We start from the raw sequence: 279,078 nt of genomic DNA, 5'->3' as shown, positions 1-279,078 counted from the left end.
CAAAGAAATAATAATAAACATAATAATAAAATTTTGACATAGATTTTGTATCTTTTGAACTTCAATATATGTTGGATAGTGACAAAAAAATATTCATAGCAATTACATTAAATTTTTATTTTGTAGTAAATAAAAGTTATTTATACAATTAAAGTGAAAAAAATTACAGTATGATTAATAGTGAGTTATAAAATAACAAATAATTAGATAGAATATATCGAAATATTATTCTACATGATGAAAATAAACAATAAATAAAAATATTAAAAAACTAACAAATGTGTGTTTTAGAAATAATTTGAGAGACTATCGAAAGAAATCGCACAAAGGAAATCAAATGTATAATTAAGGTATGATAAAATGAAAAATACCTTAGAGAACTAATTATTAAATTATGTTTGAAGTGGTTAAAATCAAATAGAAATATCATTAGTGACAAAAAAATTTGTCATTAAATTACAAATAAATTAGTAATTAAATTGATCACTAAATCAAGTACCGATTCGATCATTGAATCGGTCACTAATTTAATCATTGATTCAGACAATAAATCAACTACTACCACCAATGACGAAAAATAGTGACTGATATGGGTTACTGACTAAATCAGTCACCATTTCATGTTTTTCTTGTAGTGAATTATCATATATTATTCCTAAATATCATTATATATATATATATATATATATATAATTTTAACCACTTCAAACAGAATTTAAAGTGAAAAAATTACATTATGATTAATAATGAGTTATAAAATAAAAAATAATTAGATAGAATATATCGAAATATTATTCTACATGATGAAAATAAAAACAATAAATAAAAATATTAAAAAACTAACAAATGTGTGTTTTAGAAATAATTTGAGAGACTATCGAAAAAAATCACACAAAGGAAATCAAATGTATAACTAAGGTATGATAAGACGAAAAATATCTTAGAGAACTAAGAAAACTTTTCAAATATCAACATATATACTTAATAGTTGAAAAATAACAAAAATTATTTTAATGAAACAAAAGAGTTCTTCAAATTAAACAAAAATTAATAATAATAATAATAATAAGTAAAGAATTTTTTCATATTACCTTAAATTGAGAGTATAAACATTCTCATGTGAAAAAAAATTTATAATAAATAAAAATATTAAAAAATAATATAAATATTCAAATGTAAGGCATATTTTTTTTTATTAACATACATCATTTTAACATAATTACATAAAGGTTATGATAAGATAAAAAATATATTGGAGATGAGAATGAGTTTCATGACAAATGAAATAATTAAAAGAAAAAAAAATATATGTATATATATATATATATATATATATATATATATATATATATATATATATATATATATATATATATATATAGGGGTTACTTGATTAATTGTGAATGTTTTAATAATTTAAACGAGAATGGAGATATGGCGGGGACGGGTATTATGGCGGGTATATGTACATCCCCATACTCATCCCCATACCCAACTGAAAAAGTCGAGGATTCCCCATACCCATACCCATACCCAGTCAATGCGGGAATTTCCCGTCAAAACGGGGACGGGTTCGGACAGTACTCACGGGGACGAGTTTATTTGTCATCTCTAGTTCGTGTAAGTCGTAAATCAATGACTAAAATATTTAATTTGTTTCCTATTTATTTTTTGAGTCAGCAACTCTGTCCACTTAAATGTGGTGGACTATAATCCTTTTATATTTAAGTTACTAAACAAACTTTTTAGTTGTTATAATTTTATCAGGTAATATTTTTTTACTCCATCTTATAAGAGATCATGTTAGGTGATAATGAGGATCACACTATTAAGTGGATCAGGGATTTAATGTGATGGTAGTGTGTAATAACTGGGGTAAATTTTATTTTTCATTTTTTTTTATCTTTCCATAAAATTCTTGGTTCTTTGAGAAATTGTTCATTGTTTTTTTTTTTGTTTCTGAATTGACTAGTTTTAATTCCTTACTAAATTATTAGTTTTGGTTTTTCAATTAACTCATTTTAATTTTTTATTAAAATCATTTTACTTATTTGAGTCCTTCAGTTCTTATCTACTGTATTTAGTTAGAGCAATTAAAATGAGATTAAACCGCAGACTCTCATGTGCCAACCTTCTTTCATATCTAATGGAAGTTATTTTATTTATTGATTTTTTTAAACTAGCATTTTTGAATTTAAGATGAGTTTCTTTATTTAATAAATAAACCTATGATGGACTGAGCTACATAATTTTTTGGACTGCATATAAAGAGAGTTATGCCCGACCTAATAAATATACTAGTCACCATCTTATCATGCTATGCAATTAAGTGAGATGTTGCAACTATATCATTTATGCATTAGACTAATATAACATTTATCTAATTAAGAGTTTTTGTAAGTCAAAAAGTTAGCTGTTAGTTTACTTGCCTAACTGATAAAGTAGTTTGAGAACAAAAAAATATCTTGTAAAGTATGTCAAAGTAATTTATGTTATAAGTTCATGCTCACAAGTATTTATCGCTTAAATAACATTCTGTAGAGTTCAGAGGCTTTACAGCTTGAATAGCATATAAAACTATAAAAAAGAAATGGACACTTCAATCTCTCTTTCCTATAAATCAAACTCATCATTTTCATTTTGTTCCACTGCCACAATTTTCACATTAAGTTTGTGTCATGTGGATGATAATATATGTAAAATAAAAAAATAGTTAATATCTTTAATGCATTGTTTGGTTAGATGATAAGAAAAAAAAGAGAGATTGAATCTTTTAAGTTGGTACATGTAAAGAACATTTGTTTCAGCATGAGTTTGTGTTATGGAGAAAAAATAGATCGAAGCTGTTGAAGGCACCGGTTTTATGGCAATTTAATAAATTTGGCCCATTTTGTGAACCATATTGTTGCTGTGATTGTGATTAATGACCCAATTCAAAAACCTCACCAGTATAGTCCTTATATATTCACAAGTATTGCTCTTGGTTCCCCACGACAAACGTTAAAATTAACATGGTTAAGGGAATATAATGTATAATAATATCTAAAGTGATTCATAGGAGCATGAATCAGAGGTTCCATGTATCGCCACCTGTTGCGCACCACAGATTCCTCCTTCAACTTTGATGATACATGTCTGATCCGACCTTACATCATGCACTTATTATTGAAGATGTTGGATTTTTGTTTTCGAAGATAGAGCATGATGTGATGACAGCTACCAGGGCAACACGAATACTGTTACTATTAATATTATTACTAACACTTTATCATTTCTTTCTTTCTCATAACCTTCCACCAAATCCAGCAACCAGATTCTAGGATGTCTGATTACAAAAATAATAGAAGCTGAAGAAGAAGCATCATGAGAGATTCATTACATCTCACACCATTAATTGGTGGGCCTTCTCGGAGCTACGAGCCAAGCCCAACATCATCATCAAGACACAATGGGCCCCAACCCAGGCTTCTCACCAATTTTGTGGCTTCCATTACTGGCCTGTAGCCTTATAGCTATGTTTATGGCGGGAAATAGCTTCATTTCGCCCATTCCAGATTCCACTGCACTTCTTATTTTTCTCTGCTTCACTTCACACCATTCTTCCTCTTATTATTGTTATTCTATTATTATCCCTTTCTTTCAATTATACGTTTTGATAAAGCATCTTCTTTTCTTGTTATTTATTTATTTTTTTTACTATTATCTCTGTCTGTCAATTATAATTAGTGTTCAGTTTGAAAGAGAGTTCAGATATTTCATTCTCGTACCTTTTTTTGTGTATAATAATACGGATCCTTATTCTTCAAAGAATTTTTTTTTTTAATATACTGTTTTTTCTAATAACGAAAAACACTGATTTTTCTTCAGTATCTTTACCGTTGAAAATCAGTTTGCTCATTTAAAGAACTCATAATTATTTATTTTTAAATAGTTTAAATATTCATTTTTTTTCAAATATTAATTGCTTATAGCCATAAGCTGATTTATTTAAAATATAATTTCATACATTGAATGTATGTGTTTTTTTTAAATGAATTTCTTAGTTTATTTTGTTCCCTCGAAAATAAAACATATGTCAACAGTTTCTATATTATTTAACTTAAAATGTTTAGTTTTAAATGAGAACACTACTTTAATGTCTTAAATTACTTGTACCTACCCAAATGGAAACACCCAATTGTGTAAGCTGTCTCTAATTGGATTGTCTTCGGATATTGCTCTACGCACCACACGACCAAACCTCCTATTTTCCAGGGAATAACAAAATCCGTACACAAAAAGGTATAAACAATCCGTAGTAGGAGACAAAATGTATATGCAATGAACAAACTTTGGTGGAGATAATATAATTTAAAAGTATTACACACCCATGGATTGTCCCACGTACACAGACAATTGGTACGATAAAAATAACATAAATGGTTTTAGATTAATAATTAGTGTCATATATATATATAATTCAAAATGTGATATGCTCATAAGAAAATATAAGAATACCTCCATCATTTAAAAAAGCCTAAGCTTCCGGGGTTATTTAAAACTATTACAGAATTTAGGAAACCACAAAGTTCCTTCAAACATGCACACAGTCAAAATGATATTAATGGTGTTTTAATTCAGCATTTAAAGACTTCCTCACACACAGTGTTAATTTATTTTACAATGCTACTATTTTTTATCTTTGTGTATTTGATTAAGTTGATGTTGTTGATTAGTTAGTAAAAAAAATGATAGAATATGTGCATAATATGAGAGGTAGGGTTGCCAGCTATCAACTACCACAACTAATCCGACCGATCCATCTATCCATCCACCCATTTTGTCAAGCATATGCTCTCTTTTTTCATTTTCAACTTATCTTCCAACTGTTTGATATCTCCCCATCAAACTCACATGTATATAAGCTTCTTTCCACACACCTCTTCCACGAACCATCCAATCTCACCTTCTTCCTCTTCAACTATTCCTCCATCTTCACCACCAATAACCCATCACTGCCCAAGCTAATCGTGTTTATACAACAATCACAATCACAAACCCATACCCTTCCAACCAAGCCATTCAAAATGAACCGTGCGGAGCATATCGCTTATGACATGGTCATGATCACTCTATCCGTATCTCTGGTCGTTCTTGGCATCATCCTCTTCCTAGCTTGCAAGAAGAAACCCGTTGAATCCGAAGAAACACTTCCCGTGAAGCTGTGTGCTCGTGCATACCCCTTGACGGAAGTTGATGCCGCCACCGATGGCTTCAACCACAGGAGAATCATTGGGCAGGGTCGCCTAGGAACCGTGTACGCAGGGACACTGGAGAAAGAAGAGTTTGTAGCTGTTAAAAGGATTCACCCCGTTCTTGTGTTGAGCAATGCAGGTTTTGGTTTCTCATCCGTTTTGAAATGGCTCTCCTTGGCCCAACACCCCAACGTAGTTCCAATCATAGGGTTCTCAGAAGCACCGGGTGAGAGAGTTATTCTGATGGAGTTCGTGCACATGGCGAGCTTGGACTTCTACTTGCATCAAAACCAAGACGGGGCTTCACTTTTGGATTGGAACAAGAGGTTCAGGATTGCAGCTGGAGCAGCCAGAGGGCTTCAATACCTGCATGAAGTGGTGGCACCAAACATTGTACATGGGTGTGTTAAGTCCTCTAATATCCTGATCGATGTGAACTTCTGTGCTAGGATTTCTGATTATGGGCTTAACTTTTTGGCACCTGTGGAAAAGAGAGGGCTAGTGGGGTACGTGGATGATGAATATTGGAGTGAAAGAAGGGGTGGTGGAGCTACCAAGGAGAGTGATGTTTATGGGTTAGGGGTGGTCCTGCTTGAGCTTTTAACTGGAAAAGGGTGTGAGGGAGGGTTGTTGGTGAAGTGGGCATTGCCTTTAATTAGAGAAACCAGTTTTAGTGAACTATTAGATCCTAGGTTGGTGATTCCTTCTGACACGAAGCCTCTGGTTAGATTAGCCAAAGTTGCTTCAGCATGTGTCGGTAACTCACGCAAATGTAGACCTTCTGTCGCTCAAGTGGCTACCATTTTGAACAATTTAGAGACTGAAGTGTGCCTCTGATTCCCATCATGATGTAGTCAAATTCATTGAGCAATTTGCCTTCAATTTTGTACCAAAAAATGGGTTTGGACCAATCGCCAAGAGTTGGAATGCAAACGGCATAAAAAATAAAAAAATCTTAGTCTTCTCTTATGATTAGTTAATGAATTGACCGAAATAAAGAGGAGAAAAAGTGTGATGAGTTTGGTGAGGTTGAGATTCATCGGATGCGAGTGATTGGTGAGAAAATTGGTGGAATTTTGAGGAGGGAAGAGGGTGTTATCGAATAATTTTTTGTTGGGGAATTTTGAAATAGAAAGGTGGGACGGTGCCGTTGTCCTTAGGGCGGTGAGTATTAATCTCTGGTTCCGTGTAGCATGGGGATCATCCTTTTGGTCATGAAAGTGACCTATTTTTGTATTTCTTTAATTCTTAGTTTCTCCAAACTTTTAATGTGTGCATATGTACCTATTTTTCCCAGCTTGTAATTAGGTACCCACAACGTTAATATCGGTGTTGTCTTTTAGTTTACATACAGCTAGTAAAACAGTATTGCTTACCAAAAAGGAAAATAATAGGAAACAAATAGTATAGTGTATGAAAGAGAAGTAATAATAATAATATAGTAATACAAAACCAATACTCTCCGTAACGCATGTTTTTATTAAAATAAATTGAGTTGTAACTACAGATTACAGAGATATAGATGGAATATCAATTTTTATTTTAAAATAATATATATTTTACATGCAGTTTTATTAAAAATACTCATCCACATCTTGATTTATGAAACCCATCATTGATATGCTTTACGGTGAGTCTAGTTATAATTTAATCCTAATCGAAAGAATTCACAAGCTTAAACCTATTTATACTAAATAAACAAAAAGATAATATATGTGATAATTGTTAACTAGGAATTTCTTTACCCCGTGAAAAAAAAAACAAGGTAGGAACTTAAAATATAATTACCAGGTTGTTTCCCACATGCTTAGGCTAATGATGGCAGGAATAGTTTGATTCAATTAGTTTGGGCCCAACAATATCGGTGATTGGGTCTTCCACCTCAAAAGTTAAAACGAGACCCAAGGACTTGGGCTTTGGTTATATGTTTGACCCAACATAGTTTGAGAACTGAAAATCAACCGTGGGGTTGAGGAAACACTTTATAAATACTATAAATAAATATTTTTAACGAAATAATAAAAACTAAAAAGATGGTACTTGAAACGAATATTTATCTTTATCAAATTATATTTTAAGTAGGACTTACCCGTTCTACAATATTTTGAAAATCTACCCACTTTGGAAAGTTGAAAAAAACAAAAAGCTTTGGGCCTTTGTTTTGGGTATAAAAAAGAGTTTTTTCGGAAGGGTCTTTCTTCCTGCACCTCCAAAATTTCTTTTACACCTCCAAACTTTCTTTCAATTCCTAAAAAACCCTTTGACCATTTAACAAACTTTGCAGACACCACACCCCCAAAATTATATGGACTTCCGAAAATCAAAATATATAACTTCCGGAAGTCAAAATATATCACCGGAAGTCGACTTCCGGAAGTCAAAAATCATCACCGGAAGTCGACTTCTGGAAGTTAAAAATCATCATCGGAAGTCGACTTTCGAAAGTCAAAAAACATCACCGAAAGTCGACTTCCGGAAGTCAAAAAACATTACGGAAGTCGACTTCCGTATATAAAAAAAAATTATATATTTTATTTTATTTTTTAAAATACATATACAAAATTATAAAACATTTAAATTTAAAAAAGATTACTTTAAAAAATAAAAAAATAATAAATAATAAAATTACAAAATAAAAAATTGAAAAACAAATTTGAAAAATAATTTAAATTCAAATAATAAAACTTTAAATAATTAAAAAAAATAAATATATATATATATATATATATATATATATATATATATATATATATATATATATATATATATATATATATATATATAAACCGGAAGTCGGACTTCCGTATATATATATACAAACGGAAGTCGACCTCCGCTATTAAAAATTATAAAACATATATATTTTATAATGTTTTATTATTTTAATTTAAATTATTTTTTAATTTTGTTTTTACTTTTTCTTATTTATTGATATTATTATAATTATTTTATATTTTATTTAAATTTTTTAATTTTGTTTAAAATATAAATATTTAATTTTAATCAAATTTTAATTTTTTTAATTATATATTTTTTATATTATTAAATTTAAATTTATTTTTATATAATTTATTAAAAATGTAATAAAAATACAAAAGAATTAAAAAAATATATTCAAAATAACATATATAAATAATATATAAATAATCAAATTTAAAATATAAAAAAAGGAATATTCTTGAAATTCGAATTCTAGTGATATATAATTTATTTTAAATTTGATTATTAATATATGTTATTTCAAATATAATTTTTTTAATTCTTTTTTATTTTTATTAAATTTTTAATAAATTATATAAAAATAAATTTAAATTTAAAAATATAAAAAAATATATAATTGAAAAATTTTTAAAAATTTGATTAAAATTAAATATTTAAATTTTAAGGAAAATTAAAAAATTCAAACAAAATATAAAATAATATACATGAAATATATAAATAAAATAATTATAATAATATCAATAAAATAAGTAAAAGTAAAAATAAAATTTAAAAATAATTTAAATTAAAATAATAAAACTTTATAAAATATATATGTTTTATAATTTTTAATACCAGAAGTCGACTTCCGTTTGTATATATATACGAAAGTCCGACTTCCGGTTTATATATATATATATTTATATTTTCATTTTTAAATTATTTAAAATTTTATTATTTGAATTTAAATTTTTTTTCAATTTTGTTTTTCAATTTTTTATTTTGTAATTTTATTATTTATTATTTTTTTATTTTTTAAAGTAATCTTTTTTAAATTTAAATGTTTTATAATTTTGTATACGTATTTTAAAAAATTAAATAAAATAAAATATTTTTTTTTTATATACGGAAGTCGACTTCCGGTGATGATTTTTGACTTCCGAAAGTCGACTTCCGGTGATGATTTTTGATTTCCGTGATGATTTTTGACTTCCGGAAGTCGACTTCCGGTGATGATTTTTGACTTCCGGAAGTATTTTTGGGGTGTGATGTCTGTGCGTTTATTTAAATGATTAAAGGGTATTTTGGGAATTTAAAGATTTTTTGGAGGTGCAGAAGAAATGCTTGGAGGTGTAGGATGTAACATCCCTTTTTTTTAATAAACTGTATTATTTATTTTAAATAAAACACTTAGAAAATCTTCTATGTTTACTAATGTTTTATATTTTATGTAGTTTAAATATTAAAAATATATTTTATTATGATGTAATTTTTACTTATTGAAAATAACAATAAGAACAAAACAAATAATATATATATATATATATATATATGAAGAATCTTTTAAAAGAGATAAAAAAAATATATAGAAAAAAAAAGAAGAAGAAGAGATAAGAAGATAAGATGAGAAAAGATAAGAAGGAAAGAAAAAAAAAACCTAAGAGATAAACATTCATTAATGTAGGTAATGATGAGAAAGATAAGCACATGTATAAGCTTATATATATGTATGAAATGAGAAGTTACGGGAGAAGTGAGAAAAAGTGAGAAAGAAAGAAAGGAGAGAGAAAGAAAAGAGAAAGAGAAAGAAAGAAGAGAGAGAAAGAGAAAGAGAAAGAGAAAGAAGAGAGGGAAAGAGAAAATAGAGAAAAAAAAAGTTTAGAGCAAAGATTCAAAGAGATCCTAGTCCTCTTCAAATATTATTAGTGTGCTCTTCAATCAATAAGGTAACGGGGGAGTGAGGTTAAGCTCTTATATATTAATCTTGATAAACTCATGGGTTTTATATTAATCTTTTATTTATTTTGACTCATATATTATTCTTTTTACTTTCATTTAACTTATTTTCATTTATTATCCTCTTATATTTATTTTATTTAATCTCCAATTATATACTGATCCTGTTTATTTATTTATTTTATTTAATCTCCAAATATGTATTGATCCTGTTTATTTATTTTATTTAATCTTTAGTTACGCACTGATTCTATTTATTTATTTTATTTTTATCTCCAGTTACGCACTGGTCCTATTTATTTATTTTATTTTATTTATTTCCAGTTACGCACTGGTCCTATTTATTTATTTTATTTTATTTATCTCCAGTTACGCACTGGTCCTATTTATTTATTTTATTTTTATCTCCAGTTACGCACTGGTCCTATTTATTTATTTTATTTTATTTATCTCCAGTTACGCACTGGTCCTATTTATTTATTTTATTTTATTTATCTCCAGTTACGCACTGGTCCTATTTATTTTATTTTATTTTATTTATCTCCAGTTACGCACTGGTCCTATTTATTTATTTTATTTTATTTATCTCCAGTTACGCACTGGTCCTATTTATTTATTTTATTTTATTTTATTTATCTCCAGTTACGCACTGGTCCTATTTATTTATTTTATTTTATTTATCTCCAGTTACGCACTGGTCCTATTTATTTATTTTATTTTATTTATCTCCAGTTACGCACTGGTCCTATTTATTTATTTTATTTTATTTTTATCTCCAGTTACGCACTGGTCCTGTTTAATTTATATTTTGTTATTATATTTATTTATGACATTCTAATCCTTGTCTAATTATTTATTTAAAGTTCTTGCTTTGATTCTTATTTTATTATTATTTTATAATTAAAAAAAAATGTGAAGTGAAAGTAAATATTATTTTATTCAGTGAGCTTGAATATAAGAAAATTACATGTACATTTTATTTTATTTGATGTTCTTTGTGTATAGTTTATACAATGACATGAATTGATAGTCATCACATTTAATGACCTTTGAAAATATTCAAGAGTATGTCAGTTGAGTAAGAGTTAAGTCTAGATTAAACCAGTGTCAAAGTGGTTGTATTTGGGAAGTCACAGTTTGGTACACTGCGGGATGAAAGGCAGGGACCATGGTGGGGTCTAAGGAAGTTTTACCAAGTAGGTGAATATCTGGATAGTTCAGAATAGCGCACTGGACTAGGATATTCATAGGCCAAACTTGGGACTGTCCGATACCTGCTCGGCATCGCCAAGGTTAGGTAGTGAGTATATATCTCTTTTGTGAGCCGATGAATGGCTAATATTCTCGAGAAAGAAATAATTATGATTGTACCAATGTTTTATGAGAAATACTCAACTACCTAATCACTTCCCAAAGCAACTTTTGATGTTCAGATTGGATCATCAGAAGTGGAATATGGATCCATATGTCTGGTAAAACAAGATCAAGTTTGGTGGTTATAGGTCCAAATCTAGGCCCCCGGTGTCTGCATTGTTTGTTGAGTTTATTAAGATTGATATTTAAGTCTTATAAAGACCTCACTCCTTTCATATTTTTCTTTCATATGTACCTGTTGCATGAGCAGAAGAGGAACCTGCTCAGTGAGAGTTGTTCGGGATATTATTGGTGGATCTTCTGAAGATTGACTCATGGATAATTTCTATTTAGGAGATATTAAAAATATAGATAATCTTCTATTCTGATGTAGAACTCTTAATATTTTACAAATATATATTTTTGTAATATTTCATGAAAAATTATAGAGATGTAAACTATATATATAAATATGAAGTTATGTTATTATTAATGTTCTCTCAAGGATAATCTTATGGTAAAAAAAAAAAAACAATTAATTCCATATCTTTTTATCAAATAATAATTATTTAGTATAGTAGTCAGGGTGTCACATTGAGTGGTATCAGAGCAGTTCCTTCTGTCAAGACCTTGGGTATGGTGTCTTCCATGTTTGTAGTCTCTACTAGTAAGTAGAGGTGCAAGTTGTTTGTTCTTACATTTTTCTTGTAAAAGAGAAATGCAAGATAAGTAGATTAATAAAAGTAAGTAATAACAACAATTAATACTTGTAGTAAGGATAAGTTTTAACAATAGTTAAAAAAGAAGAAGAAGAAATCTAAAGAAAACTAAGGAAATTGTTCATTCTTTCAGGAAAAGATGGATAACGGACCAAACATTACCAATGAGTTGTTGGAAAGAATGACAATTGTCCTGGAAAATATGAGCCAAAAACAAAATGTTGAACCCATGGAAAATCAAGGATTAGAAACCTTTCGCAGGAATAATCCACAAAAATTTAAAGGGGGATTTAATCCTGAAGGTGCTCAGTCATGGATAGCAGAAATTGAGAAAATTTTCATCGCAATGACGTGTGCAGATGCAAATAGAGTCACATTTGCTACATTTATGCTCGTTGAAGAAGCTGAAAACTGGTGGAGATTTACAAAACAACAATTGGAGGATGAAGGGAGACAAATTACTTGGGAAGTCTTCAAACAAAAGTTTCTGGAAAAATATTTTCCAGAGGATCTTCGAAGGAGGAAAGAAGTTGAATTCCTTAATCTTCGTCAAGGAATCATGTCTGTAGGAGAATATGCAGCAAAGTTTGACGAGCTGTCAAAGTTTTGTCCTTACTTTCATGATAGAGTTGATGAACGTTCCCGTTGTTCTAAGTTTGAAAGTGGACTGAGACCTGATATTAAACAAGCAGTTGGTTATTTAGAGATTTCTTCCTTTCCCACTCTTGTAAACCGTTGTAGGATTTTTGAGGATGATACTAAGGCAAGACAAACTCAATGGAGGCAAGAAGGGCCTTTGAGGCATAAAAGAAATGATTTTAATAATAAGAAACCCTACCAACGTCCATCTCATGCTTCATGGAATTCTTCAGGACAAAGACATTCCTCTGCTGCCAATAATTCAGGCACAACCCACCCTATCAAATGTTTCCACTGTGGAGGACCTCATCTGTCAAGAAACTGCGCCACAAGGACTGTAACTTGCTTCAATTGTGGGAAATTGGGTCATTATCGTAATGAATGCAAAGAGTTAATTAAGGAGCAAGGAAGTGGGGGAAGCAGCAACAGAGGAAATAATCAACTTGGAAGACCAAAGACAACCGGGAGAGTCTTCACGATGAATGGTACTGAAGTTGTTCAATCTGAAGATCTAATTCAAGGTAAATGCATCATAAATGGTCACCTCGTTAATGTACTATATGATTCAGGTGCTACTCATTCTTTCATATCACATGAATGTGTCAAACATTTAAAGTTACCTGTCTCTTTATTACCATATGATTTAACTGTGTCTACTCCTACCAATGTTCCAGTCACGACTTCACTTACATGCACAAATTGTCATATTTCTATAGGGAATAGAAAATTTTCTGTAAATCTTATATGTCTACCCTTGTCTCATTTGGATATTGTTCTTGGAATGGACTGGTTATCTTCCAACCATGTTCTCCTAAACTGTCACGATAAGACTTTAATTTTTGAATCACACATAGGTGAAGTTTTTGACTCAAAAGAATTAAAAGAGAGTACTACCAACCACAATGAAATCCCAAAAGGATCTCAAGTATACATGATCTTAACTTCTTTAAAAGTCAAGGAAATTCCAGACATTAATAAGTTTCCTGTTGTTTGTGAGTATCTTGATGTTTTCCCTGAGGATGTCCCTGGGTTACCTCCACAAAGAGAAATAGAATTCACTATAGACTTGGTACCAGGATCAAGACCTGTGTCTATAGCCCCTTATAGGATGTCACCTCTAGAGTTAGCAGAGTTGAAAAAACAAATAGAAGAATTGTTGGATAAACAATTCATCAGACCTAGTGTTTCTCCTTGGGGTGCACCAGTATTGTTAGTCAAGAAAAAGGATGGAACAATGAGGTTGTGTGTGGATTATCGTCAGCTTAACAAAATCACCATCAAGAACAAATACCCTCTACCAAGGATTGATGATTTGATGGATCAATTAAGAGGTGCTGTGGTATATTCCAAAATTGACTTAAAATCTGGTTATCATCAGATTCGAGTCAAGGCGGAAGATATTCAAAAGACAGCATTTAGGACAAGATACGGTCATTATGAGTACTTGGTAATGCCTTTTGGTGTGACCAATGCTCCTGCCATTTTCATGGATTATATGAACCGTATTTTTCATGAATTTTTGGATAAATTTGTGGTTGTTTTCATTGACGACATTTTAATTTATTCCAAAAATCATGAAGAACATGAGAGACATTTGAGGATTGTGTTACAAATTCTAAGAGAGAGACAATTGTATGGAAAATGGTCAAAGTGTGAATTCTGGTTGAAAGAAGTTCAATTTTTAGGACATGTGATATCACAAAATGGCATTGCAGTTGACCCCTCAAAGGTTCAAGCGGTATTGCTTTGGGAACAACCAAAGAATATCACAGAAATACGTAGTTTCTTAGGATTAGCAGGCTACTATAGAAAATTCATTGAAGGATTTTCTAAATTAGCATTGCCTTTGACTAAGTTAACACGTAAGGGACAACCTTTCGAATGGAATGAAGCATGTGAGTTTAGTTTTCAAGAGTTGAAGAAAAAATTAACATCGGCACCTGTTTTAATCCTTCCTGACCCTACAAAAAATTTTGAGGTATATTGTGATGCAGGCGGACAAGGATTAGGATGTGTGTTGATGCAAGAAAGAAAAGTTGTAGCTTATGCTTCACGAACACTCAAGCAACATGAGCTTAATTATCCTACACATGATTTGGAATTAGCTGCAGTGGTGTTTGCATTGAAAATATGGAGACATTACTTGTATGGGGCAAGGTTTGAAGTTTTTAGTGACCATAAAAGTTTGAAGTACCTTTTTGATCAGAAAGAACTAAATATGAGACAACGTAGATGGATGGAATTTCTTAAGGATTATGACTTTGAGTTGCAATATCACCCTGGGAAAGCAAATGTTGTTGCTGATGCTTTAAGTCGAAAGTCTATACATGCATCCATGATGATGGTGAAAGAATTGGATTTGATAGAATCATTCAGAGACTTGAACTTAGCTGTAAAACTTAGACCCAATAGCATATACTTAGGAATGTTAAAAATATCAAGTGAATTCTTAGAAGAAATAAAGAGAGCTCAAGAAAGAGATCAATTTTTGCGAGAAAAATTGATAGCAAAAGTTGAAGGAAAGGAATCTGAATTCCACAAAGATTCAAATGGAATCATCAAGTTTAGAGATAGAATTTGCATACCTGCAAAAGAGAGTTGAGAAAGTTGATAATGGAGGAAGCTCATAAGAGTAGCTTAAGTATTCATCCGGGTACTACAAAGATGTATCAAGACTTAAAGAAAATGTTTTGGTGGTCTGGGATGAAGAAAGAAGTGGTGGAGTTTGTTGCACGTTGTCTAGTGTGTCAGAAAACAAAAGTTGAACATAGAAAGCCTTATGGGGAACTACAATCCTTAGATGTCCCAGAATGGAAATGGGAAAGCATATCCATGGATTTTGTGACAGGTTTACCAAAGACTGTGTCAGGTCATGATGCAATTTGGGTCATTGTAGATAGATTAACAAAATCTGCTCACTTTTTACCTATTAACATTAGATTTTCCTTAGAAAAGTTAGCTCATTTGTACATAAAAGAAATTATCAAGCTGCATGGAGTACCCTCTAGTATAATTTCTGATAGAGACCCTCGTTTTACATCTAGATTTTGGGATAGCTTACAAAAAGCCTTGGGAACAAAAGTTAGGCTTAGTTCAGCTTATCACCCTCAAACTGATGGACAATCAGAAAGGACTATCCAATCTTTAGAGGACTTGTTGAGAGCCTGTGTTTTAGAACAAACTGAAAGTTGGGAGAAATTTCTACCACTTATAGAGTTCACTTATAACAACAGTTTCCACTCAAGCATAGGAATGGCTCCATATGAGGCTCTATATGGGAGAAGGTGTAGAACCCCGTTGTGTTGGTATGAGAATGGAAATTCCTTAGTTTTGGGTCCAGAGGTAATTCAACAAGCAACTGAGAAGATTAAAATGATCAGGGAAAAGATGAAAACTTCTCAAGATAGGCAGAAAAGTTACTATGACAAACGAAGGAAACCCATTGAGTTTGAAGAAGGAGATCATGTTTTCTTGAAAGTTACACCTGTAACTGGGGTTGGTAGAGCTCTCAAATCTAGAAAACTTACACCCAAATTCATAGGTCCTTATCAAATTCTTAAAAGAATTGGTTCTGTCGCATACCAAATTGCTTTACCTCCAAACCTTTCAAAACTTCACAATATTTTTCATGTGTCTCAACTTCGTAAATATATTCATGACCCTTTTCATGTGATAGAACCTGATGTAGTACAAATACGAGAAAACCTTACTTATGATGTAAGGATTGGAGATCGAAGGATTAAACAACTTCGGGGAAAGGACATACCTTTGGTAAAGGTATTGTGGAGTCAACAAGATGAAGGTGATGCAACTTGGGAATTAGAAAGTAATATGAGAGAGATGTATCCCCATCTTTTTGCAACCACGTGAATTTCGGGGACGAAATTCCTAAAAGGAGGGGAGAAATGTAACATCCCTTTTTTTTAATAAACTGTATTATTTATTTTAAATAAAACACTTAGAAAATCTTCTATGTTTACTAATGTTTTATATTTTATGTAGTTTAAACATTAAAAATATATTTTATTATGATGTAATTTTTACTTATTGAAAATAACAATAAGAACAAAACAAATAATATATATATATATATATATATATATATATATATATGAAGAATCTTTTAAAAGAGATAAAAAAATATATAGAAAAAAAAGAAGAAGAAGAGATAAGAAGATAAGATGAGAAAAGATAAGAAGGAAAGAAAAAAAAAAAACCTAAGAGATAAACATTCATTAATGTAGGTAATGATGAGAAAGATAAGCATATGTATAAGCTTATATATATGTATGAAATGAGAAGTTACGGGAGAAGTGAGAAAAAGTGAGAAAAAAAGAAAGGAGAGAGAAAGAAAAGAGAAAGAGAAAGAAGAGAGGGAAAGAGAAAATAGAGAAAAAAAAAAGTTTAGAGCAAAGATTCAAAGAGATCCTAGTCCTCTTCAAATATTATTAGTGTGCTCTTCAATCAATAAGGTAAGGGGGGAGTGAGGTTAAGCTCTTATATATTAATCTTGATAAACTCATGGGTTTTATATTAATCTTTTATTTATTTTGACTCATATATTATTCTTTTTACTTTCATTTAACTTATTTTCATTTATTATCCTCTTATATTTATTTTATTTAATCTCCAATTATATACTGATCCTGTTTATTTATTTATTTTATTTAATCTCCAAATATGTATTGATCCTGTTTATTTATTTTATTTAATCTTTAGTTACGCACTGATCCTATTTATTTATTTTATTTTTATCTCCAGTTACGCACTGGTCCTATTTATTTATTTTATTTTATTTATCTCCAGTTACGCACTGGTCCTATTTATTTATTTTATTTTATTTTTATCTCCAGTTACGCACTGGTCCTGTTTAATTTATATTTTGTTATTATATTTATTTATGACGTTCTAATCCTTGTCTAATTATTTATTTAAAGTTCTTGCTTTGATTCTTATTTTATTATTATTTTATAATTAAAAAAAAATGTGAAGTGAAAGTAAATATTATTTTATTCAGTGAGCTTGAATATAAGAAAATTACATGTACATTTTATTTTATTTGATGTTCTTTGTGTATAGTTTATACAATGACATGAATTGATAGTCATCACATTTAATGACCTTTGAAAATATTCAAGAGTATGTCAGTTGAGTAAGAGTTAAGTCTGGATTAAACCAGTGTCAAAGTGGTTGTATTTGGGAAGTCACAGTTTGGTACACTGCGGGATGAAAGGCAGGGACCATGGTGGGGTCTAAGGAAGTTTTACCAAGTAGGTGAATATCTGGATAGTTCAGAATAACGCACTGGACTAGGATATTCATAGGCCAAACTTGGGACTGTCCGATATCTGCTCGGCATCGCCAAGGTTAGGTAGTGAGTATATATCTCTTTTGTGAGCCGATGAATGGCTAATATTCTCGAGAAAGAAATAATTATGATTGTACCAATGTTTTATGAGAAATACTCAACTACCTAATCACTTCCCAAAGCAACTTTTGATGTTCAGATTGGATCATCAGAAGTGGAATATGGATCCATATGTCTGGTAAAACAAGATCAAGTTTGGTGGTTATAGGTCCAAATCTAGGCCCCCGGTGTCTGCATTGTTTGTTGAGTTTATTAAGATTGATATTTAAGTCTTATAAAGACCTCACTCCTTTCATATTTTTCTTTCATATGTACCTGTTGCATGAGCAGAAGAGGAACCTGCTCAGTGAGAGTTGTTCGGGATATTATTGGTGGATCTTCTGAAGATTGACTCATGGATAATTTCTATTTAGGAGATATTAAAAATATAGATAATCTTCTATTCTGATGTAGAGCTCTTAATATTTTACAAATATATATTTTTGTAATATTTCATGAACAATTATAGAGATGTAAACTATATATATAAATATGAAGTTATGTTATTATTAATGTTCTCTCAAGGATAATCTTATGGTAAAAAAAAAAACAATTAATTTCATATCTTTTTATCAAATAATAATTATTTAGTATAGTAGTCGGAGTGTCACATAGGAAGAAAGACCCTTTTCGGAAATCTAACCCATCTTCATTCTGTGAACAATACATCAGTTAAGTCAGCTACGCTCTAGAAGATCTGAAATGTTAAAATTCACACCTTCGACGTTTTCTTATCTTTAAATTACATCGTGCTTGTTCGTTTTTCTTTCATGTTAATTGTTTCTAAACAAAATATAATTGACAATTTGGGCTAATTCAGATTTAATTTAATCCAATAATTTAATAAACTAGATTCCAACCGAATAAAAACAAATATGGGTTAATATTAAATTAAAAAAAGTTTGTATAACTTGAATGTTATTAAAAATGATATATTACCCTAAAAAATGGTCAACTTGATGAAATAGTAATAGTCAAGTGATAACAACAATGTACAAATATAAATTTCTCACCATTCACATAAAGTATTATTTTTGGAAATGAAATATACAGAAAAGAAAAAAAAATGACGACAAACTTATATAGCTTAGCCGGCGTGCTAAGAAAGTGTTATCAATATTGATATTTAAAAAAAGAAATTATATTTATGCAATTTGATATTTAATAAATGATTTTTTTCCTATCCAATGTTATGAAAATACAAATTAAGACTTAGAAGAAGTTTTTTCTTTTTTTTTTTTTGCATTAAGAATTAATTAGGTGCAAATTTTAAACCATGGAATAACACATTGTTAGGTTTTCCAAAGTTATTTACATATATGGTTAAAGATTGATCCCACATTTAAGATAAATTCGTTTATTGTAGGAAATATCTCCTTTTAATCTTGCAATAGAGACACAAAATTATGTTAGGATTACAGAGAGGGTATTATTGGGGAGATACAACAGCAATAAGATCCGAGCCTAATTACATAAGGCATTTGACACCACTCTCAACCCAAAATCTTAAGACAATGGGTTTATGGGTCTTGATTCTTATATAGTGCTCTACTTTCTCATTTCTGGTCAATGTAGGACTTAGACTCACACTTGGATTCCTAACAATCTCCCCCTCAAGGGTGAGTCCCTTCAACCACATTGGTACATTCATTCTCCAGCGGAAGTTGCCAAACCACGAGTACTCCTTTTTCTGCCCTTTTCTGGACCGTCGTTCTTCTTAACGGGACACGCTTACCTGGAACCCTTACCCGAGACTCTTGCCAGGAAGACTTTCGATACTAGGACCATACTGGTATTGCACTCGTCTGAGCCGGTATTAACCATCGGCTCTGATACCACTTGTTAGGTTTATAAGGAGGGGGTTTCACTGGAGAGATACAACACCAATGAGACCTGAACCTCCACATAAAAGTCTTCCTGGCAAGGGTCCCAGGTAAGGGTTCCAGGTAAGCGTGTCTCGTTAAGAAAAACGACTGTACAGAAAAAGGGCAGAAAAAGGAGTACTCATGGTTGGGAATGCTTCCGCTGGAGGGGGAGTATACCAATGTGGTTGAAGGGACTCACCCTTGAGGGGGAGATGGTTAGGAATCCAAGTGTGAGTCTAAGTCTCACATTGACAAGAAATGAGAAAGTAGAGCACTATATAAGAATTAAGACCCATAAACCCATTGCCTTAAGGTTTTGGGTTGAGAGTGGTGTCAGTGTCTTATGTGGTTAGGCTCAGATCTCATTGGTGTTGTATCTCCCCAATGATACCCCCTATATAATCCTAACAAATTATAGATATATTACGTAAATAATTATGCCCAATCAATCATAAATAAAAATATATACTAGAACATTGTCATATATACATAGGAAACCAAAGAGATGAAGTGCTTACTTTCCAGTATAGAAAGATAAGAAAAAAATTTACAACATTTTAGATGTTATTAATTTTTAGGTTGCAGATTGTACATAAAAGTAGTATTTAAATTTCATAAAATTGAACTAATTTAATAAAATTGAGTTATATTTAAATTTCATTATCTTAATATATGACATTATAAATTCATAATCATTAAGGGCCTATCTTAGTTCATATTTGAACTAATGGTCCTACCCACTATTATACTTCCTATTGATTGCTACATTTAATTGATTCCTTCGCATAACAAGAGAAAAATCAACAAAAACCTTGTGATATATGAATAATAAGTTCAAATTTAAAGCATATTGTTTCTTTCTACTACGTACTTATACGGAGTGTAAAGGACCATTTTAATGATTAGAAAAAGATTATATAATTATAAAGAAGTAAAAAATAAAAGGTGTCAAAAAATAATAAATATGAATTAGATGTATAAATTTATTAAGCGTATCAATACATCATTATTCAATATAATCATCATAATAGAAAATGTGATTATTTAGTAACAAAAACAACACACAAGTTGATCAACAATGACGACATAACTTCAAAATACATTTTAAAAAATAAATATTTTTTGTATGGTTTTTTTATAGAAGAATTGGAGACACTGATCACCGGAACCTAGAACCTAAAAATTATAGATTTAGTGAGGCCTCCCACTAATAAAAGACTTGATGTGATATTTAACTCCAAAAATTTAAGAGGATAAATTTATAGTTTTTCTCCTTATATACTTTTTATTACACTCATCTACATTGAATGTGAAATTTTTACTCAACACTTGAATTTCTCACATTTTTAATTTAAACATTAAAAAATAAAAATAAAATATAAATATACAAGGAATGGCACATAAGTTTAATGAATATGATTATACCATTTTTAGTAAATTAATAGGACAAATAGTTCATTCAATACAAAAAATAATAATATATTCACAGAAAAAAAATTAATACAAAAGCTTTAATTTTCAAATAATTGCATATTAATGTTAATGTTTTCTTTTAATAAATACATGTTATAACTATTAAAGAATAAACATATATTTAATTACTTCGGTTACTAATAGAATTTAGATAAAATTTGGAAAACTAAATTTTTATACTAAAATTATGGTAATTTTTCTTCTTACTAAGAAAGTATAACAATTATGCATATAAAATAAAAAGCTTAGAAAAGATTCGTAGGCACTCCTTCACAATTCCTTGTGCGTATATTATACGTATTCCGCGGAAAAATCCTCGTCGAAAAAAAAAACAAAAAACTTAAGGCTTAAGCTTCTCTTGCGTTGCGTGGCTTCTCGAAGAAGCTCACAAAGACGTGTCGGCGGATGCCAAGTGGAAAATTATAACTAACCGATGGCTATGTTCCTCTGTCCCCGCGTCCATTCTTTCTAATTTGAAGTCAACATCTTAAACAAATCATATCATTCCAAATCAACTTTTACTTCCATGCAAATTGACAAAAACATCCCTTCGAACGTGACCTGTCACCGCTTCATCCCACCAAACATTCAACTGTCCTGTACCATAGCATAATCTCTCATCTAATGGAATAATAATAATAATAATAAGATGCCTAAACCAGACACAGCAAGAAACACATTCAGAAACATGTAATGAAAATCAAATATCCAAAGCCAAACTTCAATGACATGTCTTCGCACGTAAAATAACACTATGAACTGAAACTACATCCAACGTCTTTTTAGCATCAAATTACTCCCACAACATAAATTCGTTATTTACGTTGTATATATCTAAGACAATGGTTACCACGTTTTGCATGAAACTTTGAACACAATAAACGAGGAAAAATCATAGGGGTGGTATGAGTGTGTGAAGGGAAATTAAAAGTGTAGGAGAGATATTGACTATTTTAATTATAATGTGAAATCTATTTGAACAAGGCAAATAATTGGAATGTACAGGATCTTTCTTTATACTCTTCATCAACATTTTTTATCAGTTTTTATGTACATGTATGACGTCTATGATTTTTTTACATATCTTTTAACACACTGAAGTTAAATTTGACACTGCACCTGATGAAGTTACAGCAAGTGCAAACCCACCTTTTAGAGCGGTGAAACGTCTGCCTCTTGTCACCATCTTTTTAACTCGGGACATTAATCACATATTTTAAACAAGACTGAAAATAATTAAATTATTTTAAAAAAATTAAAGATATGAAAGTTTTTCATAAAATTAATTTATATATATAAACATATTATAATTAAAAAAAAATAAACACGGGGTTTACGCTTCGTTTTGTTGGCAAGGTTTTATTTTTCATGTCTGATGAGATACCTTTTAAAATTGCTTAATGAGATACCCTTTTAGAATTACTTAATTAGGTAAAGTGCACTTGGTTATTTGGAAACTTACCGCCTTAAAAAGTGTGTTTAACTCGACCGCACTTATTCCTTGATACAAGCGTATATACGAGAGCGTAGCCAAACGTGGTCTCCAAGCAAGCGTTCCCAATATTTAGACCCACCCTCTATTTATGTTCTTTTTATAACCTCAATATATCCTCTTCCTCTTTCTCTCTCCGAACAAGACCCAACCATTTAGGGAAATCAAACTCAGTTCAATAATTGAATCGTAGAGAATACGTACACAAGAAGCAAAAGTGGAGTCCCGGTAAGATTAAATTCTCTCTTTCACCAACAATACAATTGATTCAGAATCAACGAGTCTCAAAATACAATCAACTAGCTTTACCTTTCTTGACCCTTTTTCATCTCGTTTTTTTAGGGAGCTGATATTGTAGGAGGGTTTGGAAGAAAATCGAAAGGTTTTTGCTTTGAGATACACGTGCATGTGCAATAGGAAACTAACACAAAGATGACATGGTGCAATGACTCCGATGAGGAGAAGAGGATTGAATCAATCACGCCAACTATGACTTTTACTCAAAAGACTAATGTCACTGACGTAAAACTCTCCGAACAAATTCGAACCATAAGATGCCCCTCCTGCGCCCATAACATTGAATTCAGAGATCAGGTATTAACACATACTTCAAGGTTTCTGTTTCTAATCCTTAAATACCTATGTTTCCTTAACCTAAGTATGATTCTGCTGTCATCTTTTAACTTGTTTTTCCTTTAATTACTTTTGTATTGTACGTGTGATGAACTGTTAGGGTGGAATTCATGACTTGCCGGGGTTACCGGCAGGAGTGAAATTTGACCCAAATGATCAAGAAATACTAGAGCACTTAGAGGCAAAAGTGGCGTCTGATGCATGCAAGCTTCATCCCCTTATTGATGAGTTCATACCAACTCTTGAAGGTGAGAATGGGATTTGCTCAACGCACCCGGAAAAACTACCAGGTACTCCATGTTTTACTTTATTTTATTTTTAATTAATATTATTTTGTGCCTAATTAATAATATAGTATATTGTTTTAAAATACCTATTGAATATATGTTGTGTATGCATCAGTGAAATTCTCATTTATTGGGAAACACACGTCTTGCGGGTCACGATACCATACCTTACCGCATGCATGAAATTAATTGTTTTATCAATCAAATAATTGTTTTCTTTTTTTAAATCTCTAATCATAAGGCGGTTGAATATGACAGCAGAACATTTTATGTTTTCTGTATGAAGTCAGATTTAAGATATTAACATTAATTTTTTTATTTTGTTTAAAAGTGGCCTTTCTAAAACATTATCTTATTTACAGATATGTAGTCAAAATTTTCAGATGAGTTAGAAAATGTGGCATATATATATATATATATATATATATATATATATATATATATATATATATATATATATGAAAGTTGGACAGCCTGAACAAATTGTGTCTTTCTTGATTCGTTGTTTTGGCTATTGTAACGTGGCAAAGAAAACTTTCCGTCCAGTATGTGTCGTTCTTAAGAGATATATGTTGAAACAAAGAAACATATTAGAATTACGCACCTTTTCTACATAACTAACTTCTTGTTCAAGTATATATGTTGCAACAAAGTTCTTATCTTAGCAATCACTACCTAACTCAATATCTTAACACTAATTAGCCATGTAAGAACATCGAAAAATGAAAATCAGCCCATAATTATCACAAATTTTAGTTGTTTTATGTCATATTTCAACATACACAAAAGAACAGGTTGCTGCCATGTAAACATACCCATGTTTTCTCCCACATTTTTTATATTTCTCTCTCTCTCTCTTTCTCTCTCTCTCTCTCTCTCTCTCTCTCTCTCTCTATATATATATATATATATATATATATATATATATATATATATATATGCACCCACATTTTATTTTGTGACAATCGATTTCCAAGCATCAACAATTTCTTCCTCACATCCTTCAGGGGTGAAATGAAAGGGGAGGAAAACAATGGATGAAATTGATGTGATATAATCTTTTCCTCACATCTTATTTAAACCTTTATATTGGTTATTTAATTATAAAATATAATTCGTAATGATTTTATTGATTTTTTTATTATAATTATCTTAACAATTGTATTAGTAGTGATTCATAATGTAAAAACTTTTTATATATGTATAATAAGTATTAAATCTTAATTTTCTTACAATGACATTTATGTAACTGTTAATTAAAAGAATAAATCCTTAAGTTTTAGAACTAAAGCAAGTAATTTTCTTCTTTTTCTATGGTTATTCAACCACACCCTTAATTTAATTGAAGTAGAGCTAACGATTCATGAATATTGATACATACAAATATACGCATACTTTATCAACACAAACAACAAAATAAATGTTAAAGCAATTTAGACTATGTTGTATATATAAACTACAACAATTGTTATAGTCATTCATCCGTGGTATGAGTATATGTACTTTTGTTTTCATTCATAAATCACTTGTAGTACACGTGAGGAATTATTTTATGAAACAATGCAGGAGTGGGCAAAGATGGACAGATCCGGCACTTCTTTCACAGGCCATCAAAAGCATACACAACCGGAACGAGGAAAAGAAGAAAGGTTGAGAGCGATGAAGAAGGAAGTGAAACAAGATGGCACAAAACGGGAAAAACTAGAGCTGTTTTTGCAGGCGGTGGTGGTGCTGTGAAGGGTTTTAAGAAAATACTAGTACTCTACACCAACTATGGCCGGAAAAAGAAGCCGGAGAAGACTAATTGGGTGATGCATCAATATCATCTTGGCAGCACTGAAGAAGAGAAAGATGGAGAATTAGTTGTTTCAAAGATCTTCTATCAGAAACAACCCAGACAATGTGGTAATAATCCCAATATCATAGAGGACCCGTACGCAAAAATGTTGAATGTTGATGGAAGTGGCCACAACAACAATACATCAACACCTAAAACTACCACTATTGTGGATTGCTACAATGCTCCTTACGTAAACTATGATAATGTCCATTTGAGTTACAATAGGGAAAGCTCCAAACAAATAATTATTCCCAGCTCGGTTGTTGCAGCTGATGACTCTTACATTCGCTATGCAATGAATGCAAAGAGAGCAAGATTTGAAACTAACACTGGGAACAATTTCTAGGTAAATAGGGTTCCCTTACTAATTTAATTTCAGTATTTATTATATGAGGAGTTAGGATGAAGAAATTATATAGTTGAACTAGAAAATTGAGAGCCAGGCATATATATATGTGTTTGGAGTACTGTAGTTGGGTTTAGGAACATGTACTATATATGTATTCGGAGTACTGTAGTTTGATTTTAACTTTATAGGGAACATGTAGTTTCCTAGAATGTGTTTATAGATATTACCATATATATATATAGACTAGTAGGATTTGTTAGAATATTTTTACCAATACACTGGTAAGGTTTTTTATTTCTAAAGTACGAGTTGTATATATAAAATATTAAATCTTAATGTTTGTCGACTATTATAGCACATCACTTCCAATATAAAAATATTAAAATTTTAATATTTGTGGGTCTTATTATTTTTATATATCATTTAGTTTTTCAAACCCAAGAGATGTTTCATGTTATATCATACATCTGAGTAACTTTGCTGGGAAGTTTATGCAAACCTTCTTTTTCTTTTAATGGGGATGGTGAAATAATGTCAAAGTCGTAGATTCGTTTTGTTCCATGAGTTTGTGATGAAAGACTTTTTACAAGTCTATCTTACCTTCAATTTAGTATCTTTATCTGTCTATCTTTATCTCTATACATTTATTTTTGGATTGAGTATCTTGACCTCAATTATCAATATATTCTTTTTTTATTCACAAAATAAATTATTTATTTTCTTATGTTATTAAATTTATATCGTAAAGATAAAATATTTCATACATGTGGTTTGTTTAAGTAATATATTGACTATTTTAAACTAATTACGAGTCACGTATACACTCTCAAAAAAAGGATATGCCAATTATACACAATTTCTACCCTATAAAGTATAGGAACATATTTTCATTGAGGGTAACGTATGCAATATTAAATAATCTAGAAAATACGAGGTACGATATGCCCTAGTTTTTTTTTAAAATGATTTTTGGACCAAATATTATTTAACTCTTTAAAGTGCGTTTGATACAAAAAAATCACATTCAAAATCATAATTCTAAAAATCGGCTAAAAATATACTTATCATAATTCATACTGAACATGTTTTTGTCAATAATAAACATTTTTTTTTGGGATGTTTATAAATATTTTTTTAATTATCAAAGAATTATTTATCTCATTTATTGTAAAAAAAATGTATTCCATGTAATTGTATTGAATGAACTAATAATATAAGAATGTCACATTTATATTTAAAAAAGATAGTGGAGTTTTTATAACATTGAAACTTCCCTTCCAATTAGAAAAGTTATCTAGAAAAACTAAAATTGTCAAGAAACAATACTCTTGAAAAGAATAAATCAGACATGAAAAATAAATATTTTAAGTTCAAATATTTGAAAACCTAAAGTTTTTTCTTGTATCAACTTTGTAGTATGAGTGAGATAAATATTACTTTTATGCAAGGTTGAGATGTAAAATAATTTTGCATGAATGACACACGTATAAATTTAATATTTTTCTTTTAAGATGTATTTATTTTACATTTAAAATATATTATTTATAACGACAACTAGGTAGACAATGTTATTACAATTATTTTATGCATTAAATTGTAGTTTATTTATTTTTTATCCACAAATGGTATACTTAAGAATTTGTTACGTTAATATGTTAATAGAGAAACATTATGCGCTAACTCATTGACTAAGGCCAATTACCAATAACTTACGCGACAAGATAAGATGTAGAATGTGAACTTTGAATAACAGAAATCGGAGAGTGCGTTAGCATCTTATTCCTTCTACGTTTTTTATATCAACAAAACTTATCCATTATACGTACTATATAGCGAGAAGAAAGGAAATTACAGAATTACGTACAAACAAAATAGCAAAAGAAGAAAAACATTCATCGAAGAAGTTTTCTTTTGCCTTATGTTTGAACGGGAAAGTATTAGAGGATAATTTATATTTGATAAAAATTAAAAATTATCATAAGGTATGTTATTTGTAAAATTAAAGGAAAATTAAAACTTTGTAAGAATAATATAACTATCCAAAATTTTATCACTTCAAATTTTACATAAAGATAATTTATAAATGTTCTATTTTAAATTTAAGTATTTTTTTATTTATTTTACATTAGTTAATTAAAATGTCGTTAACTCCTTTTAATAATAGAACTAAGTTCAATTTTTGTATGCGGATTTTTTTACCGATAATTGATAAGATAATGTGGCAACTTTCGATTTAATACTATAGCAACTTTAGATGTCCAAAAGTCGTGATTACGTGAAGTCGTCCTCCCACACTTTTTCAAAATTTTACAGAAATGTCGAGTGGGTGCATACGTTTTTACTTTTGAAGTCACATGACTTAGTCCAGACCCATAATGTATTTCAAACTTGTTTATTTTCGTAATTTGCATAAGAAGGAAAAATTTAGTAACAATATAACTAAGTTCAAATAAGGTCTAGGTGTCACTAGTTTGACATTTTCTCCGGATTGATATCGATAAAAAAATCTTTTACGTAAAATCAATTGTGATTATCATTTAACTGCCATCATTGATGTTACTTTTTTTTTTAAATAAGACAATATTATTTCTCAACATTATTGTTAAAAATCAATAAATATTATTGTTAATTAATATCATTAGGAATTAATCACAAAATAGATTAGTTATTATTTCTCAACTCATTAGTTATTATTGTTAAAATGAATAAATTATTTTTAATTAATATCATAAGGAATTAATCACAAAATAGATTAAATTACTTCTCATTCTCACTAATGTTAATGAGAAATTTTTTAACCAACACTATAAAAAGAAATGGCCAATGCCAATTAGTTTTGGTGTCTTTTACATGCGTTTTCACAGATAGAACGAAAAACCAACTACTGTAAATTATTTCATTCGACAAATCAAGCATACAACTGTTAGTAGAAAACATTTACCAAACTAAAAAAGGCCAATTTAAATTTATGGTTTGTAACTAATCTAACATCCACTGTTAGTGGTGCTGGCGTACAAAAAAACACAGAATAAAACTAAACAATATCTACTCATACAGCTAACTAGAACATTTAATTTAACAATGAGAGATCAGACCCTCGTACCTTTCGCCAACGTGTTGTCATTGTTAGCAAGCAAACTAAAATTCTCTGGTAGACATGCGAACCACCATGGCATAAGTTTATATGGCCCACAACTATGCTAGACGCCTAAACTGGTGTACGGACATATACGTGCTTCGTTGTAGTAACGAGTTCTTACAGAACTGCTATGACTTTTGAAGAACACATTTCTCGTACAGGGTAAGGATAGCTTTCTTGTTGGGATTCCTCAACTCAAGCAGCTGATCACCGTAGTTATGTTTTGTCAGCTCTTGTCTCAGCTTCTGGACAGTAAATTTCTTATAATCATCCACGTCAGTATGCTGACTATGGATGTCTTCATCACCCCCAATGGAACCATTATCTTCCGGACTTGTAAACTTAGGCGGAATAGATGTAGTCTTAGATCTCTTAGTCCCCTTTAAAATTCTAGGACTGGAATCCATGTCCTGAACAGATTCTGCACCCTCATCATCATCATCTACCCTCAAACGCTTTCCACGAGAGGCAGTTTTTAGTTCACTGTCCAGTATTGTTTCATTCAGTCGAAACTTGGTCAGTTCTTGATGCAGAGAATCAATTTTTACTTGTGCGGACTGTAACTGGAGAGAGAGAGAATCAGCCCTGCTAATTGCCTGAGCACATGCTCCACGTTCTGTTTCCAAGAGTTGATCAAGAATTTGTGTGCTATTTCGCCTATGTGTTCCATCTTTCTCCAACAGTGAATCTATATCCTTTTCTCTCTGTTCCACCTTTTCCTCTAGTGTTGAAACCCTAAGAAGTGCATCTCTCTCTGAAACCCCCACTCTTCGCAATTCATTTTCCAAATTACCTTTCTCCCTCTCCAAATTTTCAATTTTCCTCTCAGCTCTTTCTATAAGTGCGAGTCTCTCCATTGCAAGCCTTTGCATCTCGCTCTTCTCCTTCTGAGCCAAGGCAGCTTCGGCCCGAGCTTTGTCAGCTACTTCAGTAACCCTTACAGCTTCTTTTTCAGCATTTTGACATATTTCCTTGACTTCCTCAAATGTTTTGCACTCAGATTTGTACTTCTCCTTTAGATGGCTTATCTCCTGTTGCATTACCATCACATCCTTCTCATATGACAGTGCCCTGGCATTTTCAGCTTTCAATCTCTCAGTCAACTTAATAATTTCAAGTCTCAGTGGCGATATTTCTGTTTCATAGTTTTTTATTTTTGACTCTGCAGCCTGCACACATTTCTAGGGTCAGACATCGTACTTAGTCCCATAAGGTCAACATGTGTTCAATGGACAAAACAAAAGTCACTTACAAAAGTATCCAAATTGTATTCATGTTTCAAAAATGATTCTCTGTAGTACATTGTTGTTTACATTAAGTGCTACTCGGTTAAAATACTAACCGTGGCACAGAGTTCCAAAAACTATCAACTCTAAACAATCTTTTTGTTTTTCATTTTATTTTGCGTTAATAGGAATGTAAAAGGGAAGGTCGGACTGTTAAATAAATAATGTAATTCGTCAATAAACATACAAGATAAATGTTGTCTCAATAAGAGCATTTAAAGTTCCCCGTGGGGCATACGAAAATGATATGAAGGCGGATGTGAAAGGAAAATAGTTTATAGAACAGTTTTCTTGAATTAACTAAACAGGCATGAATCTTACCTTCAATTGCAACTTCAAAGTTGTTAAACACCGCTCCCCGTGCTCAATTTTAGCAGCTTTCTCCTTTAGTCTATCTTCCTGTATAAATCATGAAGGAGATATGAATAAGTTCATTCTCCATCCCATTCATCACATACAACATTAATAAGGTAATGTTTCACAGTGAACTTTATGCTATATAGCAATTCTAGGTAACCAGAGATTTGCAGAAATGAAGAGAACATCAGAGAGCTTAGCTTACCTTTTCAACCAAAGTGCAAGAAAACTCTTCTCTTAAAGCATCTTCCCTCAATTGTGTTTGCTTGTTTGTGTAATCCTGCACAGTTGCTGCCTTCTCTAGAGCAGCTTTTACTTCTGTAACAGCAATGTCATACTTCCGCTTCCACTCTGCAGCCTCCTCTTGAGCGGACAGAGATTGCTCCCGCGCTGCAGCCAACCTTGTTTCAGCAGCACTGCTATCCGACTTGAGAGCTGCTAATTCAGAACTAGCTTGGTCCTCCTCAGATTTCTGTCTTAATAAAACTTGTTCATATTTTCTTTTCCAGTCCATGGTTCCTTGCTTGGTAGAATCCAATGTTTTTGATAAGCTAGAATATCTCTCATCCAGAGAGCAACAGCTTGTCCGCAAATCAGTTATGCTATTCATATATTGATCGGTTAGTTCCTTCTTATCATTGATGGCATCCTCATAGCGTTTAATATACTCAGACTTTTCATTTTCACTGGTTTCCAGCCGCTTATAAAGCAAGGTCATCTTATCTTCAATCAGTCGACGGTTTAAATTGAGTGAACTCTTGTCAGATTCAACTTTATCTACTAGTCTCCTGGTCAGGTCCAGTACGGGGCCTTCGAAACTAGTGTGAACAACAAGTAAATTATTAAAAGTCAATTTTAAGGAACAATCTAAAAAAATCTCTGCAGACAAACCTTTGATGTAAGAAGACTGCAAGTTTTTGCCACTTCCCTGGAGCTTGAACTGATTTTTCATATTCACATAAAAGAGCATCAAAAACCTGCACAAGAGATAAATAATCAAGTCAATTTGACATTTCAATAAGGACACTATAAATGGTTCAAAAAAAGAAGATACACAATGTAAACAAGTTGTTTCTCATATTTCTCCTTTAGGATCTCCATATTACATAAAATGGATTGCCTTGAATTGCAATTACAAACCGTCAGGTGAGAGATTACATTTGCTCCGCATTATACTTCCAATTGAAGAGAAAAAGGGTAACCTTAAATGAATGAACACATCATCTACAGCTAAATATTTGTTTTCCTTTTATGAAAAAAGCTGATAGGCCAAAAGAATGAATACGTCACTTGATAACTGTTTCTGTTTTCATGAGGACAGCAGAAGCAATGAAGTATTTAACTTAAAATACGAAAGACCATTCACATCAAGAAATCTAAAAGATGTGTACATGAAAACATTTTACGCAGGTTGACAACAATTTTGAACCATACGGATTTAGACCCTCTATAGCGAGGGTGAGTGCACCTAAGAGAGAAGTGGAGAATAGTGCAGAGTTACAGCCAATGATTCGAAAATCTAAGAAATTAACTACTTCATGACTTCTTATATATCTACATGAATCTTATAATAATCTAAGCCATTGATTTTGCACATTCACTGCAAAGTGAACCACTCAATTTGGACAAGACAAAAACCAAGCATATAAAAATGCATCCTGTAAAGCAAATATTATGGGAAATGCAATTTTACAAAGTATCGTCATATGTGTGTTTCTTTCTATCTGGGGGACACATCGGTGGTGCAAAGGATGCGCTAATTTTATAACCATGTCACAAATAAGTTCATAATCAACAGTGTGATCAAAGCAGTGGCAGTACCACCAAAACGTTATTGGCTAAACCTCAACAGATATCATATAGAAGAAGGAAGGGTTGAACATTTGAAATTGCACAATAATAACTGTTGCACTTACCAAATTAGCGTAGGTATATTGTGACTTGGGAAGTAGAGTTAGAATTAATTATTCTTATTTTGTAAATTGCATTGTGTATTTACGAGTTTGTAATCATCATGTTACTATAAATCTCCTGAGGTAGAGTTCACTTTCACTCAAGTTTTTCATTCGGTCTAGAAAAATTGCCTCCTTCAATCTCAAGTCTGGAGAAATTTAGTGGTGGCTTAAAAATTGTTTCAAAATGTCCTAAGCACAGTCAAATACAGAAGAAAATAGCAGTACAGCCCTATGTAAAGTTGGTTTTATCTGCTATCCTGTAATATAATTAATAAAAGTTGTGCTTCCAATATGTTTTCACAAACAATTGATACAAATCATGTTTAGTTTACCTTGCTTTAGAGAAATAATAAATTTTGTTCCAGCTTCACAGGAGAGCTTTTGAAAGAAAATGTGAATATTTCTCCACAAAAATCAAATCCGAACATGCTATGAGTATAGTTGAAAGAAAACCTGCTTATCTGTTCACAAGACTTCTAACTTGCTAAAAGTATGTTTCATGTTTCAACCCCTTATCGGTGGCTTATAAGTAACCGTTGTACACCAACAAAGTCTTTCAAACCAAAAAAATAACCTCATCTAGAAATCAGAAACAAATATCCTAATTCATATATATAGCACATTTAAGTCATTCAGAAAGCAACAGAAAGGTGAGGTGGAAGAAACTCCCAGAAGAAATAAATTTTATATAATCACTATCCCACCTTCTCAAAGCCATCATGCAGAGATACAGCCTAAATATCTTCAACAATGCTCATAAGATATCTCCAAATTAAAACCAAAAAAAAAAATCACTAAACAAGAACCAACAAACAGAGCACTAAAACTAGATTAAAAAATATTTGCATTTAGCTAAACAAGAATTACCTTTGCAACATTATCTATCTTTGCATCCGATGAATTACAAGCTGCCCTCAGCCTCTTTTCCATAGACTGAATGGCATTAGAACATTGTAGATCAGCTTCTATATATGCATTCTGTTTATAATCCTGCTCGAAGCCAATAAATTAGAAGCACAACATACAATATTAGCCCACAACCCAAACAGGGAAAAAGCAAGCCCGTTGCAAATAAATAGTGTAAGAATTTTAGTCATGTTAGATTAGTCAAAGATCAAAAGGCAGAATTCAGTTTTTAAAATGTGAACACAGGCAGTATCATAGGGTGCTTGTCAAGCACCATATGATGCTTGCCAATAAGAAAGAAGAAAATAAGTCTAAGTATCTGTCACAGACCCACAAGGGAGGTCAAATCTAATTTGATTGAGTGATACATTGACAGAAAAGGAGAGAATTTTCTTACCAAGGGATTAAAATAGAAACATAGACTAATAATGAAAGGGATTATATAGCAAAAAAAAAAAAAATTAGCCACCTTATATGAAATATTCTATTTGGAACAGAAACCGCACAACGGATACTATGCAACACCATGCATATTTATTTCAAGGTTCTAATTGCAAACTAGAATAAACCCTGCCAGGATTCCAATAAATCCTTTGAAATTAATCCAACAATGAGCAGCTGCAGCACACTAGAGTTTTGCAAGTAGATGTGAACAAGTGGCTTTTGAGTTTAAGTAAATAAAACCTCTCTAAATTATACAAGCTGGTTTATTCTCTCAACAAAAGTAGAGAGTAGAAATCAAATATCCTGATTTCTGTTTACACATAATATGCTGGCAACAGAAAACAACTGATTCTGTTTAGCATTATAAGTAAATGATAACAGGCCTGCGCACTCCTTTATAATGGGAAAAAAATTTGTACCCAACTTAATAAGATTCAAGACAGAAGAATTAAAGATGAGACTAATTAGCTGTAGTTACAGAAGTAGCTGGGTGGTTGGAGTTGTAGGGACAAGGGATTAGCATATATAAACAGTTAGAGATTGTAGAGGAGGCTTCACCCAGAGAAATATGCACATCAGGAACTGGTGTCTCAGTTATAAAAAGGAAAGCCTTTGAAAGTGGCAGACCTTTGGAGAGTTATCTCCTTTTTCTGTTTGTCATTCAATCTACATGGAAATGTTCTTTCAATTTTCACTATTTTCTGTTCCAGTATTCCTTTCCTTGAAATAATAAAATTGTTTTCAGTAAACAACAATTGACCTGGCTGCATACTCTTACCCAGGAAGAGATGGAACAAAGATGCGTTAGATAGCTCAGTGGAGTTTCTGAGAAAGACAACCAAGAAGAATAGTGTAGTTATGCTATATGGACTCAAATGAGGTAAAATACAAAAGAACGAGGACAGTATTGAAGGACTTCAGCAATCACAGAATGAATGAATGAATGAATGAATGAATAAAGAAAACATTAAAATTGAAAGGGAGGACATCTGCGCAGCTCCATGGGATTATCCAAACTTATACAAATACAAGCATCACTGGCCCCAGTCAGGAGTACCTTCATATCAACACACAATTCAGACAGGGGTGTAGAAGGACAAAGAACATCAAATTTGTCAGCAAAAAAGTCCACCACTAGACTAGCACATTCCCACGAGAAACACAGGAGCTCAAAAGCTTCATTATCAAGAAGTATGATAGCTACAATCTTGGTAATAGTAGAAGATGAACAGGCAGATGATAACAACGGGATTATCAAAACTCAATTTGCAAAAACATTATGTAAGATGGACATAAAAAGTTCTCAAACAGGGTGGAATACAAATTTCAACCCTTAGTACAAAAGATGGTAGAAGAATAAAAGACAGATGAGCCAAAGGAATTGCAGTAGCCAGAAAAGAATAGACACATCGTTAAGAGTAGCTACAAAATTGATTGTGGTTAGCATTGTGAGGATATGGAGTTAGCTCAAATAATAGACAGATTAGAAGAGGTTTTATTTTGAATTGTTAACATCTAAGGGAACTAAGTAGCAGCTCAATTATAAAAGGCCAAACTATTTGAAAGGGAAACCCTTGGAAGGTGAATTCTCCTTTTTTCTTAGTCATTCACTGTATATTACATAATGATTTTTCTTCACAATTCTGTTTTCTTTTCTCTCTGTCCAGAATTAATTCAGACTAAATTGTCGGCTTTGTAACATACCTGAGTCAAAAAAAAAAGTTTCATGTCTCCTTTCATAAGAAAATAACTTTTCCCAAATAAAGTTTAATCAGCTAATTGCAGTCAAATAATTTCGAATATTCCATACCTCAAACTCCTTTTTGAAAAATCTATGCAGCATGCCTTCATATTTTGTTCTTACAACACCAACCCCAACAGCATTAGCAGTAAAAGCTCCCATTGAAATCCGAACTGCTTTTTCATGTGCTTCCCTCAAAGAAACCTACAAGCGTTGTAATTTAAATAGGGAAATAGATAAAATATATAATCAACATTCAACTTGAATAACTCACTTCCTCAGGCGGCTTAGTTCGGTCAAAAGAGGACAAATAAATATCGGCAGCAGAATCATATGCCTTCTGACACTCAGCTTCTTCAACACTCTGCAAGTAACATCAACATAGACAAGTAAAATTTAAGGAATTTATGCTTGAATACAAACACTTTTGTCCCAACTTATTTTACATCCATTAATGAATCCACTACGTATATACGTTAAGAAGCACAAGTGGAAATCCTCACAGGTTCAAGTTCACAAGCCAGAAAATTATAACTCATTCATATTAGAAGGGCATAGAAGAATATAGTACACGCACTTATGTGAAGAAATTTCCTAATTTTTGGTGGTTGTGAAAATAATGAAATTACGTCACAATATCAAGCTATTTAAACAATAGTCATGTTAGGATGGCCTCTGTTAATTAGGCATTGTCAGTTGAGACTTCATAGTTGGCCCTATAGTCATTCAGAATAGATAATTAGTAAAGGGCTGTTATAAGTAGAGGAAGGACATCATATGTTAGGCTATAAGGAGGAGAAAAAGTTAGTTAAGATATTTAAAATATTGACGAGTTAGTAGCTTGAGGTGTTAGAGGAAGAAGGGTAGGAGAGAGGAAGGATGTTCATTTTGTAGATTGAGAATTAGCTCTATGTTAAAGGAGAAATCTTTTGTAAAAACCCTTGGAGGAGAGAGGGATCTCTTATTTCTTGTTATTTTCATTCTATTCAATAAAAAAAACATTTTCATTCTTGGTTCCAAACATCGTAGAGGAAGTGAGAGCATAGTAGAATTACCAAGCAGTTTTGCTCTCTTTTATTTATTGTGATAGGTATTACTTAGCTTATTGAGCCTTTAGTCAGGCGGCCAATCTATGGTAATACGTATAGTCTCAGCTTCCTATTTACATTTTCATAATACTCTTCTTTTCTGTTAAGAGAATTCATAACAAAAATTGCTTACACAAATCTAAATTCTTTCATTGTTAACCATAAACCAAATAGGTTGGAGAGAAAACTAATAAGATAGAAGAGCTACTTAGTATCTTAATTATTTATAAAGAAGAATGTCCGGACGTTTTAGTAAAAGTTTTTTATTCACTAACTTATTTAATACTTTTCAATGACAGCAAATATGAAATGGAGGGAAAAATTCATTTTATTATATGACAAGAGTTAGTCTCGTTCATTTTTCACGTGCAGCCTTGATTATGGACACACTAACCTGCCAGGAGGAAGAAATTGTAGGCACAGCACCATGATTGAGAGCATCCAGATAAGATTCGGTGATACCAATCAAAACAGGACCTGTCATCATAGTTGCCCCGACTTGTTTTGGCCTTGTTCTCTCAAAAACAAACTTTGTCAAAGCATCTAGGCCAGATCGAAATTCAGGCCGTAATTTTTCCAACTGCAAATTGAAGATAAAATTTACATGAAATAAGAAACAATAAAATGAATGACAAAAGAATATGGTAGCTGGTAAGTCACCAACCGATATCTGATCAAGCCGCTGTAGGTCATTTTCATTGTTCAGAGGTCGCACAAGAGTGAAGCATTCCCTATCTGGGAATAAAGCCCGAACAGAATCTCGAATCTACTAATTGATATTGTAAGAACATTAGCACTTCCAGAGAACAAACAAAGTTCATAATTTCCTACAGGCTTAAAAGCTTTGAAATGCAGTAGGTTTAAAATGATAGTGCACAACTATATTGAGAGCATACACTACAATAAAATACAGTAAGTAAATGGAAAGTAGACAGATCAATACTAAAATTCATGGACAAAAGTCAAACGACGTTTTATAGGTACTCTTATTATTGTTCTATTTTTGTAATGAAAAACACGGGTATAACAGTTCATCAATAAAAATATAAAATTTGTTGTAATTGTTACATGAGTTTTCATTGGGAAATGACACTAAAAGTACCAATAAAACATCCAAGTATTTTTCTAAATGCATCTCTATCCGATTATTTAATTTCCCATATTTTTTCATGTATTTTTGAGATGCAGCAAAAACCAAGTGCGTTCTGTATTGGTTGGTAAGGACTGTCAGTTTTCAAGTTGAACAGAAGAGGATTAGGGGCAGTTAGAACAGTTAGGGAAAGTTAGAGCACATCAATTAAATAAATATTTCGGTTGGAAGATTGAAAACAGGTCTTTTATCCATTGGGAATTGCTGCATTAAAGTCTAGATTCATGAATATTGAGATTTATGAATATTGTTTATATTGTCCTCATAAGATTCCACTTACCATACATTTACTCTTCATAAATGTAATTACTTCTGAAATGTATATAAAACATATGTCCTGCTGGGTGCATTTTTTCCAGTAATTGATCAAAACTAAATCATGAACTGAAGGATTCATTTCATTCAGATAATCAGAAAAAGAAAGCAGAAACCCTTTGTGAAGGGGAAAAATATTTCTTCTATTCCCAAGAATTCAATAAAATTATTCATCCTTTGCATGTCTCTACCAATTTCATTTCATACCAAGCCGAGTATTTCCAATTTATTTAAGGATCATGTTCAGACAGGTAAGCCTTGTAAGTCAATAATAATAGTTCCTGTGGAAAATTAAAAAAAAAAATGAAGTAGAAAGATGCCTCATTTTTGGCAGTTATATCTCTTCCACTCCCTTGGACAGGCCTCAAAGCAATTTCCAGATAGTCACGGGGTGTTATTCTTCTGTTATCTTCTACTAGGTCCAAATAAAAGTCCTGCCAGCAAGAGGAAAGAGAAATAGGGTAAAGACTGAAACTAGACAACAGAAGTAGGCTAAAATGACATAAGAACACAAGGTCAGAAATTAAGAATTTCAGGTTTCCCAAAATATAAGGTGAAACAATGACAAAAGGTTTGTAAACAACTCACTCTTAGAAGCCAGACAAAAATAGGGGAAAATTGACCCAGTTCAGATACAGAACTACTCCCTCCAGATGCTCTAACACGAATGTGCTTTGTCATCTCAGTGACAAGAGAAAGTCGATCAAGGGCAGCCTCATCGATACCACCCATCTATGCAAGAGATAATAGGGAATGAATTTGTATGTTCATGAGCGGACCCACGAATTGGTCACTAAATAATCAATCAAAAAGTATGCAGAAGTAACAGCACACTCAATCATACGTAAATATAAGATTTTATAACCTGACCCAACCTGGTTATAAATAAACATGCTAGACAAAAGGACAGCCAACGAGAAGATCTGGGTGCTATATGTTCCCTGTACATTGAGAAAAACAGAGAAAAAGAGGGAAAGAACATCACAACGGATGAAAATGGGATACCTACGTATACACAAGAAACTGAATACAAAAGTTATTAACGTAATACTACAATAGTTAGCATCAATATCCAAAATCCAGTGATTGGAACACCAGGCAGACAGAAACAATAAACAAGTATGTGTAATCCAAGCTAACCGTTTGGTCATAAGCATCTATTCCTTCACTGTCTAATAGCAGGAGATTGTACTCTGTTCCATCAAGGGAAGTCCTCTTCAACGGTGTACTCCACAACCAAAGCCCTTTGGTACATGGACGATGTGTTGATGCTACATGAAATCCACTAGACCTCCCAAGAAGCTACAACATAATGAGAGCAAATTCTCAGTTCTTTTTACCACAAGACTGATAAAGAAATTGTGCAAAAAGTAGTTACTGAGAATGACTGAGTCTCATCTCATGACAGCAGGTAGTTACTATATGGTGAGTTAGCATTAAAGCTGTCTGGCAGGCCAACTGTAACTGACCTGACAGATTGTGTAATAAGGCATATTAATCTCTCGGATGAATAAAATAGGAACATTGTAAGGAAACCTTTTCAGATGAATAAGTTCAAACACATTTTATTCTGAAATTCTCCGATGTTTTCTTCTACTTAATCATTTTCTCTCTATACTAGGTAGTTTCTTTCAATCGCATTCCACTCTGATAAATCATATCCAAGAAGGGGAGAGGAAAAGCAAAGCCAAAAAACATTCATCATTCTTACTGATAAACATACAAGCATTAGAGAAAATAACATTTTGTGAAGAGGCAAAATATTTAATTAAAAACAACAATAAAATGGTTTGTTGACGGGGTGTTTTCATTGATCATATAGCATGAGCTTCAAACCTTATGCATAGAATCCATCACCCTTTTCCTTCACTTTAAAGTCAAAGCCAGAGAGTTTACCTAACAAGAAAAGTGGTTCACGACCTTTTCTCGTCCATACTTACAATCCATAAAACACAGCAGACACAACAGACAGCGTCTCATTAGGCACACAAAAGCAGTCCCCGATTCACATACTAACGGAGTGGTATGAGCATTTCAATAATTCTAGAAAAGTCACACAACCTAAGAACTATTGCTAAGTATGGCTTATTTAGAGAACCCACTCTGCCGAGCATCTCATACATAGGGCTTGGGCACCCTATGAAATCCAAGACTTGTAAAAAAACAATTAACTTAAATTACATCTCTGGATCATTATCCATGCATAGGTAGAACTTAAAAACCCCAGTTATTAAACCTATACAGTATCTCTAACAGCACGGAACGCCATTACCAATGGTTACGTAAAATGCCTGTAAACTACAAGGTATTAAACCCTAAACACCAAAGGAAAAATCATTCATTGACCTCACTTGAAAGTTCACCTGATTCAGAATGAAACTTTTGCCCTGGCGAGCGCGGCCACATACAGAGACCACGCCGACGGGCTCCTTGACGAGCTGGAGTATGGCTACGGCTTCCGGGTCCATGCGAAACTGCCCGTTCTCGTCGCAATAGACAAGGCGAATTGGCCTCGCCGGACCCGTCACCGGCGACGAAGAAGGAGTCGCCGACGGTGAGAAATCGGCGGGATTGTCCCTTCTTCGACTGAAAAAGTTTATCATCTTCTTCAAGTTCTTTCTTAGGTGCCTGACTTGTGTTGAGAACCGGCAAATTCAAAAGGAGCGGATGTTTAAACTTGGAGAGAAAGACCGTGAAATGACATTTTTAACCCTCTATGTGTTCTGACGGAACCCTTAAAGCTCTATCCACGCCAGGACCTCCTGGTCATTTGCATCCTAACATAGTTTTTGCTGTCTCGTTCAAAAGGTCGAAATCTCAGCGGCAAAATTCACAGCCTTGCGGCACGAGAAATCCGTAAGATGGACTAAATTTAAGTTTAATTCATCTTTTAAGTATGTGTTTCTCTTTTTTAATTTGAAAGAATGAATTAGGATAAAGTAAGCTGAAAGTCAATTTCTCTAAATTAGGAAAGGTTGTGAAATAATGAAAGTATTTGTAATTAAAGCTTGTGAAAATTAGTGATAAATTTTAGGTTTAATTATGTACTAAGTTTTTAATAAATTTGAAAAAAATGTAATTTAGTTTTTAATAAATTGTTGAGATTGAATGTTTGATATTTTAAAATTTTTCCATTGAGTTCATTCAATTAAATATTTTTATTAATACTGTAATACAGTAATTATCTTACACTCTCACTTTCCTTAAATATCTTCACATAGTCGTATATTATCACTTAATATTTTGTTAGAAACTTTTATATTTATATCTTTTTCAAATTATATAATTTTGTAATTTGTTAATTTTTGTAATCTCATATTTTTTTTTAGCTTTTTAATTTTATAATTTTAAAATTCTAAACATGAATAACCTTGTAATATTATTTTCAAATTTAGCGCCTTAACATCTTTTATTCAAATTTACTTTTATCTATCCGAAATATGGTCACGGTTTTCTTATGAAATACAGTAAAATATTTATTAATAAATAAAAAATATTAAAAAGAAGAAGAATAATGTAGAAAAGAGAAAAAAAAAGAAAATAGGATAAATAAGAGGTAATGGTGACAAAAATATGACAAAGAGATGAAGAAAAAATAAGAAAATGAAAAAATATATAAAAAAATGGTGTCAGAATATCGATATCTTATTTAATAAAAAAAAATGATTTTTGGATATCAGGTGATTCGAAAGCTCTTTACGTACCATATTCATAATGTAATCTCTAACTCAACTTTAATAAATCTTCATCGCTCTTTGTTAATAATAACTAATTTAAAATTAATTTTCTAAATAATGCACAGTTAGACTTTTCTTGACAGAAAGAAGATATGTAAATTTGGTATTTTCTACGCAATATATTGGGTACGATTGACCTGGTCTGGTTTTCTCGTATGCATCTGCTTCAAATAATCAAACTCATTCAGATCCAATATCATCATCAACTTCATGTCCCCATCTACTCATTCAAAACTAATATATTAAAAACATCTCCTTCTCTCATCCGGTACAAAAGAAAAAAACGAATATAGATCGGGCACCTTATTTGTAATTAAAAAAAAACACAAATTAACCAAAATTCTAAAATAAGAGAACTATTGTAATTAAAAAAATATCAAATCATATTCATAATACAACTAGTTACAGACAGCACATTTGCCTCTTAGTTATTCTGGATTCATTTGTTTCCTTTTAGCATAAATAGGTGACTCGAGCACAGTTAGAATATGATTCTCTGAGAGATTCTCAAGATTCAAGATGAACTTGTAGGTCAAATTTAACTAACTGAAACATAATGTACAGAATCTCTTCGTTTCTCAACATGACGCAGTTATTCACAACACCACGCAGTTCCTCTCTCCCATCCAAGAGCCTTTTAGAAAAAGGAAAAAAAAAAAGGAAGAAGAAGGAAATCAATCAAAGAAAATTTTTCTATATGTGATTAATTTCCCTCTCAAGAAATTTGGTAAAAAAAAGAGGTAAATTAGTCAGAGCCACAAGGCACCAGCATCCTTCAATATGGGAACCAATTCACCTGATATATGAGTGGCCATGACACGTTCCAACCCTCCGAAGAGTTTGCCGGCAAGGAACACCGCCGGAAACTGGAGTGTTTCTGCGGTGTGGGGGGAGAGGTGGCGAGCAACGGCAGCTTCGTGGTCCTCGTGAACCTCGTAAACGGGAGGGTTGACTCCAAGGCCTTGTAACAACCTTTTGACCACGTGGCACATGCAGCAGTCCCGTCTCCCAATGATGACGACGGCGTTTTCTGAAACCACTGTGGCCACACTGGCTGGATCAGCACCATTGGATTCCACGGTCCCTCCAGCGTGTGACTGGTCACGTCCGCCGCCGGCAGGGATGCAAGTTCTGTAGGGAATGGCTTGGTGCATGGTAGAGAGAGAAAAGAGAAAGAGAGAAAGGTGTGGAAGAGGGAGGAGTAAAGGAGGACAGAGATGGAAATATAAAGAAAGTGAAGGGAGGGGGACTGTAACGTCAACGGCAGTTACATAATTGTACGTCACCGCTGTTGCGGGTGACGCGCTATTACGTCACCAACGCGGTCAACACATTCGGGGAAGTTACATCCATGACATGATGAAATGCTGAGATGCTTCTCTCCAATGTTTTATGTTTTGTTTTGTCCCGATAAATCAGTTACCTTTCTTTCTTACTAACTTCTTCTCATTTTGTATATCACTGCTTAACTTCCTTCTTTGCATAGACAACTTATTACGTGTTAATAATTCAATGTTTTATATTATCAATTTATATATCAATAATTTATTTAGGTGAAATGAATAGACATATACGTTGGAGTAATAATGTATATATCCATGGATAATGGTACAGATATTTTGTTTTTTGTAAATTTATTAGACATTTTTAATGATAGTGGAGGCTTCATACTAGTAGGAAAAAAATTAACATTTTATAAATAATTTTATTAGAGAAAATTGTGTAAATATAATTGTTTTTATTAATTGTTGTAATTATTTAATAATTAAAACTTTTATATCACTTTAACTTCTTTTATATTTATGAGTTTTGTTATGTTACAGAGTAACAACAGTAACATGTTATGTTATTTTATTTGTATAACGTTTTTATTGTTATTTATATTTTGTGTTTTGTCTTATACTTTTAAATAAGGTTATCTTATATATACTATCGTGAATTTTCACATCTTAACTATATCACACCTTAAAATACATAAATTATATAAATTATTTCTCATCACATCATAATTTTTTTTAATTTTATATTTTTCTTTCTTTCCATACAAAATGTTGGAGAATTAAATAATACAAGAATAACGATGAGTGGGTTTTAGGTGGAAGAAAGTGTGGTCAATGAGGAGAAAAGATAAGAAAGATAAAATAATATTTACTAAAATGACCCTCTCTGCATCCCCGTGATTAGCACCTATGTGGAAATGTCATCTTAATTGGTATTGATCTTTGTCTATGTGATTTTGGAAACAATGTTGCACATATATAAAAAATAGATGGATGCAACACAAAAGATAAATTCACATGATCCTATGCTGTGATAGTAAGGTTAAAGAACTGTGATCACTGTCCCAAGCGGGAAGAATTTTCAAATATGGAAAAGGTTGGGTTTAACAAATCCATCACAGTTCAATTACAAAAAATCAGTTTAGGTTTGATAAAGTTTATGTATCTTTCTTATCAATTATAAATGATATGGAACATGTTAAAATTAGAAGAAGGTGGTGTGGTCTACTTGCATTGGCAAATTATTGAATTGATTTTGGACAAATAAAACATCCAGCTATGGATAAAGGTTATCTAAGATTGTTTTTCTAGATCCTATTTTAGCTTTTTATAACATTTGTCGTATTTCTAGACAAATATGTTTTTAAAGAAGTTAAAAAAGTTGTCTTTAGAGCACAATTTATTTGAAATAAATCTTGCAGACAAATACAATTGTCTATTTTAATCTTTTAAGATATATAAAATTTAGTAGATTTTAATAATTATACTATTTTGATGAAAATGCAGTAATTTTTCCCACATAAACATAACAAGTACACGTATAAAAAAATAAAACTTTATATATATATATATATATATATTGAAAAAAATCCATCAAGAATCACTTTATTAATAGAGAAATAAAATAAATACAAAAAAATACATAGACAACACATTCATACATCGATTGCACTCACACTCTCCAAAGCAATAAATTTAACCCAAACTCACAACGCTCTTATTATAAGAGCATTAACAAATAAGAAGAGTCAAAAATAAGCTTGAAGTATCTTTGACTCAAAGCAAGAAATATCATGGACTTAAAGTCCATTATATAGTCACTAACACTTATTTTTTAGTTATTCTAAGTGATGTAGGACTTTTCAAGATATATTATTTTTATTTGTCCAACAATATATATATATATATATATATATATATATATATATAATTTTATTTTAATAATATTTTGAAGTTATTTTACATAATTTATAATAGTGAAAAAATTAAAAATTAAATTAATGAATAGCCGTAAGAAATCCACTCCTAATTAAAAGAAAAAATCACATTCTATGTATACTTAATGTATAAGTATTTAAAATATTATCCATTTTATTCCAACGTTAAAATATGACACACAATAAATAATATTTACTTATTCTATTTTCATATATTCAAAAATTATATAAAATAAAAAATAATATTTTCATACAAAATTATAAGATATCCTAATTAAAAAAAACAGACAGTTACGCTTGTATTTTCAACCGTAATTAGTTTGTTGAATTTTAAATCTTAACAGGCTGTACTTCGTGAGAAAAATATCTTCCTGAACTGAAGGACAGCATTAGGTGACATGACTTCAAATAATTTTTTTTCATTTTAACAGAGAAACATTGATAAATATATTCAAACAATTTAATTACAAGTACCATTCTGTGGGCTCAATCCTCTGCTCGTATGAGTTTGCTGTGATTTATATTAATTTCATAATATTAAATAAATTTTTTATTGAACTGAGTTCTAAAAAGAAAAATAAATTCCATGTATAAAAATAAATTTGGTAATTTTCTTAGAAGGAAAGAGGCAAAATTAGATCATTTAGAGTTTCATTTTTCAACAATTTTTTTTCCTTTCAAATTTTGGTTCGGACAAAAAACTATGATCATTTGTTACATCTAATTAAATATATTTACGCTTCAACAAATATTTCTGTTTTATTTTGGCAGTTGTATTTTACTCACCCCGAAATCAGACACATATATAACGAGGAATATAACAAAGATTATGTTTGAACAGAATTAAAATCCAAAAAAGTAGAATATAAATATTTGTAAAGCATGCAGATTTTAATTCATTGAATTGAGAGAAAAATATGGTAAGTGGAATAATTAAAAAGTGATGAAATGATTGATGGTGGTGAAATCATATATTTTGGTGAGGGGAGCAATAATTTAGTAAAATATAGTTTTTTTCATTCAAATGGTAATTGCATAAACAGGGGTGACGTGGCACCGTCCAGAGACACATCTTGAGGGGCTGTAATATAATAGTGTATAAGAGTGAGAAGCATTGTTGTAGTGAGTGAGACACAGTAAAGGACGGTGCAGCGAAAACGACAACGTTGCGATGACGTCGTTATCCATTTGAAGGAACTCCATTGGCTGGCCACGTGCTTGTGGGAAGCACAACCATCTTCACCGTCCATATGTTCAGGAGCTGTCGTTTTTTCCAATCTGAGTGTTCCGAGTGAGCGAGTGTGGGTGGTTCAGTCCCACTACACGTTTTTCTTGAGTTTTTTCATTTTTTAATACAATAATAATATTATAAAATGGTCTCTCACAGGTGGTTGACTAGATAAGATTCATTTCTCATTCACAAAACATTAAATCAAACCCATCAATTACAACGTGTTATGGGGTCCTGAACTCAAACACTCTGTTACCCATCCACTTTTGTCATAAATTTTACTTTCTATTTCACTTTCTAAACTTTTGTTACCCATCAGTTTTTGTTTATTTTTTTCCCTCTAAATGAGATACATCCTTGGAGATGAATCTAACACAAAAAAGAAACATGCTGGATTAAGTCGTGTGTATAAACATTTTATTAGGTACATCGTGTTCTGTCGACGTCTTTTAATTCAGAATTGAACGTGATTTTTGTTTGGACTAGTTTGCACATGCACTTTATGTATACCTCTTTACCTTGTCCCATTCAATGTATATACACATCTTGCTGTTTGCGAATTAAGTGCGGGTTTAGAATTACAAAGTCATTTATACCGAGGTAGTGCTAGATTTAACAATAGAATTCAATTCTTCATATTTAAAAACGAAATGTATGTCTTTTCTTTTAATGAAGTTACGTGTTTTTTTTTTTCACACAGTTTCATGGTTAAAATTAAATCATCGAAAAGGTTAAGAATGATGGTAGAGAGGATTGTGGATAAGGTGTTTGACAGGTAAGTAATAGCATTTTGTGTAATGAGCTACTAGTCTTCAAAATATGTATATGCATCTCCATCATTATGACATTAAAATAAGCAAACAACCAATATTGGATGATGATGGTGGAGGTGGACAGTGATGCATTCAAAAGATTCTCATGGGAACAAGACCGTTCAGGTTTCTGGCAGATGTAATACAGTACTTCCGTAGTCACTGAGGTTAGAAACTTTAGGACACAAGGATTATTTTTTTTAAATTATACGATTATTCGAGTTATGAAGATATATTATTTTCTACGAATTCCAACAAAAAAAAAGCAATTTTTTTTTTCCAAAAAAGAAGGATACTTTGAATGCAGTGTTGGGTATTATTGAGCTTAGACAGCTTGTGAAGTATTAATATGTTATTGAATTCAACGTTGAGCATTGTTTTACCACCTAGAGACATTCACATTCTGTTTTTTCTAATTATAACTTGAAGGCAACTCAACTTTCGGATATTTCCTTGCAGGAGCAAAAGATTCCTATTTTATACACAATGGCAAAAATAAGCAAACACTAGATTTTCGGTATATTTATAATTTGTCAGAAAAAGGTAGTATTCTATTTTCCTTTTGTAATAAACACCCGCGCCCACCAAAAAGGAAAATAATGGAACCCGAAGCAACTAATATACATCTCTATTTAGTCTAAAGTAGATGCATATTAATTATTTATACCTATACCATTACATTGTGTGCATGTTACACGCCTATTGTGACCATTCCACCCTTCACTCTATACCACATTTATTTGAATATTCAAATTCAAAGAAAAAAAAATACAATAATTACGTATTGATTATTTTTGAACCTTCAAAGCTATACAATACAAGTGTAGAGTGTATGCATAAATATCCATTATTTTTTGACAATTGCAGAGTGAGAAATGCAAAGGTGGCACATAGCCAGCAATTGAAAAGCGTCGAAACAAAAGAAAACAAAATAAAATAAAATACGTCTATATATGGATTTCATGGTTTATGACTTATCTTCTCCATAGTCACTTTCGCCCCATGAAAGGTTAAAACCATGTACTCCATCAACTACCATAGTTTTTATTATATAGAATCTTGAGAGGGACCACACGATCCAGTATCCACATTATTCCACACTTCCTTTGTACGCAAAATTTGACTTTCCAATGGTTTTAGATGTGTATTGGGTAATCACTAAAATATTCACCAATCAATCGCCCACACAAATCATCTCCCACACACTCTCCACATTTTATGCACGTCATTTTAATGGACCCTTGCAACGTAAGTAGTGACGAAACTCTCACCTTATACGTCTAATATTTTACTACTCCAAACCCAAACTTATATAAATCATATATAATACCATTCCTATCACTATACACGTACTTTTCACGACTCTTTTTTATTCATTTATATAACAATGTTTTCTTTTCTCGTACTTCATTTGGCAAATTCAACAAGTAGAGAGAAATGTGTGAGATTATGAACTTCAACCAGATTCGTGTTCTATTGCTGTTTTAAATTTGAAACAAATAGATGTATTTTTTTTTTCATATTAAGAAAGTAGTAGTTGAGTTTACAAGTTGATTTGGTACCATGATATACTTCTTCTCCACTACTATATAGCTTATTTATAAATTATTTTATATTTTAGTGTCAGTTAAAAAATTGACCCGAAAAGAACTTTACTCTGTTGTCCTATTAGACAATTTGGTATAATTCTAATATCACCGAAAAGAGAAGGAGAAATGGTTTTCTCTTCCTTAGATATTTGTTATTTTATTTATTAAAACTTATATCCGTTACATTTATAAGTAAACCTGCTGATACTTCATCCGGTCTTCATTTTTAAAAGAATCAAATAAAAAGTTTGACTTGATCCTCTTTTCTAAAAACCAATCCATAAGGTTTCATGCATTAAATATTTCCTTATAAAATGTTTTAATCGGTAGCAGTAACCCTGTGAGTGAGACTTCTGATATGCTCACTGACTGAGACAAAATTTCTAATGTTAAAAGAAGTTTAGATAGATGATGGGCCTGTCCAATTGGAGCCTAAAAGCAGGTCATCCAAGGGGATTTCTTCCGGCATCCCCATGTTTTCTTCCTGCAACCCCACAGTCTTGATGAAATGACTTAGTTACCCTTGTTACAAATTTGCACTCCTAATTGCCTCCAAATTTGTATTATAGATTGTGCAATTCAAATGTAAATTTGTATTACGGATGGTATAATCTAAAATATCTTGTTCTATTAATTACAGAAGGGGTATAATTGGAATTTTAAAAAGTATGGGGTGGGAAAGAAAACATGGGGGTGCAGAAATAAATTATGGTCATCCAAACCAGAAAAAGCGGTCACTGGGTCTGATAGGGAAAAGTCCCTTTAATCATCTGGGATTTGTCATGTCATGACTGTCCAAACACATGTATGTTATAATGCTTTATAGCTTTGTTCCCACCAATAAAAGCACCTATACAACATAAAACCGAATACCACTTATTATTATATCCAAAAAGTGCCATGGCCAAGAAAAAGGACTTACCATTAGAGGGGTGTGGAATGCTGCAGAAGGAAAAAGAGAGAAAGCAAAATGCAAGTTCTTTGAGCATAATTATCTAGTTTAATTGTTACCATTTGAATTGAAGAATATATGTACAGAGTGTGCTCACAGAATGCAATTATATTTCTGATGAATTTTTGGCACTGCAAAACGAGAATGGATGATATAATATTGAGTCGCTTTCATTGAAGTCATGGTGGGTAGTGTCAGTACCTTAATCCCACTACCACTCTGAAATCTTTCTCCAGAGCCCCTTTTGTATACTTTTGGAAGTCAAAGTTACTTCCTTCTGCAAAATGGGCATGGGATAACAGTATATATAGCAACCAATGTAATAAATTAGATTTTTCATTATATGAACACAAACTTGTTTATCAGACATTTTGCATTACCATGATGAATCCATGACTAAAAGTGAGGTAATCAACCCTGGAGACAGATTATGAAATTGTCTCAGAAAATGCACTCAACAAAGACTGTGGGAGATTGATTAATTATTAGCCAAAAAAAAATGACTTATGTAGGAAGTAGATAGGTTTTGGTAATTAAAATAAATGGATTACATAATTTATTTATTTTTATATATTTCTCATACTTTAACAACCTTATCTCTCTAGCCTCTAAGAAGACATCTATATTTTAAAGGCCATAAATACTTTAGCATTTATGGTAAGAATGAGAAATTTGACTAGAGGTAAAAACATGAGGAAAAAAGGGATATCAGTGCAACATTAATTACATGTGGTCCTGTATATCGAAAAAAAGATTAATGACATATGGTCCCAAGTCCCAACTGAAAGTTAAGAATGTCATTTTTTAGGAAGTAAATCACCTTTCTCATCTCTATGTTGTCCCAAAAATAACTTGACATGTGACATTTTTATTTTCTATACTATCTAACCCAACAGTTATGTTTTTACGAAGGTTTGGCACTTCGTGTTGTTGGCAATTAGAGATGTTGGAAGGTTTGCTGTTTTTGACCAGAATTGTTACGTTCACTTTCTTTTACTTTTCGTTTCATAAACTTTAAGGTAAGTAAATTATGTCACTTTAAAGTTGAAAGTGATGGCTTGAAGAAGCTCTGTAACCAAGACTTTATCTTATTGGAGTCAGATTTTTCATTTGTTACGACACAGAAAAGGAAAAAAGGTTTGGACTCGAAAATAAAAACTACTAAATATCATCAAACATCATAAGTGCAATTATATTTAAATAAAGTTTAACTAATATATTAAACCGATTTTTATATTTGGTCCATTTTTTTTTTTTACAAAGGCTCACTCAGAAAATTTCTAACAACACATACACAAAATGCTAGCGAGTTACATCAACAATGGCAAATTTAAGCATGCAGAATCGAAACTAACGAATCAGAATTCGTAAACTTACTAAAAACAAGAGAATCCAAAGCCAATATCTTAAGAAACTCATTTGGAAATGAGTTCGAAGGTATATAGAGAAAATAATGACGTATGGGGGAGACAGTAGATAATAAAAAGCCAGCTGGGCATGTTTTAATTAATATATTGAATTATTGAATATATGAAAGTAGACAAAATATTATTCAATACACATCAATAAGATGTTAACAAAAGTGGAAAAAAATATTTACGCGACCTTGTTCTAGAAGTTCATATTTTTGTCGTTTGGTTTTTCATTTGGGATTTGACTAAGTTTCCGTATTTCTTGTGCAACACGAGTGATTAACTTTGTTTCCAAGGAACACTAGTCTTCTATCGAATTTTGTCAAAACCAAAACCAAATTCGAAAAAAAAAAGATTATGGTTAATTAAAAAAAAAGGACATACATGAAAGTTATTCTGGTATGTTTCTGTTAGCATTTATAAGTTTACATATTGAAATCCATTAATAAATTTTATGAAATTAATTCTTTCGCCCAGTTTGAAATGACAATTATTGTTTGATCGTCATGTACAGTTTTAACATTTATTCACATCCTAATATGTAAAGAGAACAATAAAAAAAAAACACTATTATTAGTAATGAAATGAATGATCCAGTTTTAAATGAAACAATAAAGAGTTACTTCTCTTCAATATACAATTATTTTATGATAAAATTTTGTATAAACTTTTCTCACCTTTTCAATTTACATTAAAAAAAATTTAACTTTGGTTGCAATCAACCTAAATTAAAATAAGTAAATAAAATAAAAATTATACCATTACAAATAAAAAAACTAGTGCCAGTAAACAAGCCCCTAGGTGTTTAATACACACTAAAACTAGTTTAGAAGCACAAGTGTACCTTAAATTTAAAGAAAAAAAAACTAAAATTGTACTTCAACCCGTGCACCAATTTGGGGAAATAATTAAAATTAATTATTTAAAATAATATTTTGTAGCACAAATTCCTCAATTTAAAAAATGCAAATTTATATTTGAAAACAAGACCATTTTTAAATTAATAATCTTTAATTGCTTTTATAAGTGTTTTCATGCTAAATGGTAAGAAAATTTAGAGATGAAATAGTTCCAAGCATAAGGTTATACAATGAAATACTTCTGAGAAGTTTTAATTTACCAAGAGTATATTGCTTTCGGTATAAAATTTACATTTTTTGATATATCACTTGAGTTTGACCAATTCTACTTTCAAACACAATTTCATCAACCATTCTACGAGAAAAACTACTATCTAGTCAAATACCAGCACTGAAGATTTCCACAAATATACGAGATAAATTAATCAGAGTGATGTGTTTGGTCCATGGCTATGATCCACCTGTAACCAAAGACTTCCCTGTCACTAAAAAAGTGTTGTTTTTGGACTTTGAGAGGAAATAGGATTTTGACCCAATTAGCATTCCGCAACTTGGTTTTTTGCAGTGACCAGAAATCACTGACAAGTACCGGTTGAAGAAAGTTCCACTTACTGTTTCGAGACGTTTAAGGATGCATACCCTTTTCCATATGAAAGTTGAACATCTTGATAAAGATGTTTAATAAATACATTCAAAGGGTTGGATAAAGATGCATAGTATTACCACAATAGTTTTTACTCGAGTAGCATTCTCGTACAGGTCACATTGCCTATGCACAAACCATAAATACACAAGTACTTCAACTTTGGTCATAGCCAACATTAGGTAAAATTAACTAAATCAAGCAAACAACAATTTTCCTCGTCACTGAAATCCAAGGATATTATAACAAAGCACATAACCAGAGCAAAACAATGGACCAACTCTTCAGCTTATCAATTCCAGTGAGTCATATTAGCTGACACACATGATTCTAAGTTCAATACTGCAACACACCCTGCATAGAGTAGGAAGAATTATCCACAGACAGTGAAGCATTAGATGAACAATTACATCATGCATGGAAAAGATTCATAGATCAGTTACCTTTGTGCAGTTACTTCCAACCGCCTTGCTCTGCAGTGCCCTGCTGGGATGAAACTCATCTTCAACAATTCTAGTAAAGGAAGGTCCAGCATTCATTGGTAAAGTGATGGTAGAGGCATCAACCTCTTTGGTTGCAACATGTGTGTCCTCAGTCAATGAAAAACCAAAGAGTCTACAACTACTTTTACATGAGGAAACCAACTCTTGATTGTTTCTCAATGCTGACACAGAATTGTGTGACTGTGAACTCCCCAGCCGATTACGAACATCAAACATACCTAAAGAACTAGCCCTTTCTGGAGCTCGCCTAGAGAAAGCAAGATCATCAGATGGGGGAGATGCAAATGTTCTAGCTTTCACTTCAGATGCACATAAACCTTGGTACATCTTACTATGTTTCTTAGTATTATAATCACTGTTAGAAACTGGATTAACTGCTTGCTGGAACATTAACACGGATGATGGAGATGACACCTGTGAAGGTGTAACAGATGCATGCAAATGCGGAGCATTGTCATGCATCTGCACAGACCACCCATTTCTGGAGTTAAGCAACTGATAACCATCAAAATGTCCAAAGCGACCATTAGCTCGAGCCTCCTCTATTGACAGTGCTCTTCCATATGGTTGGCTTGGAAGAATTTCTTGACCTTGCAAGACCTTCTGGAACCGGAAAGATTCACTAAAGCCTGTGCCATTGCAGGAAAAATCAGATGCTGCATGCGGCATCCTGATGTTATTTCCTGTTGGAGGAATCCCAGGACAGTTTGGACCTATATAGTACCTCCCTAAGTCGTATAACCGAGGAGTCTGAGCATTAACACCATCAAAGGGAGGATTAACACCCAAAATTTCTTGACCTTGCAAGACCTTCCGGAACCTTAATGATTCCCCAAAGTCTGATGTTCCAATCCCATCTGCTGAGTAACAAATTATCAATGTTATTGCATCGAGAAACATGCCTCAATTATACTTGTCTTTCAAGAAAATTGGTCTAGTGACTTACTGGGAGAAGGAAATTCCATCTTCGTTGAAGTCATTCCAATCCTGGTCCTCTTCAAACCAGCTGCCATCATGTTGCTGGAACTTGAAGCAGAACCAGATGGCTCAATTTCCCATGGGGAAACCCTATTGTGCCTAGCAGCTTCCATGTCATCCCACCTTACCTGTATAAAACATTAAGAACAAATGGCTCAAATAAATTATATTCTACTATAGAAATGACTTTGCTTAACAAATCATAATCAACAATGGGGTAGTGACAGCGCAACCCGCGGTTGTGTCCATTATGAATGATGAGAACATTCAAATCTTTTGAGATCTAACAAATTGACATACAAAAAAAAAAAAGGAATACTCGAGATTTATGCAGAAACAAGTTTAAGAACAATATCAATCATTGACCTGCAATATACAGATATGTTGTTAGCAGTAGGCAGATGAAAATTAACGAACCACTCGAGTTATTAGTATTGAAAGACAAACCAACTTTGGCTGTGACGGATTCATATCAAACATGTATTCCACCACTAGGCATGGAACGCTAATGAAAATTTATATACCATAAAGAATGAATTATGGCTGAAAAAAGAGATAGTTAAATTATCATTTACAATTCAAATTTCAAAAGATAATTGTCAAGCTGATAGCCTGAACAAAGGCAGCACAATAAAAGGGCTGGGGGAGACTACTTAATACATTCATGAGTAATGTAAATAAATCTAAGTGTATTGTTTCTTCTAAAGTTGTCATTTATTAGAGAAAAATGTGTTCAAAGGCAGAACCATGGAAGTTCTTACATCCTGTAGAGCAATATCCATCCATGAAAGTTTTTACAAACCCAATTCATCCATGAAACAAATGTGTAATATCCATCAATAAAATGAAAATCATCAAATAAAGACAGATGGAACAATAAAGGAGTTGATATTAGTTTAAAGCTTCTTCAGGAAAAAGGTAACGAAACAAAAATAAGAAAACTGTCAGTTATGGAGAGGAAAATGAAATCAAATGTAGTACTTCTTCTACCTTGCTCACTCATATGTCCAAAACAAATGTGAAAAACTCAATAATGTAGACGTGCAGGACTAATGTAGTCTATAGAGAACCACCAGCCGAAAATCCCATGAGTATAGACTTAATACTTAGAGATGACAAAAAACATCACAATATTAAGCCTTAAAGCTAACAACACACAATCACGTGTACATGAACAATAACAAAATTAAAGAAAGACATAAGAGCAAAGCTGACATACCAGTAGGCATCTCCATTTTGATCCAGGCCATCTGACAGGATCAACATCACTGATTCCAGCAATTAATCCAGTAAATCTGTTCGATAGAAATTAGATCAAGACCAGCTATTGACAGGTAATCAATAAGTAGCATGATGAACTCGTATTATAGTTGATAATTTGACAAACCTCCGCTCTGCAGCATCTTCGGTTTCAAAACGCATCCTGAACCTCATTCCAACTAAATAAGAACAATCAAGACTCTTTAAGAATTTGTGAACAGGTATGATGAATTCTGAAGAGCTAAACCTGCAAAGGAAAAGCAAAAATTATGGAAGACATTCTTTAGAGAGATTGGAAGAAAACCGACAGAGAATGATAGAATCAGTAATTTTAAAGAAATAACATTCCTAAAGAATAGCTCCAGCCAAAACCTTTCAGTGCATGGAACAAGTGAACTGTTAGTTTTTACTTTAATCTTATTAAAAAATACAAAGGATGCATGGAAATTTTAAAGTATTAAAATATTCAATAACCAATAGGAATTTCAAGGAAATTAAATGCAGGTATTTTGTTTCTATTAAACCAAATCTCCTTTCTAGCACCTTAAAATAGAAGAGCTGAGGTGAATCGGGAAATTCACCATTAGATATTGTAATGAAACTCCATCCCAATCTAATACCAACATAAAACACTCCACAAATGCATATAGAACTGAAGTATTTACAGATTCCCTTGACTAGCTCCTGGGAAAAGTACAAGTGACTTGATAGAAAAATACCTTGGATTGTAGCAAACACTAAAAGCACATCTTGCAGATAATGCATTAACAACATCCATGAAAGTTCCAGGATTCAACTGCTGACCAGTAGGAACTGCAAAGGAACCAGAACCTTTCAACTGGGCTGCCCTACGAATCCCTAATCTCAGTTCTCCATCGTCGCCCCTAATATATATTATAAAATGTTAGTTGTGGCTAGGAATACAAGTTCATATTAGATACAAATTCAGGTCATGATACCTAAGAAACAACACAGCATCTCCAGAAACAAGCTTCTTTTTGTTCACAAATGCACTCCACCCAGTAGTTAGCAAATGCCTGCGTGGCTGGCCTGTTCATTTGCATAATGATAAAAAATAAAAACCCCAACTGAAAAGTGTTCAACATGCTATGCACACTAGTATGTTAACAAGTGACATACCCCTGTATATATGACGAAACCTCCATTCCAGGCCATGAAGATCCTTAGCCACGAGCTCCTGTGAAGGTCTCTGTTGACTGTAATCCTAAAAATAACAGTAGAGTACAAAATCAAAATGCTACCACAAAATACATACAAAAACAAGCTGCAAAACTCTTGGGCACAAACAATGCATTGTAATTCGTAATTACCAGAGGAGGAAAGCAATCTTCAGCCGCTCGGCGAGGCACTGAAAATCCACCATGAGTGCTGGTGTCTGAAGCTGTGAGAGTCTTGCAGAACATATGGGGAGTTGTTGACTTCACCATAGCTTCAGTGTCCTCCTCTTCCCCGTCAGCTTCAATTTCGCCTTCACGCAAACTTTGCTCCACTTGCTGTAACGAAATGCCGAGTTCAAGCATAATTAAAATTAAAATCAGCCAATAAAGACACTCCATTCGCTTAATAATAAAATAACACCATATCTTATCATAACAAAAGGGCCAGTAACATGGACTCGGAAGTAAAGCAAAACAGAACAATGTGTTAACCACATAGTGTGCTTTTTCCTCCCTTGGCTTCCAGAGCTATGACATTTTACTCAATCAAACAAAATCACCATAACTAGCTTGCTTAGTCAAATTTTATCTGACCCGAAAGACTGGGACAGATTGAGATGCCTTTCTTTCTGCAAGCTTCCCAGACCCAAACTGCACCTAAGTAAAATTAACATCATAAAGAAACCTCACCTCACTTTCAGGAACCAACAACACTTGGCAATATACTTCATCGCTCCCTTCCTCTGCCTGCCCAGAAAAAAGCACCATATTTCATTAAAATATGTGTAAAACAAAAAACAGACCACCCCATATTTCCCTTTTTCAGATGACTCATCCAAAGGAACCAAAACCAGAGAGAAAACTAAAGGGGTTGCTCCTTCATTCGTAAATCGTTGAACTAGACAAGGAAAAACATCGACTTTATCAGCAAGCAGACAAACAGAAACGCAGATAGAAACCCCCATAAAGAAACCAAATTCAAGAAAAGGGAAAAAGGAACAAAAACTCCTTAGCCGACACATTGGTTTTGTTTTGTCCGATGAAGGGTAAAAAAGTGACGAACCGAAGCACACACTTACATGGAGCTTGACATCAAGAACACGACAGAACACATGGGGTGGGATATCATAAGCAGTGACCGGAAAATCCTGAACATGCTCAAAGTGTCCCTGTGGCAAGTACACAACAACACTTCCTTTCTTGGGCAGAGAGATCAAAGGACCCGCACACGCGTGCCACAGTTCCAAGCAGACGGAAGAAGGAGGAGGAGGCGGAGGAGGAGGAGGACCAACGAGGGTTGAAGCAGAAGTGCTTATCCCCGAGTGAGAAGAAGAAGACGAAGCAGCAGAAGAAGAAGAAGCAGATAATGGAGCTTCATCATCCTCGGTGGTGTTCAGATCGATCAACCCCATAGGAAGAAAGCGGTGTTTGCAATGTTAAGAAATGTAAGAAGTGAAGGGGAGGAGGGGGAGATTTCAATGAATGGTCTCATGCCTGCTGCAGCATTTTCAGAGAGCGTGAGGTGTAGTTGAGTAACTTTGGCATTGCTAAAAGAGGGTGTGACCCAATACTCCAAAAAGAAAGAGACCCTCTTTCTCTGTCCTCTCTCTCTCTTTCTTTCTCTCTCACTACCCTTTTATGAGTTATCACTCTCTCTGCTATTTTGTTTCTTTTTGGGGTTCTTTTCTTTTACTTTATGTTTTGGCTGGGATGGGAGGTGTGTGTATTTTGGGGTAGCATCAAATCAAGCTTTCAGTGAGATTTAAGTTGGAGTGATATAAAAATGGGAGATTTGCATCCCCATTTGTTTTATTTTATGTGTTTTTTGCCCGTTGTTCTGTGGGGTGAAGCAGGAGCAGTGGTGCAGTTGCCGCTGCTGCAATGCAATGCTATGCTATGCTGAGACTGTTGGGTGTGATGTGTGGCAGAGAGATAGAGAGAGAAAGAGAAAGAGAAAGAAACAAGGCTAGAAGAAGAAAGACTGTAGTAGTGGTAGTGGGTGAGTTTGTGAGGTTATGTGTGGGTTAAAGGGCAATAAAATATGGGAAGTGAATAAAAAGTATTTAAGAGTGTACGGCATCCCTGTATTTCCGGGCGGATGTCTATTCTGTCCTCTTCTACTTCACCAAATCTCACACCTATCCCTCTCTCTCTCTCTCTCTGCTTAATCTTCTTCACTCTTCAATTTCTCACTCTCCAATCCCTCCCTCTCTTTCAAGACCCCACTATTTTCCCTTATGCAAACCCATTTACTTCCACATCATATCTCACAACTTATATACATCACATGATGCCATCATAAAACATACAACAATCTCATTCTATGAACTTACACTGTTATTGATATAAAATATTTTTCAAGAATTTTGTCAAAATAAAATGAGCATTCGATGTCTCTCCCAGCCGTGATTCTGCATGTTAAAATGACTATTATACAACTCAATAGTTCTACACTCAAATGATTCATGTGATAGCATAAACATGATTTTGTGATTTAAATAAATGTACTATAATTTATTGCAAAAACTTTGTAAGAGATATATTAAAAAAATATTTGAGGAAATAGTTGGTTTAGTAAAATAGTGGCATGAATGTTTTTAGAGATAATTATGTCTTAGTTCCTCAATTTCTTTGTAAAGAGTTAGAATTAGTCTTTTTTGAAATTTTAGTTAAATTTAATTTTTTACTTTATATAAATACATGATTTTTTTTTTATTTACGTGACATTTCAAATATATGTGTCTCGTTTAATACTAAAACAAACATTGTTTAGAGGTCTCTTGTCTCTGTTGAGAGGTCCCCTGGTCACTTGTTGAGAGTTTCCTAAACTCTTAGGTCTCTGGTCACCTACTGAAAGCTCCCTAATGTGTGCTGAGAGGTCCTGGTCAGTTACTGAGAGATTCCTAGTCACTTGCTAAGAGGTCCCTAATCATTTGCTACGAGATCCTTAGTCACTTGTTGAAAGGTCTCTAGTCACTTGTTGAGAGGTCCATGGTCACTTGTCGAGAGGTCCCTAGTCTCTGTTCAGAGGTCCCTCGTCACTTGCTGAAATGTCACTGGTCTCTACTGAAAAGTTCATGGTCACTTGTTGAGAGGTCTGTGGTCACTTACTGAGATGTCACTTGCTAAAAGGTCCACAGTCCTTTTTTAGACGTCCCTGGTATTTGCTGAGAGGTCTCCGGTCACTTGCTGAGAGATATCTGTTTATGCTGAGATGTTCCTAATCTTTGTTGATTGGTCCTACGTCTCAGTGAGAGGTCCTAGGCCACTTGCTGAGAAGTCCCTGATCACTTGCGAGATGTCTCTGATGACTTGTTAAGAGGTTTGTAGTCTATGCTGAGTTGATCACTTCCATAGATCATTGTTTACTTGTTGAGAGGTCCTTGGTCACTTGCTGAAAAATTCTTAATCACTTACAAAGAGATCTTTGATCACTTGCTAAAAAATTTCTAATCACGGTGATTGATTTATGGTGAGAAATCATTAGTCACTTTCTTACAAGTCCCTATTACTATAATGTTAGTATTACTAAATTTGTGATTGACTGTAATCATGAACCTTAACTCGTATTTTATACCAACTAAGTATAACAACTTTAAATATTAATAAATTTCATAATTAAAACTGTAAGAAAAAAAATATTTCATAAAACAAAATTATATCGACAACTTTCACTAATTGTACTAAACCACATCTTCTTTAATTGAATTTTTACAAATAATATTATAGAAATTGAATTTGAAAACAAACTAAAAATAATAACGAATATAAAGTTTGTTTTTTAAAAATATTCAAATTATGAGTGGTTGTTCATTAAGATAAGGCATTTGAATTAAATATAAAAATTGTATTAAATTATTTAAACTTAAAAAAAAATATATATTTCTTTGGAATTAATTTGAATCGGTTTTACAGTCTTATTTTATAATTTTTTATCAATATATGTATTGAACCTCTCTTTTTTGTTTGTAATTATATAACGCTCTCATATTATGATGAACAGTTTAAGACAAATTAAAATAAAATATAAAAACAGAACGAATATTTACACTTATAATAGAGAAATCAAATACCAAACTCGTAAAATATCTTATCATAAGTCTAACAAAACTCACGTAGACCTGTATAATATTATACAAAATTTGAAATATAAATATTAAAATTAATTTTTCTATTTTGATTTCTTACTATGATTTCTTAATTTACTTTAGTTTTTTTCTTCATCAAAAACAATAATTTAACATTCACATCCCAAAAAACAGCTATCTTTTCCACATTATTCGTATGTTAACATACTATCTTAACTCTCTCTCACAAGTATATTGTCAGGAATCAAGTTGGACAAATTATATTCTTTTCCTTACGTATACACTTCTTGTGTATGAGTAAAATAATAAACAGTGTAAAATAATTTAAATAATTGTTTTCAATTTATTTTAAATAGTTTTTAAAGTCTGAAAAAGCAAATAAAACCAAAACAGTTCATTATAAAATATTCAAATTAATAAAAAAATAATTTTAATTAGTTATCAATTTTCTAAATCAGTTTAAAGTTACTTTTGCATTGATTGAAATTCTTAACCGACTTAATGCAAATAAAAGAAAAATGTAACGAGAGGGTATAATAAACTAATATTTTCTTTTAGAAACTAAATATAAATATGGAGTAGCAAATTAACCCACCACATTGGTGGTGATTGACACAGAATCTACTGACAGGTTGAATAATTTAATTCATTCCGTATTACCTCGAATCTAACCAAATTTTATCATTGAGTACATACATATGCGTGCTATTAAAAAAAAGTTACTCTTAAGTGTAGACAGACAATAAAGGGAATACTTTGTGATTATATTATACAAACTAGAAGAAAGAGCATTTGAAAATAGAAGAAATAATAGATTGGATAAAATATGATATTGCTAAGTTGAAAGGGAGAAAATAATTTGGTAAAAAATAAGAGTGAGAGAGCATTGGTGTGGAATATTTGGGTGGTGTTGAGGGTGAATGATTACAGGTGCAAAAAATTGGTCCTATTTGGCATGCTTTGGTAGTTAATGTTGACAATTAACCAAAAAACAGAGACAAGTGAAAGACAAAGGGGTTTTTATATGGAAAGTTGCACAATGGTTTTAAGCATTCATCTTTTGGCTTTTGAAACGCCCACTTGCTTTGTCTGCTCAGGTTTTGACTTTGCCATTAGGGTCTTGTCATCATTATTAGCTGTTTTCTTAGACAAAAAGTAATGACAAAACCAGATCACTCTCCCTAACCAATTCTGCATCCACTAAATTAATCACCACCTTTATAAACCTTTCTACCCTTTCTTCCTTTTATTTTCGTATACCCTAGTTTACATGAATTTTCCTTTATTTTTTTTTTCAGTATTTTGAAATTTCACATCGATTCAATTTATGATATATAAGTAGATATTATTCTCATCTTATAAGTAGGTTTTGTAAAATTAAATTGGGTTTAAAGTTCACTTTTAATATGATATAGAGTCAAATTAAAAACTATCCTAACCAACTAATTTCTTGTCTCACGCACTATAAGATAAATATACCTTGACATCAGGAAGTATTGGAAGTCTTACATTAGAAATAAAACAAATTCATAATATATAAGTGGGTTCAATTCTCACTTTCCCGCTTTTAACATCTCCAACAAACCTTCTTTATTTTCTTCACTATTAATAAACAAATCCTCCAACATTTTCTTGTCTTATGTTTATCAATACCACGGTTCTTTTCTAAAACAACTGCAACAGGACAACATTATTAACATGCCGATGCTTCAAATCTCAGAAGGCTTGAGATAATTGTTGTGTCTTGGAAGCATTAGGTTAGAGAATTTGTTGTCTACTTCACTGAATCATGTTTGTTCAAAGAATTAGTTGCAGTCACCATTGATATAACTTGTTATTCAGATTTCTTCCACTACACGTATAACTTTTTTTGTCAAAATTGTGTGTGATTTAGCAAGGAATGTTTCCGTTATATGGTGAAAAAGAAAATGAAGAAAAGGATCAATTGAGAGAGAAATGGATGATTACCCATATCCACATGACACCATCAAGTGGTTATTGGAATACACAGATACCAAACATTAATTTCAAAAATTATTCCCCTTTTAGTGAAACACTTTATGACACTTGAGTTTTCAGCAAATCATCATCGCAAATAAATAACGGTAACCATGTAAAGAAGATGGTGGAGATGCAATATCATTTCGTAGGTGATAGAAAAAAATATATGGAAAATTTGTTTCAATAACTTCTCGTAGGTAAACCGTGAGAATTATTATTAAATACAAATGTAAAATAAAATAAATTAACGGTACTTAAAAAAAAATACCCACGTGTACATACATATATTATAATGTGCAATTAATACCTTTATACCATTCTTTTAATATACATAGCATTTGTCTGATTCGCGTGTGGAAAAATGATCTTTCAAGAAGAATCTATAAAAGAGTTTGAAAAAAAAAAAACAATACTTTAATCTAAACCAAATCAATCAATCAACCTACGCAACATACTTTTTAAATGATGTTTTATCGGCTGAACTTGAAAAGAAATACGTCTAATGTACGTAGTGTCTTCAAACACCTTTTTCAAGTGATTTGATGGTTTGGATTTTTTTTTTTTCTCGTTGTGAGCAATCTTAATACACTACGTTAATACCAAATCATTTATTCGGGAAAAAAAATGCAAATGTTTAATCATTTAAGATATATTCGTCACTAGTTTATATTTGAAGATTATAGCATTTTTAAATGAACCAATTCAAAGTAATTAGTCTAACACAGAAACTATATAAATTTATTCAACCACCATTGTATCTGAAACTTCTTAAAGTCAAACTTTTGAAAATAATTTCATATCCAAAAATGTAAGTAGGATTGTTTTGTGGGACGTGCTTTTGGTTTGATAGTAATTAGTAGGGCGTGCCTTAGTGACATGTCCACTACGTAAGAAAAACGACTTCTTAAACCCTAAAATGGTTTGACATTCTATATTAATATAAAGTTAGTGCAGTGTGTAAGATATTTCTTCTGTAAGATATTTAACTTAGTTTGTTGCATAACAAGATATTTTCTTTCGTGAAATCAGTGTATACTTTAAATATATTTTTATCTCATATCTATAAGTCGAAAAATGTTTCATTTTGTATATTTTAAAACTTATTACATTCACGTGGGATACTATAATTAAAATTGGCTAAATTAGTGTTCAATAATATATGTGACAATGTTACGTAAAAAAATAATAATGAAACAAATAAAGAATTAAATTATATTTTGTCGATAGAATTTTGAACTCGGGGAATCCATCTGATTGAATTATTAAATCTGGGGCATTATTATAAAGATTAAATGAATGATTAACATCCCTATCAATTAACATGTGAAAGAAAGTATGGATGAGATTTTTTTAAGGAAATAAAGTACGCATGATTATTCCTTAGGACAGGTACTTTTCTCTATGTTGATTATGTCATACTCTAAATAGCATGAACTCAGTGGAATAAATTGGGTTTTTTTAATTTATTTATTTTTTACTTTTTGTTTGACAATGCTAATGTTTAAAAGAAAGGAACGTGGGAATTGAATTTGGGAATGAAAAAAAGATTGATTTGAAAGATGAACATGAGCCCCATGTATTCGATTATTGATGAAATTATTGAAGAAGAGAGTTCCCCACCAGGCATTGATTAGTGGGGTTATTTTGAATTAAAATGTTGGATGATGAAGAAATGTTAGGATGTATGTATGGGAGCATGTGGAGATGGCATACAAGGGTTGTCATCATGGTTCTTTTTTGAGTCTGTCCCTAAACAAAGGGGTATATTTAATTATTATTGTTTATTGAGATATTATAAATATTTAATATTATATAAATGAAAAAAAGAAATAAAAAAAGAAAAATGTGAAGAGGCCCACACTGGTTGGGTGCAAGTTGTATGATATTACAATACATGAGGTGAGGAAACCCCACAGTGAGTTACAGTCTCTGGTTCCCATTCCCAACCACTCTTCACCATAATATGTATCTTCCAAAACCTCCTTCATTTTCTTATCTTACCCAAACACACATCACATGCCCTAGCCCAGGCCCACCACTACTCCTCACCTCACTCTAAGCTCCATTTTTAGATCTTTAGATCAACACCACAATTTTTAAATCAATTCTTTTTTTTTTATCAAGTAAAATTTATATTCCATTTATAATTTAATCATATGTTTAATAAATGCGAAATCTAAAATAGCAGTAAACAAAATAATTATTATTGTAATAAAAAAAGTTAAGAAAGTATTAGTATTCATAAAATAGATTATCAATTATGAAAATAAATTTAGCAGACATTTGTCAACGTTAATTATACCACTAAGTGGGTTCTTTAGCTTGTTTTATTTGTTGGGCAAAATTAACAATAGATATACATCACTGTCAATGCATACCGGGAATTGTAAAAATTATATAATAAACTACAATAATTAATAGATATACAGTTTATTTTACTTTTATCTCATTTTTTTCTCTGTTATACATTAACACTAATAAATGTGAGTTCATACATGCATTTGTTCGTACATGTTGTGTGCATAAATGTTAGTTAATTTCGTATATATGAATGATGATGTGTATGATATTATGTTTAATTTCACTAGTTTAGTATTATATGTTTATTTAGTTATTTTTTTATAACAACTGTAGTTCAAGAATAAGTAAACTCTATTATTCAAATAAAAGTCTAAATTAATTCTTAGTCCTTTTAAATGTTGATATGTTTTTTTTTAAATGTTAACTTTTATTGATTTTTACGTCTTGACTTATCATATATTGAATTATAAACAAGTTGTAGTCGACTCAACTCACAATATGTTAATGGGATAGTGAGTTGTCTCACTTAATAATGCTTTGTTCTTTTCATTTATTTTACATATTTATTGAAGTATAGTTAAGACAGATTGATTCTACTAATTTTGTCATAATAGTTCAATCAAAGTAGGTTTATCCAATTTATTTTTCTTATAATTGTACAATTAAAATAATCATTTATTTCACCAAATATTATTATAAAATCAATAGTTAAAATTTAAATTGATATCATACATAACTTTGACAAATAAACAAAATAAACATCTAAACATTCAAATATTATTAAACAATATTACAGAATTTCAAATATCAAATGATAAAAGACTAACAAAAAGTTATTATATATTTGTCTCAAATATGTTAAACTCATGAATTAAGTAAGTTATGTTCGGTTTGACTTACATTTAAAAGGAAAAAAATTATTTTTTTTAACTCTATTAGATCAAATTTATAATAAGTCAAATCAGTTTATTATTTGAAAATATCTCAAGTATATATATATATATATATATATATATATATATATATATATATATATATATATATATATATATATATATATATTGGGGATGTTGGAATTTTATTTTCGATTATTTTTCGGTCCTCTCAAATCTAAAAGCATGTTTTCATGTGGTTATAAGAGTATTGCAACATTATTTTCCATGAAATAAATGTGTGTATTTGGTGTAACAAGTAAATGTAGAAAATACAAACAGACAAAAAAAATTAAATTAGTTAAGGGAAAACATTTACTAAACCAGATGTATCAAGAAAGAGAATAAAGAAGCATGTACCTCCATTTTGTCTTATATATAATAAAAAAATTTCTTTTAAGCACTTTCTTTTTACTTTGGAAAAAATCAAGATTGTTGTGGGCCTCAAGTAAACTTGCGGTCATTATGTTACGAAGGGAACCAAATGATATGGTAAAAGCAGATTATTCCACACTTTTCACTCCTTCGTATTTTCCCTATATTTCCAAGTGTAATAAATTACACATGTAAAAGAAAACCAATTAAAGTTACACGTATCGGTTCATCATGAGTCGGGTTAAAAATAGATGACTTTAATCTAGTTTATTTTATGATGAATCATAAATTTTGTAACATGACTCAACTCACCACAATATGATGTTGGTAGATTATGTGAGTTGACTCACCAACCCATCTAAAAAAATTTATTTTATTTATTTAATTAAGTATTCAAATATTTAAATAATTTTTAAGTAACTCATAAAATGACAATCACAGTAAAATCAAAAATCAATGTTTTCATCATGCTAGCCATCAATATATGATAAATTATTTTCAATAAAGTATCCATATAGTTCAAGAAAACATTAAAACATTGATAATATTACAGTTGCTTGAGTAATTTATTATAAAGATTATAGTTAAAGATTAAAATATTGATGTATATAATTTGACAATCAAATTAATTAAACATTCAAATTATTCAAATATTATTAAGTAACATTCTAGCATTTAAAAATATGAATATGTGAACCCATGTAATTAGGAATAGTAAATAATTATAAAAAAAAATGTTAGTGGGTTAAGTGAGTCAACCCGACTCAAACTCGTTTAACCTGTGGATTAAGTAAGCCGAGTTGAATTTAATCCACTTTTAAAAAAATTGATTTTTGCATTAATCCAACCCAATTTGAAGTCGTGGTGAGCGGGATTAACTCACGAATTGAAATCCATTTTGACATCTTTAAACAAAAATGCCCTTTTAAGACCTACTTGTATGGTCTTTATTATAAGACTGAGGTAAAAGAGAACACTAAAAGAACACTAAGGAAATAAATAGAATTAAAGCAGTTTTTTTTTAATTATTTACAATTTTAATATAAAATCAAAATAATAAATAACTATATTTTTAATTAACATAGAAACATTTAATTTTATTTATTTTTTTCGGTTTTTACTCATCTAAACATGTGGATACTTTTTTTAAATAATTTTTAACTCTTATTTTCGTCTATAGAAACAAGTCTTGTTTTGGACTCTATATATATATATATATTTTTTTTTTTTCATTCATAAATTATATAAAGCATTATCATTTGTTTAGGAGGTTAAAAACAAAGAAGGAAAAGAAAAGATAGAAAGTAAAAGATTATTGTTGATTCAATGAAGTAGAAATATAGTTTTTTTTTTATTTAAATTACATTAAATCAAGGGTTAAATATGTTTTTGGTTCCTCAAGTTTCAGCCAAATTTGGAATTAGTCCCTCATCAAAACTTTTGACCAATTTAGTCCTTTATTTTTCAAAATGCATGAATTTAGTCCCTTTAACTAAATTTTGTTAAGTTTATCTGAGGTCTCAAACGCATTTCATGATAGTATTTAAATTATTTACACTGTTTGACACATTTTTGCTTCAATGTTAACTTAAATATTATCATGAAATGTGCTTGAAACTTTAGATAAACTTAATAAAATTTGGTTAAAAGGACTAAATTCACGCATTTTGAAAGATGAATGACTAAATTGATATAAAGTTTTGATGAGAGACTAATTCCAAAATTCACTGAAACTTAAGGGACCAAAAACATATTTAACCCTTAAATTAATATACTTGATATCTTTAACCGGCTATGATGTTCCATTATTGCATAAGAATAGTTTATTCAGTAATCCTCACTTTGTGTATGACTTATGTTCCACCAAGCACATTGCATCAATTTATTTGAATAAAGAATACACTACAATACATAAATAATAACATTGAAGATAGTAGTAATTTTAATCACTTAATAATAATAATAGCAACAGTAATATTTTAAAAAACAACTTATAAAAAATACTCTATTTTTTATTTCACACCAAAACAATTTTTAATTTCTGTGTAACTTTTTGTGCATCTATCTCTCTCTCTCTCTCTATATATATATATATATATATATATATATATATATATATATATATATATATATATATATATATCCCTTTTAATTATAGCAGAACATTATTTTTTACCTATTTCCTTTATCGTTCTATTTCTCATTCATTTTTATTTAATTCAACAATTTTTATTTCTGTTTAATTTAAATAAGTTTAAGATATTAATATACAACAACTTTTTTCTACATATTAGTAAATTTCGTAAATTAGATATTTAGTTATATGTAACTTTTAAAATTTTTATTTTACTCCATGTACTTATTTTGTCCATATAATAATATGCATGATATAGCTTTCATTAATATATGATTAAACTTAAAAATACATTATATCGACACATATAAAAGAAAAGACATAATGGAAATATTTAACTTGTTAGGTAAAAGAATTAATAGATACTATAAACAAATATATAAAGTGAGGACATAAATCTTATCTCAACTCTTTATTTTATTTGTACTTATTTTAATTTGAAGTCACTCAATTTCTCTTTTATCTATAAAATCTAACACACCAACCCAAAAGAGGTTGAAAAGTGTATATACAAAAAAGTTGAATTTATTTATTATATGTTTGTATTGAGAGTTGTATTTTTGTTTTGGTTTTTGAAGATTGGATGGTTGTTGAGATAGGGAAATAGAGTGAAGTACACTGCAATGCAAAGGCTCGGCCACAGGTCTACCACCATAGGTGGGACTCTTCTTGTCAGGGGAATCACAACTAATTAACATTTCAATTTTTCTCTTTCACATTTATTCACACAATAATGTTTCAAATTCAAACTATTATTAATGCATTATTTTTCTATTTTGCAATACAATCCTATCAACATCTGAAAACAATACTTATCCAAGCTACTTCCTTTCTAACGTTAAAATAAATTTTATATGTTTTAATAAAAATCATTAGAAAAATATGACTTCTAAGAATATATGAATAAAAAAATCAAGTTATTTACCAAATATAACACATTTGAAAACGATTTATTATTTATTTTTATTTTCTTGAATTGCCAAAACAAGATTTAAGAGGGGCAAAGTTTCTTGACAATTTATTGAATTTGTGATTGATGTACCATGTTTGGCTGTGTGACGCTCATACGGTCAATCAAATTCTACCTTTTTCTTTCTTTTTCATTTAGAATCTTACAGAGAATATAAAAATACAATTTTCTTTTGCTATTCTTTCATTTCTTTTCTTTTCTTTTTTTGTCCGAAAAACTGGCCTTCTGTTTTTGTGTGTGATTATGGTCAATGCATGTCAATGAATCCATGGATATTGTCAAAATCTCAATTATGCATATATGTTAACTAATTATATTATTTTATACTATTCCAAATTAATATGTTAGATTATATTAGAATAAAAGATAAAGCGCGCGCAAAATTGAAAATATTCAATAAAAAATCTGGACACCAGAATAGAAAGATAAAAATGAAAGGAAAAATAACATTACAATTTAATTATTTTATATGATTTAACGTTTAATAATAAAATTATCATTATTATTGTTTAGTTTGAAGTTTCTTCGGTATTACTTTTAAATATTAACTTCATCGCGACAAGTAAGACTATGTTTTATATAAAAGAAAGTTAGTTTAGTTAGATGATTTTGGAGTAGAAAAATAATATTTTAACCTATTTTTTTAATCCATTTTTAATTTATCATTCTTATTCATTTATTATTTAAATTTTTTATAATAACCTGATGTGATGATTAAAAATGATAAGTTAAAACTGGATAAAAAGAATATGTTAAAGTATAATTATTTTTTTAGTATTTGTTGATGTAAAATTGAACAGTAGTATTTTTTGAGTTAATCAAATTGAGAAATGAAAAAAAAAAAACAAAAACATTAAAAGTAAATGATAAAGTTGTACTAAGTTGTGTGATCTTATAAATAGATTGACAGTTGATAATTTATGATATGACGTTGTATTTTCCATTTTATATGGTGGTGTTGGCCCACCCTGGAATCTGAGTTTTTCACCGAATTGGTTTGAGGAACTGGTCCCTCCCACTGCCTGTGGCACTTGTATTGTTATGTTCTTAAATTTTTCTGAGAAACAGAATATGTCGTTTTCAATGGTCTGGTTGAGCTTTTGCAGTCATCAGAATTATAATTATTAATTTGTGTGTTGTGGAACTTGAGTAGTCTACGTCACACGCATGTCTCACTACCACCTATGATCATAGTCTCTGTCTCCCTCTCTTCTTTCCGACCCATGGACCATGCAAACAAATTATTATTCATTGCTATCTCTTCTTCTTTTTCTAATTTTCACATTCTCTTCTTCCTCCTCGATAAACTAACTCCATGCATATGCATATGCTTAACTCTTAAAAACAAAACACACACTGCAAAATTACTTTTAAAACTTCGAAATGTAGGTCACTTCCACGGTCCATTTAGCCCAAACTCAAACCCAGAACAGCGACAAGGCCCATAATGATTACCACTAGAGAACCAAAAATGGGGTGTTGTTTTTTTTTTAATAAAATAAATAAATGTCTCATTTTAAAATCAACACTAATATTTTTCAAGACTCATTTGCTAAGTGTTTGGCTATATAAATGGAAATTTATATAATATGTTTGATAATAAATGTTTTTTTTTCTAAAGCTTAAAGTTGGTCATGATTTTAAAAAGCGGGAGCGTGATTTACTCTTTCTAATTTAAATTTCGAACATGTCTTGTGAGATCCACGAAATTTATGAAAGTTAATGTAATCCTGTTCTTTAAAGATATGGTACACGCTCAGTAACACGTATATTTAATCAACTGTGAAACCTTTTAAAAAATATGTTTAGAAACACTTTGGAATAAACTGATGAAGCTAAAATTGTGAATAGATTAACAAACTTTAGAATTTAATTAGAGTGCCATACAGTTGATTTTAAGACATTGTAGTATGAATTTAATACAACAATTATATTTTATTAAGTGAACTGTGCGAATCTATTGTCTAAATATCATATATTTAAGGAACAAAATAATTTAGCAATGCTGATTTCGTGTATATAAAACATAAGCTTAACATAAGTTGCACAGTAAGACGCAGCAGACAGGCTTATTTATCTCCATTCCCATTTCCATTTTTGGTCAAACACAAGAAAAAAGTTGCAGTATTTGCATACATCATTTATGATCTCAGTTTTCTTATCGAATTGCGTGCAAGAAAGAAAGTGAGTGGCACTAATCGCTTGCCACAGAACGAGGCATTCAGCAGCTCCTACGCTAATGTCATTCACAATTACAAGTCTAAAACATAACTTTGCTTGTAAGACAAATATTCTTGCTTTTTCATCACTCTAATTACATTTATTAAAGAAAAAAACACGTAATTGCGTGGATAAGTTTAGATTAGGAGTGGATAAAGCACATGATTTTAACTACTTAATGTTTCTAATTAAACACCTATTCAAATTTTGTATTGTACTATGCAGATAATTAACTTATATATTTACTTCCTTTTCCGTTTCACTTTTACTCTATTCTTCATTTATCTTTTTTCTTTTCATCACATTTATTTCTTTTTGTGTCTCTCAATATTGTGACATCGGATCAATAAAAAATTATAAACCAATGCCAGGTCCTTGCTTGAAAGGATAGGGTACATCTTCACAAGTTAAAGCCCCTCTTTGCCATATGAATCTGGGTTCCCTGAGACACATTAGGATGCAATGGCCTTGCATTAGAGTCAAGATAATTGAGGACAAGCACCATGGCCAGTGAGGAAATAAACATAGGTATTGGTCCAAAGAACCAAAGTAACAAATCAAGAGCAAAATAGAGGGCTCGAAGACCAAGTGACCAGAAATCACCTCCCCTTATGACAGCTATTTCCACACTACTGACAGGGACAAAACTATCTGGAGTGCTTATCAAATAGTTTGCATGAACAAAGTGTCTTGCTGATTGAACAAAGCATGAGAAAGCTAGAAGGAAGCATGTTAGCAGGCAAATGTACTTGATAGTAATGGTTGTTGGTGTAGTGTCACCATAGATCAATTCACGCTGGAAGAAAATGTTGGAAGTGTTGGCAACCCAAGCTCCAATAAGTGAACTAAGAGTCAAAGAGACCGAGGCCAAGAATGTTGCAGCTGTGGTGTTTGATTGAATTACAGACAGAGCCGTGCTAACATCCCTTTTGTCTGCCTGATCATTACAATGTTAAAAACAATTCAAAGGGTTTTCAATCAAATAAAAGAAAAGGGTCATAAGGATTAATCACTTGCCTGCATAATTCTTTCAACCCAAATTCTTTTGTCATTGTTCTCAAATCCCATGACTGTGGTGTGAGGCTGATTGATATATTTGTAAAGCAGGAAGAGGTGATAAGCAAACATGATTAGCAAACCTGAAGGGACCAAAATTAAATCCAGGTACTCCTTATGGAACTTCATGTTTATGTCGTTGTTCCTTCCTAGGAGTACTGATTGAGGTTTTATTACCAAAATCTGTAGCTATAAATTACAAAACTAGGAGGAATTCCTTTCTCATCCTTCCAATAATTAACAAGGATTATTGACCTTTCATGATTTGACAACCTATGGCAACTTGAAAATTTTTCCAACCTTATCTTATAGAGAATTATTGATTAGTACAACACCAATGAATGGAAGAAAGAAAATGACTTAAGGGAAACAGAAGCTGTTGCCAAGAAGAAACAAGTTTGGTACTCCAAAATGTTGCAATCTGAAAGGGACTAACCATTGACCTTAGCAAGGGTTACCTAAATAGCCGAGGCAAAATACAATATGTTCTTAAATTATATATTATTACCGGTATATATTGTATAATAAATATATTTAGATTACTAACTTCATTAATTATTTTTTTCAGAATAACTTCATCAATTCTTCTACGTAGGTGGTATTTGCAATTTTTTAAACGCCGGCAAAAAAAACTTACTTTACTTAAATTAAGAATAAGCGGGTTAGAAAACTGGGTAAAATCATTTTGAATAACAACACTTAATCCAATATAAATAATAAAAGCATTTAATAACATTATGCTCTAACAGAATACATGATACGATGGTTTATTTTTTCTTTTGAGGAAAAATTCTAGGAAATAATTACATAAATGTGAACTTTTGAGACTTCTCTCTTAACATTCTCATTTTTACATAATGTCAAACTTAACCCACACTTAAATTTCATATATATATATATATATATATATATATATATATATATATATATATATATATTAGAATAATAAAAAAAAAAAAAAAAGGCAAGCAGCCCTTACCAAAACCTCAATCAATTCATTCATACGTTAGTTATATAATTTTGATACAATTTCAATCATTCCCGGTAAATCTTCCGGAGATATTAAAATAATCTATGAGAAGGGATGTAGTGGCAGAAGGGAGAGGGAAAACACTGACATTCCAACATTTGATTCATCAACTATATGCTATTGCACGAACGGCTTTGCAAGACACAACAAACTGGAGTTGTGGACACAAGCACAATTGACATGATTATGTTACACATACATTGTCTTTCACACTTTACGAAGTCCTAATAATTTGTTATCAGGATGTACATGCCAATGGGACAAAGAGAGTTGTTAAGAGGCTTTCCATGAACTGAGCAAGGGGTGCAGGAGATCAAAACTGAAGTTCAGTTAAAAAAAAGTTTCAGTACAAGTCTTGTAAGACATTTGGCAGTGACATTCAGCAAAAAGTGAAACTCTTGATTTATGAGTTCATGCCCAACAGAAGCTTGGTCTACCTTATTTTGGTTCTTTCTCTTAACCATTCTAATTTATGGTTCTCTTTGACAACTAGAATCATGTACATTTCAAGCTAAACTTCGATGTTATTCACATCTCAGATTATGTAGAAGCAAATTAATAGATCGGACTACAGCTTCCAAATTATTAGAAAGATAGCCATGGCCTATTTATAAAGAAAAGCAAAGCCTTTTGGATTTCTTTTTATAACTCAGTCGGAAGCCTTCCGTCTTAGCAAGCCATGCAAATTAAGTCCATTCATCTTAGCAGCGAGAATAAAATCATTCTGCGTCAGCCCACCTGCATAAACATGGATCCATATATGGATATAAACAAATGAATTACGATGTAAAAAATCAAGAAAACTAAGATTAGATTACAGCGAAAAGGAAACTTGGGACAAAGTTAAACAGCGTTGGAAAGAAGCAACATAATGTCCAAGGTAAAGTATACTATAATTGCTCTACTAATATTACAGATGCAAGTTTAATATGTATGTGGCGAAGACCTTTTATTAAAAAAATTCAAGATATGTAAGCCTATAGGTAACTAAGCAAATGCAATAGCTATGGTATGGACAAACAAAACGACTATATGATGAACTGATTACGTATTTAATTAAAGTTTTAACTTGCATGGACACACAAACAAACATACCCAGAGAAAGAAAATATTTCTATTTTAAAAATTTCTCTCCAGTTAACCTAAAGCTAAAACGTAAGACAACCATTCCTCTTCGGCAATTTTTTTCCTTGCAGTATCACAATACTGCTATATTGGAGGTGGAGACTGCTCGACGGATCGTGTGACAAACTTAAAAATCCAAATGTAATTTTAAAGGAAGCCAAGGAATATCCAGTTTTTCTTTCTCTCCAAATATAGAAAATAAAAGTCATTGGCTTTCCAGAGAAGCAAATTAGTAACATCGCAACCACGGAATTATTTTCTTTTCTTTAACCCTTAAATATATCGGTTAAACGTACTATATATTGAGCTTAATTTGATACATGATGGTGCATATGACAAATAAATAGGAATCCATCTGGACAGAAATCATATCACTGGTAGCCGGCGTTGTGCTTGGACTGCGGGTTTCATTAAACATATTCTCATTACACTGGGCTCCGATTGTTTAGAAGTATTACGTATCAGGCCATAGAAAGAAGAAAATAAAGAATCAAAGAAAAGATTAATGAGTTTTGAGTGAGAAAGGTGAAAATGATTTCATCCTTATTCTGATTAGCGTCTAAAAGACATTTAGACATTCAGTGAAACTAACAAACTACTAAAAACATTTAGCTGTATCAAACTGTCTAAAAAATTGACTAAGACTAAGCTACCCGTAACAGTCACTCTCAAACTGAATGTTTCTAAGGAAGAAACAGTGAGTTTGGACATTAAATGACCACACTGAGACTTGGACATAGCATTGCTGAGAAAATCCGCTACATGGAATTGAGAGGGAAGATGAATGACCCTCACTGCTGTATAACTTTTTCAAGAACAAAGTCAAGATCCAATTCAAAGTTTTTAGTGCAAGAATGGAGTGTAGGAGCTTAAACAGCAACTTGTAGTTCAGTTAGAAGGGACTGAAACCACAATAGATCAATGGTTACGGCAGCAAGTCTGCGGTATTCAGCCTAAGTGCTGCTGCAACACATAACAAATTGCTTCTTAGAAGACCAGGATATCAGATTGAGCCAAAGAAAATAAAATAACCTGTAGAAGATTTCTAGTCATGAGAATGGTCAGAATCACAGAATGCTTGAAACTGCAGGTCATGAGAGACCACATGAGGCAGTCCGTGAAGATATCACAACATGAAGTTAGGTGCTTTGCATATTTCCAATGACGCTCTTCAGGAGAATACATGAATTGGCATACTTTGTAACATAGAACAATAAGCCAGGTCAAGTGATAATAACATATTGGAAAGCACCATCTATCGTTCAGTAAAGAGAAGGACTGGTGTAGTTATAATAAGCTGTAAGCTTGTTGAGGCAAATGAAATATGTTTTGGTCTGAGATAGTATTAGAACACAGGAACACCTCAATACCCTAGTGTAAAGACCCAAAGGTACTTTGTTGTGAATTTCGAAAGGAGCTGTGAGATAAATTGACAGATTTCAGAACTGGAATTTCCAGTTACAATCTTGACAACATAAAATGAATGTCATGAATGTAGAGGTGAATAGAATGAAAGAGAGGGTCACTCTTGGCTGCAATAAAGGCCAAAAAAATTAAGAGCACGACACAGTTTTTGAAAACAAGATCTAGAGACTTGTTTTAGCCTATAGATAAGAGAGCTTTCATTATACGTCAATCTTGCCTAAACAAAATCTTCTAATATTATATTTCTCAGAAACCAGATTTGATTAAATAATTTGAACACAATGACATATTCATACCCACAGAATGCGTCCAAATCTCTATGGTAACATTATTCCAGCCAACAAGATGAAGATCAGGATGATGACCTACATAATAAAACATCATTGTTAAACTTTCTAATTCTCTCATAACATCAATACATTCGGGGGTAGAGGGGGAGAGAAGTAGAAGGCGGCAGAAAATAATACCTTCAGCTTCAGCAAGATCACCTATTACCCTGAAAAACTGCAATCCTTTGGTAAAAGTCTTCACTTTCCATGATCTCCTCAACTTCAATACACCATCCTCGTTTACCAAATCCCAATCGGCAACCTGATCACTTAATGTTAATAACAAATACATTGATACTTAAATTAACGAAAGTTGAACAAGGTGTTAAATAATGCGGCATAGCGTTGTAGCGGGGAGGTCGTAGCTGACCAAATAACGAGCTGAATAGAAGCGTTGATTAAAAAAGACCTCTAAACGTATGAATGCATTAATTTTGAGTAATTTGTATCATTTTCTGAGACATATGTATACAAAAGTACACATTATATAAAATATGTGAAATCAAATTTAAAATAACGGGTATTTCATAATCCCGTCATAGCATTTTTGAGTTGAACATTTTTAACAACACAATCAACACAAACCTGTGGAAGCAGAGTGCGTGCTTCATCCGGGGTCATGGGCTGCAAGTCCTTTGTATTGCAGGGTACACACTTCTTAGCTGACAAGTCTAAAATAAAAAATAAAAAAATTGATGATCAGAACGTGTTATTATGAAACGCCTAAAGAAGGTAGATAGAGCAGGTCATCGCACCTTTGTTGGTAGTGCAAAATGTAGCGGTTGTGAGAGGTGAAGAGACTCCGTGACATATTTCAGAATTCATTCTAAATTTAACAGAGTGAAATCAGAGCATGACGGAGACATTGTTAAAAAACGAAGAAAGAGATTCAGATGAAATTACCGTCTCCGTGTGTATGAATAATAGGTTTGGGAAAAGGGTTGCAATGATAACTTGGCGGCGGCGGCAACAGATAAAGGTAGAAGAGGGTGGCGAAGAAGAACAAGGCGATTCATTTGGTAGAAGCAGCGCAGCATAGAGGCTTAATACGAAGTGTTCACTTCTATTCTCTTACGTTTTGAGGGCGTAGGCGTTCAGAAAGCAATTAAGTTGTTTTACATTTTCTGTTTTTATTTCCTCTTTTGCCCTCTCTCAGAAGGGATAAGTAGAAAAAAAAAATAGTGAAGGAAGTACCATTTGTGTCCCCCTGAAAATATTATCTCATTGGGCTTTCTGATTATTTCAGTAACACGAGATGACAAAACTTCCAGATAGATTTTATCTCAATTCGAAGACTAAGGCCATGTTTGAACGAAGGGATAGATTTGAAAGAGTATAAAGATAGATTTGTGTGAATTTAAGGAGATAAATATTTGTGTTTTTTTGAGTTGATTTAAAGAGTAAAATGAGTAAATTTGAAGATAGGTTTTATGAAAGTTAGCAAGTGATTTGATTGATACGATGGATTAAAAAAAGTTTAATAAAGTTACAACTGAATAAATTAAAAAGTTAAAATTTAAAAATATTTTAATTATAATAATAAATAATAATTAATATTTAATATTTAATAATTAATATAATAACTATTATTAATAATGTATTATATGATAATAAAATGTGAGGACAAAAATGTAAAGTTTGATATATCACTGCAAATCATCGCATTTGTGGTGAGATTGAATTGTGATGTATTTTCTCAAATTCATCCGTGCGTTTCTTTGCTCATTTCTTCAAAAAAACAACGATTTGTATGTTAATCTGTCTCTTCAAATCAATTTAAATAAAGGTATCCATTGAAACGAACACGGCATAAGGGTATGTTCTTTTGGATAGATTTATTTGGGAGAGAGGGAGAGTAAAAGATTAAAATAATTAGAGAGTGAAATTGGTGTTGTTTTTTTTAAGAGATTTGAAGGTGATTTTTGAGTGGATTAGAGAGTGAAATTTGTGAAAATTTGTGAGTGATTTGATGGAAGTGATAGATAAAAAAAAATTTAATAAATAAAAAATAAAATTGACTGAATTACCCTTGTTAAAAATATGAAATGAATTTTAGATGAGTTAATTTTTTTAACATTATTATTCATTAATTTTGAAAAAAATAATATTTATTTTTAAATAATGCCTTTACTTTTGAAAAGAAAAATTAAATATTTAGATATTAATTATTAGTGTGAAAAAATAAAGTAATTTTTTTTTTGACATAATGAATATTTAATTTGAAAGCATTTTTTATCTTTTAAATTAGGGTTTTTTTTTTTAAAAGTGTAACTTTCACCTGCTAATCTCTTTACATGAGAGAAGATGGAAAAGAATAGCAATCCTGCATTTCCCCTCTTTCCATCGCCTACAAATCAATTAAAAGGAACGTGAACAAATATTCAAATCCTCGCTTGCTATTTTTTTCAAACAGTAAATCTGTTTAAAAGAACATGACCTAAATAATAAATAAAATGTATTTTTTTAAGCTTAAAACGAAAATTGTTATGCTATTTTAATTATTTTGGTTATAATATGAAATACGATGTTATCTTTTAGTAGAAAATGTCCTTAAAATAAATCACAGTTTATTTTAATTTTTAAAACTTTATATTGTAATTGGCGTATTTAATTTATGGTTCCATTTTTCCTCCAGAGTTGTTAGAGCTGTGTTTTTAAGGGGAAAAGAACATGACTTAAAAGATTAAGTTGGCAACGAAAAAAACCTTAAGAAATTAAAGTTTTACAACAAAATTTCCAATAACAAATTAGAAAACACTTCTGTATTTTAAGAACGCCAACGTGACTTCAGTAAAAAAAAAAATACACTTTTCTAACAATTTCTAATACTTATGTAGCCATTTATTTTAATGTCTTTCTCTCCTAATTTAATATGTTTTTATGAACTATAACCAATTGTCTTAAAAGGAATATTTTTCTAGTGTGGAATACATAATAAACGTTTCAAAAATCAGCTTTTAGAAAGTATTTTAACATTATAGATTTTCGTTTTTGGAATGTTACAAAATTAAGTGAAAACTGTCGAAATTACAAACTATTAAATCTGCTGAGAGATATAAATAATTAGTTAAAAACTTATAAAATATATTCGAAAACATATGAAAAAATAATAATTAGTTTAAAAATCATATCAATATGAATTTATGATTAAAAACAATACGAGAGGAATTTTACTATTTGTCGCATATTTCCTCCATCTATACCAGTCTTTTGTTTAGATCAACCACAGATTAAGTCTGTGTTGTTTTCAATGTTTCAATTTCATGTGCAGTGTTCAATCTTATCATATTATGTGCAGTGTAGAAGAAGTTGAGACTTAGTCAAAATAATACAACTCTGCCATGAAATTCAGCTTTGATATACCCACAAAGAAAAGAGAGAACATACTGGGTTTCAAATAAACACAGTTACACACTGCAACGAGACATAGTTATGCAGCAAATACAGGAGATAGAATATTCACATCACAATTGTGAAGATCAACAGAAACTTTGACACACAACAGTGCAACAAGAATACAGAATACATATTATTAGAGTAATTCAAGGATAAACTTCAATGAGGGATCTCATACCAAAGATGTTTGTTATCTTGTAATGACTAAATCCAGCTTCCAAGAAGAGTTTCTCCCATTCTTTTTCTTCTCTCTCCTTCCCAGTGACCACAATCATCATTATCATATCAAAAAACAGCTTTGCTTCGGTCAATTCATGATTTTCATTCTTTTGACCAACCACTATGTCTATGATAATTACTTTCCCTGCCTTCCCCTTCTTTGAAACAGCTTCTTTGCATTTCTTCAGTACCTTAACGCATTCTTCATCACTATAAGCATGCAACACTAACTGCGACAAGCATAATTAACCAAATTAAAATATCTTCAAATCCAACTTAACATAGAGTTTTGTAAAGATTAGCAAGCTGCATACATACCTTAAGAAGAACAGCATCTGCTGAAGGAATAGACTGAAACATGTCACCTCCAACAAACTTCAAACTGGTACTGTCAGACAAATTTTCAACAACATGTGGAAGATCAAGCACGGTCCATTGCAAATTAGGCAGTGATTCACAAACTATCTTACCTACACCTCCTTTACCACCACCAACATCAACCAATGAATTCAGTCCCTCAAAAGCAGATTTACAGTTTTTCATAACCAAATTCACCATCCCAGAATCACTGACCATTGCTTCATTGAAGAGGCCGTTAAACTCTTGGTTTTGACTCAAGTACTCCCAGAAACTCATCCCAAACGCAGTTTCACAGGGTGTGGTCTCATTTCTGTGAAACCACTCAGGCAATGATTCTGATGAGTGAACCAGAGCCGGATGAAACATTGCTCGAACAAAAGGAGACAAGGTTGGAACATTGTCCTTAAGGAGTAGCCTTGAAGAAGGTGTGAGATCATACCCCACTTCTTCCGTATCATCTTTCACAACCTTGGTGGTGGCAAAGAAGCCAGCATGCACCAGCACGCGCATGAGTCTGTATACATGACCAGATTTTGTTAGTTGAATCTGAAGTGCCAAGACCAACTCGGGGAGAGTAATAGGTTGGCCATTCTTGAAGATTGCGTCTGGTATTCCCAAGTGAACTGCACTTTTGAGGCACATGGAAGATACGAAACTGTAAGTATACTTGTATAAATGAGCCTGAGCCTCAAACAACTCTTCAACATCCATCTTTTCCATAATTCTTTGCTTCGCTAAATCCTTGTGCTTTTATGAGACAAGACAACCAAAGCCGACTGAAATTTGTGGTCTGAATCAATTTACTGTTGTTCTCTACTGTTCATTTATTTGACTTCTGTGACTTCTGTTCATTTATTTTCTGAGTGACTTCTGACTTTTCTATGAATGAAACAAGTGTCCTTTTTTCTGTTACCGAAAGCAACGGTGTCCATGGAAAACCTAGAATAAATAATTTCGTCCAAATTAGATTAATTACAACAAACTCCGGTCAAAATAGTTTAGTATTGGTAATAAAAAATTTCTTAATTGCGTTGACGTTAAGAAATGTATTGTTTTAGTATTGAATCGATACAGTTCATTCTGGAAAACTAAACTAAAAGTAAATATAAATATCGGTCATTTTCCTTCGCAGTTCTCAATCATGCCGGTTATTGAATATTTTATAAAGGCTTAAGAAAGCAGTTATCGGATATTTTATATAAAGCTTTGACTAAGCTGCAAATACTTTTAATGGAATCTTTATCGATTTTTTTAAGTATATTGAATATTTAAAATGTTTACATTTTTAATGTTAATTTATTTTTGTATTAATAGTGTCACATGTTATTATATTATCATATTGTTATTAATCTGTGCATTGTATTATTATTTTTGGAGATATTAATTTATACTTGTTCGATCAATTTTTGGTGAATCAAATAATAACATGAAATTTGTTTTAATAGGATTAGCGATCAATTATTTTTTGATTTAGATTATTATAGTGTTTATGATTGTCAAAACAAGCGACCATTTTGTCTCATCTTACTTTTAGTTTATGAAAAATGGAAAAAAACGAGCTAGCCCACCACCGAAAAACGAGTTAGATACTGCAACCCGTCTTGCCTCAGAGTATGTTGGTGGGTCGACAGATAGGCAAGTTGGTCCGTCACTTTTTAAAAAAAAAATTGTTTATAAAATTAATTTATATATATAAATTTGTTTATATAATATAGAAAATTTATTTATTTTTTATTTTTAAACATAATATAAATAAAAAGGCTAGCGGGCTAAGACGTCTTCGGCCTGTCAGTTTAGCATATTAGATAGACTAGATCACAACAGGTTAACGGGTTGGAAACTCCAACCCAGTTCGTCCTTTAAGTGGCGGGCTAGTTCGACGAACTTGATCCGCTTTGACATGCCTAATTTTAATTCAGAATTACATAATTAATGTAAAATTTATATATAAATTATTTATTCTGTGCATCAATTTCAAAAATATATTTAAAATTATTGAATTGTCAATTTATGTCAATATAAATAAAAGAATTATGTATTTCTTTTGAATAATCATATTTTCTTGTTTTTAGATAAATAGTGTAAATGTATATTAAATATTCTAAAAAGATATGGTGAAGATGAAGATAAGTATAGAGGAACTGCTTGAAAAAACCGAAAAAGTAAAGTGCAAAAACATAAAATACAGGAAAATAAATTACCAAAAATAAAACCGAAGTTTATATAATAAATATGCGAGAGCGAGGACCCAAATTACGATAAACATCATTAAATTAATCATTATTCTATTCACAACCTTCTGAAAATATTGTGTTGTGAATAGAATTTATCACATTTTTTTCTCTATATAAACAACCTATTTATATTTTATCCGTTTTTATGGCCTTTAAATCAGAATAAAATAAAATAATTTACAATAATTGTCTAAAAATCATTCATGCTGTGCTAGTTATGTCTAGGTTCATGTCTTGCAGCAGTTACTACATGCCTTTAACTTTCCTTTTGATCTCGTATACTTAATTTTTCAATTTTTTCTAGCAAATGTCTTCATCAATGTATTTTTTGAGCTCTCAATCATTATTCAATTTTCAATCATATGACTTTATTTTGATTCACTGTGTTTTCTTAATTTTCTCCTTTATATCTTCATCTTTGTGATGCACTTACTTTCTTTTTTATATATATATATTTACATTAGTACCTTGTTCGATCTTTCGATTTCGATATCATAAATAATTATATAATTCTAAATTAATATGTTTATGTTATTTTCATATTTTATTAGTAAATTTATCCTTTTATTGTTATTATGTAAATGATAATTGATAAATTTTGAGTGTTATTTATCTTTTATTATTTCAATAAACTTTATTTTCTTTTTTTAAGTTTTTTTATAATCAATATAATGATGTTCCTCTTGTTTTTGCGTACATATTTTTTTTTTACTATCTCTGTTCTTGAGATAATTATTTATTAGATAAACAAATTTAATATTATTTATCTTTTAAGTATTTGCTATTACTATTTTAAGTTTATCAATGAGTTTGTTCATAAATAAATATTTTTTATTAACCTTTCTTTTATATTTTTTTGATTGAGGATTTGAAAATTAAATAACATTCACTACAAAATAAGCTAAATGTGTTTTAAGACATTAAATAAAGCTTTTGCTCTGCTCATTCTTATCGCATATTTTCATGTTTTTTTTTTTCTTATCATAAGTTCACGAGGTCTATTGGTGTTATATGAAACTAATAACTAATTTGTTAGTTTATTTTTAAGAAAACCATTTATAACAAAACAAAATTCTTTAAATATATTTTTATTGACATTTTGATACATTATTACTATTATAGCGAACATTCTAAATTATGTAATTATACAAATTCTTTATAATTTAATTATTGTTGTTTTTTTATCAATTTAGTTGTTGTACTTTAATTGTAATATATATGTGTCTGTTTTGTTTTTGTCAATATACATAAGTAGTTTCTAAGATTATATAGTATTATTTTGGGAAGGTAAAGGAAGACTTATTTTTTAAGATGTTATGCTAAATCTTTTTAAGATGTTTTGTAATGTGGTTTAATTATGTACTTTTTTTCTGTATATGGGTTACAGCACTCCTTATATAAATATATTCGTTGTTAATAAAAAAATATAAATTTTTTATAATTTTGATACTCGAATATTGATTATTATTTTCACAAGGTGTTGAATACTTCATCAAATTTAAGTAAGATTTCGATTTTTAAAAGTTAAATTTATAGTCATTTTAGAATAAAAATAATAGACACTTTGACTTTTCTTAACTTCGGTCTCCCCTTAATTGGTTCTATGCGGAAGAAGAGTGTAAAAGACAAATGATGTATTGAAAAGATGGAGAGAAGAAAAGTAAAAGTCATTTTAAATACCAGAAGCCAATACAAAAATTAAAATAAATGAAATAGAAGGCGTGTATACATTAAAAAAATAAGTGTAAATAGTAAGAATGAAACGGTGTATCCGTGAACCACCTAACCAAGGCTTTGAAAAATGTTTATTTTGGGTTTAGGCCACGTTCTGTTTTTTGTACAAGCAGATATAAGTTATAACGGTGCACGAGGAGCACCCATCAGATAAATTCTGGAATAATCCCCCTCTCTTTAAGTTATTAAAATCTTAAATTATGGGTTTGTTTGATTTGGTAATGGATTAGCTTTTCATAACACTAACAAATGTGAACTCGTCACATTAGTAGAACATGCAATATTTTATGTATGACTAGATTAAATTTGTGTTCTGATTTATCCAATCGTCTCATATCTTTTAAGAATTGAGGTTAAACGTAATTTAAATATTTTTTTCTTCTTTGATTCTTCGATGTATCTTTTAAGGACAAAATTGTAATGAAACTTTATACTTTTTAAAAGAGACAATACCTTAGGAACGCATTGATTAATCCTAATGATAGTGTCGGACTTGTAGTTGAAACACCTATAAATATTGATATTTTTTATTTTTAGTATTAAAAAAATCACAATATTATTGGTTATAAGTTGGTATTAAGCTGGATTTGAGTAATATGAATAAAAAGGTGGTAGAAAAATACTATAAAAATAAAGTGTTGATTTGAGAATTTTTACAATGACCTTACCATCTTTTTATTGTATAAAGGACTCTAAGTTGCCTGACAAAACTGTGATGAAGCTCTACAATACCTTTAAAGCGCGATGATTAATCATAACGATGTTGACTTATAGTCAAAACACCCTTAAGTATTGGTACATTTTATTTTTATTACTAGAAAATTCATAATTTTATTGGTTCTAAATTGATATTCAACTAAGTTTGAGTAATATGATCAAAGAAGTGATAAAAAAATACTATAAAAATAAAGAGTTGATTTGAGATTTTTTACTATGATCATGTCTTTTTTTGATTGTACAGAGAACTTGGGTAATTATATATTACTTAAGGGTCTTTTCCAAAAAATTGTATGAAGAAATTTGTAATTTTTGTGAAAAAAATTATATAGGAAGTTGTTTTTTCTAAAATTATTGCACAAGATGGTTTGTGCGAGCAAAATTGCACTAGATGATTTAAAGTTTATTCCATAAAAAATGCATAACAAGGTTTGATATTTTTCACACAAAAAGGTTAGATGAAGGTTTATTGGTTTTGCTATAAAGATTGCTTATTGATACATGGTGTATTTTTATTATTACTCTTATTTGGGAATATAATTTCATTTTAAGAGATTACTTTTTATTGCGTTATTTGAAATAGTAAATTTTAAAATACAATATTTATATTCAGATGATGCATTTTATAATTCAAAATAAAAATGATAAATTAAAAGATAAAATTGAAAATTTTAAATATACAAAAAGTGCATGATGAAATTTTGTAAGTGCAAGGAAGAATTAATATTTATAAATGAATATATTCACAAATAAATTGTGGTAAGTTTAATCCTTATTACTAATAATTCAGAGAAATAATATAAATTTAAATAAATTTAGGAAGTAGAAAAAAAGAGATTATGGTTCAACTCCTCCACTAAAAAGAACTAATAATTAAAAACTAACAACTACTTACCAATTACTCAAAAATAAAAATAAACTCAAATAAAATATTTTTATCAACATCTCTTTTATATTAGCTTGATTGAAGAATTGATAATTAAATATTATCGAGGTCTATTGGTTTTATATGAAACTAATAATTAATTTGTTAGTTTTATGACAATTTTTTTCTTTAAATTTGTTTTAATTGATATTTTGATACATTATTACTACTGTAACGGACATTCTAAAATGTAATAATGCAAATTCTGTATAATTTTGATACTTGATTATTGATTATTGTAATAATGGAAATTAAATAACCAGAGTTTGTTTTTCAGTTTGCATTTTGCAGAGGGGTGAGGGGAAACAAAGAGTTGCGGAAGTGTGAAAATCAAGGCGATGCTGCCATTGACTTGAACACGTTGCGTTCTTGGTCTCCAAGGAAACCAGCCACCTTAAAAGAACTCCAATAATATATAGCATTTGGTGTGTGTATGATTCATCATTTGATTTGAATTGATTATATTGAAGTTGAGGAATGGTGCTCCCACTCTTGAAACTCGGAACGCTGGCCTTGAAAACCCTAAGCAAACCCGTCGCCAGTAGATTGAAGCAGCAGGCGGCTCTTCACCCCAGGTTCCGCCAACTCATCGTTAACATGGCTCAGGTTCCTTCCATTCCCTCCAAATTTAATTCTTAATGCACCTTTTCCGCTCATTCGTTCTTCATTTATTGATTTACGATTTTGGGGATCAGTCAAATCATCAAATCACCACGAAGATGCAACGGCGCATCTACGGTCACGCCACCGATGTTGAGATTCGGCCCTTGAATGAGGAAAAGGCTGTTCAGGCTGCGGTTGATCTTATCGGAGAACTCTTTGTCTTCTCGGTCAGTGATTTTAATCTTGCATTTTGCAAAACAGTTTGCAGCTATTATGATGTTGAATTTGCCCGTGGTTTTACTCTGGAAACAGAGTTTTGATCAATTTTGTTGATTACTTGTGTCGAGTTACCTCTTTTATGAAATGTCTCAGGAGTATGAATCTATTAGTATTGTTTTGTTCTGTTTTCACGAAAAAACAGAATAGTTGTTCAGTCAAGTATTGAATTATATGTTAATTATATTTCTTCCAGTTGGATCGTTATTCTTACAAAGTCATTTTAAGTTTAACTCCACCCTACAAATTGACTGAATAGTAGACGTGGGATCACCAACACCGTCTCTCTCATGATCACAGAGACATTTTGAATGTGAGAAATCCTACCAAATTGACTTAAAATATGAGATTTGAATTACTTATATACCAATACCATAATTTGTCTTATCCGTAACGAGTTCTCCAACAGTTATAAATTTGGAATTTGGAGCGTCCAATATTAGTGTGCTCATTTTCATTTGAGTTGACATTATAGGCTTTTGGAATTTGGCAAAACTATAGAATTTGATATAGGTACTATAATACTTTGTTTTGATGATCTTCAGAGGGAAAAACCAAATTATGCTATGCACAAAAGCTATAAGAACAATTGATACAAGTAGTCGATTTCAATTTAGTGGTACTTTTTTCTCAGTTGTTGGATTATATTGAGTTATGACTGTTCGCCCAAAAATAAAAGGGATCGAGTAATGTCTGTTCAATATTCAGATAAATGGTTACAGGAAGTATTCCAAAAGAAGACAAGTTGGCAGAGAGGAAGAAGAGAGGAGTTATTGATATAGGAAATTGATTACTCAAGTATTTTTTTAATGGTAATTAAACAAATATTCTTACAAATTTGAAATAAGAATGTGCTCATGATCAAAGGGCCAGATAAAATGCTTCTGAGTTGTTGTGATTTTAAAGCTAAATGTTTTCATCTTAGTTTAAAGATTCTTTCTCCAGAATTGTGCTTTGCAAACCAGAGAAGTATAGATTATGGACTTTTAAGAACACAAGACCTCTGGGGCTTGTTATTAGTTAGTTGGCTCGTTAAAACAAGCAAAGATCACGATGATAACCACTACAACAAAACAAAAAGAGACCCTGTTATTGGGAATATTTTTCCTCTCAAACGCAGGATAGGAGAATGTGAATTATTTTGTTATGTTTATACCTAAATAATATGTACTCGGTTTTGCCATTTATTGTTTGCTGATTTGGCCATGTACTATACTCATAGGTTGCAGGAGTTCTCTTGATCTTTGAGGTACAAAGAAGTTCTAGATCTGAGGCAAGGAAGGAGGAGCTACGAAAAGAAGAGCTTGGGGTAATTTCAAATAATAATCTCATGCAAATAGTTTTAACATTATGTGATTCCTTTGGTTTCAAATCTGTCAAGTTCTCTTTTTCTTAATTTAAGTTGTTATTTATTTATTTTAGTCTTTTTTTCAAATTATTTTATTCTTTTTTTTTATATGTTATTTCCTCCTATTTTTAGTTTTCTATCATGCTTCCTAAGTTCATATGCTAAACATATTGCATGTATTATCTGCTCCCTTTTTCCAATATAAAGGAGGATTTTATACCAATACCATATCATCTTGTGATACTATAGTTCTTTGCTTGATCACGGTTTTTACTGAAATCAAACGACTTGATCAAAATTGAATACATGATTAATTTCTTCTTGTGGTGTTACTATTATTGGAGAATTATTCCCACTTTATGCTGAAGATTTTAAAAAGAATCTAGTGGCTTGTGTATTCTCGTGTTTAGTTTTAACTTGTAATAATTAATCTTTCAGGTAAACAACTAACAAAATTGCTGGTAGTTCAGACCTAACTGTTTTACAGCTTTACTTATATAACCTAGGTAGGAGCAGCTGAACTGTTTCACCAGTATCACTGTGAGTCATAAGAAAAGTTCTAGAGGGCTGAGCGGAACCTATGATAGGTTATTATACACAGGATTTCATATTTGAAGATTTCTAGAGACACAATTTCAAACTTTCCATTTTTTGATTGATTCAAATCCTACATTTTTCGGTTGGTGCGTTGATTCCTTATTACATCATTCTTGCCCAAAGGTTTCCATAATGTTTCGTGATGAGTATTTTATTTAAAAACTTTATTTGGCATGGCTAAGTCGACAGTCATTCTAATTAGTAAACTTGAGAATGATGTACATAAGTGGCTTGTAGTAGGCCTTTTTGTGAAAACTCTAAAAGAGGACAATATCAAGGTTTTTGTCAATGTGTTGTATGTTGGAGTGGATATTGTTAAGAGTCTGAGTTGTATAAAACAAGGATAGTTTTTTGGCTAAGCAGTTTATTTATTTTAATAAATAAAACCACACTAAACAACTCATTGTATTCACCGTCATTGGTCCCAATTCAGGCTAACTGGGAGAAGTTATTTAATAGTCAAAATTTCATATTTAAAATTCTCACAACGTTTGCTTTACTTTAGGCTGTGAGGCAAAAAAATGAGGACTTGGCAGAAGAAGTGGAACTTCTTAAGCAAAGAATTCAAGAACTGGAACAGATGGCCAGGGGACGAGGATTGACTGGCATTTTAAACCTCAGACAAGGTAATAAAGAAAATGGAAAGGCGGAGAAAACTGCTTGAGCTGATGAGCTGATAAACAGTATAATTGTTTATGACATTTTTTCATTCGTCTTCGCGATGAATGTCAGGCTTAATCTCTGATTCATTTGAGAGTCTCTTCAAGAGTAACCTATTTTTTACACATTCATTTGCTTTTAGTGTAAGATTTTAATTATCTTTCTGCGTTAGGGATAACTCGCACATTGAAATTGTATTGCCCCAAATAAGTGGCATCGACTGTATAATTCATTGAGGAGGCTAAAGAGGTGACGCTATCAATTGAGCATAAAATGCGTCATCTCAAATATACCTTTTTCCTTCTCAAGTCCACTTGTTATTATTCTTTAAAAAGAAAAGAACATTCGTTTTTCATGAATTCACTTTCTCTCTCTTTCACCACAAATGATCAATTGACCTTGCAGCTGTGGTGTGTTTGGATTTATCTGCAAAATGACAAGGACCTCATGTCCTGATTAGTTTAAACATGCTGTAGAATTTATTTCAGCAATTGATATGTGTTTGAGTATGAAGTTTGGTGACAAGATACCCATCCACCGCATTTTATCGTCAAATTGATTGCTAGCACAACCACCCACCCCACTATACCCTCTTCTATCTATGTTTGGATTGGGAAAATACCGGGTTATGGACATGACATGTGGATGGATGGTCCGACCGAATGATAAACCATGGGATGCAGGTGGATATGGTATCCATTCAGCAGTGCCCCTGTAAAGCTCTTCCATTAAGAGAGGCATCAAAACAGGAATATGTTGGACGGTAGTGGAGGAACACTTTATTCTTTCCTTACCCTCGTTTCTTTCACCCATTCACCCAATAGAAGATTTTCGTCTTAATTTGTTTTATTTGCCAACAAAAGAGGAATCTCTGTTTTCTCTTTATTTTTTTGTACAGTTTATCATTATTTCCTTCATTTCTTCTCTCCCTTTTTTATACCATATCCTTGAAACAAATAGTTGCAGGAAAAAAAAGACCATTATGTAAAACCAATGGGGAAATTTGAATAAAGAATAAAAGGGAAAACTTGTTTGGTGAGCTAATTCCCTTTTCATTAAATTAGACCAAAAGTCCTTATATTCTTCATATGTTAATTATTATTGTTGTACAGAAAAAGAAGTTTGGTTTTCGTTTTTGCAATGTTTTTCATGACTCGTAACTAAGAAATAAAGCAATATGTCCATCCTTTAATCGGAAGAAGAAACGTTGGCAAAATTATCAACTTTGTAACAATCAATTGATGGACCACTTTTTGTGTGATCTATTCGAGCTATACTCGGTAAGTGACAATATTGGGGTAGTTATGGGACAACGACATCCTGTATAGCAAATGGGACAGATCGAGTAGTAGTTTTCTTGTACTTTAATAGTTGGATAAATATTTGTCTTGTATTTATTTTTTTTGGGTATTTATTATGTGGGTATCCACATAATTTTTTAATATCCACGAATATTTACAAAAAAATAAAAATAAAAATTTAACAACATAATTTAATGATAAATTCAAATAAAATACACTACATAACATTCATAAATTTTAAACAAAATTCAAATAATCCATTTAAATAGTATTGAATGACAATTTATAAAGAAATGATTTTATTTTTGAAGTAATTGATAAAAAAATAACTCATTCATAATTAATATGTTAATAATTTAATTATTTTTTTAATTTAAATTAGAGTATAGTGGATACGGGGTATCACGGATGGGATACTATGATACCCGTACCCACCCTGTTAATATGCGGATATAAAAAATATCCGTACTCATTATATGCGATATACATTTATAATATCTATTTTTTATCCGTTACCAGTTTTATCCGCGAATATTCGCAGGTACGAATTTTGTTGATATCCCTAATTGCAAGAGAAAAATATTTTTTTGTACTTTTAAAAGGCCTTTTTAATTTTACGGTAAGTATTATGTTTTATATAAATTTTTGGCAAGATGTGTTTTACGTTTTTATGAAATTTCAAATAAATCAAATACGTTATCCAATTGTTTTTTTTTTATTATATCCGTTACTTTAAAATTTTAGCATATTTTTTTAGGACGGAAAGTTGATGATGACTTTAACATGTAAATTTCATTATTAAAGTGAATTTGGTTAGAAGTTAAGACGGTTATTCATGTAAATTTTAATATATTATTATTATTAAAATTATCAAAAAAATGTGTAATTTTTTGTGGAATCTAAAAATATATTTAATGTTTAGAAGGACAACAATAGTACATTTTTTTTTAGATAAGGTATTTAATATTTTAATAATTTTACATGGATCCAAAACTTTATTATCCTAAATTTTGTGCCTCTTTTGTTATGTTATTTTTTGTGATAATTGATAGCGTTTTACTTATTAATAAATTTTTAAATATATGTAATATAATAGTACTTGTCAATAACTATTATGACCATTTTACACCAAATTATTAGCCTAGTTCCATTAGAACAATTGAAATATATTAAAAATATACCACAATGTAAATATGTTTACCATATCTTTCTAAAAAAGATATACCGTAATGTGAGTAAAAGATTTGCAAATTATATTTTTGAACCCAGCTCATAGATTGAAAAATTTATGACTTTGTAAATATGGAAACTACAAATAAAATAATGGAGGTTATAACCGTTATTTCGGGTAAGACATTGGGTATATTTAATATTATTTATGCAGCAACATATATTCTTCAATCTTCAAGTCACTGTAACTGCAATGTCTCTATGCTTTTTTCTGTTCTGTGGTTGTCCCCTTTCACACGCTGATCTCACCTGTTGAGAGAGGGAGGGAAGGGGAGTTTCTCTCTCTTCTCCCTTTCCATCTCTTTATATGAGTTTCTCACCTTAAATCTTATTCTGAAGCTAGAGAGTATTGAACCTTCTAAGTTCTATCTTTAATAGAAAATTTGGAGTCTCAGGTGAGTGTGCATGAATTTCTTTTTCTGAATCGGGTCTGGGTCTCTTGGTTAAAAACTGCGATCATGACTTTGGTCGGTTTTGCTTTCCAGCATTAGTTGTGTACTCGTGTTCATTCGTGTTTTATGATGCCTTGTTCAATGTTTTTTATTGGTTAATCTTTTTTTATTTCCTTATTTCATTTTGTTCAAGTTGTTTCTAGATAATTTTGATCTGTATTTCTGCTTTTGTTTTATCAGAATACGAGCTCGTGATCCTGCCATTTTGTTTTTGGTTAATAAATTGAAAATGGGGGGTGAATCTTTTACTATGATTTGACTTAACTTTGTGATGTGGATGTTAGAATCTTGGTTTTAGAATCTCTGGACTTTTGGGGTGGGGTGTGTGAGCTGGAATATGCTCCTGATCAATGACAGTGATCATGATAAACTTTTTAATCTTCTCTCTTTCTCCGAGTTTTTATGTGGTGGACTGAAACTTGGTTATATTGGTGATCTTAGAGGTTTTATAGGAAAAAGGACTTGAAGTTTTTGTGATGAAGAAAATTTCCAAGAGCAGCTGCAAGTCCGCATCACACAGACTCTTTAAAGACAAGGCAAGGAACCATGTTGATGATCTACAGGTCATGTTCTTGGATCTGCAGTTTGCAAGAAAGGAGAGCCGCACGATTGATGTGGCACTCCTTGAGGAGCAAGTCCATCAAATGCTTCGTGAGTGGAAGGCTGAGCTCAATGAGCCTTCTCCAGCTTCTTCTCTGCAGCAAGTAAGTTTTTCCAATTGTGAATTTGTGGCTGACACATATGAACTTTGAATGACAATATTTCTGGTGAGGAATGATACGAGTTTTTGTATGGTTAACTATAGGGTGGTAGTCTTGGTTCATTCTCGACCGATGTCTATAGGCTATTGCAGCTCTGTGAGGAGGAAGACGATGCTACTAGTCCATTAGTTGCACCTAAGTCTGAACCTAATGATCAAACTATGCAGGCTGAAGCTAGGGTCATAGTGCAAGAGGTCTGTGTCCTCTTCCTTTTGTGATTATTCATCCTTTTGGGCCATAATTCATCTATTTTGAGCCTTATTTAAAATTTGTAGATACAATAATGTGTACTTCAGAATGGTTGGTATCTTCTAATGCAAACTAAAAATTAAAGATAAAATAATTTTGGATATCGGCCATGATTGTCATGAATTTCTTGGTTTAACTGAAATCAGGGCCACCATGAACAAGAATTTCTATTACTTAAAGAATGCAAACACTCAGCAGTAGGAGTTCCCAACATGGCAGTAAACAACTTGGACGGACCTGGTTTAGAATTTCATCAATTTGAATTCAGTAAGGACTTGGATCACAGTTTTTATGCTGGTACAGGATTTTGTGAGGAAGGTGGTGTTCCTCATATATCTAGCTATCTTCCAAGTGCGTGTCCTCCTCCTTCTGCTTTCCTAGGTCCAAAATGCGCACTTTGGGACTGTCCAAGACCTGTTCAAGGGTTGGAGTGGTGTCAAGATTATTGCAGTAGCTTTCATGCTGCTCTTGCTTTAAACGAAGGACCACCAGGCATGACCCCAGTTCTAAGACCTGGGGGAATTGGACTCAAGGATAACTTACTTTTTGCTGCTCTTAGTGCAAAGGCACACGGAAAAGTTGTTGGCATCCCTGAATGTGAGGGAGCAGCAACTGCCAAATCTCCATGGAATGCACCTGGTAATTTAAACTTGATGTCTCATTATCACATAAAAACTATATTTTTATGTACTTTGTGTGATCTATGACACTGTAAAATAAAAGTTGAGAATAACATTGTTGTTGTTCAAGTACTTAAATAATGTCTCATTCGCTTGCAGAACTGTTTGATATTTGTGTTCTGGAGGGTGAGACTATTAGGGAGTGGCTTTTCTTTGATAAGCCTAGAAGGGCTTTTGAGAGTGGGAACAGAAAGCAGAGGTCACTGCCGGATTATAGCGGGCGTGGATGGCATGAATCTAGAAAGCAAGTGATGAATGAGTTTGGAGGGCTGAAGAGATCTTATTACATGGATCCTCAACCTCTGAACCTTTTTGAATGGCACCTTTACGAGTATGAAATTAGCAAGTGTGATGCATGTGCCTTATATCGGTTAGAACTGAAGCTTGTTGATGGGAAAAAGAGCTCAAAGACAAAGATCATAACAGGTGATTCGGTTGCTGATCTGCAGAAGCACATGGGAAGCCTCTCTGCTGAGTTTCACTCTGATAGTAACAAACGTTCTGCCAAAGGTAGTAGAACAAAGCTTGGCATAGGAGGTGGTGTTTATTCAGCTTCTAACAGACCTGCTCTACTAAATGCACCTTATCAATACGGCTTAACTGCACCATATGACTTTGTTGTTGACAACACAAGTGACTATATGTGACATCATTAATCTTGCATAACTTTCCCTTTTTCGTCTTAGGAACAACAAGACAAGGTGGTTTTTTTTCCTTGTCAAAACATTGTGAATAGTTCATTCTCACAGGAGTACTGCATTATAGAGGTGCTGGATACAAAATTCTAACTTGGGAAGATCACCAACAATTGGTGAGTGTTAGAAATCATCAGCACAACGTTGCAGTAATTCAGTATGCAGGAGTTAGATGCAGTCTGCAGGACAGACTTTCTAGGGAACATGACATTGGCTATGTAATAATGTTTCTGTCCCTTGATGAAAATCTGATCTTTAACTCAGAAAGGGAAAATAAATCTTAAAAAATCGACATAGATAATCATCTGCTTTGTTTTATATTTCCTTTCATTGGTAAAAAGGGACTTCTATCTACATACAGAATTGGCATCTGATATGGTGGTGATTGTTGCAAATATAGTAATTATATTTTTAGTTCCTCAGATTCATTTATTTTTATTCTTATAATGTTGGTTATTAACTGTTTAGTAGGATTCATCTATCTATGTATTTGTTGGAAGTGCACTTTACCAGCATGCTCAAAATTATTTAGGGATTTAGGTTGGTCTTCCTTTGGGATAAGCACAATACGAGTCTCCAGAAGTAATAGCTACTGAAATACTTTTATCTTAATAATTATTTTCACTTCAATTGCAGATATAAAAAGGTAATATTTTTTTAATGTGCATTGACGATAAAAATAATTAAACCAAACATCTTACCTGAACTTGAAAAACCTTACTGAAAGAATCGTTTTTGGGTGAGCTGATATATCACTCTCTTCAAACATTTCAAGATATATAAGAATGATCACTACATTATTTTAAGTTTTTTATTTTATCTTGCTTATTTTCTTTTATACTTTTATGATCTTTATTACAATTTAAATGCAATATATAGATTTATATTGACTATATCAAGATAATTCATTTCTTATTTGAAATTTAATACAATATCTACAAATTTTATATTGACCTCAAAATCTAGTTTAATTAGTTATTATACTAAAATAATAAGGAATGTAAATTTTATTTTAATTGTCACAGTAACCTTTGATCACTAAAATTACCATAATTGAGTTATAAATATCATTTTTGAATTAAACAAGCATCATTAGTTAGATAACATTTCGAGTTATAAATTTCATGAAGATCAATTTTTCTAATATAGTACAAAATCATGTTTAAATATATCTTAACCTTTAGAAGCGTAATACATTCTCTAAGGTGAATCCTACACCCATGTTAGAAGATACAGCCATAAAAACGACCTCTAGTAAAATTTATCCCTAATAAGTGAACGCTCTACTTATACAAGCCCTAATTAATGTATTCAATTAATTCTCAACATCAAACCTCCACGCACAATTACAATTTAATGAAATATGACCAACTCTTGGTGTCCGAGTCCATAAAATACAAAAAACAAAAATTGATTAAAAGAATTCTTATTTTTTTACCATTTATGAAGCCTTTTTAACTCGAGTTTGCTTTCAATATGGCACTAGCAATATCTATAATATTACATTATAAACGTTGTCCCCAATAAAAGAAAACAACTGCTCTATTGGAGGAAATATTACTAAATTATACCACCCCGTAGCATTAACCATCGTAGAGTATGAACTCTGCCACGATATTTTAATGTGATTCTCTAATTTATCTCCAATTCTAATTAATTAGCAATATCCCCACGACAATCTCACCAAGCTCCAGTGAATCTCACATCAGATTCTTGAAAAATGCTTACTAGTTTTAAGTTAACATTGCTACTCATCTATTGAAGTAAAAATAGTACCAGTTGGAGCAAGATGGATATCAATAAGAAATGGGTGAGTAGGAATTGATTTAACTTTTATTGAATCCAAATCCAAGTCTATCAAGCTATATATTAGCCCCAAATCTCCCAAGTCATTACAAAGGGCCTAAAATACACGCTTGCAACCACCATACATACTGCTACAATAGTTCAATCCTTATCTTTATATATTACAAACCATTTTCCAATCAAGGTGCCTTCATCTAAATATGACAATTATTCCCATGTTCTTGAACATACTATTACATAACTCAGTTATTACATACACCTTATAGTTATGCGATCTGAACATAGCTATGCATCATCATCCACGGTGTTCACCCTTTCACATTCATCAATCCACTCACTGTATCTGCATAGTTGGAAACAAGATACTTGAGTCAGGAATGACACTGTACACAGGAATGGAGATATGAGAAATGTTTCCCGCATATTAATTTAACTTACATGTCTATTGGCTCTGATAAAGCTGCAAACACAAGAAAAGAATAGTTATTAACTATATTTTTAATGTGTGTGCTCTCAGCAGATACATACAATTGTGTCAACATTCCAAAGAAAGGGCCACGCATTTTTTTTATTTTTAATTGAGTATGAAGAGGAAAGTACACTTCATTTTCTTTCGAAGAATATTACATGCGGAGTTAAAATTATGCAGGATGTTCTGCCAAACACTACCAAAAATGATAATTCCCAGGAATAAATTTATTTTCTTCTCTTCTTGCATTTAAAGAATGTGATGAGGTAAGAGGTCTTAAAAACTAGGTAGCACACGCCTGAACTACATCACCAATGTGAAATTGCATTTTATAAATACCACCTAGTTAATTTTCCATATCCAATGCAAGACATCATCAATGTCATTAAATCCAAACACGGACCATTGATACAAACCTGTGATGGTAGTGCTAAAGCTCTCTTGGCATATCCCACAAGTAGCTTCCCCTATCAGGTTCTTCATGTCACTGACAAAAGAAATCCAAAAATGAGCTTCAAACCAAGTAAGATCCATCTATATCATGGTCATATCCCTTACAAGTAATCAAGAAGTGCTTACATGCGGCATTCAACGCTGCTGCCATGATTGCAGAAAGGGCAGCAGAAGACAGTATCAAGCTTATCCATTCGTTTCTTTGGAGCGGGCTTTGCCTTTGCTTTCCTTTTTCCCATAGCTTAACCCTGCTTTAAAAACAAAAAACACTGAAATAGATTCCACAATTTGAAAATAAATGTATGACTCATTAGAAAAAAACAACAACAAACCCCTAAAACAGTTAAACTTCCCCAGCAATAAACCCAAGCAGCCAATCCTTTTTCCTGTTTTTCAAGGTCAAACACATCTGAAATCTAGATTATAAACCTACAGATAAAATTGATTGTGATTTTTGTCAAAAATTTTGGATGAACAACAATTATAAAGAAACATGCTAAAATTTTAAAATTTAAAAAAAATGAAATTAAGCAGACGCATTAAAAATAACAAAAAAAAAAAACTAATACTATTCTCCGTTGAATCGACGACATAAAATCTTACGGTTAAGAAATAGGTTTACATTGAATTTTAGAAAATTTTGGTTACCGAAAAGAAAGGAAACACAAAAATCTTATGTCCTATAAGTTTGCTATGCGGTCAAAAGACATAAAGAGAAAAGGAAAATCAAACCACGTAAAAGACTTAGCAAACAAAATAAAATTGAAGGAATAAGAAAGAACAAAGAAATACCTTGACCGAACCCTAGATAGAGAAAGAGGGGCGCTGAGATATGTGTGTAATAATATTAGCCGAGAGACAGAACTATGGTGAAAGAGGAGAAAAAATAAACTCCAAATTCAATGAACCTTTTTTTCTTTAAGTATATATATTAACATTAGTCGGTTCCCTACAGCTGTGTTTTTCTTCTGTCTATACAACTTTTTTTTGTTTTCATTCTAATTAAACAAATTCTCTAGGTCTGAAAAATTCTATTACAGATCTCTTTTATATCATCACAGTTATTACAAATACTATTATTGATCATAATTATTGTTAAATGTTCCTCAGATTTAGTTGGTCACTTCTATAATTGTTGTTATTATGGTAAATAATACCATTTATACTTTTACTATTATTTCTATTATGTTGTCATTATTAGCAACATACATGTTCATGTTATTATTATAAATTAGTGAAAATAGGTGACTTTGTGTTTACTTTTTTATTATGATAATAAAATTGGTAAAATTATTATTATTATAAAATTAAATATAAATATTTTTTATATTTTTATTGTAATATTTATATTTTAGGTATAATTAAAAAATTTATCAAATTTAAAAAAATAAAATTGAAAAAATAGTTAACTTTAAAGGAATAGTTACTTAAACAAAGTTTTACTCAAGTTTTATAAAACATTTATGTTATTTTAAAAGAGTTTTTAGAAATATTAAAATTGAAAAATAAATAAAAACACTAAAAAAAATTCTTTATACATATGTATAAATAAAAATATATCTATAAAATTTAATATAAACATAATTATAAAAGTTAAAGGATAAATTTAGTAATATATATATATATATATATATATAAGTGAACACAGATGAACATAATATATATGTTTTCAAAATAAATATATATATATATAAATATTTAATAAAAGTATTATTATTGTTATTATTATTATACAAGTAAATTTACATATTTTTTATATTTCAATGATTTTTGTTTTCTTTAAATAAACTTTTATTGTAAATAGTTATTTTAGTTTAAAAGAATAATTAAGTTTTAAAGAGAAAAAAAAAACGGTTAATTGAAAAAAAAAAGTTAAACTTTAAATAAAAAAATGGTAAAATAATTACTTTTAAAAAAGTAAAATTATACACAAAATATATATAAAAAAAATAGAAAACTCCTTTCTATATAATAGATTGAATTACAGAACAATATTACTATTTTTATTATTAGTCTTGTCCTGAATTTATAAAATATCATTATTTTATAATATTAATACACTAATTACCAATATCTTAATTAATAAATATACTTTAACATCCAATTTTAATAACATAAACATGGTGAAATAAAATATTTTATTATAGATATTCATAAAATATATTATCACAATATATCTTATATAAGTACAAAATATAAAATTATAATAATATAAGACAAAAACATCTCAATCTTCTATTTTATGTTTTTGTTCTAAAACTATATCAAGCTTATCTAATATTGTCTCACAATTCAAATAATTGACTATTTATCCACAAGACTTACATTTACATTTGCATATTTATCTGGTCACATTGATGTGATTATTGCCAAACAAATAGACCACAATCGACAAGAGAAACAAACACAAGAGATGAGTTCATTTGCAAAAGAAACGTCACAAACTAATGAAACATGTTATCTCACGGTACGGTGCATTCTAAACAAACATACAAATATATAAACTGCATAATCAAATATTTATTCAAATTCAATTATCATAATGCATACATTGATATTAGACTCACTGAAGATATGTGCACTTGTGGTGACCTCTAGTACTTTGCAAAGTCGTTGTCAATGAGTTTCACCCTACCATATACAAGATTAGTCATTTGCCTGTCTTGTGCCAAAGCAAAGTCCCTAAACCTTCTAATACTCTCACCATAGAACATATAACTCATCGTACTCTATATGAGTGTAAATAATTATTAGACTGTCAATATATTGCCTTGCTTGAACTCATACATCAATACACACACTAAAGAAACATACATGAAAATGATTTCCTCCATAGAATCCCCTACATTCTCACCAATTCATATTGCCAACATGCATACCTTACACTCCATATCACATTCTCTCAAATATATTGCACAACATCTTAATAACACAAATACCAAATGTTTGGGATTTTTAAAATAAAATTGCAGCTTCCACAAAACTCTTAAAAATGTTTTCTTACATTTAAATTAAAGCTAATAGAATCAAGAAGACAATGCAAAAATAATCAATCAATTGGGTAATTGTGAAAATGTTATGCACCAAATAAATAACAGAAGTCAAAGTTGTAAATAACCTAAAGTACAGGAGTCTTACGCGAAAAACTAGTCTAACTACAAAGCTTAAACTGAAGACTCAAATGGTTAAAGTAAAAAACAATATGTCTAGGATCAATTATCAAAATTTCAGCTTAATTCAATAGTTAACGAAGTGAAAACTCAATTTTTTTATATGACTTGGAACATAAAAATTCAACTCGCCAAACAAAAAAAACTCAATGTCAATTTTGATTTTATTATCATTCGGTTAGCTCTTTGCTCACCTAGTGAGTATGCATACCACATATAACAAAAATCATAGTCATACTAATAATTGAATCCATGAGTCCAATCTCGTATTATTTAACAAATTTTAAAAATATACTCCCATTGCACAATTATTAAAGCAAATTGACCATTTGATAAATAAAATCGTTGTGCTCCCATAGACCCATAGACTCATGTCTATGTACATGTTGATAACATATTTTTATATAAATACATAACTCCAAACTTCAAAATTCTATAATTTAAAAAAAATATATTAAAAAGACATTTTTATAATAAAATAACAAATGAACATTCATATTATATTTATAAACCTTTTACTTTTATCTATCGCTTCACTTTTTCTTATTTCCTTTGTTATTTCTGGAACAGAAATACCTGGCACAGAAATTCCGTTGCAACAAAGATTGAATATTACACTGAGACAAATTATTTGGAGTTCATCAAGCAACAAATATACGGGTGTTTCTTCTTGGTAATTAAAAAATATCCTTTATTAAAATTATAATAAAAATCCCTACACTTATTTATTTTATAACTTTTTGAATTGAATGTTTCGAAAGATCCTTTTAGATCTGGTGAATGTTTTTCGAGCACTTAATCCAGAAAGTATACAAAATATTTAATGTTGGATGTTCTGAATAATATTTCCACATTTGAAAATATGTTTCAAAATACTAGAATATTTGTTACACAATTTCTTTCTATATTTTATAATAATAATAACCGTTTTGGAAGGTATTTCCCGATTCCAATTTTTTTTTAACATCAAATCCAAAATATACAAATATGTTACCTAAACCTAGATGCATTATGGATTTGGCAATTCAACACATATTTGAAATTCAAAAAAATTTCGCATCATATTATTTCCCTCACAAACACACCTAACGAAACAGGTAATGGAAGCAAACATTGAAGCTTACTTCTTCGTGTTACCGCTAAACTTTCATCTTCACAACCACGCCTGCGATGAGTTGTATGGAGGTGTAGATCGTTGCACCTACCAACAATGGAGGTGCAGGGAGTTGTGAATTCCGCCAATAGAGGTGCAGTGTATTACCGGTTTAATGGAGTATACCTTTCGGTAAGGAATGTCAAAAATATTTTTACTCGCGAGTATTCATGGATAAAACTCTTAATGGATAATAAACGAATATTAAAAATATATACTTGCCATCCGCAGGTATGAATATTTAATACCTACATGTTAACAGAAGAGTTCGAGTATCATAGTATTCGTATCTGTGGATACCCGTACCCGTTAAACTTTAATTCACAAAAATACCTTTATATATATATATATTAGTAAAAATATTCTAATCTAATTTTTGTTGAGCTGCACATCATATATTGTCTTCTGTCTTCATTCTTCGAGCTTAAGTATGGGTGCGTTGTCTTTTTTTAAGTACCCCTGACATTTTTCTCTTTCCATTCTTTGACATTGGATATATACATCAAATCTTATATAGACAGTGACGTTTATGGTATGTTTATTGTCAAATGATAGAATCAAAATAAGAATACTTGGATGTGACAATTGAGTTTTATTATTTGATTATTTTTCAGGAATTAATCAGAAAAAGTGAACTTATTGATCAAAACATTAATTAAAGAATTTTCATTGTGTGAACGTCATTTTATTTAGACTTGTATGGACTTGAGTTTGTTTAACTTTTATTTAAAATTGATGACAATAATGTATTTTATTTTATTTTATTTGAATTTATGATTAAATATTTATTTTTTAAATAATTTTATAAATATCCTCATGTACCATTGGATACTCGTGGATATGAAAAGAATAGACGAATACTCGCATAATAAATACACCCAATCGAATATGAGTACGAGTACGAAACAAATATTATCTCGTGAGTAGAGAAAGGGAGAGCTACTACCCGTACGTACCCTATACGTCTCGTTGACATCCTACTTCCGGCATCGGAGGTGCACTACTATTGTGATGAGTGGGAGAATGTTATATATTTTAATATTTTTTAATCAAAGGTACTGAGGTCATTTTGATAGAGCTACTGGGGTGCAGGAAGAAATTAGGGCTGTAAGAAGAAGGAACTATCACAACTTGTAAGAATTTTGTTTGGGTCAAGGGGATCCAACTTAGGAAGATGTGGCCCAATAGTCCATTCCGTACTACTACGTTGATAAGATGGAAAGGAGACGAAGACCATCGTCAATGACGCGATGACAATGGCAATGGCCGCTTCCTCATTGTTTTCACCTGTTCTCCCCCACACCAAATTCTTACCAACTCTGCACTTCACCGAATCTAGAAATTCCATCTTTTCTCTTTCATGCTCTTCTCCCAGAAGCATTCCGGTGACGGAGCAGCAAGTGCTCCAAGCCATAGCGGACTCCGACGGCAAGAATCTCCCATGCGTCAGAACCTACGAAAACGACCTGTCTCAGCTCACTCTCGTCGGAACCGTCGACTTCCAGCAAGCTTTGACTGCGTCGGCCGCCGACGGCGGACAGGTTGCCTCCGACCACATTGACGCCGGCATGGAGGCCATGGTCGTTGAAACCGTGTTCCCTGTTCCTTCAAGCGACCGCGCCACTGTCTCCACTCGGCTGGTTCGTTCAATCTTATTTTCTGCGCTTCGTTTCGTGAAATTTGAAAAGGGGAGCGATAAATGTTGTCAGAAAGAAATGAACAGTGGTTTCTGTCAAAGCACACTGTTATGTTCTTTTGGATTTTATTAATAGATTTACGTTTTAAAAAACTGTGTATTACGTCTGTTTCGTGCAATTGGTGCGCGTAGGAGAGAGCATGACTGAATTGGAAATGAAACTCTTTTCGTTACAGCATAATGTGATGGTTGTACTTAGGTTCTGTGACTTGGTCATAATGTGATAATTGTCTACAAAAGAGAAAAGAAAAGAAGAATGCAATACTAATAATCTATCGCCCAAGGTAAAATCAACTTATGTAGTTCAACTTGTCGAAAAGTTAGACGAGATAACGTCTACATAGGTTAAGTGGAAAGTTGATTTGAGTCTGGTTGGATAAATTTCTCTACAAACACTTATGGAGAGAAAGATCAGAAGAAAAAAATGAAATGAGTTTTTTCATAAGTTAAAATTAGGTTATGCTTTAGTCGAAAATGAGAAGTTAAAGAAGTTATATGGGAGGGCTTCTACAAATTAACCAATACATAAGATAATTTTAGTTTATGGAGAGAGAAACGTTTCATTTTTTCTTTTTATATTTTCTCCCAGAAGTGCTTTTGGAGAAATTTGTTCAAACACTCATTTTACATTCTTATTTTATTCTTCTACAAGTAATTAAGGAAAACTTTATCTAGGAATAGACTATAATTTTTTATATATCGAGCTACGAGTTCATTAGGGATGAAACCAGGCCTATGTTATATCACCAAAGTAAAGCACAGTTGGTAGATTCACTAGAGGTTTCTTAAGCATGCAGATTCTATGTATAGCAAAACTTTTGTTTGGAGATGTAGTAGAACCCAATTCAGTGATCTCTCTACCTCTTGGGGAATTAGTCTCATAGATTGTGGCTTTGGAGATACCTTTCTTTAAGCAAAAAAAGTGGTATATGATGTAACCAGGAAACTGTGATGTGGACATGTTTGAGGTGCTTATATGTTAAGCTTCAATTGCGGGATATGTTTGTAATTTCGTGTTTTGAAATGTATTGGTGTGAATTATGTATGTTGTCTTTGGTGGGAGCTTGTGGGAATGAAATTTGAAGATTGAATTTCAAAGCTTGTTGTTTTGACAGTTCTTACCTGCTAGGAAAGTCAAAGAAAAAGCTGCTAAGCTCAGGAAGTCTTTCCCTAGAGATGTATTTTCTGGCTCTGCGTCTAAGAATATACTTGCTATGACCTTTCGGCAAGTAGTTTTGCAGCAGATTTGGAGCTATGACCTGAATGTCTTTCAACCAGGAGAGGAACGGAAGATGGAGGATCTTGAAACACCAAGAGAGGTTTGTAAATTTTCGTTTCTTTGGAATCTTTTGTGAGTTTTGGTATCTCTGTTCCTTTTGTAAATTGTAATGTCATATTATAATGTCTTTACTGCAGGTGGACCTGATACTGATGCGTTGAGTTCTTTTATGCATTTCATATGAGCAGGTTCCTGCATCTTTTTCTCTCAGCTCATCTGATGACTACCTTATCTCTGTGCTTGCGGAAGCTATTTGCATGTCTGCACTTCAAAGCACTCAATCACAATTTCTTGATAAAACACAAGGTGGTAATAGAAGGGGCTTCATTCACTGGTTTCGAAAGCCTGAAAGTGTACAATCAAAAGATTCAGCAGTTATTTTATCCAAATTATTTGAAGACGAGATAGTTGAAAATGCGGGGAGTCTATTGGATAATTATAATTCAATGAAGGATGGCTTCAAGGCTGTGAAAATTAAGTCGGGGCATTGGTGGAGGCCATCGTGTTATGAAAAGTTAGAGAAAATTGGTGGTTCTGATTTCAGTGCTTGGGCAAGTGAGTATGTACCTGCATATCGGTTAGAAATTGACACCAAGATAATGGGAGATGCCAAAATTGAAGGCTGGAAGAAGTCTGTTGGAGGGAATAGTTGGGAATTTGTTTTGACCCACTCCCAAATGGTATTGTTTCTTTTCCTTATTTTTAGCGTTCATTTTTATTTTTAAATATAGGGACTTGTGTCTGCCATTTAAGAAAAGTTTAGCAGTGGGCTTTATTTTTTCTTCAGTTTTATTAAAAAGACGGGAAAATAAGATTGTAACATCTTTCGCTCTATATACTTGTTTGAGTGGTGGGTAGCCTCCTCGCATCTCGCTTCAAGTTGTTAGATAGACAAAGGATAGTATGTCTTTTAACCACTTAAAACCAGGCCGTAGGCTAAAATTGGACCCAGGGCTCAAAGTAAGTTCTTCCAATATATCACATAAAAACCATTAAAACCTAAGTATAACTTCATCTGAATTTTCCCTTTAAATTATTATATTTTTAAACCCAGTTGCAACAATTTGTTGGGAATAGAAAAGTAATAGGCAAATAAACACAAGGAAAGAATTATACATAGTTAAAATTAAATATTGGTGAAAAATTGAAAAGAGTGAAAGGGAGGCACACCGAGAACCCGTAGGTCTCTTTACAACTAACAACATTTGATTCTTTAAGATTTAGTTGGTATATATATATAAGAGGAACATGGACAATTAGTTGATCCTTGTTTGCACTTTTAAATTATATAAAGGGATTTCTAATGAGGCATGGACAAAAAAATTCTAAATATACAGTGCCCTTTACTTCTGCTAATTTCTGTTTTGTTTGGTAAGTTTGAGTATGGTGTCCTTAGTTCAATACTTATTATCACTGTTTATTGCATATACATCTACAATATAGAAAGGGTTGTTCTTGGGTGGTTTGAAGTTTGTCATAACTGTGTCATTAATATCATATATAAATGTCATCAGTTATAATTTGAACAAAATTGCAGGTTCAGTTGGCTGAAACTCTAGATATCTACTATGTAGATCCATATTCACTACCTGATAAGCAATTATCCGGTGGTATGGCTGCTAAGTTTGCCAATGTGCCCAATAAAACGGTAATCTATTGTACCTTTTTCTTCTTAAAGTTCACTAATTTATCATTTTACAAGACTTGGTCTTTTTGTGTTATGTTAAAATCTATTGGAACTGTCTGGGTTTTGTCTCTGCTAAACTTGCCAAAGGGTTTAATAAAAGGGTAACAAATTGTTGGAGAGTAAAAAGAAACTACATGATATTGTCTTTCTATATATAAAATTAGTCTTCCAATAACATCCATGTTCAACAAGATCATGCAGAATGTTCCAATTGTGAACCGGAGAAAATATTGTTTTCCAATTCCTGTATTCTTTTAGAAAAAGAACCATATTTAGTGGCTTCCATTTTTGAGGACCTAGAGGGAAATGTCATGTTTTCTTTACAGGAAGAACTGTTGAAACTTAACCAGTTAATGATGCTTAGATATATGCCGAAGATGTAGTTTTCTTGTACTCATATATAAACAAGGATAGTTCACTTTGATTTATTTATTTATTTTTCTGTTAGTTATATTTTATGCTTACTAATTGGTTTTTTTGAATGATTGTCAAACAGAGTACACTATTTAATTGATTTTTATTTGTTTATTTTTGTGTAGGGGAATTCTTTTCTTAAATTGTTGTCAGTCACCCTTGCAAGCGGTATATTTCTTGTAGCAATTAGTGCTCTTGGTCAATTTTGTTTGCCTTGGTTATGCAAGGAAAGGAAACAATCAGTAGAACATAGATCTCTCCCATCATCTGATGTCAAGGTTTCAGTGCATGACTTTTTGGATGCAACAAAGGTGTGCAATCTGTCATTTTTTTTTTCTTTTATTATTTTATGTATTTATAATGACTGCTAGTATTATAGCCAGCATACCATGTTTGACAGAATAAAAACACAGTATGGAAAAAGACTTGTCATTGAAAATGGATTGGTCACTATAAGTTATAATATTGAAAAGCCGTCCGTCGGCATTTTTCCACTGGTTTTGTGCCTATATGTGAAACTGTTTACTTTCCAGTATTGCAACACTGAATCTTTAGTACAAAGGTTATAGGTAATTATTTTATCTTTTTCTGAGTTTCTCGTAGCATATTGGTATTGTTTATACATCTTTCTAAGAATCCCTTCTTTGGATCTCTTTCATGGATAGTTGGGAGAGTATTGCGAGTTAGCTATTACCAAGGTAAAAAACACTTTTGGCTGGTCGGATGAAATCAAGGTTGAAGATGATTTTGGTGTATGGATTGGAGAATTGCCAGCTTACTTGAGAGTTGAAGGTGTTGATACTCTTTCTACTTCTTCAGAGAACATAAACGCAGATGCAAAAGTGTCCATACAGGACATTGCCAGTTACCAGGTACCCCAGAATTTCTGAATATTATAATTAATAAGCTTCCCCTTTGGTTTGCATGCTTTTTAGTTGCAATTTGCAAAGGCATGACTAATGATTAGAATTTATTTTCATTAACTACTGGAGTTTCCTGAACACGGATGAATAATTGCGTTATTGTCATGTTTGGTTTGTATTATTCAATCTAGTCTTGATATTTGCAATTTTGTCTAGCGACCCTTAATACTGCATTTTTTGATGTTTTTTCCCATGCAATTGTTTGAAATTTAGGTGGTTTTCTCAAGCGAGGGGAAGATAGTTGGTTTTCAACCTTTGAGCCGGGTGGCTGTCAATCATTGGGCTGCTAATCCTTTAGCAAAGGAGCTGTATCGAGGAAAAAAGCTTTCCCCAAGTAAATATTAGTCGCTCTTCTTACTTTATATTTAAGCGTAACCTGCTATTGAAGCTGCTAACCGTTCTCCTGGATTTTCCGAAGCAGGTATCATTGAACCAGGTCTCAAGGTGTCCCTCCCAGAAAAGGTTATCGTAGTAGAGTTATTGATGTCAATAAATCCAGATGCATATTTTGCTCTAGCCAGGCCATTTCGGTGATCCTTTCTTGGTGTAATGGTAAGTTAGCTAAGTAGGCCTACTGGTTGACTAACCGATCCGAAATTATTGTAGTTAACGTTATATTTCCCAATGTGAAAATTTTGAGGCACTAGAATCTGTGCCGTGGGTTTTTTTAATTAGACATTCTGAATATTTAGGCATTTTGTTTGTGATAGATTGAAAATAAACCCCACCACGTTTCAAAATAGTGCATAAACCCTTTCTGAATATGAATATACTTGGCTTAATATTTGTGCATTGTTTGGCTGATAGAAGACATAAGCAAATATGATAGAAAATAAGTGGTGAAGATATTAAAGAAAATCAGAAAGTGAACCCATTGTTTGGATGAGCGGAAATGATTGGTAAAAATTGAAAAAAACTGCTTGGTTAATTTCACATTAACTATAATAATTCTTTTTAAATGTATTAATAATGAAAGCAAGTTTGGTCTCCATACACAGGAGTTAATTGAAACGTTTTAGGATTTGGAATAATAATTTAAGAGAAAAAAAAAACTAAGGTGTTATTAAGTGTATTATTTATATCCTTAAAACTATAAAACTTTGAAAAGAATAATAAAATAATATTAAAAATTCCATGTTAAATAAAGTGCAATATAAACATCGTGTCTGAATTTTCTCATGGTGGAGTGGTGCACAATCCGTTGCAGGTCATGTTCAATATGGAAAAAATTGTATCTATACTTACATTATTATAGTTAGGTGAAATTTTATATACAGAATCTTTTATTTTCAATCAAATCACTCTCATGAGATGGAGATCACTAGAAATATGAATTCTGAAAAAAAAGGTTATAAAATGGTATTATTTAATAAAAATATTAGTGGTCAATTATTTAATAATTTTATAGTTAATAATTACTTCTTTATAACAATATTAATAAAAATATGTGAAAAATACTTGCAGTCATGGCAAAACTAGAGGACAGAGAAACTTTGCCATGATCCAACTGGCCTCGAATCAGTTCAATTTCACCAAAAGAATGTATGAAAAGCTACTGTGCTGGTTCTGTGGTGAATTTTGTACTCCTTAGATTTTACTTTTTCTTTAGATGAAAATAATAGTACTTGGGAGACCAAATTGTTTTTCTTTTTCTTGAAAAATAATCATATTTGAGTATGGTTGGAGATAAAATTTAACACTTCTATCAGACATTTTCATTTTAATTCACCTCTAAAAAGCCAGGTACACTCTGACGCTGATGAATTAACGTTTGAAACCAAAGCACAGCAAAACCTTGATTTCAAAGAGACTGTAATCGATAATAGATAACTCGACTTTTCGCAGTTTACTACATATTTGGTTGGTTCCTCCCTTGTGCAAGATTAAAGCATTGTAGCATAAGAATGTTCTCGTACTTCTAAAACTTGTAAACAGACACAAATAATGCAGATAGTAGAGAGCCGATCAAACGTATGAACAAATTAAAATAGGCATATTGCAGATGGTTGTTTCAGACAATATTTACTAACCAACTAAACAATCATAGATACCGCTGTTCAATTCAAACTAGTAACTTGAGCCTTCAACATAAACATCAGGGTAACCTAGTGCCCAACAATAAATTTCCACTCTCAGTAATATCCAGAACAGTCGACAAAGATCTCCAGCTTGAATTTGCATTAATAAACGCACAAGCAAATATCAATTGCTAAAGACATCACTTAATATGAACTAAAAAAGAACATTTGTGCAGTTTAACTACACACATATTGAATGCTACAAAAGACCCTGATTGAGAGTATACCACCAATATACCTGTTATTCTCTTCCAAAATGAAAAGCCAAAGTTCCTTCTACCCACTGATTTTGTTATTTTTCATTGGCCGCTTGATTTTCTAGACCAAAGCGGCGTCTGAACTTGGCAATCTGTCCTAAACTCTCGGCCATTTGACGCTTAGCCCGGAAGTGGTAGACTTTTCCAACAGGGTGTATCTTTGTCATCATCACATGCATCAACCTACCCGTTTGTGTAACGTAGGATATCCATTGCTTCTGTGGATGAACACCCTTTTTCATCTTCTTCCAATCTGCAACCTCACCGCCTGCAAACACATTTCATCAAACATTTTATATGCAAAGGTCAGATAACTGAAATTCATTCTGAGCACCTATGAATGTAAAATAGACAATAACTTACGGGTAAAATAACAGAACTCTAAAATGTCAGCAATTTTTTTGGCAACCACCACCCCCTTCAAATTTAAAAACACAAATTTCCCCCTTTTCACGTAAAATTACAATTAAACAAAAAAAACTGAACTTTTTAATCAATTTAAAGAGAAAACTTTGTGCACTTACTGGAGCTAAAGAAATTCAATTCAATTCCCGAGCTTCGATGCTTGTTGGATTCGATTCACTGATAGAGTCGCAGAAAGAGAGAAGAAGGGGGATTTAGGTTTAGGTTGAAGATCATGGTTCTGTAGCTATTGGGCCAAAATGACCCATTTCGATTAGCCCAAAAAAAAATACTGTCATTGGGTCAACTCTTATATTTTCTCCAAAAAAAATAAAATTACGGACCCTAAAAATAAGGCAAGCGGACAAAAATAAAAATAAAAATAAAAAGTCAATAGTTTAAATTCGTGTGTTTAATATATAATATTAATATATAATATATAATATATATAATATCTTCCATAATTTATGTGGAGTTTAACTAGGGTTTTTGGAATTTGGAATAAAGGGGAAGAGAGTGCATCTTCCTTTTGTTGCTGTCAAACTTTAATCTCATAAGATAGCAGAAGGAAGAAGAATTTGATTCGAAAATTGTAGCGTAGCGTTGGTGCAATTGAACGATAAGATGGGAAGAGGAAAATACAAAAGCAAGCCCACCGGTCGCCGCCAGTTCTCCACCCCGGAAGATCTCCGTGAGTCCCTTTTCCCATTTCCTGCGAAAAGATTACGTATTTGGCCTTTAAAGTGTTATAGCCTTTTCTTTGTGTTCATCTTTTGGTTTTCTTTCCTGAACTTATGACCTTGATGAAATAGTTCTTTTTTGTTGTGAAATATGCTTGTGAGCTATTAGGGGTTATGTTCTTGTTGTTTTTTGTGTAGAGCGGGATGTGGGTGGTGCATGAATGTTTTGATGGAAATGGAATTTGTTGTGATTGTTAGATCTGGAGTGACTACCCGGTTGGGGACTCTGGATATCTGTTTTTGTTTAAAATGAATTTCTATCAGTGTTCATTTATTCGGATTAATAACTTTTGAGTACCGTGCTGGTTTGTTTGATTTCTCCCCATAAGCTCTGAAGTGACTACAGCTGTAAATAGACACGACACGAGTCAGGGCCTGTTGATGATCAGGGAAAATTGTATGTTCTTATGGTGGAGAGGGAACGGTAACCACTGTTTCATGAACGCTATTGGAGAAACTAAGTGCTAATGACCGTCTTAATTTGCTGAGATTGTCATTTTGGTGTGCTTCAGTGAGTTTATATTTGGGCCACCCCAAATGAGGAAACTCCTTATTGTGGACTATAACTTACATATATCTTTGTGGAATTGTTTTGAGATTTCGTTTTCTTTTTCTTTTCTAGAGTTTGTTGAATTTACATTTATAAAATGAATGATGTGAAGAAAAGGTTTGGATCGTCGATGTGTGACTGAGACATCGGGTAGATAAAGGAATTTATTTGAAAAAGCTCTAGGATTTTACACTTTTTGTAGGATTGACATGGGATAATCGCAGAGGAAGAAATTGATTTTTTTTTTGTTGAACCCTGTGATTGCTTGTAAAGTAATATCTTAGTTCAATACCAGACGCGTTTTGTTTCTAGTATCTTTTTTGTATGAGCTAGTCACATTATCACATACTGGGAAATTAAATGCTTTTTTGTTGTGATTTACTGTCATTATAGTTATGGTCCAGTATGCTAATATTTTATGGAGGGATCACTTGTTTTTAAATTCTATGCCAATTCCTTTATTTTGAAACTTTGCTGAAAATATTCTTGTTGATGCCACCACTCTTTTCGCCCCCTACCTCTCATAAGGAAAGAAAAATAAAAATGATATTTCGTAATGATGGAATAAAAAAGCACTTTCAAAAGCTTAAATTTTGTTTTTGCCTACTGCAGTTGCTGGAACCTCTAACCGGCCTCGAACTTTTAAACAGGTTTTCTTCTGCATTCATTCCTCTTCATTTTGCTCCTCTCTCACTCATAGCACAGTCACATGTGATCACTTGCACACTAATGTTTTTCTTTCCATAGACAATTAATGAACATGTGATCACTTGCAACAATTAATTTTTATATACAATGAACATGATATGAATGAGTTTGTTCTCCATATTCTTTATAACTTTTTTTTTTTCATAATTTTTACAACTTATTAGAAAGAAGCTGAACACGTAGAGGAAGAATCTGAGGAAGCATCTGGGGATGAATCTGGAGAAGAATCTGAAGAAGAATCTTCGGTTAGCATTTTGCGGCAATTACTAATATAAATGGATTGAATTTTTAATTTTTTAGTGAGGATTTATTTCTTTATATGATCTTCCGCCATCCTAACTATGTTTACTTCATCGGTATGTAATGGATACAGAAGAAAAAAGGAACCCAAGGGATTATTGAGATTGAAAATCCTAACTTGGTAAAGCCAAAGAGTGTGAAGGCCAGAGATGTTGATGTGAGTTCAATTTTCCGTTTTCAGTCTTCATATAGACATCTTTTTAGAAGTTGGAAGGATAATGCTATTTTCTTGTGGATACAGGTAGGAAAAACAACAGAACTTTCAAGGCGTGAAAGGTTAGCTACTTTTTTATTTGCTTTTTGTTTGAAATTGGGCCCCGGGAGGTGTTGGAGTTTGAGATCCTATCTAGCATTTGAAAATTAACATATAAGTCAAAAGCTACATATAGTTAGTATTAAGTTGAAGGGATTGGGTTTTGCCTAACTGGCTGGTCATTAACCCACAATGTATAAGCCAAACTTATTATGACATAAAGCCACAAGACGAATACTCCCATATGGCAACACAAACATCTGAAGCCTCCATCATTGATCTTTAACGGGGCTCCAACAGATAACCTCCCTAAGCCACCACCCCAAGTGAAATAAGAGATAATAATGAAGATAGTATTTCAGAGGTATAGTTGTTAAACAGAATAGTGATGAGCTTGAACTGAAAGCCCAATTCACTGAGAGAGCAGAGTAAATGCTTCCCTTGAAGTCGAACACAACAAGAAAGAAAACACAGAGATATGGATTTAAAATGAAGTAGAAGTATTGGAGAAAAGGCATTACCATGATGTGGAGAGTAGATTTGGGGCACTCACTCCTAACCCACTTTCTCACTTCCACATTGTAGAACCTGACCTGCAGGGCAGTTTGCAGAATATCTGGAATTTCTCGATTTCATAATCTTCCTTGGTGAGCCTACGAATCCACAATTGCACCACCCTGTATGTAATGGAACACAGATGGGAGACAAAACTTGTAGTATTGTATAACTTGTAATATTATCATTGAGCGAGGAGGTTTACGCAATAATGCACTCAAAATGAGTGTATTCTTATTGTTAAACAGGGTGCAGAACATTCTTACATCTAATTGTTTCAATTCCTATCTTTGTGGGAATGTAGAAAGTGAAACTTCTGAAACATTTTTTCTTAACATACTTAAATTTCACATCTGTTTGCAGAGAGGAGCTGGAGAAACAGAGAGCCCATGAGCGCTACATGAGGCTGCAAGAGCAAGGGAAAACAGAACAAGCAAAGAAAGATTTAGGTACCAGTAGCATTTGAAACAGTTTCTGAAATTATATGCTTTTAAGTTTCGTTCGTTCTTTTCTGTTGATGTTATTATTTATTTTATTTATACTTATGTAAACTATTGATTGATATGGTGCGTTGTAAGCTGTATGAGTTCTGTAAAATAAAATATACTTTGCAGATTGAAGTGGTTGTGTTGTGAGGGCTATTGTATTGTTTCCCAATGATTAATGGTTAGTTTGCTTGTCTTGTAGAACGTTTAGCTCTTATACGTCAGCAAAGGGCAGAGGCTGCTAAAAAGAGAGAAGAAGAGAAAGCTGGTTAGCTCTTAAGTCTCTGAATACTGTTTCTTCTACCATCTCTATTTCGATAACCAAAAGCTTGAAACTAATAAGTAAATTTGTTTCAGCTAAAGAGCAGAAGAAGGCTGAAGCGCGCAAGTAGAGAATGTAATGAGGCCAACTTTACTCCAATTAGTAGGAGGAATATGTGCTCTTGCTACACTTCAACATTATGTCCATTTACCTTTTTATATTGTGCTATTACCATACCAATCTGGTAACATGTAATGCAATTATTTTCCTATTCTGTGGTTTAAAATCGTGATTATACATATATAAACTTTTTAAATGTTATCTAATCACAGCTGAGTTAATTACTTTTTTGTTGCATTTTTTTAGTCCTAACAACACTTATATTACAACACTTGAGCTTTTCATCAATCACACAGACCTGTGGTTTTACTCAATCACGCATATAGACCTAACCCTCAGAAAAGCCTTCATTCACCGTCCTCTTTTATGTTTTTTATTTTTGAGCTGCCAACTAAAATGTACTTTTAAAATAAAAATGAATCAAAACGCAAAGGTGTACGGTCAGTTGAAGCAATTTTTTGTAAGGATATAATAAGTTTCCTCTCTTCTTAATTTGACCAGTCTTTGGGGTGCGGAGAAAAAAATGGGCCATAAACTTTTCAGCATTCATTGGAAAAAAATATAATCACTCTCGTCTCTTCTATCTATATTCTTAGTTCCATGCCCTGCTGCATATTACATCAATGGTAACATGTAATGCATTTGCTTGCTTGTAATGATACGGTTCTGCAAGTACGGGAGAATTCCGTGAAAGAGCACATGAATTCATGAACAACCTTCTTCTCAATCTAAGGTGATTTGTTAATTCAAACTCCGATATTATTATTCATCTATTGTCATGGCTTCGGCTTCTTTACCACTTTGCTAACCAAGATACTTACCAACTAACATTTATTTGTTCCAATTTTAATAACTTGTTTTCGTTATAAGAGTCATTACTTTTCGAATATTTTTTACGATGATATTATTCATTGCAGAAGTATTGTTTAATACTATTTTTATAATATTTTCTACAGTGACAATAATTTTAACAATACATCATAATATTGTATTTTTTATTTATTATAATTTTAGTAGTTTTTTATTTGAAAATTTTTCTATTATTTTAATAAGACTGTTCTTTCAAATAATATATGACTTTCATCTCTGTTAAACTTTAAATTATTTAACATTTCACTTTAAAATTATTTTGGATGTAAAATAATGAAAGTCGACCACCATATTTGCAATGAATTTTTGTGGATACCTTGTAACAAAGCAAACTAATTAACGAACCATTTACACTCTCAAAGAAGTAATACACTTATTTTAAATTGGGAAGTAATTTATTTTAACTTGGGTGTTCGGCGTATGAGTTCATTAAAAAATATTTTTCTTTTTATTTTATTCTTTCAAATACAAAATATTATAGTATTTCATTTAGAACTATTTTTAAGAATTTAATATTATATTTTAACGGTGAGAGGTGATATTATATTTTTGAAATATTATGTGTTAAATAATGGGGATAAAGATGGCCGAACTCATTCCTTCATTTTAGTGGGCTGAGTAAATTTCCCTCAGTGACGTTGTTCGAAGCCCAATTGGTAAGAATTGAATCGGGCGACTAGAGTTAATCGGGTTTCCGGGTTTCATTTGAACCTCTTTTGGTCCTTCTGTTTAGTGGGATCAATACTGTTCAAAACTTCAAATTCAAATCAACTCGGCCCTGCAGTGCAGTTTGTGCGCGCAATGGAGGTTCTGTACACGAAGCTCTATGACAAGTACACCGAACTCAAGGTTCGTTAGTTTCTTCTGCAGTTTACCTTTCTTTCATCACCAACTAGAAAAAGGTTATCAGGCATTTTCACTGATTCTTTGTATTTTTCTCCTTTTAGACTAAGAAACTGTCTGATTTGGAACACCTCAACGAAGGACAACAGCTTAAATTCATCAATTGCTTGTCCGGTACGTTTCTCCTCCATCTATTGTTTCCTTTCCCCGTCTTCTCTCTTCCTCAAACATCCAACGATTTCCGAATTTCGAGTGTTGCAGCTGCAGAAGAGGTCGTTGAGCACTTGAAGACCGAGAAGGAAGAGCTTCTTGGACAAGTCAATGACTTGAGAGTCGAGCTCGCTTTGCTAAGGTATGTTTCCCACATTGATTTTTTTTTTTTCCAATTTTCTTTTGTGGGGATTTTTTTTTTTTTTTTGGATTTCTTTCGTTTGTTTACGAAATGTGCACGTCAGGGCTGCCAAAGACAACCAGTTAGCGGACTATCAGATGCTTTTGATGGAGGAAAGACACAAAAGTGAGACTCTCCATTCTCTCTTTGCTTCTTCAAAGTAAATTTTGTTGGGTATATAGTTTTGTTTTTTTATATAGGGTTATCGTCGTCGTCGGGATATTATATATATATATATATATATATATATATATATATATATATATATATATATATATATATATATACACGACATTGGTCTTATAAGTCATTTGACACAATTTTTAACTCAAAATTTTAAAGTAACGATGTTACGTGTCTTTCATCTTATATAATGTTTTGGATTATTCCCAACAATCTCCTCTCAAGGATTAGTCTTTCATATGGTGATTATTTTTTGTTATGGTTATGTTGTCAATCACCCGAACCCCTTTTGTTATGTTGAACCCTTTTTGTTATAATTATGTTGTCAGTCACCCGAATCATCGGCATATGATGATCCTTTTTATTATGGTTATGCAGTCAGTCACTCTGAACCATAGGTTATGTTTCAAAGGAAGGTTGTAGTCATTAAGATCTATATATGCGACATTAGTCTTACATATATAAGACATTTAATACCACTTTTTAAACCAAAACCTTAAGACAATGAGATTATGAGCCTTTATCTTATATATTGTTTAACTTTGTCTTTTGTATCCAATGTGAGACTTTAACTCACTTGGATTATTTCCGACAAATTTAATTGCTTGTTAAGTAATTGTAGTACACGTTTTTCTTTTTCTTTTATTTCTTGATGCACACGAGTATTAATAATACCAGTGTAGTTGTTGAAAATAGTACTTTTTACATTGTCCTTACTTTTTGTATGTTTTCCTTAGTTAGAGATTTCATGTAGGCCAGAGATAACACCAATTTCATGTAGGTTAGATATAAGACTAAATTATATAAGTAACGACAAATTTCTCCTTAATGAGTTGGTTTTCTAGGGTTGAAGTACGCTCAAATCCATTACCTATCATAGTCATAAGACTCTATCTTAGTTGAGATTTGGGCCTATCATGCCATGCACTATCACGCTTTCCTCAATTCTACTTGATATTTTTGGTAAGGAGATGTGTTGGAGATTCCACATCAACTAGATATAGGCTAAACTATAGATATAAGTAAATCAAACATCATCTTACCGAGTCAGTTTTATAGGACTGTGTAACCTTGTTTTAACATATTGCTCTAAGTCTAGAATTTCTCTAAATACTTTTATATTTTTCTGATCAATTCCTCGTTTTAAATAGAAAGCAAGGTTTATTGTTTTCCACTATGTGGTTAATTTTTTACAACTTTGCGCGAATCTATTTTCAATCTTGGAGTTTGATGATGATTCTTAATCATCTTTTGTGAATTTAAGTTCATCATTCTATTTCCTTGTGTCTGCCTTAAATGTATGTCTATTTCATTTATTCTTCTTCTCTATTGATGATTTGGATGTGAACTTTTGGCAGATGAAACTCTTTCTGAAGAAGTTGAGAAATTGCAGCAGCTTCACCAGGAAGGAGCATCTCATGATTTAAATAATAGTAGCAGGATCATGATTGTAGATGGTCAGTTTAAGGATAACTCTAACAGCTCATCTGTAAGAATGACTAGAAAACGTATAAGACAGAATGCTTTGGAGAAAGAAGAAAGGTTTATATCTTTTCAAAATGATCAAGGTTCTTTTGAGAGAGAGTCAATGCAAAATACCTGCAAGGTGACCGCATCTGGTAAGGTGAGCATTTGGAGCCCTAAAAATGAAATACACACACATAAGTATGTATATGTATATATGTAAGTATGTGTTTGTTTTTATATGAATGAATAATCACACGCACATGCATTCTGTACAAATTTAATTTGTTTGAGTGCAAAATGTAATCACCATAATATGCTGACATTTTGTTGTGAAATAGCGGTTGGAGTGCTGTAGTGAGGCTAATGTTCGATCAGGTTGGTGTTAGCAATTGTTGTTCATGCTTTATGTGTGAATTCTTTGGCTGGAATTTTGGAGTATTATATATCCTTCATTGCATTTTACAGGCATTGATTTACAGGAAACTGGTCATGGTGACTGGCTTATTCCAGTTCTTTTTGAATATGTACTGGGAATGAAATTTTCCACTTACTGTCAAGCTGGACGGATATGCCTTTCTGCACTGCATTTATCAAGTGGTAATTAATAATTTTGGATTATGTTTGAGTTACAGTTAGTTCGAATGTGAACAATAAATATGCTTAACTATAAGGTTTCAATCTAGATATAGTTTTTGGAATTCTGTTGTTTGATAGTCAATATATGATAACGAAGGATATGATAAGAGAGAAAGACAAAAGTAGAAAAGAAACAAGCATGATTAATTCTTATCCTATCAAGTGTGTAAGCACACTAAATAACCAAATAGACAGTAATACAAATTACGTGAAAATAAAAAAAATACCCTTATAAAAAGGTACAAGTAGGGAGGAGGGTAGCTGTTTCTTTATTTATTATTTTTAAATAAAAATGTCATGAAAATGGATACACAGATCGAAGATGCTCAATGGGCCTAGAAACGGTGTGAAAAGATCAAGAGAAGGGTGAAGATACTGAAGAGCAGGTAACTTTAGAAGGGTGTTGAATAGAGTTTGAGACTCTTTTGCAAAGAGCAGTAGACAGTCTAATGCTTGATCATCTCTAGGTATGAGGATATACAAGATTTGTACTTGTTCACCCTAACTTTGATCTATCTTAAATGTTCTACTAAAACCAATCACAATTACAACTAAGTACACAAAATCACTCTTAACAAACTCGAGTTGATAAAGTCGCTCCTAGTTATCAGATCCTAATATCTTCCTATGATTAAGAATTACAAGTATTCATTATAGTCACTTCTGACTAGAAAACCATAGTAAAGGGTAAGGCAAAGGAATAACTCTAAGAGAGAAGATAAATATTAAAGGGCTCCTTACAGAAAAAATTCACAAAGTGAAAGATATTACAATGATTTTCTCACTACTAGACAGAACTACAATATTTGCAGAAGGAGTATGAACAATAGGCTTGTAAGATTGTTGTGTGTTGCAGTTGTGTCTTCTGCATTCGCCATCCATGTCTTTTATAGGGTCTCAAGAGTATGGATGTGCTAGAACAATCTGTACCTCTGACAGGTCTTAACTGGGGTCTTAACAGATAATTTGCACATTATTTGTACCTTAAGACAGATAATGGGGCTGACCTAACAAGATGTTACGGGATACCTTTGCCAGTTAAATTTTCCTTCCTTCTCACAATTTATCTTTAAATATGAAATATTTATTTCCTCTGGGATGGGTGGGGGTGGTAAACAAACAATAGTCAGTTTTTAGAAACTAGTTGATTTTATATGCAGAATTCAAAATTATTTTATTTTATTCTCAGTTCAGTAAGACCTATGTTTCATATGTTGATCTCATTCTTTGACAAAGCTGCTTTTGGTCTCAATTTTTTGGAGTATTATTACGGCTTGTTCTTTAAATAAAATTCTTGCCATTTAACATTTCGCAGAATGCAGATAAGTAACTGCTTGGTTAACAACTTATTTCTTGTATTGGAACAATGATAGGCTACTCCTTCAGTTTATCATGGATTTGCAAAGCCCCTGAAGAGGAAGCCGAGCTGATGTACCATGCTTTATCTCTCGGTACATTTGAAAGATTGGCTCCAGAATGGATGAGAGAGGACATCGTGTTCAGCCCTAGCATGTGCCCCATATTCTTTGAAAGGGTATCTCGTGTTATGAAGTTGAACCACTAACTTTTTGTAGCATTAATTCCATTCCCCCCCTCCCGAATTCTTTCGTGTACATATTTCCTGCTTAATTTTTATTTGCAGAATATTAAGTTGTGCTGTACGAGTGAACTTGCTTGTTTCTCCCAAAACCCATTTCATATGCCATCTGCAAAAAGAATTTGTAAAAGGTATTTGGAAGAGCATTTTTACATCGCTTGTTAAAATTGTAGTTATCAGACATTTATTTGCTAAATTGTGATTACAAGACATCGTTTTTCTTTAATGATAAATATGTTGTGTTCTTTTTGGATGCTCGAATACCTTTTTCGAAAATACTAAGCAACTTAACTTTGTTATTGACTTTTTGGATGCATGGGTGTCCCAGACATTTTGACTTACCTAACGTTTTATCTACCTGAGTGATATTTACCTTTCAAAACTACCGACTTCCTCAGTGATGATTGATTGAACTGGTTGTGGTATTGGCTTGGAGCATCTACGCGTAGAGTGGGGAAGTTTTGCGCCAATGTTTCAGTGACAATTAGGCTAGGTCAAGTATTACTATATTATTTACTTTGTAGCTTCATCTTATGAAAGCATAAGGACTAACCACTTAAAAACCCCAGATGCAGCATTTTCTATCTTATCCGACCGTGAGAAAGCCCTGTGGAAATTGATCTCAGCCTTGAATCCCAATTTGTCTAAAAGGTAGCAACTCTACTGAATCTTTCTTCGGTCCTTGGGGAAAAACCCATGGCTCATCAATTGTTCATCACTTCCTATAGTTTATATCTATCTAAATTGGGTGGAGCATAATATTGTGGCATGCACGTCTTATTATATTTTGATGTTACAGTAAATGTTTTGTGGAGAATGAGAAATGGTCGATCTTATTATCGTGAATAAGAATCTTTTGTTCACGAGGCTCTGGCATATTAAGAAAGCTATGTTGGATATCTCTCTGGCCAAGCAAATGGAGTGTGGAAGACTTATGTTCATTGGTATCATATTTGAAGGGAAGCCAACCAAGTGGCGTATTCCTCAGTTAAGTTTAGTCTTTCTCCCTTACTGCCAGTTCAGGTTTTGTGATAGTCTAATTCAGTGATAAATAAAATATAAAGCCCACGATTAATTCCTTGTTCAAGACTTCAACTTGAAGTCTTAGTAGACCGTCTTCATTACAATTCAACTAAATATTTATCTCGATGTAGTCAAGAATTTGCCATTTGTTCGACGAATACATGCCACTTTAAAATGTGGATTAATGTATTGTCGTGGGCGTTCATTATTGAAAATCATAGAACACTAATGAAACCTCAGGTTGCTGGCCGGTAATAAGAAAGAAGGCCGGCATGTTTAAATAGTTTGGAAGCAAAGAGTCACATGGTTGTCTTCAATTCAATGAATAGCTAGCTGCTATTGATGATGACTATGGACTATTAATTAATAACAAAATGTTATTTAATAGGTTTTCCTTCAATGAACCCGCGATCCCATGAAGATTTGAAGTTTATTGGAGTCATAATCTTAACTGATTGTTTCATTAAATTGATGCTTCTCTGACACCAAGCCCTCATTGTGCGTTGCTGCATAATCTTTTGCCAACTGAATTGTACAATTTTTTTTACGTTTTGCTCTTAATGTATGTCTAGAATAAAACAAATCGATTATATATATATAATCGATTTGTTTCTCTCATCATTTGTCTTTTGCCATACATGCATTTTTTCTCTCTCCATCAAATGCCTTTATTTTCTTTCTTGACCTAATTTGAAAGGTATGGCGTCAAACAACGACCTTCATATTTTAATATTACCACTTTTAGTTATACCGTAATAGTAATAAAATTTTAGAACTATAACAAATAAATAAATATAAAATAGTAGAATATGATTTAATAAATATAAAAGACTAGAAAAAAAAGAAGATATACTATTAAAGATACTATCATTGTAAAAAGTTGTTAGGAAAACTAGTACTAATAATACTTCTGCAAAAAATAATGACAACTAAATTAAAAAATATTATAGAAATATAAAATAATATTCTAATCTAAACATAATTGAAACTGGTAACATTGAAATATGTTTATTAACAATTAGCATTGATCCTTTACAAAATCCCTTAAACAACGTGTTTCATATTCCTCAGTTTTACCAATTTTAGTTCGTTTTCCATAGTTTCATATTTCCTAAATTACTCTTGATAATCTTAAGAAGTTATCATATAATTAATTAGGTCATCTTGATGTTTATCTTACCGTAGACAAACAACGCAGAAAAACTGATTCTTTCAATAGTTTATTATTAAATAACTCGGAAGAAATATTTATACCACTGATATATATTTTAATTAAATTTATAAGATCCTCTCAAAATCCTTTTTTATTTATTAAAACACTAATGATTTACTAAGATAACTCAAGTCAAATTTAACAAATAATGGACACCAACAAAAGTAATGATATTCATATATACATATCCATCAAATTCAATAGTATTACATTAACACAGATGGTCAATTGCGACACGTAAAATTGAATAAACGGCATCGCATTTAAAATATTTCATGTGTTCATGTGGTCAATGGGATAAACATCGTGTTTACGCTATATATATTACTTAGTCCTTGTGTCTGACTAAAATAGATTTATTAGAAACGAAATTATATCTCTGAGAAAATTAATAGAATACACAAGTAAACATGGGAAAAACACATTACGAACAAATCAAACTCTTGAATCAAAATCGTTTCCGAAAAAAATTATAAGAACACGGGTCCTTATATATAATTTAGATAATTTATTAAAGAATTTGAGAGAAATTTGTATCCTTGTAATCTATACAATGAGTGAGTTTAGTTTAATACTTAATTTAGAAATGGTGTAGATCGGTGTGTTTCCATCTAAGAATTTCTCATTTAAAAATCTATCTATTCGATTCTACTTTTCTTTTACTTCTATCATTCTTTTTTTTCTCCAATATTTTTTCCTCTTTCTTATACTTATAATTTAAAAGTAGGATTTGTTTTAGAATAACATTGTTGAAAATTTCATATTGACTAAAAATAAAAGAAATGTATAGTATATAAATGAATGTAAACTTCACTTAAAAGATTTATTATTTGTTTAACCTATCATGTGACTCAGACTACTTATCAATATTTATTCTTATGTTTATGAAATGTAAATGTTTAGAAATCCCACATGTATGTATATTGAATTAATTTATATATATAACTTAAAATTAAGATATAAATTATATATTTATTATACATTTTAATTATATAATATACATAATCTATTTAAATTAATTTTTTTTACTCAAAATTTGATTATATGATAATTTATTATATATGATCCATATACTAAAAAACTACTCCCCACAAAATTAAAGACAAATATCTTATATTGGAAGAATAATGCCAAAAAATACAAATATATTATACTATACTTTTTCATGTTTTTAAAAAAGGTAAAAGAAAAACGAGTTAACATTTTGAAGTTAAAAAGTTGGAATTGGATGGGTGAAGCACCTTGTAGAATTTATTTAGTAAATTTAGAGAAGAAGCTATTTAAATTATATAAAGTTAAAACACGGATACAAGTGGTTTATACAAGAGTAAACAAAAGAAAAAAAAATTTGTAGAGGTTTAAAGAATAGGTTACTAGGTTTGACCGCCTCCTTTCCCAACAAGTTTTGAAGAATTAAGAATTGGTATTACCGTCAAAATTAAACATAAGACAACTTGTAAAATTAATTAGATTATTAGATTAGGGTTCACACAACACAACCACTAATAACACAGATGCTCCATCTAATGCCTTTTTTCCCCTCCTCTTACACCCTGTCTCTTTCCATAGCTAACCAATACCAAAAATCACAAAAGTCAACCTTCCCACTTTCTTCCACGAATGGGAAGTTTTAGGGTTCTAAATTTAATTTAATTCCATTACATAAACATGCAATATTCTTTAGATTTTATTTGTGTTTAATTTGTCACGCTTCATTGTGAGTGGGAGAAAAATAATATCTAAAAATCAACTTGGAAGTAGGCATGACAATTTGACAAAAATGGTTTTTATAAGATTTTTGGTAACTTTTCCAAGTTGGATATCTCTACATATTTTACTATTCGATTTTGCACCTAAAAATATCCCCTCAAAAGCTCCTACGGTGAAACTCCTTTAATTTGGATTAAACTATTACATGGAATAAAACTTTTATTTTCAAATTTTGCATAAATGTGTGACTAAATCGATGTCAAACAATTTTGTCCCAATCTATGTTATTTTTTGTTTTATTTTGTAACATTGTTTTCCATTTGTTTGATTATTCAATCTCAAGTGTACATAAGAAATAGCACTCTTTTATTTCTCTGCTAACCTATGAGACTATGTGACAGCTATCATACTTTAAAAGCATTAATTTTTGTTGTCATAAAAAACAGAAAACTTATGTTTCACTGTTAGAATTTGTTGGAGTTCAAGATTACATCTCTCTCTTCTTGCCTCCTTAGGTTCCCACTCCAATTATGATAGAATCATAATAAGACTATAGTTAGTTTCTAAACAAATTTTTTACATTGTCAGTTATACCTTGTATAACAATAACTCTAAAAGCTGTATCAATAATGATTTTTAATTAATATATGGTTTTTCTTACATTAATAAAGAAATTTCATATTTTTTCGTTTGTGAAACGTTTTTAAGACAAACTTAATTATAATAATAATAAAAAAAACTTTATTATTATTGTCACCGTTATCAATTTAATACATTATTTTGCCACCATTATATTTTCATGGACGGCAACTTTGGTAGCGATTTGTCTTATACTAAAATACCATTTTATTTTGGTTTTGTAATGAATCAAAAAGCTGAAGAGGTGTTTGTGGAAGAAGCAAGACCCTATTCTGAAGGCAATCTACTGTACTAACAACATGATATTACTTATCTTCCAACCCCAGAAATCACATGCATGAATCTGTTCCTTGTTCATTCCCTCTTTGCATCATCAATAATTTGAACTAGTATAAACTACCTCGAGTTTTTAGTTATTTTTCATGTTGAAAGGGTGCTGATTGAAGCAGTAAAACAAGCCATTCTCTAGGTAGTTGTTTATTCCATCACTTCATCTTTTCTTGAAGCTTTCTTCCTTAGAATATTTGGCGATAGACTCTATCCAAATTTCCTTTATGTTTTGTTCCATTCTTGTATAAATATATTTAAGAATGTAATGTAAGTTGATGATGATGTTGATGATGATGGTTGGTGGCCACCGTGTGTCAATATTTTATTTCTATGTTTTGGGACTTAATCCCATTCTAACCGTTGAAAAATGAATGCAAAAAAAAGAGTCATTGACTAAGTAAAATGTATTAGTTAACCTTAGCCATCTCGAGGCCGCGTTTGGTCTACCATCGTTTGTTGATTCAGTTTTGTCATCCTATCAAGCCTTTGCTTTCTCATTAAACCATGATTTCTATAGATTGATCCTCTTTGGTTATTTGCTCATCACCCAAAAGTTTCATCATTTCATTTCTGATCCAACAAAACAGAAACATTGAGTAATGGATCAACGACATAAAGTGATTCTTCTTCAGCTGCTTCTTTTCCAAGTTCTGCTTGTTGCATCACAGACAGACAGTCGAGATTGTAAGTTCAATTCTACTTTTTTCAAGTTTTGCACTATCTTTGCACTATGTTCTTTCACGTCTCATGAAAAAAGTGAGGAATATTTTCCAACTTTTTTGGGGGGCGTTCTTCCATATTCCAACAAGTGGCTAAACTCTCAACAGTTTGAAACTTTGCCTCAGTTCTATGCAAAGAGCACATCACAAATTACAGTGGACACAGAAAATAGAGAAATTTAATTTGTAAAACAAGGCTATAAAATATTTTTTTCAACCAAACGTGAAATAAGATGGATGGTGGATGGAGAGGGAGGAAAAAAAATATTTGTAAAACGGTGTTTAAAGAATTTACTGAAGGAGTAATATACTTCAAGAAAATACTGATATTGGGTTGTATTTTGTCTTCTGTCAATCTGAATGTGATGTAAGAAAAAAGCTGTTCGCTTTATGTATTAAAATTGAAAACATTTCGGTGTGATTAGTTCATTTGATTTCTGAAGTAGGAGAATGATTTGACTACAGAGGTTGCTTTCATAGTTTTCGCTTTTCATGGTAAATTGTGGTCTAGAGACAATGTGCAATCACTGAGAGAGGAGGTAGATTAATGAACACTAGGAATTTATGAAGCTTAGTTTGAAAATTCAATTTCTTTTGACAATTTTCAATGTAAATGGTATGGCTGTAGATTCTGCACTAAACTCCCTTACACAATCCTGGAGTAACAAGCCACAAAGTTGGGTGGGTCAAGATCCTTGCAGTGGCTGGGATGGAATTCGTTGCAGCAATACAAGAATCACCCAATTGTTAGTTCTTGGTTTCTTTAGCTTCTCCAAATTGATATGAAAACTTGTTTCATACATTCTATTGTTTAAATATAAAATATATCTGAATGGATTGCTATTATTTTCAGGAGAGTTCCAGGCTTGAATATTGGTGGCCAACTATCTTCTGCAATTGAATCTTTATCTGAACTAGACACTCTGTGCGTAATTCTTATATAACATTATATCTGTGTTTCTGAGCTGGTGGTGATTTGTTGGATAACATTCTTCTAAACTGAACTTATTGTTGTATACTTCACTATAGTCAAACTGAAGTATATAAACCAATTACAATTCCTATTTTACAAACTGGTTTTTAGAACTGAATTAGATTCAAAGTTGTATTTAAAGTGAAAACGGTATATGTTGTTTCTGTGGAAGCTCACTTAATAAGATGTTGTTTCTGTTCATGTAGGGATCTTTCTTACAACACAGGTTTGACGGGAACAATTCCAGCAGAAATTGGAAATATGAAAAACCTAAAATCCCTGTAAGCTAGGCACTTTATTTTCTATCAAATGATTTTCATACAAACCGAAATTTTCCCTTACAAAATTTAGGATGCTTTTTAACTGTTTTTCAGATCATTGGTTGGTTGTGGTTTCTCTGGTCCGATTCCAGATTCAATAGGATCTCTAACGCAGCTGACCTTTCTGTAAGGATTCCATCAGAGTTCATCTTTTTCGAATGTATCCAAAAATGATGTTTCATATAAAAATATGGAACATGTTATGCTAGGGGTGCACCCTTGATATAATAATGTTCAGTTCCTAAAAGTGTCTAACTTAATCTGGAACTTTAATGTTACTTTTTAATTGACTAATTCATGGTAAATTATGTGTTGCTTTTCATGCAGAGCATTGAACTCTAACAAGTTCAGTGGAAATATACCTCGCTCTCTTGGCAATCTAACAAATATCAATTGGCTTGATCTTGCTGAAAACGAGCTTGAAGGGACTATCCCTGTCTCTGATGACCAAGGACGACCAGGCCTTGACCTGCTCCTTAAGGCACAACACTTGTATGTCAATTCTCACTGTTAAATTTCACTTCATATCAACACATAACGTGGTTGGATATTTCCCAGTTCCCTAACATTATGTTCACTGATTGCAGCCATATGGGGAGCAATAAGCTCACTGGTACAATACCAGAAAAACTTTTCAACTCCAGTATGATTCTGGAACACGTGTAAGCTTCATTACATCTTGTACAGTTTCGAATTTTACAATTATATAATGGCTTGAGACAATCATTCAAATGAATTTTTGACCCTTGTACTCTTTTGCCAGGCTTTTTGACCACAATCAACTAGAGGGAAGTGTTCCTAGTTCCATTAGTTCTGTGGGGACATTGGAAGTTCTGTAAGTATATTTTAAACAGTGTCCAATGGTTACGGTCACAAATATTTTCCTTATATTTAATATTTTCTTTGGACCGCAGGCGCTTAGACAAGAATGGATTAACAGGGGGAGTGCCGACAACCTTAAGCAGACTCGGAAAACTAAGTGAGATGTAAGAAAATTAAAGAAACATGCACTATTTAACTTCATGTTTATATGAAAAAATGTCTCAGTTTTCCTATAGAATCAACTTTGCTAAGGCGAGGCATGGACTTTATTTTTGCAGCTATTTATCTCACAATAAGCTGAATGGCAGTTTGCCCGATTTTACTGGAATGAATAGTCTCACCTACGTGTAAGTATAAAACAGTGACACTTTTCATTCAACTTATTTCAACAAAAGTTTAACTCAGTAAAATTTAATCATGTTGCCAATTTTTTTTTTTCTCTCCACTCAAATTATACAACAGCATTCTACACTTGAGCATATGATTCATGCATGATACAAGATTTTTTACTTTTCGTCTTTTATGGAAAACTATCTGCAGGGACATGAGCGACAATGCTTTCAATTCCTCTAATATACCTTCATGGGTTTCAGGTCTGCCAGCACTGACAACAGTGTATGTTGTTCCTTCCTTCCCATTATTTGTTTCTGAATCTTTCCAATGACATTACTTCTTGAATAAGATACTCATTGTTGTGGTGAAAAAAAGAAAAATAGAAACAGGATTTCATTTTAGCTATGAATAAAACGAATGACATGTTCCTAAAAAGTGAGGCTTGAGCAAATGATGAATATGATTATTGAAATATGGTAACAGGATACTTGGGCAGAACCGGCTCGGTGGCACGCTAAATCTCAGTAGCTACAGCAAAAGTCTGCAACTCATAAATTTGGAGACTAATGAAATAACAGAGATTGACCCGCAAAACAATCTACCAAGTTTTGAAATAAGGCAAGCCTCATTATTTATGATATCCCTTTTTTCTCTATAAAAAAAATGTTCAGCCATTTGCATGGATTCAAAACTGAGGCAGTTGTTTTATGGTTTTGCAGACTAGCTAACAACCCAGTTTGTCGTGAAAGTGGATCTTCTCAGAATAGTTACTGCCAAGAAGCAGCACCAAATCCCTCATTTTATTCAACACCATCCAATAATTGTTCTCCTCCATCTTGCAGTTCTGATGATCAGATTGCCAGCCCAAATTGTATATGTGCATTTCCCTATACTGGACTTCTTATATCGAGAGCTCTTAGTTTCTCAAACTTCAGTGACGCAAGTTACTATAGGGAGCTTGAGCAGTCTCTGATGGATACTTTCCGAAACCAAAGCCTTCCAGTGGATTCAGTTGCTCTTAGTAACCCCATGAGAAATTCTACTTCTGATAACTTTGAATTGACTCTCCAAGTCTTCCCTTCGCAAAGCGATCGTTTCAATTCAACTGGAGTTTTATCCATTGCTTTTCTGCTTAGCAACCAAATTTATAAGCCCCCAGAGTTCTTCTCCCCATACATCTTCAAGGGTGCTAATTATGATTACACAGGAGGTGAGATGAACTACAAATACTGAACGCTTTGTCAGTCCTATTTTGCAGTGCCCTTTCTCCCTCTAACTCTCATTCTTTACGTCAATTAGGAGAACCAAAAGGATCAAAATCATCACATACCGGGATTATAGTTGGTGCTGTAGTAGCTGTTGTGGCCTTTATTGTACTAGCATCCCTTGCAGGGATGTATGCCATTCGCCAGAAAAGAAGAGCAGAAAGATCTGCAGGGTTGAACCCTTTTGGTAAGAAGTGACTGCTGCAGCCTTGGCCGAATTTTGTTCCTTGCAAGGACTTCTCAAGTAGTCTTTTACTGATTCAATGTAATTTTAAATGCAGCTAACTGGGAACAGAATAAGAATAGTGGCACTGCTCCTCAGTTGAAAGGAGGACGATGGTTTGCTTTTGATGACCTAAGGAAATACACCAACAACTTCTCAGAAACCAATACTATTGGATCTGGAGGCTATGGACAGGTTTTTTGCTAATGGCATCTTATGACTTTCCTTTTTTTTTTTTCTTATTTAAAAAACATCCTATTGTCCTACTCCTTTGATGTTCCTGAAAGAAATTCTCATATTTTCACTCTAGTGTCAGAAATAACCAAGTAATTTTCCCAAATAGTTATCTAATTAGTCCTCTTTCTCAAGGTCTACCAAGGAACTCTTCCCTCTGGGGAGTTGGTTGCTATCAAACGGGCTGCAAAAGAATCTATGCAGGGTGCTGTTGAGTTTAAAACCGAGATTGAACTTCTATCAAGGGTCCATCACAAGAATCTCGTTAGTCTTGTGGGTTTCTGTTTTGAGAAGGGTGAACAAATGCTGGTGTATGAGTACATTCCCAATGGCACTTTAATGGACAGTCTCTCAGGTACTTTCAATTCCTTCACCCTTCATATATGCCGTACTGTATGAGACTCAAATGTATGATGGGGATGACGTGACTACAAATTTTCATCTGTTAATTTATATTTCATTTCTTGACTATAAACAAGTAGGCTACTCATTTTCCCATTTCATTGTGAATCACCACAATTGGTCTTAGTGTCAATATTATTTAGCATTCGGTGGTGAATTATAAGCCTCATCAAACCAGTATCAATTACCAGATCAGAAAGAAATCCTTCACAATAAATGGGACCTGTTTAGATCCTGAATTTAATTCAAACTTAGAGATAAATAACACTGAACTTAATCCAATTTCAAGACTAGAAATCAGTGTCAGGAGACTCTGATAAGAATTTGCTGCGTTACCTTCTGCGGGACTGCAACTATTTACAACCTAAGGATTTGGGCTTTTGTTACACGAATATACTGTTATTACAACCAATTAAAAAAATTCAATTAAGCCAAAGTCCATCAAGTTTCCTGTTTCATTACTTAACTAATTTTCTTCACTTGACTTTACCAATACAGGAAAGTCTGGGATCTGGATGGATTGGATAAGGAGACTTAAAGTAGCATTAGGTGCAGCCAGGGGTCTGGCTTATCTTCATGAACTTGCTAACCCACCAATCATACACAGGGACATCAAATCTAGCAATATCTTACTTGATCATCACCTCAATGCAAAAGTTGCTGATTTTGGTCTCTCCAAACTTCTTGTTGATAGTGAAAGGGGCCATGTCACTACTCAAGTCAAAGGGACAATGGTTTGTATAGAATGCTATGACTCCTACTTTATGAACCAGCACACATCTTCGTTTAGAGTAGATAATAAATTTATAAGTTGCGAAACTTTAAATAATTTGAATGCTTCTCCACTTTTATAATTTGGTTTTGAACCTAATTCAATTCCAAAAGAAGTGAGGGTTGTTTCTGCTTTTATACTTTATCAGAGGTATATCTGATGGAAGCTTATTTCGTTGTTATTCTGCCAGGGATACTTGGATCCTGAATATTACATGACCCAGCAGTTGACAGAAAAGAGTGATGTTTATAGCTATGGAGTGCTAATGCTGGAACTAGCAACAGCAAGAAGGCCAATAGAGCAAGGAAAGTATATTGTAAGAGAAGTAATGAGGGTAATGGACACGTCAAAAGATTTATACAACCTTCATTCCATTCTAGACCCAACCATAATGAAAACAAGGCCAAAAGGTTTAGAAAAGTTTGTGATGTTGGCAATGAGGTGTGTCAAAGAATATGCAGCTGAGAGGCCTACAATGGCAGAGGTTGTAAAAGAGATTGAGAGCATAATCGAGCTTGTTGGATTGAACCCGAATTCTGAATCAGCTACAACATCAGAAACTTACGAGGAAGCAGGTGGAGGAAAAGCCCAACATCCTTACAGGGAAGAAGATTTTAGCTATAGTGGAATGTTTCCGTCAACAAGGGTAGAACCCCAATAGGCTTCGCTATATTTTTCTTTTGTAATTTTTTCCTCTCTTCAGATCGAATGCCTGAGATCTGCTGGTGCCAATTTTGGATTCGAATCCTTATATACGCAGGTGCTTTACAAAAAAACTTGCTTTCTAGAGAATGAAGGTTCAAGTTGAATTTTTAAATTGATTCTTGGAAGGTTGTATTTATATCTTTGTTCTTGTCATGTAAAATAGTTTGTGAATTGCAGTAATATTTGAATGAATGTAAGTAGTGAAGTATGATATTCAACGTTGAACGTTCAAAAGACAGCACAAATTTGTTTTTCTTTCCTTTTTCAGCAGTTTGATTATTGTGATCACTGAACTATGGACCCTAATCAACTAAAGACAACTTTGACAGAAGCCAAATACTAGCGTCATCTTCACCCATCCTTTCATCAAAACTCACCTTGTTTAAAAACAAGTTAATTTCAGTTCCTGATGATTTAATCTTCTCTCTCAAAATTTCTCTAATCTGAACAATTGTTAGTAGCTGATAATTTGTTATACTTTCTGTGTAACTCTGAGTAGCTGATAGTTTGTTAGTTTCTGGTAGTTACGCGTATCATGATACCTCTGTTTTTCTTTCATCAAAATCAGAACCTTTGTTGATCATTTCTATCCTCTTGTTTTTATATCACTTTTCTTTGTTATGCTATCAGAGCTGATCATTTCTTTAAGTCATTAATTTGTTCAAGAAAAAAATTGCTTACAGAAACAGTACTTTATAACACAAACCATTAACTTATCTAATTTAATGTGACATGTTCTAGCTTGTTTCAAGTAAAAATGGCTTAAATAATTTAATCAAAATCAATTGGTGCAATGAATACTTAATAAAATTTTACGAATGTACTGGTAATTTGAATGAAAGTGTTAAGTGATGGGTTTTATTTTTAATCTATGGAGACTAGACTTACTCAACATAAAATACTGGACACCATTTTTAACTCAAAAACAAAATCTGAACAGAATAAATAAATTTATGAATCTTTTATTTATTTTAACTCTGTAATTTATATCCACGTGAAATTTGGATTCACTCTTAAAATAGAATTAATAAATATGATTACTGGTGACAAACATTAGAATCCGAATCACACCAATAGTGAGAGACCGAAAGTATAATCTAATCGTAAAATAAAAATAATGATGAATACTTTGTTATACACATACACTTAATATCAATTTTTGTGGTTAACATTTGAAACTAACTAGGAGAGTAAATTGTTCAGAATAGCGGAATCCAGAAATAAGTACTTTTTATGTTACACCGATCGAAGTTGAGATTATATATGATGTAAAAAGTGTTGGTGCATTTGAGACGCAAAGTGAAAGGAAAACATTGGAGTGACAGCACAAGATGAGTGAGAATAAGCCCAAAACGCATTACCCTTCTCCTTCTCCTCCTCCTCCTTCTTCTTCAGGTTCTTCAGGTGGGATTCCCACTCCCAGCGATGATGGCCCAAAAAAGTTTCCGGGGCCGAAGAGCTATATCAACCCACCAGAGAAAGAGATTCCAGATGCTGCCACTCTGAGGGATCAATGGAGGTATGCCATCAGGCAGTACAGTAAATGGTACTCTCACGCTTGGGGCTCTGCCATTCTTGCTGGCACTGCCTTCTTTGCCCTTGGCTGGATCATCAAGGGAGAAAATCCCATACCCTCTTTCAACACCAACACTCCCTCTTCCTCTCAAAACGACAAAGACAACAACACTCCCCCATGATGTCCCTTACCTGCTTTTCAGGTCATTTCTCAACTTCCGTAAAATTGTCGTTTCAAGCTCTCGTTTTTGTTTTTCATTCTTTCTTAGTGTGCTTTTCTAGGAACCCTTTGATTTTATTTTTAATTGATATTTTGGGTGTTGGGAATTGTAGATAGAAGCTGAATTGGGAGAGTCGGGAAAATTATTAAAGTTCGTCTTTTATTAATCTGCTTCCATTGTTCAATTACGAGGGTTCTTGGTTGAATTAGCTCTAGAGTGTGATGTTAGGGCTAGAGAACTTGTGTAATGCTTTGATGGCACTGAAGTGTTAATTTTCCCCTATTAGAAAGTGAATTCGGAGTTATATCTGCCAATGTTTCTGATTTAAAGTGTCAGTAGTCGTGGTTTTTTGTTGTGGTCTATGAAGACAAAGGTTGTAATTGATGTTAAAAACACAAATCCAGCTGTGCAAGAAAGCTTTTTGTTTATGACACTGTATTGATTGATGAACGGTTGAACCTTAGCTTCCATGAGTGTAAAACTGTTGCAAACATGTCCCTTGAAGAGTATCTTGCGGTTTCTGGATTTATCCACCAATCACCATAACATATAACATTGTCGCTTAATTAAAGATGGCTTGGGAAGATTGCATCTTTGGCCATGCTTGGTTGGACTTAAATTGAACTGGTGAGAAATGATTTTGTATAATTCTCTTCGCCCTTTTGGGGCAGTAATGAAATGACATTGTTGTACGCTATTTTGCTATCTCCTTTTGAAACTTTCTCTACTTTGTGTTGTGTGTGTTACATGGATTGAGTTTGGTGCTTTGCTCCTCTGATGAAACCGTAGTTTTTTGAAGTCCAAATTTTTCATCATATTTTGTCACTCTTGATGTACAGTATCACAGATAATTTGCAGGCTGTTGTCAATTTGTTTACTGTTATTTTTGGTCTTCGATATTCTGTGGGTTGATTGAACTTGGCTGCATATTGTTTGCTGCATTTATATTCTGGCTGGAATTGAGCTCAATCATTAATATATCATAAATATTTTCATACTTTTAGTTTAACTGCATTTTGACCTTTATGTCTAAATATCCCTCTGATAAAATCTGTATGAACTGTTATATCGCATATCCCTGGAGCAAGTTTTTGGTACTTCTATACGTACTCCCTTTGTAGTATTATTATTCTTAGTCGGCCACTTTTCTTTTATTTCTACGTATACAGTAAAATAGGATTACATGTTAGTAGTGTTAAAAAATTTGCCCTTGTTTAACAGGTACGTTATAGAATAGAATGGAATAATAAACAGGAGAAATTGATAGACCATTGTTCTTCCTGTCTTACCGGTCTGTGAAAGTCTTCTTCACCGTACTAGGCGTGTCCCATTTTAACCAAATGTTCGAATTGAAAATAGTTGTTCAGTTAGAAGCCTGAAATACAGTGAATAAAAATTCAGACTGATGAGTCGGTAATGCAGGGAAAATTTGGGTTTCGCCTCCTTGCTTTCATGTTCGTTAGATTAGCTGCTCTTTGCATTCATAAAACAAATTTGTTGACATCTTGCCCAATATCACATCCTTTATTTGTTCATGAAAACATCCAACTGCAGGCACCAACCACTGGAATCAAGCCACACATGAACGGCTTTTAGTTAACAATGCCATGCACCTTGCTTCCAATGGTCTAATAAGGAAGTTTGATGTTTATAATCAAGTCTCTTATTTTGCTTCTCTTGAAATAGTTTTTGTCCCTGTTTTGATATGGATATAAGGCAAAAGATTATGTATATTGAAATGCTTTAGCTATGTAATTAATGTGAGGAAAAAGATTGTGCATATTCAATGCTTCATCCCGACTTGAAATTTATGGCCGATTATGTTACTCTGATGTTTTGTCGAGGAGAGATTTGACGTGAAGGAGTTGTGAACAATCCATATAAGAAATTAAAATACTACTTTCAACCTAAAAGCCTAAAGAAATAGGTTTATTGATTTTTTTTTTTACTTATTATATGTTGTTCAATTTAGAACACATTTGAATTCCAGATTATGTATGTATTTTTTTGTTTTGTATTCTAAAATACAAAAATTGAAGGGGTTGCAAATTGAAATTATGGAGGCGCAGGAAGAAATGACCTTCTTGCGAGCCTTGTAACCTAAAAAATCAAGCTCAACTCAGTTTTGAAGAAATAATGTGCAAATTGGAAAATGGCAATAGCTTCTTGCACCCTCACAATTACTAATTGCACCTCCTCAATAACATAAAAGGACTGAAACACCCTTCACTATTGTACCATGTTGCTGCGGTCGCTGTTACCGTTTCCATCATTTTCCCTGTCCCTAGTGCAGAGGAAAAAGAGAGGAAGAACGTTGCACAAGGAGGAGAGAAAATGAAAAAAAAAAAAAAAACTTAATCCTAAAATCTCTTTTTGAATCATATTTCAATTAGGGTTTAGGGTTCCGAAAAACTTGTTCTCAAATATATTATATATACGTTCTAAAAAAATTTGTTTCAGAAATTTTATTTTGGAATGCATGTGTCAAAAATCTTATTTTAGAAATGTTATTTCAAAAATTTCAGAAAGTTTGTTTCGAAAAGTTTCAAGCACATGAAATTCGGATGTCATTTTGATTTCAGGGAGTGCATGAAGCAAAAGCCTTGAAAAAAATCAGAATTAACTTTGAGAACATGTAAAAATGAATTTGGAAAGCATGAATCTGCAGGTCATGGAATGAAAAAATCCGATAAATCTGAAAATAGATAAGATAATACCTTGATGAAACAACAACCAAAATATTTCTTAACATTTGAAATCTATGAACATATCTGAAAGTTGAGATTGTAATTTTCTCCGGACAGCCATTTTCATGTTTTATGGCTGAACTCTACATAGGATATGAACAGAACATAGGGTTGAAGTAAAAAATAGATAGGTGTTTGGTGCATGGTCAAGCAGAACAGCATCCATTCTGCTTCTCATCTGATACATCATAACGAGAGCCAACCTTTATGGTCCGTCCTTTTGGTAATGCGGCTGGATCGTCACCGATTTCAAGGGTCTTGGTGCTCACAACATTGTAGATCTGTGTGAGCAGTTCTGTGAAGGCATTTTCAACGTTGGTGGAGTCAAGGGCAGAGGTTTCCATGAAAAAAGTTCTTTCCTGTTCTGCAAAAGTTTTAGCATCTTCCACGGAAACTGCTCGCAGATGGTGCAAGTCTGCTTTGTTCCCAACAACCATCACAACAATTTTGTTATCCGTGTGATCTCTCAGCTCCCTGAACCATCTCGCCACATTCTCAAATGTAACATGCCGTGTAACATCATATACCAACAAAGCACCAACAGCTCCTCGATAATATGCACTCGTGATCGATCGGTACCTGAGTAAACCAAAATTTTATCATAATCTTTACTCATCTCGAATTCAAAATTAGGTTCTTGCTATGTCTAACTGTTCATCATGTTTCTAATTACAATGATAAAAGTTGAAGTTCACCTTTCCTGGCCAGCAGTGTCCCAAATCTGAGCTTTGACAACCTTATCATCCACCGTTATGCTTCTGGTTGCAAACTCAACCCCAATGGTGGACTTCGATAAAACGCAGAATTCATTCTTGGTGAACCTCGACAAAATGTTGGATTTTCCCACGCCAGAGTCCCCAATCAGCACAACCTTGAATAGGTAATCGTAATCCTCATCAGCTCTATAAGTCCCCATTAGCCACTACACGCACACCCTTTTTTCTCTTTGGAATTTGCTGCAGACAAAATCAAGGAAAAAAAAAAGAAGTGATTTTGATATGCCCCTTCTATCGGATATTCAAATGGGTTGCGGCGAATCTATATTTATTATCAAAGAAAGATACTTTGTTTTAAAATCCAGATTTGCAACAACTCTTGGTAAAAATGACAAACTGTAAAATGACAAACACAACTCCATTTTTCCAACTGTTTCCTTTTTTTTTTATCCTAGTTGCTACACTGTCATTCAGATTTAGTTTCTTTTTTATCTGGAGACCGTTTTGTTTAAATAGTATTTTTCTTTATTTGATGACTAATTTGCTGTCAAACTTTTAATGGAAAAAAGAAAGTGTCTTGTTATCATCTTCAATGACAGAATTGTATAAGTGTATGAATATGATTATTTAATTGCTTTATATTATATAAGAGTTTACATGGTCAAATAATCTCATCATTCGATTTAATTCAAAATCGATTAAACTGAGATTTTACTAAATCTCATCAAAATCTCTTCAGAATTATGCATGGGTGGGACGAGTTTTGTAAATTGAATTCAGGTTTAACTTAAGTAGACCAAAATTATGAAATAATAACGATAATAATTTAAGAAACAAATTCCTTAATAGTTAAAATTTGATGGTTATTTTTAGAGATCAATTAAATTTTAATTCACAAACAAATAATAATCTTTTATTTATAATAAAAAATATTTTAGATATTAATTATTTTTAATTTATAAATTGGTATAGATTAATTACTTTTTCTTCCTATTAATAATTTTGATGGAATCAATGTGTTTATGTTGAAATATAGTTGTCTAAAAAGTTCCTATATTAAAATAATTTTATTTATCATTTTTATAGAATTTAAATTGTTGTTTTCAATCTTTATGAAAATTTTAATTTCTGTAAAAAAAAAATTTCACCCTTCTAAAATTTAAAATAATTCATTTAGTTCTTAACCTTGGTTTTGATACCAACAAATAAATATATTTTATACAACTTTTTCACTTTAAATCTCATTTATTGTCTAAAGTTTACTTTCTCATCTTAAATCGTCACTGTATTGTATTTTCTAAATTTCGTAATTTCCTTACTCCTAGATCTCGTTTTTTTCTCTAAACTCTGTTTTTATTTTAATTTAGTAGCATTTTGTTTTACTGTTTTGATATTTGATTGAATATACATGTTTTTCCTTAGTTCTTATACTTGTTAAAACGTCTAAAATATTGATGATATTGGGAGATCGATTTCATTGTTGAATGGCAATAATTTGGTAATAAATGGTGATTTTTATTGAAATTAAATCAAGTGTTTATGTCATCTTATTCCCATGTAATAAACGAAAGAGAGTTTTATATTCTAAATTTCACGAATACAAATTTATATATCTTTTAGAACCAAAGTAAGAAATTATGTTTTTGAAAATATTTTTCACCCTCAAATTATAAACTCAACTTACTTTACAATAAAACATATTTTTTCTTAATAAAATGAAGAATCTATCTCAACTCAACTAATTTCAAGTTTTCTTTATTATAATTTGAATAATTGTTTGCTCAAACTCGACTCAATTTGACCAATTTAAAACCATAAATTATGAATTTACTTAGGATTTTTCACTCCAACATGGATATTCCTTTTACAACTACCGCTGCTAATGTTTATAGAGAGGTATATATGTATGCATCATTGTATATCTGAAAGATGCGGCAACTTTTATTCCAATCCTTTGAAATAAAACGATATATATATATATATATATATATATATATATATATATATATATATATATATATATATATATATAAAGTGAAAGGTAAAATCTTACCATTCACTCGAATAAAAATAACTATTTTGAATAAATACACACATACTCTCATTTTATTATTTTTCGAGATAATATCTAATTTTGGGATTTTTTTTGTCTAATAAATCAGAAATATCTCAAAATAGTCTGTATTTGAATTTTCTTTTGAAAATAGTACAGTTTTTAATAAAAAAAATTGACATATTATTCACAATATTTATTCAAATAACATTGTTTACTTTTCATGATCATAATCAGAATTTGATGAACATTTTTTTTTGTTTAATCATATTATTCACATTTTTTAAAATTTTTAAAATTTTTAAATTTAAAAAAAAAAAAACTGGCATGTGTCAAAATATGATTTTGTCACGTGTCAATTATTTATGTGAAAATCTCGATTTGGTCTCTGTATTTATTATTTTGTCTCAATTTAGTTCTAATCTCTTTTTAAACTGAAGTAATCTCATCTCTTTCAAATTGAGACCAACAATATTATAATGATATTTAAAAAATCACAAGCTTACACATGATAAAATCCTAATTTGATACGTGTCAACTGATTTTTCAAGAAAAAAATAAAGTAAAAAGAAAATTAAAAAAAAAATAAAAAAATCACGAGCTGACACATGTCACACAGTTAATGGAAAAAATCAAACTGAAACAAATTTTAAAGAATAGGATCCAATTGAAATAACTTTAAAATTGATGATCCAATTGAGATTTTGTAATGTAAACGAACGGAGATCTTCCGTGTGATTAAACCATAATATTAAAGACGAATGAGAGTTAAAGGGACTGTGTTAATTTGAAAATTGTTAAAAAAAAATTGAATCTAAATTTGGCTTTTGAGATATACGACGGTGTGTAGTGTTTGAAGAAGAAGAAAAAAGTATGAGAGGGATGAAGTTAAAAAGTGATAGCAAGTTCCAAGCTAAAGGTGGAAAGTGATGATTGAGTCCAAAGAGAGAGGAAGTTTAATCTGATCCTAAAAAACGCAGTTGAAGAAATGAAAGGAAGGGAGATGAAGAATCGAAAGCAAAGTGAGTGTTTGTTTACCTAACACCCTGGTCGTGGTTGGGGATATTGCTGCACCAAGTACAACATAAAGTCACTCTTTTCTTCATATTAGGCTCCACCACACACCAATATGCTCCTTTCTGTACCATCCTTCTGACCCCCAAAAAGTCTCACATGCTTCTTCTTCTTATTTCCTCAACCATCACCTAATCAAACTAAACACACAAAATCACAAATACCATTCACATCACACTACTAGTTTAGCCTCGACTCATCGTTGTAATCATTCAATTCAGTATGCCATAGATATATATATACATAGACATATGATAGTTGATGCAGAAAAAAATTGAGATGGTAAGAAAAGAAAAGGGATGTTGGGGTGTGACATAGCATAGAATAGCATAGCATAGCATAATGAGGATGATTAATTGGAGGTGAAGAAAGAGAGAGAGCGTGCAGTGCAGAGACATATCGAAATCGGTGTGTCAAATCGAGGCATCAAAACATGAGAGGAAACACTGTTGTGTTGGAAGAACACGTAAACCAATCTGTGACTGTACAACCTCTGAGTTGTGACCTCTCGTCAACAACCACTCTCCTGTTAATTTGATACAGACATTATGGGAAGGAAGAAAGAAAAGAAGAGTGAATGAGTGAGTGAGTTATGAAGACATGTTTTTGCAGTGTTTGTAGGTTCTTTCTTGGTTAGGTAGATGGGTGGAGACAAAATTCAATTTGGCAGTTTCTGTGAAAACGTTGGTAGCATTCCGTTTCGGGTCAGACCTTTCTGATTCGTGTAAACAAGATGCGCTTTTATATGCCATACACCCTTTTTTCTAATCACACTGCACATTCACAAATATCTCCAACTATCTGCAAACACCTCACTATGAAAAACTTTACCTATAACAATATCCAAAATCTACCTCCTCACACAAACTTACATGTTTAATGCTCTTTCTTTATGATATTTTTATGCTTTTTCAAGCTTTAACGTAAGGGACAATAATATTTTGACTATTAAATTTTGACAACTTTCTCTTACAACATGATTTGTCATCTTTTAAGTGATTTTGAAAGATTGAAATTGAGAAAAATAAAAAATGAAAAATCACTTAAAAGATAACACCTAAGATTGTAAGAGAAAATTGTCAAAATTTAGTAGTCAAAAGATCATTTTCCTAACATAAGTACAAGAGATAGAGAAAAATCATTAAACTTTGTTTCTTTTCTTTCTTTTAAATATTTTTATGAATTCGGCTACTAGAGAAAGGATTTGCTTATTTATCATGCAAGCTTCTGTTTCTTTTTTATCTCTTAAAAAATTTTGAGTTCCGATGCAAGATCAAGTATTTGCTAACGTGGATGAATTTAATGATATATCTTAAATGATTCTAATATTATATTAAAAAAAATACATTTTTAAGTTTAATTTAACTCATGTAATTTGTATGAAAAGATTTATATTTAAGATTATTTTATTTTTAGTTAATATGGAATTTTAAACTAAATGTTTTTTATCTTAACTATTGGATTTTCATGTGATTTTTTTTTCCTAAAATGCTTAAAATTATACAAAAACGGTCTTGAAATACTTCCTATAGAAAAAAGTACCACAGAACTAATAAAACAACTTCATGGATAAAAAAACAGTTAAATTAAGAAATCATTATTTCCCAGTCTTAGAAAAGTGACTTCTGCTAAAACATAGATGAAAAGAAAAAAAAATCAAATAGAAAGCAAATAAATCTCCATTATCAATTAATAAAAACATGATTGACAAGACTTTGAAAGTAATTTTATAATTCTATTGACGTATGTATCTTTGTTGTGAATTCTTGAACGTGATATGTATTTCAGAGTCATTACAGGCTATCAAACTTATCAGGCGTTCATAGTTCACATTTGTATTAAACTATTTGCTGAGACCATTCGTGATATTTATGAGAGGAAACTGAATCTAGGACTTTGTTCATTCGTTAAGAGAAGCTAATTAATTTCTGTGCTAACTTTCTAGCAACAACTAGCCCTGGAGTTTCTGAGTTGGAATTGAGATTGCTATTTCTTCTCTACAATTACCAAAATATTCTATTTCAAAATATAGATAAGCACAAGACGACTCACTATATATCCATCCAAAATTCTCAAATGCCATTTGTAATTTATATAGGGAATAAACTCTCAAATTAAGTAGTTTTCAAGAAATTACAACTTGTTGACTCAATTAAATAAAATTCTTGTTATAATCAAATATTTAATCTTTGACTAAAAAATTTCAAAGTTCAAAGTTGTAAACAATTATGGAATAAAGTTAAAAGCAAAAAAAAAACACTACTGTACTTGGAAATAAACATTTTTCACCATCTCAAAATTAGCGAATTTTCCTTGACTGATGAAAGAGCCCGTAGACCCTAAATATGCCTATGGCAATGATAATTCCCAACAAAACAAGTTTTATATTTTGGCTGAGATGTAACATTAGCAGTGCCGCATGTTAGTCCAAAAAAGCTGCGTCATGAACTAATAATTGTAACTTCTTGATTATTCACACGCAACCCCCAAACAACAACGTATCAGAACATCACCATTTATCTGAACGCTTCTTCAAATTCTAATAGCTAACTCTATCGTCTATGCAAAATTAAAACATACGGTTTCTTACATCATTTTCGGATCACCAGTAACTTTTTCTGATTGTCGATAATAGCATAACGAGTAAAGCACATAAATAACAATAACCCAAATAAAACATGATATATAGGTATTAACCATCATTTGCTTTAAACTAAATTAGGACAAAAGTTACACATGATCAGCTCAACAAAGTCATAACATCCATACTTTAACTCATAAGCAGTGTCTAGAAACCCCTATTTAATAACCCTAATAGTAATACACACGTAGAGATAGATAAGAAAAGGAAAAAAAAGGACAGAACGATCGAAATAGACAGAAAAAACACCATAACTAAAACCTTTCCCATGCATCATCATTCAGCTTTCTACTCTTCCTATATCTGCACAATGATGAAATATATATGTTAATAATGATAATAAAAAAAAAAACATTATGATCACATAAAATGAAGAAAAAGTTATTGCAACAGAAGCAGGTGTAATGTGCGCACCAAATAATAACATGCACCATGCTGGAGTGAATGAAGAGTGACACCCCATTGGTTTGTTAGCACAGGTTGACCAGTGGCGTGGATGAGCACAGCATCATCTCCAAAAGCTTCACGCACATTGAAAGGTCCCACCGCTACCTCGAATGCCACATCGTTAATGAACACCGTTGATCTCGCCGCAGCAGTTGGATCTCCCATGCCTGAGATACACACAAATATCTCTCATGTGCAAGTCGAAACACAAGCTACCACAAGTCAACTAAAGGCTAAGGCCAATTAAGGCCATGCACACGTGACCCAAAATTCATGCTACCCATCATCTTCAACCTAATCATTTTAAAACTTACATATGTTTTTATCTTATCATCAATCCATTATTCTGTATTTTCCTCTCTTTTTTTCTTCTCTTTTTATTATATAAAATATTTTACAGTAAAAAAAAAAATACTCTTGTTACTGGTATGGTACGCACTACTCATCCTGTCATCCATAACTATTTAATTATATATATCGAAAGTAACAAGCAACCAAGCCCTACTTAGAGTTTCACACTGTATATTTGTTACCAACTGGTTCAGGGCATGGGGAAAAAATGCATTGTTCAAGTCATTTCTGCAAATCGCAATGCTAATAATGAACTAACTCGTAGTATTGTGATGATCTCTTCTGATGCTTTTTTTTTTTATTAATCTTTCATGTTTTAAACTAATTTTATGAAAAGATAAAAATAAATTTATCGTACCGTATAGAAATATATCCAAAGAGAATGCAAAATTCTAAATAAAATTACCTTGAACTTGAGCAATGACGGGGGATAGAACAGTGGTGGATGAGGTAGTGATGGGAGGTATGGCAGAGGGAGTAGTAGGAGCTGTTGTTGTGGGAGTGACACAGAAATTAAACAGTGAGGGCTGGTGCATTATTTTCAGACTCTTGTCTTGCTCCAGATCTTTCTTTGAAGCAGCAGCACCATGGCCTACGATCTCACTCAGCAAGAGACTGGTGCAAGGACCAACGTTGTGTTGAGGAGGCGATTGAAGTTGAACAACATTGGACAGCTCCGAGAAACAAAACCCTTGTGATGCAACCGTACTAGGTGGTATTCCCTGCCCATGATGTTGCACTGGGAAGAAGAAACCCCCGGTTTGTGCGGCGGCAGCAGCAGGTGGTGGGGGTGGAAGCATAGAAGACTCGTGGTGAGTCTGAAAATAGGTCTGGTTCACAGAAGTAGTTGGAGAATTAGGTACCACATCGGTGACGTTAGAGAATCCGATGGAGAATACCTTGGTGGGTATTAATTCTTTTGGAGAGGATTTCTCAGAGGAGGAAGATGAGGATGATGGTGCAGTGATCTGGGGGAGAGAAGTGGGGTTTTGTTGAGCTTCAAGGTTCTGGTTCTTGGAGTTTTGGAGATGGCGAAGCTTGTGTTTGCTCCTTGATTTGCGGTTCTGAAACCAATAGAATACGTTTGCATCACCCACTTGGCCATACTCTTGTAACTGTGCCCTTATCTTTCTTATCTCATCCCTCGGAGGATTCACCATTCCTGAGTTGAATATAGCTTCCAGAATGCGAATTTGCTCAGGTTTTGGATTCCACCTTGGCTTTGGCTCCGGACTTCTCTCTTCACAACCCGTACCTGTAGTGTCAAAGAAACAAACAAAAAGAGAGAAAATAAAAAACACAAAAATGTTATGAACTTTACACATATAAATCGTGATATCTACCTATATTTTATGTATATAAAGAATATGATGAAAACGAAGTTGTAAGTAAAAGTGAAGTGCATGGTACATATATTTCTGGGTTGTAAATGTTGTAACGTAAAAGGGTTAATGATAGGTAAAGAGTGATGTGAGAGGTTGAGAGTGTGGCAAACCTGAAGTGTAAGGGCTTCTGTGGCAACCAGTTGAGATGAGGGAGGGGTTGATGTCATGCTGCCATTGGTGGTGAGGGTTGCAGGGCTTAGACTTGAACATGCTCGGCCAGTGTCTATTAGAAGAAGCCATGATGGTGGTGGAAAATTACTGAAGTGAAAGTTAATAGATAGGAAAAACGGAGAACGAGATGAGAGAAAGAAAAAACAATCTAGAAGCAGCAGTGGTTTTTGTTTCTCTTGGTTTTGGGTGTGAACTGAAGTCACAGGACCAACATAACGTGGCTTCTTATATAGGCTCTTCACCTACCCTAGGGTGTGTAACTGTGCATCTCACCGATCTTATCATAATGTTAATAAGAAGTTGGCATCTAGTAGAAAGAAAAGGTACAAAATTATTCACATATATCGGAAGTTAAGTTAACACGATAAAATGAAAGATAAAAGGGGTATTAAATAAAATATATAAAAATGGAGGAAAGGGCAAGAGGAATCGGGTGTGAGAAAGATGAACTAGAAAGGAAAGGAAAATAAATAAAAGGGAATGACGATAAGAAAGAGTACCATGTCTCCCATCCCCTGCTATATAGGTAGCTTTTGCATAGAAAGAACTTTTGCATTAATAGTGTGAAGAAAAAAAGGGTTTAGTGTGTGTGGAGGTTCTTTAAAGTACAAGGAAATTCCCCCCGGACGAGAAGCAAATGGAACATGGAAAGGAATAGATGCTGGGGACTTAATTAGGAATCTTGTTGTCTGAGAGATGACAGGGAAAAGGGTGTTAATGCTAGGGCTTTCATGAGTGAGAGAGAAGAAGGGTGGGGTTCTGATCACTTTGTCTCTTTCTTTTACCACATTTCTTTGGGGGAAAGGAAATGAGAGTGTTGGTGACTTGGGAGTGCTAGCAGTGTATTAATAATGGGTGGGGGAAGAAATAAGTGTGGGATTATTCTAATGGAAGAGGTTGTTGTGGAAATAAATACGACTCTTTCAAAGTCAAGAATACTACTATGTGCTCTTTTGATTGGAAAGCGGTGGTGGCTTAGTAATTGCAACCTCTTTCGCTTATTTTTGCCAAACAATGGATCAAGAGCTTTGGATTGACTCGAGGGACCATATTTATTGTCATTTTTACACTCCTATATATTTTTCTCCTCTCAAACTCTTCAAATACACTGTCTGGTTCACTCACCGAGAACATCCAAGCAACCCAAATTCATTCAACAAATTACTACATTAATTATCAATTCAAACCATTAAGCTTTCAACTGTTCGTTGCTCTTTAGCTAGCTTTCAACTGTTAATTCAAAATTACTCCCATTTAATTCTGAAAATATTCCCAAAGTGACTTTTCAATTTTGTAAATTTAGTTTCTAAAATATATAATTCTCTTCTACAGAAGAACTAATCACTTTGTAATTGAAATATTTTGGATTTTTCTTTCTAATTTAATTTAAAAACAAACACTTTCGGAGTTAAATTTCAGAAAGTCTAGTTCTTGATTTAGGAAGAAAAAAATGAACAGTGACTTGAAATCTTGGAAAAAAATCTCGTATACCCCTCTTTTTTAAATAAGCTTGGAATATAAGAACAATAGATAATTCTATTTAATAATTAGGAAAATAAGGTAGAATAATAAACTCGTGAACAAGGTAGAATAATAAACTCGTGAACAAGGAATCGCGTATAAAAATTCTGATATGTATCAGACATAATTCAATTCAATTCGTTTATAAAACTAAAGTAATCAAACTAAAGGAATCAGCCTTTTAAGAATGAATTTTAGGTTGTCCGTTTTCAATGAGATATCAGAGACCTTGTTTAAGATACAACAAATAAAACCAACATTGAAGGATACATTCAAACCGAAAAATGGTCCTAAAACTTGAAAAATGTTCAGAAAAATAAATAAAATCTATGACTTGAGATTGAAAATTAAAGAGAACCAAATCGATTAAAGTCACAAGAGAGTGTTAGAGCACAAGTTCACATATTAAAAAAAAAGGTTTATCTAAAGTTAAAATATGAAAACATTTGTAAAGAAATATATAATTAATTTACTTCACTAACCCAGCCTAGACAAGACCATTCACAAATTCTACAATAACGGCTTTCAATACGCAAAACTATATGAGGGGTTCAGTGCATTCTGATAGTTTAGCAACAGTAATGCATTCTCTGTTATCCAATTATCACTGTCTTCTCATATACGTACTCGTCTTAAACAGTCTACTCATCAAATCTACCAATACTTTCCCAACAACATATACAAATATCCAAATTTCATTGCAGTTTTTAAGTCACTGTTTTTTAATTAATCAGATTCAAATTTGCACTGTCCATTTTTTTATACAAGTAAAGAAACGTAACTCATGAAATATGGTGTATAAATAAAAACATATCCACTGGAGTGAACATATCAGGACCAAACACAACCAAAAGGAGGGGCAACACGTGACAGATGTGATATGACGTAGACTAGAAAAAAAATGTCCAGATTTCATATATATATATTGATTTGTCCAAATTCAAAGTGGCAAGAATATTCGAAAATAAGCACATTTAATTTATTATTAGATTCTAACATAACATAACATGGTCGTGGAAGCAAAGCAACAAGAAAATATAAGTAAAGGTGTAGCAGAAAGTACATCCAAGAAAGAAGAAAGAAGAAAGAAGAAATAGGATGAATTTAAATATTGAAAGAAGGTGTGTTATGAGAGGACGTAAAAAGGTTGTATTTTTTGAATAGATGGGTATGATGAGTATAGTTATGGTTTGACTATGGGAATGAGTGAATGGGTTTGGTTGTGTTGTGTGGTAGAAAAAGAAGGAAATATGATACAAGGTTGCGATTCAGCTGTCATTCTGAATGACCACACACTGCCTTCGGAAGATGCATGCATAGGTAGGTTGAGACCCTATATATACTCTTTCTTCTCTTTATGCAAATCCTGCCATGGAAATCGAATAGACGTCAACAAAACAATCACCAACTATGAAATCACACATTTTCCTTCTCTTTCTTTTTCTTTCTTATCATGGAAACCAGATTCAACTAAACCTCACCCTTTACTCAATACATATATATACTATTCACTCAGGACAGCATATAAATCATTACGCAAAAAGTGTTTCAATAAAACTCTCAAATTTGTTTTTAACAATTCTAACATTCATATTCTTTTAACTCCATATAAATAAATATTTATCCTCATGAGTAGCTATTATCACTGACTACAGTACTACATGTCTAATTGCATCCTTTAACCCCGTCTTCTGACACACCAGTGCCTTTAAAATCTAAAGTGAAGATAATCAGTTTATCGAAAAACAACTACTATTCTTTATGTCTTAGATCAATAAGTATATAAAAACAAATATCTTAAACTTTGCTTTTGCTTGTACTTTTGATTAATTGGTGGTTCTAATACTAACTCGGTGTCGCTCCCAGTACCACATTTGATCTGTATGAATTAGAACAACATAAAGCAGTGCGAACTGAAGGCATCCACGTGTGTATTTGTTGTAAAAGCCCTCACAAGTATCCAAACAGAAGGAAATTGGTTTAGTTAGTTCCTTGGTGTTATGAGTTTTTGCAGTTGGATCATTTATTGCAGAATCTGATTTGATGAAAGGCAGAAAATGGCATGGAAGAAGCTAGGTGAAAGGCATAATATATAAAGAAGTTGAGCGATTAGGGATGAAGAAGGGATGATGCATTAAATATTAAAGTTGGATGAGCAGAGAAAGTGAATATATAAAAATTTACATAAATGTTTTGATAGGTTCTGACATATGAAAGGGGCAGGGGACCATGCATGGCGAAGTCTCTTTTGTTTCTGTGAATCTGTGATCTCTCTCATGCCTCTCTGTTTGGGGGAGACAGACAGGAAACTAGGCAGAAAATTGGGACTACAATCGCATCAAACAACTTTAGCAACTGAAGTAGACCTTCCTGAGAGGTAGCATTACTTTGATTAGTGTAGTGGCTCCAACTTTTGGAACCCCATTTGGCGTTTTGGCCATAACTCCACTAACACTTTTTTATTTATTAATATAAACCTAGCAAAGTGCAAAACGTGCGCAAGCAAGTGTACCCTGTGAGCAATTATGAAGCAAAATCAAGCTATATATATAGTAACTATATCCGTACCATATTCCATATACATAGAGGCATTGCAGAATGCAGATACCCCATTCCTTACCTCCTATTTTTCTCTATAATGCCATTAATTATATCTCTTTGATTTGCACTTCTACTTCTAGTTGTAGGGGGTTGATTCTCTGAACCACTGGCCACGTATGTATATATGTATCTACATATTTATTTATTGCTTTCCTTTCTAATCATCTTTCCCTTTTTCTGTTCCCACCGTTCTGTCTGCACCAAAAATGAGATGAAAATCAGTAAGTAATCTCTTCCTGGACCACCTCTGTACCTCTCTAACTTGCGTTCAACTCTCTTCTCTCTGACAACTCACTGTTCTCATCGCACCTCTGTTACCAAAAACCTTCCTCCCTCTACCTTTCTTACTGCTCCCATAACCATGATTATAGTTTCAGTATCACACAAATACGCACCTTCTAAACTTTTAACTTCGCAACTAACACCAAACAAAATATGATGCTTTATTTAGTCAAACACAAAGGGAAACAATGTTAAATTTCTATACAAAATGACACAAATATTGTTAAGAAAGAAGACAGCAGGAAAAGGGAAAATAAACATAACTTAGTTTTTTCATAAAAGAAAAAGGGGAAAATCATTCCCCCACATTCTTCTGTTATGCCTACCTCTGTTTGTGCAGAGATAAATGACCAAAAGTATTATAACATTATAAACTAAAAATTAAAAAAACACCAACAAAAATAAAACAGATGGTATAAAATAACACTAAATATAATTGATACATGAAAAATTTTACACTAGTAATCATGTTTTAATTTCCCCAGTCAATAGCAAAAAATAAAAACGAAAATACGACTTGCATTTTTGGGAGAAGAAGCTTACAATGTGAGAGGGAAAGAAAGCATCCCATGTTCCCCAAGTTTCTACCATAACATATTATGAGAATAGACAGGAAAGATATACTATTTTTATGTATGATTTGTCTGTATAAATATTATATCATCGTAATACAAAATTTTACGGTTTAAGGTTTATGGATAATATTTTATTTATATGTCGCTAATTTTTTTCATTTTTAGGATTATTCATCTCATGCTACAATTACTAATGGATACATATTGGATAAATATAAAATAAGATATTAAATAACAATAGTCAAATAATATGTATGTTAGAAATAAATTACGAAATTAAGAATTAAATAAAAGTAAATATAAATTTTTGAAAATTTGAAAATTTTAATAGAAATAAATTACGAAATTAAGAATTAAATAAAAGTAAATATAAATTTTTGAAAATTTGAAAATTTTAATAATTTAAATGAGATGTGCTGTGAGATAGTTACCGAATACAAATACTAAATGAGTTTTGGAGTATCAGAGATATCAAAATTTATAAACTATCTAACATAAGTCTATTGAATCTATTTGAGATGGTTACTAGGACAAATATGAAAGCAAATATAAGACAAATATGTAAATACATATCTTCATCCTTGTACCTAATTCAAAATTTAAATATTATTTATATTTATACTCGTACACGATTTTTCTATTAAAATCGAAACGAATTCGAACATTATCAGTGAAAACTAATTCATTTGTCATCCCTGAGACAAAGAGTAAGCTTTCAGATTTGGAAAAAAGAAAATGGGTGCTCTTAGAGAAAAGGGTGAACCCATTTGTCATTTGTCTTTGTTCTTTCTTCAATGTGTATTGGGTATGGGCCAATGTATCCCTTTGAGGTTGAACCCAATAAGCTTGTAGTGTAGTTTCATTAAAGTTGGGGGTTTCTCCCTACACTCCCAAACATTCTTCTTCTGTACCCCAAAAATTACAGTTTTGACCCTAATAGTTGAAAGAAAAATATGAAACGGATTTCAACATCCGTTTCATTATTTTTTTTGTTTTTCTGTGAAACGGATGTCAATATCCGTTTCACATTTTTCTGAAACAGATCTCAACATCCGTTTCATGGACTTTTTTGTTTGTTTGTGAAACGGATGTCAGGATCCGTTTCACATTTTTCTGAAACGAATCTTGACATCCGTTTTAATATTTTTTTTTTTATGTTTTTTAACTCTTTCAACTACCGAGATAGGTAAAAGATTTATTAGAGTCAAAACTGCACTTTTTGGAGGTATAGAACAGTATTTGGAGGTGCAGGGATAAGCCCCTTAAAGTTCTCTCCTAAACCAAGCCCACTTTTGCAACTTTATTTTTCTGAATTTTTAACATTTATTATATCTTTGTTATCAACTGTGCCTTTTTAATTTCTATAACTAAATTTAAAGGTGTATATAAGAGATTAAAACCATTTGACATAATTTTATATCTTTTTTATCAATTAATAATTTTTTATTATGCCAATTAATATAATATATAAACATTAAATAGAATTAAATGTGTTACAATAAACCTCCACTTAAATCCGCACTCATTTAATTTCACATTTCGTATAAATCTGCATTTAAAAAAGAAAAAATTTCAAATCAATAATTTATGATTTTATTTTTATAAAAATTACGTAAATCATTTGACATTCCATTACATTTTGTTATATATATATATAATGGACTAATTAAACTTATTTATCGATTCAATAGAAGCCCAAAGAGATGAATTGAATAGGGTTCTAAATAATGAGAGATATGTGAAAAACAGGTCCGATTACATCTATTCCTAATCCTAAATAGAATGGACGCAGAGATCTATATGTAAACTTAGTATCTATTTAGATATGCTCGAATGTGGTTTAATTCGATGCAAAGCAAAAAACCTTACCAGGGCTTGACATGCCGCGAATCCTCTTGAAAGAGAGGAGTGCTTTCGGGAACGCGGACACAAGTGGTGCATGGCTGTTGTCAGTTCGTGCCGTAAGGTGTTGGGTTAAGTCCCGCAATTATATATATATATATATATATATATATATATATATATATATATATATATATATATATATATAAAGAAAATATATGAATAAAATTAAAATAACAAGCTTTTTTTTCCCATAACTTTTTTATATTATCATATATTTTTTTATAATTCCTACAAATTGTTTGTACCTACAATATTTCATATTATAATTATATGACATTTGACATTTTATATTATAATATAATTCTTAAAATTTTATAACTTCACATTCTAATTAAATCCATGTCAAACTCTGAATATCAATTATTATTAAACTTCTTCATTTTGATGATCATTTTTTGATTTTCTTACTCCTCTCTCTTAAGAATTATTTTATCTCTTGTTATTCTAAGTGAATAAGACAATGAATTTTATTTTACTTTTAATGATTTATTATTCTCTATTTTATTTACATTTATTTTAATTATGGGAAATTTCTTCCTTTTTATTTTTATTGCATCTTTTAAATTTTAAACCATTTTTATATGCATTTACTATGTAGATGGAGAAAAAAAAGGTAAAATAAGAAGTTACTCAACTATTTAATTCAAATAAAAAATAATATATCTTTTAAATCGTGTATATTATCTTGAAAAACAAATAAAAAGAAACTAGAGTATATATTATCTTTCGAACAATACAAATTAAAATAAAATCACTTTCCATTCAAAATTTCAAAGTCCTCCGAAATTTCTGAGTTCTCTCTCTCTAAAACATATTGCAAAACATAAATAATCCATTAAAATTTAACATAAATATAAATCTTCACTCCTAAAAAATAATCGAAAATTACCAATATTCGCTCTATTTTCTCTAAAAACACCAACACACATGACTAATTAACAAGAACCATCCCTAATTGCATTATGCGTATTCAACTTAAGTCAATTTACCATTCAATAGATCAACGTATTCTATATTTGAGCAGGTTAGGAACCACAAACTCCTCTTTCCCAATATGTTTATGTTTGAAGTACGCTCTTTCTTTATTTATATGTAATTCAACCTTTATTTTCCTCTGCGTGCACGGTGTACACACTTGTTTAAAAATAAAAAGATTAAGACATTTTATGTTTCTTCAAATACGCATATTTAATATAAACCCAACTGCACTTAATAATCTTCTATTGTTTCGTGTAGCCCATCGTTTTAGCACTTTTTATTAGTTAATTTAATCCCTCGTGTATTTTTTTTTTTTTTTTTTTTTGACAGAGACCAAGTTAGTGGAGAATAAAAACGAACCACTAAATTTATCTCGTCGTAATAATATAAATGTCCAATTTTAGTCTAACATGAACTAACCATTTTTAAATCAGCGACTAATCTAAACCTTTTCTTATGATCCATTTTTTCCATGATTAAATTATTTGGATATTTAACAATAGGTATTTTATTGACTTGAAGAACCTACTTATTTTGTAGATTCTGTTTCTAATTTGGCTACAAAATGGTCCGAAATACTTTAATTTGACATTTTAAAATGTCTTTGTACATATTGGTGTAGAAGCTAAATGGTGAAATTGAAAAAAAAAACTTTGTTCAGTCTTCCCCTCATGCCCCACTAGGTTAAACATTTTTTGAGGCTCCTAGTCCAACTTTGAAGAACTGCAACCAGAACCCAACTTTGAATTGATTAGAGAAAAGCCTTTCCATGAATTTTATAATCAAACAAATTCAATATCCAACTTTGTTTTGTCTTCCTCTCGATACTGTTCTATAAACACCCAACAATAACATCAATAAACCAAACATGAATTAGTGTGAAATACGAAACTTGTCGTACATAAAAAAATGATAAATTTGTAAGTTACTTTCCTTTCAACACCCGTTTGTATTAATATAAACTTATCTTTTTTAATAAAAAAAATCACGAGTTAAATTAAACGTAAAAGTTATTTTTCTTAACGGCATACGTGTCCTCCACTTGTATTTTTTATTAAGCCTCCAAAGAAAGATTAAAAATTGAAGAGAAGAATGTTCTGACTGGGTGACCACTGTAACATGTTATTTAATGATATATTAAAAAGCTTCATTAACTATTTTTTTACCTAAAATATCTTGTAAATAAAAGTCATTACAAAGTCAAAGATTTAATTGGCACCAAACTATTCATATAAACAAAGTGATTAAAAAAAGAAAGAAAAGAAAAGTAGCTGAAAAGTCAGAAACAAAGACTAGTATAAGACTTCTAGTAACTGAGGGACCCACCTATTTTATCCACATCCCCTTTCATATTATGCTTATGTCATATGCAATGGAATTTTTCCAAATGTTCCAGAAACCCTACGTCATCAAAGAGAAAATGACGGCATAGGTGACGTCATTATCAAATTGTGAACGAGTTTGGAATATGTTGAGCTGTCATTGCTCCTTTCTTTGCCATCGCTTTGCCCATAAATTGCGAAACTACCCCTCCTAATTTTGTGATATTTTCATTTACCTTTTCTGCCGAGAAATTAGTTGAACTTCAATTTTGTAAAGTTGGATTACCTTTATCAACTTTATCAACTTAGTTTAAGCTAACTTAAATTTAATATCACTTTACGATATTTAAAATTTAATAATTAAATCGTTCTTTTATTAATTTATCTGTTTGTTTTTGCTATTTTTAAGAAAACGCTTTTATATAATATGCTAAGTCTAGTTAGTCAATGACTCAAAATATGTCTCAATGATGATTTTGATACCATGTGCCAGATGAACGTATTATTATTAGTCAAATACGTTTTACACACTATAATGTATTATAGTCTTTTCCAATTAGTTAAACAGTGAAAAAACAATTTGACACCACCACAAGGATCATTATCACAGTTGAAAATGAGCTGCACAAAGCGAAGTTCCACCATCCGTTGATATTTAATATATGGTTTTATTTCGTGTTACTTTTTCTTTTATCAGCTATGAATATACATTATAAAAATTGACGTCTTACTTACACATCATATGATTTAATTATACTATTTGCATTTAATATATCCACCACCATGATAAATAAAAGTATACATGTAAAAGGATACATTAATTATCTATGGCAACATAATTTATTAATATTTAATGAAAAATTATAAAAGAAAATGAAATTATATATCTATAAATTTTGGAAGAATTTATTTACTCCTGTAAAATTTCACAACCAATATCACACTGTTACAAACTATAGAGTAAAATTTCAATGGAACCTTCACAATAATATAGCTCCTCCTTATGAAACAACACATTGAAAAAAAAAAAACTCTAAATAGAGCGATTAGATTTGCAGTCAAACGTTGTAAATTTTCTGTCAAAGATCTCGTTCTCTTTCCACGCCTAAACCTTAACAACCGAAAAGGTAACATCACACTAAATTATTGTCTATTCATTCATTTAAGAAAACCTGGAATCAATCCACCTACAAGACTTTGTGTTACTGTATGGACTTTGTGTTATAACTTTGTAAATGTTTTATGAGTGGTAAATAACCGTTGAAGAAGCAAAACATAGAAGAAAATTAATACAACTTAGAAAGCAAGGTTAAATTTTGAGATTATTTCATAAACATATAAACTTCAGATGTAATTCATTTTTTTATATTATTTTTTTAGTGGAGTATGTCAATAAATAAAAGGATTTTATTCATTATTTTGATTTTAAAAAACAAGAAAGAAATTTTTTATAAAACTATCACATGTTTCTTTAATCTGTTTAAATGGAAAACAATTTTAACATCGTCAGAAAAATAAAGAAATAGATGAACTTATTTATTATTTATTTTTATTTATATAAAATTTCATCCAAGACAAAATGGAACTACTTTAGCGTTCAAAACAGAAACCAAGAATCATGATTGTTGTGACCAACCCTGAGTACCAAATGTCGCTACTATCTAATATCGCCACTATCTCTACGAAAGCTATTTTTCTTCACTCCCATATTCAATTATTGAAGCAACCCACAAACACTATAAATGTGCGCAATATTTCTCTCTTATTGTGTTGCGTTTTTCATGTCACCAAAAAAAATTAAGAGGGTAAAAAAAAACGATATCACATTAAAGAACCAGTAATAGAGTAAATCATTCGTAAAGAGTTTTTCTTCATTTTATTTTGTGTTATTTATTTTTCAACACATAATTACAAATTCATTTGATATATGAAGGAGAAGAAGTGCAGTATTGTAATTAAGAAGTAGAAGTGATGGCGATAGTAGGGGAAGGGCACCAAGGAAAGAGGAAGTAGGAAAGAAAGTGAGTCTCTGCCACAAAATATTCTATGCCCTCACCTTTTCCCATTTATTCCATAGATATATGCCAAGTCCAAAACCACTTGACACACCTTTGCCAACTTCCCCTCTCTTCAAAAACCAAACAAACACAGAGACCAAACTCAAACAAACATGGGAAGCAACAAAAGCCACGAGGAACAACAAAGCAGCCAAACAGAGTTCTTACCCTTCAACGAGAACGACCCTCAGGACATGGTCATATACCAAGTCCTCAACGAGGCCAATGCTCTCTCCAACACATTCCACCCTCACCAAAGACTCCACCAACCGCAATTGGGCCTCGAGCCCACCAGAAACATCGCCAAAAAACACTACAGAGGAGTTCGCCGCCGACCCTGGGGGAAGTACGCCGCCGAGATTCGGGACTCCGCACGCCACGGCGCCAGAATATGGCTCGGCACGTTCCAGACCGCCGAAGAGGCCGCCATGGCTTACGACCGCGCCGCCTTCAAGATGAGAGGCGCCAAGGCTTTGCTCAATTTCCCAGCCGAAATTGTGGCTGCGGCCTCCGACTCATCTTTGAACAACATTAATAACAACGATGCTGTTTCTGATTCTAGTGCTGGAAGCTCTTGCACAACGAATAATTCCACCCAGGTAAATGGGTCTCGGTCAGAAAGCACGAGTAGCACTAGTTAGGGGTTGCACAAATGTAGAAATTTAATTATTTTTTTTCTTTCTGGAATGGGTTTGGTTTAATTATTACGATTATAAATTATTTGTATCTGTCTGTCATTACTTGAAGACAATAATTAATTAATTAATTAAATAGATACCATGATCATGAATGGGTTCAGTTCAAATGGTTCTGGATTCTTTTTCTTTACTCCTTGTTAGATATATTTTTGGTTTAGTGTTAATTAAGTGGTCCTTTATTTTGACATTTGTAATGGGTTCCAGAGTGTGTGTGTATAAAGATTGTTTGAAGTGATTGGAAAAGTGAGGACGTATATATCATCACATACACTTGTAGTGCTGCTTTTGTGAATGGCTCCTAAAAGCCCCATTCTAATCGATGTTGCACTAGCGTTTCTTAAATATAGGATTAATATTTTATTATATTGCCAAAATGAAAACCACTGTTATCTAACTTAATAATAACAGTCAAGGAAACTTGTTTTCCATTTGTCCACGTGGATCTCGTGCTTTGAATTAGAATTATATCCAACAAATAAGTGTAATTCTCTAAGACAATTTCATCACGGGTTCAAATGCTCCTAAGGAAACACATATGGTAGTTTGTGAGGAATGAAATTTTCTTTTTTTGGCTAATTGCAAAGGTAAGGTGTGAAAATGCGTATTTATTTAGATATACAGTAAAACTGTATGTTTAAAAAAAATGGAGAGCCAAATTCTCTTAATTGTGTAGTCTAATATATATTATCATAACGCATTAGAAAATATAATTTTAAATAAATGTAATCTTATAAGAAGTATCAATTTAATATGTTTTCATAGAGATATTAATTATGTTTGGAATGAGATTTAGTTAGTTTTCAATATTACTTAAAATTAAAATATAATTTGTTTTTTGAAACCCATTCTTGTGCAAGTTGTGAGTAATAGATTTAGTATGAATGACGTGTGGCTTAATTTTTTTTTATTTATGTTATAAATAATTTGTATTATGTTTTTTATATCTTTAATTAATTTAGATAGACTTATTTTAACTTTTATTAACTAAGTTTGGTTTATCTTATTTTCATTATATTATATTTTGGATTAATTTTTATAAATATCATGTTATTTGTTATATAGATTGATACTTCAAAATTATAATTTCGTTTAAAACATTTTTTTTCCAAAATTTTAAATATTTGATTGAATTCAATTCAAGAGTGGATTGAGTTTGATTGGATTTAATATAAATTATGATATAAAATAAACTAAGTCCAATATGATATTCTTCAGTAGATTGGATAATGAGTATATGTAAATCTTGTTTAACTCAACCTAATCTTAGAACACTCCAAATAATTTGAAGGTTTAAATATATTGTAATTAATAATAAAAAAGCATTAGAAAGTGAATTAAGAAGGTTGTTTCTTTGTAATGGCCTAGCAGATGATTCATCGCGAATCCATAAATTATACAGAACGAAGAATGTTTAAAAGTGATGTAAGACAAGAGATAGTTATGTAAAATCATGGGTGAAGAGATAGTTATGTAAAAAGTAAATAAGTGATGTAGAAGTGGGTCATGCACAGGCCTTGGGCCTTACACAGTCCAATTCCAACCACTTTTTGTCCTTACATATTTCTTCTCCCCACTTTTACCATTTCTTCCTTTTTTTCTTCAATAAAATAAAATAGGCTAATACAAAATAAAGTCTACACTCATTTGTTTCCACTAACATGAATAATAATAACTCAGTTTGATTGGTATGCGACCATTAATTCTTGCGTGAACATGTTATGCAAGAGCTGAAGTCACAATCAAAATAATTTAGAATATAGTTTTGAGCTAACAAGGAAACAAACACAAATGGAAAAAACGTTGTATAGATCAATCATTATCATCTTAAACATTTGTTCTGCCAAACCATTAGGTTTTCAGTTTGATGCCAAACACAGCAAAAGATATGCAAAATACTCGACAAATGTATATGAATGTGAGCACCAAAGACTAATGAATGTCAAAAAGAGGACAACAAACTGTCCAAGTAATCACTTCCTAGATCCTGAAATACAAAAACACCTAGTTCATTTTCTACCATGCATTCCAACTTTTTTCTTGCAGGTTCTTCATTCATCATATCAATTTCATCATCAATTGATCCCCTCTTCCTAGACTTGATCAAATTTTCTTTGTTGTCACATCCTAAAGCCTTTGCAACCCTCTCGAGTGGGAAATTAAGGTATGCCTTTGGACCCCTAATCCTCAAAGCAGCCTTGTCATAAGCCAGAGCAGCTTCTTCAGCGGTTTCAAATGTTCCAAGCCAAACTCTTGCACCTTTCTTCGACGAGTCTCTAATCTCTGCAGCATATTTACCCCAAGGCCTTCTCCTAACTCCTCTGTAGTGTTTTCTAACTTCCTTCACACCATCTTCCACCTTCTTATTACATTCACCACCTCTTCCATTTTCCTTATTCTTACTGCTACAATTTTCTCTATTGCTTCTGTTAGGTACAACAATACCATCTAAAACCTCTTCCCAGAAATCAGCTCCCATTGATATCCACCTCCCTAAACTTGGAAGTCTCTGTAGAATTTCCATCGACCCTTCTCTTCCATCAAGGTCAGGGAGTTCTTCCCAAGAGTTACAAGACTCTGCACCATCATCACCACCTTTTCTTTCATCTGCTTTATCACTGCTCATAATTTTGGCCCATACATTCTCAAGAATCCCTTCACCCTGATTATTACTATGAATATCCATGTTGGTAATGAAGGGGGTGTGTGATATTATGGGTGATGATATATAAAGCAAAACATGCAATGTGAAAAGCCTCTTTGACAGCTCATCAGATTAGCTTAATTGCTTTGATATGATAAATGAATGGAAACCCAATTGGAAAACTTGAGCATTAATGCATTTACCAGCTATTTTCTAGGAGGATTTCAGGATTTTCAACACCGTGACACGCTTAATCAAAATGAAAACTTTAGTTTATTGCTTTCTTATTGACTTGTGTACTTGTTCAATCATTTGGGACTTCATCCCATGCTGATTTTGTATACTTTGTGCGTTGTATTGGAATACGTTCCTTACATTCATGGATAAAACATTACGAAACAGAGAGGCATAAGCATTTGAAAGCTGGCAAAGGTTGACTTTGTTGCTTTTGCTGAAGGTTGCGAGCATTCTAAGTTTGGTTGAACTAATTTAATGTTTTCTTAGTCAAACCAATATGGTTGCTCTAATCTAGTTTACAAGGGGTACAACATAAACAAAGAATACTACGATGCTCGATGTGACAAATAGTAATAGTAGTCCTTCTATGGAAATCACGACCTAATTTGCCAAAAATTGCTCCATAACAGTGAGAAAGTAAAGGGATGAATGATGCCATAATCAGTATTACTGTTTTCCATTGCAAATTTCTGTCTTTTTTGATATATAAACTTAAATTATTAAGAATCTAATTAATGAGAAAAGTGATTGAAAATAATAAATCTGTCTTAAATTTGTTGTTTTTAACTATCTTTGTCGTTATTAGTCAAAGCGGATATAGAAGAGTACTGTGAAGCCATTCGAAATGAAAAGGTGACGTGAAGGAATCTACAAGGAGAATTTCTTGGGGCGTAAGAATAGGAAGTTTATTAGGGAAGTGATGGATTAATGGAAGGTTGATTAAAATAAGTAACACGAAACCATGCACACGGTTGGACCTTAAAAAATTGCTCTTCATTCCATGAACCAAACGGCGCAGGTGTTTTTCAGATTTCTGTGTTTGCTGAAACAAATTTCAGATTGCGTGATTTCACATCATAATGCATATCTCAATTGCTAATGGACTTGGGCTGGGCTTGTCTTGTGTCGGCCCTTTGGGTCTACCTAGTGGAAAACAAGTTCATTCTTCCTGCACCTCCATAATTTCAAACTTTAGTTTTGAGTTAGGATTTTCATAATGAGTTCCGGAATCTATAATTGAGAAATACTCTGAATATAAAGATTGTGTGCCTATAAATTTAATATTTTTTATAAAACATAGAATTATTTTCTTCATTAAAATTATTAAGAAAAACATTTCTATCTCTCTTCCTATCTTAAACACCGACATCTCATTCAAGTGGCAACGTTTATATATGTTGTACACACATTTTCCGGCTCATCAAAGTTCTGCAAGAGAAGAACTTTATTTATTTTTTCTCTCTTGTAATCTATCTTTCTCGCGTGTCACATGAGTTGTTGGCTAGACGGTATCTCTATTAATTTTTGAAGTACATAAGACAACAAGGTAACATACCTAACTATTTTTTCCACCTCTCTCTTTGCCTCCAATAATTTTACACCTTATATGCCACAATTCTTTTGCAATATAATTTGTTTGAACAAATGCAAATTGAGTATTGTCATCAAATATTGGTGTTTTATGCTTCATTTCTTTTGGCTCAAGACATTGCTGAATCCTATCTAACTATTGTTCAAATAGTCCTTTTGCCACACTATTTTTATATGTAAAACCTCTGTCATCTGTCTCCACCTAGTTGTCACACAATGATATACTTAATTAAAATAACATGGGTAGTTAAGAGGTCGTAACATTATTAACCGCAGGAAAGGTTTTTGATTTAATTTCTCAACCAAAGCACACAATAAATTCATATGAAAAAAGTTACAGATAAAACATCATATTTCACAGGGTTATTTTGGTCATGAACATTGGCCTTGTGTAGTTGTACTTCACCAATAACTCTATATATTAAGAGCCATTCATCTCACTCTTCCAAGTCCCAAGTCCATATTTCAAAAAAAGTTCAAACACATCTCCAGCATGGGAACTTGTGATACACACTTGTTTCTTTCTCTTATGCAGATTTTCATTCCATGCTTGCTATGCATAGTGGCCAAAGTTGGAGCTTTAAACGTAACAATCTCAGGCTTTTATGTGTTTGGAGACTCCACGGTTGACCCCGGAAACAATAACTACATCAAGACACCTTTCAAGAGCAATTTTCCACCTTACGGATTGGATTTTTCCAACCAGGTTCCAACAGGGAGATTTACCAATGGGAAGCTTGCCACTGATTACATCGGTAATTAGTTATCATATTTTCATGTTCATACTCACTCATATATATAAATATAAACTTAAATAACTTACAATGTGTAATGAACATTGTGGTGATGTGTGTAAAATCCACTGCAGTTTCATACACAGGTCTCAAAAAAGAGCTTCTTCCACCTTATCTGGATCCAAGCCTCACCAATATTGAAGAGCTGATGACAGGAGTCAGTTTTGCCTCTGCTGGTTCCGGCTTTGACCCACTTACACCAACCATCACTGTATTTCTCTTTCTTTCTTTCTTTTTATGAGTTATATTGCTGGCCCAAAAATAGTCTCCACTCTCTTTATCTGTCTCACTCTGATTTAACAAATGCTAAAAGAGATAAGTGAACATGTGATACATTATATGAAGTGGTAAGAGGAAAATAGCAAAAAATTAATGCAGTTAACTAGGCTTCTGATATACTGAAATGTGTATATATTCCTGTTAGTTTGGATAACTGAAAAAGGATTATTTAAGAAGGTGTTAAGTTAATCTCATTGTGTAAAATTCACAGAGAAAGTAATAACTTTCATGTTTATGCATCTATCTGTGTTTAGAAGAAAACTCAAAAGGTGAAATTCTGTATTAATTTCAGAATGTAATTCCAATAGAAAAGCAGTTGGAATATTTCAGAGAATGCAAAAAGAGGATGGAGGATGTGGTGGGTAAGCAAAGAATTGAAGATCATGTGAAGAAAGCTGCGTACTTCATCAGTGCTGGGACAAATGACTTCGTTCTTAATTATTTTTCTCTACCATTACGAAGAAAGAGCTACACTCTCCAAGCGTATCAAAACTTCTTAATCCAACGCATCACAGATTTTATACAGGTTAGTTCAGTTTCTCCCATGATTTAACCTCCATCATTAATCTCGTCTTAATGGTTACAACAACTTAACTTTTAAAGAAGGTAATAAATTGTATTTTCTATCTGAGGTTAATTACAATACATGTTGAGAGTGGGGACGGATTCTCCTGAGAAAAAGTCACTGTATATTGTTATCCAATGATTATAGATTGTCGTGTATAGTTAAACTACTGACATTTGTAATAATTAATTTAAGAAGTATGAGTATATAAATTAGTTCTTAATTGATTGATAATTAAAATAATTACACTGTGAATTAATGTAGTAGAACTGGAGACTTTTTTGGTTAATAGAGGTGGACTTGTAAAATTGAATTGCTCTCCATCAATCACCTGTTATTCTCCCTTTTTTTGGAAATGTTTGGTTGGCATCAAATGTCTTACACTTCCTCCATTCTACTGACAAATGATAAAGAGAGAAAAGAGAATGTTTCAGTGGAAGTAAAAGGAAATGTCAAAATGGATTTACGTGAAAACTTAGAAAATTTTTGTTGCATGTAGAGAAAAGTATGCTGAAAATTCTAATTTAAGTCTTAAAAGATGAAACTTACTATGTGCAAAAGACAAAATAAAAGTGTTCTTCTTTTTTTTTGTATCATGTCTTGATCTAACAGTGCTTTGAGATACTGATTGAGAAATTCAGAGTACAGAAAATATCATCAAAAGGTGTTATTAATTTGGATGGTTTTTTGTTTCAAATTGTTTGACGAGTATTCTCTGAAAACATTCTTCTGCTGTAGCCGCGTAATAAAAGTTTTTGACAGCTTATTTGGGGCAATTGAATAGGGATTTGGATATTTTAAGATGATGAAGGAAAGGGAATACTGAAGAAGCTACTTTTATGAAAGAAAATGACTGAGTAATAAGTAAAAGCAAAAGGGAAGATGTAGAAAGAGGAATAAAAAGAGAGTCAGAAAATTGAATGGTAATGAAGAAAGAGGGGGACACTGTGAAAGGTTTGTGAGGTTGAGGCTAGCTAGATATGAAAATTAATAAAGACTGAACCCCACAAACCCTATAAAACACTTCAATTACAATAACAGAAAAAAAATAAATAAAAACACAGTGAAACAAGTTCTTGCTGTGCCAAAACAAACACATTTCATGCAACTCTTTTTAATGTTCAGAAATGTTTGGTGGATACTGCTTCATGTGTTCAAACTAATTAAGAGAGAAACAAATCATGTAATTCTTTTTTAATATAATTTTCCATTCTACACGTGACAAATTATCAATTTAGTTCTTACATGTAAAAGTCTTGTTAAATTATATATAAACTATTATCCATTCGATCTTTTATATGTGTAGCAAAAAGTATCAAACTAAAAATGTATTATTCAGAGCTACCAAATATATATATATATATATATATGAAATTAAAATACATTATATTCATATGATAACAAAATTAAGAATGGGTAAGAAAATAATTCTTAAAGAAAATAAATCGGGAAGGTTTTATACTTGAAAAAACTAAATTCATAATTCTCTTAGCGTATATGCACTTATATACAAAAATCATAATGTTTTTTTTTTAATTCAATTATTTTTTTTTTTTACTTTGTTTGTTCTACTTTTCTCATTCTTTTTAAGATACTAAAAAAATATAAATTATTTATTTTTTTCATTTGTTAATGTTTTTACCTGTAAATACTACTTACTCATTTGATACTAAAGAAATGTTTTTCCGTAAAATACTAGAAAAACTTATAAAAGTTTGGTTAAAAGGATAACGAATTTTTTTCATTAAAATAAATAAGATTGTCCCCTTTTCTTGGCATTGACATCCATATATGAAAGGTCTAGTTTGTCCCTTTTTGTATTAGGCTGGTTAAGGTCACACCAAATTATTTATATAAGATTTATGGAATAATGTACTTGGTTAAGTTATTGATATTTTCAAATTTTAAATTTAAGTACGTAAAAAAATTAGATATAGTGTAAGTATATGGTCAACAAAGAAACTTGTAACCAATTACTATAACAAAATACAGAAATATACTGTAAAAAATATATTAACGTAAAATATGATTTAAATTTACAATTGTAAATGTATAGTACTAGTAAAATAATAAAAAAATAATTAAATAATATTTAAAAAATAAGCAATTGTATATAGTAATTATAATAATAAAAAAGAAAAAAGAAAAAAGAAAATACTATCACATGTGTTCACTTATTGATCCGTGCAAACTAATTGATGTATACAGCTGGATCGACCTAAATTTTCAATTTAATTCAGGCTTTTGTAATTGGACTTTGAACCCTACTTTCATTTATGATTATTTAAAAAAAAAAGTTTTATTTTAGTTATTCATTGTTATAGAAATGAATTGTTATTGTCACACGTGTGTGTGATTTTATAAGTGAGGCTAAAAGTGAAGATTTGGAATGGCAGGTTTGAATCTCCCTCCTTTGGAAAACTCTATATTGCTATAACTAGTCTTCTACTTAAGATTAAACAATGCCCCTACTTTACATTACAGAAAACTTTAAGCTGTAAGAATAATATTAAGACATTCTGCTATTATAATATTGTTTGAAAAATAAAATACACACTTTTTGTTTTTAAATTTTTTATTTTATAATTTTTTTTTCATTACAATAAATACATACATATATAAGATAATTTAGTTTAGGTGAAATAATAAAAATATAAATAATAGAATAATGAGTATTATTTTCTTGAATTTTAAAAATAAAAATTAAAGTGAAAAAAAGGAGAGAAAGAAAGTAGTATTTAAGAAATTTGAGATTGAGGAATGAGACATATTTCTGTTTATTTAATTCAGTGTATGCATACCTGACCACCAACACCAACCCTTCTACTGTGCTATCTGACTTCCGGGTACAAATAATAAACATATTAATTAACAATGATGTACCTTACAACGTTATTCCCTAAAAACCTAAACTCACGTGTCCATGTTTTTTTTTTTTCATTTTCGTGTATTGTTAATATGAAATATCTTCAGCTATAAATAATTATAGATATTGCTTTTACAGTAATTATTCCAAAGGTAAAGTTCCACTGCATCCGTCTTAAAATAATCATAAATCTAAAAATATGAATTGATATAGTAATAAACTAAAATCCGATAAATTGAAATAGTAGTTAGGTTGGGTGGAACCGAAAACCTAAAACACACTTAAGCTACTTAATTTTGTATTACTTCAGCTTACCAAATATATTGTTTATATATGTTGTTGCATGATAGAGTTTGAATTTGATGGTGTATTTTTGAAGTATCCTTTATCATTAATATTTAAATTATTTTCAATAAAATTGGTTTTTATCGTATGAATAAGAGTAATTGGTGAAAAAAATTGTTCAGAATTTGTTGGCAGAAGGTGCTAGAAAGATTGTAATAGCTGGAATACCTCCAATGGGGTGTCTACCATTGATGATCACCATGAATTCTCCAAATGCCTTATTCCAACGTCATTGCATTGACAAATACTCTTCTATTGCAAGAGATTACAATCTGCTCCTTCAACATCAACTGCACAAAATGCAATTGCACCTCAATTCCTCTGCTTCAAATGTTAAGATCTACTATGTTGACATATATAAACCCATTGCTGATATGATTCAATCTCGTAAGAGATTTGGTTAGTAATACCTTTTTCTTGTCTTTGTGAGGAAAGAAAAATTAGAAAATAGTGTATTGACTAAGAAATTTGGTTTGTTTGAATTTGGTAGGATTTGAAGAGGTTGATAGTGGGTGCTGTGGAAGTGGGTTGATTGAAGCATCAATATTGTGTAATAAGATTTCAGATGTGTGTGATGATCCATCCAAGTATGTGTTCTGGGATTCAATTCACCCAACCCAGAAAGCATATCACAACATCTTCTTGGCTAGCATTTCTACCATTGACTTTATCATCAATAACTAGAATAACTTTCTTTCTTTCTTCTTTTTTTTTTTATCAGTTATAGGTTTAGGTATCATGTATTTCTTGATAACTCTTGCAAATGTACTAAATTATGTAAGTACTGGTAAGATTAGAAAGTTTAACTATCGTTTTTTTTTTTTTAAAAAAAAAGTGTTTAAATAATGTGTAATGTTATTAATTGCTTTAAACAAAATCAAATTATATCAATGTGTTAGATTTGAAAGTTCCTCTGATTTAAATTCGACATGTTTGAAAGAATTAAAAACATAGATGGTATTAATCAGGTTGGATTTCATAACTTCCCTGTTATATATTTTTTCAGTAAATTACCTTATTCATTGACAATATTAAGTTCATAACATATATTTTCCATTATCCTAATTTCTTATAAGTAACATCTAAACCTCAAAGTAGAATTACAAATTTCTTACTCATTTTTAATTCAAAATTTGCAATGGACATCGGTGCAATTGAATGAATTAGCGTGGGAATCGACTATAAATAAAATAAAGTCAATTCAAAATATATAAATGATGTAAATATCGTCTTGCAAACATATTTTCTAAAGTTGAATTAAAATTCACTTTTTAATATGATATTAAAGTCATTGGTTAGAAATGTTATTGGACTACTGATTAATATCTAGTTTCACACATACTCTCGGGAGAGGGTATTGAAAGGTCTACATCAACTAGAAATAAAGTCAATTTATATTATATAAATGAGTGCAAATATCATTTTACAAGTTATTTATTAAAATTTAATTAAGTTTAAAATTCATTTTTTAACGCACGTCTAGAAAAAATATATTTATATAAAAGTAAGATATTTAAGTTGAGAAATTATCAAATGAATAGATGACCAAGCTGCACAACATTTCATAACAAGAAAGAAAACAATAATCATACAATTATAATGGAGAATGAAAAATTGTATGTAGTAAAAATTCATTGCATGCCAACCATAATCAAAAGAGTATTAGCTACTGTAAGACATGTAGAACACAATTTTTTTTTTTCTAGAAATAAAAAGTTTAATGGAAGACTCTTTCAAGTACCCAAGTTATGTTGAACTTTAATTGTTCCTTCAAAATTGATCATTCCTTCATCAACATTTTTTTTAATTGATAAAGTGAACTTTCTCAATAATAGAGTAAGTTGCTAAGTGAAATTGACAAGACAACTAATGCTCCTTATGAGATAACTAACTTAGCAACATGTATGTTAATTAAATGACTTGAGTTAGTTGATTCTTTCTTCCTTTATTGTTTCTCTCTAATATATGTAGAGCTAAGAGTTGATAAAAGAAAAGTGAAGAATGTATATGAAATGTGTATGAATAGTATGATATTTATGAATTTATTTTTGTTTGTCTGAAAAGAAATGTAGAATTTGATGCTGAAATAAGTTGGCATTAAGAAGTGGAGTACTAGAGAGAGTGTAGGCGTTTTCAACGCTAACGCTAAAAAGGGAGAACTCATTAATTTGGCGTTATCACGTAAGACAAAAACAGCTAGGAATGAGGACCACACTCAGGCCACCAAATTCTTATACTCAATTCAACTTTTTTGGCTTTATATATAAAACTGCTTTATTCCCTCCTCCGCTTCAACTCTGTGCTGCTTTTCCAACCTTCACTCTAAACTTCACACATCATAAATAATGTTGTTTTCTTAGATACATGGTAAAATATTTTATTTTAAGGTTTTAGGGTATGTAACTAATATTAAAAAGTATCTTAAATTAAAAAATTTATTATTTTAAGAAATAATTTTAATTATCAATAAAAAGACTTTCGGATCATAAAGAAAGAGAAAGATGATAAGAGTTCGAAATAATTAAAATTTATTGGTGTACCCAACTTTGATAAATTTTAATCTTAACTTTTAATAGAGTGAAAGTAGCTTTTTAATATAATATGGTTAAATTTACTTTATCCGTCAAACAATATAAAAAATCTAAACGTTGTCATGAAATATAATTTAACATGTAAAACAAAAAATAACAAAAAAATTATATTTATTATTTTTAAAATTAAAAAATCAAATTGAAATCAATTTTAGAACATAAACAAATTCTAATTGTAGATAAAGTTAGAAACTATAGTATATTTAATTCTAAAGTGATGCACGTGGAATAAGATTGTGACGGTATTTATTTATAGTTCTAATAAAACAATATCTTATCTCTACCTCATCTTATAAAATATTTTCTCTATTTGATTAATTTTTGGTTTTTAATAAAAGAATTGTTTTTTAGTAGTTTCTTTTAATTATATTAATATGGTATGATTAATAGCACTTTATTATTGGTGCTGTTTTCGGTAGGGACCTATCGTGCCGGGGCCTGGGCTTCCTGACATAGAGGCCCATTTCAATGCAGAAAAAAAATGTAATCCCATGTATGTGCCAACAAAATTAAATGCAAAAAAAGTTGTAAAGTAGTAGTCAATGGAATCAAAGCAAAAGAATGCTAGAAAGCTACAAGTGTAAGAGTTTGTTAGGTAAGAATTTTTAGTTTGTTTTTGGACTAGTTCGAAAAGTCGTTGGACGATATCAGTAATGTTTTATAAATAAACTTCTTCTTTTTTTCATGTAAAATGCAGTGTTTTTGAAATACTGATGATTGAAATAGTGTTTTAGTTTTCATCTTTTATTATTTTTTTTATATTTGGTTAATGTATTTATTATATTTGATTTTTTTCCCATCTAAACATTGTAGGATTGTATTATTCATTTTTTCTATTTTTGGTTTCAATTATTGTACTATTATTTCCTTTATGTATTTTATCATTTTAGCAATGTATTTCAAAATATTCTTAGATTTTCATTTTCGTGTAGTGGTATATATAAATTTTTTACGCTCTCAATTAATTGAAATTTATTTTTAGATCAAAATAGTAATTTTGTTATATCTTGTGATTTATTATAAAGGAAACATATATATTCTTAACATTATAAATGTATTTTAATTAAATTTCCTATTATATGTTGGACCTATCATATTTTTTATTATCTGACTATTAATGTTCAAGTTTGACATGAGAAAATATATTGAAGATGGTATATTGATTAAAGATAAAATTATATAAATAAGTATTTTGTAAGTTCAAATTTAGTTTAAATTACATTTCTTAAGAGTTAGATAGATTATTAATAAAGATTAAGTCGACAAATTAGTTTTTGCATGATTAATTGCGCTAAATACAGGCATGGGAAACTAAGAGCGTTAAATGATGCACTTCGTTTCTCCTCTTTGCTAATATTCCCCTCCCCTAATTCATCTTGAATATTTTTCAATCATTTCCCACCATTATTTTTGCAGAAGTTTCTAATTCATGATGCTAGATGAATTTTCAAACTTTGAAGACTCATCTTCTGTTTAGAGATGAGTTTAAACTCAACCTATCCATACAAAGTTGCAAAAAGTATCTTATTTATATATTTAAATTGATTTCATATTTAGATGACGTGAAATTTATGATGTCTTAATCCTTGTTACCAAATTGTCCATCACTTGTTGGATTTCTCACATAAGATCACGCCATCAAACCATGAAACATGACGTTTGATACTAAACTATTGGATTTTTCGAGAGAAGATCACTAGAAAGATACAATATCAATGAGCATGAGCCTAACTTATATATAAGGGATTGACACCACTCTTAACTCAAAACTTGAAGACAATAGGTTTATGGACTTTGATCTTTATATGACGCTCAACTTTCTCATTTTTACTCGACCTGAAACTTAAACTTATATTTAGATTCTGAACACAAGTACATTCTGCCTTTGTGATCAAGGATAGTTTCATTTGAGATTCACATAAGAAAATAAGTTTGACCAACTAAACCTTCCCTTTTGGCAACTCTTGAGCTTCTTACTTTCCCTTCTTACTTTCCCGATAGCAAAACCATAATGTATACTTGTTTTCCACAATATTGCTGCTCATCGTAGTAAGACTTTCCCATGTTCAAACTCCTAACTCACATTAATTTCATTTCATTGTTATCACCAAAGCCAACAACTAACCATCAACACCTTTTGGAGCTTAATTACCCTAATCTTATCTGTGTTTTAGGCTTTGCATCAAACATTATTTACCTCCCTCAACCCCTTCTCACTTGCAGAAATTACTAAAGACCAATCATATTTTCACAACTAATTAATAACTCAAAATAATCATATTTTAATTATATATATAATCTGACGGGTAATCATCCCTATAATCACATTCCATTATAATCTGAAGGATAATTTTAAGATTTATAATCATATACATTATTTAAAATTTGTATTATATGATTTTTTTTTGTAATTTATTAAAAAAATTTACAATAATTTTTTTTCTGTTATTTTTGTTAAAAATCTTAATTAATATATAATTTCTTTATAAGTAATTATTTTCTATAAAATTATAAAATCGTAAATATTTCTTACATATATAAAAATATCTTGAAAAAAAATTAGCTTAGTAGTGATAGATCTTTGACTTTAAATTATTCGCATGGTTACAAGTTAAAAATATCGATATTCGGACTATGGTTGGTTGTATTATATTTCTAAGACGAAAATACCCTACCCTTAGATTTATCTTCTCAAATAATAAATATTTCTTCTAAAATTTAATATAACAGAATTAATTGTACATTACAGTGCACAGGCTGCAGTTTCAAATTCAATAGTTTATTTGAAACCAGAGGGGGTCTTTTTCAACATTGATACAAAGATATCTTGACACATGCATTATATATAGACATCACTGTCAAAAGAAATCATTAATAAAAGATGCAATGGCCTCATCAGCTATTAACTTGTACATTTTCTGCGTCGGATGAACAGCATCCCAGAATACATATTTGTCTGGATCCGAACAACTATTCACCCCTTTGCATGAATCTCCATATTCTATTGTCCCTGTCCCAACACATCCTTTTGAACCTTCCACAAATCCTGCACTCAACCAAAAAAGCATTATTCTATAGGTCATATACATAGAAGTAGTTTAGAATAAACTTTTGACTAGTTTTTTTGCTTAAAAATCACAAGCATTTGTGTTGAGCTGTGAAGGACCAACTAGATAACTTCTCAGAAAAGTAACTTCAAAAGAGACACAATTCACGATAATTGATTAAGTCGAATACTAACCATATTGTTTAGGATTGGTGACTGCACGTTGGATCATGCCATAAACATCAACCAAAGCAGTTCTTAAGCCCAGCTTTGTCTTCAAGACGTTTAATTGGTGTAATAATTTTGCATTGAATGCATGAGCAACACTGTTTAAACTTTGATCACAGCCTTCAGCATTTCTAAGTGTCTTGATAAGTGGAATGCATCCCAGAGGGAGGACTCCTACAATGATCAACCTCCTCGCACCAAGTCTATGCATTTCCTGTAACCACCAAATATTAACTCATATTTCACATGTTCCGTTTCAAACACTCATTGTAAAGTTTATAGAAAAGGGTATTGTTTTGTTGAATAGTTTGGGATAAGAGATTTCTTCCATTATTAAAAAGAGAACATGAATAGATTGAAAGGGACAGTCCCTTGAACATGAAACTTATCGGAATGGGATAAGCATCGTTTAACTATTTTAGGAACTGATCTTTCGATGGTTAAGGAAGGATATTTCGACAAGTAATGTTTAACCAATAAAAGCCCTACAGAAAAATATACTGTGATGCTATTATTTTTTTTCTTATTTCTTATACTACATAAGTTAGTTAACTATTTAGACTTATGTAGTTCTGTTTATGGTGGATATGTGTTAAACTGCTAACCACACAATGGTCAATCAGAAATGAATGTGGTGTGGTGTGATTGATAACACTTTATTGTTGGTGTTATTTTCTGTGGGATTATCACCCTGTGACCTAGGCTTTCCGACATATATGGTCCATCCAATGCAAGAAAATATAATAACTGCACCAACAAAATTAAATGCAACACTAAGTAGGAGAGAGTATTAAAGTCATGGAATCAGGTTCCTAGCATTAGAGAACTACATTTCCATCATCTGATAAAACTGATAAAATCAAACAAAAATCATAAATCATATTTAAGCAGAAATAATTTTGAGTTATTTTTAATTTTTTTATTTTATTTCTAAAATTAGAGTTTATCCATGGTTATATTGTTTATTTTACATTCCATTAGATTTTTAATAATGACTTTCATTGTGTATTTTAACTGTTATATGACAGAAACATGCAATCATTCTTGACATTTATGTTTTACTAGTTACTTTGATAAACACCTGTAAATTAATAAGCTAACTTCACAGTTTCATTTATGTGAAGTTTTAGACAAGTTTTTAACTTTTGTAATAACTTTAACAAGGATATAATGCAAGAATTGATGGTATAGACGGAGAAAGAGTGAACCTGAACGTCCTTGGTGAAGCGAGAGAGCAAGAAATTCTCAAATTCTTCCAAGCTGAATTGCTTAGGGCGTGTAGGTTCCAAGAAATAATTCTGAAGGAAGTCATTTGTACCCATACTGATAATATACAAGGCATTTCTTGTAATGAATTCTGCTCTTTCTTCACCCACCTTTCTTCTCAAGTGGATCTTATAATGCGCAAAATACTCCAATTGTTTTGAAACAGACAAAACATTCTGCACCACACCACAGTTAGCTAGCTAAATCACAAAAAACATTCGGCAAATACTAGTATCCAAGTTCACAGAATTATGTACCGAAACTTCAGCTGTGTAATCATCAAATCCCGTGGCTGCTGATGCAAAACTAACACCATACTCAAGATCTTCCGGCTTCAAGTTAGGGTCCAGAAACGGTGGAATCACCTTTCTATATCCCACTGCTTCAGCTGCAAGTGTTTAATTGGAAACACTGATACTCAGTTTACATGCAATATAACAGGCTTCTTCTAACATGAGATGAGAAAACACGTAACATGTGACATGGATACAATGTTTTAATTGTATTTTTAATATATCTGGTTGGAAAAACTCATGCTCTGAGATGATGTTTTAATTGTAGTACCAGTCATGTCAAACGTAACCTCCGATTATTTTTAGATTAATGCTTCTGAACTTCCTTTTACCAGATCAGGGTTAAGTCCTAATATATCTTTTGGATGTTTTTTCATGTGTTATATTATATAAAATGACAATGATATGTTGACATTTTTTTAGACAGAAAGAAGAAAAAAAAAGTATATATACATGATAAGATGTGAAAGAAGAGAGTATTGAATTGATGTTTATAATAAAAAAAAGGTATTCATATGAATCATTTAACCAATGTAGAAATGAATAGCTCTTATGATCTCAATCATCAAGAGTGTATTAATAGCACACAGATGTCTTCACCTAACAGCCTATTTTTTTTGACAAGGTATGGAAAACCTTTATGACAAGTAATCTCAAATTCTATACTTGTCCTCTCTATTCTTTTAACAGAAACTTGAATTTCAAGGTACGGTAGGCAAGTCGGTGCATTATTGTTCATAGATTTTTTTTTTGTGGTAATTTTTGTGAGGACTTAGACAAATTCAAGTAACTTTAATAATTAATCTTTTAGGTTATTCAAAGTGAAATATCATAAAAAAAACTCATACAACATATTGAATTGCCAATAGCATCAAACAAGAAAATAAAAATTAAAAAAAGAAAAAGAAAAAGGAGATTGAATATTTTTACCAACAAAGTCTGTTGCGAGTCTTCCATTACTAAACCTTCCTGTTGGGCGACTGTCAAAGAAGTTCTTGCCATAGGGAAGAAAGTTGCTTTTCATTGTGGTGTGAAGGACATTGTTGTTGCCAGAATCAACACTTGAATCTCCAAAAACCAGTATGCAAGAGACGTTATACTTTGAAGCCACTTGTCTCACTAGAGGAATTTCCACAGCAAGTGAATACAATGGAATTGTGACCAATAGTATCATGATTTTCTGCATTAGGTACTCCATTACAATTGCAAACTGCTGAGAGTTCTGAAATGGGGACCTTTTTTTCCAACAGTGAGAACTTAACTATGAGCATTGAAACAATGCCATGCATCATTATTTAAATGGAGCACGTAATGTGGTGAGTGGTTGCTGGAGCATTTAAAAAACGGTTCCCTAAATTAATTACAGCATTTAAGGCTTAAAACTACTACTCCCTCGCCTGGCCTCCACTTTAATTGGAGAAGAAGAACACAGCAATGAAGTGTACTTCCTTAACTCCAAGGGTAACAGTGACCAGACTTCTCACAAAAATATCATGTGCATTGGTCCACTTTTGTTTGCTTCACTGTATCACAATCATCTCTCTCTATCATACTTTATTAACTTCCAATTTATACATCATTATATTCATAATTACCTCAAATATTTTTGTCTGTTGAAACATGATAATATAAAATGTTATCAATTTTGAAGTCTAAATCTTTAGATAAACCAGAAATAGAGCACATCTAATTACAACAATGTTAACAATCATTTGAACATTTTTTCCATTACATTGAAAATAATTAATTAATTAATATATATATATACTACTAGAATAATCCCTCTCTTTTTTAAATAAATATATCACTTTGATTGAGCTAGAAAAAGTGATAATTTAAAAAATAAGTTAGGAATTAAAAAAAAATAGTTTTAATTGAAACTGCAAAATATCAATATATTTAAAATATTTTTAGAAAACTAAAATTATATCATTGTGAGATGAAAAGTTATTTTGTTGTAGAATTCTTTTTTTTTTCTTAAAAAAATGTCTGAATACATTCATTTTGATGTTTAAAAATATATTAAAAAAATAAATATACAGAGTATTGTATTTTGAAGACAGTCATTAAGCCAATAATTTTATAACTTGTTTAGCACTTGAGTTCAATTCGGTCTCTCACTCACCAATAGTTTCTCAATCCTGTTATCCCTTTCATAACTTTTTAAGTATTTTTAGATTATTGTTTTGAAAACCTAAAAAATAATATTTTTGACTTTAATAAACTATTTATAAGAATTTTTATTTTAATATTTTTATTTTTATAGTGTAATAAGTATACATACACTAATTAAAAAATAAGCGAAGAGAATATAAATAATAAAATAATTAATTTTATTTTAAATTTGTAAAATAATAGTTAAATAAATTATTTTTTTCAACTCACCTTTACCTAGTTTACCTTGTTTGCTCAAATTTCCGTAATATCATGTGTGATTACTCAAAAATTTTGTAATCAGCAGAGCCAAAATTCATTTACTGAGATTTGAATTTGATTTGTAGAACGATTAATATTTAAATCTGACTTATTCTTTTAAATAAATGTAATTAAAATTCTGGACTCAAGTTTATTTATTTAATTTTTTATAGCTTAATTACTTTGTTATCACGATTTTTTTTTCATCAATATAGTATTTAAAAAATAGTTTAATATTTTACAATTATTTAACATACAGTACGTGAAATTTTAAAAAATTATATGGCTAATTTTTTTTTTATAACTTATTACATGAAAATAATAATTTATTGACTATAAACATCAAAATCAGTTATCATTGTCATAAAAATTCCATATACATATATGTTACAATTAATGTATATAGATAATAAAGATCAATACAACTTTCACATCATATATTATAAGGAATATAATATTTGTAACACATTAACCAATATCAGCTGCACTAAACCAGATAATATTAAGTTTTTTATTCATAAAAATTGAATGTATCTTAGAAATTTCAAACAACATTCATTTATTTAGTCTCTTTTCACATAATATTAGGTCCTTAAAGTCTAAAACTGGTTCATTTAAATAATTAAACCACACATCAACTTTAAATTTACTTTTAACAAAATCCATAAAATTTAACGAATAATTAATGAGTGAAATCTAAATATTCATAAATTGTTATATTCGTACACACAGGTATCATCAATTTTATTTTTCGGGCATAAGAAAAGCGAGCCTAATAAAAACATGTAAATAAATAATTATCGGAAGTGATATTATTGAATTTAATAACACCGACTACTTCCTGGGGCATGCAATGAATGCAATTGGTTTTTCTAATCTAAATAGGATCCATCAATGTTACCTTTTTCAAAACATCTCCAATTTAATACATCTAAAATATCACTTCAAATATCTTCTATATACACATTTTTTCTTTAATTTCGTAACTGCAAAAAATCATTTATTTTTTTCTGCTTTAAGTTAATGTCCTTATAAAAATAATTATAAACATGTCAAAAAAATGGAAACACGTAAACAGAATAACTAAAACATTCTAAAAATGCATGAAGCAAATCATGTCATATATTGTCATATCCAATGTTAATTTACATTCATATTTAAGAAAGAAAAAAAAAAACGCTTGAGCCTAAGTTGTTGTTGTTATTATTATAACTAGAGATAGTCAAGCTTTTGATACAAGTATTCACTAAAAAATATTTAAGAGAAGGATCACACTCTATTTCTCACCCGACCAACATTTACATATTTTTTAATATATTCATAACTATGAATTTAAAATTATAATATAACTTACAATTAAATTATTTCTCTCATTTTTTTATGTGATATTTGAATTAAATTAGATACTTTTGTTTACTATTCAATTAAAAGGTCAGATATAATTGTACTGAGTAGTTTTCTTTTACAGAAATATCTATGTACTTATAGAATTGAACATCAATGTTGCAACTAACAACCAACTTTATGTTTGTTCGAATGGAGTTAAATTTGAATAAATTTGATTTATAACAAAAGAATTTACAAAGAAAGGTGTCTGTCCCAAAATATGTAACTCTCACAACTAGTTTTAACTGAATTATATATTTTAAATAAACGGCTAAAGCCAATCTTTTTGTGAATAAAAAATATATTACTAAAAGTAATTATTTTATTTTATTAAAAATGAGCTTTTTTAGCACATTGTTTCACAATAAGATGAAAAATCCATTTTCTGGTAGAATATGGTTTAGTTAATTGCTACATTCGTAATATTTGTGTTCATTTTTTATAAATAAAAGTTACTTCTTTTAGAAAAGTTGAAACTATTCGATAGTCCTTTTTATACAAACTTTAACTTAGGTGTTATCGAAATGGAAACGTATAAAATTAAGTGGTACTAAATTTCTATAATTAAATCAGTGATTTAGGTAAGTTGTACAAGTGTTTATCTATATTCAAAGATTAAAATAGTTTTTTCCAATTTGTCTTGGTATAAAATACTTTCAAAGAAGCTACTCATAACAATAAAAATAATTCATTTTATTATTCTTTAAAATAGTATTGTCAATTAAAATAATTAATTTTATGAAAGTACTAATTCGGAAAGTAAAAAAGTAGAAAAATTCTTAAAGTAATGAATGCAAAAAATTGTCAAATATTTATTAGTTTTGACAAGTAAATATATAATAAAAAATCCATTGTAGTCTAGTTGGTCAGGATATTCGGCTCTCACCCGAAAGACCCGGGTTCAAGTCCCGGCAATGGAAAATTATTTTATATTTTTTGAATAAAATTTTCTCCCAAAGTATTTTATATTCATGCCTGTAATTGCCCTATAGTCAACATTTTAGAAAGCTACTAATCATCCATTGAAATTTTGAAATGAACAAGAAAAGGTAGAAGAGTTCAACTTGACAATGATTTTTATATTAATGCGATTATAAAAGACAAAATTTACACTGTAATCAAAATATTAAAACTATATATAAAAAAAAGGTTTAGCACATATATTATTTATAGAATATTATTGATAATACATGAGAAATAAATACTTTTAAATATATAGAATATAATATAATTAGACTGTAAGATTGACCAACTAGATTAGTTATTAAAACCAAAATGTCATAATTGTTTTACTAAAGACAAATAAAGAGTTATAGAAGTGAAAGAAATAGGGAGGGAAAAAGAAGCATAGTGTTCCATGAGAGATTATGAAAAACTGAGTGAAGAAAACATTAAAGTGGTTGTGTGAGAATTGTGAGAGGTTGCACCAAACATGAGAATTTATGAAGTTAATGAAAGAGTTTCACATGGAAGAGGGTCCCTCTGAAGGCACAGACCAGGCACCACCATCTCCAGCTCACACACACCAAATCATTCTCAGTTTGTTCAACAACTTCACTCTGCACAACTCTATTTCTGCACACAAATTCATTTTGCAATATTAATTTTTCTTACTTCTTGTTGGGATGTCCCTCTCTGCTATTCATTCACACACCTTTTCTTTTCTATTTTTAACACCAAAAATTTAGATATCACAGCCAACTTGTTCAACGTAATTCAGTAGCCGCCTCATTATTCGCTGATACTTCTTTAAAAGATATTTTTTATTATCTATTAAAACAAATTTGATTCCTTAAATATATAAATAAATAAAATAATTATAACACAACTATTCATTTTTGTTTTAAATTTCGTCAATATTTTCACTTTTATTACTTTATAATGCATATATTATATGATCTTCGACAAACTTTCCTGTAAGCACTGATATACAAGCGGAGAATAACAAGTTTGACCACGAAAATTATGTAAAAAAAAAATTGAACAAAAGGAGAAATAGTGGAGCCAAACTGGTATGATATCATGTTATATCAATCTCTTACATCAATATTCAGTTTCAAGTTGCAAATATTGGTGGGATTGGGAAGACTATTCTTCATTCACACTATCACTTTCTTCTTAGCAAATTCTCACTCTTCATTAACTACATCAATTTGAGAGAATATAAATTACAAAATCTTTTATCTTCTTGATTAATTAATATTTGTCCTTATATAATTATACGCTTATTATATAACATGAACAATATCTTATTTAAAAATATAACTTTAAAACAAGAAATAAATTCATTCATTAAAAGTTTATTTTTGTATATAGATCAACTTAGTAGTCAGAGCCATATTTTAAATAAATCATAATACTTAGTATAAGTTAATAATAGTAAAAACAATACTATTTATAAATAATTAAATAAACCACTCATTACACTTAAAAGACTTTTTGAATAGCTTAAATTCTAACCTTTTTATCAATTTTTTTTTTATAAAAGTCTTCTAGTTTATTTATATGCTAAAATCGAAAACACAAATTAAGCCATTACCGTATCCGATTGTTTCCAACTATGGTTTCTAAGAAAAATATGAGCATTAACAATTGTGACGTTGAAATTGGAAACTGTTTCCCTGTAGGTCACATCTTCCCTCTGAAGAGGTGCTATATTAATAAAGTCTAGGTCTAAAACTTGTCGGAGATTAGGTGCAACGAACTAATAAGTAATCACAGCAAAAAATGTTGAAAACCCCGTCAGTTCTAGTTCAAAAACAATTTTCTCGTTATTCCTTTTTTTTTGTCCATTTTAAAAAATAAAATGAGTTTTATTATAATTAAGCTCCTTTAATTTCGATCGTGTGATTTTAATCATCAAGTTTTACCATCCAATTAGTTATTATTTAATTCGACTTATTTGAAAGAAATGCTTACTTTTGTTAATTAATTGTAATACAAGGAAACAATTCCAAATCCTATTTGACACATTTTTCTCATAATCCTCCTAATGCTGAAATCCTTTTACATTTTCACAGGACATTAAATATTTCTTCTTATTTAGCATTTTCTTTAAAATAGCAAAAACAATTACATGAAGATTTAATAGTAAGATATCGCATTGATCATGCAATAAATTCATCTATGGAAAGTAGAAGGAATCTTATTTGCAATAGTTTTGGTGAGGGGAGGCCTTCGACAATAGTTTTGGTGGAAGTAGATAAATCATGAGCTTATTTGGATACCTAGAAATGTTTTTTATAATTATTCTATTTAAAAAAACTCTTTTTAATAATAAAAAAAACTCTAAAAAAACCCTTCGGCTTAGTATCCAAATAGACCCTTGGCATATGGCCACTGGATCTAGGTAACCGATTAGCAGTCATCTGATATAGTATTAGTTTGTTTTGTCCAAAAATGATTCTTTAAGGCAGAAGGGACAGGAACAATCGAACTATAAGCCATTGTTTAAACTAAGCAGTGTTACAAAATGGGATCACTGCATTGGGGGAGACAAAACTTCAACTAGAATGAACAACAATATAATGCCTTACAATTTGATCATTAATTCAACCTCAATTTCGTAAAGCCAGATCAGCCACTGATTAAGACTCTGTTGCATCAACGGTATTCCTGGATTATATGAATTGTTAATGAAATTCTTATAACAAAAAGGAGAAACAACATCTCAGCTTCAGAATTAAAGTAACATCATCAACTTACTTGGATGTTTGTGAATCAAGCTGCATGGTGACTGGTCCATCGTTAACCAAATTTACCTGCTCCCCATTACAAGTCAGAGGATTGTTAACACAGGCATCATTACAAATTGTCACGCAACTAAGAGACCTGCACGGGGATTGAGTGGCATATGTTTTACCTTCATCATTGCTCCAAATACACCATCTGCATTTCAAATTGAAAGGAGCTTAAGATAGGGTTTCACCAGATCTTGTATGAATAAATACAGAGCAACAAATACAACTAAAACTCCTAGGATTTCAGCATTGACAAGTCACATACATAAAGAAGCTAATTATTAGACCAAGGGAAGAATATTGAACAGCCAGCATGATCTTAGGTATTCAGAAAATTATGTTTTACTATGATTTAATTAGCCATCAGTATAAAGACTCGACTGTTATAACGATGATAAGAATGAATGAGGGAATTGGACATTGCATGTCAAACAAATTTCTGAATTAACAATAACTTCATTTAATGAGTGCACGAAAAGATTCTACTGTAATTCGTCTTTGATGACCAATACGCAACCTGTTAATATTAGTTCCTCTGCTTCGTCATGGAAGAGGGAAAAGTTAAGATAATTTATGGCAAGTTCATAAATAGCCTGAATCTTTGCGGAGGAAAACGTGTACGACATTTCAATCCAGCTCACTATATGTACTATTGTAAATTCTACAGCATGATATATTAAGTTCTAATTACATTAAATACTTAAAAGTCGTAACCTGTATATTTAATATATGAATGGAAAAAAAATTAATAGCTATTTCAATTTATCACTGAAAGATGAGACAAAACAACGAATGAGAGTGAATAGCAAGAAGATAATTGTTTGGGTATGGTAATGCATCTATGTTTTGAATGCACATTAAATCTATAAAAAAAATTGAACAAATAGCGTAGAACTTCGTCGGCAAAATTAGTTGAAAGTAGAAAAAAGTATTCTGTTTGTTGACATTCATGATTCATTCCCTAAAGTGCCCTGGACGTAAATTTTTATAAGCTCTTTCAATTGAAATAAAATTCATAAAAATACAATGTCAATTGCTTAAAAGTGATCTTACCTAATAAGATCTATTTCAACTAGAATAAAATCCTTATAAAACTCTTGCAGTGTAGATATTATTATATAAATTTTATTTAAAAAACCCTTGACATATTAAAAAAGAAGAAGAATGATACAAGTATATCATCACCTTATGAAGGGAAAATTGATAATGTGACATGTATTTACAAGCCATGTATGTTATGCATATGTTGTTAGTATAATCCTTTAAGAATTACCATTATCAATTACACATAACAATTATTTAGAAAAACTGCAAAAAGGATTAAAGCAATTTTTAAATAAATATATATTTTTCTCTCTCTTTATTTTTCCAACCACACAACTTCGCAATTATATTTTCACTCAATTCTTTTCCTATTTTCTTTCTACAAGAAGAAATCGCATTTTCTTTCCTCTGTTCAAATAGAAAGTAAAAGTCATTTTAACAATTAGTTTTAATTAATTACCCAACTAAAATTGTTCAAAATGAAGGAAATTAAATTCCATAAACCATCATATGTATTACAGAAGGAGAAGAGAAAGTTACATGAAACGTATAGATACCATACCTTTGATTGCGTCTGAATTATAGGCGCTTCTAAACCTGTCAACCAAAGAGGCATAAAATGGTTTGGCTCTCTGAGGCGCCATCGCAACGTGAAAATCCGGCTTGTTACCCTTCAAGAATCCATACAACGTAAACTGACTCACTGTTAAAAAGATAAAATCAATAAATAAATTATTAGTCAAGAAATAAATAAGTAAATTTTTACATTCCATAACTCAGATTGAAAATGCTAGCACTGATCACTCACTCACCCAACAAAACCTGATAATTTTTCTGCATTACGCTGTGGTCCCACGCTTTACCCGAATTTTCATTTGGGAACAGCCTCATATTCAAGACCTTTCGGCATCTGTTAAAAGAGCAAACTAATTTGAGTAACGGGAATTTGAAATTGGAATGAAAGAGGCCAAGAAATGAAGATGACATGTAATCGGCGTCCGCGTCGGAATCGGTGTCGTGGATTCCGACGAGGACGAGAAGGCCGGGGCCAATCTCGGAGACGATGCGACCTTCGACCTCGACGGAGGCAGAGGCCACGCGCTGAACCACCGCTCGCATTGCCGTCACTGTTTTTCTTCTCACTCTGGCACTCCCAATTCGTATTCCTCTGCTTACGCCTCCTGCTCCCACACGTGGAACCCTACACCTAAACGGCCACACCAATTGCAGTTCCATCTTTTATCTATACTTGATTTGTTGGGTTAATTTTTTCCTATGCTTAAATATTTTTCCCTTCTCATTACGAGTATTTGTTTTCAATATTTAGTCCAATTTTACAAAATTTATAATGTTTGATACTATGAAATTTAGTCTTTTTATCTCTGGGAACGGTAGTATCTATGTAATGGAGTATCTTAATTAATAATTTTGAAACTAAAATAATATATTTAAATTAAGTTTAATTTTAATGTCTGATTTTTATATACAAAAATTTATTTTCTATCAATTATAAAATAGTTTGAATGAATTTTCTTGGAGTACTTTTATTTTGTACATAAACAAATAATATAGAATAATTATATTTTATTTAGTTACTACTAATACTAGCAACTAACTCTGTTTTATAGATTTTTTTTTTCGAAAATAATAGATCTTAGAACAATTATATTTCATTTAATTACTAACAACAATAACATTTAATTCTTCTTTCAAAGAAAAAAAAAATCGAAAATAATAGATCTGGTGAGAGGAACAGGGCTGAAAAGAAACTCCGGCAGTGAACGTATGTTTCATATATTGATGACGTTCGTAACTATGGCTACATTAGACTAACTGTCAATGCAGCTTGTTGAACAATTCTTTTTATCTCATTGAAATTTCCTCTTTCTAAAGAGTCCATAGTTAAAATGGGTTCGGACAAATGCAGTTCTCTATATTAAAAGTCTTTCTGTAAGGGTTTAGGATTTCGGTGTCTCGTTAAAGAAGAACAGCAGAAAAAAGGTATTCGTAATTGGAAATGCAGGGGGAGCGTACCAAAAGGATTTATTCTTGAGGAAAAGATTATAAAGGATTTAAATGTATTTCGTTAGAAATGAGAAAGTAGAACAATATATAAAAATAAAGACTCATGAACCTATTATCTTAAAGTTTTGGTTCTATATAAGGATAAAGACTCATAAACCCATTATTTTAACTTTTTGGATTGAAAATAAGTATTTTATGTTGTTGGACTTAGGTCTATATTTTCCCAATATAAACCTAACAGAGCCGATTATCAACTATTCAAGTTGTTATTCGTGAAAAGTGTATTTACATAAGGTTGATTGACATGTGGCCAATTCACGAGGCACTTACATAAGTTTTTCTAACAGCAAAAGTTTAAGAGTAAAAGAAAAAGCAACTACTTGAAGTGTTGGTGATTCGTATGTCTGTGTTGTCATGTGTAACTCCGGTGATGGAGAAGTGAGCATTGAATTTTCAGGTACTGGAGAACAGGTCATGCTCTCGTGACCCTGTCGGGAAGAAAATCAGTCACAACCTGTGTGCGTGTCGCTCTTGAATTATTGATCTTTTTGTTAAAGATGTGCTTTACATGTGCAATCACCTTTTCCCACGCATTTTGATCATTTGGGGTGTCATTGCCTTCTGGTGCTACGCGTTGGCATTGCTGACAGGATTTTACCAGACACTGGATGGTTGATAGTAGCACACAAATGGTGGAAGTAGCCCCAGAGATGACATATAAAATCCACAAACTTCTCAGCTTCAAACTTTCTGTATTGCTGGTGTCGGAGGTCGTGTTGGAGCACTTGCTGGAGCTAATCATCCACTTCTCTTCCAACCTCTTCAGCTCTGCCTTTTCTGACAGATGTAATATAGCTTTTGACACGTCTCTGGCCACTGGCGACCCTTTCTGGAACATCTGTGATAAGTTATTTGAAAACTGTCATAACTGGAACACTGATACCAGACATCCATAAAAGAAAAATTACATCTGAAATAGTATTATCACTTACAAAGCCCAGTCCTCCAAATCTGGTTCTGGGAGTGGAACCGGTGTATCTGTTGCAGTATTCAGTAATGAATACCTTTTCGTATGGGAGTTCAAGAAAGGCAGCTGCTATGCTGTTATTTTGAAAAAAATCATCATACGTGTATTCATCAGTGATATTTATTATGTTCCCTGGCGGCAACCCTTCTACTTTCTCTAGGAACGACCTAACAAATGAGTCACCATCGCAACCAATTGTCATGTTGTTCCTCTTCAACCACTGAATATCTGTGACATTCAGTTCCAGTTTTTTAACCGTGAGCATTGAAGAAAGGCTAGCAGTGTAGCTGGAGTTAAGGATCAGCACTAGCAAGAGCCATGAGACCAGCACCATGCGAGTTAAGTTGCTATGCATTTTTTCCCCTGCATCACGAAAATCACCATTAATTAAGTTTAACTCACATTACTGCTTCTCATGCTTTGCATAATTCTATTGAAAGGTTGATACTCACTATGAGCGAAAAACAAAGAGGAGAAAGTAAACCAAAGAGCGGTGCTGATTTGGCTCCCCCAATTGCCATGAAACTCAGGATTGGATTCTCTCTCAAGGTACCAAACTGCTAACATTGTGTAAATCAAAAGGGCACCTGTAACCATCCACAGTTCCCAGGTAAAGGGCTTTGTGAACATCCATGCTGAGTCTTTAGACTTTGATGGAACTACCATTGTCAATCCTGATTCTGCATATGGCACTGTAAAATCCACATACTGCATTCTTTCTTCTAGTATGGTCATGTCCCCAACTACGGCATCGTAACTCTTCCATCATTATTTAACCACAAGACAACAAAAAAAAGTAGTACAAATCAATAAAGCAGGGACGAAATGATACTCTAAATTTAAAATAACGAAGTAGTATTTGGTACAAATTATAATTATGACAACCAAACAAATTTTCGGTGGTTGAAATGCAGTTTAGCCAAATGGGAGCAATATGATATCTTACAAAATGATAACAATTTCACTTCAAAGAAAAGGTGAAAATTAGAGATGATGAAAGAAAAATGTTAGCCAGTCTATCGGAGTGTGGAAAAATGGAAAGAATTTGATACCTTGTTATAGACAAGCTGAACCAAATCATTATAGGTTCCATCAATAGGATAATACTTGTATGGCAAGTCATACCCCAAAAGGTCGTGCACACTCTCAAAAATATCGATACAAAATCCACTATATGTTGCAGGATCACCCTTATGATAATAATCAACCTTGACAAACTTGGAAAAAGAGGTTCTGCTTCGGACTGCAATTTTCATTGGATTTTGTTGAGTAGGCATATTCCAGCCTTTTGGATCCCTTTTCAGATTCCCAGGCCACCGAACAACACTGAAACATTCTGTATTACCAGCACCAGAATGTCCATCTTTTCCTGTAGGGAGGTTTTTGGTGAACCCATATTGTTCACTCCAAAAGCATAGTTCTTTGTAACTCTTCCCGGCCACATTTACCATCCTTAAAATAGAAGTCTGCTGGAGTTTCCCATCTTCAAACTGAATATGACCGCTTAAACCAAGAAAACTGCTACGCAGTATTTCTCCAAGTAAATTCTTTGGGCTCCTAGTGTTTCTACTGGTCATTCTGTCCACTGCCTGGGTCACAATTTTAATGCTATCATATGCTTGCGATGCATAAAATCCCGGGTCGCGGTTATCTTCCTCGACATTCTTGGACCAAAATGTTCTCCGGAATTCAGCCTCAAAATGTTGGTACTCGGTGCTTATTTCGGAGTAGTACGTTTTGATTCCTAAAGCTCCATCCATATAGAAAATAGCAGACTTGTTGACAGAGTCCAGCACATTTGTTATGCTCTCTGGAAGTATCCAAACTGATTCTTTGTCCACGAGTCCCATTTTTGAGGCTTCTTTAAACAAATGGATAGCCATTTCTAATGAAGATTGCAGCACAATGAAAACGCGAGATTGGGTTTGCAACAACTTCAGCTTTTCACGTATAAACCCTCCTGGTTCATGCAGAGAAGAAATAGGTGGAAGAACTAAGTGATAATCAATCGATGAACTCACATCCCGGAGGGCCTCAGATAACAGTGCTAGCATGCCATAATCACCTCCATATGCATCATCTTCATAGATAGCTACTACTCTCTGCCAACCAAAAGCTTTCACTATATCTGCAATGCATTTGATATATGATAAACCACTCTTAGTCATTCTCACCAAAAAAGGCCACCGATTAGTCATCAAGGTCGGTGTAATGGTGGGTTCTGCAAATGCTATGATAGGAACTTGAGCTCGGCTTCCTATTTTAGCCACTAGAGCTGCTTCTGACCATCTGTGCATCCCAATAATCACTTGCACCTTTTGCTTATCAATCATCTCTTCAGCTGCAAGAAAGGGTCTCCAATTCTTCAGTGAACATATGCAAGGAAGGGCAAGCTATGTTTTTAAATCTCGTCAAAACCTATTTTAGTTCCTACATTCTAATAATAATCATTTTGGTTCTCACATTTCCAAAACATGATGGCTTTTGTCCTTGGTTAAGTCAAAATGAAGAACACAGGATCAGAAACAAAACCCACCACCTTTTATAAATAGAGACTAAAATCACCAATTTTAAAATAGAAAAAGACTGAAAAAATTTTTGATCGAATCTTGAAGAATCTAAAATACAGTTTTCCCTTTGAAAAAGTTTACCCGAAGGCATATAAAGTTGAAATTTTTACTTGGCCAATGCTAGATATACTAACCAAGAGTGATAGCTCTAAGGGGATCCTCGGAGGAGTTCCGAAAATAGAGAGCCAACTTGTAGGTCTTTGAAGTGGTATTGTAACTTCGAGCTGCAATGTCCATGGCGACTTGCTGTTCTTTCCCAATGCGAGAATTCACATCAATGATTGCCCCAACAGATATAACTTGGTTGTCTGTATTTGTAGCTTCATCTTAGTAGCCATTAATAAGAACAAGGTAGATGAGTACATAAAAGAAGATCAAAGTCATTGTTAGTGCTTGAGGATTAGTTGAAAGGAAATGCATTTTGCTTCTGTATGTTTTGCTCACATGATATATTAACCTTTAGCTGAAAAATTTGGGAGTGTAGGTTGCCTCGGTCTTATTACATATATATATAAGTGAAAATTCGAGGAAAAGAAGGCAGTAAAAGCGAAATTATTAGTACTTGGATGCTAAGAATTCTGGTGGGGACGTGGAACTTGAATTTTTGTCAGTTACGGAGATGTTGACTCCATACATAAAGACAGAACAGAGAATCTTGTCACCAAAATAAGGAAGGAATATTCTTGTAGTTCCAACTTGCGTGGAAGAAATGGTGAGTAGGACTAGCTTGTAGATAGGATTAGTTTTGGATTTAGACAAATCACATCCACTAGAGATAAGCTAACTTATAATATATAAATAAATGTAACTTTATAAACTGATTTTATAAGATTAAATTTGGTTTAAAATCTACTTTTTTACCGACAATCTTGATACAAAGTAAATTGAAAGGAAAAGTTTGTTTCAATACCATGTAGCAGCAAGCAGAAGTTGCATATCGAATATAGGATTAGTTTTGTAGTTAAATTACTTCCTTTTCAAATGTAAATCAGCACTTCAATCATGCCCAACACTCTTTCGTCCTAACATGTGAGATAACAAAGGTACTTACATACACACAAGGTAATGAAACATTAGTGAAACACGTGCTAGTGGTGTTTGACTTCTTGAATTGCTAGAGTTGTCTTTTGGTGGATTATAGTTAGATATCATGTTTTTTTCTAGATGATAATAATAAAAGAGAAAAGAATGATACTATATATCAGTATGAGTAATGTGGTGTCTGTAAGGTTTAGACAATTCTTGTCACGTAAGTTATTGTACGTGATTGATTTAGCCTGTAAACAAACTTTCGAAGAAAGTGTGCTCTTAAGGTTTCGATGTTCAGGATTGGACGGAGCACGCAGGAATTCTTGATTTTGAATCAAGGCGTCATATACACTCCACACAGATACCGACAGAACATTCATATCCACTAGTTTACAAGAGTAGACTCGTAGAAAAGTACAAGAAGTTGAGAAGTTGTTCTGATTTTCGGAGAAACATGAAATGTAAAATTTGGCAAAAGACATTTCTTGGAAGAAGTAAGTTGGATGGGACCTACGACATGTGGATAACAAGAGCAAAGTTACCTGAACCACAAAACAGACACACCAAGCAAATCACAAGTCGGTCTTCGCCTAAACAGAAGGGAAAAATGAGCATTTAGCATTTAACATTTAGAGTACGACATAATAAGATTTGGACTCTGTTCGATGCAAGTTTATGGAAATTTATGTTAGTCAACGTAACTGCTACAAATATGAATAGTCAGAGGTAATATAAAATATTACAATATATATATATATATATATATATATATATATATATATATATATATATATAACTCAAATTGAAATATTAAAACATATGTGTGGCAATGATTCTGCTGCAATATCAGCCTTGTGTTTTTAGCATCTTCTGTTCCGTGGACTTTCGCAATGGACTTTGTTATAGTACCTACAGAATAAAAACTATATGATTTTTTAAATAAATTAAATCCACTCAATCTTGTATCTTATAATTATTTTAAATTCATTATTCTCAAAAACTCTAATACATTTTTTTTGTTACTAAACTAACATTTTTAGAATAATTTAAAACAGAAGGAAAGATTGTTTCTACCACTAGAGATTAGTGAAAAGTTGGGTACGGGCTTCTGAAAGCATTTATGTTTATCTTTTGTAGCATTATTATTTGTCATTTTAATGCTTTTATATTTAAAACTATTTTTTTAACCTATTAGAAAAAAAAAAAGTGCATGTAGCTATCTTATCAAGCCAATAAACTGAAATAGAATTTGATAAGAGAAAATCTTGAACGTTAGATTGTTGTTATTCACACTGATATCAACTTCTGTTACAATTTACACTGAACTAAACTATAACATTTAAGACATGCTTTTGGAAAACAAGCTTATGGAAAACATGTTCAAAGATTTTAAATTTCATGTTTCACGTATATAAACATTTTGAATTATTTTACAAATATGACTTTAAAATAAAAATATTATAGAATATTACAGAATAATTAATGTTAAAAAAAATTCAAATAACTTATTTTGGAATTTTCATTTCAAAATATACGTTTTCCCTCTTTCAGAATACGTAATTCAAAAACCTTTTAATATATTTTAAGTTGTATATTTCAAAATTTTAAAAGTCATTTATGTCATTACATTGTAATGGGAGCGTGCTTAAGGAAAATATACATATTTTACAAAATAACTATTACCTCGTGTATCTGTTGACCTTTTTATACATTTTTGTAATTCCTTTAATAGTTATTTCTCATAAAATATTATTAAAATATAAAAATAACTAAAGAGAAACCATATAAATACTTAAGTATATTAACTTTTTTTTACCATAAAATTATGTATTATACAAAAAAAAAATCTTTTACTTTGTAAAATATTAGAGATATTCGTTCTTTGTCTTTAATACAAAAACATTATTCATACCGAGACTAACAAAAATTATTAATTTTGTTAAGTTTACTGAATTTTAAAATAACACTATTAATGTAACACGTTTATACTCATTGTTGATTATATTTAAATTATTTATTAATAAAATGTACAATAGTAATGAATAAAGGGCAAAAATAAATATTTTATTGAAAAAAATATAATATCGTGTTCAAAAATTATCAATTTCTTGTGGAGGAGAAAGTAAGTAAGCAAATTTTCTGGCTTTCTAACTAGCTGGAAGTAGGGATGGCAATTAGGGCCTGGCTCGCGGGTCTGCAGAAAAAACACGGGGCAGGCCAGGGTAGTGAGCCAGCAGGCCCGCATAAGCCCGCAGCCCGTGCGGGCCAGCCCGCAAGTCCGCATAAAATTAAAAAAAAAAACTTGCACTTGTGTATATTAATTACTTCCTTTATGGACTCTTGCATTAACGTTTCAAATTCTTGTATAACTGGAAAAGACAAGTATTATGTAATTTTTAATGTGCTAAAATTTAAAGAATACATTGTGTATGTTATAGTATGAATATGATGAATATGAATATCTTGAATTATCAATTTATCATCTAATTCCCCAAAGTCTTTACTTAATTTTGTGAACTTCTTAAAATTTCCCAATTTTTAAACATTGAAAGTTTTATCATAAAAATTATAAAAAAAAGCGGGCCGGTCCGCAGACCCGCGGGCCAAAGAGTATGCGGGGCGGGCCACTATTTTCAGCCCGTATAAAGTATACGGGGCGGGACAGGCCAGCCCGCGTTGTGAGGGCCTAAACGGGCCGGCCCAGCCCGCATTGCCACCCCTAGCTGGAAGTTATTAAAGAAGACTAGGACACTGGTTTCTATGTCAGTTTTTGTAATCAAACTTGTAATAAACCACCGATTAAATTATATTTTTAGTCCCCATTTTCGTAGCAAAATTTGAATTTGGTCCCTCAATTAATTTTTATCTCAATCTGGTCCTTATTTTGAGAAATTTGACCCAATCAAGTCCTTTCCGTTAGTGGTGGAGTAACGGTGTTAAATGGGGTACCACGTGTCATCTTCTGGATTTTTTGAATTTTTTTATTTTTTTTTTGAATTTTTTTTTTGAATTTTTTTTTATTTTTTTTGAATTTTTTTAAAATTTTTAAAAAAATTAAAATTTTGCCACGTGTCAAGCTGACATCGTGCCACATGGCAGTGACAGTGCCACGTGTCACTATTTGGGAAGTGTCATTTTCTCATTCTCAATTTGGTCCCTCTATTTTATTTTTTGTCTCAATTTAGTCCCAATTTTTGTAAAAATTATACAATTTCGTCCCCTCCAAATTAAAACAAAAATTATAAAATGTTATACAAATATTTTTATTAAATGATTTTTTTATTCAAATTGATATTTTTATTATATATTTTCAATAAAACCAAGTTTCTTTAAATTTGTTTCACATTAAATTTTATTTAAAATTGTTTTCAAATTTTAAATTTATTTGTTTTTTATTGTTACATAAACTAGTTAATTTTTCTTAAATTATATAATTGTTATTTTTATACTAACTAAAATATTTGTATAGAAATTATTGAATTTTACACATTTTAAAAATATGCAATTATTTAAAATATAAATTCAAATAAAAAACAATATTAAAGTATAATGTAATAAAATATCAATATAATTTATGAATTTTTTTTATTAATATTATTTTCTATTAACAACTTTAAAACAATTTTAAATAAAGTTTAACGTAAAATATAAATTAAAATAAACTTAATCTTGTTAAAAATATTTACTTGAAATATCAATTTTGATAGAAATATTTGTGCCTATTTGTATAGAAATTAAATTTGGTTTCAATTTGGAGGGGGACGAAATTGCATAATTTTTATAAAAATTGAGACTAAATTGAGACAAAAAATAAAATAGAGGGACCAAATTGAGAATGAGAGAATGACAACTCCCACATAGTGACACGTGGCATTGTCACTGCTGTGGCATTATGTCCACTTGACACGTGGCAAAATTTTAATTTTTTTTAAAATTTTAAAAAAATTAATAAAAAAAAAAAAATTCAAAAAATAAAAAAAAAAAATTCTAAAAATCCAAAAGCTGACACGTGGCACCCCATTTAACACCGTTATTTCACTCCTAACGGAAAGGACTTGATTGGTTCAAATTTCCCAAAATAGGGACCAGATTGAGATAAAAAATAATTGAGGGACCAAATTCAAATTTTGTTACGAAAATGGGGACTAAAAGTATAATTTAACCTAAACCACCAGTTACTTACCCGTTCACCGTTTTTCTGTTCTGGTCATTCCTTCTCCATTCATAATATCATTTTTCTTTATAGTTGCTCATTGTTATGCTAGGAAAATTTCATGAAAAATAATAAATGTAAGTTGTGGATTGTTATTTCCTTTATCTACCTTTATTGTAAAGCAATAAAATAGTGGTTCAATGGAATGAAACTTTTCTCAAAGACAAAAAACTATGTTGCTTTCTCAACGTCCACTCTTGGAGCAATGAAGAAAAACATCAGTTGTAAGTCAGTTATTTCGTGAAATTCATTGAAATTAAGCCTCAGAAGACATGTAACACAATGTTTATGGAAAAAACATCAGATGACAGAGGTTGGGATTATATTTTTCCATACCAGCAGACATGGAGATTGAATTATGTTGACGTGTTTAAGATATAAGGTTGTTTCTCAACCATGTCACATCATGCTAGTAATCTGCAACTTCTGTTTGGCTGCTGACAAACAGCACCAAGCAGATGGTGGATATGACAGCACACATGACATAGAGAATCCAGAAGTTGGGGAGGGTCAGGCTCTCAGTTTCTGGAGAACGGTTTGAGTGAGGAGTCAACCAGCGCTCTTCCAAATGTTTTAGTTTTCCATTTTCTGCCAGTGTTAAAATGGCTTCAGAAAAATCTCTAGCCAGGGGAGATCCTTTTTGAAATACCTGCATATATCAGCAAAACCAATTTTCAGTTCAATGTCTAACAAGTTTGATATTCATTTTATATACGTAGTTGTAAGCACTTACAAAGCCAAATCCTCCAAATTTATTGGCAGCTGTAATTGCAGTGTAATCCTTGGGGTACTTGTTCACGAAAACCCTCTCATACGGGCTTTCAAGAAAGAGAGCATGCATTTTTTTGCTTTTGAATTTATCTACAATGTCATGTTCTCCATCAACGTGTATTATTTGATTTGGATGGAACTCATACACATGTATCATGTAGTTCTTTACAAAGGAACTGCGGTTTTCACAACCAACTGATAAACTGTTTTGCTTTAGCCACTGAATATCTCTTTGTGAAAATCGTTTGACAGTTAGCATTGAGGAAAGGTTGGCAGTGTAGCTTGAGGTTAGAACAAACACAAGAAAAAGCCATGCAGCAACTACTACTCGTGCAGAGTTGCTTCTTATTCTCTCCCCTGAGCCACATTGAAGAACAAATCTATGAAATCTAACATTTAAAACTAATCAGTTTTGACCTTGAATATATAACTAAAAGGAATGTGATAGAGTTTTCATTATTTGCATATTTATACTTACTATGAGCAAAAAATAGAGAAGAAAAGGCAAACCATAGTGTGGTGCTGATCTGATTTTCCAATGGACCACCAAAATCTGGATTGAACTCATGCTCCAGGAACCATACGGTGAACACTGTGTAGATGAGAATGCAAATAGTAACGAGCCACATTTCCCAGCTAAAGGGTTTCATAAACAACCACGTTGACCCTTCAGTCTCTATGGGAAATATAACTGATAAACTCGAATCAGTGTATGGTAGAGTGAACGACACATCCTTTGATCGGTTGGCGAGTATTGTTACATCTCCAACAATAGCATGGTGGGACTGCAGTTATTCAGTTTTCTATAAGTGTTCTCTGTTATTCAATTGGTCATGAAACAAATAATCACGAAAGTCTAAAAGGAGGACACAATTTAAACTTCAAAGAATACTGGGAAGCATTTTGTGTTGAGAAATTTGAACAATAGGAAAAACTTGGTATGGTTTTTCTTTTCCTTGAAAAACGATATTTTCTATGCCAATTTGGTGCAAATACAAGTATCGGATTGTACAAATTCAACGGTAAATTAATAAGATAAGAAACAATTTGCTTTGTTTTTGGTGTAATGTTATGTTGTGGTGTGCAATGCATATATTCAAGAAGAGACTAAAAAGGCAAATACATGCTTAGGAGAATAACCTTATGTTCAGAGGGGTGATTATGAATACAGAATCATTACCTTTTCTATTACATTCAGTAGAAGCTTATCATAGGATTCATTGAAGGGCTCAAGTACATAGGGAAGGTCACCATACTTGTAACTCAGAATTTTTCTTGCCTCGAGGAAAAGACGAATACAGAAACCATCATATTTCTTTGGAGGGTCTTCTTTCAGAAAATTTTCAAAAAAAGGGTTTATAGGAATTGCCACTTTCAAAGGTTCTGCGTCAGTCGGCATTTTCCATCCCTTAGGATCAGCAGAAGTGAGGCCTCCTGGCCAAACCACTGGGCCAAGAAAGATATTTGTAGCATAATCACCTTTTGTTTCTCTGTCTTTCAGTATTTTAAGAGATTTACCAAACTTCAATTTCGGGGTCCAAAAATCTAATTCCTTGCATTCCCTATTAACCACGTTTATCACTCTCAACACAGGAGTTTTGAATAGATGACCATCTTTGAAGCTTATATTACCACTTAAACCATTGAAATCGCTAGATAACAATTTTTCCAACAACACCCTTGAATTACTAGATTTGCCATTCATTCTCTCCAAGGCCTTTGTGATTAATGTAACGCTATCATAAGCTTGCAATGCATCTGATCCTGGTTTTGTATGCTCATCAGGTTGGAAATTTTCCTGCAATTGGTTATAAGAAAGAGAACTTGTAGAATAATAGGTTTTGATTCCTAAAGTACCTTCCATAGAGGATAAAACAGATTTATTTGCAAAGTCTAACATACTTGTGACCCCCTCGTTCATTATCCAAGCTGAATTTTTCCCCAACAATCCAATTTTCTTAGCTTCTCTGAACAAATGGGTAATCATAGGGAATGTTGCGTGAAGAACAACAAAAACACGAGATTGCAGTGGCAAAAGCTTAAGCAATTCGTCCAGAACAAACCCTTTTGGATCAGATAAAGAAGTGAACGATGGAAGAACTAAGCAGTTCTCCATCTGAGAGTCACCCTTTTGGAGAGCCTCAGAAAAGAGGCTTAACATTCCAGAATCACCACTGTAAGGGTTGTCTTCATATATAGCTATAACCTTCTGCCAATTGAACTCATGGATAATATCTGCAATGCAGTTTATTTGTGCGGCCTGATCTTTTGACATTTGAATCAGAAAAGGCCAACGATGTTGCATTGAAACAGGAGGGATTATTGGGGGAGAAGAAAATGAAATAATTGGAATTTGAGCGCTGTTTCCACGATCAGCAACTAGAGTTGCTTCTTGCCATGTCCCCGTGACAATAATGACTTCAACTTTTTTCTTAATGATCAGTTCTTCAGCTGGAAAGCAGAAGAAGCGATATATTTTTTAAGTGATTAAGTGAAAGAAAGTGAAAAGAAGTTTACCACCGAAAAGTTAATCATCAAATAGTGCTCACCAGATGAAGCTGCTTGTAATGGAATTCCACCAGAGTCGCGGAAGAAAAGGTTTATGTTGTGGTTCTGTGAATGATTATTGAAATTTTGTGCTGCAATTTGCATGGCCCTTCTCTGTTGTTTTCCTGTCTTTGAATTGACATCAATGAGCACGCCAACACTTGTATTTTGGAAACTGTAGGCAACCCGAGCGCCAATGAGGAGAAGCAAGATTGTTAGAGATATCCGAACCAAAATATTTGATAGTGCTTTGGAAGTTTGGATATTAAAATTCATATTGGCTACTGACACAAAAATTAAGTTTCATCAGAGTGTTGCTATATTTATGTAATGTAATGAAATACACGGTGTAGGGGCTGGTTGTGAAAACCTCGTAAAACCACTTTTGTGACAACACAAGTTAAAAGTGGGTGGCAGAAAAAGTTGACATCTAGGCATGCTATTGGTTGGTAAGTCGAAAATTTTCTGCTAAGCATTTAATGACCAAGCTTCGTCCTTTGCTCGTAAATACGAATGAACTTCAAACATCCTCATTATTTAAGACACTTTGAAGTAAGAGGTGTGAGTGCATTCTTCTATTATAAGACAAAGTACCTAGGCTTTATGACTTTTAGCAGGAGTTAGCCTTAGCTACGTGTGAGTAGTAAATGTTCAGCCTCGTGTACAAGACTTGTAATTGTTTTTAATATTATGAGAAAATTTTGCGACATTTATTTTCATAACAACATGGTATTAGTAACTTAGGTTAGAAATTCAAGGTGAATTGCCGACCTTACATTAGATGAAAATGATATGTTAGAAAAGTATAAATTAAAAGTGTTACATTGAATGAAAAATTAGAAAGTTGAATGATATGTAAGAAAAAGAAATACATATAAACATTGAGTTTTGAAGATTTATATCGAAATACATTTTCTTGTATAATCAACTCATATTTCATTAATGATAAATTTTCCATCAGAAGTTAGATTAATCAAATTACATTCAAAACATTCGGTCTATAAATTATAACTTTTTTCTTAATAATAAACATATAGAAAAGAAGTAATCAATATGTTGAAGAAATATATAACAACATTCGAATAAAAAAAAAAGAGAAGAATTTCAAGAAAAAGAAGAGATCGAAATTTAAGTCTAGAGAAGACAAGAAAAGATAATGTTTTGTTTTTGGGAGCAAGGAGCATTTCAAGTGTTTTGAAAAAAAAGAAAAAAAAAAAAACTCCCCAATTAATTATTGACTTTAAATGTTCTTTCCACATTGTCCTAATAGGGACCGATTTGCCTCATACTGTAATGGAGGATAATAAGTGCCGTAGAATTGGTGCCATGATGTTTGCACGGGACAAGCCACTTACCTATGAAGGTGTAGTTTTGAAAGTAACGACCAAGGAAAAATTAGTAAATGAAATTTATATGCTTCAAGAAACAATAGACTTTTCTGAACATTATATAGTTATGTACTTATTAACTGTCACTTTACTAAGATATTTTTAACTTTCAATCTGAAAATAAATTTTAAATTTATTTAAGTTCTTTTGAGTCCATCTCATGAAAATAAAAAGCTTTCGGTAAGCTATATACAATTTGTTTATATCCATATAAACTTATAAAAATTCACTAATATAACACATGTTTTACAAATAAATATGTTCATCTTGTATTCATAAAACTTATATTTAGAAAATATATAATTAGAACATAACTTAAGTTAACTCATGTGATTCATTTTAAAATTAGAACCAAAACTATTATTTATTTAAACGTGTCTCAACAAAAACAATAGATTTGTGCTCTATTTCTTTTTAAAAAAGTTTCATTATATTTTCGGGTTAAGTTGAAATACAGTTTTGTATTAGCATAATCTTGGCTAACTGTACATAATATTCTAAAAATTCAGAAATACAAAATTATAAATTTTTAGTCAATAAGTTTTTCATAATATGTTTTTGAATTATGAGTATAAAATATTTATTATTTTGTCAATGGTTAATATTTGCTGCATAAAGATCCCTCTTTCTAATCATATTTTATTTTTATTTACATGACTTAAATATAAAACTTTTCTTGAGACATTTGAGTACAGTTCTATCCAGAATAAAAATTAATTGGTATAGTTTTTATATAATTATGGCAATCTGTTGGTAAAAAAAAAGTTTAGCACAGAGATCTTCACCATCAAATAATTTGTTTGAAGTTATATACTGCAAAAATAATAGAACGTCTTTCATCAGACATTTGATTCAGCAAAATGATGAGTACTTTTAACAAATGGGTTTTTCTACCTGCACCTCCAAAATTTTGTTTACATTTCCAAAAAATTTTTAAACCCAAAAATATCTTTTTACAATTTAAGTAAAGTTAACGGGACATTAATTCCCAAAACTATTTTTGAATGTTAATTTTTGAAAATCAAAATATATAATAAAAGTCAATTCCTAAAACTTAAAATATATAATTAGAAATCAATTTTCGAAAATCAAATGGAAAGTCGACTTTTTGTAATATAGTTTAACTTTCGAGTAGGTCAAAGGATATCAAATTTTAAAATTTTAAAAGTCGATTTTCGAAATATATTTTTACTTTTGCGAAGGTTAAAGGACATTTTTAAAATTTTAAAAATTTTAGAAAGTCAATTTTTATAATATATTTTAACTTTTGAAGAGGTCAAAGTTTATTTTTGAAATTTTAAAAATTTTTGAAGGTGGAGAACAAATATTTGGAGACGTGGAAGAACGCCCCTTAACAAATTCCATCATCATTCGGTCCGGGCTTGGGCCGAATGTATTTGGGCCGTCTGATGTAAAATGATCCAAGAGTAGATTTGTGCTTTGAAGGATGGGGGGATTGGCCGTGCGTTGGGGTGGTGAACAATTGAACATGTCGTTCTGGAAACCAGGGACGGAAAGGCCACAGGGTCGCGTAGTCGACGATGAAGAAGGTGGTGTTCTCTTCTTGTCTGGTTCTCACCATTCCTCTTCCTCCAGACATGGCTACGCCAGCATCGATAACCAACGCCAGCGATTGCCTGTGTTCAAGTACCGCACCGCCATTCTCTACCTCGTTGAGACTCACGCCACGACCATCATCGTCGGCGAAACCGGCAGCGGAAAAACTACTCAAATTCCTCAGGTAACTTCCCTCCAAATTCAAATTCTAATTCTAATTCAAAATCATATTCACATTACTCACAATTTGAACTGCATTTCAGTACCTGAAAGAAGCAGGTTGGGCCACCGGTGGCAGACTCATTGCTTGCACTCAACCTAGAAGACTTGCCGTTCAGGTCACATCTCTTCTTAATTACCACTCAATTATTCTTCAATTCATCATTCACGTAACTCTCTCATCTCTTTTGCGTTTTACAGGCCGTTGCTTCCAGAGTTGCCGAAGAGATGGGAGTGAAGCTCGGTGAAGAAGTTGGCTACACGATAAGGTTTGAAGATGTAACCAAACCGGTGAGCATCTCTCTACAGTTATCTTTTATTTGCATCTTATGTTGTCATGCTTACTTTTACTCACATTAACACACACACACACACGTGTGTCTTTATATAATATGCTGATAGAATAAGAGAGTTGCTTGGACAGTGACGAATGGAGTGGTTTCGTCGTTTATTTTCGTTTTGTGGCAGGACAGGATGTAACGGTACTTAAATTTTTAACTGATGGAGTGCTTCTAAGGGAGATGATGGACGATCCTCTTTTGACCAAATATAGGTATTTGTTATCCCTCATCTTCGGTGGAATGGACTTCAAATGTTTACACTCATAAGTTACCTTTATAAATTTTCTTAAAGTGATACGTTATGTGTACACTGTACAAAAATGGTGAAAAAGACATCAAAGTACCTGGATGAGCATGGACTAGGGAAACTGAGGTTGTATGATGGCAGTGTAGCATTCTTATCTTTATGTGATGTTTTAAAACTTCGAGACTAATATGTTCTTTTCCTTCTTTGTGAAGTTGCCATCAGATTTAGAGAACCTTTCTTCTAGTCCTTTTGTATCTTTGGGGGCTCTTGAGTTTTCCCGTTTTTCTTGTTTGTGAGATATTGTAACCCTCCCCATACTAATATTTTTTTTAATTAAAAAAAATTAAAGCCGAGTTGCCACAGAACTTTTCAGGGTAGACTAGTCTAGCTTTTATACAAAACAAGTAATTGACTTTTGAGACTTTAAATGTCGTCCATGCAAACATTACTTATTAAATGGTTATATAAATGGGGTTCCTTATACTGATTTTTACATGTTTTGTGGCTGTGACAGGTAGCAAAGACTTATAGTTGTTTCTGTGAAAGGATGCGATATTCCAATTCATTTTCCTGTTCTGTACTCCTTTTACCCTGACCTTTGTGAATACTTGTTGCAGTGTTATAATGGTGGATGAGGCTCATGAAAGATCAATATCGACAGACATTTTGCTTGGACTATTGAAAAAGGTATTAAATGGATGCGTTATCAATATGTATAGGAATAAAATGCTGTTCATTTTATAGTAATTAAAAATAGTTCCATTATATTTACAATTTTTCAATCTCATAATTTGTATGAATTCTTTTTTCTACTTTTCTAGATTCAACGTCGTCGACCAGAGTTGCGGTTGATTATATCATCTGCTACTATTGAAGCAAAGTCGATGTCTGACTTCTTCCAAATGAGGTTTTCTTCTACCCTTGCTATGTTTCAATTGTTCATACTTTTATTTACAAATCAACATTTTCCTGGAAGCTTTGTTCATACAATTTGTCTTCATAAAAATGTCACAAGATTTTTTTGGGAAAAATAGCTAATCTGATTGTAAGATTCACCTTAATTGTAAAAATCCTACAAAAAGAAAAGGTTTCTCTATTAGAGTCCAAATTATCCATACACGGATACACCTGTGTCTGTTGGCATTTAGTTGTTTGTAATACTAATACTGTTTGTTAGATAAACACATGGAACAGAGAGACACAAAAAAAGGGAGGAAAACAAAGAATCTGTATAGTAGCATTGCTATGAAGAACAATACTACTGTTTATATGCACCAAGAGAAGAAACAGAATTCCAATACAGCTGTTATGTTACAACTAACAACACAAAACGGCTGTAACTGGCCCAAATACCTTTGACTGTTTTATCATCTGATAAATATTCTTTCAAAGAAATGACTTTGTGATGCTAGATCATTGTCTAACGAGTAGTTTCAAACTATCATCATTCAATGCACTTCCTCTCCGCTGCACCTACAAAAGCACAATATATATGTAACCGATGCAATATAATATTATCTGGTATATATCACCACAATACTAAGATGTTTAAAATTGAAAATCTTGTCAGTTTTTGTGCTAAACATTCAGATACTGATTGCCACCCGAAAAAGCAGTCACTTACTCAACAGTGTGTTCTATTAACAGAAAGAAGCGCCGAGAGACTGAAAACAAGGATCATGGACCACAAGTGGAACCTGCAATCTTGTCAGTTGAGGTACTATTTAGTAGTAAAACTCCTGCTTTCATGTCTACTGTTTTCTGAGTGCATTTCTTTGAAGAAAAACACGGCACACTTAAGGTTACTTGAATTGAATCTCCCGTGCACTTGAATTTGCTTTTAAACAAGGTCTATGGTTGTTCCAGTGTGGTGTCTGTTCTATGAATGAACTGGGCTGCCACTGTATTCCTGGCTCCTTTTTTTTTTCGTTTTACTTTTCAATCGATATTATTATGGTAGTCAAAATTGAGATCTTAGGGAGTTTAGATAAAAATTTGAGGGATCATAACATGGATTATAAGATCCTACAAAATTGTTGAAAAATCATACATACGATACTCATTATTAGAATCTAACATTCATGAGAGAAAACTGATTTTATTCATACTGAAAATTTTCAATCAAATACACACTTAGTGGGGATGAAAAATAAAAGAAATGAAGTGAAAGAGAGTAATAATTTTATCTGTTTGGATTGAGGGAAAGAAAGTGGAAAATGAGAAGAAATTTTTTAGTTGATTAATTGATCTAATAAAATTCCTTTTGTTTTGGCATATTAATAAATTTAGAAAATAAATTGTTAAATATTTTTTTAAAAATAATTTAATATGAAAAATAATTCTTAAACATATAAATTAGAGCTAACATAAATTTAAATTAAAATAAAAATTTATTATAATGTTTTATAAATAATATAGTTATATTTTAATATAAGAACATATTAAAATAAGATATTTAAAAAAAATAAAAAATCAAAATTTAAATTAATTAATTTAACTTAATTTTTTTATTTTAATTATGTGTTTTATTATAATATAAAACAAAACATAATTAATAATAAAATGTTAAATTTATTAGTTTGTTTATTATTGTAGTATTTTATTTTAATTTTTTTATAATATAAATTATATACTAGTAAAACATTAAATTTATTCATTTATTTTATTTATTATTTTAACATTTTTACTGTATTATTATATAGATTATACATTAATAAAAACCTAATAAAAGTAACTCATAAATCAATTATACTTTTTACATAATGAATTATATTATTAATGTTTAAAGGAAAATTACTGGTACAAAGTTCGTCTTATCTTCCCGTTTTCCTAATTTAACATCTTAACTTTCCACGCTTTTATTTGCCTTTTATGTTTCCTTCTTTGGAAACAAGCACATAAGATATCACACATCAAACCTACTGTCTTGGCTTAACACCTATTACAATGAACAGAATCTGTTTACAGAAATAGTTACAACAGAAAGTAGTTATAAGATAATGATCATCTATTACAATGATTAATATACTACCAGCTAACATATGCTAGCACTCTTGTTAGTGTAGCACGAACCATTATACAACACTTCAAAGAAAAGGATGATTCTGTCTTGTTAACATTTGATCCAATCCAAATTACAAAGCAACAATAAAACATAAGGAAGTTTGAACTTTTAGTGAGATATTTGAGTGCTGTAACTTGTAATGAGAGCTTGGGTGTGTTTGTGTCTTACAATCCACACAAACAGAGATAAGGAGAGATGGAACGAAATTACAGCGAGTGAAAGAGATTAAATAGGGGGATTAATTTCACGAATGTGGTTAGGAGCGGTAATTTTTTCTTTATCGGTAAAGGGAAAGTTATTCTAATTTTTGGTCAAAATGGGTGCGGGTGTATTTTGACCTTATAAAGAACAAAAAAGTTGGGCTTAAAATTTGTATCTTTTGAAGTGAAGCATGTTAAGGGTTACAAAATAGTTTTCAATCCCAACCATCAAACTAACCTAGAAAGGCAATAGCGAGAAGTGCCAATCTGCTGCAAGTTGCGATCTTCAATGACAACTGGCAATTTTTCAATCTACAGTAGATGAAAACTCAGAAACAAGGGAGAAGATTGTGATAGCCTTACATGTCAAACTGTGATTTTGACTACCATGGTTATTATTGTTTAATTTTTCCTGCCTGTTCATATTATCACCCTTGTTTTTTTGTTCTTTTCCATTTTATATTAATTTGACAAAGCAACAACTTTTCAGAAACTGAACTACAATATAATTTGGAAATACTTTAATTAAGTGGGGCATTACTATGACTGTGGTTTCCAGGTTAAAGTTTTCATTGTACAAATACATCATGCTTTATGATTTTCAGGGTAGAGGCTTCAATGTACACATTAATTATGCTGAGGAACCTGTCCAAGACTACGTTCAGGCTGCTGTTTCAACGACACTCTTGATCCACGAGCGGGTATTTTAATCTCTTATAATGAGATGGGATAAATTCAACTAATGCATTTTATATTTGAGGCATTTTAATCACTTTAGTTTAATTACATCTTTTGTTGCTGAGTGATTACATTAGACTTGATCATGTATTTTAAAATATGAGTGTTATGTTGATACATATCATAGTAACTGTAATAGAAATTTTGGAATCCTCCAACGGCAACATACAAATAAATTATAGACATTCCTGCTGTTGTTGAAGTAAGCAGAAAATCATATTTATCTAAATAGTTAAAAGAAAAGCAAAATGGACTGAAATCATGGTTTTTATCTTTTTGTTTATATAGAGAGAATTGCTTGTAATTGTGTGATCTGTACACACATGAGTACTATTATTTGTAATGAAGAAGAGATATAACAATAAGGAATCAAATCAATGCCGAATAATGGGAAATATTTGGTAACACATTTCCTTGTCAGGTTGTATCATATCTTCCTATTTAATGTAATTAAATTATAAAGTAAAGATAAAAGGAAGGGAAAGAGAACAAGAAATCTGATACCATGTAGAGAAGATTGCTTGTAATTGTGGGATCTGTATACACAACAAGTACTCTTATTTATGATGAAGTAGAGATACAATAATAAGGAACAAAATGAATACTTAATAATCAGAAATATTTGGTAAGATATTTTCCTATCAAATCATATATCATATCTCCCTATGTAATGTAATAAAATGACATCTGTAATACTTATCTTTCCATAGGAGCCAGCAGGAGACGTTCTAGTGTTCCTTACTGGTCAAGATGACATTGATGCAGCTGTTCAGTTACTCACTGACCAAGTTCAAACAACTGGAAAACACTCTTCTGGTACACACTTGAATAGTTATTATTTTTGGACTGCTAACTTTTGTTGTCTTGAACTACTAAACAACACTTTTTTTAAAACATCACTGACAAAGTATGTATAATTTTTTTTCCATACATAATGAAAAAATGATTTCATATTTTTCGTCTTCAATGAGATGCATCTAACGTATGGAATTTTCCTTTGGTCCAGGATTGATTGTTTTGCCTCTGTATTCTGGGCTTCCACGTGCTGATCAGGTTAGAAATACATCAGTGTGTTTTATTGTATATTTATTTTAATTTTAATGTGGTAATATTTGTTTTACATTCTCTCAGGAGTTAGTATTTTCTCCAGCTCCTTGTGGAAAGAGGAAAGTAGTAATTTCTACTAATATAGCAGAAACATCACTCACATTAGAGGTAACTTCCCATTCACGATAAGTTTGACTATGTCTATGGGTTAGAGAGAGTCCTCCTTATTAATTCTATTTTTCTAATCATGTAGGGAATTGTCTATGTTGTTGACAGTGGGTTTTCTAAGCAGCGGTTCTACAATCCGGTAATCATTTTGTTGTTGTTATTGAAGAGATACAGTAATGAGCCCTGTATAAATGTTACTTTTGGTCTATCTTTACTCTATTCAAGTTTCATATTTTCTCCAGTTTGTAGCTGACATTGTTCCACTGCAGAGGCATTATCCTCATTTTCTACTTGTGCCCTTGTATTTTCTCAAAATATTAGAGAAGCTTCAACAATTTTTATGTCACTTATTGTCTTATTTAAATTTTATACAAGTCGTTGTTGTTTCATGAATGATTTAAAACATTAAAATTTTCAATATTTATTGGGTTGACAGTTTCTAGTCATGGTACTCTATGAATTTTAAATTAGCATTAATTATGTATTTTCTTCGTTATTTCAGTTTATTAGAATTTTATCCACTAAATTGTGGTTGATTCTAGCTGCCATCCTTGTAATTTTATTTTTAGAACCGTTCCCTTCACTCTTTTTTTGTCCCTTACGCTGATTTCTTAGATGTCTTCAAGTGTAATTTTCTTTCATGCTTTGTAACAGATTTCTGATATTGAAAATCTGGTTGTGGCTCCAATATCTAGGGCTTCTGCTAGACAAAGAGCTGGTAGGGCTGGGCGAGTTCGACCAGGAAAGTGTTACAGGTGTTGTTTCTGCTATTTAATAAAAATGTTTTACTTATAAAATATGATTTGTTATCCTAGTTGCCTGTCTCTTCTGAGAGAAGAGATTGACTCTTGTATCGGTTTATCTTGCAAAGAACCAAAATTATTTACATGTAGAATAATTTGTTTCTTGTTGCGGATTTTTGCTTATGATGAGGTCATGGAAGGTGACCCTGTTGATCTATGTAATGACAGCATGCGTTACAATATTCACCTTTTCAAACATTTTTTATATGAATTTAGTTATGCTGCTGAGAACAAGTATGCACCTCTTTTACTTAATTTGACAAGTTTTAGAAGAAAAAGGCAAAATTTCATGGCAATTTCTGTAAAACAGAAAACGTTTTAGTTTTACTTTTTTAGTTTGTTTATTTGATTTGATTTAAGCAGAATGCATTCATTTTGAAGAGCCATGTTTTCCCCTAAAATTTCTCTGCTTACAGTTTCTCTATGGCCCTTTGCTGATGGCTGTTATACTGGGATTTTCAGTTCTGATATGCAAAGAGATCCAGCAGCCTCGGTGCATTCGTTTTTCCATTACTTTTTTTATTTTGTTGGAGGATATCTTATCTTGTCCACCTTGTTGCCATACCCTTCCTTTTCCACACACCCCACCGTGTTCTAATAAGTATTCTACTGGTGGAGTTAGTATTCTTCAATTTCATGGTGTAATAATGGTCATTGTGTTTTATTGATGCATTTCTTTAAAGCTTTATTCTGTTATGTTTTATGTCCTATTTACCATGCCAACATTTCAAATTATGTAATTTGTATTTTGTATTGATGTTAATTGTGACAACCATTCACTTTGCACTTGACTGCAATCAGGCTGTATACAGAAGAATATTTTCTTAACCACATGCCTAAGGAGGGAATTCCAGAGATACAGAGATCAAATATGGTCTCCTGCGTAATCCAGGTTAGTAATTGATTAATTTCAAAGAAGCAAGTACGTGTGGCATGTTTTATTTTTTTATGGTGATGCCACCATTACATGTCAATTTTGTTTTTCCAGGCATGGAACTTTTTTATCGAGATAATATTTTGATCCACAGAATGATGACTAGTGATAAGTTGCATCACTGCTATTTTGATTTATCTTCAATTTGTTTGAATTTAATAAATAATTATCATAAGAGTGTCTACTCCGTATATTGGTATTTCAATTAAAATAATAATCAAGATTAGTCAGAGAGAGGGCAAGATGAAGTTGTGTTAGAAACTTCAGCATTTTTGACAATTCATTTTATCAATTCTTGCAAAGAATATGATGCACCTTTATTTTTTCCCTGCCTAGTATATTTACTTACCAACACTTTTTATTGTCTGGTCTTTTTAACTTCGTGTCAACAATCCTATATGCCAAAGCCACAGACAGATGAAGGAGGTTATGAACATAATTCCTTGTTTTAGTACCACAAAATTGCATATCACATCTGCCCTACATATTTTTGGGATGAGCCAGTGTCGAATTTTTAATGGGGATTCGTCTTCCAATATGGAAGAGATCGAATTACTTCGTTGCATTTTTAGCCTCCGCCTTTTGGTTGTGCAACACGTTTCTCTAATAAAATTTCTTCTTTTTATCCACAAGAAAAGCATAGTAGTAATCATCTCTTATTTTTCTGATATTACTGACATAATTCCATTGAAAGTTGTTACCAGAATAATGTTTCTTTGACTAGTGTGTGTTCTAGATGAAGTTAATGATTGATTCTAAAATTAATTACTTTATAATACATTTTTCTGATGATTTCCAGCTAAAGGCCTTGGGGATTGATAATATCTTGGGCTTTGACTGGCCAGCATCTCCATCTGCTGAAGCAATGATCCGAGCACTAGAAGTTCTCTACTCACTTGGTGTATTGGATGATGATGCTAAGCTGACTTCACCAACTGGATTTCAAGTTGCTGAGATTCCACTTGTAAATTTCTCTTACGATAAAATCATCTTTGATTAATTTGTTAAATGCTTCATTTCTATTTATAGAATAGTAAAGACTCGTTTTATCACCATGGACCCAGGGTTAGTTTAAGTACACAGTTGTTTGGTGATCAGGATTAAAAAAATGATACAATAAGGTAATGATATCCTATATTTTAATCTATTGTTTGAGCTGACATGATCAGGTAACCTTATGCTATCATGTTCATTAGTCCAAATATTGGGGATGGGGGTAGCTGGGTTAAGAGTATAACCTATCCAGATATATTTCTTACAATTTTACTTAGGTGTGTTTAATGGAATGTAATCCTTGCTAGGATCCGATGGTCTCAAAAATGATAATAGCTTCCAGTCAACTTGGGTGTTCAGAGGAGATAATCACCATTGCTGCTGTTCTTTCCGTCCAAGTAAATCTTTTTGCTCTAGTCATTGCTATTGTTTTGTGAACAAATTTAATAAAATTGTGTTAAAATCATTTTTTTTTTCTGAAGTTGGGAAATATTAAAATGAAATCTATCTGTATATCATCTCAAAAGTATAGTTAAACATTGATGTATAGAGTAGTTGACCTTAATTTCAAATATCTATGTATATAGTCCATCTGGATCTCAGGGAGAGGGATACAAAAGGAATCTGATGAAGCAAAATTGAGATTTGCTGCTGCCGAGGTAATTTAACTTAAGTGTTCCCCACTCTTGCTGTTTATAGCCATAATTTCCTTTACATTGTTATGTTATGTGCTAAACCTCCTATGATTCTTCATTAAACTACACATTCATTGTGTAGCATGATTGTTTTTCTGTAACAATATGATGGATGAGCTATATCTTTTATTCATATATTTTATCTCTTTTGATAATTGGTACAATTACAGGGTGACCATGTAACGTTTCTTAATGTATACAAGGGGTTTCATCAATCTGGTAAATCTTCACAGTGGTGTCACAAGAACTATGTAAACTATCACGCCATGGTGTGTATGCTTTTAGCAATTTTTCGCAATATAGGCATTTCAATATAGTCCATGCACTCGTTTCCTTTCCAATATTGATGTTGACATGGCTGCTTAAATTGCCAGAGAAAGGTTCTTGAAGTTAGAGAGCAACTCAAAAGAATTGCAAAGAGGATAGGACTAGTCTTGAAATCTTGTGAGAGTGATATGCAGGTTGGGTCTTTTCTTCTTTTATAATAATGGTTTTGATTATTTTTTAAAAAAACTGGCTTCAATATTCTCCTGATCTATTGTCTGGTGGGTGCATAAATAGTCAAATTTAATGAAATCTCTGCTCTAGTGTAATCATTATTTTGTTGATCCTGTTTCATTCTTTGGTTTTCCACATTACATCAAGGACTTATTAAACAATTGTTTATGTACAAGTTGTTTTAATAATTGAAAGAAAAATAAGGGTTAACTGTTCTCTATGAAACCATAAGTTGTTTTCATAAGCTACCATGGAGAGCTGTTGAAACAAGCTGAAAACAACTTTTCGTAAACACGTACACAATTCCATGTCATGAGATAACTCCAGAAGAGAAGATTTAATTATATTGTTGCATTCACTTTTACAGTTAGTGAGAAAAGCTGTCATCGCCGGTTTTTTTGCAAATGCGTGTCATCTAGAGGTGAGATAGTTCTTGGCACAATAAAATGCACGATTTTATCATTCATTTCTTTATATATATTACCAATTTTTGCCACAAATTGTTGCAAAACAAATAATTTAACTTTCCTTAAATTTTATGTTTATGTAAGGCATACAGTCATGATGGGATGTATAAGACATTAAGGGGATCACAGGAGGTTTATATTCACCCGTCGTCAGTGCTATTCAGGTCCGTACAAACTCTATGAACGTTATGTATGTGCAGGTTTTATTTGGACTGTAAAAGTTGTGAAATATTCAAATCCCAATCCAATAGTCTGTGCTGTAACTTGTGATTTTTATTATAGATATTATTTTCCTTTTTTAGTAGTAATGAAAGATCAATATCTAAACACACTTTTATTTTTGCAGAGTAAATCCAAAATGGGTTATTTACCATTCTCTTGTATCAACTGATCGACAATACATGCGTAATGTCTTAACTATAGACCCCTCGTGCTTACTGGATGCTGCTCCTCACTTCTACAAGTTGCAACAATCTAATCATCTCCTTTATTGATTCATTTGTGTTAGACACACTTAACGTGTTTGAGATGAAGGAAAGAAACGTTTATGTATGAAGTGTTTTAGTTCATGTAGGAATACATTAACCACTATATACGAAGTTTTACTTCAAGTTAAAAAATGAAGTTTCAGTTCAGGTAGGACACATTAGGATTTTCATTACTTTATGTAAACGAATGATATTTATTTATGTTGAATAGAATTTAGTGTTCACTAATTATAGAGATTATTCTTGATTTTAAAATTAGTATCAAACTAAGAAATATTCAAATTAATTTATTTTATTTTAATTTAAATTCTAATTCAATTATTTGGATTTCGATCTATAAATTCCTAAATCATTATTTTAAAAATATAGATTTGAATTTGTAATAGATTATATCATTTAGAATTAGTAATATTATAGGAGTAAATATAATGTTATGGATTTACAGGTTTTTTTTTCCGTTGTCTGTATGTGATAATGAGAAAAAGAACATGATATATATATATATATATATATATATATATATATATATATATATATATATTTGGAGGGTTTAAATTCAAGAAATTAATTTATTTTTATCATAATTAAAATAAATTTATTTGACTAAATTCAATTTCCCATCTTTCTAAAAAAATACAATTGTTTTTTTTAATTTAGTCTTTATATTTAATATAAAAAATACATTTAAAAAAATTAATAGTAATGATCTAAACTGATATTTGTTTGTATCATAATCTAATATTTTATTCAAGTTTTTTTATATTATATTTATAATTGATTTTTGGAGCTATTTGTTAGAAGTATTATTTAAGTCAAAATATAATAAAACTCTTACATTCAATTATAGGTTTTTTACCAATTTATTTAAATGTGATAAAAATTTTACAAATTTATCAAATAGTAGATTTGTCAACTGGCTTATTGATATATCAATTCATGAATAAACTGGTATATAGATCTAATATATACAATATAATAAAAGAAAGGTAAAAATAATACATGTATAGTATATTTGTAAAAATTATTATTTTGAGTTTGATGGTCATATCTGATAGTGATAACTGTTATATAATTTGTTTAAAAACTGTTATAAATAAATCCACCTTTCAAAAATATAAGATTTTCTCTCTGAATACATTATTGTAATTGTAATTTAAAATGTATAACAGTAACTGTTAAAATAAAATTATTTAATATTATTCTTGGTAATTGTTATAAAAGTTTTGATTTTCTTTATAACTAAATAATTGAAACAGTTCTCCGTGAAACTTTTATATTCACACAAATAGTGGAGAATTTAACCAAATGTTAGTAACTTTTTTTGTAAAAAAATTAAAATAATGGGGATTGAGTCATATAAGTTAATCTTTTTGCGACAATTTTATATAGAAAGGTATATTGAAGTATGGTCTAAGCACCTGCCTTGATTTTACGACTTTGTTCGTTAAAAGTAAAAAAATATTAATTATTTGAGAATATAGATATACCATTTTGGTTATGCCACCTAATTTTGAAAATATTATCATTTTGTGCAAATTTAATGCAATTATATAATGTAAATAATATCATCGTATATTAAAATCAAATTAGGAGCACCAGATAACTTTAAAAACAACTACAACGTTTAAGTTACAGAAATCAATTCACTGATAATGTCATTAACTCTTTCTGGTGCTTATATACAGAGTCCAAATACTCATGTTTTTCATTAAGAATGACTTGTGTAAAAATAATTTATATGAAAAACTAAATAAAAGTACAAAAATTAAACAACCTAGTTTTTTTTCTCAACCCAACGACAAAATAGTCAATACTTAGCCCAAAGTTAATGACAAAAGACACCAACAATTTTTTCACTTAGCCACATATCAGGATTTCAAATCAACTATTAAAACACGTCCAAACACAAAACTAGTGTCTCAAAAGAACACATTACTAATAAAACCCACGTGAACATCCAAACCAAAAATTCGACCATGTGAAGATGTGAGCATAAGGTATTATTTAAATCTCCAAATCTCTTCTTTAAACTTTCATTTTGAAGTAACTTCTTAAGCTACAATTTCGACAAACATAACATAAATGACTGTAACGTCAAAAAGACTGAACAACTGAATTAAGTTAAATGAAAATTCCATGCAAAGAAGCATCTCTTGATTTTAATGAATCAAACGGTATGCATAATCTTCCACCCAAACTATCTAATGAAAATCCTATGACAAGTATGCATATCCCGGGTAACTTCTTCTCCAACCATTACTCGGAAACTGTTCTCTTTTCTTCATCAGAGCTTGCCATTCTTTGAGATTTGCAAACACAAATTCATAGCTTCAAGTTCAGATCAATGCCAAATCTTCCTGCTTCACGTCCCCCATGATTTTCCCCACTCATTTTGTCTGTCATCTCTGAGTCCTCCACTTCTAAGAAGTTATAGAAAGGTCTAGGATTTGGTTCGATCGATTCTGAATGTTGGCATGAGTCTATTTTATCCTTAAAAAGAGAAACAACAATATTCACCAAGACAAACAAAAGAGTAAAAAATATTAGACATTCTAAAATAGCTTGCAACTTACTTCACAAACATGGCCGGGTAGCGCATTCCCCTTTGAAATAACACCTGAAAACAAATGCATGGGAGGTGAAGGAACTTCAGGAGTTACAAATGGTGGGAAATTTGCATGACCAGGCACTGTCATTTCAGAGTTGAATCTTGTGTTACTAAGCTCCAAAGTGCTACCCCATTTGGCATCCCTGAGAAAGGCAAGAGTTGGTAAGAGAACAAGATAAGCGAAGAATTTTGGCAAAAGCAGGGGATGACAGAAGGAGTAATTACTTATAGCACTCCTTGTTGGAATTGAAACCACTATGACTATCATTTATGGATGATTGATGATGTCTATTGTAATGTGAAAAACTTGGAAGAACATGGAAATTCGATGGCGGAATCAGAGAGTTTTCCAAGGCTGAAGTGTGAGATCTCTTCATGCCAACCTACGAAACATATTGGTTGTCAGCATAAAAGTGCTATATTCTTATTATATTTGAGGTGAACAGAGAAATCTTCACTTTGCAGTATTGTTACAGGCCTTCCCTATATAAAATTAAATTCCATTCATAATACAACTTCTTTATTTTTAAGGGTTTATGATAAAAGTACATATCTATGAATTGCTCTTATAACAAAACAAAAACATGTTTATGACCTCAATAGCTTATAAATGAGCTCCACACGGACCAAATTAATGCCATAAGAAATCTGCTTTTAGATCTGTCAAAATTTATGTATTTTGCTTTACCCAACCATGCAAATAAAAATTCAGCAATTTGTCAAATATTTTGAAAAACTCAAAGTAAGAAAGCATATACTGTGAAATTCAATTGTTTATCAATTTTTCACGTCTAATTACTGATTTTAGATGTTGTAGCAATACTGTGAGAGTAGAATTGACGGCATTAGAAAGCAAAGTAAAACAAATGCAAGCATAATCTGGTAGATGTTTATAATTTAATATAAAGGTTGCTTACGAGGAAAGATTACATTTTGTTCTTCTGGTACTCTAGAAGTGTAATTGTAACACAAACTTTGGTTTGAAGGAAGCTCTGGTTGATTTTGAGGCCCGATTGTTGAGGTCCCACGGTGATTTGTCTGCATAGAAATTATATGCATATCCGGTGAGAATTTCCACACATACATATATAAAGTGACAAAAAAACAATTCCAGGAAGTAATAATTTACCATAGAAGTAATAGGTGCAGAGTAGTGATTGTTTATGTGCTGAACTTTTGCATAAGGCCAGTCAGCAGATAAATTCCTGGAAGGGGAACTGGCAGAATCATATCGGTTTCCATCAATCGGTTCATTGATGTTCAAATTAGACTTACATGAATTAAGATTCAAGGGAAACAATTCTTTCAATTCTTTTTCAGGAGAAACAAGACCAGATCCACCACTTCTTTCTAGTCTTTCAAGTGTAGTGGGATGATCAAATATTGGGGCAGAAGAAACATTAGTAGCCAAATTGCTTGGTGGAGTAGTTCTTGATGTTGTAGTTGAAGGTTGCAATGGATGGAAATTTAAAGATGAAGAAGGACGAGACACAAAAGATGGAAATCCCTCTGAATCTCCCTTTTCAGTAGTTATGTCTACGCCTCCGCCTCCGCCTCCTTGCTCTCTCAAGATCTTCTCAAGTTCTGCCACACCAGGTCCTCTTTTTGGCACTCTGGGACGTTTCTGCTGTTTCTTTAAACCAGAACTCCAGATGCTACTAACAACATTCACACCACTCCCACACCCACAAACACTGTTGCACGAATTGCTGCACATATTCAACTTCTATATGTCTTCTCTCCTCGTACTTCAATTTCACCCATGCAAATGCATCTGATCTCATAATGAGAAATCCAAACAATCAAAATGTATTTAAACACATTTCAGAGATATACAGAATTCAAAAAAGATCCAAATCATCCATGCAAGGATCACAGAATATAATCCATAAAGGGCAAATAAAAAATATTCATTCAAGAACAAATAGCGACATACATGGAAAGAAAATCTCGAGTATACAAGAAATGTGGTTACTACCTTGGTGCAATAATTAAGAACAGTAAATCTTTTCGTCGTCTTCAAAAGGAAAATCTTAGTATGTAGTGAGTAATATCTAAAGGTGTTCGCGGGATTTTCTCATACCCTTTTGAATGTCGAAGAGAAAACAATTTTGAAAGCGAGGAAATCCATGCATTCATCAGAATCTTTCTTGCATTCTCGGTTTCCTCGCCCTTGTTTTTCTCCCTCACTCTGCTTTGTCTTCTCAACAGGAAAGCTAAGCTTTAGGGGATTTTTCAGTGAATTTTGTAGTACTGTTAAATGCACGTAAAAACCTTAACTTGCTATATTTTCCATAGCCCGTTCTTGCGTGCGTGCAATTTATAGTTTTTTTTTTTTTTTCCTTTTTGGTGAGATAAATTTCCCATTTGATTTTTAATTTTATTCAGCTAAGATTTCAAGTTTCTGTTCAGTATTACCGTGATTACCATACTAATTAAGTATCTAAAACACTAATCCTAAAAAAATTCAAATATAATATAATTAATATACATAATCAATCAATAGTTACAGGATTTTTATTAAGTCAATATAATGTAATTAAAACAAATTCATTAAAAGGATCATGCAGTAACTAACTTCAGATCTTGAATATACTTTATTCTCTCAAATTTTTCCGTAATTTTTTTCTTTAAATTTAGATTTAGCCTTTTCAGTTATGAGATTTAAGAAAATCTTTATTTATCCTCTTCCAAACAAACATTATTTCTTAATGTTTGGTAATAATATGTAAAACTAAAGTAATTTGTCAAAGAATTATTGTAAGGAAAGTATTTAAGACGTTTTATTACCAAAAGATACTTATTTTTATTGCTAAATATTTTCTAGATACTGAGAAAATAATGTCAAAAATATGAAACTGATATGTTATTAGATTTGGCTGATTCAAAAATATACAAAGTATAAATAATAGATTCATCAGAAAGTTAATTGCTAAGATCTTAAAAATCAATTGATATATCTTTTATATGCTCATATATTTGGTTATAATTTCATGTATGGATTTTCTTCTACACGTAGCTAATATTCGAATGAACTGTTATTATTACATTTTGTTTTATAACTTCTATAAGTTTTGTTTTAATTTAAAAAATAGCGGAATCAAATAATTAAAGCTAGGTGAAATATATATTAAAAAAATATTACTAATATCTTTCTAGATTTAACTCATTAAAAAGTATAACTTGAGTAGAAAATGTATAAATAAGAATAATTTACATACTATATATGATTTTTTAATCTAAAAAAACTACAATTCTAATAGTTACTAATAGTTGACACAAGTCCTCTTCCAAACCTTTTTTTTCTAGAAAAATTAATATTTTTTCTTGTATGTATGATTTGTCTGGAGTTCTGTTTTATACAACTTTTGACAGGTTTTCTTGTTCTTTTTGTTGTATTTTTTTTTATTTTAAAAATATTATTAGTTGAAATATGAAATTTAAAGAATTTTATTTCAAACTTAAATTAAACTAAAATTTATATTATTAACTTAAATTAAATATATTTATTAATGGTTATTAGTATATTATTGAGAGAGAGTCGTATATATATATATATATATATATATATATATATATATATATATATATATATATATATATATCTCGTCTAGTTTAATTATATATGTAATTCTCGAGGTCATCCATATTAGTTTATTCTAAAATTAAAGTTTTCAAACTATCATGTTAAATCAACAGCGATTATTTACTTCCAAAATTCTGTGAGATATTTTCTTTACTTCCAATAATTCGTGTAACAAAATGTTAAAGATACATGCAAAATAAAATATTAAAGTTACTAACATATTTCTAAATTTGCCTCATGAAAATGTAAATTTTGAAGGGTAGAGTATAAATAATAATAATTTATTATAAAAATAATAGTTAAGATCTTAACAATCACTTAATATATGCTATAGGTGAATATAATTCTTTATAATTTTAACTATTGATATTTAACTCAAACGTCTTATTATTACTTTTGGTTTTCTAAATTCTGTGAGTTATGTTTTAATTTAGCTAATAAAGAAATAAATTCATGTGAAAAACAGATTTAAAAACATTATTAATTAACATCTACTTAGATCGGTTCATTAAGAAATATATCTTCAGGACAAAAATAATAATAACTAATTCGAAAAAAGTACAAATCCTAACAATCACTCTATATAATTTATATGAGGATATATTTTTAATAAATTATTTTAGATTCATTTTATTTAATTCATTTCTAATAAAAGTTGTGAAGAAAAAATATAAATATTTTATGACTCTTTTTATTGACATGCATTACTTTTTAGTTGTATTGACCTGAGTAAATCATTTTTTTTTTCCAAATAGATCATTCTATTGTTCAAATACAACTTTCTTTTCGCGAAAGAGTAAATTCTCATCCTGTTTTATATTTTTCTAGAAATAAATTCTTAACAACATTTCTTTATAATTGTATAGATTTATATATTTATTTAAAATAAATTATTTTATTACAAAATTATAATTACTTACAAATTCCTTTGAATACAAATTTAAAAATATATTTAATTTAACATATGAATTAATTGAGAATAAAAAGTTTAAAGAATGGTTATAATGAATATTCGATCCCAGATTCTTTTTGGTATCAATGACATTTAATGTTTTAAGTTTATTTTAACCATCTTTTTAGAGTATTAAGAAAGTAGAATCCTAACAAATAAAAATATTTATATATTAGTTGATTTTACTAAATTTTGTAGTTTTTTAGATTGCAATTGAATTTAATTTTCTTATTGAACTATATAAATAGATAAAAATCTTTCTTTAACATTCCATCCAATTATACTAGAAAAAATATATTTTACTCACGACGGTCATATTCCTGTGTAATGTAATGACCATAACAATCTACACATGCACACGCAGAAAAAAGTAAGCTAATAATTTTACATAAATTATATCATGTGTGATATGTATCAATCAAATTATATGGTCACACGGTAACAAATTACACTTTAACTATTTATAAAAAAAATTAAAAATCAACAATTATATATCTATAATATCTATATATATATATATGAAGAAATTTTGTTTCAACATTTATTTTCCAATTTTCCTTTAAATTAATATCTTTTTAAAATAAAAATAATTATTTTATCAATCTTACTTTATAAGTAATACCTTTTTAAATTTTACATTTTTTCCGACTTAATCACTTTTTTACATTTAACTACTTTTTAATTATAAAACTATATACAAAATAAACAAAAATGATTAATAATAAAATTACAAAATTTATTTTTATTGTATAATTATTATTATTATTATAATAAAAATAATTTTATTATCATAAATATATGTGAACACATGTATATATACTTTAACAATTAATTTTAAAGCAAATAGCAGCAACATTGAAATGTACATCTAAAAATTTCCTCGTAAAGATATGAGAATAAAATAAACTAAGGTATGTAATCTTATGGTTTTCTTATAGCGTGTTGGATAGGTTTAACATGTTTTCTTCTACACATTAGATTGATCCTATTGGATGCAAGGTTGAATCATGTGAAAGAAATGTGCTTTGGACCAAATTTTCCATTTGTCTTCTAATGCAAGACTTGTAAATTTATTTTAATCATTTGCCTAATTAATATATATATATATATATATATATATTTTATAAACACAATATAAATTTGACTACAATAAATTTATATAAAAGAAACTAAAAGACACTTCAATCGATTTAAAACTTTATGAAAATAAATTTTTTAATTATATGTTATTCATTTTATTATTTTATTAAATGTGAAAATTTTCACATTAAATCTGCAACAAAACAAGGTAATGTCTGTCTAAGTTTTCATTTGATAAAAGAGCTATCAGTCAGAAAGATTAAAAGAGAAAATATAAAGTTGTTTCTTTCAACATTGTGATAAATTGATCAATTAGATTCTGATATTTACCGACCACATGATTAAGTGTTTGTTTGTTATGTCATTTATGTTATGTAACATATTTTCTTATCTGATGGTTATTTAGGTTTTCCGCTATGAATTTCTCATATCAAAACAAATCTTGGTTGCCGATTAATCTAATTAATTTAGGATTAAATATGATTTTGTTTCTTAACTATCACAAAAATTAAAAATTAGATTTTTTTTTAAAATTTTTAATTAATTTAGTTATTCATATTTGGAAATACGTAGATCTAATCCTTTTAATCCCATTTTTCCAATTTTGTTAAATTTATTTTATGTTTCAAACGCATTTGAAGATTATATTTGAGTTTTTTATACTATTTGATACATTTTTGTTTTAATATTAAGTCAAATATTATTATCAAACGCGTTTGAAATGTCAAATAAACCTAACAAAATTTGGTTAAAAATACTAAATTTACATATTTCGAAAGATGAAAGAATTAAATTAATCTTAAATTTCGAAGAAAGACTAATTACAAATTTCACGGAAAATTAATGAAGAAAAAATATTTAACCTACTAATTTATACTCCCACAAACAGTTAAAATAGGACTAACCTATCAAACGTAAAATAATATTATTTATATAGTTTATCCCTCAAACAACAAACAGAAATACACAGCAATCACAAATAGATAAACAATCCAAAACACCCCATATAAATGCTTCTCCAAACCAAGGAGAAAATTAGCAATACAAAACTACTTAATTTAGTGTCTTTCTATATCTATTGTAGATTCATCACAACTGTGATTCCTCCCTGATCTTTCCCTGTTACTAACCATCCTATGGAAAGATCCAATTCTCAAACCTGAACACCCCACCTTCTCCATTTCAGTTCCATCATGCACCTCACCATCACCCACAACAGGTGGTGCTGTGGGTTGGACTTGCTGGATCCTTGTGCCTAAATCACCGTCTTCTTCTTCTGGTGCCACCTTTGGGTCAACCACAGTGCGGCAAATTGGGCATGTGGAGTTACAATTAAACCATTTATCAACACAATCAACATGAAAAATGTGCTTACAATTTGGTAGCACTCTGATAATTGCATCCTTAGTAACAGTGGCTAGGCAAACCGAACACTCTATCACTTCACCTTGCTTGAACTGTTCCGTTTGGTTGAACAAAAGTTTAGGCAGAGAGGCTATGATGGAAGTTTGAAGTCCAGGGTTGCGTGCCTCCACAGAACTCACATCAATCGGTGCAATCTGGGTGGTGATCTGGTGAAGAAGCTCGTTTTGGCGTCTCCTTCGTTGCCGTATGATGAAATATTTCATACTAAAATGGAAGATGATGATTATTGAGATCATACCAAATAAAGAGATAGCTGCTGCTAGCATCACCTTTAGGCCTATACTAAGTGATTCTTCATCTTCATGCTTGTCTTTGGAACCCATGCTTCTTTGATTTCAATGGTTTGGGTTAATTGATGGTGTTTATACGGAACACATTTCACGGCTTCAAAATGAAATGATTGGTGAGGAAAAATAAACTTTGAAACACGAAAAGTAGAACCATTTCCTTTGAATCTTAAATTTGTCTCTGTCAATCTTATTGACTTTGGCGCAACAAATTGTTTTCTTGGGTGTTTGGAGTAATTGATCTATAGGGACAACGGTAGACTTCTAACTACATTAAACGCTAAATTTCAATCAAGAAATTTATTTAGTTTTTGAGTTGTTGTTCTTCACTTTAGAAAAAACTGCTTATGTGTATTAATTGAAAAGTTAGATTCCTATTAAAGTAATGGTTAACCTTAATAGTTGTCCTCTGATGAAATCTTAATTAAATAGTTGACATTTAGTGTACTTTTTAGTAAAAAGAATAATATTTTAATTATCATCGATATTTTTTGTTTAGAAGCAAAAGTTGAATTTAAATTAAGATCATAAATTAGATTATCAGCAAGACGGGTAAGTTCTTACGCATCAAAATATATATTAAGTAACTTGTAAGGAAAAAAAAAAAAACTCTAGTTAAAACAAGAAAAATAACAACTTCAACTAAAGTAATCAACAACTCACTTAAAAAAAAATGAAATTCTCTATTTTACTTGAAATTATATGTTCTAACTATAATTAAAATATATTTTATAGACGCACTAACTTTTAATGATTGGAAATTTATCAGAATTAAATGCAAACAATTCAAACATAGAAGGCCAAATTATGATAATTAAGTGGAACAATCAGTTGAAGTATCAAATCACGCGTGGTTTAAAGTATAGCAGAAAAAGTATAATTAAATATAAAAAATATACAAATAATTAAGATTTAAAGAAAGAACGAATGAGTTTTATTTTGAGTATAACTTGACTTTTTTAATTTTGGGTAGAATATTGAAAACTATAAAAAACAACCACAAAAATAAACTTACTTCATTTAAAATTAAATAAAGAAAGTTAACCGAGCAAATCAATTAGAAGACAAATATGATATTTCAAAATAGAAATCTATGAAATGAGGATTTGTTATATTTAAAACTGAAGCTAATTAATGGTAAAGCATGAGAAGAAAAAAAAAAGTTTGAGAATAAAGGGTGTAATGTGATGTCTGTTTCTAGGGCCACTTAAGCAATGTAGAAAACAGAAATTTCAATGTGAGAGGTGTAAAAGAGATAACCTTCTTAAGAAAGTAGTGCACAAAGTATTCTACGTTGAAAAAAAAATTTGATAGTATCACCATTAAGTCATTACAAGTAGAGATGTCAAAATGGGTTTCAACCCGTGAGTCAACCCGGCTCACCACGGCTTTGAGCCGGGTTGGGTTGAGAAAAATTCAACTTTTTCAAAAGTGGGTTGAACTCAACCCGGCTCACTTAACCCACGGGTTAAACGGGTTCGAACCGGGTTGAAGGTGGGTTGGCCCACTTAACCCACCAACATTTTTTTACAATTTTATTTTTATTTTTTTAAAATTTTCTTTTAATTTTTTTAAAATTATTTACTACTCCAATTATATTTGTTCACAATTTCATATTTTTAAATGCTAGAATGTTGCTTAATTATATTTGAATTATTTGAATGTTTAATTAATTTGATTGTCAAGTTATATATATGTTGATACTTTAATCTTCAACTATAATCTTTATAGTAAATTACTCAAGTAACCGTCTTATAAACAATTTTTTCTAAATTAGCATGAAAAAAATGTATAATTTTTTTTATTTATATTTTGTTGAATAGCATGATAGAAAATTTGTAATATTAGTCATGCTTTCTTAGACTAATGGATACTTTATTGGAAATAATTCTTCATATATTGGTGGTGAGCATGATCAAAACATTGGTTCTTGATTTTACTATGATTGTCATCTCATGGGTTACTTAAAAATTTATTTAAATATTTAAATAATAAAAAAATAATAATAATTTTTTTAGATGGGTTGGTGAGCCAACCCACTTAACCCACCAACCCGTGGTGGGTTGAGCCGGGTTACAAAATTTCTGGCTCACCAGAAAGTGAGCCGGGTTGGGTTCACTCATTTTGAACCCGGCTAGTGGTGAGCCAACCCGTATGAGCCAGGTTGACTCACTTTGACATGTCTAATTACAAGTGTTTGAAGGAGACTCCTCGTGCTCCAATTTCCAACCAGAACGAAAGTAGGTATGAATATAATATTCATTAAATGCCATTTTCTTTATTCACAAATGTAATTAATTTTTTATCACAAGTTTTAATAGAACACATTTAAATAATATTTGTTTGACTTTAATTTATATTTTCAGTAATAATATTTTGTTTCGTTCTCATTAAAGTTTTCTTAAAAAATATACATGTATATGAACATAATTAACAAGAATAAATGACAAATAATTATGTAAAGAATTATGACAAAAGTATAATTATGACAAAGTATAAATATGTTTTTCAAAATATATTAATAAAACGGTCCCGTAGCTCAGTTGGTTAGAGCGCTGGTCTTATGAGCCGGAGGTCGCGAGTTCGAGCCTCGCCGGGACCAGTTTTATGTTTTATTTTTAATTTTTTTATTATGGTTCCTATCTGTCATGAGTTGATTTTTCACCAACGGCCGCCAAACTTACACGTTGGAGCCTTAATTTAAGGATCTAATAGACTTGCCTGTACCAGATGATCCCTCAACAAATTCTCTCTATCTATCTGTTTTGCCGTTACCATTCATATACTAATAATCTTTAATAATATAAAATAAATTCCACTAGTAGTACGAGCGAATTCCTGAATATTTATTTGATATATATATAGCTGGATAAAATAATTGTAATAAAACAAATTGAATAAAAGAGGCAAGGAAGCAAAGCGTGAAGATGAAAACATTGGGAAAATTTGTTGTGGTGTCATTTTAGGATTCCTTGTCGAGTTCTCCAAAAATCCAACCAACTATGTATGCTATATTACGATAATATCTGTGTGGACCTGTCTAGGGCAATAGCGCAAGACTACCCTCACCTCATCATCTTCATGTATTCGTCGGTCGTCGCTTTCACATACATAAAGTCTTTTCCTTTTTTATATTTATTTCATTTTTGGACTTACATTCATCTTTCACTCACCTTATACGTTACGAGAGAATTAAAGCTGGTATTGGGCCATGGCAATCCACATTTCACACCCACCTTTTATTCTTTTGCTCACTCTCTCTCCCTTCTTTTTCTCCTTTTCTTCCTCTTTACTTCTACACTAATATATCATTTTCCCCAACCCCCATTGATCCGTTGCCACTTCAGGAAAGAAAAGGAGTCTCCTTTCGAACTTCTCTGGTATGCCTGTCATTCTCGCCCCACTTGCATTTTTGTTTCTTCTTTTGTGATGCCGGGAAACCCATTTCAATGCTCGTTTTAGACATATTCCCCGTTTGTTTTTCAGAGGTTCAGCTGTTGATCTATGTTTTTGATGTATCACATTATCAGTTTCTCTTGATTTCTCTTGTAAATTTCGATGACATGGCTGGTATTATTGCTGGGAATGCAAAAAAAAAAAAGAGTTTATTTTTTTTATATCACTTCTTACGGCATGTCTTATATTTTCATTACATTTAGATTCAATATGTCCAATTTACTGCTTTCTTTTTGTAGTGTCTGAAATCGTTGTAAGCTTTTATGATCATGCTATGATTTCTGTTCCGATCCATACTATGCTATATTTGTGACATAATCTTTCACTGGTTGAATATAATATATGTATTGGATTTTATTACAAACAACGTATACACCACATTCCCTTATCAAGCTTTGAAATCGTGTATTTCTACATAGACTAATGTTCAGAAGTCTAGTGTCTAACTGTCTAAGGCCTTCGTTTATCTTCTTACTCGGTTTTGTTTTGTGTGAATCTCTTATAATTAAGAATATCATGCTAAATGTGTATTAATGGAGGGTGAGATAAGATGCTAATGTTTGGTATATTCCCAGGGTTTATGTTATTTTGAAATTAGTTACTTCACATCAAGAATGGGTTCAGGCGATTGGTTTAAGACGATAATTAGCTTAAGAAAATCAAAGAAAGACAGATCAAAGAAAGCAAAGGTACAATGCACCTCCTATCATTTGTAGTCTTTTTTTCTAATCCTTGCAAGGATTAAATTGCAGAAATGTCAATTTGTTGATTTTAAACCTCCCATATCCATTATTCTCCTAAACTATTTAATTAATTTGAGCTTTGATGCCCTTTTATCTTAAATTATTTACCACGTCATATAGAGATGAGCCTTTTTATAATTGTAGTTCTCATTTCCAATAAAGGACAAAGCTGTAGTAAGTTGGCTCTAGACCCAGACTCAGGGTCTGTTTGGAAGAACTTATTTACTACTTATTTGGATTTATTTTATGATATAAGTACTTGGATAAGTTTAACTCTTTAGGAGTGCATATGAAAATAACTTATTATTATCATTAAGTTGTTACGAAAATGAATCTTAAGGCCTTTTCTATAATTTAAATGACTAGCATATTGTCCAGTACTTTGTTGCTATTAGTTAGTTTAGAAGCCTTCTATAAACTATAAGGTCATTCAATATTTCTGACTGCAATACACCTCCAAGTTGATGTAGTTATTTTTTAAACAATATTTTATCTGAGTTTGGAATGATCATACATATGATGTACAGTAATGTTGTTTACGAAAACTTAATTGCTTTGTTTATGTTAGGCTGTAGAAATACCATTTTGTTATCAAGTATTTCAAGATATTTTCCATGAACCATTGTAACCAGAATATTTCTCTCTGTCTGCCCACATTTTGTAACAGGGTATCTTAGCTCAAGAGAAACTAAATGCATCAAAGTCAAACAATTATACCGGGAAAGAGTCTAGTGATTTAGCAAATGGTATTAAAAGTGAAAACCTTGTTTCACCTGGGGTGTCAGTTGAAACTATTGCTGCAACAAGGATCCAGACTGCATTCCGAGCTTATAAGGTTTGTTCAGTTGAAAAATTTGCAGAGAGGTTCTTTAATAGTATATGTACATGATAACTCTAGTCTGACCTTTTTTATAGATCATTTTTAGCAATCATACTTCTGTATATATTATTTCATTTTTCTGTTGTCGATGCTTATATACTACTGTATCGTTATTGTATTGCTCGTATGCCAGATTTCTGATGACATCAGAGTGATGTATGATTACTGAGTTTTTGTTTACAGACAAACAAAAATATTGCAGAGTGTACATAATACTGTGGAATTAAATCACAATGTTTACACACACTAGTGGTATCATTCAAGCTACATCTAGTGCAAAATGTCATTAAATCAAATCTGCTGTGTTCTTAAGTGCTAAAGAATTTAATTAAAACGTTATGATGGCAAGGGTTCAATGGACCCTATTTTCAGAATTTCACAAAACTAAGTTGTTTGTGAGATCGGAGATTCATTATTTTTCATACTGTTACGGGCAAACTGGATTTTTAGATTCTCCCATTGTTATGAGCAAAGAGTGACATTTTATCTCTGTCTTGACACCTTTTTCCTTTACATTAAATATAACTGCATGACATACTTCTTCAAAACAAACATGAATGGTAAATCTTTTACTATCCTCTTAAAATCAACTCTTGATGATTCTTGTCTTAATATGCTTGCTGATAGAGTATTTCAGATGTAAATTTCTGACTATATTTCAAACATGTGTTAGTATATTTGGCTGGTGTGTATTTTGGAACTCTGACTTTTAAACTGTCCAGGCTAGAAAGGCTTTACGGCGCGTGAAAGGATTTTCAAAACTGAAGATCCTAACAGAAGGTTTCTCTGTTAAAAAGCAAGCCAGTACAGCTATAACATACCTTCACTCATGGAGCAAGATTCAAGCCGAGATCAGAGATCGTCGAATATGTATGGTAACAGAAGACAGGATCAGGAGGAAGAAACTAGAGTCTCAACTAAAACTGGAAGCAAAACTTCATGATCTGGAGGTAATCTTTAGCTTGCCGTCATTTTCTTAAGTTTGTTTCAGTCTTAATTTTTTTTTAGAGGCCATTTTTGTGAACCTAAAAGTTTTCTCGTACGCACAGAGCTTAGATCTAACTTCTAACTCCATGTTTAAGTGAAAAGGTTACTTGTCAACTGTCACATTATTTTGGTTAAAAAAATGCCATATCTACTACCAATGCTGCCACTAACTGAATTTGAATTTTTATCTGTTTATTTGATGAAGAGCCTATTGATGTATTTTAGTTATCTCGATTATTTCATAGTGGTGAGAAAAAATTATTAGTTGTGTCTCTATTTTTCCGGGAAATTTATGCTCTTCCTGGAATGTTGCCTTCTCTATACACTTTTTTATCGAACATTACTTAATCAATTCCGGAGACACTTTAAATTTGCTACCATGAATGAGTAGTTTACACTCCCCAAATATTTCACTGGATACATAACATTCTTTGAACATAATTCAGTTAGTCTTGTTCTGAGCACTAGATAGCATAAATTGCAGGTTGAATGGTCAGGTGGTTCTGCAACCATGGAGGAAACCCTTGGAAAGATACATCAGAGGGAAGAAGCAGCAGTTAAGCGCGAAAGAGCCATGGCATATGCCTTTTCCCATCAGGTAGGTTTGTTAGTCTTAGGAATGTCTCTATATGTTGTATTACCTTATCCAACTGATAGTGACATGCATATACTATGAATCATATTAGTGGAGGGCCAACTCTAGTATGAGCCAACTGCTAGGTAGTTATGAACTTAGCAAGGCTAATTGGGGTTGGAGCTGGAAGGAACGGTGGGTCGCCGCTCGGCCTTGGGAAAGTCGCATCTCCGGCGTATCTGTCATCCCAGAGAAAGCTCAACATAAGCAGCCAAGTAAGGTGCAGAAGGATAAGAACACATCAACACCAAAAACTCCTGTCTCAGTTAAACCTCCTTTAGCCATTGCAAAAGGGACTCCTCCTTCTGCCAATGCAAAAGCCAATTCAAAAGCTAGGAGATTGTCTTATCCACCAACTGCCGAGAAAACTGTGATTCAAGAAGTGCAGTGAGTTCTTGACAAGGTGGCAAAGATAGAGCACAATTTTTAAGTATCAAGCTTTTCTGATAACTTGAGTGGAATTGAGTGGAACATTCAAATTGATTTTAAATTGGTTACAATCCATAAAAAGTAAACCAGAAAGCCAACTTATTTATTTATTGGATTGCTTCCAATTGTGCATACGAGTGTGACAGAAATTCAAACAAACCACTGCAGAGAATGTGTCAACAGACCTGTTGTGGGTGTGATTTGTTGATTGCTTCTGTTTATTTTCTTCTTCTTTTCATTCTTGTATATTCAACGAAAAGACAGATTGTAGATAGAACAATATATCTATTCTTTTATGTTGTAATAGAAAATTTCCAAGATGTGATCATGTTTGACTTCCGCTTGGTTTATAATTACCCTTTTCAGATTGCTTCTGCAACTTGCTATTGTTTCTGTTCCATTTTTATTTATATGTAAAGACAAATAATACACGCATAACTATATTACTACCGGACTCAATTATAAGCAAAATTAAATATGTTCACATTGATTAAGAATATTAGTTAAGTTCATTTAATATTCTTGTTTTTGTTCACTAAGATGGTATCTTTCATAAATTAATCTCAAATATTGAGGATGGTGATTAGGTTTAAAGATAAAAATATTTTTGAAACAATAATATGAAAGAGTTTAGGAAATTAAAATTTGTCTATATTTAAGTCCACCAAACATTGCTTCTATTTTTGTTTGTATTTTAGTTTAGAGGAAGTAGTTGTTTTATAAGAGCACACCATCATTAAGAAAACATTAATTATTAAGCTTGGAGACTAAAATATCATAATTTAATGAATTAGTTTTGTAAAAGTTACTTTAATATACCTAGTATAAAGATATAATTGAAAAAACATTATAAATGTTATTTTGAATTTATGGAATGATAATAATTTTGGAACCGAAAGAGTATTATTAATCAAGCATATTATATTTAGTTAGGAAATATATGGCTGCTTAATTTATTTTAGAGAAATTGATGGTTTCTGAAATTCTGAGAAGGTTATAAAAAAAATGTTAGTTTTAAAATAAGATGAAATAGAGATTTAGTAATGGCGGGTGGAAAATAATTGGTGAACAACAACTCCATGATAGTGGTGGGTGGAAAGGGTACCTAATTAGCTGTAGTAGGCGAAGGTGATCAATTATGGTTGATAATTGTGATGACCTACTTCCTCACTCAATCTTAATGTCTAACCATGGAACCAATAATCTTCTCTCAAACTACTCTTAAATGTTTCTTTTTGTTAAAACAGCTTTGAAAACACTCTAAAAAGTAACCCTATCCCTAAAATATATTAATTTCATTGCCTAATATCACTACTTATTATAATTATTTTGGTGGAGTCACTTTTTCAGTATGAACTAAGCTTAGTGTTTAAACGGAAATTTTCAATTTTTTTAAAGAGTTTAAAATACATGGAAATTTTAATTATTTAAATTGTCATTCTTTTTAAATAGTGATATCAAATATTTTTTGGATAAACTATTCAATTCCGGTGGCATGACAATTTTTTTTTAAATAAGTTTTAATATAGATTAAAGTCATTGTTTTATAAAAGGCTTAAATATGTTTTTGATATCTTAACTTCAGTGAATTTTGAAATTAATCTATTTTGAAACTTTAGATCAATTTAGTCCTTCATTTTTTGGATTTAGTCATTTTAATCAAATTTTATTAATTTTATTTGACATTTCAAACGTGTTTCATAATAGTATTTAACTTAACATTAAAACAAAAATATATCAAACAGGGTAAACAACTCAAATACAATCTTGAAATGTATACGAAACTTTAAATAAACATAACAAAATTTGATTAAAATCACTAATTCTACGTATTTCAAAAAATGAATGACTAAATTGATCTAAAATTTTAAAATGAACTAATTCCAAAATTTACTGAAAATTAAGGGATAAAAAATATATTTAACCATTTATAAAATTATGAAAAAATATCATCACTTAAACTGATGCCGGAACCATAGGACCCAGAAATCCTTCTTTCCCTCCGAATTTTTGTTTTTTAGTTTTCCAAATTTTATTATTTTTGGGCCCATTCATGTCACAAAGTTTATCGGTGCAACTAGCAGATGACACGAACAGATTTTTGCATGTGTTATATAAGAGATTATCTAGTAAATACTTAGATCATGTTTCACGAGTTGTTTGTGAATAAAAATACTATTTTAATTTACGACTTCATGTTTAATATTTTTTTTATTTTAAATAAATTATGTCTGTGAAATTATATTAAAACAGTATTTTTTTATTTATAAATAACTCCTGTAGTGGCTCTTATGTATGAGTTATTTTTATAATAACAAATAAAATGGAGTTAGTATTTTTTTTTTCATTAAAAAAAATCACAAGTATAGAGTATCATAAAGTAATATCATTCTTTCAAATAGACTCTTATTTTTGAAATTATTACTAATTAAACAAAATTAAAACAAGAGAAATAAATTAAAATGACAAGTGAACTCAAAGGTTAAATCAAAATTAAATAATCACTGAAATATGAGTTACATTATGGCAGCAGACAAATTAATTAATTGAGGTGTTTTCTAGTTGAAAACGAATTAATCTAAAATATTTGTTCTTATTTTGAATACAAATATATGTCTAATTAATTTAATTTCTTACTCAAACTATCTCTGGTTAATATAATCTCATATACTCTGTTGGTAGTTATATTCAAGTAGACCTTTTGTATAGAGTTTAACTTACTTTCTGTGGTTCTTCATTCAAGTTTCTTTTCATAGTTATAAAATTATATATGTTATGTTTTTAATATACACACAAGTATCTAAGATTATGCTAAATGGTAGTCAATCATTTAACATTATAGAAAAATAATTTAAAAACAGTTGCAAGCTTGTCAAACTTTTTTTAAGCAATTACATTTTTTTGTTTGGTTTAATTAGTCGGATAATATCTACCTTTGTTTGAATGTGTCAGTTTGGTACCCGCTTTTAAAAAATGTCAATTGAGTCTCAATTTTTAAAAAGATGTCTCAATTAGATCTTTTTTAAGATAAAATTTTTAACGTCGTTAACTATATTAATATTTAAAATAACTTACAAAATTAAGTATTGATATTTATATTAAAATTTAATTGTAAAAGTCATGAATAAAGTTAACGGCATTAGCATTATTAATAATTTTTTTCTGAAAGAATCTAATTGAGACACTTGTTCAAAAGTTGAGATTTGACCAATTAAAAACGGGTACTAAATTAACACATCTGAACAAAAACGAGTATTATCCGATTAATTAAACATTTTTATCTTTTACATTGTTACATATTTTGTCTCGGTACCTAACCTTCCATCACAAATTCTTAATTTTCCAACATGATGTAACACAAATTTCCCATATGAAATTGACTGCGATTTTTTTCCACTTCTTTTCCCATGATGAAATAAAATTGAGGTTTCATTTTTACTTCTACTACCAACAAGATCTTTCTTACAATATTTTCATCTTATCTCTAATTTTCCATTAGAACTTTGAAGAGGTTTCTAAACAGAAATTCACACACAATAAAGATCCTAATTCTTTTATTTTGCCTTTCAAACTCATCTATACTAAGTGAAATTTCGCACTGCACCTTACATAGATGTTTATACCACAATAAAAAATTATCGAAAGACGAAAATAAAAAGTGAAATCAATTCTAATATGTCGCCATTGTCATTAAGTACTTACACTAAAATGTATCCAAGCAAAAAGCAAATTCAAATAAAGAAGTTCTTCCAACCACACATTTCCTATTTAAAAGATGGAATCCCATTTAAGAGTGGTTCAATTGTTGAAACACTGACACATTGTACATTAGAAATAATTAGTGATTAAATTAAATTTGGATAAATAATGAAATGGAATTCTCAGAGTTCTGCATTAAAAACCGGCATTTTGGATATGGACTCATAACTGACCCTTGATGCGAGACAGTACCAAAGAGAACCTCCCAACTCCACAAGAGGAACAATATAATCTTAATACCTAACAAGATCAATAAAGATTCACTTCATTTCTAATTCCTTCACCACCTGCCAATTCATTGCATTAAACATTTTTCCATTTCTGATCTTCCATACCTGCCATTGGGTGAAAAGGGCCAAATTAAGATACTTTTAGACATACTTTCTTCCTCAAAAATTGCACTTCCCTTAACTCTTTCTTGCCTCATTAGTTTCATCAATTCCAGTACTAACAAGTCTCACGTCTCATAAATGTCATATTAGTACTACGAAAACCTCTGAACCACGCATACTTCAACTTACTCTAAGTTATTTAATGTTAGATTCCAACAATTAGAACGTTAAACACACAATCATTTAATGTTCACACTGCTAAATACATCTTAATACAAAATCTGATAGAACTTCATAAGATAATCATTATTTTAGTCAAAACATATCAGTATCTAATACAGGTCAGTGAAGTGTCTAATCTTTCAAAGCCTTTATATGTAAAAGAACTACAGTATATAAGTATGTTAAATATAGAAACATGTCGCGGTGTGAGATATATGCATTGTGTGGACGTTCCCAATAAGTGCAGGAGAGCATAAACATAAACATAAACCATAAACATAAACCTATGAAGCTGTATTTTTGGCAGGAAACTGGAGAGACAAGTTATTCAATGTTGGTTGTTAGTGATAAAGAATGGAGATGGTTAATGTGGTAGGAGTAGGACCAAAAAGATGCAGCCATTCATATGGTATCAAGGACATTAATATTTGTTGCCAAAAACAGGTATTCCTTCACATCATTCAATCATAGAACCTGTACCATTCTACTATCTACCTCATTTTCATTAACTTCTACAAGTTCAAATATCACTACATGATGATATATGTGTAGCATGGCCTTATATATGATATGAGTTATCTAGCACTCATGACTTGTATTCTGAGAAGATAGTATTTCTCTCCAAGCTCATGGATTGTTCAAACTCCAATGGAAGATCAAAGAGGCTTCTGGACTTGGCGCAAAGGCTCCGCCTTTACAAGCCCCCAATATTCCCTGAAGACATTTTGGATGACGTCATGGAAGACAAGGTTGTCTCAGAAGTGAGTTACTCAGAATCAACCACCTCAATGCCTCAAAACACAGAAGAATTCAGATACAAGAGAGCTGCTGTTTTGATCTGCATCTTTGAAGGAGATGCTGGGGATCTCAGAGTGCTACTCACCAAGCGCTCTTCCATGCTCTCCACTTACTCGGGTCAGTCCAATTTCATACAAGTGTTTTGTCCTTTTTTTTCAAACTGCTCATTGCCATCTTTGGCATTACAGAAAATCAGAGACAAACAATTGTAACTACATTTGCAATGTGGTTGTTCTGCTGTGATAACAAAGATCTTGATGTTAGTGTCTGTGAATCAGTAGGGAATGAAATGAGGGTTGTGTGTATTGCATGTTGTTGACCTTGTTTTGCAGGTGAAGTGGCCTTGCCTGGTGGGAAAGCGGAGGAAGGGGACAAGGATGATAAAGACACAGCAAAGAGAGAGGCAATGGAGGAAATTGGGTTGGACCCTGAACTTGTCGATGTTGTTACTGTTCTTGAACCATTTTTCTCTAAGGTATAGACTCTTTTTCACACATCTACTTGTTGGAGTAACTGATCTGAAGCATCATATCACATGATCTTGAGTGGTTTTATATTTCCTGATTGACAAATGAATATTGATAATTTGAAAACTATAGATACAGTTAAAGTTAATCTTTTTCTTCTTCTTTTTTTCCTTTTGTAGTACCTCATGAGAGTGGTTCCTGTCATTGGCATTCTTCATGACAAAAAGGCATTCAAACCTGTTCTGAATCCTGCTGAAGTAGAAGCTGTATTTGATGCACCTTTAGAAATGTTTCTCAAGGTTGAGTCTTAGTTTTATTTGTGTCTAATGTACATGTTTTCATGTAGAAGTTAATGTCATTATACATATTAATCAGGATCAAAAGAGGAGTGAGGAGAAGATGCAATGGATGGGAGAGAATTATCTGATACATTTGTTTGACTACGAAATGGAAATGGAGCATAAAAAATTCCTGATATGGGGTTTAACGGCTGGGATCTTAATAAGGGCAGCATCAGTTGTGTATCAACGACCACCAGCTTTCATGGAGCAGAATCCTAAATTCAAGCTTCCTCGTGATTTAACTGTGTAACGCAGTGAATTTGACATTTAATATTTTAGCTCTTAACAATTGTTCATCCTACAATAATTTTCATCACCACTACAGATTTCAAGATTAAGTAAGTGTTTAAATGTACTAAGAATGCCATCAATAAATTACAATTGTTTACTTCAAAGGATGCATCAGGAATATCTAGAAACATTTACTAAGTAAAAACTTGTTCAGCAGAATATCTAGCCTTTTTTTTTTATTATTGAAAGCTATTAAGTTCAATGAAAATCATTAAATGAATTTTGAAACTCATTATGTATAAGAGAGTGAAATCTTAGTATTACCCTAATTTGTTTCGCTCAATTATGTTATAATTATAAAAAAAAAACTTATATTGATGCATCCTCTCCATTAACATTAGATGATATAATTGCTATCAATATCAAAATAAGGCAAAAGGAATTAACAAACTTTAAATGTATCAATATCAAATATAATGAGAAATTAATTCAATAGGGTCACCCATCAAATCAGAATCAATTGCTAACTCGTCAAAAACATTTTACACAACAGCAACCACAACACACTCAGAAAGTACCAAATCAAATATTAGCGCTTGTTAGACACAACAAATTTCTATTGTTGTTTATCTATAGAGTCATTTTCATGCATCATCACCCAGTTTATCACAATCTGTAAAAAAACTAATATAAAGGTGTATTCTCTCTCTAGCTTTTACACTACTGGTACAAACATGACATTATGTGGAAAAGTTTTATGGACTTTAGTTCAGGATAAAGATTGCATTTGGATAATACTTACGCCGAAAAGTTACCATATAAAAAACGAATTCCAATTTTCCTTAAAAGTCAGGAGTTAAAAACATATGAAATTTCATATAAGTAATAGAAAAATTAGTTTAATGTTTTTTTATAATTGCAGTTTAAATTGTGATGATATTTTTTAATTAATTGGTTATAACAGTTATTTTTTTTATTATGATAAAAAGGTTTTATAATTATTATAATTGTGAAGCAGAGGAGCAGGTAGGTGGTGGGTGGGAAGAGGAGAATGAGTTCAAAGAGAGCTTCATCGAGATTACAGGCTTTGATCAATCACATCCAGTGTTCGTATTCCGTGCCCACCAACCCCAACATTTTGGATAAACCCATCGTTTTGAAGAAGAGAGCAGCAGTTCTGATCTGTGTCTTCGAAGGCGGCGATGGGAGTCTGCGAGTAATCCTAACCAAGCGCTCTTCCTCTCTCTCAACCCACTCTGGTTTCTTTCTCACTCATTGCAATCAATGTTGTTCTGTTTTCCTATTTCAATTCGATTTTCACCTCACTGTAATATCTGCAGGTGAAGTGGCTTTGCCAGGTGGCAAGAGGGAAGAAGGTGATGCTGACGATGTACAAACAGCGTTGAGAGAGGCCAAGGAGGAAATTGGCTTGGACCCTTCTCTTGTTTCTGTCATTACTCCTCTCCAACCCTGGCATACAAGGGTATATTTCTCTCTCTTTTTTATTTTTTTCATCTTATTATTATCTTTCCGGACTAAGCAAAATTAAAAATGACATGTAATTAAATGTTTTTAGGTGCAGAGACAATTTATGTGACTATAACATCATATGAGTAATTAAATGTTTCCAAAATATGGAACCTAGTTTATCAGTAGATATTTCAATCCAATTGTGTCGATCCATTTCTTAGATTCAGGTTATTAACCACCCTCCTCCCCACAAGTTCCAACCTTGTTGGAATCAGGGTTTTAATTCTGGGGAAAACTTGCTTCCTTTAAACCCAAGATTCCTAATCAGATGAGTTGAGTCCTGCAATTCTTGAGTATGCTATTATTTTACTATTTTGTAGTATAGTGCTACTATCTTCCCTAAGACTAGCTTTTGTATCGAATTATTATCTGCCGAGCTAATATCAGGAGGACCTTACTAAGATTAAAGCTTCTTCAATTATGCCCAGTTTGGGTTGACTTTTATCCTAGGGGATATTTTCAATTATAAGACTCTATTATTGAGACTTTTTAAAGCATTGAATGCAGAGTTTCTATTAGTTTGTAAGTGCTTACGAGAAAAATAGATGATAGCTTTTAAAAAAGTTGAGATGAGTTAGTTGGTTTTAATGTGAGAAGTTTGATTCAATTTTACATTTTTAATTCATTCTATTTTACTCTCGTGAATACTCAGATTTATCCAAGCTGACTGACTCGTGTCCACAGAAATAAAGAAATCTAGTTAGTGTTTTTTCTTTTTTACAGTATTGGCAAACACGTAATCCAGGATTAGAGGCACACATTAATTATTTTGACTAATTAAAAATATCTTTGAACTTTAGATTTTTGCATAACTCAATACCCTTACAAAGCAGTTTTTAAGTACAGTATGGTGTCACCATAGTACCTGTGCTTGGAGTACTGACGGACAAGGATGCATTTTCACCAATTTTAAACTCAGCTGAAGTAGAAGAAATATTTGATGTTCCATTGGAGATGTTCCTCAAGGTTTGTTCTACTGTATTTGTTCTTTTGTATACTTATTTTTCCGGTTTGAAATTTTGGGGCACTTTCTGACATAAAGGCAAATGAACTTAATTTCTGACATCATGGCTGAATGCAGAATGATAACAGAAGAGCTGAGGAAAGAGAATGGATGGAGGAGAAGTATCTTTCACATTATTTTGATTATGAGTTTGGGAACAAGAAGTATGTGATATGGGCTATAACTGCTTCAATCTTAATTGGGACGGCTACTCTTTTACTTCAGCGGTTCCCTGATTTTCTAGAACAGAGGCCTACAATATGGGGAGGGATGACTGAAGGTGACAAGCTCATGCTGCAGAATATTTCTAATACCAAATAATGAACTTATGCATAAATAAATTAATATTTAGAAGTTATTTCTTAGTAACTTCTCTGAAATCTAACTTTTTTCTCACTCATGAGTTAATTTTAGTTTATGGAGAAATTATAGTTGTTTTTTATTCTTACTTTTCTCTTCTATTAGGTTCGTATAGTAACGACTGATATGTATGTGTGTTAGATGGATGCTTAATAATATGTTTCAATGGGAATTTTATAGCCAGTTTATATACATCGCATGTTTTTACAGAACATTGTGAATTTTTGCATATAGCTGCTGGACCATGGTTCGGATATTAATCTTACACACACTAAATGAATCTTGGACATGTAATTAATAGTATTTACAAATCAGTGACAATTGTATTTTATGACGACTACTCAGTTTATATTATAAAGTGGAAAAAAGGAAAAAGTTGGTTAGCCTCTTGTGTAGTTTTCAATGTTGCGTCAGTCTGCATTATAGCAAATTGTTCACGCGATTAATGTGGATTGTGGAGTGTGTTGAGCTTCTTTTTTTTATATATAGAATTTTCTTGTAAAAATTTATAGAATGGGGTTAAAGACATGGATTTTTAGTGAACACCGAAGCAACCAGTTCTAGCTTTTAATTAGTTTATTAGCAAACCCATTTTATTTATACTCGCCTCATTCAGGAAAAGTACGTCCATCAATCAAGTAAATGCAGAAGCTGTTTATTTAGCTTCTGCGTGATGTTATATGAAGAGTTGCTTGGAGTGCATTTGTGTATAAATAAACTGAAGGCAGCATTTTTTAAAAAATTTATATTTCATTTATGAGATCTTGAGCAAATGCAAAGCATTATAGATGCAGTGCCTGATGAATCAAGCTATTTTTCAGTGCAAAAGTTGTCTATATGTCACGGTGGGTGAATTTCAGTCAACGGCAAACTATAAGACATAGGTTAAGAGAACGAATAAGCAAAAGTACCTTCCTAGTTCATTCGGTGTTTCTCATAAATTAAAAGGTAAAATGTAGTAACCTTTGCAATGAAACACAAAATATGAAGGAATCCAAAAATATTTTGAGAAAAAAGTAACTTTTAATTTTTTTTTCAAATTTATGCTAATATAGGAATCACAGCCTGGAAACCCCTAGCTTGTTACAAATGGAGAAGAAAATAGTGAATGACTCTTACACTTAAACTCGGAATTTCCTGTATAAGAGGAATTCATGAATCTTACTAATGTTTAAGGACAATGAAAATCCTCTCAGGAAAGGAAAGGTAAAATGTAAACAAAGTAGCTGAATAGCGCAGCATAAAGACCGTGTTATTATAACTATGACTCTCAGCTGAAAACCTCATAAAATTTCTCAGTGACAAGTAAACCTGAGTCTATTGACTCCAAGGGATCCTTTCTAAGACGGTGTCTCAAGCAGTTGGGAATGACAGTAGCAATATCCTCTGCACTTACTTTGTCTCTTCCCTTCAGAGCAGCAAGAGCTTTTGCAGCCCTATTTGTTACAATGTCTCCTCTTAGTCCATCCACATTCAACTCTGCACACACCTTGGAGATTTTCACCTTGAGATCTTGATCAATTTGAACAGAAGAAAGAACACTCCTTGCTGAGGAAATTTGGTCCTGGAGCTTATCTTGCTCAGCTTTGTACGAATCACGAAACTCCTTTGGGTTCTTGTCAAATCGACCTCTCTCCTCCACAATCTTCACTCTGAGCTCAGCATCCCTGACAGTTCCAACTTGAGCGTGCATTCCAAACCTATCCAACAGCTGGGGCCGGAGCTCCCCTTCTTCAGGGTTGCCCGAGCCAATTAGGATAAAGCGTGCAGGATGTGAGATAGAAATTCCCTCTCTCTCCACTGTGTTCCATCCTGATGCAGCAGAATCCAACAACACATCCACCAAGTGATCATCCAAAAGGTTAACTTCATCAACATATAGGATTCCCCTATTAGCTTTAGCCAGTAGTCCAGGCTCAAATGCCTTCACACCCTCAGTCAATGCTTTCTCAATGTCAATTGTTCCGCACACTCTATCTTCTGTAGCTCCCAATGGCAAATCAACCATGTTAATTTTCGTCAACACCACAGAAAGATTCTCTCCTTGTAGTACACGCTCTCTCACCTCAACACCCATGAATTCTGGATCTTCTGGGTCTGAGTTATAGGGGTCACCAGCAACAACCTTGATTTCGGGAAGTAAATCAACCAATGACCGAACCGTTGTGGATTTCCCTGTTCCCCTGTCCCCCATGATCATCACGCCTCCAATCTTAGGATCAATCACATTAAGGAGGAGACAGAGTTTCATCTCATCCTGTCCAACTATGGCAGCAAACGGGTACACTGGTCTTTGGCTTTCTTTAGCAGCAGTACTCTGATTCTGAATATCAAAAGTTTACTGAGTTGGGTTCTTGTAAAATGCATACACAATCCTTAATTTCCAATAACTCTAGCACTAATTTTGAAAGTAAAAAACATAAATAAGCTAGGTATTTCAACATAGTATACATTCAAATATGAGCTCATTTTTATTCCTCTCATTCTCACCTTGCAATTTTCCAACAATCAACCATACTCTAAATGCACATGCGTGTAAGAGTAACAGAAGCCATATAAACTTTAAAGGGAAAAGAAAAATGAATAAATAACGTACGCACTAAGAGGTAAATACTATTCATAGCTATTACTTTGTTAACTTTTATGGTAACTATCTAATTGATCAACAATGGATGGTTTGTGTTTGACAAAAATATTTTACACACACACACAGTACATGCTCATTAAACTAAAGAAAAATATCATAATATAGTCTAAAAGTCTGCCTTCAACCCAAAATCTGTTTAAAAATCATTTGGAATCCTGAATGACTCAACACACATCTACAAAAGAATGGAAATCTTTACAACAAATAATGCAATCCAAAACACAAATAAAGACATCAGAAAGAACATCCAGACCTCAAAAACCCAATATCGTACCAACCTGTTCTACAGAGTTAACCTCAGTAGCAACACTTGAAACTGAGAACTGAGACCTTCCCTTTATGCCGTGGATTCCAATTCCTCCATAAAACTTCCGCCCATAGCTCTGCCCTGCAAAGTCACAAGCACTATACTTAGATTCTAACAATCACACAATGGCCACAAGAACCCACGACGATTCATTTCCAGCTACAAACTCCCCAAGGAGTAACAAATTCACAAATTTGGCAGAGAGAAATAACATATACGAAAGGGGTCTTCCACACTCCCTCAAAGAACATATTGAAGGCAAAAAAAACAAAAAAGCTGGCAAAGCAATGTACCTGAGGTTAGAGAGAGAGTGTGAACGGAAGGCTTGGAAGAAGCAGAAGAAGAAGAAGAAGAAGAAGAGAAATAGCGTGAAGGCAGAAGAGCAATTGAAGTGCCCAACGTGGACGCCATAGGCGGAGAAGAGAAGGAGTGTTTGCTCTATGAAGCAGCTTCTTTGTTTTGTTCTTTATTCACCAATCATAGCAGCTGGCATGCCTCCTATTGGCCTCCCAGCCTCTGGATAAGAAGATAGATAGATTTCATTCTTCTCTCTCTTCTTATTTTTCTTCTTTTAATTAAAACAAAAATAACTCAATTAAATTAATAATTCCTTCAAGTTTACAAATATTATCTTAAAACACCATCTACTCCTACATTACATTTTTATTAAGGCCCAAAATAACTAGATCAACTCCTAACCATGTTTTTAAATTAAATGATTATGTGTATTTTTGTTAATAGTAAATAATAGAAATAATATTGCGGTGGATAAAGGTATTAAATACACGCAAAAACAATCCACGCTATCAATAATAAATTAACTAAAATAAGGATGACCTGAGGTGAATTCGATATTTGTAGGTTTGAATTTTTAGTGAGGTACAACCACGGTTATCAATATATCTTCGATTCCTGAAATTTTCAGCAATTTTTTTGCGGTATAACTCGTTTTTAATCATATAACATCATTGCAACGTATGAAACATTATTCATGTTTTTTTACCTATATGACTGTTTTAAACTAAACAAAAATAGAATAAGCAATCCAGTTTTTAATTAGAAAAAAAAAAAAAGGGTCTCGGTATCTGATTTGATGAATGTGTAAACAGTATAGTTTAGAACGGTCAAAATGGGTAATTTGGTCTGACCTGACTCAACTCACTACGGATTAACTAATTAATGAGTCAATCCAGTCCGATTTATTTATTAGTGAACCAAAAAAATTCGAACCTGGTCCGATTCACCATGGATTGACGGGTTAAATGGATTGGCTCAAGGATTCACTTAATTAAAAAAATATTTTTTTTTTATTTTCTTTCGGTCAAAACTAAATTATAATTATAATTAAAATCTAAATAAACTTTTAATTCATTTCAAATACAAACCAAAATCACAAAAATAGAAATTATTTATGTGTTGCTAAAAAAAACTAGTATGATCCAAATGCAAAGCTCAATTTAACAAAAAACACTTGTGTGATCATTTATTTACAAGTGGTTGATGAGCACTCAACTCACCAAGGATTCAACCCATGTGAGTCGGATTCTAGGTGAGTCAGGTCAAAAATCAACCCATATTAAAATTTATAAAAAAAATTAACCAAATCCGAGTTCCAATCCACTTTGACAGCCATATTATAATTACTATTTTTTAAATTACTTTAACATTTGGGGTAAATTATTTACTTTATAAGAGGTTTTATTTTACTTTGAAATCCTATAATGGTATGTTATTTTTTACATTATTTTTAAAACTTTCTTTTGCAAGTTATTGTATTACTTTTAAAAATGATTTTTATTTCAGTTTTGTTTTAATAAGAAAGTTTCGTTATAAGTATATTTTCATGCTTTTGTAATCTAAATTTTAATTAATATGATTAAACAATTAATTTAAATATTATGATTATTAACTTTTTATTCTTAAAACGAAAAATCATGTACAAGGCACAAATCTTGGATATAAAACCTTCATCATACAATAACATAAACATGTTTCAAGATGATTTTGTATAACTCTTCAACTTGTTTACACGGCTCACTTGGTGAAACCATGTGTGTGTCTCTATATGTGACTGGGCCAGTGATCTTGAGTAGTGGAAAACACTTGCATGGCTTCTCTGAAAGCTGGTAACGCAGAGTCTCTCAAAGTGACCAAAACTTTGAAGCCCTCTTTCTTCTGAGAAGAGGCAGTTGAATAAGGCAAAAAGAAGCAAGGCTCAACACTCCCAAGCAGGTTCCTTCCAAGGGGCAAAACAGTAACTGGGCCTCCCCACCCAAAGTCCACAGTGGAGTGGCCCAAGTGCCTCCAATCAGTAAACCCACTCACCTCTCTTCCCGCTGTGATCCCATCACCGAAATGCAGCTCCTGGTAATCTATGTATGACCGCACATACTCATCGCTCACATTGCTTTTACTCTTTTTTATTAGCTCTGCAGTTTCCCAAATGGGTCTTTCGATCAAGTTCTTCGCACTCAACACTACGTACATTGGCACACAACCATTGCCCCAATACCCACCAGGCAGTGCTGGCTTTACCAGTCTCCGTATGTTGATTGAGTACGCAAACTTCACCTTCTCCTCACCCTGGATTCCACACGCCATCACCCTGTCTCACAAACAATCTTCATATCATCATCAAAACTTCAAATGCTAATTGAAAAAGACAACCTTTTCCGCTGTTTAATCCGCCCCCAACACGTTATTAGAAACAAGGGACAATTCAACAAAAAAAAGAATCTAAGGGACAGAAAAAAAGTTGTGTATCTACTCCTTCACTGAAAATATCACACTATGCTATTTCTTCTTTTTTCTGATGTAAGAATAAGATGAACTTAAATTATTGTGACACTTACTTGGCTCTCCAAATGTAGGCACCAAGAGCCTCAAAAACGGTGAAGTTGAACCCAGATTGCTCCAGCAAGGATCTCTTCAACATGTGCAAGCACTCATCCTTCACATGAAAGCACTCTCTCGCAACCCCGCCAACGCCCTCTTCGTACGGCAAAACCCCTTTTTCCAAACGCAGAAACTCATCGATCAACGCTGAATCCACTCTTGGCGGCTTCCTGGGACCCAATAACCTATCACGCTCCCACACCGTCTCCACCGTCATCCGCGTGGCCCCGCGCGCCAGCTCCGCCACCGCGTTGAAGAACAGCGTGCCCCCCATGCCGTCGCATAGCGCATGGTGCATGGCGGCGCCAAGGACGAACCCGCCGCACGCGAAGACCGTGACCTGGAGTATGCAGGGGTGCTCCAGCCCCTCCTCAGGATCCGGGTCGGGCACCAACTGCTCCGCGAGAGGCGAGGCCGGGTCGTCAAGGTGGTTGACGGAGTGGAGGGTGAAATCGGCTGCGGCGCGGACAAGAGGGATGCCCTGGCCAGCGGCACACCAGAGTTCGAGACGGTGGGGGGAGGTTGGGCGGCGGCGGAGCGTGGCGGCGAGGGGGTAGAATTGGGTGAGCGCGTTGGAGATGGAGGAGGAGATGACGTTGAAGGGGTCGAGAGAGGTAGGTGAAGCGGTTGAAGTGTACGCGCGGAGGTAACGAAAGGTGAGGTGAAGGTTGGGGTCGGTGTCGAGGTGGGAGAGAGGGAGTGAGTGGTCCTGAAGGAAGGGTGGGTGAGAAGGGATTACGACAATGCGCTCTAAGGTTTTCATCCTTTCCATGCTTAATGTCTGATCTTGTTAATGTTCTTGTTTCTGAGTATGATGCTCTGTTCCATTCTTGCTCTTGTTTCTGCTTCTTTTATGGGTGAGGTTTTTGGAGTTTGGATGCACTGCTCCAACCAGAAACAAAGCATGGTTAATACAGTTAATGATACCACGTCAACAATAATACGTATAATTAAAAGAATGGTGATTTTTTTTAGTTTTTTAAATATAAAATTGACATTTCAAGTGTCTTAAATGTTATAGTTTATGAATTTTCAAATCTAAAAATCCTCCATAAATAAATATAATTTAATCTATAGGCTGAAGTTGTAAGATGAATATAAGAAGATATGGGACGTGGAGCATGCTGCATCCCATGTTCTCACCAAACACATTACACACCAACTCCACATAGTATAATCAGATCATTCAGCTATTCTAAACTCTCACATATGTTCAATTCAATTCATACAAATTATAACACGTACTTTTCTAAAAAAAATAATTATAAATAATAAACGAGTCCTCAACTATGGGCCAACGTAATGTGTGTTTTGATTGCTTGGGTATTGAATAATGCTAGTAAGACAGTTTAGAGAATTTCTTCCTGGACCCATGTTTTCTTACCGTTCCTACAAACAAGTTAAAAAGTCAAATTTATCCTCTCTTCTTCTCTCCTCCCCCACACAGCACCTTCATACTTTACTCAACCTTCACCCCATTTTTTACTTCTACCTTAACTCATTAGCGGGAAAAAATTACAAGTCTAACTCAATCTTATCAAATTAACTTATAAGTTTTGAGGATTGCTTTCACTTATATATTGTAAATTAGTTTTATCTCTAGTCGATGTGGGACTTCCAACATAAAAATTAATAATAAAAAATATAAAATATAAATTTCAGATTTTAAAGTTTTTGTGTATTTTGAACTGTACAATCATAAATGTAATTTTGTATTATAAATTGTACAATACAAAATGTAATTTATTATTATGGACTTTATAGTCCAAAATATATATCGATTGAAAATTATAACATAGGTATAATTGAAAATTAAAATATATAGTGGTGTAAAAAGAAAATATAAGAGTACATAAATAAATGCCACATAATATAATAGAATCAAATAAATATATAAAATTTATATTAATAATTATACTGTCTCAGTCGTCCTGGTCTAACTTGAAGCTTGAATCTAAGTCTGTAGATAATTTGTCTATAAACCAATCTAAACACATGTAACACCTACTTTACATTTATTATAAAGTTTGAAACATACAACAAAACTATTGGATCCAGGAATTGGACCAAAGACTCTTTAAGAAATTTTTATTTTATTAACATATGATTTAGAAGATATTGTATCTTATAATCATTATATTTTTGGACTTATAAATTATGATGCAAAACCTTAAAAACTATAAATAAAATTCAAATGCAAAACTTAGAAACTTGAATTTTTTTTCTTGAAATACAGTTAACTTTAAATTAAATTATTCAATCTTTATCTATTATCTAATTTAGAACCCCCAATGTCTAGGTCAGAATAGTAATTTTATTCTAGAAGTTAAATAAATTTAATCATTTTAAGTTAATTTTTTAAAATGCATATTTTTAATATATTTTTATTTTATTTTTAACAAACCAAAATTAAATGTTAACCCGCTTAACTGCACCAAAAAATTACAATCCATTTTTTTTAATACCTAATTTGGTCTCTAATTTTATTTAAAGATTTTAAAAGATCTCTAATTTTTCATTTGTCCAATTTAGTTTTTTAATTTCTTAAAAATTTCAATTTAGCCATTTCTGTTAAATTGATGTTAACGTTATACCTGTATAGTGTCACATATCATGTTATTGTCACATGATAGTACTTGTTTTCAATTTAGTCTCCTTATTTATAATTTTGATCCAATTTGGTCTTTTTTTTTTAAATGAAACAATTTGGTCTTTCTCCAATTTGAGACTAAATTAGTTATTAAACATAATTACAAATTATATAAACATGTTAAAATATTTTTTAACCATTTATATATCAAATTATTCTACCTAAATATTCAATTTTTTTTTTTACATTTTTACATAAAAAATCTGTATTTAAACTTATAATTTTTTTTAATATTAAAAATGTAAATGTAAAGTGACACTTGTAATTTTTAAATTTTCAACGTGACAAATATTTTTAATTTGACAAGTGTCACTTTATATTTACATTTTTTAATATTTTTAAAATATTATAAGTTTAAATACGATTATTTTTATGTAAAAATATAAAAAATAAAATAATTTGGATATTTAGATGAAGTGATTTCATATATAAATTTTTTTAAGAAAATTTAACATGTATATATAAATTGTAATTAAATTTAGTTAATAATTTGATCTTAAAATTGAGAAGGACCAAATTATTTCATTTTAAGAAAAAAAAAACCAAATTGGATCAAAATTATAAATAAGAGAACAAAATTAAAAACAAACGTCAACACTAACATGACATATAATACTGTATAGATACGAGACTAATGTCAATTTAACAGTAATAACTAAATTCAATAATTTAAAAAATTGAAGGACTAATTAAACAAATAAAATATTAAATTAATTTTAAAAATTCTGAACTCAATCAAATTTTTTTGAGTGGTCTGTCGAATCAGAACGAACCATGTCGTCTCCATTTCATTCCTCTTAAAGCAAATCCTTATAGGATATGCTCTTGGTCAAGCAAATCAACAACTCTCTCACCGTACTCACCAACTACTTTAAATGCCTGCAACATGTTTGATTTTAGAAAAGAGAGTTAAAAAAGAGAGACTAAACAAATAATAAAGTTATTTTATATTTTATATTTTATATTTGTTCTTGGTTTTGTTCGGCTTGGAATTCTCGGTCTTCGGTTTCAGAGTTAGTTATACTAAATATTTGTGAAAAAGATCTCACAATCTTTACCCTTTTGCAAACCTAAGATAGACTGAATCATTTGATAGTTATCATTATGTAAGTTAATTGAGAGTAATAATCTAATTAAGATAACTTTTAGTTTCTCAGTTATGGTCGTCGACTTTTGTTAATACACCCTGGACGAACTCGAAACTACTCAAGGTTCCTAGATGTGTTCAGTCTCAAGGAGGGTGATTTTTGGACCAGAAATGTTTGGTGGTACTGTACAATATTATTGTGTAAAAGAAAAAGCTTAGAAAACAGTTAATTTATGCGTAAAAATAAAAAATAAAAATACACATATTTTTACTTTTAATATACAAGAGTAATTAAATATTTTGACTCTACAAAATCAACTCTTTACGTAACCGAGGGAAAAATAAAGTATCAGCGTCACTTGCTTTTTGATGTCTCTTTCTTTCTCAAGTGATACCAATAAGCAAAGAGAGCAAATATTTAAGTTTTTAGCTTATAGAAGGAATGATACTTAGGAATCTCGTATATATGTTTTTTAACACGAGAAGAGTCTCCTTGTGCGAGTTATGCAATGTCCGAAGGCATGTTTGGAAAGTTAGATAGGGTGATAAATGACAAAGTATAGGAATTTTTTGGAAGACTGCAGGGGTCAGCCAGAGCCAATGGAAATGAACAAGTGAAGAATAGAACTACAATTTGGTTGTGTCGTGTTGTGTCCTAGTATTTTCCCAGTCATCAAACTACCAAACGCCATCATCACTGGAGGGGAACGCAACAAAATTATTTGAGATGAGTTTCAGAACTTGGAATTTTCCTCAACTCTTACTAAAATATACCTCTCAGCTTCTCTCACGCCTTCTAATGTCTACACTCTTTCTCGCTATATATACTTACTACCTCTGCACCGCTTCTCACATTCTCACACACACATTTTATCATACACCTTCTTCGCTCCCTCAACATGTTCAAATCCAAACCCTGCTTCTTCTGCCTTATGGTTCTGCTCCTCTTATTACCCAGCTATAAATCTCGTCCTCTCCAAACTCCACCTACCTTCAAGAGGTTTCCAGCCCAACTTTCAAGCTACGGAGCCCAGGCCCAGGCCCGTCCTGGTGTGAGCCTCTTGTTCTCCGAATTTGAAGAAAGCCCACGTAAGCCTGGGAGACTTGCCCCTGAAGGCCCAGACCCAAAGCACCATTGATAAACTCTAGGAGTTTAGTGATTGGAGAGAATTTTCTTAATGTTTGGAGAGAAATCGTTTTGTTGCTCTGCATACTTGATAATTTAAGTTTTACTCAAAAAAATAATTTACACAATGTGTGTAATCATTTACGGGTGCATTTAGGTATATTACTTCTTTAAAGAACTATACTTTGAGATCTTTGAGTGCTGTAAACGTATCATTTCAGTTCTATATTGCAATTATAGTTAATGAAATTCTCAAGTATAATTTGTTAATAATGGATATCTCTTATGCATAAGACAAAACAGAGTAATGTGGTAGAGGTATGGCATAATAGATTTAAGAAACTCAATTAGAATAAGCTTCAATGTTACACTAAAAGGGAATGTATGTAAATATAATTCATTTTTCACAACAATAATTTATAGAGTAAGAAATATCTAATATATTACAAATGAAACTTATTTCAAATCTTAACCACCTCTTTTATTGTCTACTGATCTTGGAAAAACTATTAAGGTAATAATTAAAACATGCATTTTATATCATAATTATTTAGATACTATGATTTTTGAACGATATATATTTTTATACTTTGCTAACCGCACTAAGTGCACAAATAATAAAGAGATTGAAGTTTAAGTATAAAAATCTAAAAAATTAATATAAAAGAATGTTTGTGTATTAAATAAAATAAGTAACTGAATTGCGAAGTAACTGAAATAAAACAAGTAAGAAGAGAACATAAATAAACATTTTTTTAAATTTTGTAAAAGAGTTAGTGTAGGTATTGAGAAGATTTGAAACATGTATGATAACTCAGAATCATAAATCACTATACCACGGAGCTATCAAAACAGGTAATCTGGTTCGATCCGGCTCAATCCAAGGTTGATCATTTAGTGAGTCAATCCAACCCAACTCACTTATTAGCGAGTCAAAAAAATTTGAACCTGGTCCGGTCCACCACGAGTTGGCTCATGAGCTCATTTAATCTAAAAAAATACAATTTTTTTATTTTTTCAGTCAAAACTAAATTATAATTCTAATTAAAATATAAATAAACTTTAATGCAATCCAAATACAAACCAAAATCACAAAAATATAAATTATCTATGCATTGACTAAAAAAAACAACTTAGCATGACCCAAATGCACAGTCCAATTTAACAGAAAACACTTGTATGACTCTTTATTTGTGGGTTGGTGAGCTAACCCGCCTCACCACAGGTTCAACCCAGGTGAGTCGAGTCAAAAATCAACCCGTATTAAAATTTGTAAAAAAATTTCAATCCAACCCAACCTGAACCCGTGGTGAGCCGAATTGACTCGCGGGTTCCAACCCATTTTGACAGCTCTATTACACTACTACCAAATAATCAAACATGACTCTGATTTTAATTAAAATTATATAATGTAATTATTCAATCTTAAGGTGATTAGGCATTTAAGCAAGATTTATTGTAGACACTAAACAATAGTCAAATTTAGGTCAAATTCACATTAACAAAACATAATATTATGTTTAACTAAAATTATAAGATAATGAATTTATAGATTTTTACTAAGGTTTAACTTTTTTTAATCTATGCTTAATATAAAATTTAAATTTACACTTAAATTCTTAAATAAGCCAATGGGCCTAAACTACTTAACTATAAGCTCACTTTCTTTTAAATTTCAATCAAATAATACACTTTACAAACCAATAATTAAATGTCTTACTAAAACCTTCACGTTTTATAATACTATAGTATATTATACTTATTTTTCGTTTTATTGTGTATAGTTTGACATTTAAACTAATTTCATTGGATATTGAATAAAGTTATAATGGAACACCAGCAGCATTCACTTAATGGGATTAAATTTAGAAAAGTAAAAGTATAGAATCATAATATGTAAGATTAGGGAAAAAAGCCAAAATATCATACGCATTTTGCACCCAAAGATGACTAAAGAAGTTAGGATGTATATTTATATAAGATGACGACAGAAAGGAAAGGCCGAATAATCTCAATAGCGCCTAGTCAATCTTTTCAAACGACAAAGCGTTTTTTGTCCTAAAGGAAAAAACTAAAAGTTATTTGTAATGGTGTGTAGCGTGGTGATGAGGGATGATGATATACATTAGCACAAGAACCATGATTGCATGATGCATGAGCATATATGATGTTTAGAAAGATGGCTTTATATGCTTTAACATCACCTATGCTAATTAATTTGCCATCTTTTTGACAAGCATGAATTTAATTACATATGTAACAATTATCTACTCCAACTAGGTATCAATATCAAATCCAGGCTTCAACCACCCACTTTACCCCTTTCAACCAAAGATACACGCCACGGGTGTGTTCGAAATCAATTTAAAATTTTAATATTGGAATTTTTCACATACGTTTTTGTTTTCGTCAATGTTTCGAGTGTAAGTATATTGAGGTAATATTATTATAGTTAATTAATATATTTGGGGTATTATTTGTTTTAAATTTCGTAGTTTATATTTATATCACAGTTTTATCTTTAAAAAATGTATAAAGAGATTGAAAGAGAAAAATGTATTTAAATTAACAAGGATTTGTTAGAGTTCATCCAATAGTCTCGTACAGTTTAGTAGTTAAAATTAACATGAGTTTAAATACATATTTCTCTTTCAACTCTAGGAAATGTATTTTAAAGATAAAACCATGAGAGAGCTCTAAACTCCAAATCAAATAATACATCAACATCCTATCAATATTATCTAAATGTATATATTTTAAATTTTAAATAACTAAAATATTAAGTTATTAATTCTATTTTAATTTTGTGTTGATAGGTCTCTTTTCGATCATACTCATATGTAAAAGTTCGAATGAGATATTAGGTCTGTATTTACCCAACCCAATAAGACTCATTAAGCTCAATAATATGGAGATATTCCAAGATACTCTTATAAGAATAAATATTCTATATTAACGGTAACGATGACAACTCTAGTAGTCTGAATATACCATAATATTTCTTAATACCATATATTTATAGAATACTATATAAAAGATATGTTGATACAATATTATTATAATTATTGTTTAATTAAGGTAAGTCATTATTCTCCAAACATTATTTGATATCATGTTATCAATATATTCATTCTTTCTTACAAAAAGATTATAATTTTTTTATTAACTTGAATGTCAGAGAATTTTTTAAACGTGAATCTTTTTATGTGTTTCAACCCTCAAAAACATCTCACCACCTCACCTCAATTTCTTGATAAGAACAAAATCCAAATCAAATCATAAAATAAAAGACAATAAAATAGTTAAATGGTAAAATAATAAATGGTTAAATGTTATCTCATTAAAGAAGTTAATTGAATATAAAAATTCTAAAAAGAATACAGTTTGTTAGGAAAGATAGAAAATGAAATTGACCATCAGAATATACATAAACAAGATAAGTAAAAGAGAAAAGATACACTAAATACTCCAACTTAGAGGTGTCCATACTTCTCGTCTAAAACAAATTTAAATATAAAAATATTTTAAAAAATAAAGAGTTAGCAATTATTTTAGCCAAATTTATATTTTTAAGTCTGGTAATTAATTATTGTATAATTTAAAAGATTTAACTACTAAATAAGTCACTTATGTTTTTAAAAATAAAAATATATGTGTGAAAATTTTAAAATATATAACTAAAGTGTGAAGAGGAATTTTGGTATGAATTTTAACTGCATAATTATACATCCATCCCATTGTGTCCTAGTTTAAAAAGATTGAATTACACTCGCATAGACTAATTAAAAAAGTATTTGTTAAAAATTTCACGATTAAGATAAATTAAAATAAAATATATAAAAATACGTAGATCTCAACTTAGAAATCAAATTTAAAATTAAATTCTTCACATTATTACCCAGTGAAATTAAATTATATTTAGATTAATGAGAAAATTGTTGAAAAATATTAAATATCGACGACCTCGCTATTGTTTCATGAACAAGAAATAAATTACTTCATAAAACTTTTAACTATTTAAATTATTAACAAAAAAAACTTATTTTAAAACATGTTTTTTTAAAGTCTATAAGTTATACTTTAGTTCAATTTTATTTACAAAACAAACTCTTAAAAAGTTTTACTTTTGTCAAATAGCACAGATTCCAGACAGGGCTCGTTTGACCTTAATAAACTGTTGTCCCATAGTCATTTTCAAATGGTTGTATTTCACGTGAATTCTGAGACCTAGAACGTATCTAGCATTAGAAAAACAGTTCAAATATATTAGGTCATTCACATTCAAGCCAAGAAAATGAAAAACCACTACATCTGACACTGCAATAGTAGACATTATCCAACATATTGTTTTCCACAGAGAATAGCCACAACACAAGGACGATTAAAATACTATGGGTGATACTGTAATAACACATCGTTCCGCGACAACAAAAGACACACTCCTTTTCTAATGCATCATTCTGTTACTCCAGAAAGGCCTTCAGGGGCTCATTAGGGTCAATATCAGCAATAAGTGGGAGATCAACCGCTATAGATTCCAGACTCAACCCTTCGTCTCTCAGCTTTTTTATTACTTCCTCAAAAACAACTTCGTTGCCACTTTCAGTGAGATGCAAACCATCACTACATTTCAATCACCAAAACCAAACATATAATCACACGTCACTCTTCGCTTCATAATTGTACAAAACAAAAATCTTAAACTTTTCTCAGACCTTAGATAATCTTTTTTCCGGTGTTGCATTTTGTTCCAGAGATCAACCACAGGTATTCCACATTCTCCGGCCACCGCAATGCATGCTCTAGCATACTCACCGGCTGCTTCGTTTGTCCTTTCAGAAAGACCCTGTGGATTTTCTACATACGGATGTCTACAATAGATATATATAAATTAACTTATTCATGTTTAACCTCAATTCTATACTGTACTCTAACTAGACCATATATCAACGGAGAAAATCAAATACTACCAGCGACAACATGAAGAACAAACGACCAATAAAACATTACCTACAACGTAGTTCCTCATCAATTGGAGGAGGAGTTATGAGGAGCACCAAAGTTGTGGGCCATCGCTTCTGCAGTTCAAAGGAAAACTTGTATTATTTATTCATGTTTCCAACATTGAATTGAAAAAAAAAATAAAAAATTAGGCAGGCTTATTTTGAAGTAATTTTGTTTCCTTTAAAATTAGAGAAGCATAAAGCAAAAACCCATAGGCACTTTCACACGTAATTTGGATTAAAAATGCCTCTTATAGTTCAATGTGAAAGAAAGGACAGATACATCCTTAGTTTATTGCTTTAGACATCTACACATCATATCACTTTGGAGGAATTAAATTCTTATTACTTGTACTCCATTGTTAGCATCTACTTTTCTCTACAACATCCTTTCAAACTTTTGCAGATGAATATAGTCCATACGTTCATTCTACACCCATTAAACTAAAAATACTCATATCATACAACAAGTGTAAGCATTCATTAGAGATAACCTTCCTCTTGAATGTGGGCCACGTCATTAGCAACTAAGAAGGACAAATAATCACATAAATTTAACTATTTATAGTTTTAACAAATTTTCACAAAGCATATAATCTAATTTTATTAACTTTTTTTTAATTAAAAAAAATCAGTTGTGTTAGGTGAAGATTAATCGAGACTATAGACATACATGATGTTTGTTTTCTTTAGTAGAGATGAATTTGATATTTCTATTATACACTTCTCAATCTTTCTTTCACCTAATCCATCAATTTAAAAATACTAGTCACGATTCCACATCCAAACCCAAAATGGAAAGTAAATTCTTAATTAAAAGTGTGAAGCGTTTGTGCTAACGAACTTTTGGTAAGAGATGATGTCTTAGTCCTTAAGGAGAAGCACCAAATTCTTGCAGTCCTAAATGCGGGTCTTCCACGTAATCCTATCTAACATTCATACATAACAGCTCATTGTCGCCAAAGCAGAATAATATAATTGCATGGGAGCCAAAGAAAAGACACGAGAAAGAAGACACGGAAGGGTTTAGGTCGTGAAAACAATGGTAGGCTCCTTTCAACTAACCCTTCCCAGTTTCCCCAAAAGAAAACCAATAAAAAAGTGGACCTTTACACAAAGGTCTCGTGCAAACTCCATTCGCATGGGAGAAAAAAAAATGCATAAAAAAGCAAAGAAGGAGGGTCCCTTTTGACAGGGTAACATGGCCAAGTGGTAAACGAAACCAAACACACTTCCCATTCCCACGGCGATGCACGTGTAAGAGCTGAAAACACCTCTCATTTCTCAATTCTCATTCAATTCCGAAACCCCACATATACATATATATAATATATATTTGACCACCCAAGACAAACAAAATCATCATAACCTTCTACCCCACCAAACCTCAAATAATTAACCCCTTCTGCGGCATGCAACATACACAACAAAACCACGCTTATCAACCCGCAAGAGTCAAAAGTTTGAACTAAAATAAGTAAATAAAAAAAGAAACTTTTCACATCCCTTAAAAAACAGTGTCACTGCGTCAGTGATTCTTTTCTGGGTTTCAACACCCTACAACTTTTCCCTAATCATTTAATCTAAAACACTTGGAGGCTAATTTACCTTGAAGAAGGAAACAATGGAGTGAAGGTTCCGCTTGTATTCATGGAGAGGCACGTGCTGAAAAGCAGAACATCTATCAGGAAGGCAAGCGTCGTTGGCCCCAAAGAAAACCGTCACAGCAATCGGCGCTGCTTCGGTTCCACCGTCACCGCCCTGTGACGCCGGGAAAACCCTCTCCAACACCTTCAACGCCCACCGCGTGTTGTACCCACTGTAACCTCTCAGCACCACATCAGCCTGAACAACAACCAACCCCATTTGCAGAAAAGTTAAAACTTTACCTTGAAACGTTCAAACCGACAAAAAAAAAAAACGAAAGAACAGGGTTGGTTGGTTGGTTAAGGGTAGAAGGGATACCGTGCGAGAGAAATGGTGGGTGAGAGAAGCACCCCATCCACCTGGTGAGAAAGAGTCTTCGGTGATCGAATCACCGAAGAGGTAAATCTTTGGCCTTGTCATGTTTTTGGGTGAGAGGGACAGAGGTGTTTGGTGGGTGCAGGCGAAGGAGTGAGTAGTGAGTGGAGAACGCGGATTGGATTGCGTTTGGGGTGCTACGATGTTGATGCATTTGAGATTAAATAAAGCTGACAATGGTTTTTAGGTTTGGGTGGAAAAAGGCTGCAAATATTTAAATGCACCCAATTCATTGCATTGCACTAAAAAGGCATGTGGTGACAGAGACACTGCCAGGGGCGGCGAGCGACAGGGACAGATGGGGCTCCAGCACTTCACATTTTTTTTTTTTAACTCCACATGTAACAAAAAGACGATGAAAGGTAGAGAGTAACTATAACATTAATTTTTTTTTTTTAAGATATTAACATATTGTTATTTTTTCCTTTGAAAAATTATATATTTACTTTTATTTAATTACATCTTTTATTATACAATAAATTTTATGTCAATTATAAGGAATATACTCCTTAAACTAAAGAGTTTTGTTTAGATCAAGGGATGAATAGAATGAATAGAAAGTAAATAAAAGAAAATAGAAAATGAAACATTTTGATTAAGACTTTGTTTATTTGGAGGTAATTATTATTTACTTTAGATCGGAAGCAATGATTTAGAGGATTTTTTATTTTTATTTTTTTGTGAAATTGGAAATGGAAGAAAAGAGTCATTTGTGAGATCCTTATCTATTTTGCATCTCATTTCTCATATGAGATTTGAAAATAATTTTAAACATTTTATTATTATATTTTTGTTATTTTATACGGGACAATGATATTATGATTCATATTTTTTTACTTTCATCATTTATTTTTTGGCGTGGCTTAGTGTGAGTCATTGATTTTTTTAAAAAAAAAAGATAGTGATACATTAATCAATGGTTCACACTAAGTCACCTCAGAGAGTAAAGATTAGAAGTCAAAAAATAAGAGTTATAGTATAATTTTACTTTTATATGATTAAGAAGATAACACCATAGCGGAGTGAAGGAACAAGATATGTTATATTTGAAATCGAATATGTTATTAAAGAACGAAATTACAACCAAATCTCTCGTTGAAGAAAGCAAATTGAATTAGGATCTCTTATTATTAAAAAGCAAATGGAACCTATTTCGTTTTACTTGGATCTCATTCCAACTTCATTTTTGATAAAGAAAAAAAAAATTAAATTAATTAGTTTTTGAAATCAATAACATAGAATAATATTTATTTTATTCAAATAATAAATATTATTATTACAGTTTTTTTCTTTAATAAATACAAATTATTAAAATAATTTATTTTCATATCAATTATATTATAACATTTATTTTATTCAAATAATAAATATTATTAATAACTTTTTTCATCATCAAAATAAATTTAAAAATAAATAAAAATTTATCTAAATATCATTTTATATTACATTTAACATGAATCTTACAATTCAGTAATCTTATTTTCTTTTATCTAAATATCATTTTTTTACTCTTAAATCAACTCCATTATCATCTTCAAATTCCTTAAAAAGAACAACATAAACTTCATCCTCAAATTCTCTCAAATCAATCATCTCACTCTTCCTCAAATAATTATCCTCAAAAGAACACACCCTAAAAGATAAAGTTGAATAGGGAAAAGTGTACATAATGGATGGGAGGAAACACCTCAGACCATCGAATATGTCTTAGACTAAAGGGCCGAGTATATTTAAACTCAAGAAATGTGGTGCAGGCAACAATCAAAAGGAACCTAATATATCTAAATAAGAGAAGTATACATTATTGTATGACACGAGTAAGATAGAAGAAGAAACCTTGACATTACATACCACAGATGAAGGCCGAGGTAATTACGACAATAAAGGCAGTTAACACTCCTCCATTTAAGTACACCAACAGTTGGTTGGTAGTACAATCCTCGTTAGCAAAATTAATAGATAAGAGAGGGATGTAGACTAATAAAATTCGATTAAGGAAGTCCTAAAACTAGTAGTCATCACAAACCTTAGGCTCATGAAGTTTGACTCATATAAGTAATATAAAAAGTATTATTCATGAGGTAAAAATTACATTGTTCATTATTACTCTATTTTATCTCTATTGTCTAAAAACTGACTTGGACGTCTGAATAACTTTGCAGGCTCCCCACCAAGATTATTCCCTCGCAATGAAAGAGTATACTTCGAAAGCAAACCACAACGAGAAAAAAAAAGAAAGATTAGTGGACCTATGTGATATTGAAATTCCTTGGCTCAAATATATTTTATATCCTGGATGATATATATATATATATATATATATATATATATATATATATATATATATATATATAATTATATTTATCTGGTATGAAAAAAAAATTATATTAATTTAATTAAAGTGGTAGAATAAATTAAATTGTATACTAATATATTTGGATCATAATTTATTTTAAAATAATTAAATATAGAAGATAAATTTTGAAATTATGAATAAACATTAAAATACATTTTAAATTAAAATAAAAATATTATAATAAAATTAATTATGTAACATTAACAAAGTATATAACTTATTAACCAGCTAAATGGTGAGGGAAAACTTCCCGAACTTGATGGAAGAAAAAGAACGGTGAGAGAGCGTCTTGTACGATGAGAGAGAATGGTGAGAAGCTAATGGGAAGATGCGGCATCGTGCAATTTAATTGAAGGTAGAATAGAGATATAAGATTTTATGGGGGTGCAGGAAGAAGAACCCGAAAATTGGTTGAGTTTCGTTTCAGAAAAGCTAGAGAAGTCCAGCCCAATCAACGAGCTGGGCTAAGTAAAACATTGGGCCGCTTAGAAATTTAACAGATGGCCCGTTCTTTCCCCTTCTCCGCACTCGAAGCAGCAGAAAACCGCTCTCACTATTCTGCGCGGCGAAGGCGAAGGCATCAGAACATCACCGCGCACCCAAAAGGTTTATTCTAACCTTAGTACTCCTTTTCCTTATTTGTGCTTAAACAGAACCAAACCTCTTCAGCCAGCATTCATTTCACGCTCAATTATTTAATTTTCTCTAAATTCAACTCAATTCCGGTAAATAATCGTTATATTGATTTTAGGGATCGATATGCTGGGAAAGACGAGGAAGGTTTCGGCGCGTGGCGAGGCCGTGGCAGCGAACTACGCGTTTGGCCCTGCGGAAGATGACGTCATCATCAAACACCGGCTTCTCACGCGCACGACGACCACCAGGGGCGACCCTCCATTGAAAAAGCTTCAGAAGAAGTTCACCTCGTTCGTCTCCGAGGTTGATAAAGACGAAGACAACTACAACGACTGCGAAAAACTCGCCAGAGCCTTCTTGCAGGAGCTGACGACCTTCGAGATTCCGCTTCTGAAGAGCAAGGCGATTGTGGAGGCCAACGTTAGGGAGAAGGAGAATTTCAACGAGTTGAAGGAGGAGATGAATCGCCAGATCCTGCAGGCGCAGGCTGACATTGAAGATCTCAAGAAGCAGCTGGAGGAGAGCAAGGTCGAGAGGCGGCACAAGGAGGAGTGCGAGGCTATTAGGAAGTTGATTGCGCTGCAGCCACCCAGGTCGGAGACAATGAAGGTTATTTCGGAGTTGGAGAAAGAAATTGCGGCGCTGGACACGGAGAACACGGCTGGTTCCAGGTTGTTGGAGCTCAGGAAGAAGCAATTTGCATTGTTGTTACATGTGGTATGTGTAATTTTGAACCCTGCTTAATGCTTATGCTGTTATCGTATAATGTGATTGTTGAGGAGTTTTGCTTCGGTGAATTATTGGGCTAGTGTAGATAGATGCTTGATCCTGATATATTAGGGCTAGAGAATGTAACCAGTGTTAGAATATTGTGCTTATAATGAGAAGGGATCGTAGTGGTGCTGCAAGTATGGAATAAAACTTGGTGCATGGGATGCCGTTTTGAAAATTGAACACCCTCTAGATTTGTGTGGTATTTAGAATTTGATTCAAATGATATTTAGATGCAATCACTGACATATATGAAAAACTGCATTCACACTGAAAATGTATCTTTTTCTCATGCAATTTAATTGTCGTCAGGTACTCACAAGGTGCGAGTGGTATCTATTGCATGCTGTTTTTGGTGGTGAAAAGAGGGGGTGTACAACGTATCGCTTGTAATTTGGGTCTAATTACTTTTAGAGATAGAACTTGTCTTGCAAGTGAGGAGAAAAGTGAAGAAACATAAAAGTGAAGAGAAAAAAAGTAGCAAAAAGAATGCAAAAACAGATATAGAGAACATTGAATAAACTGAAATATAAACAAAGCTTTTGGGGTAAGAAGTTGATATTTGCCTTTAGCTCACCTTTAAGACATTTATACAGAAGGGGGTCTGAAATGGGAAAGGCTTGCCACTAGTGACTGGGTTTAGAGTGGATGGTTGGGGGAAGACGGATGAACTAGTAAATGGATGGCTGACAAAATGAGAGCGAAGAAGGGAAAATGTTGGAAGACTTGTCAGAGGGAGGGTGTGAGGAGGGGATTGGGTAGGAGGGCGGAGTTGGCTAGGGAGGTGAGGGTACAGACAAGACTTCCCTTGTATCTGGTGAAGCCTTGGGCCTCTGTTTGGGTTATGTTTTCTTACCGTTTTCTGCATTTGAATTTCACTAAGAGGACTACCCCTGCATTCCAAGCAGCCTGTCCCCGAATATTATTGGTTGAATTCAGTCTGTAACAGAAGTAGAAGTTGTGAGATGATAGCCTGATGTTTTTAAACCTGGAACTTATTTGTGCACCTTAGAACTTAGAAAAGTAAAGAGAAACAAGAGAATACGAGGTTTGAAATACATTTGAAAGGTTAACTTGAGCAAGCAAAGCTATATTTCATGGTTATTTCATTGAGGGCATGCAACATTTACATTGGTGATTAGGATGAAAATTGTATAATCGTATAAATACATTAGTGGCTCTGGACTGGAAAAAGTTGCAATTTTAAAATTTATCATGTAAAATTGCTTTGAAACTCATAAAGTTGTTGTCTTGTAAAATGTGCTGATAATGAAATCATCCTGCAATATTTTCTCCTTGGAGTTTTTTACTAGGGACTTCAGAATGAATGAACATATTTCAATTTCCCTAATTGCCCTTGGTATTAAATCGTGACCGTGTGATTTTCTCCAAAAGTGACCCATATGCATTTTGATAGGATGGGGAAAGAAAATTAAAGGGTTAAAAGTTTTTATAGGTTAAAAATAGAATATTATATATAATAATTATTTTACATTTTAATTCCCTAAAGTTAGATGATGATATTTGTACGGAAGTTGTTGATATCTTGTAGGTTGTTGTGTATATTCCTTCGTACCTATTACAAAAGGAATGAAAAATATCAATGTTTATCTTTTATCTTTTCTATAGTTTTAATGATAGTCTTTTAGCTATTTTAAAATAGTGTAGCCATTAGCTTCCTAACAGTGTTGCTTTTCTTATTTTTATTTATTGACTTGTGGAATGAAATATTTATATCTCTGTCATGACAAGTGCTAACCTTTGTTAGCAGTGCAAACTAAAACACTTGTATTGAAAGAGTCAGTAGAGTTTCTGCGAAGCTCTTTGGTTCAAGGATATCTTCATATACTATTGTGTATTTTCTATTTGCCTATAATTTCCCATGTCAAATGAACTTTGTTCTTCAATCTATTCTGTCATAGCCTATATATATCTTATGAATTATAATCATCACTGGGACAGGTGAATTATCTTGTTTAATATCTGTAATTGTTAACTGCAAATTAAGACAAAGTGTGGTTAGTGATATTATATGTTGCGGTCTTCATCGGTTCTGTTGACTGTTGATGATAATATTTATCCTGGTTCCTATCCTTGTTGCAGGTGGATGAGTTGCAAAACACAATTGAGGAAGAGCAGAAGAGCCTAGTTGAGGAGATGAGAATGGCAACCGAGGAGCTTAAAAATGGGCTGGAGGACACAAGTGGGGCGGAAGCAATGGCAATTGACCAGTAACTAAATCGAACTTCAATCTTCCTGTTGTAACATTCTTACATTTCAGTCTTGGTTTTTTGTACTCACAGTTTTTAGGAACCATATGTAAATGAAACATCAATGTTATTGTGCTAATACTTAGACCTTAGTAATACTAAATGCATTTTTGATAAAAAAAAAGAAAAAGTAATACTTAGTGCATTTTGTTTCGATTTTTCTATCAAATTTTATGTAGCCATTCCTTCGTTGTAGTTGGGGTTTTGTCCACTCCACATGTTCATTCTTTTTATTGTTTTTCGGCAAAAAAAAGTAGTGCATACTTGTAACTTGTAAGGTATTTGTATGCCGTACAACTCAAAACCATACAGACTGGGGTCTGACAATTATTAAAAAAAAGAGGAAATAACTATGGTAGATATTAATTCAGTAATGTGATAATAAAATAACACTTTAAAAATTTTAAACAATCAATTCAGTAATTATTTTCTGAGATAAATAATGTGATAATGCATTAACTTTTACATGATGTAATTACTAAAAAAATAAAAGCATAGGTTTTCTCTTGAATTTACTTTTATTTAAAGTAATATAATTTTAATAATGAGGATAATTTATATGTATTTCTTTTATATGGACTAGTGAAAATGTAATTTTTATGTATTTCTTTTATATGGACTAGTTAAAATATATGGATTTTATTTTTTTAATAACAAAAAATAATAAAATAATATATATATATATATATATATAATATTTACAATTCGATTATAGATAATTTTATTTATTTAATAGATGAATTTTATTAATTTAATTAACATGTGGTTAAATTAAAGAAAAAAAAAACAGTTAAATGAAAATGTGGTTAAATGAAAAACAGTTAAATTTTAAAAAAAAATCACTTGAAAGATAAAATTAAAAAAAAAATGTGGACACTTAAAAATAAAATATTGTATCTATAATAATATATAAAGGAGATTCGTCCACATTTCAAAATATCTATTTTACCCTTTAAATATAATAATTTATTAAATTTTTAAAAATTGACCGTTACTTTTACAAAATTTTTATAAAATCATATGTATCTTCTTCTTCTCTTCGTCTTTATTTATTAATGGTTATTCTTTCATCTGTTATCATATATTTCACTTCATTTTTGATAAATATAATTTTAATTTATATATTAACTTAATAACATTACAATATTATCACCTACTAATATAATAACATGCATATTTAAAAATACATATACATAGGCGTGATACCGCCTGTGTTTACGCTAGTATATAATAATATAAATATTTAAAAATGTAAAATGAAGCTTGTTCTGATTCATGTATAAATAATTTTTATCATTTAATTATAAATAAATTTTTATTTATTCTGTAAACGATTTTTATTCATTTAATTTAAAAAATTCTTAAATTTAAAAAAAATAGTTAAATTAAAAAATATTATAACTGACAAAAATATTAATACCGAAAAGAAAAATAATCTTTATATAATAATATAGATTAAATAACAATAAAATTTTCTTCTAATTCTAAAATTGAGATTATTTTTTTCTAATTCTAAAATACATAATTACGTACTTTATATTTTTAATAAAATGACTTTATAACTTTTAAAAGTCATACATTCTTATTTTAATAAAGGATATTACTTTATACTAAATATGTTATATTTAATTTAAATTTTAATGCAAATTACTTTTCTTTATTCTTGTAACCATATTTTTCTTTTGTAAACTATTATAATTAGTGCATAAAAAATATTTTTTTAAGTAAAATGTTCTTCCGTTTTCATTCTTCATCCTTAGTCTCTTTAATCTCTCATTTCTTCCATTAAAATTTGTCTCGCCTCCTCTGTTTTTTCCTACTTTTAAAAAGAAAACATAGTTTAAGAAGAAAGCTATTGGCAATTAATCTTACGTGAACCTGTGTGAATACTTGAAAAAGTTTACAATGTTCCATTGTATTTTCGAGGCAGAGTTTGCTTAACTTGGCTCTGGCGATGCCAATGAGAGGATGAACAATGGAATATTCAAATCCTTCTTCTCGTCACGTGCCTTCTGCACTTCGCTCATCTCACCCCATCGACCATTTCCTCAAAACCATGACTTTGCTTCTTCCTCTACTTTGTTATCCAGTGCTCTGCAGCATTACATTAATTCCGAGACTCCTACCCACGGCCAAAAGATCCACTCCCGCATTCTGAAATCTGGATTTGTTCTAAACACCAATATTTCTATCAAACTACTTATTTTATACCTAAAATGTAACTATTTGAGATATGCACGCCAAGTGTTTGATGATTTGCGGGATAGAACTTTATCTGCTTACAATTATATGATTAGTGGCTATATCAAACAATGTCAGGTTGAAGAGTCTCTTGGTTTGGTGCGTAGGCTTTTAGTGTCTGGTGAGAAGCCTGATGGGTTTACTTTTTCTATGATTTTAAAGGCGTCTACTTCTGGGTGTAATGTTGCGTTGCTTGGTGATCTGGGTAGAATAGTGCATACCCAGATCCTCAAATCTGATGTTGAGAGAGATGAAATTCTTTGTACTGCACTGATTGACTCTTATGTTAAGAAAGGGAGGATTGCTTATGCTAGGACTGTATTTGATGTGATGTCAGAGAAGAACGTGGTATGCTCAACATCCCTCATCTCTGGTTACATGAATCAAGGGTCTTTTGAAGATGCTGAACGTATATTTAACAAAACTTTGGACAGGGATGTGGTAGTATTTAATGCGATGATAGAAGGTTACAGCAAGACATCCGAACATGCGGGGAGATCTGTTGAAGTTTATATTGATATGCAACGGTTGAAATTTAGGCCAAATGTTTCTACATTTGCTAGTGTAATTGGTGCCTGTTCCATGCTTGTGGCATTCGAAATTGGGCAACAAGTACAAAGTCAGCTCATGAAGACTCCACTTTATGCTGACATTAAACTGGGAAGTGCCCTTATAGACATGTATTCAAAATGTGGAAGAGTCTCAGATGCTCTAAGAGTTTTTTACCACATGCGTGTGAAGAACGTGTTTTCTTGGACATCTATGATTGATGGATACGGGAAGAATGGATTCCCTGATGAAGCACTTGAGCTATTTGGAAAGATGCAAGAAGAATATGGCATCGTACCCAATAATGTGACATGCCTTAGTGCTCTCTCAGCTTGTGCACATGCTGGACTTGTGGACAAGGGTTGGGAGATCTTTCACAGGATGGAAAATGAATACCTGGTAAAGCCAGGGATGGAGCATCATGCGTGCATGGTTGATTTGTTAGGCCGAGCAGGAAGGTTGAATCAGGCTTGGGAATTTGTGATGAGGATGCCCGAGAGACCGAATTCGGATGTGTGGTCTGCTCTACTTAGTTCTTGCAGACTCCATGGTAATATAGAGATGGCAAAATTAGCTGCAAATGAACTTTTTAAGTTGAATGCTACTGGAAGACCAGGGGCCTATGTTGCACTGTCTAATACTTTGGCAGATGCTGGCAAATGGGAAAGTGTAACTGAGCTTAGAGAAATAATGAAGGAGAGAGGAATATCCAAGGACACTGGCCGAAGTTGGGTTGGAGCTGATAATGTCTTTTAGTTCATATAAAAGGAGCAAAGATGCACTACGACATTTTTCTGTTAAACGAGATTATCCCTCTTGATTGCTTCTCGTATCCTCATGTTTCTTCTTGTGCTTCTGACAATAATGCAAAGCATTTAAAGAAAAATAAATAAATACATAAAACAATGTGTTTGATGAAGTGGATTGGCCATGGTGGCTTTTGAGGAAGTTGCAGAAAGTATGGTTCTATGGAAGGTTAATCCCAATTGACCAAAAAGAAGAAAAACATAACGCAGTCGCTGACTATTTTTTTGCAAGGTTGAAGTCTGTCTGCTTAAAAGAGATAACGTGCTTTTTTTTGACTTGGATGTTGCTATACATTAATTCTCAACTCTGCTTGAGTTATTAAAAATTAGGAGACTTATTATCTAATTGAATAAAATAAATAATAAAAGTGAAAAGGTGACCGTGCTATTTCTTTATGAACTGAAAATAATTAAAATTTTTATATATGTGTACTTATAATCACACTTTCTGTCATTAAATTTTAATTCAAATGTTTTTCATTTGTGTAAAATTAATGAGTTTAATTTTAGTCTATTCAATTATAAAACAGTTAAATGTACTAGTGTAATAGTAATAATTAAAAAGTATATTTTATTTAAAAAAATAAAAAATAATATATATAAAAATATATATAACGAGCAACTTAAAGTTTGAAAATAATAAAAAATATTTTATTATAATTTTATTTAAAATTTATTTTTCAAATTATTTTTGAGATTTTCTTTTGAAAGTCTAAAACAATTTGTAATATAAAAAAAAAAAAAACTTTTTTTGAGATCTTTTATTAACTCTAATTGTCTTTCAGAAAAATACACAAAAGAAATTCACAATAAGTCATCCCATAAATTAACACAAACTCCATCCTCAAATTTATGAGTTGTTTTTGTCCTGTATATTATTTAAAATTTTTCATATTTGTAATATGTTGGTTTGAAATCTACACTGGATTCCTCACAGGTAGTTTACCTTCAAATAACTGAAACATTAGAACAGTGCATCCCAATAATTGATGTATCTTTTACGGCCTGTAATCATTGGAAGAAATGGGTGAATGAAGTTGCAGACATGTTTGGTGTGGTATTTATCTTGATTCAGATGATATCCCCCCAGTTCAACACATCACTCAATGATTCCATCTCAGCATGGCGACGCAGACAGGCCTCACAGTCAACCATTTGAAACTGCCACGTTTAATTACTTTCTGAATAAAATAAAACAAAACGTTGAATAATGGAGTTTTGGTCTGGTAATCAACCCTACTCTCTGCAGCAATAGGAGGAGTACAGGTGGCTAACCGGCACCTAACTACGCGTTTCTGTTGTGCACTTCTCTTAATTCATGTTGCATTTGGCTTCTGGTTAAGATAAAAGCTTCAACGTGTATATATATAGTAAGCAAATGAGAAGCTGAGAAGACGAATTAAGAAGATATTAATTATTGAAGCATGTGCTGCTGCTCTGAAGATTGTAAATGCAGGCCACTTGGGTTTCTGTTGGGCCTGCCTTTTGCCTTTTTGTCTCTTCTTATCTCTCTTGTTGGAGTGGTTGTTTGGATTGTTGGGTAAGCTCCTCTTCTTCCTCTGCTAATTTCGGAATTGCATAATCTATATCGGAACTTTGAAATATCCTTTTTGGCTTTTTTGAAAACAAATTTATCACAATATGAGTATAATTTATACATCAGAAATTCATGGCTAATGAATTTTTATTTTGATTTCATTAATTTTTATTTTATTTAACGTAAAATTTAAACTCATACTTAAATTATCGATATTTTTTTCGCTTTTATTGATCGAAGATATTGAGCAAATTTTTGTGCGACTGACAGGTTAATTTTGACGTGCATATGTCCCTGTTGTCTTTGCGTGACGATCATAGTAGAGTTTGCTCTGGCGCTCATCAGGGCTCCAATTGTGGTTATGGAGTGGTTCATCTCTAAGATTCCATGTTAAAGTAATCCTTCTATTTTCATTTAAAATAATGGTTTGGTAGATTGTCTTTTCATTGATTATGTCCACACAACAATCATACTTCAAATTTTATCAAATTCAATCTCTCTCCCTCTCTTTTCTATCATTATTATAAGGAAGAAGAAAATAAATACATAGTTTATACTATATATTATTATAGATCATATACTATACTATTAGATAACGTACATGCTAACCTTTTAAATTTCAATAGACTACTGTTAATTAACTCTCAAGATTTTTTACATTCTTACTAAATGAAAGTCCCTTCAATTAATACTTACAATTAAGATTTTTATTTTATTTTTTGCATTAAAATTGGATCTCCTCCTCTCTCGAACAATTTCGAATCTATTATCCCATATTTATACTTTAGTCCAAGGTTACTATTATACTCTTTTGAATAAAATAATAAATATTTAATTAATAAATTCAACCTTATATTTAAGATTTTTATTTGTTTTTTCTCTATATTTTTTCACTCGATGGAATCTTTATCGTATAAAAATATTCAACTGAGTCACTATTTAAAAAGAAAAATTCAGTGTCATCTCTTTATTAAATTGATATTATCAATTTTTTTTTTTTAAATTATAGTGTGTCAAAATCTCAGTCTAACAAATATTCAAATTTGGATATTTTTTATTTAAAAGTATTATGATATATTACAAGTGACATTTTCAAAATAATATTAATGTCAATTTATTGAAAAAATCACGTTAATTTGTTTTTACAAAAATACAGACCAATTAAATGAAAAAGACTGAGATAAAAAACAATATAACCTAAATATAAAAACAAAATTACTGAGTGAACATATAATAAATACTTACATTTAAATTAGTTGGGCGAGTCACCTAAAAGTAATGCAATCATTACCTAATTGAATGATTTTTTCTTTTATACCAAATATTTATATTTGTTTTCTTTTCCAGTTTTAAGCCTAAATTTGTGTTTCATTATTATTTATATCGGAGAGTAACTTGTATTTGCCTGCTAAATATTAATGAAATAAAACGAAATTAATAACTAAAAAAAAAAGATAAAATACATTTTTAGGTTATTTAATAAAATAATAATTTACACAATTAAATATTCAATTCAATATTATTTTTATATCATAAAAATAAATAACAAATAGAAATGTTAAAATATAAATATAAGTAATAAAAACATATTTTAGACATGATTTAATTTGATATCATTTAGATGAAATCATGCAAGAAAAAATATATGTAATTAAACATATAAAAAAATACGTTTAAGAGATAACCTTTTTTATTTTTAATAGATAAAGAAATAATGAAAGACCGTATAACAAAGATAATTTATTTAAATAAAATAAAATAAATAAAAAGATCATGAAAATATAATTGTTAAATTACTTAACAATAAATTAAAACTATTTTCATGATTTAAAATATATTTAAATATAAATACAAGTATATAGATATAATTTATAAAAAAAAAATAGATATAACTTAAATCATACCGGATTAATTTAAGAATCTTTCAGAAATCAAAACAATTTTATAAAAAACAACACATAAACCCAATTATTTTCCATTTCTAGTTTTTTTTTATAACTACTGATTTAGTCTTCTAATTTGTTTGTTTAGTTCATTTTGATCCACTTGATATTTTTTTATAATGATTAATTTAATCTTCTGATTTATTTGTTTGGTTCATTTTGATGATTTTATTATTTTTTATTTAATTTAGTCATCCAATTATTTAAAAAGATACAATTTGGTCTTTTCTGTTAAATCAATGTTAATACCATGTTTGTACATGTCACATGTTAATTTGTGGAATTTTCAATTTTTTATTTTTTTTTTAAATATGTATATAATGGTCATGTGTGAGGTTACACTTAACACGTGAAAGTAGTAGTGGTTATTCTTAATTTAGTTCTCTATTTAAATCTTTGATTTAATTTAGTTCTCTTATTTCTTAAAACGATAAGTTTTGTCCTCTTCAATTTAAGACCACATTTGTAAATAAGTTTAATTACAACGTATATCTACATATTAAGATTTATTTTTGAATTTATACATCAAATATTTAAATTATTTTATTTTTTACAAGCATAAAAACTCTAAAAATTTTTAAGTGTAAAAAATTAGTGTAAAGATAAGTTGTAATTAAGCTTAATTTCTAATTTATTCTTAAATAGGATGGTTTTAAAGAGGAGAGAAACTACATTGAATCAAAATTTAATTAAAAAACTAAATTGAAAACAAATATTATCATTGCCACGTGACACAAGTGTAACTTATCATGTGGCACTATAACTTGACGTGTGGTAGTTTATATAATTTTAAGAAAATATGTAAAATAATATTAAAAATAAATTGAAAATTTTGTGACTTAACACTAGAATTGTCAAAACGGGTAACCCAGCTCTATCCACCACGGGTTGATCACTTAGTGGGCTAACCCAACCCGACTCATTTATTAGTGAGCCAAAAAAATTTGAACCCGGTCCGACCCACCACGGGTTGGTGTGTTAAACAGGTTGGCTCACGAATTCACCTAATTAAAAAAATTTTATTTTTTTTATTTTTTTTCAGTCAAAACTAAATTATAATTCTACTTAAAATCTACATAAACATTAATATAAACCAAAATCACAAAATACAAATTATCTATGTGATGACTAAAAAAAACAACCTAACATGACCCAAGTGCAAAGCCCAACTTAACAAAAAACACTTGTGTAACCATTTAATTGCGAGTTGGCTTACGAACCCAGCTCACCACGGGTTCAACTGAGTGAGTCGGTTTCTAAGTGAACCGGGTCAAAAATCAACCTGTATTGAAATTTCTAAAAAAATTTCAACTCAATTTGGCCCAAACTCGTGGTGAGCCGAGTTGGCTCACGTGTTCCAACCTATTTTGACAGCTCTACTTAACACGTGACATGTAGAGACACAGTATTAATGTCAACTTAACGAAAAATAACCAAATTAATCTTTTAAATAATTGAATGACTAAATTGAATCAAGAAATAATGAGAAACTAAAATTAATCAAACCAAACAATTAAAGCACTAAATCAATAACTATATTTTTTCCTAATTTTACTTAAATATAAATAATTTTGTATTAATATATTAATATTAAATAATTATAATATAAGCTTCAAATAATTATTTTAGTTGTGAAAATATCTTTTCATCAAGTTTGAAGCAATATGTAAATAAAAATTAATATTTAATTTACGAAAGCATAAATTGAGGTTTGCAGGTGTGCGGAAAAGCACATTCTGAAAATGAGGTCTTTCTGGGAACAGCGATGGATTACAATAGCAGTGGTAACTGTAGCATTTGTGATAGCTACCTCACATTCAGAATCACCACCCTTATTAGTGGCGTCGCCGCCGTGTCCATTCAACTCCATCTTCAGTTTCGGCGATTCTCTTGCTGACACTGGCAATTTGTATCTCGCTTCCCACCCTGCTTCTAAACCATGCTTCCTTCCTCCCTACGGCGAAACCTTCTTTCACCATGTCTCTGGACGCTGCTCCGATGGCCGCCTCATCATCGATTTCATTGGTTCCGTTTCTCTGTTTCTCTCACTCCTACTTTTAATTTTTATTCCAAGTATAATCTAATTAAAACAGAGAAAAAAAATCTATCTATTAGTTAGATCATCCATAAGTGTGTATCTTGTGTGAGATGAGTGTATTTAAATTACAATGTTTATGTGAACGACAGTGATGAACTTGTAAATTCAGTTTTGTAGATTAAGTCCAAACATAAATGTAAGAGTTAATTGAAATTCATAAAGGTAGTTTTATGTTTGTTATGTGCAGCTGAATCATTGGGACTTCCATTGGTGAAAGCTTATATGGGAAATAAGAATGGCGACGGAGGAGCCAATTTTGCTGTGAGTGGAGCGACGGCTTTGGAGCCCAGCTTCTTTGAAGAGAGGGGTTTTTCTGTCCCAACCAATTATTCTTTGACACTTCAATTGAATTGGTTCAAGGAATTGCTACCTTCTCTCTGCAATTCTTCCACAGGCAAGTTCTCCATTTCTTTTTCTCTTTCTCGTCTCTCTACACAAATACTATTGCTACCTTCTTTATTTTTATTTTTTTCTATTGGAAATTATAGTATGAATTTTATTTTTTTACTCTCTCTCATTTTTTTACTTAGTGATGTGACTTAACGTGAGTAATTAATTCTTTTTAAGAGAAAGATGGTGATACATTAATCAATAATCAATGACCTACATTAAGTCACATGAGCGAGTAAATGAGAGGGTTAAATATGTTTTTGGTCTTTCAATCTTGAGTGAAAAATGAGATTAATCTCTCTAAAAAACCTTGAACCAATTTAGTTTCACAACTTTGTAAATATGTGAATTTAATTTTTTTAACCAAATTTTATCAATTTTATTTGACGACACGTTTCATTATAGTATTTTAGTTTGTTTACTTCGTTTGGCACGTGTTCGTTTTAATGTTAGTTGAAAAAAATGTTTAAAATGTCAAATAAAATACATAAAAAAAATGTTTAAAAAACTAAATTCACATATTTTTAAATATAAGGGATTAAATTAGTTCAAAATTTTCAAAATAGACTAATTTTTTAAATTTTATCCTAAAAGTTGAAGGAAAAAAAAAACATATTTGATCCATTATTATATAACTATAACAATTATCTTTAAATCTTGTTGGACCAACTATCAGTCATGGTCATACATAATACTAATTTAATATGTGACATTTATTTTAAATTAAAGAAAGATTAAAAAAAATGACACATAACACATTTAATTTAATAATATATTATTAACAAAAAAAATATAATTATTACATATTTTAAAAGATAAAAATTCAATTGAAACAAATCAAAGTTTGAATACTAAATTGAAATTTAAATTTAAGAAAAAAATGAGAACTAATCGAAAGTTTAAACTTTTTTTACCGATTCACAAACACAGTACACAAAATGTTAAAAGCTTAATAACAAAGTTTCTAAGTCAATATTAAGTATGATTTTAAGTACCTTTTTTTTTATTATTATTTAAAAGCAGGAGTTATATATACATGTAGGCTTATTGGTCTATATGTTTATGAAGAAGGAGAGCACTCTTTAAGATATTTTTTGTAATATTAATCTTATTGACATTTATGAATTTATGTGAGACCTACTTAATTAAAGATTAATTAATAAATCACAAAAAATTAAAAATTTTATTTACCTATTATATTCAACGAAAAGATCGAGTACATGCTTGTGCAAAATGAAGACACGGATATATCTATTCCTTTAAACTCCAATGTAACTACATAATTGATATTACTAACAATATCAAATTTTGAATAATTACAGATTGTGGTAAAGTTTTTGAGAACTCATTATTTCTTATGGGTGAAATTGGAGGAAACGATGTAAATTATCTTTTCTTTCAACGAAAGAGCATAGCAGAGGTTAAAACATATGTTCCACATGTGATCAATGCAATAGCTTCAGCTATCCATGTAAGTTTTTTATCTTTTCATTTTTTTCATTTGGTAAACCCTTAATTTGTTTTTATGCAAATTACATATATGTTATCACTTTAATCATTCATATTATCTCATCACCAAATTAATATTTCTAACATTACGATTTTATTATCACCACTTTGATTCTCTATTTGACACATATGAGATGATAAAATGATATATTTTATTTGTATAGATTAATTTGGTGAGTTTTTTTTTTCAAGAATAAAGTAATGGCAAGAAGGATACCTAAAATCTTCTGTACTTTGCTTTACAGGAGTTAATTGGTGTAGGAGCTCACACACTTATTGTTCCAGGGAAGTTACCAATTGGATGTAGTGTAATTTTTTTAACTATTTATGAGACCCTAGATGAGAAGCAGTATGACCAAAGTGGGTGTTTGAAGTGGTTAAACAAGTTTGCTGAATATTACAACAGTGAACTTCAGAATGAATTAGACAAGCTTCGAGCAATTCATCCTCATGCTAATATAATATACGGTGATTATTACAATGCTGCATTGCCTTTATATCGTGACCCCACAAAGTTTGGTAATTATCTCGATTCTCATTGTAATTTAGTATATGGTTGCTTTAAATAATGTTTCTATGATGCATATTCATACTTCAACATAATAAATTACTTCATACATGTTATACTCTGAATCTTATTGCAGGATTTACTAGTCTTAAAGCCTGTTGTGGAAAAGGAGGTTCATACAATTTCAATGAATTAGTAAAGTGTGGTGATCCAAGCGTGAATGTTTGTCATAATTCGTCTGAGTATATTGGATGGGATGGAATTCATTTGACTGAAGCTGCATATAAATTAATCGCTCAAACTTTTGTAAAAGGACCATATTCTCAACCTCAATTTAGTTCGTTGTGTTTATCTAATGCAAATTTTAATTATTTCAGTAGCTAAATTTTTTGTTTTGTTTTAAAGTGAGAAGTTCAATGTAGCTATTATAATATACACATTGTTCACACACATGTATCTTTTATAAATATAGTTATCAATCTTATAGTTATGGTCTTTATGATATTGATGTCAAAAGTTTTATCTGTATAACAAAAAAAAGATGTTGATTCATCCTGATAAAAACATTTGACCGGAAATGTACAAATAAATCAATTTCTATTTTTTTTTTATATATAGCTTTAGTATCTTTCTTGATTTTTATTGTTGTTTTTTCAGGAAAAATGTTAGAGAGATTTGGTATCAATGAACTTCAAGTATTCATTTAAGAAATTGAAGATATTATTATCAACCAAAAATCTTAAATAAATAGATTTGTGATTTTTTTTTTAAAGAAAAAAATTCTAAACTCATTCTTATTCTCTGTGGGTTATCAAATAACAAATTTTTTTTTATCTCTTAAACCAACGTCAATGTTGTCTCTAATATGAAGTCATCCCAAATATTCATCTACCAAAACGTTCTTAAGAACTTGAAGCAAAATATACATATAAAACAATGTTATCAAGTCTTATAATCGATTGGTTTCTATGGTAAAGGAAGGTGTGCGGTGAGACAAAATTGGACATTATTATTATGGACAAAGACAAAAGAAAAAAAAAATCACTAATCAATTTATGTAAAAGTTTTGAAAATGCTTTTTTATATTTTCATGTCTTTTTCACCCCCACTTTCACATTATTTTAAGCTGGTCATATTTCCAGGGCACCATTTTAAATGAAAAAATATTGCCAATTAAGTCATATAATTTACACTAGCTTGATGGGAGAGTCATATGAAGGTGATTGAATCGTAACTTTTGATCGCATTACATTACAAAACACCTCTAATTTACTTAAGATATTTTTTTTTACTGTCAAAAGTTTATCTGTTGGAAAAATATTTCACTCTTAATTAGTCTTGATAAACTTAAAATATTACTATTTAGTACAAGTTAACTTTTCAGGAGTGTGTTATAAACAACTTTTGAAAATTATCCTAATTATACTTTTATGCAATAAACTTTAAAACTACCTATAAAGGATCGACACAATTTAGTTTTTGTTAAAACTTATGAATATCCATAAACTTAAATATGATTCTTTCAAAGAATATAACTCAATTTTATTGAAAAATGTTTGGATCTCAAACAAACAATGGTGGAAAAATTACAAATAGGAGAGTTGTGTAAACTAAAGAAGTAAGAGAGTGTGGAATTCATCACATACTGTTTGATCATGTTCATGTTTTTTTATATTAGAATGTTATCATTGTATTAATTTTAAATCATGTATTTCTTATTAGATTCTACAAACTTTTTACAAGTTACGGATGAGATAATTGGAGAGTATTTGACCCTCTCCATTGTTATAACAACAGAGACCTAGTGAATTAAAAATTAAAAGGGGCGAGTTAAAAGTTTTTAAATACAATCTTGTTACATTGAATTTAGAAAAATTTAAGAGATCAATACACTTTTAAACAAATGTTATATATTTCTATTTTCATTTTAAAATAATGGTTTGGTAGATTGTCTTTCCATTGATTATGTCGGTATATGTATAATGTATGTGAGTGATTATGTCCATACAACAATCATATTCACAATTTTATGAGTAAAGCGCATCCGAATGAGGTCTATCTGTGAACAGCGATGGATTACAATTGCAGTGGTAACTGCAACATTTGTGCTAGCTACTTCATATTCAGAATCGCCACCGTTATTGGCGGTGTCGCCATGCCCATTCACCTCCATCTTCAGTTTCGGCGATTCTCTTGCTGACACAGGCAACTTGTATCTCGCTTCCCACCATCCTTCTGAAGACTGCTTCCTTCCTCCCTACGGCGAAACCTTCTTTCACCATGTCTCTGGACGCTGCTCCGATGGCCGCCTCATCATCGATTTCATTGGTTCCGTTTCTCTGTTTCTCTCACTCCTACTTTTAATTTTTCATTCCAAGTATAATCTAATTAAAACATACAAAAAGATCTATCTATTAGTTAGATCATCCATTAGTGTGTTATCTTCTGTGAGATGCGTGTATTTGAATTATAATGTTTAAGTGAATGACAGTGATGAACTTGTAAAATCAGTTTTGTAGATTAAGTCCAAACATAAATGGTAAGAGTTAATTGAAATTCATAAAGGTAGTTTTATGTTTGTTATGTGCAGCTGAATCATTGGGACTTCCATTGGTGAAAGCTTATATGGGAAATAAGAATGGCGACGGAGGAGCCAATTTTGCTGTGAGTGGAGCGACGGCTTTGGAGCCCAGCTTCTTTGAAGAGAGGGGTTTTTCTGTCCCAACCAATTATTCTTTGACACTTCAATTGAATTGGTTCAAGGAATTGCTACCTTCTCTCTGCAATTCTTCCACAGGCAAGTTCTCCATTTCTTTTTCTCGTTCCGTTCTCTCTCTCTCTCTCTCTCTCTCTCTCTACACAACGACTGTTGCAACCTTCTTTATTTTTTTTGTTCTATTAGTTGTGATAGGAATCAGTCAGATCAACTCACAGGAAACACGTGGGACCATCGCATCATGTCTTTAATAAAACAACCAAATCTGTCTTTTTTTTTTTATACTTTTTTTTATGTGATTTAATATGAATTATTAATTAATATTTTATTATTTTTTCTTTTAAAAATCGATGATCCATACTAAAAATAAAATATAAGAGTGAAAAGATGAATGCAAAGATAATTTTCCTAATAAAAAACAACAAAGCTACATACAGATTGAATTTTGTTGTCCCTTCGTATCTACCAATTTTTTATGTAACATACCTATCTTTATTTGTCATCACAGATGTATTTATAGGAAAATAGTTATGTTCAGGATTAGTCCGGTTCAGAACAAGAGTTAAACGAGATATTATTTATTTTTGGAGTTTAAAAATAATATGATTTTATTTTTTAAATATGCATTATAATGTTTTAGAAAAGAAAGATGTACATAAATAGTCATGTTTTGCTTTTTAAGCCATCTAAAATTTGTAGATGCCCTTAATATGATTTATTTTACTCTAATATAGATAATATATCTAACTATAATTTTTTAGTCATCTCCTCAAATATGATGATTATTCACTCTCAACTTAATGTTAAAAAATTTAGGAGTCTTGTAATTTAGGATGACAAGATATTTTGTACGAATATCTATAGATTAAATGTGTAATGAATATTAGATGGATATATTTAATGATACTTTAATGGTTAAGTATCTAAGTACTGTTTGGTAATCAGACGGATAAAATATTATATACTATGGTATTGAATAGTGAATACAAACTACGGTTAATAATTATTAGTTAATAATTATTAATGAATTTTATTAAAGTATTTTTAAAATAAAGTGATCAAATAAAATTATTAGTGAAAAAATATTATTTATTAAAAGATAATTTACAATTTGAATTCGTATATTTATATTCTTTTATTATTTATTTTAATGAAGTGAAATTTATTTTTTAAAAAATTATATTTTGGCTCAGCTTGTTTAAATTTGTATTTTAGAAAGACCAAATTTATTTAAAAGCAGCATGTATTTTTCTTGGTCTGCGTTTATGAAGAAGGTGAGCAACGTGCTCTTTAATATATTTTTAATATTAAACTTACTAACCTTTATGAATTTATGCTAGGTCTATTTAATTAAACATTAAATAATATATTACTAAAAATTTCAGAACTTTATATGCTTATTTATTCTACGGAAAGATGAGGACATGGTTGCGGAAAGTGAAGACAAGTATCGACGGGGACGGATCATTTAAAGGGTAGGGAGGGGCATGGCCCCTCAATATTTTTGAATTTTTTAAAAATTATATGTATTGATTTTTTTAAAATTATATTTATAATTTTGAAATTATTTTAAATTATATATATCTTTTAAATTTTTAAAAATTATATACAGTATATTTTAGAAATTAATAGAAATTAAATTGTGTGACTTTTTTATTTTTTTTATAAACACAACCTTTAATCTTAACAAAGTTGGTTATCTAGGCTTTTTAGTCTCAATTTAGTTTCAATTTTTGAAAAAGTTAATATAATTTAGTTATTTTCATTAATTTTGTTGAAGCGGATTAAAAAATTTCTTATCAAAATTAACACTAGGATTATGTTAATTGTACCATAAAAGCAAAACATCCTTATTAACCGTTTCAATTTTCAACAAATTGAGACTAAAAAAATATTAGACAACTAACTAAACATTTTTGGACAAATAAAGAAAAAAAAATGATTAAACCAAATATTTATTACAAATTGTATTCATCTCTCATTCTCATGTGTTTGCTTTTTTGTTTTTGAAGAAAAAAAATTAGACATAAACTCATTATTTTTTTCTTCTGATTTCTCATTTATTTTCTTTCTTTCTTGAAAAAGAGAGAAGAAGATAACTCTATATCGTCTTACCTGATAATAAAATATTAGTTTAAGAGTTATTAACATGATTTTCTATCTTACAAGTCCTTTGCAAATTCATTTTTTATGAATATACAAGAAAAAAAATTGTATTATAATATTATTTTGAAAAAAATATTTATACAAATGGAAAATAAAATAATAAATTTATTTAATTTTAAATGATAAAAGAAAAACTATTCGTGAAGATAACAAATACATTCTACTTCTTTTATGTATTTTGAAACATTATACTAATGATCTAATTGTTTAGTGTAAGGAATTATTTTTTGAAATAATATACTAATAATTTAATTTAATGAACAAAAAATTATATTATTTTGACCTCTCTAAAACTTTTATTTAAGATTACTCCATTTTCTAAAATTTCAACGCAATCCCAAATTGATGTAACTAAAAATATAAAATTTTGAATAAAGGTTTAATCTTGCAGATTGTCTTGAGGTTTTTCGGAACTCATTGTTTCTTATGGGTGAAATTGGAGGAAACGATTTCAATTATCTTCTCTTTCAACAAAAGAGCATATCAGAAGTTAACACATATGTTCCATACGTAGTCAATGCAATAGCTTCAGTTATCCATGTAAGTTTTTTTTTTTTTTTTGCATTTATTAAATCTTTAATTTGTTCTTCTGCAATTACACATGTTATCACTTTAATCATTCATAATCTCGTCACCAAATTAATATTTCTAACATTACGATTCTATTTTCACCACATTTTTATTTCAGCTTCAAAGCATACCTAACATCCTTTTTACTTGCTTTATAGGAGTTAATTGGTATAGGGGCTCGCACGCTAATTGTTCCAGGAAATTTACCGATTGGATGTAGCGTAATCTATTTAACAATTTATGAGACCCTAGATGAGAAGCAGTATGATCAAAGTGGGTGTTTGAAATGGTTAAACGAATTTGCTGAATATTACAACTATGAGCTCCAAAGCGAATTGGACAAGCTTCGAACACTTCATCCTCATACTAATATTATTTATGCTGATTACTACAATGCTGCATTACCTTTATATCGTGACCCCACAAAGTTTGGTAATATTTTCAATTCAGTATATGTTTGCTTTAAATAATGTTTTCATTATGCAGCTTTATACTTCATCATAACAAATTATTTCTTAGTTGTAATATTGTGATTTAAACTTTGATTCCTTTGCAGGATTTATTAGTCTTAAAGCCTGTTGTGGAAAGGGAGGTTCATACAATTTTAATACATCAGTAATGTGTGGTTATTCAGGCACGAATGTCTGTGGTGATCCTTCTAAGCATATCGGATGGGATGGAATTCATTTAACTGAAGCTGCATATAAATTAATCGCTCAAGCTTTTATAGAAGGACCACATTCTCAACCTCAATTTAGTTCGTTGTGTTTGTCTAATGTAAATTTTGGTCATTTCAATAGTTAAACTAATCTTCTTTTTATTTGAAAGGAAGTGTACAAGTTCAATGTAACTCTCATAATATAAATATTGTTTGTACACATATATTTTATTAATATAGTTGTCAAAAAATTTACAATTGCGGTCTTTATGATATCAATGCCAAAAGTCTTATTTGCATAACAAAAGAAAATTCTTAGTAAAAAGGAAAAAGATTCACTAGAAAATGTAAAAATAAATCAATTTTTCATTTTCCTTTATAGCTTTATTGTCTTCTTTGATTTTTGTTAAGTTTTTCTTAAAAGAAATGAAATAGAGATTTGGTACCAAATAAATTATAAGTTTTTCATGTAAAAAAAGAAAATCAGGATATCACTTTTAAAAATTATTTTTTAAAGAAATAAACGTATATCTATTACGTTAATGTCAACTGAATACA

At 31.3% G+C, this 279,078-nt stretch overlaps 39 protein-coding genes, 1 long non-coding RNA gene and 2 other non-coding genes across 55 annotated transcripts; 22 read left to right on the top strand and 20 right to left on the bottom strand.

The window, feature by feature from the left end:
- The first annotated feature begins 4,689 nt into the window (after positions 1-4,689).
- LOC114187437 (receptor-like serine/threonine-protein kinase At1g78530) lies at positions 4,690-6,600 on the top strand. The gene has a single exon (XM_028075698.1). It carries the CDS (start codon positions 4,728-4,730, stop codon positions 6,069-6,071), a length of 1,344 nt encoding a protein of 447 aa, XP_027931499.1. The 5' UTR covers positions 4,690-4,727; the 3' UTR covers positions 6,072-6,600.
- Positions 6,601-22,920: 16,320 nt separating this feature from the next.
- LOC114187164 (NAC domain-containing protein 73-like) lies at positions 22,921-26,249 on the top strand. The gene is made up of 4 exons (XM_028075318.1): positions 22,921-23,066; positions 23,181-23,432; positions 23,572-23,761; positions 25,325-26,249. Exons 2-4 carry the CDS (start codon positions 23,271-23,273, stop codon positions 25,942-25,944), a joined length of 972 nt encoding a protein of 323 aa, XP_027931119.1. The 5' UTR covers positions 22,921-23,066; positions 23,181-23,270; the 3' UTR covers positions 25,945-26,249.
- A 2,580-nt stretch (positions 26,250-28,829) lies between these two features.
- LOC114188200 (guanylate-binding protein 1-like) lies at positions 28,830-41,197 on the bottom strand. Its single transcript, XM_028076759.1, has 14 exons — positions 40,692-41,197; positions 39,469-39,630; positions 39,204-39,269; positions 38,917-39,060; positions 38,649-38,762; positions 37,528-37,629; positions 37,258-37,443; positions 36,050-36,139; positions 35,845-35,979; positions 33,552-33,674; positions 31,621-31,706; positions 30,935-31,547; positions 30,694-30,771; positions 28,830-30,255 (listed from the first exon to the last, which is right to left on the bottom strand). Exons 1-14 carry the CDS (start codon positions 40,929-40,931, stop codon positions 29,215-29,217), a joined length of 3,180 nt encoding a protein of 1,059 aa, XP_027932560.1. The 5' UTR covers positions 40,932-41,197; the 3' UTR covers positions 28,830-29,214.
- Positions 41,198-42,405: 1,208 nt separating this feature from the next.
- On the bottom strand, positions 42,406-43,365 carry LOC114187140 (glutaredoxin-C9-like). The gene has a single exon (XM_028075282.1). It carries the CDS (start codon positions 43,217-43,219, stop codon positions 42,815-42,817), a length of 405 nt encoding a protein of 134 aa, XP_027931083.1. The 5' UTR covers positions 43,220-43,365; the 3' UTR covers positions 42,406-42,814.
- A 9,397-nt stretch (positions 43,366-52,762) lies between these two features.
- LOC114187969 (auxin response factor 3-like) lies at positions 52,763-58,899 on the bottom strand. 2 transcript variants are annotated; one of them, XM_028076423.1, is made up of 11 exons: positions 57,780-58,899; positions 57,391-57,447; positions 56,854-57,036; positions 56,663-56,747; positions 56,482-56,572; positions 56,242-56,406; positions 55,650-55,769; positions 55,482-55,557; positions 54,231-54,390; positions 53,225-54,144; positions 52,763-53,135 (listed from the first exon to the last, which is right to left on the bottom strand). In XM_028076423.1, exons 1-11 carry the CDS (start codon positions 58,110-58,112, stop codon positions 53,118-53,120), a joined length of 2,208 nt encoding a protein of 735 aa, XP_027932224.1. In that variant the 5' UTR covers positions 58,113-58,899; the 3' UTR covers positions 52,763-53,117. The 2 variants fall into 2 exon arrangements, with proteins under 2 accessions (XP_027932224.1, XP_027932225.1); XM_028076424.1 differs by having other exon boundaries at positions 53,225-54,141; positions 57,780-58,895.
- Positions 58,900-71,886: 12,987 nt separating this feature from the next.
- LOC114187618 lies at positions 71,887-73,042 on the bottom strand. The gene is made up of 2 exons (XM_028075914.1): positions 72,739-73,042; positions 71,887-72,658 (listed from the first exon to the last, which is right to left on the bottom strand). Exons 1-2 carry the CDS (start codon positions 72,904-72,906, stop codon positions 72,122-72,124), a joined length of 705 nt encoding a protein of 234 aa, XP_027931715.1. The 5' UTR covers positions 72,907-73,042; the 3' UTR covers positions 71,887-72,121.
- Positions 73,043-74,111: 1,069 nt separating this feature from the next.
- On the bottom strand, positions 74,112-77,786 carry LOC114187148 (pterin-4-alpha-carbinolamine dehydratase 2, mitochondrial-like). Its single transcript, XM_028075290.1, has 6 exons — positions 77,590-77,786; positions 77,442-77,512; positions 77,272-77,357; positions 76,825-76,948; positions 76,654-76,722; positions 74,112-74,545 (listed from the first exon to the last, which is right to left on the bottom strand). The coding sequence occupies exons 1-6, from the start codon at positions 77,721-77,723 to the stop codon at positions 74,457-74,459; spliced, it is 573 nt and encodes a 190-aa protein (XP_027931091.1). The 5' UTR covers positions 77,724-77,786; the 3' UTR covers positions 74,112-74,456.
- A 2,226-nt stretch (positions 77,787-80,012) lies between these two features.
- LOC114187033 (isoflavone 4'-O-methyltransferase-like) lies at positions 80,013-81,496 on the bottom strand. The gene is made up of 2 exons (XM_028075135.1): positions 80,620-81,496; positions 80,013-80,531 (listed from the first exon to the last, which is right to left on the bottom strand). Exons 1-2 carry the CDS (start codon positions 81,379-81,381, stop codon positions 80,229-80,231), a joined length of 1,065 nt encoding a protein of 354 aa, XP_027930936.1. The 5' UTR covers positions 81,382-81,496; the 3' UTR covers positions 80,013-80,228.
- Positions 81,497-86,543: 5,047 nt separating this feature from the next.
- Positions 86,544-90,118, top strand: LOC114187232 (OPA3-like protein). The gene is made up of 4 exons (XM_028075423.1): positions 86,544-86,877; positions 86,967-87,101; positions 88,373-88,459; positions 89,601-90,118. Exons 1-4 carry the CDS (start codon positions 86,749-86,751, stop codon positions 89,757-89,759), a joined length of 510 nt encoding a protein of 169 aa, XP_027931224.1. The 5' UTR covers positions 86,544-86,748; the 3' UTR covers positions 89,760-90,118.
- A 2,342-nt stretch (positions 90,119-92,460) lies between these two features.
- LOC114188936 (transcription factor VOZ1-like) lies at positions 92,461-95,419 on the top strand. The gene is made up of 5 exons (XM_028077608.1): positions 92,461-92,681; positions 93,180-93,442; positions 93,544-93,693; positions 93,895-94,387; positions 94,528-95,419. Exons 2-5 carry the CDS (start codon positions 93,215-93,217, stop codon positions 95,073-95,075), a joined length of 1,419 nt encoding a protein of 472 aa, XP_027933409.1. The 5' UTR covers positions 92,461-92,681; positions 93,180-93,214; the 3' UTR covers positions 95,076-95,419.
- Positions 95,420-96,930: 1,511 nt separating this feature from the next.
- On the bottom strand, positions 96,931-98,778 carry LOC114186813 (transcription elongation factor 1 homolog). Of its 3 annotated transcripts, XM_028074842.1 has the most exons (6): positions 98,644-98,758; positions 98,184-98,280; positions 97,978-98,099; positions 97,815-97,885; positions 97,368-97,389; positions 96,931-97,272 (listed from the first exon to the last, which is right to left on the bottom strand). In XM_028074842.1, the coding sequence occupies exons 3-6, from the start codon at positions 98,088-98,090 to the stop codon at positions 97,215-97,217; spliced, it is 264 nt and encodes an 87-aa protein (XP_027930643.1). In that variant the 5' UTR covers positions 98,091-98,099; positions 98,184-98,280; positions 98,644-98,758; the 3' UTR covers positions 96,931-97,214. The 3 variants fall into 3 exon arrangements, with proteins under 3 accessions (XP_027930643.1, XP_027930641.1, XP_027930642.1); XM_028074840.1 differs by lacking the exon at positions 98,184-98,280 and having other exon boundaries at positions 98,644-98,778; XM_028074841.1 differs by lacking the exon at positions 98,184-98,280 and having other exon boundaries at positions 97,978-98,102; positions 98,644-98,759.
- Positions 98,779-103,401: 4,623 nt separating this feature from the next.
- Positions 103,402-108,955, top strand: LOC114186534. Its single transcript, XM_028074468.1, has 8 exons — positions 103,402-103,814; positions 104,986-105,189; positions 105,338-105,829; positions 106,687-106,797; positions 107,376-107,561; positions 107,916-108,122; positions 108,387-108,507; positions 108,595-108,955. The coding sequence occupies exons 1-8, from the start codon at positions 103,425-103,427 to the stop codon at positions 108,705-108,707; spliced, it is 1,824 nt and encodes a 607-aa protein (XP_027930269.1). The 5' UTR covers positions 103,402-103,424; the 3' UTR covers positions 108,708-108,955.
- Positions 108,956-110,145: 1,190 nt separating this feature from the next.
- LOC114187333 lies at positions 110,146-111,191 on the bottom strand. The gene is made up of 2 exons (XM_028075552.1): positions 111,033-111,191; positions 110,146-110,776 (listed from the first exon to the last, which is right to left on the bottom strand). Exon 2 carries the CDS (start codon positions 110,748-110,750, stop codon positions 110,544-110,546), a length of 207 nt encoding a protein of 68 aa, XP_027931353.1. The 5' UTR covers positions 110,751-110,776; positions 111,033-111,191; the 3' UTR covers positions 110,146-110,543.
- A 174-nt stretch (positions 111,192-111,365) lies between these two features.
- On the top strand, positions 111,366-115,117 carry LOC114189215 (28 kDa heat- and acid-stable phosphoprotein). 2 transcript variants are annotated; one of them, XM_028077929.1, is made up of 8 exons: positions 111,366-111,601; positions 112,813-112,850; positions 113,073-113,153; positions 113,282-113,365; positions 113,450-113,484; positions 114,380-114,465; positions 114,704-114,769; positions 114,859-115,111. In XM_028077929.1, the coding sequence occupies exons 1-8, from the start codon at positions 111,535-111,537 to the stop codon at positions 114,891-114,893; spliced, it is 492 nt and encodes a 163-aa protein (XP_027933730.1). In that variant the 5' UTR covers positions 111,366-111,534; the 3' UTR covers positions 114,894-115,111. The 2 variants fall into 2 exon arrangements, with proteins under 2 accessions (XP_027933730.1, XP_027933728.1); XM_028077927.1 differs by having other exon boundaries at positions 113,282-113,484; positions 114,859-115,117.
- Positions 115,118-116,424: 1,307 nt separating this feature from the next.
- Positions 116,425-122,463, top strand: LOC114187314. Of its 8 annotated transcripts, none has more exons than XR_003605233.1 (12): positions 116,425-116,602; positions 116,701-116,770; positions 116,858-116,948; positions 117,052-117,113; positions 118,529-118,794; positions 118,976-119,012; positions 119,103-119,234; positions 120,647-120,807; positions 120,916-121,001; positions 121,269-121,521; positions 121,670-121,857; positions 122,282-122,463. XR_003605233.1 is itself a non-coding variant. In XM_028075530.1 (9 exons), the coding sequence occupies exons 1-9, from the start codon at positions 116,555-116,557 to the stop codon at positions 121,033-121,035; spliced, it is 987 nt and encodes a 328-aa protein (XP_027931331.1). In that variant the 5' UTR covers positions 116,425-116,554; the 3' UTR covers positions 121,036-121,256. The 8 variants fall into 8 exon arrangements, 4 of the variants coding, with proteins under 4 accessions (XP_027931331.1, XP_027931334.1, XP_027931332.1 ...); XR_003605234.1 differs by lacking the exon at positions 122,282-122,463 and having other exon boundaries at positions 121,269-121,363; positions 121,440-121,521; positions 121,670-122,271; XR_003605232.1 differs by lacking the exon at positions 122,282-122,463 and having other exon boundaries at positions 121,670-122,271.
- Positions 122,464-125,700: 3,237 nt separating this feature from the next.
- LOC114187651 (probable leucine-rich repeat receptor-like protein kinase At5g49770) lies at positions 125,701-132,798 on the top strand. The gene is made up of 19 exons (XM_028075958.1): positions 125,701-125,924; positions 126,373-126,469; positions 127,133-127,250; positions 127,358-127,429; positions 127,684-127,758; positions 127,852-127,923; positions 128,125-128,289; positions 128,385-128,459; positions 128,561-128,632; positions 128,712-128,783; positions 128,898-128,966; positions 129,160-129,234; positions 129,436-129,570; positions 129,672-130,162; positions 130,252-130,404; positions 130,499-130,635; positions 130,810-131,029; positions 131,575-131,810; positions 132,039-132,798. The coding sequence occupies exons 2-19, from the start codon at positions 126,385-126,387 to the stop codon at positions 132,507-132,509; spliced, it is 2,793 nt and encodes a 930-aa protein (XP_027931759.1). The 5' UTR covers positions 125,701-125,924; positions 126,373-126,384; the 3' UTR covers positions 132,510-132,798.
- Positions 132,799-133,842: 1,044 nt separating this feature from the next.
- Positions 133,843-136,081, top strand: LOC114187653. Its single transcript, XR_003605316.1, has 2 exons — positions 133,843-134,271; positions 135,844-136,081. It is a non-coding gene; the product is annotated as an uncharacterized LOC114187653 (long non-coding RNA).
- A 930-nt stretch (positions 136,082-137,011) lies between these two features.
- LOC114187652 (ras-related protein RABA1f-like) lies at positions 137,012-141,488 on the bottom strand. The gene is made up of 3 exons (XM_028075959.1): positions 140,844-141,488; positions 137,732-137,992; positions 137,012-137,615 (listed from the first exon to the last, which is right to left on the bottom strand). Exons 2-3 carry the CDS (start codon positions 137,950-137,952, stop codon positions 137,183-137,185), a joined length of 654 nt encoding a protein of 217 aa, XP_027931760.1. The 5' UTR covers positions 137,953-137,992; positions 140,844-141,488; the 3' UTR covers positions 137,012-137,182.
- A 2,094-nt stretch (positions 141,489-143,582) lies between these two features.
- Positions 143,583-146,183, bottom strand: LOC114188977 (WUSCHEL-related homeobox 9-like). Its single transcript, XM_028077665.1, has 4 exons — positions 145,814-146,183; positions 144,725-145,573; positions 143,935-144,134; positions 143,583-143,823 (listed from the first exon to the last, which is right to left on the bottom strand). The coding sequence occupies exons 1-4, from the start codon at positions 145,941-145,943 to the stop codon at positions 143,818-143,820; spliced, it is 1,185 nt and encodes a 394-aa protein (XP_027933466.1). The 5' UTR covers positions 145,944-146,183; the 3' UTR covers positions 143,583-143,817.
- Positions 146,184-156,982: 10,799 nt separating this feature from the next.
- LOC114187388 (pathogenesis-related genes transcriptional activator PTI5-like) lies at positions 156,983-157,920 on the top strand. Its single transcript, XM_028075634.1, has one exon. The coding sequence runs from the start codon at positions 157,229-157,231 to the stop codon at positions 157,754-157,756; it is 528 nt and encodes a 175-aa protein (XP_027931435.1). The 5' UTR covers positions 156,983-157,228; the 3' UTR covers positions 157,757-157,920.
- Positions 157,921-159,699: 1,779 nt separating this feature from the next.
- Positions 159,700-160,656, bottom strand: LOC114187629 (ethylene-responsive transcription factor ERF091). The gene has a single exon (XM_028075924.1). It carries the CDS (start codon positions 160,494-160,496, stop codon positions 159,753-159,755), a length of 744 nt encoding a protein of 247 aa, XP_027931725.1. The 5' UTR covers positions 160,497-160,656; the 3' UTR covers positions 159,700-159,752.
- Positions 160,657-162,508: 1,852 nt separating this feature from the next.
- LOC114187218 (GDSL esterase/lipase At5g45960-like) lies at positions 162,509-167,717 on the top strand. The gene is made up of 5 exons (XM_028075404.1): positions 162,509-162,817; positions 162,931-163,067; positions 163,428-163,661; positions 167,034-167,310; positions 167,402-167,717. The coding sequence occupies exons 1-5, from the start codon at positions 162,556-162,558 to the stop codon at positions 167,593-167,595; spliced, it is 1,104 nt and encodes a 367-aa protein (XP_027931205.1). The 5' UTR covers positions 162,509-162,555; the 3' UTR covers positions 167,596-167,717.
- A 4,473-nt stretch (positions 167,718-172,190) lies between these two features.
- Positions 172,191-175,603, bottom strand: LOC114187609 (GDSL esterase/lipase At5g45950). The gene is made up of 5 exons (XM_028075900.1): positions 175,266-175,603; positions 174,300-174,430; positions 173,985-174,218; positions 172,744-172,990; positions 172,191-172,548 (listed from the first exon to the last, which is right to left on the bottom strand). Exons 1-5 carry the CDS (start codon positions 175,531-175,533, stop codon positions 172,361-172,363), a joined length of 1,068 nt encoding a protein of 355 aa, XP_027931701.1. The 5' UTR covers positions 175,534-175,603; the 3' UTR covers positions 172,191-172,360.
- A 3,380-nt stretch (positions 175,604-178,983) lies between these two features.
- Positions 178,984-179,056, top strand: TRNAE-CUC. Its single transcript has one exon. It is a non-coding gene; the product is annotated as a tRNA-Glu (tRNA).
- A 2,426-nt stretch (positions 179,057-181,482) lies between these two features.
- Positions 181,483-184,198, bottom strand: LOC114188735 (D-aminoacyl-tRNA deacylase). The gene is made up of 6 exons (XM_028077366.1): positions 183,906-184,198; positions 183,733-183,830; positions 183,483-183,623; positions 181,999-182,024; positions 181,842-181,897; positions 181,483-181,751 (listed from the first exon to the last, which is right to left on the bottom strand). The coding sequence occupies exons 1-6, from the start codon at positions 184,154-184,156 to the stop codon at positions 181,724-181,726; spliced, it is 600 nt and encodes a 199-aa protein (XP_027933167.1). The 5' UTR covers positions 184,157-184,198; the 3' UTR covers positions 181,483-181,723.
- Positions 184,199-185,198: 1,000 nt separating this feature from the next.
- LOC114189001 (glutamate receptor 2.7-like) lies at positions 185,199-188,990 on the bottom strand. The gene is made up of 5 exons (XM_028077695.1): positions 188,677-188,990; positions 187,025-188,313; positions 186,425-186,731; positions 185,938-186,335; positions 185,199-185,843 (listed from the first exon to the last, which is right to left on the bottom strand). The coding sequence occupies exons 1-5, from the start codon at positions 188,777-188,779 to the stop codon at positions 185,418-185,420; spliced, it is 2,523 nt and encodes an 840-aa protein (XP_027933496.1). The 5' UTR covers positions 188,780-188,990; the 3' UTR covers positions 185,199-185,417.
- Positions 188,991-194,193: 5,203 nt separating this feature from the next.
- LOC114188616 (glutamate receptor 2.7-like) lies at positions 194,194-197,378 on the bottom strand. Its single transcript, XM_028077185.1, has 5 exons — positions 197,105-197,378; positions 195,736-197,006; positions 195,034-195,340; positions 194,518-194,912; positions 194,194-194,433 (listed from the first exon to the last, which is right to left on the bottom strand). Exons 1-5 carry the CDS (start codon positions 197,376-197,378, stop codon positions 194,194-194,196), a joined length of 2,487 nt encoding a protein of 828 aa, XP_027932986.1.
- A 2,551-nt stretch (positions 197,379-199,929) lies between these two features.
- Positions 199,930-211,177, top strand: LOC114186634 (probable pre-mRNA-splicing factor ATP-dependent RNA helicase DEAH9). The gene is made up of 22 exons (XM_028074597.1): positions 199,930-200,231; positions 200,311-200,385; positions 200,468-200,557; positions 200,740-200,819; positions 201,472-201,541; positions 201,676-201,761; positions 202,502-202,571; positions 204,724-204,819; positions 205,567-205,672; positions 205,863-205,909; positions 205,988-206,071; positions 206,157-206,210; positions 206,726-206,826; positions 207,676-207,766; positions 208,608-208,772; positions 209,110-209,199; positions 209,389-209,460; positions 209,667-209,765; positions 209,871-209,957; positions 210,362-210,415; positions 210,546-210,625; positions 210,808-211,177. Exons 1-22 carry the CDS (start codon positions 199,938-199,940, stop codon positions 210,953-210,955), a joined length of 2,139 nt encoding a protein of 712 aa, XP_027930398.1. The 5' UTR covers positions 199,930-199,937; the 3' UTR covers positions 210,956-211,177.
- Positions 211,178-213,016: 1,839 nt separating this feature from the next.
- On the bottom strand, positions 213,017-215,325 carry LOC114186582. The gene is made up of 5 exons (XM_028074535.1): positions 214,687-215,325; positions 214,488-214,595; positions 213,783-213,940; positions 213,523-213,700; positions 213,017-213,439 (listed from the first exon to the last, which is right to left on the bottom strand). The coding sequence occupies exons 1-5, from the start codon at positions 215,272-215,274 to the stop codon at positions 213,272-213,274; spliced, it is 1,200 nt and encodes a 399-aa protein (XP_027930336.1). The 5' UTR covers positions 215,275-215,325; the 3' UTR covers positions 213,017-213,271.
- A 4,908-nt stretch (positions 215,326-220,233) lies between these two features.
- Positions 220,234-220,923, bottom strand: LOC114188615 (E3 ubiquitin-protein ligase ATL41-like). Its single transcript, XM_028077184.1, has one exon. The coding sequence runs from the start codon at positions 220,921-220,923 to the stop codon at positions 220,234-220,236; it is 690 nt and encodes a 229-aa protein (XP_027932985.1).
- Positions 220,924-223,415: 2,492 nt separating this feature from the next.
- On the top strand, positions 223,416-223,489 carry TRNAI-UAU. Its single transcript has one exon. It is a non-coding gene; the product is annotated as a tRNA-Ile (tRNA).
- Positions 223,490-224,046: 557 nt separating this feature from the next.
- On the top strand, positions 224,047-228,342 carry LOC114186748 (protein IQ-DOMAIN 1-like). 3 transcript variants are annotated; one of them, XM_028074745.1, is made up of 6 exons: positions 224,047-224,267; positions 224,919-225,032; positions 225,754-225,921; positions 226,689-226,916; positions 227,438-227,551; positions 227,640-228,342. In XM_028074745.1, the coding sequence occupies exons 2-6, from the start codon at positions 224,958-224,960 to the stop codon at positions 227,976-227,978; spliced, it is 924 nt and encodes a 307-aa protein (XP_027930546.1). In that variant the 5' UTR covers positions 224,047-224,267; positions 224,919-224,957; the 3' UTR covers positions 227,979-228,342. The 3 variants fall into 3 exon arrangements, with proteins under 3 accessions (XP_027930546.1, XP_027930544.1, XP_027930545.1); XM_028074743.1 differs by lacking the exon at positions 224,047-224,267 and adding an exon at positions 224,270-224,375; XM_028074744.1 differs by lacking the exon at positions 224,047-224,267 and adding an exon at positions 224,387-224,457.
- A 4,551-nt stretch (positions 228,343-232,893) lies between these two features.
- LOC114189139 (nudix hydrolase 15, mitochondrial-like) lies at positions 232,894-234,335 on the top strand. The gene is made up of 4 exons (XM_028077844.1): positions 232,894-233,244; positions 233,460-233,602; positions 233,774-233,893; positions 233,970-234,335. Exons 1-4 carry the CDS (start codon positions 232,959-232,961, stop codon positions 234,183-234,185), a joined length of 765 nt encoding a protein of 254 aa, XP_027933645.1. The 5' UTR covers positions 232,894-232,958; the 3' UTR covers positions 234,186-234,335.
- Positions 234,336-235,168: 833 nt separating this feature from the next.
- On the top strand, positions 235,169-237,251 carry LOC114187889 (nudix hydrolase 15, mitochondrial-like). Its single transcript, XM_028076287.1, has 4 exons — positions 235,169-235,425; positions 235,507-235,649; positions 236,543-236,662; positions 236,778-237,251. The coding sequence occupies exons 1-4, from the start codon at positions 235,218-235,220 to the stop codon at positions 237,018-237,020; spliced, it is 714 nt and encodes a 237-aa protein (XP_027932088.1). The 5' UTR covers positions 235,169-235,217; the 3' UTR covers positions 237,021-237,251.
- An 811-nt stretch (positions 237,252-238,062) lies between these two features.
- On the bottom strand, positions 238,063-240,546 carry LOC114187888 (magnesium-chelatase subunit ChlI, chloroplastic). The gene is made up of 3 exons (XM_028076286.1): positions 240,307-240,546; positions 239,985-240,094; positions 238,063-239,382 (listed from the first exon to the last, which is right to left on the bottom strand). The coding sequence occupies exons 1-3, from the start codon at positions 240,422-240,424 to the stop codon at positions 238,330-238,332; spliced, it is 1,281 nt and encodes a 426-aa protein (XP_027932087.1). The 5' UTR covers positions 240,425-240,546; the 3' UTR covers positions 238,063-238,329.
- A 1,399-nt stretch (positions 240,547-241,945) lies between these two features.
- Positions 241,946-243,795, bottom strand: LOC114186940 (spermidine sinapoyl-CoA acyltransferase). The gene is made up of 2 exons (XM_028075018.1): positions 242,866-243,795; positions 241,946-242,618 (listed from the first exon to the last, which is right to left on the bottom strand). The coding sequence occupies exons 1-2, from the start codon at positions 243,678-243,680 to the stop codon at positions 242,075-242,077; spliced, it is 1,359 nt and encodes a 452-aa protein (XP_027930819.1). The 5' UTR covers positions 243,681-243,795; the 3' UTR covers positions 241,946-242,074.
- Positions 243,796-251,992: 8,197 nt separating this feature from the next.
- On the bottom strand, positions 251,993-254,989 carry LOC114187086 (GDSL esterase/lipase At5g45920). The gene is made up of 5 exons (XM_028075214.1): positions 254,740-254,989; positions 254,383-254,619; positions 252,782-252,849; positions 252,487-252,642; positions 251,993-252,394 (listed from the first exon to the last, which is right to left on the bottom strand). The coding sequence occupies exons 1-5, from the start codon at positions 254,839-254,841 to the stop codon at positions 252,235-252,237; spliced, it is 723 nt and encodes a 240-aa protein (XP_027931015.1). The 5' UTR covers positions 254,842-254,989; the 3' UTR covers positions 251,993-252,234.
- A 2,649-nt stretch (positions 254,990-257,638) lies between these two features.
- Positions 257,639-260,989, top strand: LOC114186804 (THO complex subunit 7A-like). The gene is made up of 3 exons (XM_028074826.1): positions 257,639-257,758; positions 257,904-258,505; positions 260,663-260,989. The coding sequence occupies exons 1-3, from the start codon at positions 257,653-257,655 to the stop codon at positions 260,792-260,794; spliced, it is 840 nt and encodes a 279-aa protein (XP_027930627.1). The 5' UTR covers positions 257,639-257,652; the 3' UTR covers positions 260,795-260,989.
- Positions 260,990-262,628: 1,639 nt separating this feature from the next.
- LOC114187229 (pentatricopeptide repeat-containing protein At1g28690, mitochondrial-like) lies at positions 262,629-264,538 on the top strand. The gene has a single exon (XM_028075415.1). It carries the CDS (start codon positions 262,798-262,800, stop codon positions 264,373-264,375), a length of 1,578 nt encoding a protein of 525 aa, XP_027931216.1. The 5' UTR covers positions 262,629-262,797; the 3' UTR covers positions 264,376-264,538.
- A 1,201-nt stretch (positions 264,539-265,739) lies between these two features.
- LOC114188950 (signaling peptide TAXIMIN 1-like) lies at positions 265,740-266,465 on the top strand. The gene is made up of 2 exons (XM_028077629.1): positions 265,740-265,965; positions 266,233-266,465. The coding sequence occupies exons 1-2, from the start codon at positions 265,850-265,852 to the stop codon at positions 266,354-266,356; spliced, it is 240 nt and encodes a 79-aa protein (XP_027933430.1). The 5' UTR covers positions 265,740-265,849; the 3' UTR covers positions 266,357-266,465.
- Positions 266,466-269,626: 3,161 nt separating this feature from the next.
- Positions 269,627-272,848, top strand: LOC114187615 (GDSL esterase/lipase At1g28590-like). Its single transcript, XM_028075911.1, has 5 exons — positions 269,627-269,930; positions 270,191-270,397; positions 271,716-271,864; positions 272,148-272,421; positions 272,547-272,848. Exons 1-5 carry the CDS (start codon positions 269,648-269,650, stop codon positions 272,792-272,794), a joined length of 1,161 nt encoding a protein of 386 aa, XP_027931712.1. The 5' UTR covers positions 269,627-269,647; the 3' UTR covers positions 272,795-272,848.
- Positions 272,849-274,403: 1,555 nt separating this feature from the next.
- LOC114187110 (GDSL esterase/lipase At1g28590-like) lies at positions 274,404-278,778 on the top strand. Its single transcript, XM_028075243.1, has 5 exons — positions 274,404-274,738; positions 275,001-275,207; positions 277,684-277,832; positions 278,021-278,294; positions 278,419-278,778. The coding sequence occupies exons 1-5, from the start codon at positions 274,459-274,461 to the stop codon at positions 278,664-278,666; spliced, it is 1,158 nt and encodes a 385-aa protein (XP_027931044.1). The 5' UTR covers positions 274,404-274,458; the 3' UTR covers positions 278,667-278,778.
- Positions 278,779-279,078: the final 300 nt, after the last annotated feature.

The sequence above is a fragment of the Vigna unguiculata genome, chromosome 6 (assembly GCF_004118075.2).
Source record: "Vigna unguiculata cultivar IT97K-499-35 chromosome 6, ASM411807v1, whole genome shotgun sequence".
NCBI lineage: Eukaryota > Viridiplantae > Streptophyta > Magnoliopsida > Fabales > Fabaceae > Vigna > Vigna unguiculata.
Note: the sequence above shows the minus strand (reverse complement) of the source record. Positions and strands in the feature narration are given on the sequence as shown.

What these genes read in the sequence shown, in the direction of transcription:
- LOC114187618 (XM_028075914.1), bottom strand. Translation starts at nt 72,906, where the DNA reads ATGAAGTTCCATAAGGAGTACCTGGATTTAATTTTGGTCCCTTCAGGT. An exon ending in GGGTTGAAAGAATTATGCAG is followed by an intron (nt 72,659 to 72,738) that starts GCAAGTGATTAA and finishes TGTAATGATCAG; the next exon opens with GCAGACAAAAGGGATGTTAG.
- LOC114187229 (XM_028075415.1), top strand. Translation starts at nt 262,798, where the DNA reads ATGAACAATGGAATATTCAAATCCTTCTTCTCGTCACGTGCCTTCTGC.
- LOC114188616 (XM_028077185.1), bottom strand. Translation starts at nt 197,378, where the DNA reads ATGAATTTTAATATCCAAACTTCCAAAGCACTATCAAATATTTTGGTT. An exon ending in ATTACAAGCAGCTTCATCTG is followed by an intron (nt 197,007 to 197,104) that starts GTGAGCACTATT and finishes TCTGCTTTCCAG; the next exon opens with CTGAAGAACTGATCATTAAG. An exon ending in TTCTCTATTTTTTGCTCATA is followed by an intron (nt 194,913 to 195,033) that starts GTAAGTATAAAT and finishes AATGTGGCTCAG; the next exon opens with GGGAGAGAATAAGAAGCAAC.
- LOC114187609 (XM_028075900.1), bottom strand. Translation starts at nt 175,533, where the DNA reads ATGGAGTACCTAATGCAGAAAATCATGATACTATTGGTCACAATTCCA. An exon ending in ACTCGCAACAGACTTTGTTG is followed by an intron (nt 174,431 to 175,265) that starts GTAAAAATATTC and finishes AAACACTTGCAG; the next exon opens with CTGAAGCAGTGGGATATAGA. An exon ending in GCTTCACCAAGGACGTTCAG is followed by an intron (nt 172,991 to 173,984) that starts GTTCACTCTTTC and finishes TGGTGGTTACAG; the next exon opens with GAAATGCATAGACTTGGTGC.
- LOC114187437 (XM_028075698.1), top strand. Translation starts at nt 4,728, where the DNA reads ATGATAGAATATGTGCATAATATGAGAGGTAGGGTTGCCAGCTATCAA.
- LOC114187033 (XM_028075135.1), bottom strand. Translation starts at nt 81,381, where the DNA reads ATGGAAAAGATGGATGTTGAAGAGTTGTTTGAGGCTCAGGCTCATTTA. An exon ending in CAGATGCTGTTCTTCTTAAG is followed by an intron (nt 80,532 to 80,619) that starts GTATGTATGCAG and finishes TGCTTGTCGCAG; the next exon opens with TTAGTGTTGCATGCTTATAG.
- LOC114188200 (XM_028076759.1), bottom strand. Translation starts at nt 40,931, where the DNA reads ATGATAAACTTTTTCAGTCGAAGAAGGGACAATCCCGCCGATTTCTCA. An exon ending in AAAGTTTCATTCTGAATCAG is followed by an intron (nt 39,631 to 40,691) that starts GTGAACTTTCAA and finishes ATTATGTTGTAG; the next exon opens with CTTCTTGGGAGGTCTAGTGG. An exon ending in GCAGTCTTCTTACATCAAAG is followed by an intron (nt 31,548 to 31,620) that starts GTTTGTCTGCAG and finishes TGTTCACACTAG; the next exon opens with TTTCGAAGGCCCCGTACTGG.
- LOC114188735 (XM_028077366.1), bottom strand. Translation starts at nt 184,156, where the DNA reads ATGGAACTGCAATTGGTGTGGCCGTTTAGGTGTAGGGTTCCACGTGTG. An exon ending in GACGCGGACGCCGATTACAT is followed by an intron (nt 183,831 to 183,905) that starts GTCATCTTCATT and finishes CTCTTTTAACAG; the next exon opens with ATGCCGAAAGGTCTTGAATA. An exon ending in AAATTATCAGGTTTTGTTGG is followed by an intron (nt 183,624 to 183,732) that starts GTGAGTGAGTGA and finishes TCTTTTTAACAG; the next exon opens with TGAGTCAGTTTACGTTGTAT.
- LOC114187333 (XM_028075552.1), bottom strand. Translation starts at nt 110,750, where the DNA reads ATGAAAAAGGGTGTTCATCCACAGAAGCAATGGATATCCTACGTTACA.
- LOC114187888 (XM_028076286.1), bottom strand. Translation starts at nt 240,424, where the DNA reads ATGGCGTCCACGTTGGGCACTTCAATTGCTCTTCTGCCTTCACGCTAT. An exon ending in CACTCTCTCTCTAACCTCAG is followed by an intron (nt 240,095 to 240,306) that starts GTACATTGCTTT and finishes GTGACTTTGCAG; the next exon opens with GGCAGAGCTATGGGCGGAAG. An exon ending in AGGTTAACTCTGTAGAACAG is followed by an intron (nt 239,383 to 239,984) that starts GTTGGTACGATA and finishes TTTGATATTCAG; the next exon opens with AATCAGAGTACTGCTGCTAA.
- LOC114187232 (XM_028075423.1), top strand. Translation starts at nt 86,749, where the DNA reads ATGGTGCTCCCACTCTTGAAACTCGGAACGCTGGCCTTGAAAACCCTA. An exon ending in TCATCGTTAACATGGCTCAG is followed by an intron (nt 86,878 to 86,966) that starts GTTCCTTCCATT and finishes TTTGGGGATCAG; the next exon opens with TCAAATCATCAAATCACCAC. An exon ending in TACGAAAAGAAGAGCTTGGG is followed by an intron (nt 88,460 to 89,600) that starts GTAATTTCAAAT and finishes GCTTTACTTTAG; the next exon opens with GCTGTGAGGCAAAAAAATGA.
- LOC114187140 (XM_028075282.1), bottom strand. Translation starts at nt 43,219, where the DNA reads ATGCACCAAGCCATTCCCTACAGAACTTGCATCCCTGCCGGCGGCGGA.
- LOC114188615 (XM_028077184.1), bottom strand. Translation starts at nt 220,923, where the DNA reads ATGGGTTCCAAAGACAAGCATGAAGATGAAGAATCACTTAGTATAGGC.
- LOC114186804 (XM_028074826.1), top strand. Translation starts at nt 257,653, where the DNA reads ATGGCCCGTTCTTTCCCCTTCTCCGCACTCGAAGCAGCAGAAAACCGC. An exon ending in CATCACCGCGCACCCAAAAG is followed by an intron (nt 257,759 to 257,903) that starts GTTTATTCTAAC and finishes TATTGATTTTAG; the next exon opens with GGATCGATATGCTGGGAAAG. An exon ending in TTGCATTGTTGTTACATGTG is followed by an intron (nt 258,506 to 260,662) that starts GTATGTGTAATT and finishes TCCTTGTTGCAG; the next exon opens with GTGGATGAGTTGCAAAACAC.
- LOC114189215 (XM_028077927.1), top strand. Translation starts at nt 111,535, where the DNA reads ATGGGAAGAGGAAAATACAAAAGCAAGCCCACCGGTCGCCGCCAGTTC. An exon ending in GGCCTCGAACTTTTAAACAG is followed by an intron (nt 112,851 to 113,072) that starts GTTTTCTTCTGC and finishes ACAACTTATTAG; the next exon opens with AAAGAAGCTGAACACGTAGA. An exon ending in GAGAGAAGAAGAGAAAGCTG is followed by an intron (nt 114,770 to 114,858) that starts GTTAGCTCTTAA and finishes AATTTGTTTCAG; the next exon opens with CTAAAGAGCAGAAGAAGGCT.
- LOC114186748 (XM_028074743.1), top strand. Translation starts at nt 224,337, where the DNA reads ATGCTCGTTTTAGACATATTCCCCGTTTGTTTTTCAGAG. An exon ending in TCCCCGTTTGTTTTTCAGAG is followed by an intron (nt 224,376 to 224,918) that starts GTTCAGCTGTTG and finishes GTATATTCCCAG; the next exon opens with GGTTTATGTTATTTTGAAAT. An exon ending in ACAGATCAAAGAAAGCAAAG is followed by an intron (nt 225,033 to 225,753) that starts GTACAATGCACC and finishes ATTTTGTAACAG; the next exon opens with GGTATCTTAGCTCAAGAGAA.
- LOC114188936 (XM_028077608.1), top strand. Translation starts at nt 93,215, where the DNA reads ATGAAGAAAATTTCCAAGAGCAGCTGCAAGTCCGCATCACACAGACTC. An exon ending in CAGCTTCTTCTCTGCAGCAA is followed by an intron (nt 93,443 to 93,543) that starts GTAAGTTTTTCC and finishes GGTTAACTATAG; the next exon opens with GGTGGTAGTCTTGGTTCATT. An exon ending in CTAGGGTCATAGTGCAAGAG is followed by an intron (nt 93,694 to 93,894) that starts GTCTGTGTCCTC and finishes AACTGAAATCAG; the next exon opens with GGCCACCATGAACAAGAATT.
- LOC114189139 (XM_028077844.1), top strand. Translation starts at nt 232,959, where the DNA reads ATGGATTGTTCAAACTCCAATGGAAGATCAAAGAGGCTTCTGGACTTG. An exon ending in CATGCTCTCCACTTACTCGG is followed by an intron (nt 233,245 to 233,459) that starts GTCAGTCCAATT and finishes CTTGTTTTGCAG; the next exon opens with GTGAAGTGGCCTTGCCTGGT. An exon ending in CTTTAGAAATGTTTCTCAAG is followed by an intron (nt 233,894 to 233,969) that starts GTTGAGTCTTAG and finishes CATATTAATCAG; the next exon opens with GATCAAAAGAGGAGTGAGGA.
- LOC114187651 (XM_028075958.1), top strand. Translation starts at nt 126,385, where the DNA reads ATGGATCAACGACATAAAGTGATTCTTCTTCAGCTGCTTCTTTTCCAA. An exon ending in CTCCTTAAGGCACAACACTT is followed by an intron (nt 128,290 to 128,384) that starts GTATGTCAATTC and finishes CACTGATTGCAG; the next exon opens with CCATATGGGGAGCAATAAGC. An exon ending in CTACCAAGTTTTGAAATAAG is followed by an intron (nt 129,571 to 129,671) that starts GCAAGCCTCATT and finishes ATGGTTTTGCAG; the next exon opens with ACTAGCTAACAACCCAGTTT.
- LOC114188977 (XM_028077665.1), bottom strand. Translation starts at nt 145,943, where the DNA reads ATGGCTTCTTCTAATAGACACTGGCCGAGCATGTTCAAGTCTAAGCCC. An exon ending in CAGAAGCCCTTACACTTCAG is followed by an intron (nt 145,574 to 145,813) that starts GTTTGCCACACT and finishes TTGACACTACAG; the next exon opens with GTACGGGTTGTGAAGAGAGA. An exon ending in CGTCATTGCTCAAGTTCAAG is followed by an intron (nt 144,135 to 144,724) that starts GTAATTTTATTT and finishes TGTGTATCTCAG; the next exon opens with GCATGGGAGATCCAACTGCT.
- LOC114187629 (XM_028075924.1), bottom strand. Translation starts at nt 160,496, where the DNA reads ATGGATATTCATAGTAATAATCAGGGTGAAGGGATTCTTGAGAATGTA.
- LOC114187218 (XM_028075404.1), top strand. Translation starts at nt 162,556, where the DNA reads ATGGGAACTTGTGATACACACTTGTTTCTTTCTCTTATGCAGATTTTC. An exon ending in GCTTGCCACTGATTACATCG is followed by an intron (nt 162,818 to 162,930) that starts GTAATTAGTTAT and finishes AATCCACTGCAG; the next exon opens with TTTCATACACAGGTCTCAAA. An exon ending in CACTTACACCAACCATCACT is followed by an intron (nt 163,068 to 163,427) that starts GTATTTCTCTTT and finishes TATTAATTTCAG; the next exon opens with AATGTAATTCCAATAGAAAA.
- LOC114186582 (XM_028074535.1), bottom strand. Translation starts at nt 215,274, where the DNA reads ATGTGCAGCAATTCGTGCAACAGTGTTTGTGGGTGTGGGAGTGGTGTG. An exon ending in CTGCACCTATTACTTCTATG is followed by an intron (nt 214,596 to 214,686) that starts GTAAATTATTAC and finishes ATTTCTATGCAG; the next exon opens with ACAAATCACCGTGGGACCTC. An exon ending in GAGTACCAGAAGAACAAAAT is followed by an intron (nt 213,941 to 214,487) that starts GTAATCTTTCCT and finishes TATGTTTCGTAG; the next exon opens with GTTGGCATGAAGAGATCTCA.
- LOC114187615 (XM_028075911.1), top strand. Translation starts at nt 269,648, where the DNA reads ATGAGGTCTTTCTGGGAACAGCGATGGATTACAATAGCAGTGGTAACT. An exon ending in CCTCATCATCGATTTCATTG is followed by an intron (nt 269,931 to 270,190) that starts GTTCCGTTTCTC and finishes TGTTATGTGCAG; the next exon opens with CTGAATCATTGGGACTTCCA. An exon ending in CAATAGCTTCAGCTATCCAT is followed by an intron (nt 271,865 to 272,147) that starts GTAAGTTTTTTA and finishes TTTGCTTTACAG; the next exon opens with GAGTTAATTGGTGTAGGAGC.
- LOC114189001 (XM_028077695.1), bottom strand. Translation starts at nt 188,779, where the DNA reads ATGGACATTGCAGCTCGAAGTTACAATACCACTTCAAAGACCTACAAG. An exon ending in TTCAGCTTGTCTATAACAAG is followed by an intron (nt 186,732 to 187,024) that starts GTATCAAATTCT and finishes TAATGATGGAAG; the next exon opens with AGTTACGATGCCGTAGTTGG. An exon ending in GATTTGGAGGACTGGGCTTT is followed by an intron (nt 185,844 to 185,937) that starts GTAAGTGATAAT and finishes AACTTATCACAG; the next exon opens with ATGTTCCAGAAAGGGTCGCC.
- LOC114186813 (XM_028074840.1), bottom strand. Translation starts at nt 98,090, where the DNA reads ATGGGAAAAAGGAAAGCAAAGGCAAAGCCCGCTCCAAAGAAACGAATG. An exon ending in AGCAGCGTTGAATGCCGCAT is followed by an intron (nt 97,886 to 97,977) that starts GTAAGCACTTCT and finishes TTCTTTTGTCAG; the next exon opens with TGACATGAAGAACCTGATAG. An exon ending in CTTTAGCACTACCATCACAG is followed by an intron (nt 97,390 to 97,814) that starts GTTTGTATCAAT and finishes TTGTGTTTGCAG; the next exon opens with CTTTATCAGAGCCAATAGAC.
- LOC114187889 (XM_028076287.1), top strand. Translation starts at nt 235,218, where the DNA reads ATGAGTTCAAAGAGAGCTTCATCGAGATTACAGGCTTTGATCAATCAC. An exon ending in TCCAACCCTGGCATACAAGG is followed by an intron (nt 235,650 to 236,542) that starts GTATATTTCTCT and finishes TTTTAAGTACAG; the next exon opens with TATGGTGTCACCATAGTACC. An exon ending in CATTGGAGATGTTCCTCAAG is followed by an intron (nt 236,663 to 236,777) that starts GTTTGTTCTACT and finishes GGCTGAATGCAG; the next exon opens with AATGATAACAGAAGAGCTGA.
- LOC114187164 (XM_028075318.1), top strand. Translation starts at nt 23,271, where the DNA reads ATGACATGGTGCAATGACTCCGATGAGGAGAAGAGGATTGAATCAATC. An exon ending in ACATTGAATTCAGAGATCAG is followed by an intron (nt 23,433 to 23,571) that starts GTATTAACACAT and finishes ATGAACTGTTAG; the next exon opens with GGTGGAATTCATGACTTGCC. An exon ending in GCACCCGGAAAAACTACCAG is followed by an intron (nt 23,762 to 25,324) that starts GTACTCCATGTT and finishes GAAACAATGCAG; the next exon opens with GAGTGGGCAAAGATGGACAG.
- LOC114186634 (XM_028074597.1), top strand. Translation starts at nt 199,938, where the DNA reads ATGGGGGGATTGGCCGTGCGTTGGGGTGGTGAACAATTGAACATGTCG. An exon ending in TGAGATTTGCTGCTGCCGAG is followed by an intron (nt 209,461 to 209,666) that starts GTAATTTAACTT and finishes GTACAATTACAG; the next exon opens with GGTGACCATGTAACGTTTCT. An exon ending in ATGTAAACTATCACGCCATG is followed by an intron (nt 209,766 to 209,870) that starts GTGTGTATGCTT and finishes TTAAATTGCCAG; the next exon opens with AGAAAGGTTCTTGAAGTTAG.
- LOC114187110 (XM_028075243.1), top strand. Translation starts at nt 274,459, where the DNA reads ATGAGGTCTATCTGTGAACAGCGATGGATTACAATTGCAGTGGTAACT. An exon ending in CCTCATCATCGATTTCATTG is followed by an intron (nt 274,739 to 275,000) that starts GTTCCGTTTCTC and finishes TGTTATGTGCAG; the next exon opens with CTGAATCATTGGGACTTCCA. An exon ending in TCGTGACCCCACAAAGTTTG is followed by an intron (nt 278,295 to 278,418) that starts GTAATATTTTCA and finishes ATTCCTTTGCAG; the next exon opens with GATTTATTAGTCTTAAAGCC.
- LOC114186534 (XM_028074468.1), top strand. Translation starts at nt 103,425, where the DNA reads ATGACAATGGCAATGGCCGCTTCCTCATTGTTTTCACCTGTTCTCCCC. An exon ending in TTTTGACCCACTCCCAAATG is followed by an intron (nt 105,830 to 106,686) that starts GTATTGTTTCTT and finishes ACAAAATTGCAG; the next exon opens with GTTCAGTTGGCTGAAACTCT. An exon ending in ACTTTTTGGATGCAACAAAG is followed by an intron (nt 107,562 to 107,915) that starts GTGTGCAATCTG and finishes TTTCATGGATAG; the next exon opens with TTGGGAGAGTATTGCGAGTT.
- LOC114187388 (XM_028075634.1), top strand. Translation starts at nt 157,229, where the DNA reads ATGGGAAGCAACAAAAGCCACGAGGAACAACAAAGCAGCCAAACAGAG.
- LOC114187086 (XM_028075214.1), bottom strand. Translation starts at nt 254,841, where the DNA reads ATGACAAGGCCAAAGATTTACCTCTTCGGTGATTCGATCACCGAAGAC. An exon ending in CCCACCATTTCTCTCGCACG is followed by an intron (nt 254,620 to 254,739) that starts GTATCCCTTCTA and finishes GTTGTTGTTCAG; the next exon opens with GCTGATGTGGTGCTGAGAGG. An exon ending in GATGAGGAACTACGTTGTAG is followed by an intron (nt 252,643 to 252,781) that starts GTAATGTTTTAT and finishes TATCTATTGTAG; the next exon opens with ACATCCGTATGTAGAAAATC.
- LOC114187652 (XM_028075959.1), bottom strand. Translation starts at nt 137,952, where the DNA reads ATGGGGACTTATAGAGCTGATGAGGATTACGATTACCTATTCAAGGTT. An exon ending in GACACTGCTGGCCAGGAAAG is followed by an intron (nt 137,616 to 137,731) that starts GTGAACTTCAAC and finishes TGGTTTACTCAG; the next exon opens with GTACCGATCGATCACGAGTG.
- LOC114188950 (XM_028077629.1), top strand. Translation starts at nt 265,850, where the DNA reads ATGTGCTGCTGCTCTGAAGATTGTAAATGCAGGCCACTTGGGTTTCTG. An exon ending in GTGGTTGTTTGGATTGTTGG is followed by an intron (nt 265,966 to 266,232) that starts GTAAGCTCCTCT and finishes TGCGACTGACAG; the next exon opens with GTTAATTTTGACGTGCATAT.
- LOC114187969 (XM_028076423.1), bottom strand. Translation starts at nt 58,112, where the DNA reads ATGGGGTTGATCGATCTGAACACCACCGAGGATGATGAAGCTCCATTA. An exon ending in AAGATTGCTTTCCTCCTCTG is followed by an intron (nt 56,748 to 56,853) that starts GTAATTACGAAT and finishes TGTTATTTTTAG; the next exon opens with GATTACAGTCAACAGAGACC. An exon ending in GATGGAATTTCCTTCTCCCA is followed by an intron (nt 54,145 to 54,230) that starts GTAAGTCACTAG and finishes TTTGTTACTCAG; the next exon opens with CAGATGGGATTGGAACATCA.
- LOC114187314 (XM_028075530.1), top strand. Translation starts at nt 116,555, where the DNA reads ATGGAGGTTCTGTACACGAAGCTCTATGACAAGTACACCGAACTCAAG. An exon ending in GTCGAGCTCGCTTTGCTAAG is followed by an intron (nt 116,949 to 117,051) that starts GTATGTTTCCCA and finishes TGTGCACGTCAG; the next exon opens with GGCTGCCAAAGACAACCAGT. An exon ending in GATGGAGGAAAGACACAAAA is followed by an intron (nt 117,114 to 118,528) that starts GTGAGACTCTCC and finishes AACTTTTGGCAG; the next exon opens with ATGAAACTCTTTCTGAAGAA.
- LOC114186940 (XM_028075018.1), bottom strand. Translation starts at nt 243,680, where the DNA reads ATGGAAAGGATGAAAACCTTAGAGCGCATTGTCGTAATCCCTTCTCAC. An exon ending in GCCTACATTTGGAGAGCCAA is followed by an intron (nt 242,619 to 242,865) that starts GTAAGTGTCACA and finishes TTTGTGAGACAG; the next exon opens with GGTGATGGCGTGTGGAATCC.
- LOC114187148 (XM_028075290.1), bottom strand. Translation starts at nt 77,723, where the DNA reads ATGCTGCGCTGCTTCTACCAAATGAATCGCCTTGTTCTTCTTCGCCAC. An exon ending in ATTTTGCACTACCAACAAAG is followed by an intron (nt 77,358 to 77,441) that starts GTGCGATGACCT and finishes TTTTTATTTTAG; the next exon opens with ACTTGTCAGCTAAGAAGTGT. An exon ending in GATTTGGACGCATTCTGTGG is followed by an intron (nt 74,546 to 76,653) that starts GTATGAATATGT and finishes ATGTTTATGCAG; the next exon opens with GTGGGCTGACGCAGAATGAT.